The sequence below is a fragment of the Xenopus laevis genome, chromosome 9_10S (genome assembly GCF_017654675.1).
Source record: "Xenopus laevis strain J_2021 chromosome 9_10S, Xenopus_laevis_v10.1, whole genome shotgun sequence".
Classification (NCBI taxonomy): Eukaryota; Metazoa; Chordata; class Amphibia; order Anura; family Pipidae; genus Xenopus; species Xenopus laevis.
The window spans coordinates 93,831,420-94,119,777 of NC_054388.1; the positions used below are offsets into that span (position 1 = coordinate 93,831,420).

Genomic DNA, 288,358 nt, shown 5'->3' on the forward strand with positions numbered 1-288,358 from the left:
AACAATCAGCCTTGTAGCATCAGTTTATATAACAGACCAACCTCATTTTCTGCTGGATAATTAGTGACAAGCCCTAAGCTTAGCTTCTCAACAGCTGCTCAGAGCCCACTGAGCATGTGAGTGTCACAGACACTTTCCAAGATGGTGACCCCCTGTGACAAGTTTGAAGTCCTGGATCATTGCTGCTATTGACAAGCTGAAACTTTAGGCTGGTACATTAAGTTCAGTATATAAAACATTATATTATTAGCCACATTAATTTTTAGGGTATAGTTCTCCTTTTTAAAGGGGCAGTGTAGCTCCTTTTCGTCATGAGCTCAACAAATATGGCTTGTGCGGAACATATTTTTTGCCAATCGTTTAATCACAAAAAAAAAACATGTTTGGCCCTTGCGAGGTAAATAAGACTACCAGGGCACTGATACTTCCCCTGAATAAAAAAATGCAACAAAAAGAGTGAATGGATGATGCTGTGTACTGGTAATCTGATTACATACCTCGCAAGGATTAAACATGTAGTAGCTTTCATTTACCTTATTCACCTTTAGTTCGTGAAATAACAAAAACCATAGATTTTTTTCGTGATTAAAACAATTAGCAGAAAGTATGTTCAGCACAAGCCCTACTAGCATTGCACTCATGCTGAAAAGGGGTACACCGTCTCTTTAATGTAAGGCTTTACCATCAAGTTAAAGCTACAGTTTTATTATTACAGACAAAAAGGGTGTTGTTTTTAAAAATTTTAATTATTTGCATAAGACCATATTTACATTAAAGCTATATATGTTATGTATTAACCCTACTGCTGCCTGTGAGCTGCGCTCTACTATAGCTCTTGTAAAGCACTTTGCTACTCATATGGGCCTGACCACCACCATGAGTTGTAATACTAACATTTGCACCGTTTACCGACACCCATTTATTTATGAAATACAGGTATAGGTATACAGGATCCTGAAGCCTCGGGACCTGGGGTTTTCTGGATAACAGATCTTTCAGTAATTTGGATTTTCATACCTTAAGTCTACTAGAAAATCCTGTAAACATTAAATAAAACCCAATAGGCTGGTTTTGCTTCCAATAAGGCTTAATTGTATATTAGTTGGGATAAGTACAAGCAACTGTTTTATTATTACAGAGAAAAATCATATTTAAAAAATTGGGATTTGTTTGATTATAATGAAGTCTATGGGAGAAGGCCTTTCCGTAATTTGGAGCTTTCTGGGTAACGAATTTCCTGATAACGGATCCCATACCTGTAATACATTTATGCAATTCTTGTTCACAGATCAGCAACAGAATATTCCTACAGCACCATTTGTTTTTTTCCGTTGGTATAATGCTATAAAAGCATCAGTGGCTTGTACAGTTATTATTAGTGTTTGGTTTGTATTTCGAATGGACAATTAGCTGCCATTTCATACGAAGGAGCTTCTTAGAAACCAGCCTTTCTTGTAATACCCATTTTAGCTGTCTAGCAAAAAAAAAAAAGAATCATAAAAAAAACAAACAAAATGTTTTCCTTTTGCCTAGAATTCTATATTCACAGTTGTGATGTGACTACCTGAGCCAGGTCTGTAAAGCTGTGCTGGGAATTAAAAGGGTGGTTCACTTTTCAGTTAACTTTTTAGTAGTTATAGAATGGCCAATTCTAAGCAACTTTTCAATCGGACTTCATTTTTTATTTTTTTTATAATTTTTGAATTATTTGCCTTCTTCTTCTGACTATTTTCAGCTTTCAAATGGGGGTCACTGACCCCCATCTAACAAACAAATGCTCTGTAAGTTTTCAAATGCATTGTTATTGCTACTTTCTATTATTCATCTTTCTATTCAGACCCTCTCCTCTCAAATAAATGCATGGTTGTTAGGGTCACTTGGATCCTGGCAACCAGACGGCTTAAATGGCAAACTGGAATAACTCATAAACCACAAATAATAAAAAAATGAAACCCAATTGCAAATTGTCTCAGAATATGACTCTCTACATCATACGAAAAGTTTATTTAAAGGTGAACAACCCCTTTATATATATATATATATTGCTAGTTCCCTGGTCAATGCCAAATGCAGTTGATTTCTCTAAATGAAACGTGAGTTCTTTTACCATTTCTAGGTCTATTTTTATATATCAGTGTTTGTGTATTTGGAACGTAGGAAATGTCTGAAAACATAATGTTTCTTTACAGATAGAGGAATGGAGAAGTACAGTACCTTTTACATGTTTGATGATTCAAATGTTTTATATTTGTATTTTACATTTAATAAAATGTAAAAGAGCCAGAAGATGCCTTGCTTGGTCACTGAAGCTTGCCATCGCTTGTTCCCATATCCAGTAATGCTAATAAGGTTATAAGGCAGATATGCAATTATTTTCAGTATTATTATTATTATTTTCAGTATTATTATTATTTTCAGTATTATTGTACAATGAGATGGATACAGTGAGACAAATGTAAATATTCAAGGACACTAGAGGGCAGCAGAGAGAGAGAGAACGAGCCAGAGAAAAGAAGTGACTGCAGAATCCTGTGATCATTATGGACATACGATGCCTTTATCAATAGGAAATGGTAAGTTTAGCTGGAGCAGCAAGAGAACTGTACTCTGTGACTATGTTGTGCATGATGTAAATATCAATAAGCAATGACCATTTAATCAAAACCGTGAAAGTGATAAGATGAAGGACAAATATACGTGAAGAATACAATGAATATAATTTTAATTAACATATACACTGTGCTCACACAAGACATGTCAACTAGTAATGTGCAGGCTGACCCGAAACCCGGGGGAAACACAGGTTCAGGCCGACTCCGGCACAAAATCTTTGGGTCTCCTGTTCTCCCCGCCCACGACCTAGCACTTCCGCCTTCCAGCGCTGAAATTTATAGACTTGCGCCTGCCCCTTTTGTGACTTCACTGCAGGGCGGGTCTATAAATGAAGGGGCTGCAGCCCAGGTGCGGATTAAAAGGGGGCAGGTTAGGGTTGGGTGCGGGTCAAGCACATCACTGTCAACTGCTTCCATTGCTTTGTGTTTAGAATAGAAGAGCCTCCTCAAACAAAGAGATTTGAGCATGAGAGATTTCCCATTGAACTATTTTTTTCTGCGCTGGAACAATTTGCTCCAACTAGGGATGCACCGAATCCAGGATTCGGATTCAGCCCGGCCGAACCAAATCCTAATTTGCATATGCAAATTAGAAGTGGGGAGGAAATCGCATGATTTTTTGTCACAAAACAAGGACCTAAACAATGTTTCCCCCTTCCCACCCCTAATTTGCATATGCAAATTAGAATTCGGTTCGGTATTTGGCCAAATCTTTCACAAAGGATTCGGGTGTTTGGCCGAATACAAAATAGAGGATTCGGTGCATCCCTAGCTCCAACACAGAAAAACGTAGTCCAAATCTTTCCTCCTTGTGTGTTACGCACCGAGCCCACGGAACAGAATGGTGCACTGACCACTATCGCTTCATAGAATAAAATGGTTTTATGAACTCCGCCGGCCCATAGGTAAATGATTTCAGTCACTGGCGGGGTGGCCTAACAAACTGGCACCACTCAGTGATAACATTTCCTTCTCCGTTGAGAACGTGTGAGAAGAGAACGTATGGATATCACAAGGATCTGCAAACTCAATGCTCATCACTTTAATCATTCAGCTTACAAAGCCAGGAGATACCATGACATTATCTGATGTAAAGCCCACTTATTATCTTCATATAATAGCACTGCTGTGATTGAGAGATTGTCACACATTCTAGTCTCTAAGTCTCTTTTTTGCTCTATTCCATATTTTCGGTTTACTTGCTGCTGCTGCATCGTTGCTCTCCTCTTCTGAACCTTTCCCGATTCATCTGTTCCATCATCTTCCTCATCTGTGTCGACCTCATAATCGTCTGACTTTCAGCAGGGAAAAACCTAGTGTTTATATTGATTTCCATAGGGACTCTGTGCTGACCAAATATGGATTCTGCATGTGCAGAGTTAAATTAATTCATAAAATAAAGAGTGGGCAGTTCACCCAAGATTGACCAGCTTTCCCATACCCTTCAGATAGTTACTTTGCAAAGACAAGCCCGAATGTTGCCAGTTGCCTACTTTGTCTGGTTTAAATCCTAAAAAGCTTATTCATTTATCCAATTAAAAAACAAAATATCTGTAATAGATAAAAGTAATTACCAAATTACAGTAAGTAACAAGGTTACAATTAGCGATTGGCTGCAAGAATCATGGGTTTCAGTGGTGTAGTATGGAGCCAGGGTGGTGACTTTAACGTTGCTGCAAGCTGGCCTTAGGGCTATGGCAGTCTTAAAGGAGAACTAAAGCTTAACTAAAGAAGTAGCTAGAAATGTTGTACATTATGTTTTGTGCTTCTGTACCAGCCCAAGGCAACCACAGCCCTTTAGCAGTAAAGATCTGTGTCTCCAAAGATGCCCCAGTAGCTCCCCATCTTCTTTTCTGCTGATTCACTGCACATGCTCTGTGCTGCTGTCACTTACTGAGCTTAGGGACCCACTCACAATACACAGTACACATAGAATAGAAATGTCACAATATAAGGCTGATTAGTAATTAATACAGACAATTACTACATGGCAGCACAGAAATCAGTGCAATTAGTATCAGATTTTTAAAAAAAGACTTTAATGGGCATCAGCGACATTTCGGCAGTGGCTAATTTTTCGTGAAACGAAACGGGTCAAATTCACCCATCCCTACATATCTACATTTTGTGCCTGTAATCATGGCAAAAGAGATATGTGAGCCTCAGTTACCTGTTAGAAGTGAAGTCTCTGTTCAGATTGGAATACTCTCTTCCAGATTCAACATCAAACGGATCTTAGAAGTAGAAAAAGGAAATACGAATAAACATGGGATTTCTAAAAAAATGAATAAAACTAACGTCTTTCATTTAATGTATGGGGCAAGTTTATGAGATCACAAATAATGTAATGGTTTGTGCAAAATGAGTTTGCTCCACAGTCTATGAAAAATTGCTTTAGGTAGAGTCCTGCGCGGGTCCATTTTTTGGAACCCGTACCCGACCTGTACCCGCAACCCGGACCCGCAACCCAGGTTCTTACCGCTTGGACCCGTGGCCCGACCTGCAAACCCACAGAACCTCTGTCCAGCGTCTATACCCGCAACCCGCAGGTTTTTGCGGGTAATAAGCGGGTACCTGACCCGCTGCAGGACTCTAACTTTAGTCCAAAGCTCTGCAATTTATAGATAGATCCAGTGCCCTGCAAAATGTTTGGGACAAAGACACATTTTCTTTGATTTACCCCTCTGCTTCTCAGTGTAACATTTTTAATTAAAAAATTCAGCCGTGATTAAAGTGCACATTCCAGACTTTAATTGACAGTTATTTGCGTACATTTCAGTTTCACCATGTAGAAATGACAACGCTTTTGATACACCGTAATGTTTGGAACAATTGGCTTTACAGTACTTGGGTGTTGCAGTCAGTGAAGGGATAACACCATACCTCCCAACATTTTGGAAGTAAAATGAGGGACAAAAAATTTTTTTCCACACGTAGCGCAGCAAATTTTTTGACCACACCCCTTTCTGTGGCCACACCCCCTAATTACCAGGTTTGTTTTACAAAATTTGGCAGGTTATGAAAGTTTGAAAATATTTCTCCTTATCTAAACTGTGTTTTTGTGTCTCAAAATTGTTACAAAGTATCTTATTTGCACCTGTTAGCTGTTCTGGGCTCTCTGCTAAAAGCCAATTAAGTGAGAAACTTTGTTTCTTTTTCTGGCTGTTCAGTGCAGAGAAAAGAGGGACTTTCCAGTACAAATGAGGGACTGCGGGTTGAGCTGTCAAAAGAGGGACTGTCCCTCCGAAAAAGGGACAGTTGGGAGGTATGGATAACACTCCTAGGTTTGCTTCTACGATTTGGAGTCTGTACTGATCATTCAACACGTGGAGAAAAGCAATGCCAACCAAAGTCAAGGAAGGAATTATGGAACCATTAAAGACATCGGACAAACTTTAGGATTACCATAATCTACTGGAATATCATTAAGAAGAAAGATTTCACTGGTGAACTCTGTGATCATAAAGGGACTGGTAGGCAAAGGAAGACCTCCACTGTGGACCACAGAAGAATCCTCAAACTCTTCAGGAGGCAGGTATCTTTGTCAGAGACTACTATCCGCAGAAGACTTCATGAACAGAAATACAGAGGCTACAACACTAGTTAAACATGGTGGTGGGGGTGTTATGGCTCAGGCATGTATGGCTGCCACAGGTATTGACCTCAAAAAATACATCTCTATACTCATGCTATTTTTAAAAACTTGGTTTATTATCACATTAAAATGTACAACAATAACCCCACGTGGAGCCCAACGCGTTGTTATGCTTACCCAGCACTTAATCATAAGCAATCCCAAAATTGGAATTATAGAGATATATTTTTTGAGTTTAATGTTCTACCTCTCTTTGGTCACTAGAGGTCTCTATCATGCTACATTATATATTTAACATTAGGTTCTGTAGCCAATATACTTTTTGTATGATGCCACACTTATCTTCATTAATGATGTAACAGTTGCACAATAAATTCTGAGGTGTATAGAGACATCTTATCTGCTCAAGTTCCAGTAAATGCTGCCAACTTCATCCTGCAGCAAGATAATAATCCCACATAGGGGTGGTAGGGGACAGAATGAGCATTTTCCTGCCTACCATTCTAACTGCACTTGACCAAAATCTAATTTCTCATTTGTGCTTTGTGTTACACTGGTGTCATTTATTCTTAAACTGTAATTGGAATTATCCACTTTTTCTTATTCTAAAGAAGGTAATGAGGTCAAATACATAATTATTGCTTTACACTTTTTTAATCTGTTTTTTGCAGGTCCTTTTTGTCTGTGGCAAGGCCAATAAAGTGTCCAATGTTTATGAGTCGAGCACATGTCTACTCTCGAACGTTTGAAACGCCCTGGTTAGTCACACACATTCTCTGCTAGGTAAGTTTAACCAATAAGATGTCTTATTCCATGGAACACATCATTTGAGATTAGTGATGGGCGAATTCGCAAAACCGCCGCGAAAATTCGCCTGTGTCAAAAAAAATGGACGTCTTTTTTTTTTTGGACGCCGGCGTATTTTCGCCAGCGAATTTGCAGCGGCTTCCAAAAAACGGACGCCGGCTTCAAAAACAGACGCCGGCGCCGTTTTGCAAATTTTTCACCGTTTCACAACTTACGCGGAAAATTCGCAAATTTTTCAGTGAAGCGAACCGCCCCAAATTCGCCCATCACTATTTGTGATGCTTTTGAGCAGATTAGTTACAATACCTGCATTGGGGGCACCAAGTGCACCTTGATAGTGATCTGATGTAATATACTCATATTCTATAACCTGTAGGAACTATGTACGTGTTACTGGGTTTTACTCTGCTCGTTGGTATACAAGGTTCCCTTGTTATGGAGTCATTTAAGCTGAGTTCCCTCGTTGCAGTGTATCCAACACTATCCGAAGATTTGCACGAGAAATGGAATGAAGCAGAACAGGCCCAGTATGATGGACTTATTACTGAGCAGGTCTGTATGTTATCATTATAGTGCTACTAAATATAAAATACAGCAATTCCACCGTCATTTCTTTATAATCAGAGGTTTGGAGTATTGGAGGAATGCTGGGAGTTGAAATTACCAACACCTACAAGGTCTCTGATTTCCTATGCACAATTTGGCATCTGCCTATAAAGTGGCAAGTTATAAATATAATAAATGTAGAGATGTTTGTGGAAGATGAACATTACACTGTTCCCTTCAATGAAATATTAGCTCTCTATAGAAACAACCAAACACGTATCCTTGAAACACCTGCCAGCAATTCTGATACAACAGGACAGACGTACAGATCTGCAGTTAAAGCAATTTATTTATTTTGTTCATGTGTCACCAGGGCTATGGGAAAAAACTGAAGGAAATATTTCGGGAAGCCAGGTACCTGAAAACCCCTAAACATGAGGGAGAAGGGAAGGAAACCCAAGATAAACCTAATAAATTTGATTAATCAAAGCCATTAATCACAAATCTACATTCACAGAGTATTTGGCTCACTTATTCCTGTTTAACTGGAGTATTTTGGGCCTGTGGATTTAACAGCTTTGACTTGAATGTGGTCTTAAAGGGTTTGTTCACCTTTGAGTCAACTTTTAGTATGATGTAGAGAGTGAAATTCTGGGACAATTTGCAATTGGTTTTCATTTTTTATTATTTGTGGTTTTTGAGTTATTTAGCTTTTTATTCAGCAGCTCTGCAGTATACATTATAAACAATCTAGTAGCTAGGGTCCAAATTACCCTAGCAACCATGTATTGATTTGTATTGAGACTGGAATATAAATAGGAGAGGGCCTTACTAGAAAGAAGAGCAATAAAAGGTAGCAGTAATAATAAGTGTGTGACCTTACAGAGCATTAGATGGGGTCAGTGACGCCCATCTGAAAGCTGGAGTCAGAAGAAAAAGGCAAATAATTATAAAACTATAAAAAATAAATAATGAAAACCAAAGGAAAAGTTTCTTAGAGTTGGCCATTCTATTACATGCTAAAAGTTTACTTTAAGGTGAACCTCTCCTTTAATACCTTAATTTTCTCAGTTCATGGGACAGCGCCATTGCTAATAATAAAAAGTGCTTGTGTTTGACTGAAAATGTAAACAAATGAGAATAATGTTGCAAATAAAAGTATTTGCTTTTATTCTGAAAAAGTTAAAGACATTTGGGACTGTTTGCTGTGCTCCAGTGATATGATCCCAGTTCAGTCTCATCTGAAAAACGACATTTAGAAATTTGCTTGATTTCAAATAAATCATTTTCATGAAACCATAATCATACAACTTAAAAGAATCTACACAAAACGATTTCTCCGTGCAACACTAGGGGGCAGATTTATTATGTGCTGTAAAAAAACGACGGAATAATTTGGCAAATATCGTCAGGCATCAAATTAAATAAATTAAAACCCTTAAACGGTAGAAAATAACGGTGGCAAATCTGGCATTTTCATGGCGTAAAATAAAATGCATCTTGATAAATTCGCCATTTATTGGACACCTTTTTTTCAGCAAACTTCGTTTTACACAGCATAAAAAATAGGTTGCTATTAATGGTTATTTAACTCGGAGAACTGAGGCCAATGCATTAAATGCAAGGACAGTTCTACTGAGTAGATAACTGCCAGTGATTTGTTGACAGTAGATCTGGAACCACCAGTTTTGACAGTCCTGAATGGTGGACATCAGATTAGGTTGAACCTACAGGAAAGTAGACAGGTTTTTAGGTTGGATTTTAAAAGTTTCCAGGCATCAACAGGGCAGAGAGAGAAAATGTCCAGTTTTTCTGTATGGGTAAAGGGTCGCACATTCATTTATGTAAGCCAACTTATAACAACTAAATATTAGTGGAAGTCACATTGTGCCACTAGGTGGAGCTTGCCTTACACACATTCAGCAGAAATTAACATTTTTTGCTACAATCCTACAATTTGCTACTATGGTGTTACTGCAAAGGCAAGTGACGTCACTAAAGCCAACACTCTACTCAACATATATAAATCAAGTCAAGACTTCCCTTGTTGTTCTTACTGTATTGGGTTCATCACACAGAGCCAGGTACTGCCACACTTCCTTGACTTCACAAATCACGATATATCACTCCAGGGCCGGAACTAGGGGTAGGCAGAAGAGGCACATGCTTAGGGCGCAAAGGCTGAGGGGCGCCAGGCACGTACCCCTTCTGACGCCTTCCTCTAGTTCAGACCATTCTGTCCTGACTCCAGAAGCTGTTCACGCGAGTGCGCTCTCGCACTTCTCTGACACTTGCGTTGTTCCATGCATGTGCACTGGCTCAACGCTCTTTCACGCATGCGCACTTCCTCCATTACGCGACCAATAATTCACTGGCCAACATATAGTAGGTCTATTTTCATAGTTCCTGGGTGCGATTTATAGTTTATCTTGCCTGTTCCTGATCCTGCCTGTCCTTTACCATTCCTAGTTTGCTGGCTGTCTCTAACTATCTTGGATCCTGTTTCTGTACCACGATACTCTTGGTTTTGACCCAGCCTGTGACCACGACTAGTTCTGGGTTTTGGGACACCCTGCATTACATTACGCTGGGCCATAATGCTGGAGCAGCCACTTCTCCTTCTACAACTGAAGGGATTCTGGCAAGTCTCCCCCAGTGCCTGGGGGAACAAGAGGCAAAGCAGGATCAAATTGTCCAGTGACTAAATTGTCTACTCCCTAGTTGCTAATGTAAATTGGACCCTAGTAATGGAGAGATGCTGAACATAATGCTAAATAATTAAAAAAACAAAAAACAAAGTTTCAGTTGCAAACTTTTTCAGAATATAAGAGTCTGCATTACATTGGAAATGAATAAGAGAATGAATTCTTCTTCTTCTTCCTTTGACCCTATTCAATACCCCATATACAGGCAGGTAAAATCCTTCACACAAATAATCTGCAACTACACAAAGCTGTCCATTATAAACAAAACGAGTGAAAAACCAAACATGAAATTGCACATCATATTCTTGTGCTAAAAATATATTTATTGGTAAAATGTTACACTGTAAAAAAACAATGATCCACGGAACCCATAGCATTGCACAGAGTGAGGGGAATGTTCCATTCCAATAAGAGGAGACACATGAATGATAAAATAATCCCAGTAATAAAATGTCAGTGAGGATGATGAATGGTCTGTGTCCATGTTTATTACATATGCTCATATGAGCTAAACGTGAGAAACACATGAAGTTCTATATAGAGCAGCATGTGACTATTTTGCTGCTATGCCCCCCCCCCCCGAATTTGCATTTGCTATTTAGATATGAATACTGTGATGCTCAGATTGGCTTTAAATTCCATCAGCCATCTCAGGTCATTTTGCCTGGTCATGTGCTTTCAGAAAGAGCCAGCACTTTAGGATGGAACTGCTTTCTGGCAGGTTTTATTTCTCCTACTCAATGTAACTGAATGTGTCGCAGTGGGAATTGGATTTTACTATTGAGTGTTGTTCTTAGATCTACCAGGCAGCTGTTTTCTTGTCTTAGGGAGCTTTTATCTGGTTACCTTCTCATTTTGCTGATGGGCTGCGGGGGGGGGGGGGGGAGGGGTGATATCACTCTAACTTGCAGTACAGCAGCAATGACTGGGTAATGACTGGGGGGTTAACTGATGTCTAGCCCCATGTCAGATTTCAAAATTAAATATAAAAAAATCTCTTTGCTCTTTTGAGAAATGGATTTCAGTGCAGAACTATGCTGGATCAGCACTATTAACTGATGTGTTTTGAAAAAAACATTTTTTCCAATGACAGTATCCCTTTAAACACTAGCACAAACCATATGCACACTCCAGGCCTATAGTTCCTGCTGTGCAATGTACTATATGGAATCCTATGACAAGATCTGCAGGACGTCTCTGATCCTGGCCATCTTTGCAACAAGATCTTCCTCTTTAGTGTCATCGGAGCTGTCATACTGCTTCATTAATGCCTCGGCTTTCTGCACAGTGGTGTCCCGGGCCCTGCCTTGCAGCCCAGCTATGTAGTCCAAGAGGATCTTGAAATATTTGTCAGGTATCTGAAAGAAAGAAGCGACATGATGGAGAAGCTGGAGCAAAGGGCAGAGCTGGCTGTGCAGTAATATATACATTATGTAGATACACAGTTATTCCTCCTGGACTCACTGACATATATTATTTATAACATTACACATAAAGAATAGTTTAAGTCACTGTGGGTGGTGCTTATATACAGTGATTTGCACACTTGCACTTACCTTAAGAAATATCCAGACATGGACTGAAGCTTATTATTTCTATGAATAATCAAAGTACAGTACTACTGATTAATTGCTGAGTTCCTGGTAGTGGTGTAACTACAAGGGGGTAGTTTATTATGGGTGCAACTGCACCAGGGTCCGTGGCCCCTGCAACCCCGATGGGGCCCGCATCCCTGGAGGGGAAGTAAGTCGTAGTACAGGTATCAGATCCATTATCTGGAAAGCTCCGAATTACGGAAAGGCTACCACCCATAGACTCCATTTTATCCAAATAATCCAAATTTTTAAAAATGATTTCCTTTTTCTCTGTAATAATAAAAAAATAGCTTGTACTTGATCCCAACTAAGAAATAATTAATACTTATTGGAAGCAAAACCAGCCTATTGGGTTTATTTAATGTTTAAATGACTTTCTAATAGACTTAAGGTATGAAGATCCAAATAACAAAGATCTGTTACCCGAGAAAAACCCCAGGCCCTGAGCATTCTGGAAAACAGGTGATATACCTGTAGTAAAATGAAGGAAGAACTGTCCTTTATTTTAGAGTAGCACAGGCACTGGGGAGTTTCTTTGTCCAATCCCTGCTTGACTCTCAGGTGTAGAACCACCCCCTTTCTGAGTCACCCTATCAAGACAAGTGGAACACTGCTAGGGAGTAATGATGATGTTCGAGTATTTGCCTCATTTTAAAACTGTAGAAAATACAAAGCTTCTGGGTTTAGTTTAGGAAGCCTGTTAAATATATGATCAGCAGATCATTTCATCCTCTGGAAGGAAAGCCTTTACCTGCAGGAAAATTGGTTTGTTCCATCTGCCCTGTCTGTCTGCCTTATCAGTGCAGCTGATGTTGTGATGGCTCATTCTGTTAATGCCTTTAAGGGTCAGGGGACACAGGCAGATTCGGGGAGATTAGTTGCCCGGCGACAAATCTCTTCTTCATGGTGACTTATCTCCCTGAACTGCCTCCCCTGCCTTCCTGCCGGCAAAAATGCAAATCTCCGGCGGGAAGGCAGTTCGGGGAGATTAGTCAACCTGAAAAAAAAAGGAGATTTGTCGCCGGACAACTAATCTTCCCGAATCTGCCTGTGTGCCCTGACCCTAAGAGTGGTTTGGATGATTTCTTGGACAGACATAATATCAAAGGCTATTGTGATACTAAACTTTATAGTTAGTATAGATATAGTAACATAGTAAGTAAGGTTGTAAAAAGACATGTCCATCGAGTTCAACTTTTTTTTTTTTTTATTAACTACCCATCTGCCAGTTGGGTATATGGGTATATAGAATTTATGTGAAAGTATAGAGGGGTGTGTATATGGATGTCTTTTTTCAACACGAGAGAAGGAGGGTAGTAAGTAGCAGGATACCTTGTGTAGAATAAACAGCCTCTATATTTTCTATAGCAAAATGGCTGTGTAAATACAAGTGGACATCTATTATTGAAATGCTCTCGATTAAGCCTCTATTTTCAGTATGTTTTATAAGTGATTTGCTGCTTCTGCCACATTTCTCTAAATCAGCCACTGTCTCTGTTCCCAAACTCCTGTCTCTCAATGAACCTTTCTCAATATAAATGAATTCCCTGTCACCCTGGCCACTTTCCCTTCAACAGTCCCTTCCACCTCCCCCACCAAATTTAACTATATCGCCCGGTTAATCCCAAATTGACACTGCCCCACCAACTTGCTGTTTGCTTCCCATTTGTTCAGGGGTCTATCACTTATAAGGATCCAATAACATCAAAAAATGTTTTTTAAAAATGTGTTTGTATATAACGGAAAAAAAAAACACCAAGACATTTTTTACTTTAAAATTGCAAAGTCTTTATTAAGAAATAACTTACCGAAACTCCGCTTGTGCTTCTCTTCTGAAAAGGCGACAGGGCGACGATCCATCGCGCGGCGCTCGATTTCTCTTCCCTACCGATCTCCTAGAAGGCAGGGAGGAGAAATGGAGCACCACACGCTGGATCGTCGTCCTTTTGCCTTTTCTGAAGAGAAGCACAAGCGGAGTTTGCGATTTTAAAGTCAAATATGTCTTAGTCTTTTTTTGTCATTATATACAAAAAAATTTTTTTTAACAAATGTTGATGTTACCAGAGATGTAACTATAGATGAACAGTTTCATAAAAAAAAACCTTGTTCAAATAGTTTAATGGGGCACTAAAATTATTGCTCTGATACATGAAATTGCCACAGCGTGTTATAAGTTCTGGGGGTATTATACATGAGATTGTCACTGTACCATCCTGCTGTGAGTTCTGTGGGTATTATACATTATACATGAGATTGCACACCTCCAAAGATGTCCCAAGCCGACCAATGTTGTCCCTGCTTCCATGATTTTATAGTTGTACAGCACTTTGCCCTTAAAAAGCATACCAGTTTCAGTAGGTAAAAATAATGTTTTAAACTCAGTCCTGTGACATTAGTTCAGTAAGTGTTGTAATCAGTGGCACATGCGTGTGAGGGGCGGGGCAGTTCCAAATTTCTGCACCAGGGCCCCTAGATGTGTCTAGTTATGCCACTGGCTCTTGGAATGACAGGGTCAAGTAAAGCTGTACCTTTCTATCACATAATGTCTTCCTTTCTGCATAGTAAAATAGAGTATACACTGCTACGCAACTGTACTATACTGGAACTGCCATATAGCTTGTCTCAAGAAAGAAATGTTCTTTTTCAGGCAAACTTCTCATTAAGAATAAATAGTCTGAAATGTACCTTGATAACCCAGTAATTATACTTTTCCCATGGACATCTTCCCATAAAACAGTATTCTGTGCAGGCTGAACATGCATTTTCCACACCAGGGCCCTAATAATAATAATAAGCAATGGGAACTGAAAGCTTAGCTGGCAATGATGCTTTTGTCACACACATAAATGTATGCCTGGATACAAGTGGAGGAAAATACTATAATATACATTCTAATACAGCATTCCAAGGCACATTATTCTAATTGCTGGTGTCTAAGGCCAGAGTTATTGTTACTGACAAACACAGGGTCTAGTGGTTTAGGTGCAACATGAAGGACATACATTAGTTAGTTAGTTAGTTAGTTAGTTAGTAAATCCTCTTCATTCTGTAATAACAACAAAGGTTACTATGGCAGTTAAATGGCAAATGGGTAGATAAAAATGACAAAGAAACAGTTGATGATGTTTACTTCCCCTTGTGACGGACCCTTTTGCCATGAAGGAATCAGTCATTAAGAAGACGGCACAGGGTATGGCTGCTGATACTGGCCCTTTAATGATTGGTGCAAAAAGTGAATACTGAGATGATGATCTACAGTCTCATGGAACTAATATAATTCAAAGGTGTATAGTAACTCATATAGTACAAAAACAGTTTTTCCCTTATAAACTTCAAATACTGGAGTCACTCCTACTGATAGGTTGCAGTTTAGTGTTGGTGGGCTCAGTACAGGCTTTTATATAGATGTCATCCTTAAATTACATACAAAGCTCCTAACTTTGGGGTGCTAATCTGTTTATATATATATATATATATATATATATATATATATATATATATATATATATATATATATATATATATATATATATGGTTGTATGTGTGTATAGATATATATATAATACACAAAAACCTTGAATATCTTGTAAATGATATCCTTATCCTTCAGTGCTTTTATATGGTCACGGAACTCCTCGGTGACTTATAATATCCTTATATTTTACAACAGGGGGTACTTTATTCACTTTATCCTTCAGTGCTTTTATATGGTCACGGAACTCCTCGGTGACTTATAATATCCTTATATTTTACAACAGGGGGTACTTTATTCACTATATAATAACATAGTACAGGTATGGGACTTTTTATCCAGAATGCTTGGGGCATTCCGGATAATGGATCTGTCCGTAATTTGGATCTGCATACCTTAAATCCAATATAAAATCATGTAAATATTAAATAAACCCAATAGACTGATTTTGCTTCCAATAAGGATTAATTATATCTTAGCTTGGTTTATATACAAGGTACTGTTTAATTATTACAGAGAAAAAGAAAAAAATTGGATTACTTTCTGAATAACGGGTTTCCGGATAACTGATCCAATACCTGTACCGCACTCAATGGAAATACTAAATATCTAAATTTACTGAACAAAAATCCAACGTTTAGAACAACTGTGCCCTTTCTCAAGGATAAAAGCACAGTTGTTGTTGCAAACATTGGGTTTTTTTCCATAAATTTAGATTTTTCTTACCTGCTTTAACACCTTGTTTAATTAAAGGAAGACACCTTATTATAAATAAAATTAATGACATCACAGCACCGAGAGGAGAATTGTGGCTCAACTTTTTGGATGTGAGGGACTTATTCCCCACTATTTTCTGTGAAGAAGAGGTGGAACTTGTGTGGTGCTATTTATTGCATTAATGCTTAGCAAAGGTGTTTTTAGGTATATCCCCGTGGACTTTGCAGTGGATTAAGTCTTAATGAATATGTGATGTATTAATAGGAACAATAATTCCTATAAAAGGGTCGCATTGTTGTGATACAAAAGATTTACGTAATTTAACTTGTAATCCCTAATGCAGTCTTTTGGTACGATGCAGAGAGGGATATTCTGATGCAGTTTGCAGTTGTTTTTCATATATTTTTTTTTTAATTATTTCTGATTTTTGGGTTATTCACCTTTATATTATGCAACTCTCCAGTTTGCAGTTTTAGCTGTCTGGTTGCTAGAGTCCAAATAACCCTAGCAACCATGCATTGATTTGAATAAGAGAATTGGACTGTGATATGAATAGGAGAGAGCTTGATAGCACCTATAACAAAACATTTGTAAATCTTGCTCCTCAAAGTACAACTGGGAACCTTTTACCAACATATGTAATATCAGAAATAGAACTAAACACTCTTCAAAAGATAACAGATCAACTGTATGCTGTGCAGAAAGCAAAGATGAAAGTGAGACACAAGTCCAATCTGGATGTTTTACAAAGTTTCATTTCTTTAAGAGGGGAATTTCCAAGACCACTGAATTGAAATCAGACAAAAAAAACCACAACAATGCACAAATGAAAAAGTCAAGGCCTCAAAAAAGGAGGAAAAGACCAAAATGGTGGAACTAGAAGAAAAAACAGAATCCTGCAGCACTGAAAAAAAAGGAAGAAATACATGAGCCAAACATTTCTTGCAAAGCAGAGCAAGGGGGAAGCAATGTGCCAAAAGGAGGAACACAAAGCTGAACCTGTCTCCATCGCCTGCACAAAGGAAGGAACATGAAAGCAACCCACCAACTAACTGCTTGAAAAAGACCAACAAGGTGGCAAGGAAAGAGAAAAGAAATAAGAAAGAGACCACTAAGGGGGAAGTAGAAGAAAAACCCTCCACTATTTGCCTAAATGAGGCAAATTCCAAAAAGATAGAAAAAATAAGAAAAGCCTTATCAAGGCAGAAATTGAGAAAAAAAAAACCCAAAGTGGCTTTGTGGGTTTATACAGAGCCTTATATGCTGGTGTAAATGATGAAGAGGTATATGAGGCACACACTTGGAAAATGGAGAAACGAAAAACAGAACCTGACTCCACTCCTTGCAAAAATGAGGAACATCAAATCCTGTCCTTCACTGACCATGAGAGAAGGGACAAAAAGTAGGCAAGGAAAGGTAGAAAATATAATAGACAGGCTATCAAGGCAGAGGAAAAGAAAAAGAGAGAAAAGTTATCAGAGGAATTCAAATCATGGACCCGATTCTACTCGGATGAAGAGAATGAATTTTCTGAGGATTCTTTTTGTGCATACATTGAAGTTCCAGATCAGACCTTCCCTGCCAGAACTGGCATTTCAAAAAGACCCACCACACTGGGAAACATGTAAGTGGTTTCTTTAGTAGTAGATCATACAAAAGGGACATGGCTGCCAGTCAAAGGTACTTTTACATATGGAACACTAAACATTAAAACATACAGGCTGACAACACAAAATACACTATTTTATTCCACTTTTACAGGGAAGGTATAACATTATAAAATGTTCTGTAGTTGTAATACCAGAAAGGCTGAATGTCTTCTAGAATGCAAATATTGTGGGAAACGCAGGGCCGGATTTACATAGCGCACGCCCCTAGGCCCACTGCCATTCGTCGCCCCTGTCCCTTCACCTTTATTCGTGCAAATTTTAATCATCGGGACCGGAGCAATGGGGATTGGCACATGGGAAATTTATAAAATGATTGTATCTCCCAGTGTTTTTGAACCAATGTGAGTGTGGTTGGGCAGCATGCCGCCCCCTAAAATTCTGCCACCCTAGGGTCGGGCTTGGTGGCCTTCCCACAAATCCAGGCCTGTGGAAACGGTAGGAATAAAGGAGAGAATTAGAGTGATATAAAAGGCATAGATTATAAAGATAAGTATTCACCAATAGACTGACATTTCACTATGTGCTCCAGAAAAGGCTCCCTAGATTAAAGTGCAAAAGTAACATAATGAGTGGGGGTTCCTCTAAGAAAGGCTGATAGTCGTGTGCCTTCAGTCTACAGGAGACCCGTTGACTCTTCATGTTAGAGGCAGGCAAGTGTAATAGAAGGGGAGAATTAGCTGCACTCCCAATGTTACACCAGATAGATAAAAGCAGTCATAAACTAATTTAATCAGAAAAAAAAGAAACATTAAAAATGGGTACATTGTCTATATTTTTTAATTTTCATATCTTACAACTGCAGTGGAGAATAAAACATAGGTTATATTTCAAAGGTTAAAAAACTGAACAGAAGTGAATACATTGCATATTTATATCTGGGCTGAACAGCATCAGTGCAGACTGCAGGCTTAATATCCATTTATTTTAGTATATAATCTGCTCATAGCCCTAGCTTGGCTGCATTACTGTATTAGTGATCATCAGAGACTCCTGGAAGTCATTGAGTGTCCTTATGCTTCACACCAATGAATGGCACGTGCATTTAGCCCATTATTCACATATTTATTCCTGTGTTAAATAACATTTTCCCTCTTATTCTAGACACAGACTGACTTTGGCAGCTCCCACAGGCAACAACTTTACAAAAGCTGGATGACTGTGGGTTGAACAATGTATATATCAAAACAGTCAATGAACAAACGAGCAGTTGCTCAGTTGGCACCGTTGTGTACTGTATATCAAGCGTGTTGGCTTCCACTAGTATAACCTGTTGGTAGAACTATAGTTGTGTTTATAACACTGGTGTCTGCTACGTTAAGCTTGTATAAAACTTTTCTTAGTTGTTGCTGGAAAGAGAGAAAGTTCTTTAAGTCAGGAATTATCAAGCATTATTTATGAAAAACACCGGTACCGGCAGTAGGATTGGAGTATGACAAGTGAGAAAGAGACTAAAACAATTGTTTGAGGAGTAAAAGAAGAAGAAACAGTCCCCATAAAGAAAGAGGCACCATAGTTATATAAAGCAGGTGTGGCGCCGGGGAAGCCATTTGCTGGCGCAGGACTAATTGGGAGACAGCTGCAGAGAACATCTGTTGCACTGTGTGGGAGTTACGGTAGCTTGTGCTAATGAAAAACAAAACAGCCAGAAGTAACCGGCAATTGCAATAATTTAAACCCCGGAGCCTACATGGAAGGTTATTTATACTCATCTACATGTCAATTGCCAGTTGGATGATGTTAAAGGAAGAGTTTTGGAAATGTACTGAGACAATACTAAATACTTCTAAACCACATACTCCACCATACCTTGTTGTACTGACCCCCAAATAGTGACTCATGAGCAACATGTGGCTCAGCAACCCTTTGGATGTTTCTCCCAGTGGCCTCCAGGCTTGGAGGCAAGTCTTGGTTGCATAAAAACCATGTTTACTGCTCAAAAGTTCCTCTTGTAGCTGCCAGCCCACATAAAGGTTACCAAATCATTCCACTTATTTTGTGCCACCAGAAACATTTTTTTACGCTTGCCTTACTCTCCAACTCATCTGAAATCGGCCCACAGGTAAGAAAGTTGAAGACCAACCCTTGTTGCATTCATTCTGTAGTGCTTTTGGGGATCTGCCAAAATCTCTTTCTATGCACCAACCCCAATCAGGTCTCTGGCATGTCCCCTAAACGCTGTTCATTTGAGCGATTCGTTTTCCAAAGTCACCTGAAGTTTCCTCGTGAAGCATTCCAAGTGCCATCCCGTCGGCGATTTAGATTCTAGTCAGCAGGGAGGAAGTTCAGGGAGATTAGTCGCCCGAAGAAGAGGCGATTTGTCGCCGGGCAACTAAATCTCCCCGAATCTTCTCGTCTGTCTCTGCCCTTAAGGTGGCCAAACAGATGCAGATTTCGTTGTGTGAAACGACTGATAGCACAATCTGATAAAATTGCTGACTTATTGTTACATTCAGTGGCGGAACTACCGAGGGAGCAGGGGGTGCGATTGGGCCAGGGCCCCCGGAAGCTCCCGCACCCTGTCCCCTCTGTGTGTGTGTGTGAGGCTCCCCCGCCCAATCCGTTCAGAAGGAGGGGAAAGTGAAAGGGCAATGTCCTTGTGGTGCGACCGACTGACTTCAGTCTCCCCACAGGCTCAGCACGACAGCACCGCACAGATTATATCACTAAACGGCAGCAGAGGATGAAAAAGTGGGCGGGGATTTACCTCTGACAGCTGCTTCCCAACAGCCAATAGGGTGCGCTGCGTGATGTCACTGGTGGCGCGCTGTTTTCAATCGGCTATGTATTTTCAGCTCCTGCTTGTGATCTCCTGTCTGGAGGCTGCGTCAGGCAGGGGGCACGAACAGCAACAGCAGCGGCAGCAGGGGGGACCATACACCCTGACCTCCAGCCTTACTCTACCTCCATGAAAAGACTGCCAGGCACCGGATCTCTAAAGCATATTAACAGCAACAGTCCCAGATACCAGCACACGAACATGCTAATAGTCCCGCAGTGTTATATATATATATATATATATATATATATATATATACACACATACATATACATATATATATATATATATATCTGTATATCTATATATATATATATCTATATATATATATATATATATATTTATATATACACGACTTTGGCACTGCAGGGGTTACATGACTGGGCACTTCTCTGAGAAATGGGGCTTAGTGCGTGTGCGCTGTTTTAACACATTCGCCTTTATTACCTGCTCTAATGATAACTTTGTATTAAAAAAACCATATGGCAGCTCTTTCTGTAAATATTTCATTCCAACTAGTCAGAGAGGCCTTACACATGCCCCCCATAGTGTTACATTAAAGGGGTGGTTCACCTTCAGGTTAACTTTTAGTATGTTATAGAATGGTAATTCTAACCAACTTTTCAATTGGTGTTCATTTTTTTCTTTTAAGGTAGGGACGGCTCCAACTTATAAATTTTACGAGTTGTCGCATTCCTTCCAGTTACTCCTAAGCCGCCACACTACCCTTAAGCATAAATAATGTGTAATACCATAACAAGTGTAGAATGTGCTCCCCTCCCAGTAACCCAACAGTAACCAGCAGGTACAATGTGCTTGTCTGTTGTTTAAATGCAAACATCTGAAAGCTTTCATAAGCATTACTACAAATGGAGTGGATTTTTTTTGCCTCTGCTTATAATAACCCAAGGTCATCCCCCATAAGACCCCATTATGCAATAAAATGCAGACATATATTAAAAAATAAATGCTGCCAAAATATTTGCTTAATACGTTTCAGCATTTGCAAAAGTTTGGAATAACTTTCTGATTAGCAAGTTTTAAATACAAACAGGTCTTGAGATCCACATCTGGAATACCTGTCATTCTAAGGTAGAAATATGTTTTTATATTAGGGATGCAACAAACGCTGTGAAATCCCAAATCTGCTTCTCTAGATTCGTCCGAATATTGAACTGAACCCAAATCCTCTTTGTTCACGGAAACTGATGGCGTGCTGGAGGCAAGTCTTACGCTTTTTTTTAAGGATTCGATTCTATTCGGCCAGGCTTTTGGATTTGGCTGAATTTAAATTCTGCTGAAAAAGGCTCTGATTTACCCAAATCCCAAAGCAAATCCTGGATTCGGTGCATCCCTATTTTATATGTGTGAATTCCATGTGATGCCCTTCCCTAAGCAATCAGGATGTTTTTCCTCATAAACATAAACATGCCTATATATAAATATACAAGAACAACTAACCTTTTCCGGATCATACATGTGCAGAAGAAGCCATGTTTGCCTGGTTTTCTGAAACTTCCATTCTTCATGTTTTTTCGACCAGCTGCAGAGAAATATTTCAAAAATACAGATTCATGTCTCTTTTATTCAAAGGAAGAAAGACAGGATTTGCTGCAGCATGTTGGATATGCTCATTCATAGCAAAACGTGATCTCCCTGGCTGTTGCTCCTAGCACATGATGATCAGCACTGATCTCTTTCAGCAGTTTCAAATGATGAGATAAGAATCTTCCCTAATCAGAAGACTTTGTACAAACATTCTGCTGTATGTAATTTTGTAGCTCTTTTAAAACATGCAACCTGATGAGCCCACAATGGATGAATAAAAACTGGACTTTTATTATTATTAAACAGTATTATTAGCACTCTAATCAAATTAAACACTTGGACATTTTGGTCAATCACCTGCTACACACAGAACCTGACCACGTTGCAATGTCATTAAAGAAAATGAAAATGTCTTGTGCAGTTTTTAGTAGGTGTATGCTGGACAGCTGAAACAGGTATGGGATTCGTTATCCAGAAACCCGTTATCTAGAAAGGAAGGAAGACTCCTTCGATTTCTAAAATGGATTTTCTCTTAAAGGAGAAGGAAAGGTTAAAACTAAGTAAGCCTTCTAAATATACCAGTAAATCCCCAAAGTAATGTTGCTCTGAGTCCCCTGTCAAAAGAAACACTGCATTTCTTTCCTTCTATTGTGTACTCATGGGCTTCTGTATCAGACTTCCTGCCTTCAGCTTAAACCTCATTGCCCTGGGCAAGAGCATGCTCAGTTTGCTCCTCTCCCCCCACCCCTCCCTTCTCTACTGTAATCTGAGCCCAGAGCAGGGAGAGACTCAGGCAGGAAGTGATGTCACACCATGTTAATACTGCAGCTGCTATCCTAAACAAACAGAGCGTTTCTAGAGCTTTTTACTCAGGTATGGTAAAGCATTCTACAGAATAAATATAGCATTCTAGCTTGCACTATTGCAGCTAATCTATTGGCAATAAAATGCCACCGTAGCTTTCCTTCTCCTTTAAATAATAAAAAACGTACCTTGTACAGCTATGGGGCCCGTTATCCAGAATGCTTGGGACCTGGGGTTTTACAGATTTCCGTAATTTGAATCGTCATACCTTAAGACTACTAGAAAATCATGTAAACATTAAATAAACCCAATAGGTTGGTTTTGCTTCCAATAAGGATTAATTATATCTTAGTTGGGATCAAGTACAAGCTACTGTTTTATTATTACAGAAAAAAAGGAAATCATTTTTAAAAAAAATCTGATTATTTGGATAAAAAATGGAGACAGCCTTTCTGTAACTCTGAGCTTTCTGGATAACGGGTTTCAGGATAAAAGATCCAATACCTGAAGTTGATCCCAACTAAGATATAATTAATCCTTATTAGAGACAAAATAATTGAATTGGGTTTAATTATAAGTAGATTTATGATATGTCCATGATCCAAATTCCAGAAGGTCCCCAGTATTCTGGATAATAGGTTCGACCGATATCTGGGTTGACTTACCAATTGGACAGGTTTTAAAAATTTCATCTGGCACCAAACTGGCCAGTGAATGGTGGTTCTGCAGATAAAGAAGCAAATTGATGTCGGGGAGAGAGGATGATGGACCAAACAAATGCAATAGAAAAAAGGTGTCTATATGGTGTATGGCCCCTTGTATCATTGGCTACAATCAGATACTGTATGGGATTGACCCATGTACCTTTGCTGCCTTTAGACTGACCATATTAGTTATAGTGTACACTTATTATTCTACGTAAGAAAAACTATATACATATATTTAATTGTTGGTTTTAACTCACAGCTGATATATATATATATATACACAGGTATATATATCCTTGTAAAAGGCCCTAATAGGGGCCGAAACGTCGGATGTATAGATGCATACAATAAAAATAATTTGATTTACCACAAACTGGAGTGCGAGTCCGTGTGAAGATTTTTATAAATTACTTTACCCTGTACCCACATTTGCTGAATTATTCCAGATCAGAGTGCGGCTGCTTGAGACTGAATGAATATATTGAATCTATAATGCAAATTGCTTGTGCTCAAATAGATGCCAAGGGTAACAGGTTCATTATATAAAACATCCTCCTGTTTATAAAGCTCTTGGTTATGGCCGTCTGTGTGACAAGCGACATTGATAGCCTTGTGCTGCTTCTTCCTTTGTGTTCTTTTCCGTCAGCGCTGCCAAGGAAAGCTTTTAAACGGTGTCATATTGTCTGGAAAAGTAGCTTTACAAAAGCCTACCTATATCCTAAGTGCTGTTCCGAGAGCCCTACATGTGTCTCTTTTATGAGTTCCAGACCAGCTGTTTCGCAAACATTTTTTTCCATAAAGCCAGTTATTGTACGGCTGAAATGGATAATTATGTGCAATGCAGAACGTCACCCGCATCATGCATGGCTTTTATGTCTGCTATAGAAGAGAGATGGCACAGAAAGTAACTCAGAAGCACAATAAGGAAGGCTAATGTAGTAAAATAGCTTGCGCTTATATGAGAGGCCATGAGTTTCCATTCATGCACAGTTTTTGTGTATACCAATGTGCAGCAATGGTCACTGGGAAATACAAGAGGGTTCCAGTACAAAGCACACCAAAACAAATATTAAAAGAGTGGTTCCGCTTTAACTTAACTTTAATTATGTTATAGATCAATTCCTAGGTGCTTTGTAATTAGTCTTCATTTTTTATTTTGTACAGTTTTGGAATAATTGGCCTTCCTCTTCTTTCCAGCATTCAAAAAATACTATTGCACAATTTTATTATCAGTGAGCATTTTTATTCCTCTTTCTATTCAGTCACTCTCCTTCCAGTCTCTCATCAGACAAAAATTACTTTGAAAGTGATTTAAATCTTAAAATGTTGCCTGCTATGCAGCCTTAAGATTTTAGGGAAGCCCGACCAATCCTTCGAAATTATCGTGCGGTTAGTGGGATTCGAACGATCGTACATCTTACGATTTTTCGGCCGACATCTGTCAGGAAATTGATCGGCCAGGTTAAAAAATCTTTGTCGGTCCCAGTGCAATCTATCTATGTTTGCAGGGACAAGCAGGCAGCTCCCCTTTGTTTTCCTGGCAAATTGGTCCTTTTAGTTGATGGTAAATTCGTACGATCGTTCTGAGAATATCGTGGTCTCATGATCAGGATCTGATCTTTTAAAAATCTCAACATCTATGGCCGGCTTTAGGGTCAGGGAACACATGCAGATTTGGGGAGATTAGTCGCCCGAGACAAATCTCCCCGACTAATCTCCCCGAACTGCCTCCCCTGCTGGTAAATTGCCCGTGGGATGGCACTTGGAGTGATCCGTTTTCAAAAGTCGCCCCCGAAGTTGCCTGATGAGGAAACTTCGGGAAACAAACCGCTCCGAGTGCCATCCTGCGGGCGATTTACATTTTAGCTGACGGGAAAGAAGGGGAGGTAGTTCGGGGAGATTAGTTGCCCCGAAGAAGAGGCGACTAATCTCCCCGAATCTGCCTGTGTGCCTTTACCCTAAGGGTCAGGGCACAGGCAGATTCAGGGAGATTAGTCGCCCAGCGACAAATCTCCTCTTCTTGGGGCGACTAATCTCCCCGAACTACCTCCCCTGCCTGCGCGATTCATTTTCCAAAGTTGCCTGAAGTTAACTTCAGGCGACTTCGGAAAACGAATTGCGCCAAGTGCAGGGGAGGCAGTTCAGGGAGATTAGTCGCCCCGCAGAAGAGGAGATTTGTCACCGGGCGACTAATCTCCCTGAATCTGCCTGTGTGCCCTGACCCTTAGGGAACTGGGTTCATCGTTCGGCTGGATTGAAGCATTATCATACCTGCCAAAGTTCCTGTTGAAAAGACTGACCAATTTTTGGCAAAATCTATTATCTAATCTTTGAATACAACCATAATCATCAGGTTAAAAATGGAGACTGAAGGACGAGATAAGGAAATGTCAAATATACTAACTTTACACCTACCCTGATACAAATGTGTTAATGTGGAGAGAGAAGAAGGTGAGTGAAAGGGCACAGGGCAGCATGGAGCTCATGTTTAACATGAATGAAGGAATGTGTTAGTCTCATCTCACACTGGTGCTAGACAAGATTCATACTCATTCATAATATCTTCTTGTTAGTTTGTACTCTCGGCTTTTCTTTACACATTTTCCCTCTTGGGAATTCAATGACTCCACGCTGCATTCATTTTCTCTCACAGCTGGAAGGGATGCGATCAGCTTGGCCAAATACACACACACAATATGAAATCAGAGCTTGCACTCTGGCTGGGACCCAAAGCAAGGTCAGGAGCCTTGTAGGAAAAGTCTAGAATACAGAATACACACGGTACTGCCTACAAGATCATTAGACAAGCATTGCACGTATTGATATTTATTGCTTTCAACTTGCATTTATCTGGGGGGGGGGGGCTAGTGAAAATAAAGCACCCAGCCATAGTGACCTGGGTGCTTCATTTTTACTAGCCCCCCCAGCAATAGCTCATTACAGAAGGCTTATTAACCCTCCATGCACTGGAAGGGAGAGTGCAAGCAAATAATTCCTTCCTCTTGCCATAATGACTCTGCAGATGTGAGGGAGTGAAAGAACAGTAGTGCAGAGAGTTCATACAAACAGCTAAGCTTAATTAAAACATTGGGCAAAATGGATATCCATCATCCACCCATTTATATTGATTCTGTGTGCAAATTCTTTTGTATCTAGTTGCTGTCTATTCTGTTGCACATTCCACATTTTTCTTTTTCTATAACGCTCATGAAAGGCAAACCCTGACACCGGTAATACACTCACTCTGTTAACAGGACTCAGGAAAGACCATATTTTTTCTGAAATACAATATCGCAATCGATTCAGACCTGACTATATAAATACAATGTAACCAAATCCCCTCACTATTTCCTTACAGTACCTTGTACTTGCTCCCAACTTAGATATAATGAATCCTTATTGGAGGCAAAACAATCCTACTGGGTTTAATAAAAGTATAAAGTGGATTTAAGGCATGGAGATCCAAATTTTGGGATGATTTCCTATCCAAAAATGTCTAGGTCCTGAACATCCTGGGTGCATGCTGGACAGCTGAAACAGGTATGGGATCTGTTCGGGACCTGGGGTTTTGCGGATTATGAATGGATCTTTCCATTATTTGGATCTTCATACCTTAAGAGCAGACAATATTCTCGTCACTATCGGCGCTGATCCAGGACACGGCACACAGACGACAGCATCAATGCAAAAGGTTGGTTTTATTTAAACACACACATGCGGTTGTGGATTACAGCGGTGGATATACAAGGCTGTCTGACTATATCCACCGCTGTAATCCACAACCGCATGTGTGTGTTTAAATAAAGCCAACCTTTTGCATTGATGCTGTCGTCTGTGTGCCGTGTCCTGGATCAGCGCCGATAGTGACGAGAATATTGTCTGCTCTACACTGAATACCGGCGGGAAGTGGCCGGCGTCTCGCACGGGCTGCGACCAGGAGAACACAGCGCTACTGGGTGAGCTCCGATGCGGATCGCATCATTCTTTATATAATTATCTTCATACCTTAAGTCTACTAGAAAATCATGTAAAAATGAAATTAATCCAATAGGCTGGTTTTGTTTCAAATAAGAATTAATTATATCTTAGTTTGGCTCAAGTACAAACTACTGTTTTATTATTACAGGTGTCCAAGACCTTCTCCATAAATACATACAGGTCTGCTGGCCATGTCCCAAGTCACCTACATATTACTGCCCAGTGAAGGGAGCTGACTTCAATATAGGTGCCCCCAGGGTCAGACTGGGGGCCCGGGGCCACTACCCCAGGGGCCCCCCTCCGGCCCCAACCCTGCCGCGCCAGTATGTGCCGCGTCTGTGCGCATGCACAAAGTCTGCACAAACTTTTTTTTTTGCCGTGACCTCTGACAAAGGGGGTCACGGCATTAAGTGGCATATGTGGATACGGACCTGGGCCGCGGGGCCCACAAGAGCCAGGGCTCACCAGGTTTTTTCCCCCAGTCCGACACTGGGTGCCCCACATCATGTAGCTTGCACTATGGACTGCCCTGTAACTAAGGCAATACTTTGCAAAGGTCTACTCTTGGTCAAGAAGATGAATTTGATGAAAGCCTCTTTCAGCCTCTCGCATTATATTTTTGACCAAGACACGACCCCCTGAGTGCAGATTTCCTTCAAGGCTAATGTCTTTCCATGCAAGCCGAGCCCAGAGTGAGGCAAGGAAGGAGGCTCCACGGCCCATTTACTGTATTCTGGGGCAATGGCAAACTCAGCTCTAAACATGTGATTCCATCTTCAGAATATTTATATTTGAAGAAGAATCAATGATCCCAGTTTCATTATACATCGGGGACGCCTGTGCCTAACTCCACACAGTTACAGAATGTTTGGAACTGGAGAAACACATCCCAATGAAAGTACAGCAACAGGAGGGGTGCCCCACTCAGCACCTGCAAAAGCACAAACCCTCCCACAAGAGCCATTCTCTTGCCATCTGTATAAATAATCCTTGTAACCTAAAGGGAAATGTGTGCCAGTAATTAATAAATAATTATGTATGGGTTACATATCCATGACAGTATGAGGCCTTAGCCCAAACCATGGGCTAAAAATTATGTGATCACAATCTATGCTGGATATAACTGAAATGTCTCTGTATATATCATGGCCAAATTCCCTTGATGGCATTTTTGGCTTCCTTAAGCCATGCTTTAGTAATAGCTCATGCTCCAAGCTGGTCTCTTGCAGGGACATTATTACACTACAGGATTCGATGGTCAAAAACGCAAGAACAACAGAGGTAAAATACTTTTCTGACATCATGCTTTCAGTCTTCGACTAACAACTCAACAGGGAACAAGATTCCTACTGCACCCATTAGAAAGTTATTTAAAACCTGTAAACGAAAAAGAATCCTTCAGATATTTCAATAGCTATAAAGAATACCGACATATTTTGCTAGAATTACAAATAATACTGACAAACAAAACCATGCTGCAATGCAAGGACTATACATTGTTAAAGTGAAAATTTTAAGTAAAAAGGTTTTTGGGTGAGCATTTCAAAGCTCTCTGACTCCAAAGAGATATAAAGCTATAGTTGTTCTTTAAAGGTCCTTCAAGATTTGTTGTGGACACCAACAAGACTTGATGTAAGACCCTTCAATATCTGATTGTCAACTAAAATACCCATTAGTTTATGAAGTTAAAAGCCCTAAACCAAATGTGCATTTATAGATTCTACTAAGATGGTCTTCATTAAGTCACTGCCCTGTTGTTGGTTACAAAAAAGATGAAGATCCAGGTGGCGTTGGGGGAAGAGATAATGCAAGTTGATTTACCCCTGATCTGCGGTTCCTGCGGTGTTTGTTTTACCGGACAGACAGGAAAAAGCCAAAACTCCACTTCCATCGTGCAGCCAAACACAAAACAGATGGTCCTGTGAACTGACGGGCCTCAGAAGAACCACGAGGAATCCCAGCTGCTTGCCAGATTTGAAACATGCTTTGCCATCTCTCTGTGATCTCTCTCCGCTATAGTTATGGAAGTATGTGCATCTCATGAAATCTGCCATTAATTTCCTCTTCCATGGCAGGAGGCATTCAAACAGCCCTCGTATTTACTTAAGCAGTATCTGTCACGCTGGAATGTGGGGCTCTTTCTTTAAATAGTAACCCATTATTTTACTGAGTGTTCTGTAATTTATACAGATCTAGCTTTTACTTTTTTTTTTGCAATGTTCACGCTTGTAAAAACAAATTCTGCCTCTGCAGATGTTTTATATTTGCAGAAATCTGCTGACTTCTCTGACTAAAACTATCCTGATTGCTAAATGAAGGGGGTGGATCCTACCTGCCCCAATCGATCCCATCTGTGCAAAGGCAAGAGCCAGCGTAGTATTTACATTTTAATATGAGAATAATAGATGTACATGACTTTACCGTGATTAGTTAGAATGTTGTAGTTAAAAGTATAAAAAGAATGGAGTTTAGACTAAAGAAATAGCATATTATGCACATTATGTTTTGTGCTTCTGTACCAGCTCAAGGCAACCACAGCCATTTAGCAGTAAAGATCTGTGTCTCAGAAGATGCCCAAGTAGCTCCCCATCCAGGTCCGGGCCGAGAATTAAAATAGGCCCTGGCATTTCATGTACACAGAGGCCCAATCAGCCCACATAGAGGCCCAAACAGCCCACTAAATACTGACTTTCTATGGGACCTTATAGCAGCCCCTCTGGCATTTGCCTGAACCCACAGATTGCCAGTCTGGGCCTGTCCCCATCTTTTTTCTGCTCTGGGCTACTCCTCCAGACAGGATTTTCAAACCTGCCCGGTTGATATCTGCCCTATTTTCAGCCAAATATCATCCGAGCGAGCCAGTCAGGTCCCTATACCTGGGAGGGTAAGCTGCCAACTTGATCTGGAGGGGCCAAATCTGCACCCTAAATCTGCCCATGTACTGTATGGCCACTAGGGAAGAGAAAAGGAATCATAATTTCATTACCACTTATCACTATATTATCCTGCCCGCCCCACTGTGACATCATGGAAGGGGGTGGGGTACACCGGCACGAAAGGATATAAGTGTGTCTGTCGAAAGTGAGGCACGAGGAGGGTGCAGGCTAAATTTTAGCTTGCACGTGCCCACAAAGTTTGTGTGGCTTTTGACCCAAACCTGCCTGACCTTCGGGTCATCCCGCACATCACTACAGCCAAGTGCAAAAAAAGTGCCCCTATTTGGCACTGAAATTACATGACAAATGCAGCTACCTAAAAACAGAGAATATGCCATTATCCTTTCATCACTTCAAGCCAGTGATCCCTTCTGAGTCCTATTTTTTATATATATATATATATATATATATATATATATATATATATATATATACCACCATGGTGTCGGCACTCACGAAAAACGATCTTCGTATGCCTGGGTGCAGAAACAATAATTTCATCCACAACAATCAAAAGGAATCCGCACTTACTTAAGACCTGTGAGTGCGGATTCCTTTGGATTGTTATATATATATATATATATATATATATATATATATATATATATATATATATATATACACACACACACACACACGTATATATATTCTCACCTTTTTAGGTACTGCAGTGCCAGCTCACATCCCGTGGGTTTTGGAGGTTCCTCTTTCTTCTCCTGTATAGCACTCTCTCTTTTTAACCTCTTTTCTTCTTTCTTGCGTTCTTTCTTTAGTTTTCTTTCTAGCACTCTGCACTCTTCTGGAGTGAGACCCAATGCTTCCAGATTGTCACTGGCTTCTTCCTGAAATAACATTTCATTTGAGTTTAAAGTTACATGTCACAAATAACAATAAATTTGTAACCTTACACAGCATTTTTTGTTAGATGGCAGTGACCCGCATTTGAATGCTGGAAAGGATCTGAAGAAAACGGCAAAAAATATTCGAAAACTATAAAAAAAATGAAGACCCATTGTGAAGTTGATTAGAATTGGACATTGAATAACATATTAAAATGCATGAACCACCCCTTCAACTTATATAGAAGCTCACTGAATTTTCAACATTTTTGATTAATAAATATTGAAAATTCAGAAAGTTCAGAAAACTTGAATTCAAAAATACTCAAATTCACAATTTTTTGCCTCAAATTAGAATTTTGATACATTTGTCCCATAGTGTAGCACCAGCCACACATAGAGCTTAAAGGTTAACTTCAGTCACAGAATGAAAGCCAAGCCACCCTGTGATGGAAACAGTCAAATAACCACTAATAAATATTTTTTCCACAGTACAGGTATGGGATCCCTTATCCAGAAACCCATTATCCAGAAAGCTCAGGATTACAGAAAGACCAACTCCCATAGACTCCATTTTTTCCAAATAATCCAAATTTTTAAAAACAATTTTGTTTTTCTTGGTAACAAAGCAGTATCTTGTTCTTGATCCAAACTAACATATAATGAATCCTTATTGGAAGCAGAACCAGCCTATTGGGTTTATTTAATGTTTACATAATTTTCTAGTAGACAAAGGGATTCTGTCATGATTTTTAGGATGTATTTTTTATTTCTAAATTACACTGTTTACACTGTAAATAATTCACTCTAAGATAAAATGTAATTCCTGAACCAGCAAGTGTATTTTTTTCAATTGTAATACTGGTGTGTAGGCGCGATCTCGGGTCATTTTGCCTGATCATGTGCTTTCAGAAAGAGCCAGCACTTTAGGATGGAACTGCTTTCTGGCAGGCTGTTGTTTCTCCTACTCAATGTAACTGAATATGTCCCAGTGGGACCTGGATTTTACTATTGAGTGCTGTTCTCAGATCTACCAGGCAGCTGTTATCTTGTGTTAGGGAGCTGTTATCTGGTTACCTTCCCATTGTTCTGTTGTTAGGCTGCTGAGGGAGGGAAGAGGGTGATATCCCTCTAACTACTACAATACAGCAATAAAGAATGACTGAAGTATATCAGAGTACAAGTCACGTGGCTTGGGGCAGCTGGGAAACTGACAATATGTCTAGCCCCATGTCGGATTTCAAAATTAAATATAACAATCTGTTTGCTCTTTTGAGAAATGGATTTCAGTGCAGAATTCTGCTGGAGCAGCACTTTTAACTGGTGCGTTTTGAAAAAAAAACATTTTTTCCCATGACAGTATCTCTTAAAGGGATACAGATCCAAATTACCTTTTTCGGAAAACCCCAGGTCCAGAGAATTCTGGACAACAGGTTCCATACCTGTACACCAATGATTAAAGGAGAAGGAAAGGCATTTTTACTTGGGGGGGGGCAAACGTTAGGCATGCCCAAGTGATTATATCTACTTACCTGAAAGCCCCTGGCCAGTGCACCTATTAGGCAAAAACTGAAACAGCCCCGGGATTCTTCTAGTGAGCACCACGGAGCGATCCTCTTCCAGCTTCTTCTTTCTTCAAATTTCCAAGGGCAGATGCATGCGCAGTAGAATGAAATAGTCGCTTTTTTGTTAAAGTTTGGCTTTTCACTTTACTGGGCATGTGCAAGAAAAAAGAAGAAGCCAGAAGACGATCGCTCCATATGCTCGCTGGAAGAATCCCGGGCCGTGCAGTTTTCTTCTAATAGGTGCATCAGCCCGGGGTTTAAGGTAAGTACATGCGATCACTTGGGGGAACCTAACTTTTCTCACCCCCAACTAAAAAGACCTTTCCTTCTCCTTTAAGGCCCTAAAGCAAATGATTGCTCTTGTGTCAGAAAATAAGTGGCTTATTGGTTAAGTGGCACAGCATTTCTTTCAAAAGCTATTTGAGCATGTGTTGCATTTACTATATCAGTCACTAGGTTTAAAGATCCTTGTATTCAAGATTCAAAGTATGTTGCCTTGGCACTCCAATGAATTACGCTTCAAACATGGACTTTGTTCAGCCTTTAATAGACGCAAGGTGACCCAACTGAGACATTCATCTAAAGCAAAAGTTCCCAGACCGTGGCCACCCCAAGAGGGTCCAAAGAATTAAATGAGGATACAGTCTGTCCGTCATTAAGGGTGACCTTTTGGATGATGGGTTAAAATGAGGCTGTCAGAAGAGGGCTGATCTTGGCTTGGGGAAAGGTAACAGGATGGGAACCAGCCCCTACACTGCCATCTCCTACCTTCCATGCCTGCACCCGGATCCATTGCATTGGCCCAGGAGCAGGCACAGGCAGCGGATTTTGGCGCAAAAGAGCAAAAATTTGCATTTCGGCTGAAAATCCTCTGTGCATTCCTGCACCTGGGCCTACACTATGTGCAGGCAAGGAAGGAGATGGCATTAGCCTTAGGGGCGAATTCTTGAAGTTATAAAAGGACAATTATTTTTTTTATATTTCTATTATGAAATAAGAAAGGTTTTAAAGAACACCACCACAGTTTTAAATGTCAAGTCTTTATTCTAACGTCCATTGTTTGAATATGAGTATGATAACAGCTTTCAGAAGATTGAGCCTGAATCTTTGGGACTTTGCACTTGCGCCTGTTCAGTGCTCTGAAGCTTCAGCGAGTTATTGCAAACGCGGCAAACTAATATCCAATTTCGAGTTTTTGCCAATTATTTGGACACAGCAGAATTTATATGCTCCACATTCATTCTGAATTAACTAAGGATAGCACAGTGGATCAGTGGGGAGCAGCACTGTGGTCCTGAGTTCAATTCTAGATGTGTGTATTATGTGATAGGGCGTCACTGATCACTTTCAGCTTTACCCCCCAACTACTACACAACTCCTGCGAGTGGGAATCCCGCATGCTAACAAAAACGTGTGCATATTTTAGACACCTCTGAAGTAATATCAGGTTATCTTCTTGGATTTCTTCACTACCACAAAGCTTTCAAGTATACATTCCTGCCAGTGTTTTCTCAAAGTGTAAGCAAGCAGGAGTGTTTAAACATTTGCTTGCCTTGTGGTGTGTTATTAAATGTTCCACAATATGTCAGTGCAGTGTAACGCACACAAAGCACATTTTTAAATTCCCATACGCACCCAGCAAGTCACATGTCACTGCATATATCCATATATTAAATAAAATACAATCTTTTTTTTACTGGAACAATCCAATCCAAAATGTTGGGAGGTATGCGACCCTGAGCCAAAATCCACCCAATATGTGCCCTAAAAAGCCAATGCTGTGCCTGTCAGCGCACACTGGTGTTGGGACGGAAGTTAGTGGATTGGTATTTTCTCCCCTGGTGTAGATAAATCCGTGACAAATAGCATTTCATATAACATGGCCTTACTATTTTCTGATTACTGTTGCGTAGGTTTATGCTTTCGAGTGCTCCCAGATTGGGTGCAATTATCTTTTAATGTTTTTTGTGTTTTAGTTTGTGTATTTAATCTGATCCTTCCTACTTTTCTAATTAGAGACACTAAATTTATAATAAAGGTGGTCCGATTTACCAACCCTATAGAGTGTAATTAATGGTGCCTTTCAGGCTCATCACAGAGCACCCACCCTTGTGGAATTAGTGGTATAATCTGCGCTGCGCACTGTTTTACAAAGACTATGCAAGGCAGTCTTGTTGCCATAGGTAGGTGGTAATTATAGGTCCCCCAGCATCTTGTGGTCCCAGGCAATGCATGGCTTGCTCATCTTAATTCACAACTACGGATGCATTCCAGAGAATGCCTACATGCCCCCCCCCTGAGAGTATTTTGGATACATTATAGGTTTCTTCTGCATTTTCTGCAATATCAGATATGATGACTTATATGGAATGTACCCCTGATTATAAATTACATGAATATGGGAAATCCCCAAGTTCCATGATCATGTAAAACCTACTAGGCCTAGACTGAGTGCTTATGCAGGTATAGGACCTGTAATCCAGAATGTTCGGGACCTGGGGTTTTCCAGATAACAGATCTTTCCTTAGTTTGGATCTTCATATCTTAAGTCAATTAGAAAATCATTTAAACGTTAAATAAACCAAACAGGCTGGTTTTGCTTCCAATAAGGATAAATTATATCTTAGTTTGGATCAAGTACAAGCTTCTGTTTTATTATTACAGGGAAAAAAATTTTTTGGATTATTTGATTATAATGGAGTCTATGGGAGACAGCCTTTCCATAATTCAGAGCTTTCTGGATAACAGGTTTCTGGGTAATGGATCCCATACCTGTACAAAGGTTGCCGGGGTGACATTGAACATCCTTATATTTTAGGAAGTATTTTAGGGAGTATAAAGAAAATGATATAAATAATATATAGTAAACAATGTTAATATAGAGAATAATGTACTGCCTACTGTAAGGCAAAGGGACTGACCAAGGATGACTATATTGTGACTTTATTGTTGAATTACATGAGTAACAAGGTGCCTTCACAGAGAGAAGACATGGTACTTCCTGAAGATGTAACCCTAGACGTATCCTATTCTGGATAACATGTTTCTGGATAATGGATCCCATACCTGTACTCTGATGACTGTCTCTACTATTTTAGCAGCCCCTTTTGCTACAGTATTATATGGAATAGATTGCCAATACCAACTCTGAACCAATGGTTTTCACAGAAAAACAGTTCCCCCAAAACAGCCTGAACGGCAGAAAATACAAATTTCTCTTTTATAACATATACATAGAGGTGGAACCTCTCATGTGACAGTGAATACATTAAAGGAGTAAATAAAAGGGATTATACAAAGGGGGCAATTTGGGAAGACAGTATGAAGTTGTAAGGGTTCCTGGACTCGATCAATTTGCTTTGTTATTCCTGAGCCCATCTAAACAATTACGGAAATGGCAACCCTGGCCACATCAATCCCCCTGTGTAGACATCAAGGAGGAGTTCGGAGAGTGGCCTTTAGATGTTTGATATGACAGAGGGAGGCGAGTACAGTACCAGCTGTTACAGTTTAAGAAATGAGACACAAATAAAAGGCTTTTTGAACTCGAACCATACTTAACTGTGATTAATGCCGAGCGTTATAATTACTGCTCTTTGCCTTGTCTGATACAAAGCAAATCTGCTTATACTTCATTCTAACAAAGAAGCTGTACAATAACAACATGTAAGAGGTTGCAATGCGGGAAATAATATGGAAGCAATAATCCCCAGCAGCATGGTTAGACATGCATTTAAATTCTCCTACCGAGTTCCTTCTACAGGTCCATGGGTAGCAAAGCAAGAAAAACCTTATTCCAATGGAGCTATAGCCAAACAGTCTAATGTAGCGCATGTACTGCTGATACTTTGTGCTCCTTGTGTTCTTCAAGGGGTTGTTCACCCCTGGGTTAACTTTAAGTGTGATGAGTAGAGAGTGATATTCTGAGGCAATTTGCAGTTGGTTTTCATTTTTATGGTTTTTGAGTTATTTAGCTTTTTATTCAGCAGCTCTCCGCTCTGCAATTTTTAGCAATCTGCTTGCTAGGGTCCAAAGGACTGTAGCAACCCTGCATTGATTTGAATGAGAGACTAGAATATGAATAGGAGAGTAATAAAAAGTAATAAATAACAATACATTTGGAGCCTCACAGAACATTTGTTTTTAGATGGGGTCAGTGACCCTCTTTTGAAAGCTGCAACGAGTCAGAAGAAAAGGGATAACAATTCAAAAACTACAATAAATAATGAAGACCAATAAGTTGCTTAGAATTGGCCATTCTATAACATATTATGAGTCAACTGAAACGTGAAGCAACCCTTGCTTGTTTTCTTCTACATCATAAGGCAAGCCCTTGGTTCAGTGGAGCTTACAGTCTAATATCATCACAGTCATACAAATGCACAACCAGACACAGTCCATTCATTTTATCAGAAGTCATTTAACCAACAAGTCTATACCGAGAGAAGAACATAAGACATTCCTAAGAGATAAAGCCCAGCAGTGGCGTAACTAGTTGTTACTGGGCCCCATAGAAATTTCAATTTAGGGCCCCAAAATATTTATAAGTTGGCCTATTTTACCAAGATATATTAAAATTGCTAATTAATTAGGGTCTCATTGGGCCCCCTACACTCCTGGGCCACCCTGCAACCGCAGGGTCTGCTTCCTCTATAGTTACGCCCCTGAAGCCCAGACTGGAATAAGAGTAAGAATAACGCGACCCATGCAAGGCAGAAACACTGAACCACCATTAAGCCTCAGAACCAGGTAGGCTTGAAGTCATGTCACACTAGTCAAACACATTGAGATACTTTGTTGTCCTCTGAGACATCAGGCATGTTAGTGAAGCCCTAAAGAGAATTCTGCCCAGGGGTCAGGCGACTGTGGCCTTCTATATTTTCCTATTGAAATGTATGCTGTTGCGCCAGATGCATCAATATAGTATAGTATACATGAGAACCCCGATTTCACATTTTCCAGGAACTGCATCAAAACAGAGTAAGTTCAAGGAAAAAGAAACTGAGACAAAACAGCGTCAATTTTGGGAAACCTTAAAATCCGGTAACAAAGTCGGTGGTTCTACTGTACCTATATTTATAGCTGTGCTTATATATAAAACATACAAATATTTTGTTGGTGTAATGTGTGGGCACTTGGGGTTAAGACTCGTGCTGTGCTCATGAGTGCAAACCAGCCCCAATCTAAGAAGGTAATATAAGAGGCACATAATAATGACCAGAAGAAACATGTTTCCGCAGTTGCATATTTTGAGTTGGGGTCAAGAATGTGCTGAAATATAATATCATATAACATTAGCCATACAGTTATATTCCATTATCTCAAAATAAGGTTTAAGTGTGAAAGCTGGCTCTGAACTCTATACGAAATTGCAGAGTAATTAGCAGGAACCAGCAATCCAAAGGCCATTTGAAAGCCCCTGTGGGTTGGAGTTGGCCCAGAGGCCACAAGCTGGGGAATCTTGATGTATTTCCGCATGATCCAGGGAGTGTCTGTCACAGTCGGATTCTGAACTCTCATTGTGCAAGTTACCGGCAGCAAATATCAGAATACTAAACTCAAGATACAGGTATGGGATCTGTTATCCAGAAAGGACCAACTTATGGGAAGGTCATCTCCCATAAGCTCCATTTTAATCAAATAATTCAATTTCTTTTCTGTAATAATAAAACAGTCCCATCATCCCAATATAATGAATCTTTATTGGAGGCAGAACAAACCTATTGGGTTTATTTACATGTTTACATGATTTTCAAGTAAACTACAGTTAGGTCCATAAATATTTGGACAGACAACTTTTTTTTTCTTCTAATTTTGGTTCTGTACATGACCACAATGAATTGTAAATGAAACAACTCAGATGCAGTTGAACTGCAGACTTTCAGCTTTAATTCAGTGGGTTGAACAAAAAGATTGCATAAAAATGTGAGGAACTAAAGCCTTTTTTTAACACAATCACTAGATTTCAGGGGCTCAAAAGTAATTGGACAAATTAAAAAATGATAAAATGGACATCACCAGATTCTGGGTTTCCTCCTTTTTAATGCTCTGCCAGGTCTTTACTGCAGCAGCTTTCACTTGCTCTTTGTTTGTGGGCCTTTCTGTCTGAAGTTTAGTCTTCAACAAGTGAAATGCAGCTCAATTGGGTTCAGATCTGGTGACTGACTTTGGCCATTCAACAATATTCCACTTCTTTGCTTTAATAAACTCCTGGGTTGCATTGGCTGTATGTTTTGGGTCATTGTCCATCTGTATTATGAAACGCCTCCCAATCAATTTGACTGTATTTAGCTGGATTTGAGCAGACAGTGTGTCTGAACACCTCAGAATTCATTTGGCTGCTTCTGTCCTGTGTCACATCATGGATAAACACTAGTGTCCCAGTGCCACTGGCAGCCATGCACAACCAAGCCATGACACTTCCTCCGCCATGTTTTATAGAGATGTGGTATGCTTTGGATCATGAGCTCTTCCACGCCTTCTCCATACTTTTTTCTTGCCATCATTCTGGTAGAGGTTGATCTTGGTTTCATCTGTCCAAAGAATGAATGTTTTTCCAGAACTGTGCTGTTTTTTTTTTTGCAAAGTCCAATCTAACCTTTCTATTCTTGATGCTTATGAGTGGCTTGTACCTTGCAGTGCACCCTCTGTATTTAGTTTCATGCAGTCTTCTCTTTATGGTAGACTTGGATATCGATATGCCTACCTCCTGGAGAGTGTTGTTCACTTGTTTGGCTGTTGTTAAGGGATTTCTCTTTACCATGGAAATGATTCTGTGATCATCCACCACTGTTGTGTAGCCTTTGAGTCAATTGTCTTATTACTTTTGAACCCCTGGTCCAATTACTTTTGAGCCCCAGAAATGACGCGATTATGTTAAAAAAAGGCTTTAGTTCCTCACATATTTATGCAATCTTTTTGTTCAACCCACTGAATTAAAGCAAAAAATCTGCTGTTCAACGTATCTGAGTTGTTCCATTTAAAATTCATTGTGGTAATGTACAGAACCAAAATTAGAAAAAAGTTGTCTCTGTCTAAATATTTATGGGCCTAACTGTATGTGGCCCATTTACAAACAATCGTATTGCGATTTTTTCTAAAAAGCTCTAAATATGTGAGACTTATTAAGTGTAAAAACCACGAAAACCTCTTATGCCAAATTTGCCAAGTAAAAATTGTCCAGGTGTTATAGAAGTTTGTCGGAGCTGCGTTGATCTGATTGGACTCCTTTAAATCAATTCAGACTTTTAGAGGTTTTCGATTTTTTTTTTACGCTAGAAATTGTCTGAAAAACTAGAATTTTTAGAGGTTTTCCAGTATTCTTATTTTTTACAGCATCATTCAGCGCTTTTTTCAAAAACCTCTAAAGCCACTAAAATTGACTTTAATAATTAAGCCTCCACATGTATGGAGATCCAAATTATGTAAAGATCCCTTACCCAAAAAACCTTTGTCCCAAGCATTCAGCAAAAGAAGTCGCATACCTATTTAGCAGAGAACGTGAAGTGCCTTTGTAGAGCTAGAAGGGCGCAAATTAGGTCATGTGTATATACCAAACTGTCCTCCTCTATTCTGCTGGATTTTGAAGCCACCAATTAACAACTAGCAGTCATAAATTGATAGTGCTTGTGATTATCATTCTCAAATTGCTGCAAGCAACAGGTTATATACAGAAATGCAAATACAGGTAAGGAATCCCTTATCCAGAAAGCTCAGAATTACCGGACAGCCATCTCCCACAGACCACATTTTAGTCAAAGAATTTAATTTGTTTTTAAGTCTTTACCTTTTTCTCGGTAATAATAAAACAGTACTTTGTACTTGTTCCCAATTATTAATTAATCCGTATTGGAGTTAGACAAAATCTAGTGGGTTTATTTAATATTAAAATTATTATTTTTTTTAATTTATATTTATTTTTATTTGCAGATAAAAAAAGACAGAGAAAAGAATTGTACTCAAACATGGTTCTAGATTTGTAGTCTCTGGGAGTGTCCCAGCCTACAAAAATATTTAGACACATAAAACTTACACTTTGTCATCTGAACCGTACAATAAACAACAATAAACAGTTTTGAATCAAACCTTTTGAGTACTGTCATATTGGTTGTCATATCATTGAGAGGGTAGAGGAAAGAGCAATTTAAACATCAAGGCGGGTAAGAGGTGGCAATAGGAAGGATAAGATTACATTAAAATAGAGATTATGCCATCCCTTCCGGTGTGGGTTGAAGGAAAGTTGGGCCTTTAAGCAGGTAATATGTTCCGGTACGCCATCCACAGTGTCCAGACTTTGTAGAATTGTTTCTGGGAGGCGGTACGTAAGCTAGTCATCTTTTCTAAGAGGAGCATGTTATCCAATTTGGTTTTAACCATGTGGAAGTCCAGAGTCGAGGATTTCCAGGAGGACGCTATAACCTGTTTTGAGGCTGAAAAGATGTGGGTGATCAATTTCCGAATGTGTTTATTGCCGCCAGAGATCCTCTTATGGATCAGGGCCTCCGCCGGGTTTTTTCTGAGCGACAGACCAGTAACGTTGGTTATTAAAGTGTATATGCGAATCCAAAATCTGGCAGCCTTGGGGCATTCCCACCAAGTATGCATAAAGTTACCTTGTTGACCACAGTTTCGGAAGCATAAGGGGGAGCTAGTTGGATACCATTTCGCTAATTTGGTTGGTACAAGGTACCATTGGTGCAGTATTTTTTGAGAGGTTTCCTGAATAGCTATGTTGATAGAACAATGTGTGGTATCCCTGATTATGTCCAGCCATTGGTCTTCTTCCATGCAAATCCGCAGGTCTTTTTCCCAGGCAGCTATAAACCCGAGTTGTTTCAAGGGGGTGGGATGGTTTAAAAGATCATATATGATAGAGATGGAACGTTTTTGAGGGAAGTCCTGCAAACACATTCTTTCATATAAAGTTGGAGTCGGGAACTTTTTCTCCTTCCATATGGATCTTATGTAATGTCTGATTTGGTGGTAGTGCAGAAATTCACTTCGTGGGATATCGTATTTGTCATGTAGTTGTTGCCATGTTAGTAGTTCCCCAGATTTAGTCAGTGAGTGTATTGAAAGGAGGTTATGCTCTCACCACCAAAGATAAGAACCCGTGTGGGACCCTGGAGGAAAGTCAGTGTTCGCTTCGAACTGCACTACTGGAGTATGCGGGGAAAGGAGGCCTCGGGCTGAGAGTACCTTCTTCCAGATCTGTAGTGAGTGTAAGATGATAGGGTTAGCGCCGTTTTTCCTGATCTGCGCTTTGGTCCATAGGAGGTTTTTGATGGAGCCCTCTCTAAGTGTCTCCTGTTCGATATGAACCCATAGAGGGATATCAGTCGAGCGATGCCAATCAATCATTAAACTTAATTGAGCTGCATGAAAATAATTTTTCAGGTTGGGAATCCCCAGGCCACCTTTGCTCCTGTGCCTAGTTGCTGTGAGAAAGTTTATGCGAGCTTTTTTCTGGTCCCAAACAAAAGTATTGATAGCTCTTTGGAGGGAAATTAACATGCCAGTAGGAGGAGAGATCGGAAGCGTTCTAAAAAGGTACAGTAGGTGGGGTAAAGCTGACATTTTAATAGCTGAAATCCGTCCCAACCAGGACAATTTTAGGTTGCTCCAAGAGGTAATCATTTTTAAAATCCTCTGGGATGTTTTGTTGTAATTGCTCGGTGCAAGAGCTTTGTAATCCTTGTGGATATGAACCCCTAGATACTTTATGCTATTTGTCTGCCATTGCAGTTGAAAATTAAGTTCCAAGAGTTTGGCTGTATGGTGGGGGATAGTAATGTTGAGAGCTTCAGTTTTGGTCGCATTGATGTGGAGACCGGATATAGTTCCAAAAATTTGAAGCTCGTTGTAGAGGAATGGAAGGGATGACATAGGATTTGAAATCGTGAGCATAATATCGTCAGCATACAGGACACATTTGTAATCCACTTTACCCACCTTGATGCCTGTTATTTTGGGCTGAGCCCGAATTGCTATAGCGAGGGGTTCGATGGCCAGGGCAAACAGCAGGGGGGGACAATGGGCACCCCTGCCGTGTGCCCCGCTCAATCGAAAACGTAGGAGAGCTGAAACCCATGTGATGTACGGTTGGCTGTGGAGTGGGTATAGAGCGCCTTAATAACATTAAGGAAAGGAGTTGGAAAACCACTGCTAGCCAAAGTTTTGTGTAGATATACCCATGACTCCGTGTCGAACGCTTTCTCTAGATCTAAGGAGAGAAGCATAGAGGGAAAATTTCCTATCTTCGCAAGATGCAGTAGGTTGACAATTCTGCGTATGTTATCCGAGACTTGCCGGCCAGGGATAAAGCCAGATTGGTCCCTGTGAATCAAGGAACCTAATATAAGGTTCAGTCTAGAAGCCATGATTTTTGCTAATAATTTTATATCTAGGTTCAGTATAGATATTGGGCGGAAGTTTTTACAATTGGTATGATCTTTTTCAGGTTTAGGGATCACTGCTATACGGGAGGTGAGGGTTTCAGGGTGAAATTTGTGTTTGCCTTGTAGAATGTCGTTAAAGAGACTTTGCAACCAAGGTGATAACAGAGGGGCGAATTTTTTGTAGTATTTCCCAGACAAGCCATCAGGACCAGGAGTTTTCTTAATTTTGAGGGATTTGATGGCCTGTTGTAATTCTAGAGGGTCTATGGGAGCTGCTAGGCTCTCAATCTGTAGTTCTGACAGGTAAGTTATGCTTACCCAGAAAATCATCGATTTTCCGTTCCTCAACTGAACCTTGGTTCTTGTAAAGGGTTCGGTAATAGGAGGCAAATTACTGGACTATTTTGAGAGGATTAGTTGTTAACTGGCCATTTTTGGTCCTGATTTGGGCAAATGGGAAGTGCATGGATTTATTAGAAAGGCGACGGGCCAACATGGTGTCTGCTTTGTTCGCCTTGTGGAAAAATTTTTGTTTTACCCACTGTAGTCGCTTGACCTCCTGCTCCGTTAATAGTAAATTTATTTGAGTACGGAGTTGGGCTATCAGTCTTTTGAGTGGGAGATCCCTAGGGTGCAGTTTAAGAAGATCCTCTTTATTTTGTAATTCAGTGGTGAGTTTATTGATAGTTTCTTTTTTTATTTTCGTTTGTCTAGCTTTAAGCTGTATAAGTACCCCCCTAACAAATGCCTTATGTGCTGACCATAAGATGGGGCTAGATATATCTGGAGTGGCATTAGTTGTAAAATAATGTTGCAGTTCTTGTTTTATAGTGTCAGTTATGTGGGGGTCCGAAAGCAAGTGGTCATCTACTCTCCAAGTGTAGGACTGTGGTTTGTTGATTAAGTTAGATAAGCGAACTATTACCAATGAATGGTCAGACCAGGAACAGGAGCGTATCTGTGAGTGTATGATTTAAAATTATTTTTAAATTAGACTTAAGGTATGGAGATACAAATTACACAAAGACCCCTTACCCGAAAACCCCCGGATCCCAAGCGTTCTGGTTAACAGGTCCTTTAGCTGTATTAACATAAGGAAATATTCATGTGCATAGAACATAACGTATTTTAATTCAAACAGAATTAGGGGACAGGGACATTTCTCTATAAGCCTTTGCAACAAAGCATAATGAGCTACACCTCCCATATATAATAAAAAAAGCCGTTTCCACTAACTACAGATAAAGGGCTGAAGTCTGCCTTGTAAGGGCAGAGACACACGAGCAGATTCGGGGAGATTAGTCGCCCGGCGACTCACTTCTAATATAACCAAACTGCCTTCCCGCCGGATAGATCGCCGGTGGGGTGGCACTCGGATTGCTTCGTTTTTATAAGTCACCCGAAGTTGTCTTATGACGAAACTTCGGGCGACTTCGGATACGAAGCGCTCCGATTGCCATCCTGCTAGCGATTTCCATTCTAGCCGAAGAGAAGGCAGTTCGGGGAGATTAGTTACTCCGAAGAAGAGGAGATTTTTCACAGTGTGACTAATCTCCCCAAATCTGCTCGCGTGTCTCTGCCCTAAAGGTCTTCTATGCAATTGGTCAGTTTTAAAAACAAGCACATTTTTACGGTCTGTCCCTGCAAATGAAAGACAGGAGGCAGCATGGTTCCCTTGTTCTAGACATCAATAACACATGGGATTAGCAATACACAAAATCTTCACTGGCACCTGACTAAGCCCATAAGGATGTGCTAAAGCTCTTACAATGAGTAGCCATAAAAGTCTCTGGATCCTCTTGTCATCCTTGAATAACTTCTATATGAGCCTGAACATTCTACCTGATCCCAACATTCTTCAATGGTTTACATGCTGAAATCAGACAGGAAACCCCTCAATCACTTCTGCAAGATCGGCAGCTGTAAATAAGAACGGGGCCTTTGTATTTCTCTGGCCTAGGAAAGGAAGCTTTCAAAGGCCCGGCTCACATGAGTGCAAAGGAAAGTGTGAACAGAGACAGTGCACTTCATGCATCCCTAGTGTATTTGTTTCCACAAGAAAGGTGGGAATGGAGAGAAGTGTCTGTAGTGGGTTACAAGCAAGAGAAGCTGCCACTGGTTTAAATCTTTGTAAAGCAGCTGGAGCAAAATTCCATTGCACCCCACAAAGCTCTCTCTTTGCTTAAGCTCTTCAACATACATTGATAAAAAAATGTGCTATGGTTTTACAGTTATTTGTAGATGTCATCGTCACTGAAAGCAGTTATTTCCTGGGTGTTTATAGTGGATGCACTACTGGTTCCGACTCCTGAAACAATGTAGCAGAATCATTGCCTATCATTACTCAGCAGGGCTAAAGATAACACATGTATCAATTAAATGTATCAATTTAGGACAGTAAAAGACTAGGAGCTTCTTTAGGGCAGAGACACATGGTCAGATTCGAGGATATTAGTTGCCGGGCGACAAATCTCCTCTTCTTTGGGGCGAGTAATCTCCCTGGACTGCCTCCCCCTGCGTTCGCTCCAGTTAGAATAAAAATCGCCGGCAGGATGGCACTCCGTTTACTTCGTTTTCCGAAGCCGCCCGAATTCGCCTCACAAAGAAACTTCGGCCAACTTTGGAAAATTATCCAGAATGCTCATGACCTAGGGTTTTCCGGATAAGGGATCTTTCTGTAATTTGGATCCCCATACATAAAAAAAATAATTGGGACCTGTTATCCAGGGTTTTCCAGGTAACAGATCTTTCTGTAATTTGGATCTTCATAGCTTAAATCATTTAAACATTAAATAAACCCAATGGGCTAGTTTTGCTTCCAATATGGAGTAAATATATTTTAGCTTGGATCGAGTACAAGATACTGTTTTATTAGTACAGAGAAAAAGGAAATACTTTTTAAAAATTTGAAATATTTGGATAAAATGGAGTCTATGGGCGATGGCCATCCCATAATTCAGAGCTTTCTAGATAATGGATCCCATACCTGTATACATTAAATAAACATTGCTTCAACAAGCATTCATTTTTATCTCTATATCATGATATAGTTGGGATCAATATTTATATTTAATTATTACAGAGAAAAAGAAAATCAGTTTTAAATTGTTTGTGAATTATTTGATTAAAACTGAGTCTATTGGAGATGGCCCTCCCATTATTCAGATCTTTCTGGATAACAGATCCCATACCCGTACTGCTTTTGGATAAACATAACTGAAATGTTTGGAAAGTCACTTAGAATAACATCATAGTCTTTTATTATGCAAAAACTATATGAAACGGTTGTAGCCTGGTCCCCTTCCCCCTATAAAGCCAGCCCAGGACTGAGTTATGAAGCACCTCATTAAATATAATATATATATGTATAATTCAATATAATATATAGCAGCGGAATATTGATGATTATCTGCTCGTTACCTAAACATGTCGTTTCATCCCCCACAATCTGGAAGGTTTAATAAAAACAAAAGGCCTTTCAAAAACAAAACTGTTTAACCAAGAGCATAAAATGCCATAATTCATGTCAGTGAGACTCAGATGAATTCTGTCTTTTTTGGTTTCTCTGTAATAAAAATGAAAACAAGAGCCACATAACTCTAAGAAAGGATCGTCGGCGAGGGATCTGTCTTTGTGATTTATTTCCATTTCAGATGAAGCCCAGATAAAAAGCAAGAGTTGGTGGGTCAGTAAGGAGAAATATTTGTGCAACCCAGTCCCCCGATGCGCTGAAGTTAGACATAAGATGAAATAGTCTGCAGGCAGGGAGATCTCCTGATCCTTTCTATGGAGACACTCAGTCTACAGCTTCTCAATCCCAATCTGCTTCAAACGTACTGCACTTATGAACGGAGAACCTTATCACAGGCTGGGGTGCTGCTCTCCCACGGTGTTTAAACTAGGAATTAACTTTATGGATAAACAAGAATTTTAATGCATAATGAAGTCCTTTATATACTAGAGTTGGACAGACTTGGCCTTGTGCCTTATAGGTCAGTTTTCGATCGGATTAGAATCGCACGAAAGGAAAAGAAAAATTTGATTTTTCAAAGTCCACCAACTGGGAGGTCCCCGATACGGCAAAAACATCAATTTGGCAGGTTTTAGATGGCGAATGGTCGAAGTCAAATTTTTAAAGAGAGTAGCGTATATACTTGAGTATAAGCCGAGTTTTTCAGCACCCAAAATTTGCTGAAAAAGTCTACCTCGGCTTATACTCGAGTCAATGACACGAATGGCTGTGTTTCAGCAGAACACACGCTCCTGCGTGAGCACACCATTCACTTCCTACCAGGCCCGCATCTCCACGGCACATCCCGCTCACTCACAGTGCCTTCATCACGTGACGTCATCAGAGGCAGCGGGCAGCATGACGACGGCGTAGTTCCTACTACTGCAGCCTCCCCACCTCTGCAGTCCTGCGGCACCTGCGGGGACTCAAGCTAGAGATAAGCTGTAGCCAAGTAAGTGCGCAGGCTGGTGTTCTGGGCCAGGGATAGGGGGCAGGTTTCTGGAGATCCAGATGCTCCAACGCAGAGGCAGGTTTATCCCTCCGTCCGTGTGTGAAGTGGGCTGAGCCTCTGGGGGAGCGAGCTTTTGAGTGTCTCATTGGCTTACCTGGCTGCGTATGGTGCAGCACTGGCCCAACCCTGGTTGTATGTTGTATGTATGTGTATGTATGTATATGTAATGTATGTGTATGTATGTATATGTAATGTATGTGTATGTATGTATATGTAATGTAGGTTTGTGTTTAAAGAATGGTCCCTTATAGGAATGGAAATACATAAAGGAACTGCCAAACAAAACACATAGTGGACACACAGTGCAGCATACACATTTATTCATTCACACATGCAGCAGGGCATTTACATATCAACCTTAATTATAAATGCTTAAAGAAATGGGCTGATCATGTATGGAAATGACAGTTAAACCAATTTTAAGAACTTTTGGAGAAAATAGACATTTACTGATGGTTTCTTTACATACATGGAAACACTGGACACACAGACCTAGGCTGAACAAAGGCTACACACACCAAAATCCTGGACAGCGCACTCTTCGGATCACATCAAATCAAATCATTGGTAAAAAACTTGATTTTATTTAAATGTTAAACATCTTAACAAACTGTTAAACCCTGCGCCATGAGGTCTAAGACCTGTCCAGGATTTTGGTGTGTGCAGTATTTAGTTTCCCTTAGCGACAGACTGAGGGCGGCTGCACCTGGGTCACAACGAAGTCCGGGTAAGACCATATATTCTTATATATTTGGGAAGCTGAATCTGGTGACTTTACGAGGGGTCTGGGGCTTTGTGCACCCGGACCAACAGAATTGAAGGGTGAGCCTAAAACCGGCATTACGCGCAATTAAATAAATAAGTTAATAAATAACAAATGAAGTAAAAGTGTCCCGCAGAACTCGTAGGAGAAAAATTCTTTTGAATCCTAATAAGCAACACTGAAAATTCTTTTTTAGTGAACAAAGGCTATAATATACAGTTGTGAGCAGCCCATAGATTTACCTAGGGTCACCATCAGGAATTACTGGCCCATACTACTGTGCCAGCAGGGCCCTTCCTCCCAAAGGGGCCCCAATTATTAACCCGTTGGTTACCTGGACTCCTGTGCGAAAGGCCTGGATAACAAGCAGAACAGGACCACAACGGAAAAAAACTGTGGATGCATTGTGACGCCCATGATCCACCCAAGTCATGCCCATATTATGGTCACAATAAGCCAAAAAACTGCTTGCTCATCCACAATCCCCACCCCCCTCACAACCTATAAATCACATCTTTACATCTCTTGTGGCCCCCTCTGCCATGGCACCCTGACTGCAACTCCTCTTCTAGCCCTGATGGTGTCCTCAGTTTCAACTGAAAAATATCAATTTAGACCTTCCATAGTGATTAGTCCCAGCTACAATACTGGGGTATCTGGGTTTAGAAACCCAACAGAGTAGAGTCAAGTAGAGTGCTATGGATTACATGTGGATGTTCGGACATAACACCGTGATAAATTAATAGCACCCAGCCTACATAAACTTAAGCTGAGTTACAAGTCAGTGAGTGCAGAGTATCTGGGTTTAGTTGCACCAAGGCTTGGGCTTTAAACCAGATGTAAAAGCAATTTTAGAACAAACCCTGTGTACAGTATCTCAGGTAACATCAAGAGCACGGCCTACAGTGGTTACGGTACGGTCAACTGATCAGTAGTTTTTTTTTTCAAAATGTTATGGTGAATTGCCCATACACCAAGAGCAAAAAGAAATAGACAGCTCATATTGCCTGCCATAGACGTTGATTGGAGACTTCATTCAGCCCTTTTATGTTAGTGACCAAATTCAAGCATTAAATGCCATAGCTCCTGGTAAAAAAATCCCTGCTGCAAAACATTCGTTTATATGATAACCTAGAAATAAATTAAAATGCTAACATACGTTTGGATAGAAAATAGTAAAATAACGCACTGTCCAATCCAATAAGAATCTTCCTCCCCAAACACATTAATAATAGACATTGGAATTAAAAAATATAAATCTGGGGAGGAAAACAAGAAGAAACTTCATCAAATCATGGCCATAAATCCATTCTGTTTATTTAGTTCTCAGAAGCTTCTTTCCTGACCAGCCTTACAGTGAAGTCTGAGAGACTGCAGCATTGGAAGGGAGCCATTATGTGAATCCTTCATCTCCATCTTCAGCACCAAGGGACCCTGTATATATTTTAAAGGCTTGGCAGTTTATCCAGAGGTTGAATTAAGGGACAAAGTAAAGGTAACCATGACCCATGTCTGTAATTTAAACCCCCAAGAGAAAACTGGGTTTAGTGATGTAATGTAAATTGGGGAGGGGGGGTGGACAAATACGTAACCAGTGTGTTGCAACCAACCAACATTTGTAGAGTGGAATCTGTATGGTTCTGATTGCCTATTCCCAAAATAGATCAGGAAAAGAATCCTGTTAGTAAATTATCATTTTTTTTGTGCAAAAGTTCTGGGAATACAACCAAACAATATAAAAACGATTGTAGTGTCTCCATAAAATATGAACAGAATTCTCTTTGTGATTGTTGTAGTCATTTGTAACCAACCAAACAATAGCTGGTTACATAGACAGAAACTTTCCTTGGATAACGGCAGAGACAGGGGTGATCCTGGGGCTACTGCTGCCCGAGGGGAGCCACATAGCTAGTGCAATGAGCGCAATAGCTCTTAAAGTTGCAAGAGGCGGCTTTTTGCTGAACCTTGCATCAGGGTGATAATGATCCATCAGTTGGCCAAGTGCCATATCTTATATACTGTATTTGTTTTAACAGAACATTGACAGGAAAGAAACTGGCAAGATTTGTCTTCAATCTAGAGAAATTATTGAGGGGAGTAACTGCTAGGGTTAAAGAAACTAGAATTTGACTTCAGCTTGGGCACCCTCAGGTTATTTTGCAACCACCATTGCTATTCAGCACCTACATGTTTAGGAGTGCTTGATTCTAGGAGACCAAGCGGAGTGTGAAATAATTTAGCCATGTCTTTTAAAAATGTAAAAACAGCAACCAAAAACCCCAAACTATTAGACTCACAGCTCTTTATGGTTGTAATATTATACTCAATATAAAACACCACCGTTTGGGTAGAAACACTATGGTACGAATATAGTTGCACTCTACCACAAGGTTCTCAGGAGCTGGCCAACACTGGCTTGGCCTTCGGCCCCTTATCCTTAATGTGGATTTCAAACCACCATAATTTTTGCCAAACAAATGACTTCCAAGTAGTCTCTCAATTATTAATTCCATCACAAACTTTATGCTCACCCCGTGTATTGCTCCCTCATTCTCATCTCTTTCCTTGTCTTTCCTGTTCTGCCATAGTCTGTGTTCTTCCCGCTGTGACACTGCTGTGCCTCCAAATCTCCAACTGCCATGACCTTATATTCATGTAAGAGTGTGCCCTAGCGGATGATACTTACGAATTCATCTGGGATTATGCACTAGGGCCGCAGAGTAATGTATGTATGTGAATTAATTGAGTGGTAAAGTATAATTAGATTACTGAAAGAAAATCACAAGGTGTCTATAGGCACTGGATTAGTTTAAAGGGATTCTGTCATGGGAAAACATTTTTTTTTCAAAATGAATCAGTTAATAGTGCTGCTCCAGCAGAATTCTGCACTGAAATCCATTTCTCAAAAGAGCAAACAGATTTTTTTATATTCAATTTTGAAATCTGACATGGGACTAGACATATTGTCAATTTCCCAGCTGCCCCAAGTCATGTGACTTGTGCTCTGATAAACTTCTATCACTCTTTACTGCTGTACTGCAAGTAAGAGTGATATCACCCCCCCTCCCTCCCCCCCCCCCCCCAGCAGCCAAACAAAAGAACAATGGGAAGGTAACCAGATAGCAGCTCCCTAACACAAGATAACAGCTGCCTGGTAGATCTAAGAACAACACTCAATAGTAAAATCCCATGTCCCACTGAGACACATTCAGTTACATTGAGAAGGAAAAACAGCAGCCTGCCAGAAAGCATTTCTCTCCTAAAGTGCAGGCACAAGTCACATGACTGGGGGAAGCTGGGAAATTGACAAAATGTCTAGCCCCATGTCAGATTTCAAAATTAAATATAAAAAAATCTGTTTGCTCTTTTGAGAAATGGATTTCAGTGCAGAAGTCTGCTGGAGTAGCACTATTAACTGGTGCATTTTGAAAAAAACATGTTTTCCGAGGACCCCTTTAAGGATTTGTTCCCAATTATACAGGTTCAAGGGACAGTAGCAGTAGCTGAATGTTTTCATGAAATGGATGAATTTTTGCCGGAATTCTTAATTTTTAAAAACCTGTCTGTAGCTAGCATGTGAGCAGTACCTGGCTTTAGCAATGATTCTACACCAGTAAAGGGCGACACACCCAGATCTATTGAACTATATCTCCCAGCACCCTTTTACAGCTGTGGCCTCTTGCCAGCTATCGGTTCCAAATCCAATGAATGGGAATCAGCTTATTTCTTACCCTTTTGCTGGACAATATATGGAGATTTTATATGTATGTTGACTAGGAAACTAAATACACATTGACTACAAGGAAGAATGTTTTGAGGTTGCAGCACAGGGTCAGACCAAATGAACTACTCTGTAGTTGAAAATTCTTGTTGTTGGCTACAAATGGGTTCAGTTAAGGGCAGGGGAGCCTGTTCTGATGGAAGCTCTGCGCCACAGCTTCTAATAAAATCATTATAAAATCCTATTTACAGTAAATATAAAAATATGGGAAATGTTTTGGGCATTCATACTTCGCCAGATATATAACTGAAAGATAAAGAGTTGGAACTCACTTCTGATAATCAGGGTTATAAATGAATAACAGCAGAAAGGGATACACCCTGAGGTTGTTATTTTTTACAACCTGTGCATTGAGTTTTGGACTGGCATGAGATAAGATAAATATGCATCTGATGCTCAGCCTTGGCAGAGGGATTATTCTGCGAGGGAGTAAAAGGACACTGCACACGTTCGCCAAGAGATGGAATGAAGGTGCCCTGCCTCAATGTTTCCGCAGGCAGGGCAGTGTTGATTAAGGCAAAAATAGACTTCTGACAACATGGCCACAAGATCAGCCCTACTTAAAAAGGAATCGAAAGCATGCACATCTTGGGGCCCCTCCCTGGCCTCACCTCTGGATGTTTGGAAATGTGCTGTTAGAAAATAAGAGTTTGGAGCTTTTCCTCCCTGTGCCGAGAGCAGGCTGGGTGCCAGGCAGCGTGAGCACACTGTGCATTGACTGTATTTAATGAAAGCCAGGAGAGAACACACTACACAGTGTTTCTGTGCAAAGGCAGCTAGCCTTCAGTGATTGCAATCAATAAAAACACTCGGCCAAGAGGCCCGGGGGTGGGGGGTAAGAGAGACACGGATTGTGAGGGAGAGATCTACTGAGTTTGCCTGCCCTTCTCTCCCTCCCCCTCCACCAAAAACAAGTGAAACTTTGGAAATAAGAAGACAAACAGGTCTCCTTTCAGCAGGCAGGAGTCCTGTGCATTTCCCCCCTCTGCTGGATGCCCAAAAAGCCCCAATCCTGCCGTTGACTGCAAAATGAAAGGTTTGTTGTTGTCCTGAGCTTTGTAAAAAGCTGGCTCCCAACAAGTGCAGCACTCAAAGCACAAAGCACAGCAGCATCTCTGAGCAAAAGCAAGATTTAAACGGAGCAGCCATGGGATTGAGTCCTATCAAACCACTGCAGGGTGGCTAATATCAGCTAATCTCATTTACCCATACTCATCTGCAAGAGTACTGCCAACGTCCAGGGATACATGAGCTCCAAGCCAAGTCATTGACAGGTAAGTCCTTGCTTAATTCTCACACTGTGCCATTCTACTCTGTTCTTGTCTATGTTTACATGCTGGGGGGGGTATATTAAATGCCCAGCAATTGAAAAAACAGAGGGGATGAATGCAAGAACTTGGCTCAGAAGAGCTGCTCCAGTTGCTTAGCATAATATTTACACCTGCAATGCTGCCAGCTATGGCAATGCCGGAGCCAGGGAGCACAGATGCATTTAGGAGCTACTCTATTCTACGGACTGCCTATAGGACTGCTCTGCCTACCATACACTTGTGACTTCATTACTATTAAACCATGCTACTCACAAGCTAATCAACTGCTAGTTTATGTCCAAATACAAGGCACCAGCACTACCAGAGAATTAACACAGAACACACTGATACACAAGCCTTTCTGGTTTATGGTTGAGTAAGAAGAGATTGTTGTAGGACTTGGAGACTCATTGGATTCCCTCACTCACTGAGCCAATAAAAGACATCACGTCAGCCCAGAAAGTTCATGTTATTGTTCCCATCAATGGCCGATACAGTTCAGCCCCTGTGCTCGTAGCTCAGCAGAGTTCACAAGCTCAGCATGGGGGACGTCATGAGCATTTGGCACGAACAGTGATGGGAAAAAGTATTTGCACCTTTCCTGGTTTCCTCTATTATTGAATATCTGTCTCAGTAACGAGACCTTGAAACAAAATGTCTTATTAAGCAACCTGAATAAGCATAAATCAACAGTTTTTTTATAATCTTTACCTTTATGTAAGCCACTCAAGTTATCCATCCCAGTAAAAACAATAACTGCTCCCCTACCCCATTAGTAGCAATATTAAAGCTTCCTATAATGTGACATCCATCTTTCTCATGTTTGTTGAGGAATTCTTCTTTGCCGCACTGTTTCCCTTCAGACACATGCATGATGAACTGCTCATTTCAGGTCCTGCCACAAAGCATTTCTACTGGGTTCAAATCAGGACTGTGATTAGGGAAATTCAAAACTGTAATGTTTCTCGACAGGCATTCAGATATAGCCTTGTTTTAGTGCTTTGGATAATGCTGCATAACCCAAACACGTTTCATCTCATAACAGATAATGAGACATTCTCCTAAACAGGGTGCAGGTATAAAAGCACACAAAATCCTCTGGAGCTGGGGCTTCTGGATAAGGAATCTTAATACCTTAAGTTTGTTAAAAATAATTTCAGCATTAACTAAACCCAACAGGATTGTTTTGCCACAGATATTTATGCAGCTTATTCAAAACTGTACGTTGTTTTGTACTACTGAGAAAAAAGAGAAAATTAAAGAGAAAAAGGACATCCTGAAATAAAGTAGAATTGTTTGCTTATAATGGACTGTGGGAGATGGCCTTCCCATAATTTGGAACTTTCTGGAAAGCTTGTGCCGTGTTAAGGGATTCCATACCCATACAGGGTAGGTTTCATGGTTTATTCAGTAATGTGCAGTTTTTCATGTCCTTATGGTGGTAGCACAGGTAGCGTTTTGGGGAGATTAGTCACCCAGCGACAAAACTCCTCTTCTTTGGGCGACTAATCTCCCCGAAATGCCTTCCCGTCGGCAAGAATTCGAATCGCCGGTGGGATTGCACTCGGATCGATTTGGTTTTCCTTGTGAGGCAACTTCAGGTGACTTTCGGAAAACTGAAGAGCTCCGAGTGCCATCCCACCAGGGGTCTACATTCTAGCCAACGAGAAGGCATTTCGGGGAGATTAGTCGTCTGAAGAACAGGAGATTTGTTGCTCGGCGACTAATCTCCCCAAAGCGATACGTGTGCCACCACCCTTAGCCTGCAAAGCATTCCCTCGCCATCATACTACCACCATATTGACCAAAGAGGTCCACTTTTGAACCATCAGTGCCAAAAGACTAGGGGATCATCAGTTTTGTGAGTTACTCTTGAATATCAGTGGTTTCTGCATTGCTAATCTGTCTGATAGTCCCATTTGTGTTCACTCAATAGGAATTAAAATGACTTTTTTTTACATGGGGACCATGAGAAATTAATAGCCTGACATTATTCAGCTACTAATGAACAAGATTCTTTGGCTTTCAGGGGATACTGGGAGATGTAGTTCAACCTTAGCTGTAGGGCTGGCATTGACGTCTCACAGACATGGAGATAGCTGGAAACTGTTTTGTGGATGGTGGGTACAGAGTGTCCCAGTTTGCAGAGTGTTTGCTTTAAGCAGATAGTTTAGAGGGGGGTATGGGGGAGGAGCTCCGTGGGTAATAAGAATAGCACTCATGTTTTCTTTCCTTTGAATGTCACTAATTTAGGGTATTAACATACCTCCCTGAAGTAGGAAGTACTAGCAAGACAAGTAGGTCCTTTCCTTGTTATTTTAGGGGCAGGGACGTGAAAGCATTAAATATGTAGAGAGAAAAAAATAGCTCGGGGAGCGTATTCACGTTGACAGGCTGCCAGACCCTAATTTGTTACACATGCTTAGCTGGATATGCTCTGCCCAGCTATTTCTTCACTCTTCGTTCCAGTGTTTGGCATGCACACGCAACCCTAGCCAGTTGAACACTGCCAGATAAGCACAAGGCAAATATATGTTCATTATCACGCAGCACTCTTTCATAACCCAACGACAACTACCAGAATTCTTCCACATACAGCCGAGGGTTTAATCATGCTGGGAGTTGTAGTCCAGTAATATATGGGAAACCAAGTAGACGAAAGAAAAGGGCTCATCCCTGTGTGCAACATTTGGAAACAAATCTCATGTCCATTTAACAGAGACTAAATAAAGGACTTTTTATAATACAGAAAAAATGTTGGGGCTTAGTGGGTGCACCTGCTATCAAGATATCAAGATATCAAGATGGTCTTGATATAGGTCTTAGGAACAGACCGAAACGTTGACCTGTTTTTAACATGTATTAAATAAAAATATGATATTTTAGATTTTGAAAAGGTCCCCAGCGTGCTCATTTTTGTTTTTTTTTGAGGTGGCACATTAAAGACGCCTGTAAAAATCAAGTTGTTAACATTATAGCTGGGCCTGGATGAACCACAATTTTGTTATCCAGCATCAAAGGACCTGCCCATTGCCTTCTGTTTATGGGACTGGTGACATTTGGTGTTTGGACAGTTGGTGACATTGCGACAGGTACACATACCAGTAACACAATCTGTACAGCAGGGACTCTGGCCTATTAAAGAGACCAGACAAAAACAGGAGAGATACCGTTTCCAGGGCTGTTACATTAACAAATAACAACATTTGTAATTAATACTGGAAAGTTGCTTACAATATCATTGATACCTTAATCTGTCCTCTAAATCTTCCCCACCAGTTTATTTGCACCTCTCTGCACTATCTCCAGCTCATTAATATACTTTTTATGCGCTGGTTCCCAAAACTGCACTGCACTGCATACTCATAAATATATATATATATATACATATATTTATGTAGATTTAATTATATCCAGATTTATGTTGATATAAATTGGTTGTACTGGCTGTTTCTCATATATATATATATATATATATATATATATATATATATATATATATATATATATATATATATATATATATATATATATATATAATCATTCAAGAGGGACCAGCACTCCGTATTTTAAATCATCAAGTGTTTATTATCACATCACTGTGCATCCAACGTCTCGGCCCCCACTTGGGCCTTTATCAGTGGGGGCCGAAACGTTGGATGCACAAAGATGTGATAATAAACACTTAGGGGCAGATTTACTAAACCTCGGGTGAATATTCGAATTTCAAAAAGTTAGAATTTCGAAGTACATTTTTGGATACTTTGACCATCGAATTGGACTTTGATTCGAACGATTTGAATAAAAAAATCGTTTGACTCTTCGACCATTCGATAGTCAAAGTACTGTCTCTTTAAAAATCCTTCGAATTCAATACTTCGCCAAGTTAAACCTACCGAATTGCATTATTAGCCTATGGGGACCTTCTACAAGCATTTTCTACATTTTTTGCATCAAATAAAAACCCTTTGATCAATGAAAATCGTTCGAATCGTTTGATTTTTATTTGATCGATCAAATGCTTATTTTTAGCGCTAAATCCTTCGAATTCGATATATGAATTCAAAGGACTTCAATACGATGGTCAAATTCGAACAGCCAGTACAACCAACTTATATCACTTAAGACTGGATATAATTAAAGCCTTCTGAGCAGTATAACTAGTGCCAATAACATTTAGTAAATGTTACAGACAAAGAGTAAATATACACCCTACTTACAAACTGCCTATAATTTCAGTTTCAGTCCAAGGCCATAGGAACGGGGCAGATCTGATTTCCATGTAAGCATGAGATTAGCAATAGAAAGTGCATGCAAGAGCCATACAAGTTTTATTACTGAGATAACATGTAGCTTCAATGTGATCATGTATAAGCAAAATACAGGTATGGGACTTATTATCCTGAATGCTCGGGACCTGGGGCTTTCCGGATAATGGGTCTTTCCATAATTTGGATCTTCACACCTTAAGACTACTACAAAATCATATAAACATTAAATAAACCAAATAGGCTGGTTTTGCTTCCAATAAGGATTAATTATATCTTAGTTTGGATCAAGTACAAGGTACTGTTTTATTATTACACAGAAAAAGGGAATCATTTTTAAAAATTTGGATTATTTGATTATAATGGAGTCTATGGGAGACAACCTTTTCCATAATTTGGAACTTTCTGGATAACGGGTTTCCGGATAACGGATCCCATACCTGTACATTGAACTTTGCTATCTTCCATAGCAAACAGAAAAAAAACTCCCAGCAATTTGTATAAAATGTTAATGGATTAACAGGGTGTTATTCTGGCACAAAAATGTATTAATAAAAAACAAAAATCAATATAATTTTAAGATGGGGCTGTTCTTGATAAGTACAACAAGGATACGTCTCATTTCTTGGAGATTTGCTTGGTAAAGCCAAACTACCCCTGTACAGGTGTGGGACCTGTTATCCAGAATTATCAGGATCTGGAGTTTTCTGGATAAAGGATCTTTCCATAATTTTGATCGCCATACTTCAATATATCATGGTTTGGATCAAGTACAAGCTATGTTTTATTATTACAGAGAAAAAAGGAAATCATTTTTTAAAATTTGGATTATTTGATTAAAAAAAGACCTGGCATTCAGGTCTTTTTGGGTTTCCAAAAAACAGATCCCATACCTTTACCCTTTTCTATAATATGTTGTCTTTGGGGGGGTTGCACTATTCAACTTGGCCTGGCTGATATTTAGCTTTACCTCTGCAATTGAAACCTCATACTGGCATTGGGCATCAGCCATGCTGAGAAACACCCTTTATTATGTTGCCCCTTCTTCTTCAAAGCCTTTAGCCTTTAGCTTGCATTCCCCTTCACTGTACCTACGCAAAAGACTTCAAAGGCATAAAACAGGAGACGCGTATGCTTTGCTATGCAGTTTTGGCTCTCCGCTGCTGGAATGTTCACTGAAGGTAATTACTCCAAAACCCCGTACTTAACTGTGGAAATAGTAGAAATTACCCTTATAATTATACCTGGGCTGTGACTCTGCATTTGGTTTGGATCATGTTGGAAATCAGCTGTTGCTTATCAGACCAGTACCCCAGCAGAAGAATAAAAAAAAAAAAAGCTAGGAATGGCATCCATCATTCCGACATGTTATATATTTATATAAGGGAATGTCTACGACACACATGGAATCTCATGCATGACAGTTTAAAGGAACAGTAACACCAAAAAATTTAAGTCTTTTAAAGTAATGAAAATAATCATGTACTGTTGCCCTGCTTCTTCTTCGTGCGACTAATCTCCCCGAACTGCCTTCCTGCACTCGCAACGCTTCATTTTCTGAAGTCGTCCGAAGTTGCCTTACGAGGAAACTTCGGAAAGCTGTATCAATCAGAGTGCCATCCTGCCGGCAATTTACATTCTAGCTGGCAGAAAGGCAGTTCAGGAAGATTAGTCGCCTGAAGAAGAAGCGATTTGTAGCTGGGCGACTAATCTCCCGAAAAAGCAGCATGTGTCTCTGCCCTAAAACTGATCTGTGTGCTTCAGAAACACTACTATAGTTCATATAAACAAGCTGCTGTGTAGCAATGGTAGAAATTGAAAAAAGGCTATATGGCACAGGTTAAATAGTGGATAACAGATAACACCATTATGTTCTACAGAGCTTATCTGCTGTGTAGCCTGAGCCTTTTCTCCTTTGAATGGCTGCCCCCATTGCCCCATTGTTTCTGAAGCAAACATAACAGTTTTACCAGTGCAGGGCAACATTCATTACTGTAAAACAATTTTTTTTTTTTGATGTTACCGTTGCTTTAAACCTCTTGCAGGGACAACAGAAAACTTTGTTTGTAGAAATGACCCAACCGACTCCCAAATGTCTTCTTTTTATGCACAGCCCTTGCTCAGCTTCTAAACCCACCGCTAGCTGCCCTTTACAAGGGGACATGGGTTGGAAAAAGAAAGGCAGATAAAGATATTGCAAGTTTAAATTCAGTCTCTCTCTAGAGAATCCCACACAAGCATCCCTTAGTACAAACACTTGGCCACATGCTGTGAAATACAGAAGCGGAACCTTTGATCATTTGTACCAGTTTCCACCCACAAAAATTCATGCATCTAAGGCAGAGAAGAAACTGTTGGTTTGCTGTGAAAATCTTCTGGCACCAGTCTCCTTGGCTGAAATAATAAATAAACAGAATAAAAAAAAAAAAGTAGAATATGATACTGGGGGAAAAAAAATGACAAAGAAATGTTCAACTCCCTCTCAGTAAGGGGTAAATATACGATATTCTCTCCTTTTCCAACTCACAGCAGTAGGTCCAGCATATATTTTCTAGGGATGCACCGAATCCACTATTTTGGATTCGGCTGAACCCCCGAATCCTTTGTGAAAGATTTGTCCGAATAACGAACATAAGCCTAATTTGCATATGCAAATTAGGGTGGAAAGGGGAAAACATTTTTTTACTTCCTTATTTTGTGACAAAAAGTCACGTGATTTCCCTCCTCACCCCTAATTTGCATATGTAAATTAGGAGTAAGACTGTTCGCCGGGCAGAAGGATTTAGCCGGATCCAAATCCTGCTGAAAAAGGCAGAATCCTGGCCAAATCCCGAACCGAATCATGGATTCGGTACATCCCTGATATTTTCACAGCGGCATCACTTATTCTGTTAAAATCGTACCACATATGAGCCAATCAGAGCCCTGAATTTGAACCCCCAGGAACTGTTTTCATGCTTGTGCTGCTCCACAACTCTTTATACAATTGAACGTGGCTCACAGACAAATAAAGATTGGGGACCCCTGTTCTATAGTGATACCGATACACATCTGATCTTTCCCAGTTTGTGCTGATTTGTACATGCCAAATTCCTATATTCTAAGTTAGCTCATGAGCCCAACCAGTGGCTTGTGAGTAGGGTTGCCACCTTTTCTGAAAAAAAATAATGGCCTTTCTATATATTTATCTTTTTTAATTGGGATCAACCATCATTTTTACCGGCCAGGCCAGTAAAATACCAGTCAGGTGGCAACCCTACTTGTGAGAAACATGTTGCTCACCAACCCCTTGGATGTTGCTCTCAGTGGCCTCAAAGCAGGTGCTTATTGTTGAATTCCGGGCTAAGAGACAAGTTTTGGTTGTATAAAAAACAGGTGTACGGTCAAACAGAGCCTCCTGTAGGCTACCTGTCCACATAGGGGCTACCAAATATACAATCACAGCCTTTATTTGGCAACCCAGGGACATTTTCATGCTTGTGTTGCTCCCCAAGTCTTTGTACATTTGAATGAGGGTCACAGGTAAAAAGGTTGGTGACCCCTGTTCTAAGTTATAAATCAGAACATAACAGTGTTTCTAAAATACTACTCACCAATAAAATAGTCCCGGCCTGCCAAGAAAAGGCCCAGCTATGTCCATCTACCCAAAACTCCACTATTTTGACCACTAAATGCATTCTACAGAAACTAACAGATCAGGACTTCTTTGGCTTGAGTCTTTCCCTTTGTCAGATTATTATTCAATCACAGAGCACCAACATATTCCACAGCACTGTATACAAGAACACTGAACAGCACCTGACATACAAACACAATAGTGCAACCAGGGTCCTGTTCCCAAGAACTTGAATTTCTCATTGAACAAACAGTATTCAAAGGTCTCTTCATAAACACACTAGGTATTACATTGCATAGAATTGCATCCAACTGGCAAGAGCAACATAATGAGGGGCATATGGGCAGAGACTATTATCTCATCAGTTAATTCAGATTAGATTTCATGAAAGCAAAGACATAAATAGTTGCCTGGACCATGCATTTTATTATTCAGTTCTCACTCAATAACCTACATTTTCTCAGGAACTCTTTTATAAGTCGTTTTAGGCCATAATGACAAGCCTATTAATAGTTAATAGGCTTAAGAGTAAAAGCAATGATTAGCACAATGACAAAAATGTTACACCCTATTTGTCAAATTCTTTTACTAGTAGATTCAGTAACTGACAGATCATGATACAGTCTAGCACTAAAGTCATGTCAAAACCAATATTTTCTACTGGGCGCCAAAGGCTATGTAGCACTCAGAATAATTAGGCCGGCTGTTGATTAAGTTACAGGAGGTATGGAACGAAGAGATGCACAACTGTCGGAAAGCCTTGCAGTGCTCTATGCACAGGAGTACAGATAAGGCAAAACCTAAATCACATTTTCAGCTTCCTTAAATTTGATTACTTCTTGGTAATCCTATGAGGATAGATGATTGTCTGGCTGGAACAGAACATTGTCTGTGCTGTTTAGAACATTGCCCCAAGAACAGGACTTGGAATAAAAGGAAGCCAAGAACACGCCAGAATATATTTATTTGAGAAAAGATATTGCTAAATTATCTGTGTTATATAAATATTTACATCCTTGTATGGGACATGTTATCCAGAATGCTCGGGACCTGGGGTTTTCCGGATAACAGTTCTTTCCATAATTTGGATCTTCATCGTCTGCTAGAAAATCATGTAAAACATTAAATAAACCCAATAAGCTGGTTTTACTTCCAATAAGTTCTATAGTCTCCTACAGGACCAGGAGCAGTAAGTTCAGTGGCCTTCAAGAAACTATTCTGACATCACAGTAATAGCAATAATCAGAAAAGCAGTTATCTAGAAAGCCCCAAATTATGGCAAATCCATCTCCCATAAACTCCATTTAGATAAAATTATTCACATTTTTAAAATGTATTTCCTTTTTCTCTGTAATAATAAAACAATACCTTGTACTTGACCCCAACTAAGATATAATTAATCAGCTTTGAAAGCAAAACATTCCTGTTGGGTTTATTTATTGCTTAATTAATGTTTTAGGAGACGGAGATCAAAATTACAGAAAGTCCCCTTAAGTAGAAAACCCCAGGCCCTGAGAATTCTGGATAAATGTTCCCGTATCCTGTAGCATATGCTTTTCCTGGGATTGACAGACCCCATTTAAGTCTTAAAGTGACACTGACACAAAAAATGTTCTTTTCAAAATATTATTCTACATTAAAAGTTACTTATAGGTCATGTTGATCGTTTTTCGCTGATAGTTCTGCTTTTGTCACAGCAACGTCTCTACTTTCTGCGAAAGCTGAAAAAAGCCCACCTTCCACCATCTATTCTCACTATCTTTTACAGAGGGCCTATTGAAAGCATTTTATGCAGCTGCATCACTACCTGGTATGGAAACTGCTCTGTATCGGATCGCAAGATCCTGCAGCAGGTGGTGAGGACAGCGGAAAAGATCATTGGGGTCTCGCTTCCAACCATTATGGGTATTTACCACACCCGTGGTCTCCAGAAGGCTACCAGCAATGTCAGGGATAGCACCCACTGCATCTCAACTCCCAAGGACTGAACTGAATACAATCTCTGAAATACTTTACATACCGGTAAATGAATGACCACCTTGTATGTCCACCTTGCCCAGCGGGACCGTGTACCTGCTAGGGTTGTTCACTTCAAAAACTCAAACTTGATGTACCCAGTATAGTCTTATGTATAGCACCATGGGTTCTGGAGGAACATTATTTTGTTTCTACTATGTACTGTATTACTGTATATGGCTGAAATGACAATAAAATCCACTTGACTTGACTTTTGTAATAGTAATTGTCACTTGAAGTTCCTAAACCTGACTGTTTTGCCATCCTGACTGCCCCTTCTCAACCTGTCAGTTAGAGTTTCTAATGCTAATGGACTACTGCTGCACAAATATGGCAGCCCCGTCATAGAGGAACATGGGAGTAAGAAAGGTCATGTAAAAGCATCGGGCAAATACTTTTATGGCAAAATTATAAATAGCATTCAAAGACAATGTTATGATAGATATTAAAAAAGGTTATTTTCTGGTGTCAGTATCTCTTTAGGTGAAAAAGTGAGCATACTTCTAAAAAGAGTACGGGCAACCTACAACCTTGCTGATACTGTACATCTACAACTTCCACCACTCCAACAACCCACGAGTTGTAGCACAACCCCTTTTGGAAGGCATTTGTTTGGCCTATTCTGTTTGTTTTGTTTTTTTTAAACAACAGTAAATTAGATTTAAGCCTGTGTCCTCCTCTAAGCAGTTTTAAGGCAAGATAATAATTGTGCCGTGTTCCTTGGCCATGTTCACGACACAAGGAAAACATCATGATGTTCCTCTCATTTACAAGGCAGATGTTTTAACACAGCTGAACAAGCAATGTAATGATGCCTTTTGCCTTCTCTAATATATACACACCGAAGGCTCGGATCCCCAAAGACTTCTCTTTCAGCACTTAGCTTCGTTTATTTAGTACATTGCTCTATTATTGGCTCAGAAGGAACTGCATTGTTATTTTTAAAGCTTGAGCCTTTAAAAATCTTCAACATTTATTTTGAGAAACTGCTACAAGAAAAGACCCACTGACTTTCTGTGTAACAAAGGCCTTGTGGATTCTAGGAAGATTCCACTTCAGCTGCTGATGGAATAGATAGATCCAATGGATAGCAGCATGGCTTTGGTGAAAATCTTTATGCTGTTGCCAAGAATCTGTTCCTCTGTTGGTCGAAATGCCTGTAACTGGAAATATTGCCTCTGCTTGGGTTCAGGAAAAATATTGCATTTCAGCTCTGAAATTTGCTGCACCATAGCAGAAGCAATGTTTTCAGGTGCAGGCACTTCAATCAGAAGAGAAATAGGTTCTCGGCCTGCAGAGAAACGCAGGCTGAGATCCACAATGACTGGCACCAGCTTTAAGTGATTTATATTTATATAAACCAGCTGTCCCCGAACTTTTTTTTTACTTGTGAGCCACATTCAAATGTAAAAACAAGTTGGAGAGCAACACAAGCATGCAAAAAGTTCCTGGGGGTGCCAAATATGGGCTGTGATTGGCTATTGGTAGCCCGTATGAGGACTTGCAGCCAACAGGAGGATCTGGTTGGCAATACAGTACAGTGGCGGAACTACCAGGGGAGCAGGGGGTGCGAGCGGGCCAGGGCCCGCACCCCCTCAGGGCCCCCCGGCAGTCCGCCTGCCTATGTTGCGGGGCATATTCGCGGGCAGTTTCCGGGTGTACGGAGGGGGGCGGGGCCCGGCTGCGCCAGGGCCCGCCCCCCTCTAGTTACACTCCTGATACAGTAGGTTTTTATATAACTAAAACTGGCCTTCAAGCCAGGAATTAAAAAAATAAGCACCTGTTTTGAGGACACTGGGAGCAACATCCAAGGGTTTGGAGAGCAACAAGTTGCTCACGAGCCAGGGCAACAAGGGCCCCCCGGCAGTCCGCCCGCCTATGTTGCGGGGCAGTTTCCGGGTGTACGGAGGGTGGCGGGGCCCGGCTGCGCCAGGGCCCGCCCCCCTCTAGTTACACTCCTGATACAGTAGGTTTTTATATAACTAAAACTGGCCTTCAAGCCAGGAATTAAAAAAATAAGCACCTGTTTTGAGGACACTGGGAGCAACATCCAAGGGTTTGGAGAGCAACAAGTTGCTCACGAGCCACTGGTTGGGGATCACTGATATAAACCATTAAGCACAACTAATTACAAGGTGTTCCATCTGCATAGGGATCACAGGGAACAAAAGGGCATTTTTTTAGGTACACCTCACTTTAGTGGGTTAACATTTATATACACAGCTTGGTACATAAAAAGAGGTGTCCTTTTTTCCAATAACTACACTACTATTACTATGACTACTACATCTACTATATACACTATTACTTGGGCACGTGAACAACACATGCCCAAAAATCACCACAGTTAGACTGGCCTACCAATATACTGGGAGAAATATTGGTGGTACTGCTGTTTTGGGCTCACAGTAGTTCTCCAGGGTGTGCGACAGACACAGTTGGTTTTGATGGTGAAAATAAAATTTTGTGTATTATGCAGATTCCTCCATACAGCCCCCCTGATGTGATTGGATTCTGTTCTCAAGCTAGACTAGGTCACTAATACCCTAGACTTGACAGCAGTGCCACCTGCTTGGTCATAATAGTAGTTCCTTGTTTTCTGTTTTGTGGAGTGTTATCTATCACAAATAACTTCCTTTTTACAAGTCTAAAACCTCTGTGATTCCTTTGTTTAGGGTTCTGACTCTTTGTGGGTTCAGAATCCATAGAGTTGGCTCAAATAAATGTCTTTCCATGACAATGGTAGTCGGGGTGAGAGCTCGGCATTGAAGGTACTGTGAAAATGCTGAGGTTTTTGGACAAAATCTGCTCCCATCACTACACAGTAATGCCTGCAATCAAACGTTGCTTAGTGTGCATGCTCCCAGAGCCAGAAAATGTCATACTTACTACAATAACTTCCAAAAGCAGAAATAAATTAACACTGGGCTGAGGTATTTTCTGTGCAGAATGAAAATGTATACATTATAAAAGTTGGACGTTACTTTGCCACATCTGGATCTCTGAAACATCAATAGTCCTACATTTGGACATCGTACAACTCCAGGGTCCTCTGATACAACTCGGACACATATAGATTTGGCCTAGAATGTAACTTGTAAAATCCCTGTGTTATAAGAAAAAGAGGGCATAATATATATTTTTGTATGTGTGTTTTGGTAACAATGTACATTAGGATTGATTCACATGGCTCTGACTTGCATTAAAATGACCCAGGGGAGGCGTATTTTTCAGCATAGCAGAAAATCTAATTGAGTTTAAATTACACCAATATCTGTTTTTGCACAAAATTATGAAATAAAATATCTCTGCTGAGCTTGTGAATGAGAAAAAAAAGCACATTGTTCACATAAAGCCAAAACTTCCCAAGAGGGCTTTCCCCTCAACTTTAAATTGTCCCAGATCTTTCCGGCTGATCCAATAAAAAGGCAGCCATGTTGCCCTGCAGTCAGTTAATTTCTTGGGGGGGGGGGGGGGTCTGGCATCAATGTACAGATTTCACATGCCTGCAGTGTAGTAGTCAATCCTTGGCTAACCTCGGCAAGCCTCCCAGTTCTTTCTGCGGTTAGGGATCGGGAGTGCTGACAACATTTGCACGGAGCTAAATAAATATTTACCCATTTGGCAGCTCCATAGACACGCTACAAAGTAGATATTCCCTAGGACTATTCCCAGCTATGAGTGAGTGTCTGCATGGCTTAGTGGCTCATTATTAGACGTTAGCTTGTATGCAATAGGTGAGTCAGTATATCAAATCATTTTTTTTTTCTGTGAATTTATTTTGTTCTGAAACGGACAAGGTATCACTACGTTTACATATGATACATATTTCCCTCTAATAAGCACAATTCTGTTGTAGATTTTTGTGGCATGGTTTCCCTTTAAATCGACATCTGGCAATTGTTATAACATTTAGGGGGTTATGTATGTATGTATGTATGTACTAAGTTTGCCCAGGAGCAGTAACCCATAGCAACCAGGTAACAGCAGGTAGGATTTACTAGTCACCTGTTTAGAAGCAAACATCTTATTGGATGCTATGGGTTACTGCTGCTAAGAAAACGTAGTGCCTTTTATTATATTTTATGTTATTAATATTTTATAAATTGCTCCCACTGACAAACAATGAAGTATCTCTACATACTGAAACATGTTTGTCAACAATACGGTGGTTTTTAACTTGCCTTACCAGATTCAAAAATGGGAAAGAGAGATAGATGTTAAAGGGGTAGTTCACCTTCAAGTTAACTTTTAGTTATTCTTAGCAACTTTTAATTGGTCTTTATTTTTTTTTTAGAGATTGTGAACTGTTTATCTTCATATTCTGCCTCTTTCCAGCTTTTTAAGTGGGGGTCACTGACCCCGTCAGCCTAAAAAAAATTGGCCCTGTGAGGCTATAAATTTTATAGTAATTGTTACTTTTTACTGCTTATCTTTCTATTCAGTCCCTGTGCATATTCTAGTCTTACATTGAAGCCACTGCCTGGTTGATAGGGTATATTGGACCCTAGAAACCAGATAGCTGCTGAAATTTGAATCTGGAGAGCTTCTGAATAAGCAGCTAAATAATTTAAAAACCAAAAAATGAAGACAAATTGCAAATTATCTCAGCATATTAGTATCTAAATCATGCTAAACATAAAAATACCCAGTTAAAGGAGAACAAAAGATTAATTTTAGTATTTCTAGAGGGCCCTGCCTACCTTCTACCAAAACATACCAGTTTGCTCAACTGTTGAGACAAATCAGAGTTGTGCAGCTGGGTTAAAGGGCACCATATTGTACCATTTTATGTTCCAGACTGGGCTGCAGGTGCCCACCAACTGGTGCAGTTCAGAGGGTGAGTGGCCTTTCCAGAAATGATCTCTTCCAGAAATGTTCTCCTCTTTACTTATAGGTTCACTTTATAAAGGTATGCTCTGAAATACAATCCATAATTTAATTATTTAGTAAGTAATGCCTCTGTCTCTGGACTGAATCTTAGACCAGGGGTTTTACATATTGAATTTAAAGCATTGTATCTAACGATAATTAAAAAAAAGATGTATCCATTCAATAGGATACCTTTGTGATCAATACAGATTTATGCTTTTAGCACAGCATAAAGTACAGGTATAGGATCCGTTATCCAGAAACCCGTTAACCAGAAATTACGGAATGAATCAAATAATCAAATAATCCGGATGAAAATGATTTCCTTTTTCTCTGTAATAATAAAATAGTACCTTGCACTTGATCCCAACTAAGATTTAATTAATAATTAAATATTGGAAGTAAAACCAGCCTATTGGGTTTATTTCATGTTTACATGATTTTCTAGTAGACTTTAGGTATGAAGATCCAATTTACGGAAAGGTCTGTTATCCGGAAAACCCCAGGTCCCGAACATTCTGGATAACAGGTCCCATACCTGTTCAAGGTATTGTCTAATCATTACGTATTTAAAAAGGGAAATCTTGTTTTTTTAATGCCAATTCCATATTACAGAGCTTTTTGTATAGTGAGTCGACAGATAATAAATCCCATACCTGTAGTTCTGGAGAACCAAAGCTTCTTTTATAACTTAAAAAAGGCTAATTAGTAGGCAAGAATGAGATCACATAACAGAAATGAGAAAAGCACTGAGCTGGGGAGGATGCGTGGGCTTCCTTGCTTCTGGAAATCATGTTTACTGAAAGAATGCCAGATTTCATTAACCGCGCCAGAAGGGAATATATTGTGAGAAAAAAAGAACATAGAGGCCAGTAAATGGCACCTGGAAATGTGCTGTTCAGCAGGTGCAGCTTTACGAGAGGGCTCTGTCAGTGGATGGAATAAAAGCCAAACATATAATATTTAAGAGCTCCTTCTGACATCTGTTTGCCAAACTGCCGGAATATTAAACTCTGTGGAGAAGTGTGCGGAGAAGCTTTGCAGTGTGAAATCAGGGAAAGGCCCATTTGCTATGTTGATTTTAGCCTATTTATTGCAAGGAAAACAGGTTAGAGAATTAAAGATTATATATGCCAAGCAGGTAAACCATTATCTAGAAAGCTCTGAAATACAATCTACAAAATGACATTTTCCATCGAGTACTATCAGCAAATCATTTTAATTAGAATTCTTATTGTGTCACTGATGGGCTTTTTCTCTGTAATAATCAAACTACTTCAGTGCCTAAAATGCATAAATCCACATCGCTGGCAAAACAATGCAGTTGGGTTTTGAGTATTTCAGATAATAGAAGTCATTGCTATAATTATATAATGAGGATATTTCTTTCAGCGTGAGCTTCCTGGAACATACAGAACATCATTGGCGGTCTTTCTGCAGTGGCAGTGGCTCTCCCAGCAATCTTACTGGCAGTCAGTTCCAATGTAACTGCCACACTTAATAGTATGTGCCATTGGTTAGAATCAAACTGTGATCATTTTATATTAAACATGACACGTGACTGTGTAGGACTGGGTAGTATTATTGAAACTAGAGCCCGTGTTCTTCAGAATACTATTCTGAAGTAGCTAAAAATATCGAGGAGCAGATTAATCAGTAACAAACATGCTTTCTGGCCGCACGCATTCGTTTACTCATCTTCCTGACATCTGCCAATTTCCTAGAACTGAGTTGTGATGAAATGTTATTTTCCTTTAAAATGAGCCAGGCAGTGACAGTGACTATCTGCAAATATAATGGGAAGAGGGTCAAGGCCCAATCTGATTTATTCCTGATAAATGTGCGTGTACAGAATATGTGTCTTCCTGAAACATCTTGGCTGTTGGAACTGTTCCGTCCGGGACCTCAGTGTTCCTGGATTCTACACTCGTAACGACTTTCTGCACTCAAATGACTTCAGTCGGTCAATAATCAGTCTCATACATGCAAGAGAAAGGCTTATGGCTAGGGCTGTCTGCTGCAATTTTGAAGTATATAAAACATTGTTGCAAATATAAGGACTTTGCTCCCCATTAATGCTGTTCTTATGCCACCAAAAAGCCTACGTGCACATTGCACTGTTGTCATACCTGGGATTTTTAATGGTTTGACCTTAGATTTACAATGAATTCTTTGAATTGATTTTTACTGGAATAGTCCAGGAGCAAGATAAATAGTCCTGCACTGTCCAAACTGGAATATTTTGATTAAGAGATCAAATTGGTTGTATGAGAAGAGAATTATTGAACCAATGGGATCTGAAAAATCATTCCATGTCTACTTGTGGCAATGACACTCATTTCACTTTACTTTTAATTCAATTATGAGGTCGATTTAAACTGATAAAAAACACAAGTAATGAATGTATGGTATGTGCCTTAGTATGGGACAGGTTACGTACCCTTTTTGATACAACAATTATGGGACCTGTTATCCAGAATACTCAGGGGTTATACGTCCATATAATCCTATATGGACGCAACTACACAAACTCACTAACGCGCGCAGTGTACTGAACGCTACCTTTTACGCTAGACTTCCTTCGCCACCTCAAACCAGGCGAAGCGCAATAGAGTAGATAGGGATTGCTTGAAAAAAAGGTCACATTTTTTCTGGCGTTTTTTCTATATTATGGGTGATAGGCTGAAAAAGATTGAAAAATTTTTTTTTGGGGCTCCCCTCCTTCCCCCCTACATTTCCTAACTCATGGCAACTTAAACTATACAGTGGGCACATGTGTAGGGCAAAAAAAAAATTTTATTTGATGTTTTGAAGGTTTCCCAGGCATTTGTAGTGATTCTACGTATTCCTCCATTGGAATTTGAATTTGGCGCCATATGCAAATTAACCATCGCTAGCGTAACTTCGCTTCGCGAATCAACGCTAGCGCAACTTCGCAACCTTACCCTACCCCTGTGCGCAACTTCGGATTTTAGTGAATTTGCAGAGCGCTGGCGAAACTACACCTGCCGAAGCGTGGCAAAGTTGCGCCTGGCGCAACTACGAATCTTAGTGAATTTGCCCCATAATGTCTGTAAGAGCGGGATATGGATGCAAGTATCCTGGTGGGCCCTACAAGGCCAAATGCAGCACTGATACAGGTATTGGACCTATTATCCAGAATGCTCGGGACCTAATGTTGTCCAGGTAATGTTGTTCCGTAATTTGGATCTCCATAACCTAAGTTTACAAAAAAAAATTATTTAAAAATGAATAAAACCCAACAGGCTTGTTTTGCCTCCAATAAAGATTAATTACATCTTAGTTGAGATAAAGTACTGTTCTATTATCATTACAAAGAAAAAGATAATCATTTAAAAAATTTGGATTACTTGGATAAAATAGAGTCTTTGTGAGATGGCCTTCCCGTAATTTGGAGCTTTCTCAATAACGGGTTTCTGGATAACAGATCCCATACCTGTATTATACAGTGAGTTTTAGCTCTGAATATGTAGGAGTGACTTTACTACTGACAAATATGAATTGTAATCTTTCAGTGGGCATGCATTCAAGTCATGAGAATTTGCATTCCTTACATTCATGTGTAGTTGCATAATGATTCTTACATGAGGTTTCTTTCTGTTTCATTTGTAATCCACCCCATTAGCTCTCCCAGCCAAAACGGATTATGACATTAATATTTCTGTGAAAACCTCCGAACGAGTTAAAATGAAGTGCATGGCAGGAAACAAACCTCATGGTGGCAAACAGCTGAAGTCAGGGTTACAGAGTGACCTGAGTAAAACTTTCCAACATACATTAAGCAGTTGCAGTGATTTATAATTGTAAACTGCAGCTGAAATGTCTTTTTTTGATCATCCCTGGGTCCGACTCTTGAAGCAATGTAGCAGAAGTCAGTCCTCCTTCAGGTCTTTTTATCAAATGACTTCCGCCACATTGTTTCAACAAATATTGTTTCAAAACAAATTATATTTAGGAATTACTGTAAAACCTTTTTCATATTTGAACTGATGTATATTGGAAAGTTGCTCAGAACTACCTTTGCTTTTAACAGATAACAGCTCCAAGGCCACTAATGGGAGTCACCGGGCAGGCAGCAATATCTCACGATGCCTTGAGTATTTCATCACAGGCCTATTAACTACACAACATGCAAGGCATTGTGAGAATCTTGACTAGAGAAGAGCTGGCTTCTTGATTCAGGTCCAGCAGTGAAGAATGATTTCCCTTTTCCCTGTAACCATAAAACAGTTGTTTGTACTTGATGGTAACTAAGCTGCATGAATGCACATTGGTGGCAAAACATTGCTCTTGAGTTTATGTTATGTGTAAATGTTTTTTAGCAGACATAAGCTATGGAGATCCATACTACAGAAAGAACCCTTATCTGGAAAACCCCAGGTCCCGAGCATTCCTAATAGATCCCATTCCAGTACTAAGATGACAGGGTAACACTTCAGCCTTCTGATTTACCAGATCTCTATTCCCACCACTGTGCCTGAAGCCAACCAATTTCTTCGGGGTAGATTTACTAAAGGGTAAAGGGGCTGTCGCTAGCGAAAATTCGCCAGTAATTTCATCCACAGGGACATTGTCAATTAACTAACAGGCACAGAGGATAATTCACTAGTGAAAGAGACCATCGCTCGCACAGTTTTGTGCCCTTTCCCCAGGTGCATTTTTCGCTCAGGCAAAGTCACTAAAGTGCGAATTTTACAGAACGTTACCTCCTTCACCAGAGTTTCCTTCACCAGCTTAGACCTGGCAAACTGATAAGATGAATCTACATCCTCCTTAATCTTATTTCATATCCTGTACGCCAAAAAGTCATAAATATAAAAAAAACGCTGGCGTTTTTTCAAATTTTGAAACGGGATTGTCTTTAAAAGTTGTAACTATTACAAATTTTTGTTTTACCATTTAAGAGCCGTGCCATATTTGTTTTAGGGTGGGCTCATGTCTAGGGCATTAGAGGATCTCTTTTGCCTTTATTTTGCTTCCTTGGACATTCTTCATAAGTACATTTAAGCATTTGCACCATCACTAATAAAGTGTCATAAATACAACTTATTATCCTATTCAAATTCACCTAAGCGTAAGAATACAAACAACGTTTTGCTAGGTAGAAACGTTCGGCTACAGAGACGCAATAGTGAATCAGTATATTGGTAACTAATTTGCACCTGGCAGAGTGGCGTGAAGTGTGGCGAAGCCTTCGCAGGCGAAAATATGCCCTTTTAGTGGATTTGCCCCTTAGTTTTTAACCTGCTCTTAAAGAATACCTGTAGCTAATCCCACTTTATATAAAAATAATCAACTGGAGCAGGCACATAAATGTATAGAAGCTTCCATATTGCATATTATATAGTATGCTAACACTGGCACAGTCCTCAGCTGCAAAATTCAAAGAACCAGAAGTGGGAAACATAAAGGAAACATTTCTCATTCCACAGGTCTTAAAGGGCCACAACCCTCTAAATCAGCACTCTTTGCAAAGGCATGTAAGGCCACAAGCAATTTTTGTAGGACAAGTATATATTAAAGTCTTGTGCCCACTTGGAAAGTTGTTTTCCCCCTCTGTAATCATGTGTCACGTAATGACTTCCTTCCTGTCAAAACACAACAGTCTAGTCATGTTTCATGAAAGAGCCTTCACACAGAGCTGTCAGCAAGGGCCCGGCACAGCCTTAATAGCATTAAGTAGCTGAGTGGGAGGGAAATTAAAGGTTAACTAATGCAAAACAGCTAAACCTCTATCTCTATTCCACCCCATGCACATATCATTTAAGTTGGCACATTAAGAAACTCAGAAAATGATACTGACCATAATTATTCAAGAAAATGGAAAAAATACAAATTTTAAGCTAATAAGGTTTCTGTGCTGCCTATAGTAACAAAAGGGTTCCCATTCTAGGCTTGGCTACACAGCAAGAACGATGAGAAATAAAGGATAATAATAAAGTTGTTAGTGCAGACACGCTCTCTATTATCAGAAGAATGTACTTATATAGATAAAAATGCAGTGCAGTGAGATATAAGGATATAGTGTAACCTAGAGAGCGGCTCTAATTGAAAACAAGCAACTGCCTATATCCCAGAATACAATGTGGCATAATAACTACAAGTCTGTGGGTCACTGGGAAAAATCTGCTCCAGGGCTCCTCTCCTTGTCACCACCCCTGAAAAAATACAATGCCTTCATTCACTAGCAGTTTTATCCTTCTCCGCCTTCATTCAACCCCTGCATGCAGAATTATGGTTTGGACTCCTCACACTGCAGTTTCTTGCTTTCGGCGAGGAAAGATTCCCTTCTTTTTTTTTTTTAGGTCTCTCAGTCCACGAATCCCCAGCGCTGTCACAATCCCTATAGTTTTGCCTCAGCACTGGGCCCGGAGTCTTTTGCACATTAGGCTTGCTATGGATTACTGAATATGTGGGGGATCTTGTGCAAAGAAGAATGTGTTCTGTAATTTGGAGCTTTCCTGATAATGGGTTTTTGGATAACAGATTTCCATACCTCTATACACATTCATATTACAAAACAGAAATGTCATTTTTCTTGTATAATTGAAATAGCACGTTTTGAGATTTTTTAAAAGAGAACCTAAACACTTTACAAAACAGATGATAAAGGCAATCCCTAGACTGAGACATAAAGATCCTGAAAGCGTTCCATTCTGCTAACAATACTGAAAGCAGATAAGCAAGAACACAATGTTGCCCTACGCACGGGAGATGGAAGCGAGTAACACTGAGCCCCTTTGTATACTCTGGAACACTGTAACATTTCTCTTGTGGAGAAGGAGGCATTTTTGTAACCATTTATGTTTATTTCCCAGCTTCTTTCTACGTCAAACCAATACAAAAAGATAAATTCTACTAACAAAATACCAAGCCCTCCTACACTGCTGTTGTTGTGTGTGTACTTCTGTGGTTCACTATGGTGTCATTCTGAGACAATTTGCAATTGATTTTTATTTATTATAATTTGTGTTGTTTAAGTTATTTAGATTTTTATTCAGCAGCTCTCAGCAATCTTGTTGCTAGGGTCCAAATTAGCCTAGCAACCATGCACTGATTTGAGTAAGACTGGAATATGAATAGGAGAGGCCTGAATAGAAAGATGAATAATAAAAAGTACCAATAAAAATACATCTGCAGCCTTACAGAGCATTTGTTTTTAGATGGGGTCAGTGAACCCCACTTGAAAGCTGGAAAGAGTCAGAAGAAGGCGGCAAATAATTCACAAAACTATAAAAGTAAAAAATGAAGGCCAACTGAAAAGTTGCTTAGAATTAGGCATTCTATAACATACTAAAAGTTAACTTAAAGGTGAACCACCCCTTTTGAGCAAGTGGCATGGGCTGAAAGGTGCAAAAGCCAGTCTTGCTTGCTCCAAGGCTGTTAACCCACTGGCTTCTGCTACATTGTTTTAAAAGTTAGGATCACAAGGGCAGAGAATAGAAAGAGACAGACATTAGTTTCATAGCAATTTACACGGATACATTTAAAACCATTGAAAAGGTGTAAAGAAGTTGCTATCATCAGGCAGGATTTTCTTTTTGGGTTTACATCCTCTTTAAGGAAAACTAAAGTCATTTTATTTGGACTAATAAAATGAAACATGTTTTAACACCAATTTATATAATGAATGGAGTGGGTTTAATTTATGTGTGTGTTAAGCCCCGCACAACGTGTTCCTTACTCGTACTGTAAAATGTAAATTGCCGTCACAGGAATCCCTGTCTTAGTAAATGTTTAGAATAATTACGTGCAACAATGATGTATTTTGGTAAATATATGTGTATCTTGGCAGGAACTCCCAGAGCCCAGAGCTCTGTTTTACTTCACTGCCAAAACACATTAGCTGAGGGACTTGGGAAACTTTGAAGTGAACATGATGTTTCCCCAGAATCAAGGTCTGTACATTGTATTTGTAGGGGTACATCAGAAGCACAATCAAAGCTACATGAACTGAGATGTCATCACCTCTACATAATCAGAGGCATTGAATTTTAACCTTTTTCTGAGACTAAACACTCATTATATATATACTATACTAGGTATATACTTATCTTTTTGGGCTGAGAGAGAGAGAGAGAGAGAGAGAGAGAGAGAGAGAGAGAGAGAGAGAGAGAGTAGTGCAGTGGTACCCAAAAATCTACGGTACCCTGCGGGTTGCGGGTATAAGTTCCGGGTGCAGGTATAGACGCGGATCAGTGGTTCTGCGGGTTTGCTGGTCGGGTGTCTTCTCAATATCGATTTTTACCCCTTATTTCTGATCACGTCTACTTCCGATGATGCCACTTCTGGTCTACAATGACAGCACTTACTGATTCTTGATGGTCAGCAGGTTGCGGGTCCGGGTTGCGGATAAGGTACTTGCGGGTCAGGTAGCGGATAAGAATGCGGGTTGCGGCTCTGGGTTGGGGATTGCAGGTTGCGGGTACTCTCTAGAGAGAGTGACATATAAAGGCATGGGATCCGTTATCCAGTAAGCTCAAAATTATGGTAAGGCCATCTCCCATAGACTCCATTTTATCCAAATAACCCATCTTTTCAAAACGGATTTCCTTTTTTCTCTGTAATAAAACCAGCAAAACCAGCCTATTTGGTTTATTTAATGTTTACATGATTTTCTAGTAGACTTCAGGTTCAAAGATTCAAATTACAGATTGATTCCCTGGTCCCAAACATTCTGGATAACAGGTCATACCTGAATGTGTGTATGTATGTATACACACAATACCCTGCTTTTGTAAGTGACCGTTAAGAGTTTGGAGAAGTTCATGATGTAAAGTGGGAATAGGACAAGTGAGGCTGTTTTTTTTTTTTGGGCGCTGGTACGAAGATCACAAAACCCCAGTACTGATGTAGATACTAAAATCTTGTGCTTATCTGCACAGTTTCTACATTCCCCTGTGAAGGGTAAATATTTAGGAAAAGTACTGGGCAGAAACAAGGCAGCATCTCTGGCTGAGCAAACAATAAAACAGAAAGCAGAAGCAGGTTCTAAAAGAATATTTCAAAATAAAGGCACATGGCACAAATTTGTCCATTATGTAAATGTGTATGTGCAAAAACAGGAAGCTACTCCTGGCTTCCCGCTGTATAGCTACTGTAAATTGCAGCAGGTTGTATAGGCTCTTACAACAATGATGCATTAAGTGAAAAACAGTCAGCTCTGTTTTCAGTAGCTGTATCCACAAGTTGAAATGGTACAGTAACACCAACAGAATTCCGAAAGAGTTAACATATTTTGGGCAATAAAGACCATTCCAGGCATATTTATCATATTCTCATTAAGGAGCGCTACACACAATCCTAGCACAGACAGTGTGCAGCGTTCTTTTATTTTGTAACCTCGGAGTTTCACAATCTTATAGTTGCACAATCTTATCGTACATGCTGCTAGCATTCCTACATACCTGAGATATTTCTCCAATAGTGCGCTTGCTCAATCGCAACTGAATTAACTTGTGTGTAATGTAAAAAAACACAAAAAAGATTTTACCGGTATTATTTCAGCTTCCCATAAACCTTCACTTTTAATAAACTAGCATCAAGCTCAGAATAAACTCAGATTTGGTCTTTTTACCCTTGTAATTTATCTTCGGATAAGTCAAGGGGGATCAAATACTGGGAACTGTTGGAGGGGATTGTTACCGAATGTAAGGACAAAATGAGAACTGCTGTAAAATTATTTTTGTGGCCTTGAATTTTTAGGAGAGGAGTAACAAGTAAGAACTCTCTGTCATTTGCCTTCAGGGTAATAATAACACACATGGTGCTTTCAAACACCTAAAGCCAAAGCACCCAAAAATTCTCCCGTAGACTTGGCCTGAAATACTAGACACATATACTTTGCGCCACTATATTTTGATGCTGACATAAGCATTTTTCATTATAATAATATGGGAATGCTTTGGTGTGGGATTTTAGGGTACTATAAACATGTAGCTCCAAAAAAAGCCCCAAGTTTAGGGTTGCCACCTGACCAGTATTTTACCGGCCTGGGCGCTAAAAATGATGGTTGATCATGAGGGAAAAAAGATAAATATATAGGAAGCCCGGTATTTTTTTCTGGAATAGTTGGAAACCCTACCCAAGTGCGCAGTAGAACGATAAGCCGAACTTTAACTAAAAATTCGGCTATTTCGTTCAACTGCGCATGCGTTTGCCACAGGAAATTTGAAGAACAAAGAAGATGGAAGAGGATCGCTCCGTGGTGCAAACTGGTATAACCCAGGGCCGGTGCAGTTTTCTTTTTTTTTTACATTTTTCACGAATATTCAAAAACAGAGACTTCCCTCCATAGATATCTGATTACAGTGGTATTGCTTGCAGTTATAGTATATTAACCTGGTAAGTGAGACATATTCCCTCCAATGGATTTGACCTACTGAGGCGGTCCCCGGGAGAGAGCGTACACTCTACAAATCTGTAAAATCCATTGTTCATGTGTCTGAATACACGTCAGGTCTGGGTGGGGGTCAGTCAATAGGAAAGACCAAAGGAAAAACAAAAGGGCAGAAAGAATAAAAAACATCTCTTCCATTTCCTTTATCCATTCAGTTAGTGTGGGTGAAATATCACTTTTCCATTTGTGGGGGATCAAGATTTTAGCCGCATTTAGGGCAATTTGTGTCAGAGATTTTTTGTATGAGGATAGAGAGTCCATATTGTGATGTAAGAGAGTTGCAGCTGGATCGTTAGCAATATCATGTTGTAAGTTATCTGTACAAACCCCCAATATCTGGGTTCAGAATTGCTTGATATTTGGGCAATCCCAGAATATGTGTAGCATGGTGCCTGCTTGTTGTTTGCATCTCCAGCATCTGTCTGTTGTCCCAGGGACCATAACATGTAATTTAGAGAGGGAATTCTGGTGCAGTTTTCTGCTGATAGGAGCACCGGCCCGGGGTTTCAGGTAAGTCAATACAATCACTTGGATAACATTTGGCATCCCCAAGTAAAAAAAAGCTTTTCTTTCTCCTTTAAGCTGCTAGTCACAGTTTCCCCAAAAGACCTGTTTATCTTAAATTGTTACAATTACTTATTTGCTTATCTTAAATTGTTACAAAAGTATGTAAGTGCACCTGGTGGCTGTTCTGGGGTCTCTGCCAAAAGCCAATTGAGTTAGAAACTTTGTTTCTTTTTTTAGCTGTTCAGTGAAGGAGATTAAAGAGTAAGTTAGGACATTTCAGAAACAAACCCGGGACTGCTTGTTGAGCTTACAAAATCATGACTGTCCCGTGAAAAACGGGGCAGTTGGAAGGTATGAATGTCTGTTAGTTCAGATACAGAAAGGGGCAGACGGGAGCACGTCAGCTTTTCTCTGCTCACTAGATAAAAGTCCATTACCCACTGCAGATCAAATTCCACTGACATAAATTGAAAGCAGAGGGTCAGTTCATGCTTAAAAGAATGAGTGACCATACAGTTCAACCTCCAATTGATATCAGTGGGTACTGATCCGTGGTTGGCAGCATTGTTTCTGATTGTCGTTACTAAAAAGCATGAATCAAAACCCTCTGAGGCTGATTCTGCTTAGGCTCTCCAGTTATGTTAGACTACAACTCCCAGTGACTTAACTTTTGCAGGGCCATGTGGTGTTTATGTTTTTAAACAATCCCTGTCTGCAAATTCTCACTTCCTACAAAATGTACCCTGCCATAAAAATGAAAACAGGAAATCTGAAACAACACGGGGAAATGCTATATTTAGGATTGTTCTGAGGTGCCTTCCCAAAGAAATATAGGCAGCATAATAAGGAAAAGGGAAAGATGCCACAGCAGGTCCAGAGCTGAAATTACAATCCACTGTCCCAGACTTTAGTTTGGTTGTTTGGGATATAAAACTAAAATCAGGCAATAGGATAAGAGGGCCCCATTCGCAAGAGCTTGCAATCTGACTGGTAGGGTTCCTCCGCATGGCATGGTATATATGGGAGTGTAGCCTAAGGGCTCTTACAGATGAGCATTTTTAGCTGTGCTGCCCTGCGTTCCAGTTTCATGCGTTCAGCCGCAGGGGAGCGCAGGAGTAGACGCACTGAATTCTTTTCAATGGGGCTGTACTCACACAGACGCATGTAAGCACCGAACGCAGGTTGGGACGCAGCATGTTGCATTTTTCCTGCGTTCGCCGCTTGCATGCGTCTGTGTGAGTACAGCCCCATTGAAAAGAATTCAGTGCGTCTACTCCTGCGCTCCCCTGCGGCTGAACACATGAAACTGGAACGCAGGTGGAAAACGCTTTATAGCCCTTAAGGTTAATGTGTTAGCAGGCTTTGGTGCTACCAAACAAACTACTTAACTGCAGTGAATGAATGTGCGTCACGTATAGTTTGTGCTGAATGAAGGGGGACACGCTTGGAGAAATCTATTGGAGTACTGATGACTGCATGTTGTAAAGGGAGATTAAAAACATGGACAAACAGCAAAACACTTGGGGGCATTTACCCTTTAACTGGTTTATGCAGCATTACACAGAGAACGGCGAAACATGATATTTTGGGAGTGTCCTGAACATTTGCCCTTTTGCTTGGGCACTTTGACGTTTCGAGCCTATTGACTGACTTCAAGCCATGTAAACAAAAGTAATTTGCATTAGCATAACACTCTGGGCTTTGCTGCAAGGCTCACCACACACCACAAACAAAAACAAGCTCTGATGGTTGGCGTAAAGAAGCCTCTGGGCAATGACCAGCTCCCACCGTTAATGCCCCTTAACCCTCCTGTCAGAATCACTTAGGGCTGTGACTGCTGAGAGCTTGTTTGTGTAAGAGAGCTTGGAGCCAATGAGGGAAAGCTGCTCAGGATTTGTGTGTGTATTGAAGATCACGTGCAGCTCACTCTGTAAGTTTATCAGCCCTACCAGCTCTGCTTCAGTGTTTGTCCGCAATCTAATTGGAAGCTGAATGATGCTTTAGCCTCTGGGTGTGCGTATGAGACTCCCCTTGCACAATGTTCCTGCCGGCCGGACTCTCTACAGCACAGAATGCAACCGCTCCATGTCAGGTGAGTCGCTTTGTGCGATAGCTTACGGGTGCAATTAAGCTGCCATTATATAAATGAGCAAATTAGAACTGCAGGGGTCTGTAACCCTCTCAGGGTGAGAGGCAACACTGGGTTAATGGAGGAGCTGTATGCAGAGGGACTGATGAGATCCATTTATTTCAATTATGCTTATCCCTATATCCTCACATGGGTATGGGCTTGTAATACTATTGTACAGCATTAGTGGTCACATGACACAGATTATCCTGGCTAGCAGATGAAAAAACAGACTTTTCATTTGTATTTTTCATTTTTTTTTTAAGGGCTTTAGGATGTCAGCCTAAATCAATAAGCAGTAATACATGGGAGTGGAAGCCTTTAATGTTTTAGGCTTCCGCCATCAAGTCTATGTATTAATACTGTCATTCCTTTAAGTAGGGCAAACATATTCTGATGCAAAATAAATACAGCTCATTTATGTTTAGGGCAAGATCTTATAGAACAGACCATCACACTGTAAACCTCTGCTTCATAGACATTATGGACAATACTTGCAATGTTTCATAGACATTATGGACAATACTTGCAATGTTTCTTCCTTTACATTTTCCTTTAAGTTGATTTGTCATTTGACCTCGGCCCCCAGCAACTGCAGGGCCCCTTAGGGAGGGAAGAACAAATGCTATATATATATATATATATATATATATATATATATATATATATATATATATATATATATATATATATATATATATATATATATATATATATATATATATACACACACGCATATATATATATATATATAGTTGCAACTGAAAGCAGTGTCTCACGACCCCTTTCTGCACTGCTTCTTGATAGCTGGCTTCTGCTACACTGTTTCAACGGTCAGAACCCCCATGGCAAAATACAGAAAAGGACAGAGAAACTAGGGATGCACCGAATCCACTATTTTGAATTTGACGGAACCCCTGAATCCTTCACGAAAAAATTTGCCCGAATACCGAACCGAATTTGCGTTTGCAAATTAGGGGTGGGAAAGGGAAATTTTTTTTTCCCGTTTTGTAATAAAAAGTCACACCATTTACTTCCCTGCCTCTTATTTGCATATGCAAATTAAGATTCGGATTCAGTTCGGCCGGGCAGAAGGATTCGGCCGAATCTGAATCCTTTTAAAAAAGGCCAAATCCTTGCCGAATACCGAACCGAATCCTAGATTCTGTGCATCCCTAAGAGAAACGCAATATTGATTATATTTACAGGTAACTTTGAGCCTTTAAAATATGCAATTCACGTATTTTAGGAAGTTGCTAACAATAATTTTTCCCAACTGGCAACATTTGGTTTTTTGGGTATGCAATGTTATCAGATGTAAGCACTCATGATTCATGAAAACCTGTGTATTACAAGAAATAATATACCCCCCTTACATTAAAATACAAGAAAACTAAAAGACAGAAAAGTCAAAGAAGGCTGTTGTAGGGTGAGGATGGAAGCTTTAGATAAGAAATAGCATGGACATCCCAGATTTATGTCATTTTCCATTCATACAATGATAACCGGAATAAATAACCCTGACTTTGGCTCCAATATATGTCAAGCTCAAGTGGTATTCCTCGGCTCTGAGTGGTTTTAATCAATATGGTTTACTTTGCCTTGGGAGAGGGGAGAGGGCCATGCAATATGCTCCTACAGCACAGGGGGGTAAATGCTCCAGGGAGTAATATTTGGGGCTTTTGAGCACTACATGATGAATGGTTTACAGCACAAAATGTGAAGGAAGTTTACAGGGGCCATAAATTCCTGTCACCAACTGGTGTCTGTTGACTTTTGCTGCTCGGGACAGAAAGGGGTAAAATAACAGCACTAATGAGACATGGAACCTCAAGCCTTTGCCCATACCTTGGCCTTAAATACACGGGCAGCGCAGGCCTGTGTCTGTAAACAGATTGAGGGAATTAAAGCTTATGCTGCCAAATGGTAACATTCAAGCATCTGTGATGGCAATAAGGCTTTGCAGAATTTGTACTTGAACTAAATTGGGACAGAGCCTGCAGAATATTGTTCTCTCCAGCTTGCATGTTCCTTTATCCTCAGCCTGAACCCTATGCTTCAGACACAAACATTCCCCATAAAAGCTTATTGCTTTATTTCGATCCTCTGCTGCCGGCAGAACTCACACTGTAAGTGTGTAACGTATGTTTAGCAGCGGTGGCATTCTAATATGTAGGAATAGGGCTACAGTATCGGAATCACTGAATGAATGCTGCAGTGCATAACTCAATCGTTTTCCCTCAGTTGACAGATCCCAGAGCAAATTAAGTTTTCAAGCAAAATACAACTTGGGTTCTTTTTTGTTTGGGAACATTTACAGGGCACTTTAAAAATGAGGGGTTGTGTCATTTACTTCATTTAAAACTTCCTGAAAACCGCTTAGAAGGAGATTAGCTGCAGCGCTACGTTTTATCAGATGCACAAAGCAGCCAACTTTTTTAGAACAGCTCCATATACTGATTTGTGCTGCAGATAGGATTGACACCTGGCCGGTATATTACTGGCCTGGCCGGTAAAAATGATGCTTGATGCCAATGTTATTAATAGGATAAAATGGCAAGAATATAGGACGGTCTGTATATTTTTCCAGAAAAGGTGGCAACCCTAGCTGCAGGTAACACCACTGACATCTCAAATGGAGTATATTTGGATATTAAACATTCTCCAGATGCAGCAGAGCCTTGGGTTTTTATGAAGAGTTCATGGAAAAGGTTATATAAATGTTGTTCTGTCCTGTGGGTGGATGGCCAGTGCAGCCTTATTGCCTCTAAGGGCTCTAACACAAGGCCGTTTTGCCTGCACTCCCCTGCGTTGCGCTTTCTTCCGTTCAGCTGCAGGGGAGCGCAGGAGTAGACGCAGTCAATTACTGTACTCACACAGGCGCATGTAAGCGCCAAACGCAGGTGGGACGCAGCATGTTGCATTTCACCTGCGTTCGGCACATACATGAGTCTGTGTGAGTACAGCCCGCTTCAAAATAACTGACTGCGACTACTCCTGCGCTCCCCTGCGGCTGAACGGAAGAAAACGCAACGCAGGGGAGCGCAGGAGCCCTAAATCAGCAGTTGCACAAAACTCACAGCAACTGAGTTTTCCCTTGATTTAGACATGGGAAGTGGGTGTCGTTGTGAGTGAGGACTGCTATTTTCCCTGGGCACAAACACCATCGAGGATGTGTATTATTCTTCTCTTTTGAACCATCAGCAAATTGATTCTGATGCGTCAGTCACTTTATGGCTGGGGCCAAAGGGGAGATTGACTCACAGCTGCAGCCAAAAGCAATGATGTAAGCGGGGACACTCACTTAGTAACGCTGCAGGCTGTATTCCCTTATTACTCTCTTTCTGAAAAGGGGAAATCGGCAGCATCAATGTCCATTAATGGTCTGTGGCACTGCCACCAGCAATGTAGGCTGAGATATAACGGGGTTGCTCTACTAGCACACTTGTTGCTACTTTTTATTACTCCTCATTCTATTCTGTCCCTCTTCTATTCATATTCCAGTCCCTTATTCAAATTGATGCATGGTTGCTAGGGTAATTTGGACACTAGCAACCAGATTGCTGAAATTGCAAACTGGAGACCTGCTGAATAAAAAGCTAAATAAATAAAAAAACACAAATAATAAAACGTGAAAACCAACTGGTTTTGCTTCCAATAAGCTGGTTTTTCTTCCAATAAGGATTAATTATATCTTAGTTGGGATCAAGTACAAGCTACTGTTTTATTATTACAGAAAAAAAGGAAATCATTATTTGGATAAAATGGAGTCTATGGGAGACAGCCATTCCGTAACTCTATACATAAGAGGAGGGGCAGGCAGACTTTGATTGACAGCCGAGACTTTTAAATTAGTATACAACAGCTAGGAATGCTTAAATAAAAAAAAAGAATTTGGATTTCATGTTTAATTTGAAAAGGACTTTTATTATAAAGATTTTTATGTCTGGGTGACAGGTCCACTTCAATTAAACAGTGCTCAGATTTAAAGTAGGACAGCTGGAGGATTCCAGGTCACCATCAGTAGCCAGGCCTGAATATGTCATGCAAGGGGATCCTTGGGGCTATTGCATTTTTAATTGCTGGATTTCTAAAAGTGGCACTTCGGCAAAGATAACATCTGGAGTCCAGAGTCCCTCGAATTGAGCTGACCTGATTCAAAACGAGTAAAGATATTCAAGAGCAAAATGATCACGCCAGACTGTTGTCTGCAAGGCCTATTGCAATAGTGCTCCATGTGTATAGTACAGGTATGGGACCTGTTATCCAGAATGTTCAGGACCTGGGGTTTTCAGGATAACAGATCCCTCCGTAATTTGGATCTTCAAACCTTGTCTACTAGAAAATCATGTAAACATTAAATAAATCCAACAGGCTGGTTCTGCTTCCAATAAGGATTTATTATATCTTAGTCGGGATCATGTAAAAGGTACTGTTTTATTATTACAGAGGAAAAAGGAAATTTTTTTCAAATTTGGATTATTTGGATAAAATGGAGCCTATGGGAGACGGCCTTTCCATAATTCAGAGTTTTCTGGATAAAGGGTTTCCATATAACGGATCCCATACCTGTACATAGTTTATTCTTTATAGTTCTTTAGATACATGAAATAACTTGCATAATAATCTGGGGAAAATACCTTCAACGGGTTTGTTCACTTTAAAGTTAAGTTTTAGTATGTTATAGAATGGCAAATTCTAAGCAATTTTTAATTTTTTCTTTTTTATAGTTTTTTTTTTAATTATTTGCATTCTTCTTCTCTTTCCAAGTTTTAAATAGGGGACACGGACGCCATCTAAAAAATAAATGCTCAGTAAGGCTACAAATGTATTGTTATTGCTACTTTGTATAACTCATCTTTCTATCCAGGCCTCTCCTATTCATATTCCAGTCTCTTATTCATAGAAATGCACGGTTGCTAGGATAATTTGGACCCTAGCAACTGGATTGCTTAAACTGCAGATTAGAGAGCTGCTGAATAAAAAGTGAAATAATGCAAAAAACACACATAATTAAAAATGAAAAACAATTGTTTCAAAATATCTCTTTTTACAGCATACTGCCAGTTAATTTAAAGGTGAACAACCCCTTTAACCCTCACTATGTTGATGCCAAGGAAGGCAAATTTAATGCAAGTTTGGGGGGGTGGGGGCAACTTATTTTCTGGCTGCTGGATAACTGATCATTTCAGCTTAAATTTATTATTTTAATTAAAAAAATGTTCCTTTTTTTCAGCCCAACTTGCGGCCCTGTAGATGATGTGGCTCTCTACCTCTCCCATAATCCCAATGCCCGTTGCTTCCTTACTATGTAAGCAAGATATTTACAGCCTTGTGAATGCTGCCCTGAGATTCTTTTACTTCCCCTTAACTCTAATGGAATTCAGCAGGAAATGCAGCTAAAAAAGAAAGAAACTGAAGTTTGCAGATCAATACAGAGAGGAATGTCTGGGTAAACAGTCCTGAGGGGAACAAGTAGCCCTAGGTAGAGAATTTTGAGTGCTTGAGCAGTTTTTGGAAATCTCCTGTCCTACTTTAGTTACGCAGGCACCGCAAGAACAATATTGACTTAAAAAGACAATGTCCTTGTGGATTTTGTGCTCTGCAGCAAATAAACACAGCACAGACAAGTGCACTGCAGCTGACTCTGCAACTTAATCTAGCTCATTTATAAATATTTAATGTCTCTTTGTATTTTATGAGCCACTTCCAATATATTAGGGTCCTACAGATTTTGCTGTATAAGACAGGCCAGGTCTGTAACTAGGATAATGGATTACTATGACCCACTGAACAGCAAGAATGCATTTTTTTTTTATCACAGCACAAATCACATGACTGGGGGCAGCTGGGAAACTGACAGTATGTCTAGCCTGATGTCAGATTTCCAAATTAAATGTAAAAAAAATGTGTTTTCTGTTTTGTACAGAATTATTCTGGAGAAGCACTGTTAAGCGATGCTTGTTGAAAAAAAAACATTTTTTTCCCATGACAGTATCCCTTTAAGTTACAATTAGTTAAAATGACTGTTCTGGGTCCCCTGAAAAAACGTGGATTTAGAGACAAATGCAAAAATTTGCAAGACATATTATATGGGAGGAAAAGTGGTAGAGTAACAGCCAGAGATATGATCTCTCCATACTATTCCAGCTGGTTCAGCACTGGCTTAATGTATTCATATTTTCTCTCTCTCAAAGCAAAGTCCTTATTGCCGGTTTAATCCATAGCCTATTGTGAGTGCTTCCAAGACTGCACTTAATTCAATTTTTAGATTTAGTATCCCTTGGTCCATGGATGAAGTGGAACTCATTTCCTTCTCATATAACTGGCACATCAATCAGTTGTATGTTTAACTTTTTCTCTGCCAGGGTATAACATGAATGTTTCATTGCATGGATGTAGTGAAGTCATGTATCTCTTGCTGCCCTGTATAATTCTCATTATTATGTTAATTTCATTGCTGGGAACAGACTGTATCCTATGTTTATGAGCTGTCCCAGAAACGGCTCAGCGATACCTCACTTGCACAACTTTCCCTGGACTTCCTTTCAACAGCTCTTTTCAAGGGCTCACTTGCAGTTTATTTAAACAGCAAATAATGGCCATATTAAAAACAGAAAAAAGATTTTCGTTCACTAAGCACGAAATGCATTTCTTAGGTAACTTACTAGGACATTCTGCATTAATACTGTAATGCTGTAGCAAGTGTCTATATGTATGTGTGTGTGTGTGTGTGTATATATATGTATATATATGTATATATATATATATATATATATATATATATATATATATATATATATATATATATATATATATATATATATACACACTGTAAGATTAATATATAATGCCTTCATATCCTAATGGAATCCCAGTACGTCCATGTTTGTCAGTGGAGGAGGAGATTTTTTTTTTCCCTTTTCTAGTTCTTGTCTGCTTGGCAATATTCTGTATGTTCTATTTATTCAGTCTTGTAATGAATGGCAATCAAGCGCGGATAAGTGATTAAAGGTTCCAGAACACGACGCAGCAGCTGAGCAGCAGTGAGCAAGATGAACAGTCCCTATTCCGTCTGTGCTTGTTTCTTGTAAAATGAAAGCCAGATGCTCTGGGGGTGGATTCCAATCAGCTGCTAGGATTGCACATAAAAAATTTATTTTCAGCCATAAATAGATGAATGATTTGGGATCTGCATCTGCATCCATATGCACTGGAGCATGGCGGCTCTGCACAACTCTGCAATGTATGATTTGCAAGTGTGGATATTAAAATGCTTGCGGTTCACACATGGCGGTGTTCTGCCCTTCTTTGCACATTTATGAACTAACCAAGCAGTGTAGGTGGTTCTTCACAGTAAGGGTTGCCACCTGACCTGTATTTGAACGGCCTGGCCGGTAAAAATGATGGTTGATCCCAATCTTATTAATAGGGAAAAAAGATAAATCTATAGGAAGGCCGGTATTTTTTTCCAGAAAAGGTGGCAGCCCTATTCACAGTGAGGACAGTGAGGTTGTGGAATGCACTGCCGGGTGATGCTGTGATGGCTGATTCTGTTAATGCCTTTAAGAGTGGCTTGGATGATTTCTTGGACAAGCATGTGATACTAAAAGCTACAATTAGGATAGATATTGGTACATATAGTATAATAATATGTATAAACAGGTCAGTGTTTGTAAGTACGTGCACTGGGGTTGATTTGGAGGGGTTGAACTTGATGTGCTTTGGTCTTTTCTTTAATTCAAATTAACTAAGGAACTGCGTAATTAAAAAGGCTTGTAAAGTTTATGTTGGAGGCAATGATACCATTAATTCTTTGCACTTGCACTAGCCAAAGCTGTAGGTACACCTTGGGCTCTTGCAATTATGCACAACAATCAGAAATCTGTAAAGCCTGTTCATAATCTAGCACAGATTAAATATATACAGTATACATTTTACACACACACTTTTAGAAATTCAATGAGGCCAAGAGGGAATAAAGGGGTACAAAATGGAACAAACATCCATAAAGCAACATTTTATCCCCAATGGGGATACGGGTATGAACTTGAAATGAGACATGACATATACCCCCTAATACCTTTTTAGACTGCCAAGTAAATGAACAGAAAGGTGATAAGATATACAGATATGGGATCTGTTTCCTGGAAACGGACCTGGATTTTTGTCAAGGCCACAAAGGCCCGGGCCTAGGGAGGCAAAATATTAGGAGCGGCATGCTGAGGAGCACTGGGGACACCCAGCTCCCCAGTGCTCCAGCACATGTGGGGGGGGATGTGCGGCGGACGCTAGGACTGTGCGTCTAGGGGCACCTGCACTTGAAATACGGCACTGCCTAGAAACCGGTTATCCAGAAAGTTACGAGTTACAGGAAGGCCTCTCCCATAAAGTCTAAATGTATGGAAATCCAAATTACGGAAAGTTTTCTTATCTGGAAAACCCTAGGTCCTGAGCATTTTGGATAACAGATCCCATACCTATATGACATTTTGCTAAGCAGGGAGAAGAAACGGCTCTGAATGAAATTAAACTAGCTTACAGTAAAAACATTATAAAAATCAATAATTGCACCAGGAATGCCTGCCTTGGGACGATGTTCAGCAAGTGCATCCAAAAGAAGAAGGGCTGGAGAACACTTTCATAGCAGGCACCTGAATGTCTGCCTCACTCTTGTTTATTCTGCTCTCCGGCTCTCACCATCCTAACTGCTCTGATGCTGGTAGGGAGAGGCAAACGCTGCTGCCTGCCAAGTGTCAAACTTCATGAGCAGCTTCCAAGGTGAAAAAACAAGTGCAGTTGATGTGTGAATTCTTATCACATACCATGCAGAGCCTTTGCTGCTCGGAAATAGCTCTGAACAATACTCAGGAAACTGTCAGCTTCCTTCCTCCTGTGCAACATAACCAGAGCACTACATATGCCTTCTAGCCCGAGGAATGCACAGCCAAAGGTAGGAGCTTGCCACTTGTTTAAATAATATCAAATCATTTTGTCTTAAGACATGCAGCAGCCTGGGATGATATGAGAGACTGCATATTGGAGGTACTGAGGTACAAATCAGCAGCACCCCTGGTTCTCTCTGGGCAGCAGGCAGCTGGAATGGAATAGAAGTATGTAAAACCATCTTCCGACTTGTAATATGTTGGGGTATTTGAGAAGACACGTTTAAATTGTTCCCTTGTATCACAAGTCCCCTATAATGCGTTGTTTGTACTGTTGTATTATAATCACAAGTGGTTAGGATTATTGAATAGCCAGAAGTAACTCATTGGTTAATGGATGTCAGACCCAATTCTGCAATCGGTTTCCATTGGTTAATTGATGTCGGTCCCAATTCTGCAACCGGTTTCCATTCAGCTTGTCATGTTCACTTTCCCCCATTCGGCTAAGGGTATAGAGTTAAAAGAAATGTCTGTATGGACTTAACTGTGCGCACCAGTCAGACGCTGTTTTGCAGATCAGGAAATGATTATCTGATTGCTCATAAATAAATATACTGTATATTACTCAATAACCATAAGCTAAGGCAGGTTCCTTCGCAGACTTATCCCTTAAGATGGTACATTTCATATCGATAGTTCGACGAAAACATTATATTTTTTGTGTGATCTTAAATCGGGAGTTCAGGGACAGTCTGTAGTATACTCTGCCATTTTTATTATTTTTCAAATTTTTCATAACCAGCTGTATAGTCTGGCATTTTTTGGTTGCTAAGGCCCAATTTACCCTAGCAACCATGAAGTGAGGAAAAAATGTCAGATGATTAGGAGAAGGCCTGAACAGAGAAAGTATTAAAGAAATTTAGCCTGACCAATGCTGAAAAGAAGGGAATTAAAAAAAAAAAAGTATGCAAAACTAATAACTATCAAATGATACAATATACAAGGAAATAATTCTAAGATCAACTCCGCCTTTAAATTAAAGATATCCAACTTGTGTATATCTGGCTGTTTTGAAGACAGACAGTGTGTAGGGAATTGGTGTGTGTTGCTGGGTCTGTCACAAGTGGTGATTACAGTGGTTTTCACATTTTGTGGTTCAGAATGCCCTTTAAGGTCCAACATTACATTAACTTTTATATTGACTTTTAGTATGATGGAGAGAGTGATATTCTGAGACAATTTCTAATTGGTTTTCATTTGTATTATTATTTGTGTTTTTTGAGGTTTTAGCTTTTTATTCATCAGCTCTCCAGTTTGCAATTTCAGCAGTCTGGTTGCTAGGGTCCAAATAAATCATGCAACAACCATGCATTGATTTGAACAAGAGACTGAAAAACTAAAAGGGGAGGACCAGGATAGAAAGATGAGTAATAAAAAGTATCAATATCAGTACATCGGTAGTTTTACAAAGGCGGAAAGAATCAGAAGAAAACGACAAATAATTTAAAAAACTAGAAGAAATAAAAATTAAGACCAATTGAAAAGTTGCTAGGAATTGGCCAATCTATAACATAGTAAAAGTTAACTGAAAGGTGAACCACCCTTTTAACACATAACAAGGTTATGATTAGATCGCAATACTGCTGTAACAGACAATCAGCAATACTGTCAAGAATATCTTGGACAGAAAATCTCACCCTAAGGGCAGAGACACACGGTCAGATTCGGGGAAATTAGTCGCCCGGTGACTAATCTCCCCGAACTGCCTTCCCGCCGGCTAGAATGTAAATTGCCAGAGGGATGGCACTCGGAGCGCTTCATTTTCCAAAGTTGCCCTAGGTTTCCTTCTAGCCGGCAGGAAGGCAGTTCAGGAAGATTAGTCGCCCTGAAGAAGAGGAGATTTGTCGCCGGGCGACTAATCTCCCCGAATCTGACCATGTGTCTCTGCCCTAAATGGCTTATAAACTGGGCTTCCAGTAGCATTTGGAAAAACAATAACATTTTCTACAATTTTTACCCTACTGCAGGGGGCAGCTTCATGGGAAGTTTGCTTTATTACCACCTACAGCTACTACAGTCATTGTTTAGGAGTATTTCTTAAAAAGCTCAAGTCCTTAAAGAGATCAGGGTGTATTATTAGAGAACCCAAGGCAGCGGTCCAAACCCAGCTACACCCTTATAATGCAAGGAGTTAAAAAGCTGACTGTCTTTCAACTCCATTTTGAATGTAGTTGCTGCTACCAGGCTTTGATGTGAAATAAACTGGTGCTTAGTTTGAGCGAGAAATTAAAATGAAACACAAACAAACACACATGGGAATGCTTACAGCGCTGATGCAGAACAAACAGTCAGGCTACAGTCTATATAAGGATTCACAAACACACATAAAAAGACAAATATGTGGCTACAATGACAGGCAGTTACACAGTTTTTTTCCCATTGCTGTATTAAAAGTAAAACTGCTCCTTATAAAAGCCAAGTCTAAAGACCAATCAGAATGGCTCAGCCAAGGTTTGGCAACCCTCAATAATGCTGTATGTTCTTTCAATGTTTAGTTTTAAATGATCTTGTGTAAAGTGTCTTCAGCACCGTGGAATAAATGTGCAGCAATGTAAAGTATTGGCCCTCTTTTTGCTTGCTAGTTTTAGATTTACCATAGTAAATCCATAGATAAAAAAATAACCATTCCCTTTGAATTCATTGGTGTCATTTGCAGATTGGAGAGAAAAACCAACCATGAAGGAAAATGATAGAATTATCTTATGCTGTAGCCTGAGGCTGTGCCACGTTCATTTGTGTACTTATTTCAAAGAACATTGCTTCAAACAGGCTTGCAGGAATATACGATGGCAAAGACTTAATTGAGCCGTTTCTTTGTAATTACCATCTCCTTCCATTAGCGATGACTCATCGGTGCTTAATGACTAATTTACGCAATTAAATTTGCAATCTATGTAAAAGCAAAGGCGCATTAAAACGAGGGGTCACATGAGCTGGGTGGTGTCACAGTTTGGCCAATATTAACCGATTATGTTTCTATCTCTACACAGCTCAGCTGGTGACCAGCAAAGAAGCAGAAGACTAGTATCACTATGTGGAGTTGCGAAGACCTTAACTACACCAATAGCGGCGAAGAGCAGTACCTGTGCAATGAGTTCCACCTTATTCTCTTTATTTTCTCCATACTCTACCTCATCATCTGCTTCCCAGTTGGCCTTTGCTATAACGTGCAGCTGGTGCTGGTCAATCTCTACAACAAGGCGACAATGACTATGCCCGACGTATACTTTGTGAATATGGCCATTGCCGGACTCATCATCAACACAATTGCACCGGTGTACCTTCTTGGACCAGCCTACACTAAGTGGTCCCTGTGGAGTTTTGGAAATGAAGTTTACATTACCTTGTTAATCCTCTTCAATGTATCCTCTTTAGTGATCATGTATTCAACCACTTTGCTCAGCTTAGACTACTACATTGAATGTGCTCTTCCAAGGACTTACATGTCCAGCGTGTACAACACAAAGCACGTGTGTGGATTTATTTGGGGAGGAGCCATTCTCACCAGTTTCTCTTCCCTTCTCTTCTATATCTGCAATCACGTTTCTACCAAAATCATTGAGTGTTCCAAGATGCAGAACCGAGAAGCCGCAGATGCCATCATGGTTCTCATCGGCTATGTGGTGCCCATTATTGCAGTCATTTATGCACTGGTGCTCATTCTACAAATAAGGAAAGAGGCTACGCCCCTTGATCAAGAGAGCGGCAGACTGGACCCTTCAATTCATCGGCTTTTAATTGCCACCATTTGCACGCAATTTATATTATGGACGCCCTACTACGTGACACTCTTGGTGAACACTTTCATGAATGCTAGAGTAAAATCGTCGAATACGTTTTATATGAGAACATTTCAATTCACAGAAGGCCTGTCTAATTTCTTGGCCTTTTCCAGCAGTTTTGTTTTACCTTTAATACACAGGCATATTAACAAAAACTTCAGTGGTAAATTACAGAGGCTGCTTAAAAAACTGCACTGCGGGAACCAAGGGTGCGCCCATGAACACACAGTAGTTCAGCAAGTGATGACGTAAGAAAAGTTACAGACTGGAGATTGTGCAACGTTGAAGTGGTTTGTTATTGATTTAACCCAGTTTTTTATAGCTTATATTGGGTGGTTGTGTCAGTTTAATTCTTGAGCTTTGGATAGCCCACACTGCAAACCTATTGCATGTGACATCATTATATACGGTCATATAATACCTGTGAAGTACCGGTAGTGGTACCCACTGACGTGCTAATGACCTGAATTGTGGATTTCTGATGGGTAGAGACCTTGAATCAGTATTACTTTAACGTCCTAAAGGGACTTAAGTAGAGTATGGACTCTTAGTAACAAAATTTGCCATGCAGCAAGGTGCAGATGGTGTTCATACATTCGGAGAACATTCCATGTGTACTTAGGTGTAAGAGGGTGCCATGTTTGATGGCCGATTATTTACATGCCTCTTATTCTATCAACATAAATATAAATTACAAGGAGAAATTATGATGGTTATTTTTGCCATTACATAGAATTAAGCTGAAAGCACTTTGATTGTAGAAAAGTTTCTATTTTTTGGTATGCCTATTAAAAAAAAATGTGTGAATTGAATTTGTCTCCTGATAAATGTAAGATATGTAGAAACAACATTCATTGGCAAATTGACTCAAACAAGATCTGGAAGTTTATGGAAGGAGGATTTGAAAAACTCATGACATTTATTTCAAGGTTACTCTTACATATGGATTGGTAAGAGACCATTTTCAAAACATTGTCTACTTTACAAATACTATGCAAACATAATACAGGTATGGGACCTGTTATCCTGAATGCTCAGGACCTGGGGGTTTCCGGATAACGGATCTTTCTGTAATTTGGGTCTTCATGCCTTAAGTCTACTAGAAATTCATTTAAACATTAAATAAACCAATAGGCTGGTTTTTGATTAATTATATCTTAGTTTGGATCAAGTACAAGCTACTGTTTTAAAAAATTTGGATTATTTGGATAAAATGGAGTCTATGGAAGACAGCCATTCCGTAATTCAGAGATTCCTGGATATTGGGTTTCCGGATAAGGGATCCTATACCTGTATTACTTTTGAGTAAGTAATTAAGCAACATCCTGAAAGAGCAAAAAAGCAAGGGTTTTTTTTCCCGTTTTTGCTGCCATAAACAATGTAAAAAAACGGAATTTGATTGGTTGGCAAACCACATTACTATATCATAGTGAAGCCATTACCAGAAAGGAAACAAGAGGTACAACTTATATGGTCCAGTTACAAACTTCACCCTGAATTATCCAGGCTCATTGCAAAACCTGGGGATTTAACCTTCTCCAGTGTTCATAAGCTCAGAATAGCATCTAAAGGAAGCCATGCAACTACTGCACAAAAAGGTAACCCAAGTCTACCAAGAATGATGGCTACCTATAATGGTATATAAAGTGGTAGCAATTTTGAGAGTGGGTGTGCAACATGGTCTTCATACAATACTTCATCTTATCTTCATGAGTATTACCATTAACATGGTAAAGGTTGCGGAAAAAATTGTATTTAGGACAAATAAAACATTTGACCATTTCAATTATAAATTATTCAAGCTAAAGATATTGCCTAGTGCTAAAACTCATAATGGTAAAGCCTGTGAAAATAATTGTATTGAGGAAAAATAAAACATATTTGGCTATTTCAGTTCTAAATAATTCAAGCTTAAGGTATTGCCTTGCGCTAAAATTCATGAATAGATTGAGAAATTGTTTCAGTCTGCAGACAGAACCTATACATGGGATCAGATTGCGTGAGCATCTCTAATCACTTCTATCCAGAGACAGAAATTTAAATATATAAATAGAAGGTCCACGCAGGAATAGTGGATGAATTCTCTTGGGAACAAAAACCACCAGATGTCATTTAAATGGTTCTCCTACTGAAGGGAATCATAGTATAACCTCAGTGGGATGAACATGAATATCTGTGTGAATACCTGTACTAAGTAATGTTAATCAGTGTAAAATATTTCATTTGTACATTTACATGGACATGTTTCATGGCCTTCATAAAAGAAAGAACTCCCGTTCGTGTTTAACAATCCACTTACTTAATTGTGATAGGGTATTATTACAAATCAGATTGACGACGAGTAAAAAGAAGTAAAACCCCTCACTATTTCAGTGGTATTTCGAGAACTGGGGTATCACCAGTTATAGTCCTAAAGAATTGACTGGAATGATATTTATTGAATCAATTAATTGTAAAAGAAAATAAATTCCTTGTTTCGAACAATATATTCAGTGATCCCTCAAATTAATCATAAATGTATTAATCTTAATTGATGTATTAATCACTCACTATTAAAGTGCCTTGTGTCAATAAATTATTATATATATAGTGAATAAAGTACCCCCTCCTGTAAAATATAAGCATATTATAAGTTACCGAGGAGTTTCAAGACCATATAAAAACACGAGGCCGAAGGCCGAGTGTTTTTATACAGGTCATGGAACTCCGAGGTAATATCCTCATATTTTACAACTGGGGGTACTTTATTTATTATAATACACAATTTCAGTTTGAGTGAGTCATGTGACAGAAATGACATCAGAACTCACCGTTTATAACTGATGACATCAGAACTCACCGTTTATAAGGATATAATTTACAAGATATTTATGGCTTTTGTGTATTATATATATATATATATATATATATATATATATATATATATATATATATATATATATGTTTGGGATCCTTTATCCGGAAACCTCCGAATTACGGAATGGCCGTCTCCCATAGACTTCATTTCATCCAAGTAACCAAAATTTTTTAAAAATGATTCCCTTTTTCTCTGTAATAATAAAACAGTAGCTTATACTTGATCCAAACTAAGATATAATTAATCCTTATTGGAAGCAAAACCAGCCTATTGGGTTTATTAAATGTATAAATGATTTTCTAGTCGTCTTAAGGTATGAGGATCCTGAGCAGCCGTGATTAATTAAAACCGTAATTAATTAAAATTCATCATTCCACAAGGATTAGAACTTGATTCCCATTAAAAAGTCAATTCAAAAGAATTACCTATATTAAAAAGATGAAAAAGGGAAATTGAATAGAGGTGGAGCTGTCCTGGTTGCTCATAACTGATGTTTTTTCTAGCTAAGCCGAGGGACACAATATTTTAATATTAATTCTAAGACACCTGGTCTTTATTTCTTCTTTTTAATAGTTTTTGCATTATTTTTACTTCTTCTTACCTGCCAGCTTTCAAATGGCTCTGAATTTGTATTACTCATCTTTTTACTCAGGCCCTCTCCTTATCATATTACAGTCTCTCGTTCAAATCAGTCCATAGTTGCTAGGGTAATCTGGACCCTAACAACCAAATTGCTGAAGTTGCAAACTAGAGAGTTACTGAATAAAAAGCCAAATAACTAAAAAACTAATTAAAATGAAGTTTTCTCAGAATATCACTTTCTACGTAGTACTGAAAGTTAATGTAAAGGTGAACAACCACTTTAAGTATACCCTATATATTGGTCAGCTATAGTACCTTTTAGAAAATGATGTGCCTATGATCTAGTTTCCTGATAGCTATGTGTGCTTCAGTATTAGGCATTTGCTCAGTGAATGCTGCTCCACCCTAAGTTATCAATACCCCCAAGCAAGGGTAAATCAAAGAACCCACACTTCATGATGTCCCCAGCAACATATAGATAATAAGACACAGAACCACACAAAGTTACTATTGTCGGGTATACAACTTCTCACCTGTCATTTCTGCAGCTATTGTGGGTCCCCCTTTAAAATAGAACACTTTAAATTAATGTTTAGTTAGAAAATAATGTATATCTTTTTGAAAGGAAAGTAATATGTTTTTGATGTGTTAAATCTGATATATGAAGGAGTTTATAAAAATAGAAAACTGTCATTTTAACAAAATGATTCATTCAAAAAAGAACAATGTATTACCATTGATGAAGGAAACCGTTCATCTGTCTTTTGCTTGAAAATGATATACAGGTATGGGATCCGTTATACAAAAACCCGTTATCCAGAAAGCTCAGAATTACGAAAGGCCATCTCCCATAGATTCCATTTTATCCAAAAAATGTAAAAAAATGTAAAATTCTTTTCTTTTTCTCTGTAATAATAAAACAGTACCTTGTACTTGATCCAAACTAATACAGTATATAATCAATTCTTATTGGAAGCAAAACCAGCCTATTTGGTTTATTTCCTGTTTACATAATTTTCTAGTAGACTTAAGGTAGAAAGATCCAAATAAAGGAAAGATCCGTTATCCAGAAAACCCTGGTCCTGAGCATTCTGGATAATAGGTTCCACACTCCTTGCTGCTGCCTAAATTCTCCATATCTGCCATTACCTATTTAAACAGAAGCAAATACTGGGTAGCAAGAGCAGGGTTTTAACTACAAAAGTTTCTGAAAAGAGGATTCATTTTCTAATTTTTTTTTGTTTAAAATCAGATGTAGGCACTTGACCACTTGCCATGGAAATAATAATAGAGAAACTTTTGGGAATAAGGGACAATATAAAATGGTTTGTTGAAAATACAAGATCATTGAACTTGGCACTTGCCTGGGATATACTGTTCATCTCATACCCGTATGTGCTAATTTTCCATATTATTATTTAATAAAAGACAGCTGTGTATTTGAATTCACCGGATGGATGAGTGTGAAGTTATACAGGAATGGCTGTACAAATACAGGCAGGTCTAAGGGTAAGGGCACATGTGAAGATTCGGGGAGATTTAGCGGCCGGTGATAAATCGCCTCTTCTTCGGGGCAACTAATCTCCCTGAACTGCCTCCTGCCGGCTAGAATCTAAATCACCTGAAGCACTTTGTTTTCCAAAGTTTCCTAGTGAGGCAACTTCGGAAAATGAGGAGCACCGATTGCCATCCCGCCGGCGATTTACATTCTAGCTGACGGGAGGCAGTTTGAGGAGATTAGTTGCCCCGAAGAAGAGGCGATTTATCACCAGGCGACCAAATCTCCCCGAATCTCCGTTTGTGTCTCTGCCCTTATGGTTGTTTTACTTAAGATAGACTAGACATAAACTATCTTGACAAATGAAATTAAGTATTCTAAAATGAACAAGTATACTACTCGAGGGGATGTCCTGCTAAATTTAACACTATCTGGACATTGTGGATACTCCAAAATGAGTCTTACTCGGCTAGGGAACCGGACTCCTCTCAACTTACACTTGAGTGGTTACTGGACCCAAACTGTGACTGAGTTACTGGATCTCGTCAGGGCATGTCTGATGGACTTTGAGGGCAAAAAGGCAGATTCTGTAATTGCTGTGTCCGCATATGACTAGATATGATTCCTAAGGTGTTGTATGTGTGTGATACTTTGGGTCTCCCTCCTCCATGCCTACACTTTCTTCCTTTCTTCTCTTTCTCTCTTGCTTCGTGCTTCCCGTCTCTTTATTGTTTCCCCGGGGTGTTATTGAAAAATCACTGGCGCAATGTGTCCTTAACCTTTCCTTTTATTATTATGCAACAAGTTTGTATCACTCTGTGTTTTGGACTGTGTGCTGGTAACAAATAAAACTTTAAAAAATAAAAAAGTATTCTAAAATGATCGCTAATTGACCAGTGCCAAATTATAGCGTCACTTGCTAATCTGGGATGAACCAGAAGAAAGCAGTTCCTTTATTCCAGGTGAAAATACATCTGAAGGTGGGATGAAGGTGCCAGGAAAAAGTAAGGAAAAAAGGGCCTTCTTCAACAAATAGCATTTTTCAGAGTTAATTTTTTACTGAAGTTTGAACAATATGAAAACAAGGGAGCCAAATGAAAACAAGACTGCCAAATGTTTTGCAAAAACCCAATATCACTTGAGACCCATAAAAATAATACTAAACATATAAAGAGTGGGAGAAATGGTTACTCATTATGTTAGTTATTAAAAATGAATGCTACCAGATCCATACTATTGCATTTTTAATGTGCTCCCCTATAAGAAAAAAAATTATTAGTGGCCAGAGCCCCTGTATAAGTTAAAAAAAAAAAAAACATTGGCATCAGGGCCAAGTTTTGTTTTTTTTAAAGTTTTTTTTTAAAAAAAGTGTTTTAATATTTTTTTTATTTTTTTTAAAACATTGGTCGCCAGGGTCCCCCATATACGTTGGGTCTTTCGCTGTTTCGGGTCTGCGGCTCCTTTCGCGGCTTCAGGTCTTGGGCTCCATTCGCGGCTTCGGGTCTTTAAACAAAGGGTTTCTTTATTCTTTTTGGGAAATACACCCTCTAGAGTGATTGTAGTTTTACATATGTCCCCAATATCTGCTGTCCACATGGGGTTTAACATTGATCAGTGAGACAAGCTCAAAAATAGCAAGTGTACGAAATAGGGATGCACCGAATCCAGGATTCAGTTTGGGATTTGGCCTATTTCAGAAGGAATAGACCAAATCCTCATGCCTGGCTGAACAGAATCCTTACAATAGGAAGTAGAGAATTTTTTAGCTGCTCACGTGGTTCTCTTTGTTCCTTCCCGCTTCTGATTTGTATATGCAAATTAGGATCTGCATTCGTCCGAATCTTCCATAAAAGATTTGGGGTTTGACCGAATCCAAGATAGTGAATTTGCAGCTTCGGTTCTTTGTCTCCATTTGCAGCTTCAGCTTCAAGTCTTTGGCAACGCTCTTAAGAGTGGGCCCGGCTAATCCGGAAAGTGCAGCCCAGCCGTGCACCCCTTTAAACCTAAATTCTGCCAGGCCTGGGACAGTTGTACCCCCTGCATCCCCCTTATGGCGGCCCTGGAGGCAAGGGTGCTTCTGCCATGAAGCAAGGTAAGAACTATGCTACAGGTGGCACTTTACAAGGGGCAATATAAATCTATCCATGGAAACATAAAGGCTACGCACATAGCATTTTTCCCAATAGGAGAAAAACACCAATCCACACTATCATGTAAGAACTGACAGGCATGTAATTTGCCTGCCAGTGCTCACACAGTCAACTAGCCGATGCAGTTCTCAAATCTTATTGGCCCATCAGAGGGCACCATACACTGGCACATAACATGTCTAATGGGTCTGAAGGGATCAAATCTGCCCGTGTTCAGCCACCTTTAGTTTTCCATTTTCATAGAATATTTTAAGGCTGGTCTCTGATGTTTTGTATACAAATAAGGACAAGGCCTCCTTAACCACAAAGTGCTGCAGAAGGAATCACTACTCTGGTTTTGTATATACCAACCAGAAAACCCTGCCAGGCTCCAAATCGTGTGAAACCTGTCTGCAGTTAAGATAAGATCCACAGTTCCCCTGGATGTCCTTTAAAACCCAGTGGGTGAGCGCAGGGCCGCCATCAGGGGGGGACAGGGGGGACAAGCGTACCGGGCCCGGGCATGAAGGGGGGCCCGGCAGCGCTGCATTTTTTTGAAGATCCGGGCCCCCCTTACGAGCGCCCGAGCCGTACGTCTTGCCTCTTCAGTGCCGAATGCGGAAGTGCCGAAAAGCCGAAGCCGATGCGACGAAAAGACCCGAAGTCACGGAAAAAGCCGAAGTCACGAAGCGCCGAAAAGACCCGAAGTCACGAAAACAGCCGAAGCTGAAGTCCTGAAGCAGCGCAAAGACCCGAAGTCACGAAAACAGCCGAAGCCGAAGTCCTGAAGCGGTGAAAAGACCCGAAGTCACGAAAGGAGGCCGAAGTTGAAGTACTGAAGCCATGAGTTCAATTCTACTGAACACCAGTTTGTGGTTTTTTTTTTTTTAATCCCCTGGCCACCAATGTATTATTTTAATATTCTATAGGCCCCTGCCACCAATCTTTTTTTTAAAACTTTTGTTTTTGGGGCCCCAATTTTTTTTTTAACTCGTAAGGGGCCCCTTGCCACCATTGTTTTTTTTTGGGTTTTTTTTAAAAAAAAAAATTAATTTTCTTTTTGGTGGCCCCAAATTTTTTTAACTTGTAAGGGGGCCCCTGCCACCAGTTTTTTTTTTTTTTCAAAAAAAAATTATTTTTTTTTTAAATTTTTTTTGGGGCCCCAATTTGTTTTTAACTTGTAAGGGGGCCCCTGCCACCATTTTTTTTTTTTCCAAAAAAATTTTTTTTTCTCCAAATTTTTTTTTTGGGGCCCCAATTTGTTTTTAACTTATAAGGGGGCCCCTGCCGCCAATGTTTTTTTTTTTTTCAAAAAAAATTTTTTTTAACTTGTAAGGGGGCCCCTGCCACCAGTTTTTTTTTTTTTTTTCAAAAAAAAATTATTTTTTTTTAAATTTTTTTGGGGCCCCAATTTGTTTTTAACTTGTAAGGGGGCCCCTGCCACCATTTTTTTTTTTCCAAAAAAATTTTTTTTTCTCCAAATTTTTTTTTTGGGGCCCCAATTTGTTTTTAACTTATAAGGGGGCCCCTGCCGCCAATGTTTTTTTTTTTTTTTCAAAAAAAAATTAATTTTTTTTCAAATTTTTTTTTGGGGCCCCAATTTGTTTTTAACTTATAAGGGGGCCCCTGCCGCCAATGTTTTTTTTTTTTTCAAAAAAAAATTAATTTTTTTTCAAATTTTTTTTTGGGGCCCCAATTTGTTTTTAACTTAGAAGGGGGCCCCTGCCACCAATGTTTGTTTATTTTTTAGTTTTTTTTACATTTTTTTTTGTTGGGGCCCCAAGTTTTTTTTAACAGGGGGCCCCTGCCACCAATGTTTTTAAAAAAAAAAAAAATTTAATTTTTTTTTTTGGGGCCCCAATTTTTTTTATAAGGGGGCCCTGACCATCAATAGATTTTTACAACTTGTGTGGGGGGGGGGTTACTTTTTTAGCGCTGATGTCTGTGTGGTCTTTTAACTGCGATGTGGGCGGGATATGGGGCGGAGCTTGGTCGTCAGTGTGGGCGGGGCCCAGGGGGCCCCAAAAATTTTGTTGTACGGGGCCCCGTGATTTCTAATGGCGGCCCTGGGTGAGCGTCTACCCATAGGGTATTCCATGTATATGAAAAACTCAGGAGCAAAACTTGGATTGCTTCCCAGGATTCCTGCTGTTTTGTATTGTGATATATGATATATAATACACAAAAGCCATGAATATCCTGTAAATTATATCCTTATAAACAGTGAGTTCTGATGTCATCAGTTATAAACGGTGAGTTCTGATGTCATTTCTGTCACATGACTCACTGAAACGTGTGTATTATAATAAATAAAGTACCCCCAGTTGCAAAATATGAGGATATTAAAAGTTACCTCGGAGTTCCATGACCTGTATAAAAACACTCGGCCTTCGGCCTCGTGTTTTTATATGGTCATGAAACTCCTTGGTAACTTATAATATCCTTATATTTTACAAGAGGGGGTACTTTATTCACTATATAAAATAAAAGGGAACAGCAGGCAGGGAGGAGACAGAGAGGAAAACCATAAAGAACATTTTTTACGGCACAACAGAGCAAAACACAAACTAGAATGAAGGGGAAACCCAAAACTAAGAGCAACAAACACAGTTGGAACAGAATACAGACTGGGCAAGGATATCAGCCTGACCAAATATAGAAGAATTTTAAATAAAAAATATGAAGAGTAAAGCAGAGGACTGGACCACATTCACAACAAGAGACACCAATAAAGGAAGGTGGAAAAAAAGTGAAAGACAAGTGCCATTTTAACAAAGCTGCGCACATTGTTGCCATTAGAATACAGTTTACTTTGCAATGGTACACGAAACAACAAATAATCCAACATATTGACTTGGTTTAGACAACATAAAAAACTAGCTAAGCCAATAACACTTTCATAGAAGCTGGAAAAAATAAAACAATTTAAAAGGTTAATTTCCAATAGAAAAGCGAAAGAAGACAAAGCGTTAAAGTACTATACAATAAGGCGCACATGTTTTGCATTTTCTAATAATGTGAAAGCGACCTGATACCTGGATCTGTTCCCAATGAGGTCACTGTAATGAACCCTCTCATTTCTTTATTAATATCTGGCCTTACATCACTTGCAGCAGCTCCAAGATCTATTTCAAAAGGGGGAAAGGCTGGATTTTATGAAGGTAATGCACATGGCTGAATTCAGACCCTAGGGCAAACAGTGAACCTACCAAACAGGTTACGTGAGGTCTGTTTTGTTATATCTGGGTGTGTATTGCTCTAAATAATTAATGAATTAATAAATAATAATTGGTTACATATATATGTATATATATATATGTATATATATATGTATAGATGTATATATATGTGTGTATATATATATATATATATATATATATATATATATATATATATATATATATATATATATATATATATATATATATATATATATATAAATAAAAAGACTAAAATTATGTAATGGGCAAGGCTGGTTTTGAACAGTGTAAGGACAAACAGGCCTATGGGGTAAGGGTGGAGAGAGTTGTCCCGGCCAGCAGGTTTTTCCTGGTAAAGCTGTACAGCCTATCCAATTCCAATGCAGCTTCACCGGGACTTAACTGAGGGTAGGACTACACGGAGGTTTATCGGCGCGATCCGACGCACTGCGACAAGTCGCATGCGACAAAAATAAGGTAAGTGAATGCATTGTCGCATGGTGTCGCAGCATTGATCCGACAGTCCTGTCATCACCGCTGCCATACCATTCGACAATGCATTCACTTACCTTATTTTTGTCGCATGCGTTTTGTTGCAGCGCGTCCATGTAGTCCTACCCTGAACCCACCAATGAGGGTACAGAGAACTGAATAGGAGAAAAATAAATGAAGGCACCTGAGCTCCCCTCCTCTCTTCCAAACTTTGCAGCAGGCTGAAAACAGGGGGGCTTAGCTAATTAAGTAAGTGAAGAATGGCTAGGCCCCCCCTTAAGAGCCCAACCTATGGGGGACCCTGGCAAGCAATTTTTTTAAATTTTGGGTGGGCTGGCCACCAATGTCAGGATGGTCCTGGCTTTTTATAATATGTAGGGGGGGAGGCCCAGGCCATCAATATTTTTTTTTTCCTTGCAGGGGGGCTGATCAATGGCTTTTTATAACTTGTGGGGGGGGGGGCAGGCCATCAATTCTTTTTTTTCACTTGCAAGGGAGTTGGTGGGGGGTGAGATCACCAATGGCTTTTTATAACTTGTGGGGAGTGGCCTAGGCAAATGGCTTTTTATAACATGTGGGGGGGGGCTGGCCACCAATGGCTTTTTATAACTTAGGGGGATTGCTGTTTTAGCTTTGATGTCTGTTTGGCTTTTTTACTGTGGGATGGGTGAGATATGGGGTGGGGCTTGGGGGTGGGGCTTGGGGGTGGGCAGGGACCAGGAAAATGTTGCCGTACAGGGCCCCGTGATTTCTGAAGGCAGCCCTGTCTGTTAGCTTGATCAATATCTAAACAAGTCCAGATCAAATACTGGTCAGCAAAGGCATTGTTCTGACCCCAAACTCAATTTAGAGCAGCCAACATCTACCTGTGTACAAATAGCTCTAATTGTAATATAACATGATGTAAAACCTATGCTAGTGGTAAGAATATACCTCCCAACATTTGTATAACAGAAAGAGGGACAAAAATATTTTGATCACACACATTTTATGGCCACACCCCCTAAATACCACATCATTTTTACAAAATTTGGCAGGTTATGGAAAGTTTTAACACATGGGGGTTTTAGGGTTCAGGTTTATTACAGTTTTGCTAATGAAGGTGAATTGCCCTTTAAGCTGCAAGTCACACATCTGTGTTAATATAAAGCAGCAATCAAGGGTTCAATTCTACTCTCACATGGCAATGCTCTGCAGCTCTGCTTTAATGGGACTGTTCTAGATTTCATGCTTTTTGCATTTATTTTAGATTGCTGACCCATTCCCAGAAGTAACCACTACAAACACAAGTGGGGGGGGGGTTCAAGGACAAAATAAATGTAAGTGATAAATAACTGGTCATATGAGCAATGCAATCAGTTGTGAATGCAGAAAGAAGTAGAAATCAATCTCAATTCAGCCGACATAATTGCTATTCCCAAAAGCCCGCTCTATGCCTTTTTAGCAGTGGCCTTTCTTGCACAAATCAGGGAAATGTCGCTACAGACATAATACAATACTGAGATGAAAGGCTTCTCTGTGTTTATTTCATTCATTCTTACCCTGTATGTGGCAAACGCAAGGATGGGAAACAGGATCGCTTAATTGTAGTTACTTTACAATTCATACTCAGAGGAGAGTAAATGTGGACTGAACCACGAATAAAGAAAAAAAAAACTAACATCAGTGAACAGATGCAGAACACTGCCAAATAATTCTAACTTTCCATACAGTGTTTAATAGCCCCACCAACTGGACATCTGAAAAAGTGCAGCTTGTAAGCAAAGGCTGACATACAGTATAGTTACAGTAGAACCCCCTTTTTACTGTTCTTTAAGGGAAAAAATAATGTAAAATCAAGGAAATGTGTTAAAACGACTTTCAAGTACTCAAAGGAAATAAACACGGGAGTCTGTTTTACTTTGAAATACACTGTTTACTGTGTAAATAACAAGGGTTAATCACTGCAGCATTAATGTTATGTATGCAAGATCTCTCTGACAACCTAAAGCAATAAGTGATTTGTGCAGACTAATTGGACTATTTTGAGACAGAACCGTTATAAATTAGTGGGGCCACAAAAAAAAAACAATGCAAAATGCAGCATACCTTGAAAGGGTATGAACCTTACAGGGTATGTAACAGAGGTTTTGCTGTATATATATTGCCCAAAGATATTTAATTGAGAATTCAATGATAAATAGTACTCTTAATGAAGCTCACATTTCTCCATGCTTCAGAAATAAATATCTAACCAAGGCCAGGTCAGACACTGATCAGGGGGGCATCATTTTGGGACCATATAGAGGTTGCCAGATCAATCCAAAAAGGCTAAAAACTACCAACCAGCTCTAAAAAATATCAGACCATAAATTAAAAAAAAAAATTAAACACACATGCTAGCGGTAAGAATCAGACAAAATGGATTATATACATAACATATAGAGATCATGCACCAATGTGCAAACCCGAATGTAATAGTCACTTTTGCTGCCTTTCCATTGTTTTGTTTCATTTTGCACATAAATCAACAGTAGGCTGTCAGGACACATATACGAAAGGCAAAAGGCACATCACATGCAGCTTTACACAGGCTGACACTCCCTGGGGACAGACTTGGCAGGTATCCCACTTCACCTCTACTACATATTCCGGTAGTGGTCTATGGATCAACCTCAGGGTAATCATCTCTCCTGATTCCCTCTCCGCTGGGATCCCTATACTACAGGCAATATGGCCTGGGAGAGATACCTCCAATCTATCACTCCTATGTTGGAGCTCAGAACTGCTCTTATCTAGCTCAACCTTGACTATCTTACACTCCTAGAGTGTACGAGTACTGGGAGCTACACCTGACACTTTCTATTCCTCTTTCACGGGTTGCCTGCTCACCGACTTCCGTCTAGGCACATGGCTTCTCTAGGCCTTGCTGTACCCAGGGCCGGATTTACATACTGGGTGCCCCTAGGCCCACTGCCGTTCGTTGCCCGTGTCCCCTCCCCTTTATTCATGAAAATTTTCATCATCTGGACAGGAGCAATGGGGATTGGCGCACGGGAAATTTAAAAAATGATTGTATATCCAGCGCATCCCCTGTGTTTTTGAACCAAAGGGTGTGGTTGGGCAGCATGCCTCCCCCCTAAAATCCAGCCGCCCAAGGCACGGGCCTAGGTGGCCCTTCCACAAATTCGGGCCTGCCCCTAAAAGATATATATTGGATCTAACGGTCAACCAAAATTTGACCTCCAAACTCCTGCAAGAAGGCAGAATGAAGAGAACGATTCTAAAAATGAAGATGCGAAGATAAATGTGATTACTGCAGAAAAGGTAAAGAATTTTCAGTATGGTGAAATTTTCCTGATAGTTTCCTGATAACTTTCCTGTATGTCCTGCATGATTATATTTTTAATTAATTAGGATGGGGGACGACTGTTGTTGTGCAGAGTAATATCAAACCTGATCTTGCTGAAAAAAATACAATCAACAGTCTGTCTTTGGAGTCAAAATCCCACATAAGAGAGTCTACCTTTCATCTGGCTTCCGCTCCAATATCCAAATATAAACAACAAATGATACCCACCCAAACTCCCATGCTAAACCGAAGGTTCCTAAAAATAAACAATAATAAACCAGAGCTGCATTCAAAACTAAATCCTTAATCTCAGCCACAAAGGGAAAAACTGTCAGGAATAAACAAAGATCCTTGTCCACACGGTGGTTTCACATTCACACAGAACTCTGCGAATAGACCACCCTGAATGGCTTGTTATTTGCTTTAGTCCCACCAAAACTCAATTCTGCCTTCACAGTTATGTTTTCTGCCCAGAAACCAAAACCTGTTTGTTTATTAAACACTGCCAAGAATAAGAAACATAAACGTTATTTATTTGCAAATGGGTTGCTGGCAGATTCTATAACTTTCAAATAGTGGGTCATGTTACATTAATGGGCTGTTTTAAAATAAATTGCCTGACACCAATGAAATCCATGCAGCTCACTCCCCCAGGTATATATATATATTTATCACTGTGTGCAAGCTCTATTAGAACTATATAGCCGGGTATATGGAAAGCCAAGAAATACAGTAAATGAGAAGAATAGTCCCAACAGGAATGCTATAAACATTAAGATGGTGCCTGCCATCCCCACTGCCAATTTGAATTAGTGCTCAGGCTTAAGTTTTCCTTTAAAAAATGTGCAATTAAAAATTGCAGCAGAACAATGAAAATCATTCCATTGCAAAATATTGGGATTTTTTTAATTAAGTCTTTTCTTCAGTGAATGTTGCAGACAGCTGTAGAATCTAAGTTAATCCTCTTAGCGATCACATCTAACTGATTAGATATTAAATAATTTATTCTCTCTTGAGAAAGGATGCTTCCCCAAGAAGTATGAAGCAATTCATTCCAGACAAATATCTGGAGGGAAAAACGATAGCATTTAATATTAGGCTACAAGTTCCCAGCAGCAAAAAAACGTAAGAAGAATATGAAGCACAAGATATAACAGCGAAACCTCTATACACTGCTTGCATTTGTGAGATCTTATTTCATGTTACTATTTGGTGGGAGGAGGAACAAGCTAACTGCCTGTTATGACTGTCACTTGCTGTTGTCCAGACTAGGGAAGTGGGCCGGCCCATGTTCTGTGAAGGGGCAGGCTACAGGGGTGCCTGAAAAGAGGAGTCAGAAATAGTTACCTTACCTTAATTGAACTTCCAACGACAAAATCGTGAACCTTATGTTGCTTTATAATTGCCTCTCTCTTACCCTACAAGTTCTATATGTAATTCACTATGAAGCATGAAATCATGTTGGAGCAACACTGATGAATGTGCGTCAGAAACTCAAGTCCCTAAATATCAGTCTAAAGCCCCAGAGACCCATAAAGAATTACCCAAACATGACCTTGTGCTTTATGAGGCAGACAGAGTTCACTCAGCCTCTTCTGCAACAGAGAAGTCTGGCTAAGGGCTTGGCTGCTTTAATGCTTTGAATGGATATTATAAGAAATTCCAGTGATAAGTAGGCTGAAACCTTAAATAGTAACTAAATATACCAAAGCCTGCTGTTGCACTACAGCTCCCAGTATGCTCAGCAATTTTTCCCCAGTTCTGGGAATTAATTCAAATAATCTGCAGTTAGCATTCTTTACTGGCCTATTTTATGAAAATAGCGAATTGTTTTACATGGACTACTAGACATGGTGCTACTGTGCATCCATGATTACCTTATGCATATAGTTCATTGGTATCTTTCTGTATAAACCATGAGAAAACTTACTGAGTTGTTCCTGTTCCTGAGTTTTTTATGACAATCACACTCCCAAAGCTGGCCGTACATTGAGAGATCCAATCTTTTGGAGAGGTTGGCAAAGCCTGTTTTGAGATGGGCGATATCAGGCTGATCAGATTGTTTCTCTCTGATCTGATATATAGCACCAGGGCCATGCAGGTCATCAGAGTGAGGACTGCATCAACAAACCAATGCAGCCCTTGCCGCAACAACATTTCTAAACCTGTCCAATCAATATCTGGTTAATTTTTCTGTCGGACAGGCCCATCAGAGTGCCCTATCCATGGGCATATAAACTCGAGACTTGGACTGAAGGAGTCAATTGGCAGGTGAAAACCAGGGTCGGACTGGGATGGTGGGACACTGGGAAAAAACCCGGTGGGACCAGCGCCTTATGGGCCCCCACCGGTCCACTCCCCCAAAACATTATGCGGTGCTGCATGACGGCATTCACACATGCACACAGGGCCCCGGATGTTTGGAACCCGTTGGAACCCAATGCTCCAGTCCGACCCTGCTGAAGACTACCTGTTTATGGCCAACTTTAGTTAAGCTATTGTTTCTGCCTTTCATTAAAGAGGTGAAACTGTAATGATAAATCAGTGCAACAGAAAATTTATTAAACATCTTGATATTTACATTACACAAATAAAACTTTAAAATAAAAAATGTGAGAGAGAAAGAGATCAGCTTCTGGATGCATTAAATGTTTCAAAAAGATTACAACATTATCTATTATGAATGAATTTATAAGTATGATTCCACCCAAAGTCAAATGCAGAGCAAACAAACAGAGCAGGTTACCAAACATTTGGTTACTTACTATGGTACGTGTAGGATCTGATTACAACAAATGTCTTCAAGAGAGGTGTGTGGAGCTCTTTGGCCATTAAAATGAAGGCTCATTCTAGCCTGGAGGCCGGCAGTTGCATGGCCCTATTCTACCTTAAAGGGATACTGTCATGGGAAAAATTTTTTTTTCAAAATGAATCAGTTAATAGTGCTGCTCCAGCAGAATTCTGCACTGAAATCCATTTCTCAAAAGAGCAAACAGATTTTTTTATATTCAATTTTGAAATCTGACCTGGGGCTAGACATTTTGTCAATTTCCCAGCTGCCCCCAGTCATGTGACATGTGCCTGTACTTTAGGAGAGAAATGCTTTCTGGCACGCTGCTGTTTTACCTTCTCAATGTAACTGAATGTGTCTCAGTGGGACATGGTTTTTTACTATTGAGTGTTGTTCTTAGATCTACCAGGCAGCTGTTATCTTGTGTTACCTTCTGGTTACCTTCCCATTGTTCTTTTGTTTGGCTGCTGGGGGGGAAAAAGGGAGGGGGGTTATCACTCCAATTTGCAGTACAGCAGTTAAGAGTGATTGAAGTTTATCAGAGCACAAGTCACATGACTTGGGGCAGCTGGGAAATTGACAATATGTCTAGCCCCATGTCAGATTTCAAAATTGAATATAAAAAAATCTGTTTGCTCTTTTGAGAAATGGATTTCAGTGCAGAATTCTGCTGGAGTAGCACTATCAACTAATTCATTTTGAAAAAATTTTTTTTTCCCATGACAGTATCCCTTTAAAGTTATCAATGCTAGCAAGTAGCAACATTAACTTGTACCTAGAAACTCTTGGTTAACGGTCCTGTGGGCTGCTTGCAGGTGTTGGGTTATAAAAAGCATCTTAACCCCTCTGATAATACTGTTTTTGCTAGCACAGTACTAAGATGAACATGACTGCACTTCAACTAAAGTCACCATGATAAATTTGTGCCCAAAACTACAACCGAAGAAGCAGTGATTCTCTCACTATGTCCACAGAGAACAGCTGGCCTGTCTTATTTTGCAATAAAAAAAGCTTCAAAGTTGCCCCACTTAAGACTGCAGGTGCTCAGTTACATCATCTTTGGGACAGTGACATCATCCCCTAATTTAACACTTGTCAATAATACAAAAGTCATCTTGGAATAATTAAGGATTAATTAAAGGGCCAATATAAGAATGCTAAAACCATGATATACTAAAGCTACACAATAATTTAACAAGATAGACCTTACATTGGGAGGGTACACCTATAAAGTTGCTGATGCACAGAGCTTTGCAGCAGACTTATTAACCTACAGTATATAGAAGTTTCAATCTACATGTGCCTACACAGTTATAAAGTCACATTGTTCATCTCCTGCTACCCAAAAAAACACTTAGTTCTACAAACCCTAAACCTTATATTCCACATGTTCCACCCAAGCACTCATCGTGCTCATTCATTGTGCTATTCTTGTTTATTCCATATTTAACAGAACAGAGAATCAAGCATACAATCTTATCAGTCAACTCTGACCTTCTCCTGTACATCTTTATCTATGTTTTCCCGCATTCTCTCACTGGTAGAATCCTAACCCCCTTTACACACCATGCAGTTGCTTCTGTTTTATTTATACTTTTTTTTTAAAAAAAATCATTCAATTTTTTAATTTAAAGGGGTGGTTCACCATTAACTTAACTTGTAGAAACTTGCCTTCTACTTCTGTCTCTTTCCATTTCCCAAATGGGGTGGTCATTGATCCCATCTATAAACAAATGATCTGTAAGGCTACAAATGTATTGTTATTGCTACTTTTTATTACTCCTCTTTAGATTTTTCCCCAGTGGGAGAGGTAATTAACTCCGATGAGTAATTTGTTCTTAAAGTGAAATTGACAACTGATATTTTCCATAAACAAGTATAATTAATATGGCAACAGATCAAGAAGTTCACTTTGGCACTACTACACATATTACGTCACATGTATGTGCCCTTTTTTCCAGTACATCTCCAATCTCACTGGATCTCAGCTGGTTCAAATACATCAGTGATCCCCAAACCAGTGGCTTGTGAGCAACATGTTTCTCACCAACCTCTTGGATGTTGCTCCCGGTGAACTCAAAGCAGGTGCTTTGGAAGCTAGTTTTGGTTGCTTAAATACTAGATGTACCCAACAGAGCCCCCTTTAGGCTGCCAATCCACATAGGGGCTACTAAATAGCTAATCACAGCCCTTCTTTTGAACCACCCAGGAACATTTTTCATGCTCCTCAACTCTTTATAAATATGAATGTTGCTCATGGGTAAAAAAAAGGTTGGGGATCCCTGACCTATATATAAAGTGTTCTTGGACTTTTTGAAATGTTTACCACTTTTCTGCTTTATAAAACTGGGTGCCTTCTACTGGCAATCCTTTCTCTGTGTCTGTAAGCCTAATGCTCTAGATTGCAAGCTTGCTCACTGCACTCAAAATCTGTGTAACACTCATTTAATACACTCCCTTCTATGTATACACATTATGAACTGAAGGGCCATGTTGCTAGCATTACTGAAAAAAACATAATTGATACAGTCTGAGATCATGTGGGTGTTTTACAGCATTGTAATTAAAACGGCTTAATTTTAAGGTCATATACATATTGTTATTGATTCAGGAAGGTATTGACACTTTAGAGTGGAATTCTACAACAAATCATTAGCCTCTTGTGCACAAACTAAAATACTAAAGCACTTCTGCCTTGCAGTGCTCGGGTCCTTAGTTCGATTACAGTCTGGTTCCTCTACGCAGGGAGTTTGTATGTTCTCTTGTTTCCTCCAGGTACTGTTGTTTTCTCCCACACCCCAAAAACATACAGGCAGGTTCACTGGCTCCTGATGAAACTGACCCTAGTGTGTGAGAGGGACTGGTGAAAAAGGTGAACAATCACTGCTTAAATGTGTCAGCGTGATTTAAAAATTTACAATGGCTGGAGTTCACTCAAAATAGAATTTAGGGATATTATACAAAAAAATAGAGATGCACCAAATCCAGGATTCAGTTCAGAATTGGGCCTTTTTCAGCAGGATTCTGATTCGGCCAAATCCTTCTGCCCGGCCTAATCCAAATTTGCATATGCAAATTAGGGGCGAAGAGGGAAATTGTGTGACTTTGTGTCACAAAACAAGGAAGTAAAAAAATTGTCCCTTCCCACCCCTAATTTGAATATGCAATTGGGGTTTGGATTCCGTTCAGTATTCGAGCAAATATATCATGAAGGATTTGGGGGTCCGGCCGAATGCAAAATAGTGGATTCGCTGCATCCCTAAAAAAAAAATATAAAAAGTCTTGACAAAATTCTCTTTCAAATATTCCAACACACAATCCTCTTGTTTAAAATGTCTGTTAGCCCTTGGATTAACACCTTATATCATAACTTAACAAAATATGAGTCTACATCGGAAGAACTGACATGTTTTGGTACTCAGTTTTGGAATCTCAATATCCTGAATCGTATTTAAAACAGGTTACAATTTACTGTAAAACTACTAGAATATTAGAACCAAAGTCTGGTCAACTGATATCAATAAAAATAACACAGGAAGGGGATTTTAATATCACATTAATCAGGGACAATGGTAAATATACATTTTAAATTGAGGGAAAATATATTATTTGCGGGAATATATATCATTAAGAGATGCCAATCTGAGGCTCTGAATACTACAGATGAACAAAAAAAGAGCTAGTAAATTTTGCAGAACAATTTGCGCATGTCTAACTGTCAGTTCTTAAGAAAATGTCAGCATTTCAGAAGGTTTTGGGAGCTGTAGTCCAATACTGGTTGGAAGCAACAGGATGCCCACCCTACGTATACACTACATATAAGGAGGGTAGAGGATATACAGTACTGATATTCAACTAGCAGCCCTCCATGTATTTCTGATCTACAATTTCCAGGATCACAAAATCATGATGGGTTTCCAGGAAAAAAAATGCTAGGCTGAGGAACACACACAAATAAATGTAATAAGAGTTGCTGTTTTATACAGATCTAGTCATCTATAGCTACAAATCAGCGGGTAGAATTTCCTTATCATCTTTGTGAAAGCAAACATTTGGCTGGTTGCTATGAGTTATTAAACCAGGGCTACATTTCCAAAAAATGATTTATCGAAAATTCCCATAACGTTTCCTGGATTCTGCTGTATAATAGCAACTGTCTTTATTATATTATGGGAATTTTGACATTCCAGCCTTCCAGTTATGTGGAAATGACAGGTTTTGTCAAAATGAGGTATAAAGGCATCACCTAACTGCACCATAGGGGAAATACCCTGCCAAAAACTCCTAGTAAAACCATCCCGCTGGCACCCAAGGGGTTAAATCACACGTCACAATCTTATGTGTTAGAAAAAGAAACCTGAACTGTACAAACTGCCTGCCACTTCTGTTGCTGCAAAGGGAACTGTAAATTTGGTAACAGACTCCTTATTCAGAGCCCCGGCAGACTCAAGAGTTTCCCAGGCTGAGAAGAGGAATAAAATGCATTGAGCATTTACATTAAAGTTAGAAAACGCTGCCTTGAAAGAGGTAAGTGCCTGAGCTTTAATGGGAAGATTCAGCGCTGGCGCATAGTACCCATTTGTTTAGCCACTTTCACTTATTTGACTTAAACAGAAGTGCAAGGACTGCTGCTCACGCTGCTTATACTGGAAGCATCACAGCAAAAATCACTTGGCTTGTTTGTCGGCAGCTCGGAACCATGTCAGCACTATGGAGTATGATTCCAGCCTGCCCGTGTTCTTCCCTCAGCTTTATACATAATCACTAAAGAGAGAGAGAAAGAGGCAATTTCATAAAGCCTACATTTTCTTACCATATATAAAAGTTGGGCTCCTCCACCCAAATGGCATTATTTGTACTGCATATATCCCCTTCATTTGCCAACGACATTATATTTCCCTAAAACAAATAACAGCTTTCACCCGGGGGCATTTTCACTCTGACACATCATCAGTGCATTTATATCTGCAAACAGCACATATGTGATGTAAAGTTCAGGCAATTAAAAAATGCAGACTACCACCGGCAGAATTTACTATGATGACAAGTCCTGCTTGGATTGAGCACTATAATGGTTAAGCTGTGCTCAGGAGAAGGGGTAGGATTTAAAATAGGATCAGACAGCTAGAACAGTAAAGCCATCTCTTCATTGGCTGTTAGACTGGGGGGGGTGTTAAGTAATCTGAGCTGAGAAGAACTGAGCATGCTCATGAGTCAACAGCCAAAGGAAATTCCTGAGGGAGGGGGCAGAGTGGGTTAGAGGAGGAGAATGAATCCTAAGTGATTAAAGGGTGGCAGGTATTTAGAGATTTCAAAGAGGCTTTTCAGTGATTACATTTTTGCAGGGGGGTTTTACATGTCCTTTAATTGTGAGTTTCAATTACAGCTACTACAGTGGCAAGAACATACTTCTATAACCAGATCACTTTCTATTAGGGACGTGCCGAATCGACTATTTTAGGATTTGGCAGCATACCAAACGGCCGAATGCCAAACCAAATCCGAACTCTTATGTGCACATGTAAATTAAGGAAATGAGAGGGGGAAATTTGACTGTTTTGCTTATGTGATGAAACATCACACTGATTTTTTTGGATTCAGTTTGGCCAGTTACTTGGATTCATTGAATCAAAGGCCGAATTCAGAACCGAATCCTGGATTCGGTGCATCCCTAGTTTCCATTCACACGCTGGGGCATTCTGAAGTGCTACAGATTGCATGCCATTACCGTAATTGGGATGGGGAGAGTGTGCAGCTTTTTTAAAATTGTCACAAACATTGAAGACCAAACACTATGTGGGTCATAGCCTCCCAGAGATTACAATTTAAACCTGCAGAGAGATAATGTGTGAATCCTTTGAGGTCACAAGTAGTGGACATAGAATTTAGCCTTGGGAATCAAACATAGGGCTCCCTGTGCCCTGTAATTTAGCTACTGTCCCACGCCTTCTAAAATGTAAAAGAGAAAGTACAGTATGGGTGAGTTTGCATCGACAATGTGTTGCCAATGGTCTAAGTGTATCTGTCATGTATCTGACACACACTACATGGAGACAAGAATAAGCCAGCAATGGGTTTCACAACTCGAGACTCAGAGTTGTACATTTGATTCGCACATCTTTGAGGAGAACCCATGCTATCTTGTAAGAAGAATTAACTGTTCCTGAAAAAAAACCTAAAAGTAAACCTAAAAATCAAGATACTTCATCAACAATAACAGCAGCTATTTATTAGAGCAATTCTTCTACCCTTCTACCATTTTATAGTATTCGGCCAGAGTTTTCTACTGCTTTAGAGCAGAGTGTCCACTTTTCATGAGAGGAAGTTCCAGCTGAACAGTTATGTGTCATTGTGCAGGCCATGTAATAAATGAGAAAGCAACAGATATAAATAAATAGCTTAGATACAGAAATAAAGCAGAATAGATAGATACATTAGAGCAGGGGTCCCCAAACTTTTTTACCCCTGAGCCACATTCAAATGTAACAGTTCCTGTGTGTGTCAAATAAGAGCTAGGATTGGCTATTGGTAGCCCCTATGTGGACTTGTAGCCTACAGGAGGCTCTATTTGGTAGTACAGATGTTTTTTTAGGCAAATTAGGAGTGGGAAAAGGGAAACCGTTTTTTACTTCCTTGTTTTGTGATAAAAAGTCACACGATTTCCCTCCATGCCCCCCTAATTTGCATATGCAAATTAGGATTCAGATTTGGTTTGGCCAGGCAGAAGGATTCAGTCGTATCCGAATCCTGCTGAAAAAGGCCGAATTCTGGCCGAATCCTGAACCGAATCCTGGATTCGGTGCATTCCTAATGAATAGGAGAGGGCCTGAATAGAACAACAAATATAAAATTGTAGCCTTGCAAAACAATGTTTTTTTGCTACTGGGGTCAACGATCCCCTTTAAAAAGCTGTATAAGACAAAGAAGAAAAAAAAAATGTAAAAACAACAATAATTAAACAATAAAGAATAGGACATTCTATAACATACTAAATGGACGTTATAGGTGCAAACAGCATCACCAAAGGCAAACTGTAACCCCAGGATGAGGTTAACAGTTCTTTGTCTTTTTGTGTTTGTTCCTCACAGTCCTCTCACCCCTCTCCATTACAGCCCATCAGGCAGGCATATTAGACAGGTTGGCAAACAAAGCAGATGGCCAACTGTTCTATTAGTCTGATGGATGAAATAAATATGAGCCATAAAAATAATTTTCCCCCTACACCCAGGTTTCGGGATATTTCTGTTTCTAGAAAGTCAGAATGAAGCAGGGTGAAATTAACCTGTGTTATTGTAATGTTTCAGGGTTGCACAGATCCTTACAGAACCTCACACACACAGCTAATGTAGCGAGTCTGATCATATACGGGTATGGGATCTGTTATCCGGAAACAAGGACCAAACATGGAATAGCTTTAATTCCACTGTTTATTAAATTTGCGTAGAACAAGGGGGTATACTGCCCCTTTAAGCACTGGAGAGGGGTGACTATCACAGATTCCTTTCTCATTCAGTATAGTAGTAAAGTTAAGCCTTTACTTGCTTTGACATGGTTGTAAGTGGGGCTGATATTTTATTAACACACAGGATGTACATATTTATCCGAGTGCAAATGTTTGCAGATATCTCTTTCAATAACCAGGCAAGATTTAGGGCAGAGACACACGCAACATTTCGGAGAGATTTAGTCGCCCATCGACAAATCGGCTCTTTTACCCCGGAAAGCCTTCCGCCGGCTAGAATCTAAATCGCCGGCGGGATTTTCCGAAGTCGATCGAAGTTTCCTCATAAGGCAACTTCGGAAAACGAAGCGCTCCAAGTCCCATCCCACCAGCGATTTAGATTCTAGCCAACAGGAAAGCAGTTTGCGCAAAGATTCGGGCGGCACCCGGCAACAAATTGACTCTTCTTCGGGCGACTAAATCCCCCCGAATCTTTGCGTGTGTCTCTGCCCTTAATTTACCAGAATGAGGCTTTGTGGTTACCTTTAAGCTGAAAGAAGTTCAGCTCATCACAGCCAGATTCAGCCATCCTTGAGCTGAGTCAATTCCTGCTGATAAGACTGTTTGGCCCCCCGACATAGATCAGATGATACCATGGGCTTATGGAGGCCAATAGTTATCTTGTTGTTTTAGGCAGACAGATGTCAGGCAAGATGTCTGAAAAGGACCACCTGCTGGCTCAGTCTGGAAGAGTCAAGTTGGCACCTTTTATCGGCCAATTTTACCAAGTCCAGTGCTCAACAGGTTAATTTGGTACGTAGGCTGGCTTTCTTCCCTTAACAAATTTACAGGCTATACATAAATATATAGAGGTACTATTTCTGCAGTGCTTACCGTGTTCTTTTTGTTTTAGTCGGTTAACGTGGCACTGGGTAATCTGGTGGAGGTGTTTCATGCTGTTGTGGGGACACATTTCATTTGGGATGACAAAGTACATTTTCGGGGTGCTTTGGAGATGTTTAATATATATTTTCTTACATGTAAAGCTGGCCACAGATGCAAAGATATACGATTTTCGGACCGTGTGTGGAGAGTCCGGCAGAAATCGTTTGTTTGGTCGATCGGAGAGGTGATAAAAATTCTGTCGGCTGCCGATAATATCTCTGCGTGTATTGCTGATCGTACGATTTTCAGTGGGAGACTGTCACAAGCTTTGGTCGGACATAACTTTTGTACGATTGCTGTCAGGGGCAGAACATCAGCTCATCTGTTCTTTTGTACTTTATTTGATCAGAATGGTTAGTGGCAGGTCGGGAGATGGGAAAGTCCGATTGTACGATGATTCGTACGATCGGATCTTTGCGTCTATGGCCAGCATAAGGGTTTCTGTAAGTATATCTCACAGTGTGCCAGTAGTTTCAGCTCGTTTTGCTTATCACTGCATGCCAACACAACCTACTATTTTTTGCTATCATTAAGTCACTGCAGGCATATTTCTCTGAGAGGTAACCATTGCTGGAATATATCACTGTTCACATTTCTTTGCTGTCACAATCCAATGCTAGAGGCACTGGTATAATTAGCTGTATCATTGCTGCTTTATCTGCCTGTGTGCAAGGGGCATCTAACCCCTGGCATTCACCAACATGTTTGGACTAAAAGCTGTGCCCTGTGCCTTGTCGTTACGTCTAACAAGGTGAGCATTCAGCAAGAACACGGATTTCCAGCTTCTCCCAGAGGTCTGTAGACTGCTTGTCATATGTTTCTACTTCCCTGCTACTGGCTGGTTCACTATGTCAGTTGACATGGGTTTTCCCAGCCTTGCCTTTTTCCTTTCCAAGAGACTGACCTTCATACTTCGGAAGGTCTGTGGTCATTCTAATAACAATATCCTTGTTTGAGGGTTTTCTTTGTGGTGGAGGGTGAAGTAGACACACATAGACTAAAAGGGCTTTCCATAGAACTTATTATCAATGGGTTTTTTTTCCAGGCAAATATCACATATGATTTTACAGTCATAAAAAACTGAAATTTGTGCAAATTCCATTTCCTTATACATTGGCATGTGAACACAGCTTTCACTTCAGGATGCACCTTCTGTATTTCTAGTACAATAATAATGCATGTGTGTCTAAGTCAGTGAGATAAGTCAATAGAGGTAAATCAGCTGGAAAGACCCAGTGCTTGCATTTGCACATGATTCCCACTGAGCACAAATGGAGATTTCAGCAGTTATTTTATGGAGTTGTTTAGCATCAATACTGGCACAAAAGCACTTGCATTTGCATCCATTTCTTTATATTTCTTTATTTTAAGGTGATGAGTAAACACCCAAGAATAACCCTGGCTGCCATATGCCTAAACAATACATCTTAAGGGATTTACATTATTTTTCCTTGTGAAATGATTGTCTCATTTAGTTTATTCTACAGTATTGATCCTTTTGATCTCCACATGCTGCTAAACTACAATTCCCAGCAACAGTGGCCACGGCTGAACATGCCATTCAGCAAATGTGTTTGGTCCCTGTTCTAGAGGAATCTTTTCTGATAGGATTGGAAATGATACATTTGCTCTTGATATTTAAACCCCTTTTGAGTTTTGTTAATGGAAATCTAATAGGCTAGTACAGGTATGAGACCTGTTATGCAGAATGCTTGGGACATGGAATTTTCCAGATAACCATGTAATCATTAAATAAACCCAATAGGCTGGTTTTGCTCCCAATAAGGATTAATTGTATATTAGTTTGAATCAAGTACAAGCTACTGTTTTACTATCTTTAGAAAAAAGACAATTTTTAAAAATTTTGATTATTTGGATAAAATTGAGCCTATGGGAGACAATATTTTCAGAGCTTTCTGGATAATGGTTTTCTAGATTATGGATCCCATACCTGTCCTGGCATTTAAGGGATAGGAAACTACACATGACTTATTTTTGTGTCCTCTACTTTTCTCCCAATTTTGAAAATCAGAACAAGACCTAGAGAGATTTGTGTCTCACTATGTGTACAGATAAATTATATAACTAAATATATGTTAAAGGCATATTGACACATTCTAGATCTAGATTATAACAAGAACAGAATAATGTGCCTTTAAAAAAGGTTCATGGCATAAATTTAGGATTCTACCATTACTGATTTGTGTCGGTCAACAACACCTCTTCATCCATTATTACAAGAGTGAAGAGGCGCTAGGTAGTCAGAGCAAAAAGAAGAGAAGCCTCAATCTAAGGGTCTTTACTCCAGTCTCCAAGCCAGACATCAAGTGGGGCAGTTTTAGAACATTCAATTACAGTGTCATGTAGTTTTAAATACATGATATCACCTTCTGGCTAAAATAGAAACATATTTGTGTACTAAAAGCTAGTGAAATGAATGAGATCAGAAACAAAACACGTTATTGACAAAATAACTGCAAACAAAGGAAGTTGAATGTATGCTCCCCCAGCAGTTTACCAGACCAACATAATTATATTCTGCAGAAAACAAGGAAAGTAAGTTGACATTTCTAACACTGCTGTTCTCAACATGCATTCTACATTGTGACATGAAAGTACAGCCTCACTTTATTCCGCAGGGTGAAGGGATTTTTCCCCAGGAAAAAAAAAACCCTTATTATAAAGAGAATAACTTATAAACAACAGCCAAGAGGTGGCCATTCCTATTGATTTGTGCCGCCTTTATGCTGCTCACGAAAGCTTCATTGTATCAGGGTACAGTAATTGGTGTCACTGTCAAGAGTATAATTCAAAGTGTCTTTAGAACTGTGCCTCACACAGGGTCATAAATAAACCTGTCCGGAACTTATTTTGAAATGGAAAGTCAAAATGTACCTGAGATACTGCTGAGTCGGATCCACCGGGAACCTGTAACGGGAGAAAGGGGCTCATTAATATTCTGTGTAATTTAGCACATTTTTAAAGTACAAATTGCAAAATAGGGGACAGGTCTGTTAAGCTCAAGGGCTATCTACCCTTAAATACTGTTGCACATTTTATTTTGAATTTTTCTTAAGAAAGAAGTCTTAAAATATTGCTATTTCTGTTTCTGAACAATAACAGTAAAGGTTTCCAATTCTACAATTTTGACCAGGCTTTGTTCTTGTTTATATATAGTGTGGCCGCTTTTATCCTATTTTGATCAATAGATAGATGGACGGACAGACAGATGTAAAGCAGTCAGACAAAGCTGATAAATTAGGATTTGATGAAATAGGTTAATTGTTTAAACATTTTAGCATGTTTTATTGGGTATACAAGATTTTCTTTATTTTTACTGGTACAGTCAACCCTGTTCTTATTGATAGTAATCTTCTGTGGGGGGGGGGGGTCTGTATTGACACCTCAAGCCTGTGAAAATGCCAGGTCATCTTTTGATTCCTGTGATACCATATTCAGCCTGTTTCCTTTTGTCCACAGGTAATTCATTTCACCGAGTGTCTATTTACAAGCAGACATGGCACTGCAGAACAAAACAGGGCTATATTACCCAAGCCAAACCCTGGACCCTGAAATAGACATAGAAGAAGTGATTTTTTCCCAGAACATAATTTCACGGGTATTACATGGATACATAGGGATCATGGTCCCACTCGGGATATTGATTGGTATCACTATTCTTGCAATCATCATCAGGAAAAGAATTTGCCATCAGAATATGGAGAACATGGACTTTTATCTTTTGAGCATGGCCGTCACAGACCTTACAATAATTCTTTATTCTCTCACTGCTATAACAAGGCCGAGTTATATGGAGATAACAAACCTGGCCTGCGGGGCGATCTCATCTCTCTTCAATGTGAGCTACTTCACCTCTCAGAATCTCCTGCTTCTAATGTTCCTCACAATGATTGCTCCAAACAGTTCAACTTTGAGGTCACTAACGGCCATGGTAAACCATAATCGTCTAGCAACTCTGTCTGTCACGGTACTTTTCTCGGTTCTATTGTCCCTCCTGGCAACATCATTACTGGGCACACACAAGGACCTTCACACCACAACATTCTGCCAGCTGGACCCACTCAATGCCAAACCAGAGTATGACCTTGTAAAGTTCACGGCTGGATTCTGCTTCCCAACTCTTCTTACGCTTCTATTTTTTCTGTTACTGGTTTATCAGTTAAGACAAGCAGAAGATTCCACAGTAAAGGAAAATGTGCAGGCCCAAAAAGTGACCCTTCTTCATGTTGTCGTTATGTTTGCGAGCCGCTTATTCTACAATGTCATGCTGATTAGACGGACAAGTCTAAAGTTGTGTGTTCTCAGTATGTCTCCCATAGAGGAGCTGCTATTTAATACTGCGGAACTGGTGCTATTCAGTGGAAGTTCCCTAAATCTACTCTTCACCCTCACTTTACATGGTCCATGCAGATTAGGTATCTGGAAAGGTCTACATTTCCTTAAGAAGCTTTGTTGTAAATCCCAAACCTATGATGGGGTTGAAATGCTCAGTTCCGCAAAATGATTATTTGTCTAATTGGCTTTGGAGATGTAAGCTTAAATACAGGCCATTTTATGCCGTATTACAATGACTGAAAGCTGCTTTGGCATTCAGCAAAATTTGATATTATAAATATATATATATATATATATATATATATATATATATATATATATATATATGTTCAGAAAGTACCTGCACTTTAACCCTCTATATATATATATAGAGAGAGAGAGAGAGAGAGAGAGAGAGAGAGAGAGAGAGAGAGAGAGAGAGAGAGAGAGAGAGAGAGAGAGAGAGAGAGAGAGAGAGAGAGAGACACATGCGTCTATTGCAAGCCAAATGTTTTGCTTATTTTGTATAACACTAAAAAGTGTGAAAGGAGAAAAAAGGGATAAAAAAAAAAAGTGAATTTTTAAGGCCCTATTCAGGTTATATCTACACAGTATAACTGCTGTAAAACATAAACATAATTAGATCAGTCATTAATTTGTTTGTGTTATTCCTCAGGAGCAAGAATTCAATACATTTAAAATATATAAAGGGGCATTTTTGGATAAGAATGGACTACTCTAATGGAAATTTTAAGGGACATTCGTCAGGGGAACAGATTGTGCTTTCAAAATGCAATGTGCTCAAGAAGAATCTCATGCTGAAATCTGATTTTCATCTAAAGAGGAAAAAGACGAATTTATATTCAAATGAGAACGAAGACATTAGGTAAGCCGTTCCCTTTGCTTTCTCTGCTTCCAAACAACTTCCTGAACTCTGCATGAGATTATAAATAATCAGCAGGGCCCTCTTTCTCTCTCTTGTATCTGTATCTGATCTGTATATTTCATGTATACATCCTTCTATTGTACAGAGCGGCAGAATATGTTTGCACTTTATAGAAATAATCATACCAGCAATAATTGATAAGCTACAGCCTTCCATTACAGCTGCCCAGCAACACTACAAAACCACACAGGCAGCTTAATTGCTTCCTGACGGAATTGCCCATAGTGTGTGTGTGTGTGAATGCAATAGGGACATTAGAGTGTAAGCTCCACAGAAGCAGGTTCTAATGTTAACTATGTGAAGTCTCTGCAAAGTGCTATGGAATGTGTCAGTGCTATTAAAGAATAATAATAATTAAGGAGGAGTGCCATCCAATCCCATCCTCCTTCAGTCACTGATTTAATGTAAACCAATTCTTAATCTGTTCAGCCTTCACTTTGCATGACAGCAGAACAAACAGATGACAAGATAATTGTTCCTCTTTGAAGGAAATAGCTTCCTGAAGTGACAGAAGATCCCCGTCTCACAGCTGTTATAAGTGCTATGTTTATAATCATCAGAATCTATGATTTGTGGTATCCTGAACACCAGGCAAAGGTTGCACAGGATTCATACAGGGCACAAGGTCAGAGCAGGAGGACAAAATTGGGCACAAGATGGGTGCACAGAGCATACACAAGGTGTATGGCAAAGGGTGAACATGGAGCAGAGGGGTGGGGGTTAAAAGCAGGTAATGGTGATTTGTTTCATGCTACTGCCTGCCCTTGAGGTTGTAAATGAGCCCCTACTGATCACAGCTGCAGAATAGGCAACTAATAAAGATGTGATGAGTCAAAGAACACAATCAGAATTGCAGCTCTTGTTTCCAGTGTCCTCCTTCCAAGCATCAGAATCTACAATTTGGTATGATTCATTACGCATTAGGGATGCACCGAATTCAACAATTTTGGATTTGGCCAAATCCTTGGTGGAAGATTCAGCTAAATACAGAACCGAATCCGAAATTGCATATGCATATTAGGATTCAGATTTGGTTTGGCCAGGCTCAAGGATTCGGCTGGATCCGAATTCTGCTGAAAAAGGCTGAATCCTGGCCAAATCCCGAACACGGTGCATCCCTATTATGTATTTGTAGGAGCACAATAAAATGGAGGGAAACCCTAAAATCATATTGATGTAAAACTGAGGTTTCACTGAAGTAAAGTTTGCAACAACTTGATCAAAAACTGGAAATACCAGAAACAAACACAACAAAGCTCAAAGCGGCTAAAAAGGCAGGTGGAAAAACACAGGCCCAGTAAGATTTGCTTGGTCAACAGTACTGACCAACCTGCAGGCCTTCTTAGCTGTTGTCGATCTAAAAGTCCCAGAACCAACCTACTAAAAGACAAAAGTTTTTAATAAAGTCAAGGATTGTTCAACTTCAGCACCACTAGTGAAAGAGAACGGTTCAATTGTTGAACAGTTACTAATGACTGGAGATGGAAACAATATTGCATGTGGGCACAAGGGCATTGCTAAGTGTGATACGGAGCAAATAAGCACATCATGTCTTAGACTGTAAGCAGATTATGGGTGCCATGTAGTGACGAGCTGCCAAGCGATGTTACTGCTAATAGATATGAATCTCTCTAGAGACGAATAGTTTAATATAATAAAGGCATGAGGCGCCATGGAACTGTAATAACATGCTGTCTGATAACCTGTCTGTCAAACAATGGCAGAGACAGAATTATTGCCACCACCAAACATAGGGATATATATCAGATAATGAGTACAGTTTCTGCCTGAACCGGCTGATAAAGAAGTGAATTTAGTTCTGTCGTTTTTTTTGTGTGGCTTTCAGCAACTCTTCTGCTCAGTATTCATCTATCAGTGCTGGTGGCCATCCAGAAGAGCCATTGGTTCTCTTTCTCAGTGCTTCATTCACCCTTGATTAAGTTAGGAAGGGTTTACTGTATTTCAGCAAAAGTTTGCTACTATATAGCTATGTATTTAACTGTGAACTCTCTGTCTGGGTTGGGCGCTGTATAGTGCATAATAGTACAATATACATATGAAAGTATACACAGGGAAGACAAATCACATAATAAATATACACAGAATTCATATCAGGACAAAGAGCTTAAGTGCTATGTGGTAAGAGACATAGCGGGAAGGAGGTCCCTGACCCGTAGAGCTTACAGTCTAAGTGGATGGGAGGCTAACATAAAGGCACATATTGGAGATGAAAAAGTGCACAAGTTAAGGTATAGTCAATTCCTTACGGAGGAATTCAGGGATGGAATTCCAGAGGGAATGAGCAGTAAGATAGAAGGGTTTGAGGCGAGAGGTGGCAGTGGATGTTGATGGTGTGAAGAGAAGTTGGCTCGGAGAGGAGCGAAGAAGATGACAAGGAACATATAGCGAGACAAGAGAAGAAATGTAGTGAGGAGCAGAGGAGTGAAGGGCTTTGGATGTTAGTAGAATGGTTTTATTTGCCATCCTATGCTTAACAAGCAGCCATGCAAAGGATTTTAGTTGGGATTGAGCAGGTTCCCTTTTAGGAGAGAACCGGAGGATCCAATTAAGATTGATTGGAGGAGAGAGAGATGGGAGTCAGGAAGACCAGTTAGTAGGAGATTGCAATAGTCTAAACGGGTTAAGATAAGGGCATGGATTAGTATTTTGGCTGTTGTTTGTGAAAGAAACGTGTGTATTTTAGCTATACTGCAGAGGAAGACGCAACAAGTTTTGGCAGTATTATTAATATGATTAGAGAAGGAGATGGACTGGTCTAAGGTGACCCCCAAGCCATTATATTTCTCTCTGTGGGGTGTTACGCTATATTTACTGTGTCTGATAAATTATTGTCAGATAATGTTGAAATTATCAACCAATTAAACCCTCCCCCACATGGTGAAACCCAGACCATCCCAATCTCACTCTGGAACGTATTTGTCACTACTCCAATGTTCCCTCTAAATGCCTTCTCAGCTGTGTGTGCAGTTTTTAAAAACCGTGTGCTCAGATCAGAATTTAAACAAAAATTTGTTTTTTTCACACAAATTTGCACCACAATTTTTTGCGTGCACTGGCCATAAAAAAAAACATACCGTAGAGGGAACATTACACTACCCTAGTGGCAAACTAGAGAAATACAGGTTTCTTAGATCACACATCCCCTTGACCCCCCCCCCCTTATCTTGGTGCACTCAAACCACAAGAGAAAGACATTCTTGACTCATTTTCATTGCTTCATTTCTCTCACTATTTCAAAATCTCTTTTCTGCCCAAACTCTAGAGTCCCTTCATCCAAAAGCATTCTTTTGTGACAATTCTTACCACCAATTATTGCGCAAGGCCCAAACCCCAGCCTTTACCCCAGTAGAGTACAAGTTTTGAAGAATTAACTTTGCATTGGCAAACATTCACAACTATTCGCCAGGTGAAATCTCTCCAGTAGATATTTGCCAATTTACCAAGAGCACAAGAAGTTTTGGAGAAATCTCTCTTAGCTGATTTTCGCTACGAGAGAGTTCTCCAAGGTTCAGGCTGAGGAACCATTATAAAAATAAAGCAACCACTTTTGCATACAATTTTCACCTCCTCCATGCTGATATCATACATACGTCATTTGTTTATGACGTAAATTCTCTAAAGAATATTTCCCACCACAAACATACATACACAGGTGTATTTTCATAGAGAATTTAAGCCAAGAAAAATTTACATTTCCCTTACAACGACATACATACGATTTTAAGTATATATGAGATATGTTGTGAAAATACACTGGATGAATTGAGATGAACTTTGGCAGAGTTAGATGTGGAGACAATTCACACTTTTCTAAAAGACAACAGTATCGAATATGAGAATATTATATTCAAACAGGTGTCCAGTAAAGGCTATCTGCTAATAGGTTGCTATAGGCAGCAAGACAGGTCCTTAAAACTACTAAGCTCATTTAAGAGTTATAAATTAGTATAAAGAATAAGTAAAATAAAGAGATTCAAGAGAAAGCAGAAAATCAAATGTGCATGTATAGGACCTGATACAGATTGTTTGGGACCTGGGGTTTTTAATACAAGGGGTCTTTACATTACTTTGGATGTCCTATATCCTAGATTACATAGGATCATGTTTCTACTACAAACATTGAAAAGGCTAATAGGAGTTCTATGACCTTTAAAGAAGTGAACTCTAATAGCCTTATCAATTACAGTGAAGAAACATTTATTCTATGTTCATTCCATTCTTTCTATCTCAAATATATCCCAAATTGTCTGCCCTCTAACCTCTTATTCCACAGAGAACAAGAAGGTTACAAGAAGAAGGTTGGACAACAAGCAATAAAGCTTTCTTAATGTATTTTACATACACACATTTTTAGGAAGGACCGGCACACCAATAAAAATCTTACTATGATTTAATGCATATATCACGCCTGCACCCAACGTTTCAGTTCCTATTGGGACCTTCATCAAGAATTGGATGCAGCATGATACACAATAAACAACATTATTATTGTTTCAACTGGGAATGCTGGTTAGAGTTCCTATAAATGTGACCTTGCACACACCTACATTCCAGCTTGGTTCAAACAAAAAAATGGATACAGGTTTTTACCCAAAAATTTCAATACTATAATTCAACAAAAGTGAGCCAGTATTTATTACAGGCAAAATATATCCTATTTAGTATGACCACCATTAGCCCTAATCACCCCTTGCATTCTGTCGGGCATTAATATTACAGGTTTTTGAAGAATTTAAGAATTCATATTATTTATGATGGACACTCTCAGGGTCTGGGTGCTGAAGCATATTTAACAAGGTCAAGGTCTAGGGCAGGCCACCCTGGAAATGATGAGAGATATGGACTTAGCCTAAAATGTTCAGGGCAGGAGGAAAGGAAGAGTCTATAGAGGAAGGATTTAGATATTGTTGACTGGACTGTGAGGTTGCTGTGATTTGGATGAACCTATAAGGTAAGCAACTCAAAATTTGGTGTGGCCCCTAGCCATGACATACCTGCTACTAACGGGAATCAGGAGTTCTTTGTTCAGCTGTCTTTGAATCTTGGATGCAAATGTTGTTTTGTCTCAACATTATATTAGTTTAATATACTGGTTTTCTATTCCAGTCACTTTAAGTGTCTTTTCTCACTTTGAAATTAAATTACTTGGTTTATGAAAAGGTCTCCAACAAGTATTTTACAGCTTCTCTGTAATTGAGATGCTTTTTGGCACTGGGATCACTTTAGCACTCCTGAAAATAGTTTGGGTATAATCTATTAAACTAAGCTTCTCCAAAAGGCAAGTTAAACACAACTGGAAAATATTTTTCAGAGTTTTAAATGTCTCTAGCTTCTACAATGTCACAATAATTCAGTAATTTCTAGTTTTATTGCTTAAAAATAACACAATGCACAATGTTAATTAGGAGGAGGACTGGACTGGCCTGCTAGGTGACCAGAAAAAATCCCGGTGGGCCCCTCCTCTCATGGGCTCTGCTGCTCCAGGCTCACTACCTGACCGTGCCAGGCAACAAAGCTGGGGGCTTCTAAGGCTGGGGTGGTGGGCCCCAAACACCTAAATTGACATGTGTTACCATTAGAATAATGTGTCCTCGCAAATTATCAAATTAGGTAAAACTAGATATTCAGATTAGAGCCCAGCACAGAGTCAATTTTTGAAACAGACATGACCCGGACGTGCAAACACCATTTTTACTCACATGGAGCTGCTAACGGACCCGACCCGCCAGCCAACAGGAAGCATTGTTGCAAACTGGAAGTTACACCATAAGAAGTGGGCAGGACAGAAAATGTTTTTTAAATGTTTAAAGTCGTTTAATATACATAATATAAGAGAAGAAATACATATTAGAACCACAACTCAACCAGCAGACCTGCGTCTATACCTGCACCCGAAAATCCTGACCACAACCTGCAGGATACCCAACCTACTGCAGGACTCTAATTCAGATACTTTTACTTCCCATAGTGCCAAAATCTCATAAATGGTGACATTAACTCAGTTCAAGGTGGTGGACTAAGCAATTTGCACTCCAATGTATATATACATTTTGCAACATGTTTTTTTTTGCAGTCGAATAGATTGTTTAAATAATAACTTTATTGCATCAACTGTCAAAGGGTTGTATTTTCATATACCTTAGCAAAAATCTTACAAATTGTATGTGATCACTGCACATACTAAAATAACTCATGGACTTTTCCATATCATCTTAAGACTGTTGTTCTTAAAGGAAAACTATACCCCCCAAACAATGTAGGTCTCTATTAAAAGATACTGAGTAAAACAGCTCATGTGTAAAACCCTGCTTCATGTAAATGAACCATTATCATAATAATATAATTTTTTAGTAGTATGTCCCATTGGGTAATCATAAATAGAAAATTGCCATTTTAAAAAATAAGGGCTGTCCCCTGAGATCGTAAGATTCACTGTGCACACATACAAACCACAAGTAAGGTCACATGAGCCAATTAACAGACAGAGTTCTGCCTTTTGCTTCATCACTTCTTCCTGTTACAGTTAGTGTTGTAGTATTTCTGGTCAGGTGATCTCTGAGGCAGCACAGATAGAGTCACGAAATGGTGGTTCAAGGCAAGAGATGTAAAAGGGCAATATTTATGTAAATATATATTCTAGTTTGGTAAGATTCTTTAATATGTCATTCAATTTGATATAAACTATCTGTTGCTTAAGTATTCATTTTGGGGGTATAGTTTTCCTTTAATGATAAAAAAAAATGTTCTAAAATAGATAGACTGACCTAGTCGTACTTGCAGTTTCCTCTTACTTTAATTAAATAAATATCGAACAACAGTTTGATTATTTTTCGGATGAAGAACAAGCTTGTAGCCTTCGGGAACCAGACACTTTCCAATGCTAATCTCACTGTGCAATCCTAAGAAAGACATACTTCTGCAGTGACCCGAAAAGATACTTATTACGAGATTTAACGCTACAGATTCTTATCTCCAGTAGTGTTTTCTCTACTACTCTCATGAGAGTTCTGCTGCTACCACTTATTTATAGATGGCCATTAAAACTTTCTGAAAAGGACACATAAGGTCAGATAACACGGGAAAAGGAGAAATAAGTCCATATAATTTTAAAGGGGATGTTTACCTTTGAGTATGATGTATAGAGTGATATTTTGAGCCAATTTGTAATTGGTTTAAATTTTTTCTTATTTGTGGTGTTTCAGTTATTACGTTTTTTATTCAGCAGCTCTCCAATTTGCAATTTCAGCAATCTGGTTGCTGGGGTCTAAATTACCCTAGAAACAATACAATTGATTTGAATAAGAGACTAGAATATGAATAGGAGAGGTCCTAAATAGAAAGATGAGTAATACAAATTAGCAATAACAATACATTTGTAGGATTACAGAGCATTTGTTGTTTTAATGGGGTCAGTGCTCCCAATTTGAAAGCTGAAAAGAATCAGAAGAAGCCGGCAAATAATTCTAAAACTAGAAAATAAATAAATGGACAATTGAAAAGATGCTTAGAACTGGCAATTCTATAACTTACTAAAAGTTAAATTGACTCACTCTCTACATCATAAGATAAGATAAAAGACGTGTTGGATAAAAGGTATAAAAGGTGAAATGAACCGTTTTGTAATGAATGGCTTTATGAAATCTACCATTTTGAATAATGATAGGAAAAGGCAAGACAGATGGGAAGGGTGGGAAAGAGAAGGCACACACACACACACACACACACATACACACTATGGTTAAATTAGTCAGAAGGCATTGAACGTTTTAGAGTGTGGGAGAAAACTGGAGTTCCTGGAGGAAACCTACACAGACACAATAAGTCAAGAACATACAAACTCCTTGAGGACCCCAGCACTGTAAGGCAAAAGTGCTACAAAATAATCTACTCTGCAGCCCACAATATAGAGCCCTCACTTGGGCTGGGAGAAACAATTTTTTTGGCTGAAAATGCCCGTAGAGGGTTATGTCTTAGGGAGCTCCCAATGCAGACAGCCATACTGGGGCACACGTATACGTATAATGAGCAAGTGTACTAGCTCTCTAATTATTGGCTTGTGTGGCACATAGGACTGGTCAGCTCCTCGCTCTCCCAAACCTCACACATACACACAATAAGCAAGCTGGGGATTTATGTTGCCTAGTCAGATAACGTTAAAGCAGGATGAAGGGAGGGGTTGGATTATACAGAGACTTTTCGGTAAACTACTGATCTGTTTGGATTGTGCTTGCAAGATCCAGGGACTTGGAATGGCACTAATTTTAAATTATATTTTCTTGCCATGTTTAGTGCAGGACAAAAACCATAGATTTTGCTTAATGAAAAAAATAGGCAAAATGTTATGTTCAGCACAGGCTCCCTTTTCTGAACTAATGTTAAAAACAGGGGATATACTGCCCCTTTAAAGGAACAGTAACACCAAAAAATGAAAGTGCTTTAAAGTAATGAAAATATCATGAACTGTTGCCCTGCACTGGTAAAACTGATGTGCTTGCTTCAGAAACACTACTATAGTTCATATAAACAAGCTGCTGTGTAGCAATGGCAGAAATTGAAAAAAGTCTATATGGCACAGGTTAAATAGTAGATAACAGATAACACCATTATGTTCTACAGAGCTTATCTGCTGTGTAACCTGAGCCGTTTCTCCTTTGAATGGCTGCCTCCATTGCTACACAGCAGTTTATTTATATAGTAGCGTTTCTGAAGCAAACAAAACAATTTTACCAGTGCAAGGCAACACTGCAGTATATTTTCATTATTTAAAACATTTTCATTTTTTAGTGTTACTGTTCCTTTAAATAAAACACCAGTATTAGATGGTAAGTCTCCTTTATTTTTTGTCCTGCTAACATTTACATGTCTCTTCACACCTTCACAACTTGTCTCTATAGAGTACAGAGAAGGTACAAAACTGAGCAAAATCTGTAAAGTAAATCTGCTACTGAGTACTTAGATTACCAAAATAATAACAATAGGGATGGATATGTAGGCTGTAGAATTTCTTCACATTTAATGGACGTAAAAAAAAAAAAAATACAGTAGAAGATTTTGAATATATCTTGGCTAGACAGAATAACCCCTATATATTATTAACATGTATTTATATAGCGCCAACATATTGAGTAGCACTGTATATATGTGACTGTTACAACTTTATACCATACCAGAGTTAAGGCGGCAGAACATTTTAATACTAACGTTGAATTGTTATGCAGCAGACGTAAGGCAGGTTTAAAGCTGGGTCACATTGAGACTGCTAAATATATAGGCTTAACTAGGGAATCTAGGGCAATATTTATAACCACAGAAATCAGATTTAGTTCATAATTTCACAAGTGCAAGAAACCTTTCATACAAACAGAACAAAGCCTTGGAATATTATGATATGTTATGGTATTAATTGTAAGGTCGCCCGGCGCCTAATCACCTCTTCTTCGGGGGACTAATCTCCCCGAAAAGCCTTCCCGCCAGCTAGAATCTAAATTGGAGCATTTCCTTTTCCGAAGTCGCCCTAAGTTTCCTTGTCAGCCAACTTCGGAAAATGAAGAAGAGGCAATTAGCCGCCGGCCAACTAAATCTCCCCGAATCTTAGCATGTACCCTTACACATAAGGCAGCTTACAGCAGTGGCTATAGTATCTGCTACCATTCTACAGGAATTAGCTAGTGCCAACACACACAATGGGGCAAATTTACTAAGGGGCGAAGTGACTAACGGTGGGGAAAATTCGGCAGCGTGACGTCATTTTGGCGTAATTATGCTAGTGAAGGAGATAGACTCTAGCGCAACTTCGCACTCTAACGCCACTACACTACACAAATTCACAACGTTTTTGTTTTTACTGAACGTTACCTCTATCGCCAGACTTGGCTTCGCCACCTCAGACCAGGCGAAGTGCAATAGAGAAGATAGGACTTGGTCCAAAAAAAGTAAAAAAATTTTCTAAGTCCCAATAAATGCTGGCGTCTTTTCGTTTTTACAGGGCGATAAACTGAAAAAGATCGAAAAAATGTTTTGGGGGTACCCTAATTCCCCCCTACATTTGATAACATATGGCACATAAACTATACTGTGGGCACATATGTAGGGCATTATAAGAACTCTATATAATTTTATTAAGGTTCCCTGGCCTTGTGTAGTGTAATGTATTTGCTAGAGCATATACGGCCATTGTACTTTAACTGCACGCCGTATGCAAATTAGCCAACGCTAGTGTAACTTTGAACTGCTGATCGTATTTTCACTAGCACAACTTTGCAAGCGTTCGGTACCCTGTGTGCAACTTCGGATCTTCGTGAATTAGCGTTGTCCAGTTGAATTTACGCCTGGCGAAGTGTTGCGATGTACGCGAAGCCGGCGCTGGCAAATTTTTGCAGGTAAGTAAATTTGCCCCAGTATGGTTACTGACACACAGGTCAAATCTGTGGGTTTTGTTGCCTGAACACCCACCTAAAGGGGTTTAGAGATTACCGATTGTGTGGGGTGTTAAAGCACTAAGGTGTTAAACTGTCTATCAGAATGAATTCTGACAAAAGGAGACGTATGTATCTACATTAATAAATGAGGTGCAATTAATCTTTGTTTTCAGAGTCCACTGGCCAGTTGGCCAAGGAAAAATATTTTTGAGCTGCATGGTTAGTGGCCCTTTCATATCTAAGGCCCCTTACTGGCATAGTGCAGCAAAGAAATGCAAGGGCCCTTCCCTGCTATAATAGATCTTGCCTTGGCTACGGATATGATCTATCATGTATGACAATGCTGGTGATTACTAACAAAAAAGGCAATAAACACTAGTCACATGGTTACCAGGAAAAAAAAGAAGTTTTCTAAAATAAACCATTATCTACAGCACTAAATTATTTTACCCAATATTGCAAAAGAAATTCAGGCACAGCTAAAAGTCAGTGACATAAATGAAATATTCCTCATTATTCTGGAAGTTTTTGTCATTCATCCATCTTGTTTCTGAAAGCAATTAAAACACAGTGGCACAGTATGAAAGCAAGACCATCAGCATTAGCTTGTGGAGCACCATCTTACTGCCATCTCTGATGATAATATGATTAATTTGGCTCCAGGAAAGCACAATTGCCTTGTAATCTCACTTAACTGCCCCCTCTGTATTACAGATTTTATACCCAATAATTAGCACTTTCACATGTTGAGAGATATAGTTTTGCAAAAGTTGGCAACCAACATGTTTAATACAAATGCTGACTGCTGAATATAAATCCACATTGCATTACATAACTTCTTTATTTATTATTTTTTGTCTTACAACCTGGACTTCAAATGGAATTCACTATGACTTTTACCATTTGATTTACAAAAAAAAGTTATATTTGCAGTGTGACATACTATTTGAAATTTGGGTGTTCACAAGCTTCACCTAACTAACCCTAATCCATATTACAAAAGGCAGAGAAGGAAGTGGATGAGAAACAGTACTGACAAATAAGAAAAAAGATATTCAGATGGAAAGAATACCTTTTGTCACTACTTTTGATGTACATTCAAAAAGGGTAAGAAAAGTGATCAGAAAGTATTGGCCAATACTAATGAATGACTCCTTCACTTCTAGGGTATTCAAGGATTATCCCTTATTTGCCTATAAGAGAGGTAAAAATGTAGGTGATTTTTTGGTTCACACAGACATACAGCCCCCTAAAATCACTAAACAAATATTTTTGGGGAAACCAGTGGTGGGTACTTTCCCCTGCCTGTCATGCCAGTATTGTAATAGTGTGATAAAGGGAGATACAGTACTACATCCAACAAAAGGAACCCAAATTAAGCTAAGGGGTTATCACACATGTATGTTGAAAAATGTAATACACTACTTGAAATGCCCGTGTGGTAAGGGGTACGTATTAGTGATGTGCGGGCCGACCCGAGGCCCGCGGGTCGGGCAGGTCCGGGCCGTCCCTGGACGAAATGCGCGGGTCACGGGCGACCTAGTACTGCCGGATTCCGGCACTGGGATTTATAGACTTCCGCTTGCATCACTGCAGGGCAGGTTGGGTGTGAGTCTAGAAATAAATAAAGGGGAGCAGCAGGCCCGGGTCGGATGCGGGTAGGGAGCGGGCGGGTTAGGGTCGGGTGCGGGTCCTGAAATTCTCGACCTGCACATCACTAGTACGTAAGAAAAACTAACAGGATGATATGAGCATCATAGCTCTATCCGAAATGCACACTCTAAAATGACATCAGTGAACCAGCACTGGACAGAGTGTAAACATAATGTATCTCAATTACGCTGGAAGAGGTTAAAGCAAACTATACTAATATAGATAAGAAATTGTTACAAAGAGAGTGCTGCTGGATCTGGAAATTGGATACATTATCCCCCAAGGGAATGAATGAAAATTGGGGTTTGAACTGTTTCCTGTAATGATATACTTTGTAACTTAATTTCAATTAACTGATAAAATCATTTTGTCTTGCAGCCATAGAGAAATATAGAATCCTGCAATGTACCAGTGATTTAGAGACATCTCCTTCCTAATCGTATCCTAGTCAGTGAGTAATTAATAGCATTCATACAGAACATACTATTGTTTGTATAGTTGTGCATATGTGATATACTTTTAGTGGCACACGGTTATGATGTGAGTTTATATTACACTAAAAAAAACAAAAAAAACTTTTTTAAAAGAAATTTGGTAAAATGAATTTTTAACAAAAATCTATTTTTATAAAAAAAAAAAATTTGTGTATAGGAAAGGTTTAATTGCTTTAGCAATTGGTGTAAGATAAACTGGATATTGGCAAAGTTTCTGAGGAGAGGATTATTCTCATGAACCGCCACTAGGAGTCACTGTGTTTAAGACTATAAATTTCGATAGTCGCTTTTGTATATTATCACTGATGAAGGGCCATGCGGTCCCGAAACGTTTGATCTTTTGAACTGTGTCAAGAGCACCATGGAATAAAGCTTGGGATCACCCCGTTTGTTGCATAAAAAGGTATAGGCTTTTCATTCATTGTTCGTGTGGCAAGGCCAGTGCCAATACCTGCATCCCCTTCTGCCTAACTTCTGTTCATATTTGCAGTGTCACATACTATTTGAAATTTGGGGTTCACAAGCTTCACCTAACTAACCCTAACATGGGAGAAAAGATGCCCAGAGAAATGGGATGAAATTGCTCCCAAACTGTATGTAAAGCTAAAAACGTGTTATTTGTCAAAAAAGTTAATAATGCTGCTCCAGAAGAATTCTGCACTGAAATCCAAGAGCAAACACATTTTTTTTTATTGAATTTTCAAAATGTCGGCATGGGACAATAGGCAGCTAACCATATAAGCAGTTCCCTGACACCTCTGCTGAAGGATTAGTTTGCATTATTAAAGTACTCCCTACCTAGAGATAGACATGAGAATAGCACCCAAGCAGGGGCTAGGGAGCACAACTTGGGTCGTATTGAAGTACAATGAGAAGGGGAGAAACAATAGCTGCCTCAAAGAAGTTTCATCCTAAAGTGCTGGCTCCTTCTCAAAACTCAAAATTAAGCACAATTCACTGAGATGCTTCCACACCAATATTACAGCTAAAAAAATACATTTGTTGGTTCAAGACTCACAGCTAGGGTTGCCACCTGTCTGGATTTCTCCCATACAACCCAGTTTTTGGAAGGGCTGTTCGGGTGAAAAGAGCCTGTTCGGTTTTCAAATGAGTAAATCCAGACTGGACACTGAAGTTAATGACATGACAATTAGCCAATCGCTCATCGCCACCGCCCCCTACATCACCGCCACGCCCCCCTGAAGTCAAAAGCCCGCTCCCGACTTCACTGCCTCCACGTCATCAGCCCCTGCCAAGTTTCCAGGAACTAAAAAGATGGCAACCCTGCTTGTAGCTGACATTGCAGCCATAGATTGTTCTACGCAGGGGGTTAAGAACTTACGCAACAACCAATCCCACAATAAAAATATGTTGCACCTAAAAATTAAGTTTGTTGTTTAGATCAAAAAGTAAACATTAAATCCATATTAATTCCAGGTTGCAGCCTGTAACAACATGTGGAAAAGTTGAAGTCACTGCAGATATGAAACAGGGTCTATTTTGAAAGGAATAAAATTGATCCTTACACTCGGGAAACATAGTTGTATAATGCATACAGCTTTTATATTTCTAAGGCAGTACAATTTAGCCTGAACAGCCTGTTTCCTAATACCCAATTAATGTTTGATGCATTTTCAAGAAATTCCCACTGGGTGTTGTAGACTTGCTGAAAAAGAAAAAGTTCAGAGATGTGGCCTTTTAAAAACAAGCTCTGGATGTGACCAGAAAATGAAAGGAAACTTGAACAAAAACAAAAGAAGTTGAGACAATTTGATGAAGTGCTTAGTTTTACTCTACTGCAAACAATAATTAGATACAATTTACTATAGTATGTTTTTATTTCAATTTGCCAGATGTTTTAATTAGTGCATTAAAACAACGCAAGATATTCAGTAGTAAGATATTCAGTAATGAGATGAACTCTCTGGAGAAAATTAAATAAGCCATTCAAATGCATAGTACTTCCTACACAATTAGCAATGTATAGACAAACAAGTGCATACGTAAATAAAGGCAAAGGTAAAGGCACAGCAGGTGCCATATGGAAAAAAACATGATATTTTCTCTGTAGTGTAGTGTTAAAGGTGTTTGTTCCTCAGTGCATACTGATATACATTTCACATGACTTCAATCAGTAACAATAATTAAAAGAATGTACCTCATTTTGTTTCATGATTTCAAAGCAGAAACTCCGAAACATAGTGGTTGTAAAGAAATGTACACTATACAGTTTCCAAACAGATGCATTTATAAACATGCATATTCCGAGCAACCAGATTGCTGAAATCTACAAACTTAAAAGCTGCAGAATAAAAAGCTAAATAACTCAAAAAACACAAATAATAAAAAGTGAAAATCACTTGAAAATTGTCTGAAAACATCACTTGCTATATCTACTTAAAAGTTAACTAACTTGTGCACTAGTTATTTGTGGGTCTCGACCCACACCCGACCCTAACCCGCACGCCTCCTTTCCGCGCCGTCAATACAGGGCTTTCGCCTTCCTTTTATAGACCTGTGCCAACCCCCTTCGCTGATGTTGTCACAGGCAGGCACCTATAAAACTGGGAGCCGGCAGTGTAAGGTCGCTTGTGGGTAGAGCAGGCAGAAGAGCTCTAGGCAGAAGACCCGCAAATGAGGGAGCGAGGACGGCCCGAAACTGCCCGACCCGCGGGTATCGGGCCGGCCTGCACATCACTACTTTGCACATGGATTGTAACAGACTATTTTTGTTATCCCCCATATTGTTGCTAATTAAACAGGACAGAGTCAATCTGAAGAAGTGTTGTCTTCTCTTTCCAAAAAACCTTATTGATTACTGGGCCCCAGAAAACAATATTTTTAGGGCACCTATCTCAGAAATGCAGAGAAAAAAAATATCCATTTTGCAAAAGATACTTTAAAATCGGAATCTGTAGCCCCGTTGGGCTCCCTACACTACTGGGCTCCTCTTCCGCCCCTGGGTCTATAGCCTCTCATTATGTCTGCCTGCCTACACTGTCACAATGCCGGTACATATGTGTGAAGTACCTGTACCTTTGTCAAGTGTAAAAAAAAAAAAGAGGGTACAGAAAATAAGAGGGAACATCAATAAGGAGTAAAAGGATACACAAAAAAATAAATGTTTTTTTTACATCAAAAAAGAAGTCAATCTGTACATCCTTTCAGAAAATTATTATTTATTACTCCGGTTGTAAATAAAAGAATTTATTCCATGCTCTCTTACATCGTTAAATAATTTCTAAATTAACCCATAATTGCCTTTTTGACTCCAAGTGACCCATATTTTATTATAAGTCTCCCATGAGCTGTTTCTCAGAGCTCCAATTTCTTCGAATTTCCTTTTATCCTCAACATACCTATACCACTCAAATATTGAGAGTGGTTCTATAGATCGCCAATGTATTCGGATCAATGCTATAGCAGCTTGTACTAAAAATAATAATAATTTATTGTGAATTACCTTCTGCTTCGTCGTATCATAATGAAGAGTTACCAATGCAGGTACGTTTACATGTGGGTGTATCAAATTCAACTTCTGCAATTGTTCTACTATATCCTTCCAATATGCTTCTATTTTCGAACATGTAAACCACACATGTTTATATGAACCTAACATATATACCAACATATATTGCTAGTTTCCTTAAACATTTGGCTTAATTTTAAAGGGGTATAATGCCATTGCATTAACAATTTAATATACTTATGCATAGAAATATATATCTTTTTCCAATCGCTTTCATCCACGACAATATTATAATCTCTCTGCCATTTCTCTTCAATCCTTTTATCTTTTCCCAAAGAATTTTTTATCAAAGACTTGTAGATCACTAAAATAGGTTTATGGATATCTAAAGATATTTCTATTAGTTCTTCAAACCAAGTTAATTCCCTATTCCAATTATTATTATTTAGGGCATTTACATAATGAGAAAGTTGAATATAATTCCAACCATCCCTTAGATGGCTACCCCATCTTTCCATCAAAAAGAGACAATAATTTATTCTCTACTATAATATCAGCTATTTGAATCGGTCTGCCCTTACTTAAAAAAGCCCAGTTAGCAAATTGTTTGCTTTCCTTACTCGAAGGCAGATCATAATTATTTAACAAGGGAGTAAGCGGGGAAGGATATTTATTTGGTTTTTATTCCAAGATATTAAGGGATAAATGTACTGTTAATGTGAATGAATTTTGTTACAACATTACCACCTGCTGTCAGTTTTCAACCAGTCTGACCACCAAGTAGTCAAGGAAGTTTTCAGGAGAGAGAAAGAGGCTGCTCTGATGTTCTTCTGCTTAGGAAAAAAAGTAAAAACCTTTCTCAAACCTTTCCTAAGTAGAAGAACATCAGAGCAGCCTCTTTCTTACTCCTGACAACTTACTTGACTACTTGGTGGTCAGACTGGTTGGAAACTGACCAGCAGGTGGCACTGTTGTAACAAAATGCATTGATATTAACAGTACATGTATCCTTTAATATCTTGGAATAAAAAATAAATAAATAATGAATGTACATGGCAACATTTCTTAGAATAGCCCCCTCATCAATTTCACAATTTCAAAGGTTTACTTATCCTTTAAGGTTAGATGATCAAGATAGGTTTTCAGGGAGAGATACACAGTGTCTCGTTAGAGGACATCTGCTGGATGAGCACAAACTAAAATACTTAGCCAATGGGTTTATAATAAGTTGTGGTTTCACTGCTCTGGAAATGGTGCACACAGATGTTCATGTTGCCCTGGGAATTATCAGTAGAATTGGCTTTTAATGAGCTACACCAGGCCTGGTGGGTAGCACAAATCAATATCATTTGAGTAAATGTTCTTTTTAATGTTTGTTTTGCTTACTGTACGGCATCACACTTCTGTACTCAAATAACTGATTCACATCCTCAGTGGTGTTCATGGTATCCTGTATTCCTTTTTGTGAGATTTATACATAATTGACTGGTATCAATGGGAAAGTACACACATTTACTGTATATTAAATACATATTCACATCAGCAGATAGAGCTCCTTGCTGACTTAATCACAAAATCCAAATACATTTGCAACCAAGCACATTAACTATTTGGCACAAATTCCCTTGCATCTGTGATATTTAAAGAAAAACTATCCCCCCAAAAAATGTAGGTCTCTATAAAAAGATATTGCATGAAACAGCTCATATGTAAAACTCTGCTTCATGTAAATAAACCATTTTCATAATAATATACTTTTTTAATAGTATGTGCCATTGGGTAATCATAAATAGAAAATTGCCATTTTAAAAAATAAGGGCCACCCCATTGGATCGTACGATTCACTGTGCACAAAAACATACCAAACAAACTATACTCGTTAGGTCACATGAGCCAATTAACAGACAGAGTTCTGTCTTTTGCTTCCTCACTTCTTCCTGTTACAGTTATAGTTGTAGTATTTCTGGTCAGGTGATCTCTGAGGCAGCACACAGACCATCCCAAAATGGTGGTTTAAGGCTAGAGATTTCTAGAGGGCAAGATTTACTTAAATATACAAATCAGTTTGGCAAGATTCTTTAATATGCCACTTAATATAATGTAAACTATCTGTTGCTTAAGTGTTCATTTTGGGGGTATAGTTTTCCTTTAATTATTTATTGTTTGGGACAATATTAATATCAATTGAGATTTATATATATATATATATATATATATATATATATATATATATATATATATATATATATATATATATATATATATATATAATATATAAGGTATGCACCGAATCCACTATTTAATACCAAACCACATCCTAATTAGCATATTCAAATTAGGGGTGGGAAGGGGAAAACATTTTTTACTTGCTTGTTTTGTGATAAAGTCACTCAATTTCCCTCCCGCCCCTAATTTGCAAATGCAAATTACGATTCGGATTCGGTTCAGCTGGGCAAAAGGATTCGGGCAAATACGAATCCTGCAGAGAAAGGCCGAATCCTGTATTCGGTGCATCCCTAATATATATATATACACACACACAGATAAATAGTAAGGACAACCATGCCAAGTGCACTTTGTGACCTCTACAAGTAGTAGCTTATAGTTTCTAGGTTCCCACTCTGTAACACTGCTAAAAAGCAAAAAAGAAAAAATACAACCTTAAAATAAATTCACTATATATATATATATATATACAGAAGATCAGCACTCTCTGTAGTTTGGTGAAACTGTGTTGAATTATTTTTCAGAATATCACATCTTATCCGACGTTTCGTATTGAGAAAGGTCCCCATGTGGGACTGAAACGTCGGATAAAATGTGATATTCTGAAAAATAAATCAACACAGTTTCACCAAACTACAGAGAGTGCTGATCTTCTGTTTATATATTATCCTATTTTGGATTGTGCACCTCTGGCTTCATCCTTTGGATTGAGTGCAGGCACTGTGGGACTCTCTCTCTCTCTCTATATATATATATATATATATATATATATATATATATATATATATATATATATATATATATATATGATATACATATCATATATATGATTTTTTAGTAGATTTAAGGTATGGAGATTATTATGGAAAGATCCCTTATCTGGAAAACCCCAGGTCCTGTGCATTCTGGATGACAGGTCCCATACCTGAATTTTATTAGAGAGCTACACAAGATTTACCCTGTACATTTAGATTGGATGGTGGGATATTCAAATATAGTAGTTTTGCTTTCATCTAAGAATATGTTTTTAAGGGGGGGGGGGGGAATCCCACAAGTTTGATATCTACAGTGTATAAGGAGGGGCTGATATTTAAAACCCAAAGGCTTTGAAGCCCCTGTACTAAATCTTTTGATATGTTTATAAAGCAGATTTTGTCATTGTTAGCAGCAGGAAAAGGGTTAACAATAGCCTTTAAAGGAAGCCGGTTGAGGAACACTTCGACTAAACACAAATTAGCACAGCCCTGGGAATCTCTCAAGCACTAATCTGTTGCCAAGGACATATGGTATGAACAGTAGGCTGCTCTCACAGTCATTCTATGACCACTATACACATATATATATATAATTCTGTCTGTCGACTGTCCCACAACAGCTTTTTCCCCTCTGTTGCCCGGCTCTGGATTATTCAGATAGGTATCTTCTATGAAACACTGGTGGCGACAGGGAGTTGCACATGCCCCTGTGCGATGTCGAACAGATGTGCTCCGCTCTGCCTGGGAGAGAACCTGCCTGGAACAGGAGATGCTGCACAGCAATGAAGGTAACGTTCCCATCTGCTAATGAGACTTGTATTGGGGTTCCATTTAAGGAAAGGCATGCAATGTTTGGGATTTGGGCACAACTTGTATGTGCAACCCCCGATCTGCACAATTCTTATTACTATTTTTTTAATCAGCTTCTTTCCGGACTATAAAAGGCATCTTGCAGATCAGTGAATGCGAGGGAGAGTCTCTAATAGAGCGGGAGTAAGAAAACTCAGAGGGGGAAATTAAGTTCATTTAAAGATGATCACATTAATACCTTTGATACTATTCATGGATTAAAAGGATTAGCTATCGCTCCTGGTCTGATCCGCAGACACAACAGACTGGGATATCTTCCCCTAGCACACTCGCAGTCTTAGCACAGTTTGTTTGTTTTCCCAGCCATTCTGAATGCTAAAAACATTTGCCAGATATTGTAAGGAGTTGACTTAAATCCTTTAATCATCTAATGAGAGGCTGAAGAATGTAATTGCATCCTATTGTGTCGATTTGAGTTTCAGAACGGAGACATGGCAGAGACATGATGTCTGGCATACTGGATACAAAATAACGTTCTATTTCTTGCCACAGTGTAGAAGTCATTTTTTTTACAAAAAGGAACTGACACATGGTTCGCCTAGGCTGACTATAGATTCCCCATAGAGAAAATTAGAGGAGCAGCAGCAGAAGAGTCAGCAAAGAACCTTTCATCAGCATGGCAGTTCCCGCTCTAGTTAGACAGATAGATAAATAGACAGACAGATGATTGATAGATGTATAGATTGATAAGACAGACAGACAGCCAGATAGACAGACAGATAAATAGATAGACAGATAATGATAGATAGATGATGATGATGATAGACAGACAGACAGACGGATAGATAAGATAGATAGATAGATAGATAGATAGATAGATAGATAGATAGATAGATAGATAGATAGATAGATAGATAGATAGATAGATAGATAGATAGATAGATAGATAGATAGATAGATAGATAGATAGATAGATAGATAGATAGATTAGATAGATAGATGATAAGATAGATAGATAGATAGATAGATAGATAGATAGATAGATAGATAGATAGATAGATAGATAGATAGATAGATTTAAATATTTGATTAAAAGAGCCTATGGGAGATGTAATTTGGAACATTCTGGATAATGGGTTTCCAGATAACGGACCCCATACCTGTACTATCCAGGTGCCAGTGCAACATATACAACTATACAGCACTTGTTTTTCTCTCTGGTTCCTAGTCTTGAAACAATTCAGCAGGATCCTGAAAAGTAACTAAATAGCTACATTGTTTCAAGAGTGGCAGTGACCAGAAAAGTTCAACGTGAAGGCATAACTCTGTACATGAGTCTGGATGAGTTGGCTTTATTTGAACTCACAGGACCCTATAGTAAAAACAAGAATTATTAAGCACCTTGGCATGCATAGTGAGCAACTGATAATGTTTTGCCCTATATCTGCATTTGTATATGTGAGCATGTGCTTGCCTTATTGATTTCATTGCTACAGATGAGTAGCAATAGGGCTGCTCTGTCTCATTGCGTGACAAGCAGGTTCAAAATTATGCAACTAGCTGCCTATGTCCCGGTACAGATATAGGATCCATTAAAAAAAAAAAGTGTTCCTTATATTAATAAAACAGTACCTTATACTTGCTCCCAACTAAGATTGCATCCTTACTGGATGCAATACCAGCCTACTGGGTTTATGTAATGTTTAAATGATTTTTAGTAGCCTTTTAAGGTATGGAGATCCAAATTACTTATCCGGAAAACCCCGGGTCATTCTGGATAACAGGTCCCTTAACTGTATTGATAAATTTTAGGTTTCATGCACACTTTCAGCCCATGAAGATAATAACATACCCAACAACGATCTACGAAAGGTCATGTAAGGCTCACACTACGTTGGTGAAGGGGATTGGGATGAATGAAAATTCAGCCCATCTGGCTTGGGGAACAATTGCTGGAAGTCTGCAGATTTCAGTAGGTTCAAAGAATAAGAAAATATCATCACTGCATCTATATAGGATTCACTGTACTTTCCTTTGCCAAGTAACAATACCACAGAGGTGTTCCTTAAATACTTTCCTGCCTAATAACAGTAAGTGATGCCCATATAATTCTGTTCATGCTTAGCAAAACCATTTCTTCTTTTTTTTTTTTTTTTTTTTTTTAACGTCTAGTTTAAAATGATAAATTGCCTTGCAAATACTGAAAATGGATAATAAAGCTTTTTGGGAGGGATCTCTTTGCTGACAAAAAATATGATTCTGAGAAACCTTACATTTAACATTATAAGTGACTTTTAAAAATGTAACTTATTAAAAGCAGTATTCGCCTGCCCCTTTCTGTTGTCCGCACTGCTGGTTCTGACTCTTGAAACAATGACAGCTGCTAAACAAACGAAGAAGCATGCAAGGCACTGTAGGCATTGGAGTAATGACTGAGGAGAGCTGGCTTCTGGTACCCAGCAGAACACACACAGAGCCTCTGTTAGGAGCACACACAGACATCTATTTAACTATTGTTCTCAGAACCTGTGCAAAACAAAAAGTCAATTATTGTCCTACCCTGCAATGCAACAGGCAGTATAATAGCAGCAATGACAATGAATATCTCTTATTACCTGTTGTGTTTGATAGAATAACATATGCAGCATCACTGCAAGCTTTACAAACTAAACCACATTTAATTAGTTGTAGGACTGGGAACTTTTGGGAGCATTTTTTACATTTTGTTTTCGGACTGTCGCATTGAGCCTTAGAATGTGTGCAGACGTGAGCTATAAATTACTTTCATTGTAATCCAAATACACCAGTTTAATAACCAGGAAGATCCTGAACACCTTTGTTTCTGACACAACTGTGTTTATTGAATAGATGATAAAAACAGTGAGAGGGAGAGATAAACGTAATTACCCTTTCAGTTCATAAAGATTGCCAGAGGCAAGTGAATTATGAGCACAGATGAGCCAATCAAAAACCAAACCCATCCACTAATGAACAACCCGGCACATAAAATAGATTGATTGGAGATGACCTGAGACAATCATTTATTTATGAATGTTGCCTACATTCCGTTTTACGTATACAGTATTCATGCAAAACAATCACTTATCCTTGCCTTTAACTGATCTGTTGTCTGTCATTCCACCCTACTGGGATTCCTGACTCACAGACTGTGTTTTGGTTTTACATGATGAAATTAAAATTGACTGAGACCCTTCACTATATCATACCTATGAAATGTTGTAAATAACCCATTTTTATCAAACTTTTAGGGCATCTTGTGACTGTGGGCAGAAACTAATAGATATTATAAGATAGATATTTTAAAGGAGTTGCACACCTTTTGAGTCATTTTTGAGTTATTTAGCTTTTTATTTAGCAGCTATACAGTTTGAAATTTCAGCGATCTGGTTGTTAGGGTCCAAATTACCCAAGCAACTATGCATCAATATGAATAAGAAACTGAAATATGAATAAGAGAGGCACTGAATAGAAAGATGAGTAATACAAAGCAGCAATAACTAAAAATTTTAAGTCTTATTAAGCATTTGTATTAGTTGGAGTCAGTGACCCCCATTTGAAAGCTGGAAATAATCAGAAGAAATAATAATCAACGCCAATTGAAAAATTGCTTAGAATTAGCCATTCTATAGAAAACTAAAACCACCCCTTTAATATTTTACTGGATATTCCCTAGTTTGGTTTTTAGAAAGTGTTTAAAACAGTAGACTTATCACTTTAGTTGTAAAGGTGTTCTTTGTTCTTAAAGGGATACTGTCATGGGAAAACATGTTTATTTCAAAAAGCATCAGTTTTGAATTCTGCACTGAAAATCAATTCTCAAAAGAGCAAACAGATTTCTTTTATATTCAATTTTGAAATTACATGGGCCTAGACATATTGTCAGTTTCCCAGTTGCCCCGGTCATGTGACTTGTGACTGCACTTTAGGATGGAACTAATTTCTGGCAGGCTGTTATTTCTTCTATTTAATGTAACTGAATCAGTCTCCGTGGGACTTGGCTTTTACTATTGAGTATTGTTCTTAGATCTACCAGGGAGCGGTTATCTTGTGTTAGGGAGCTGCTATCTGGTTACCTTCCCATTGTTCTTTTGTTAGGCTGCTGGGGGAAAGGGGAGGGGGGTGATATCACTCCAACTTACAGTACAGCAGTAAAGAGTGATTGAAGTTTATCAGAGCACAAGTCACATGACTTGGGGCAGCTGGGAAATTGACAATATGTCTAGCCCCATGTCAGATTTCAAAATTGAATATAAAAAAATCTGTTGAAAAATGGATTTCAGTGCAGAATTCTGCTGGAGCAGCACTATTAACTCATGCGTTTTGGAAAAAACATGTTTTCCCATGACAGTATCCCTAAAACAAAAACACAGCGGGTTATATTAGAGTTGGAGCTGTTAACTAACAATGAGCAAACTATATCAAAGTGCTACATTTGTGCAGTACAGTATAAATGGAGCTTGCTCTAGTGGTTAGCTGCTGAAGTGTTTGCTCTTTAAGTTTGTTCTCTATAAGCTGAGTTACAAACACAGGCGTTTCAAACAAGAGGAGGTTCAAACTAGGACAAAAGTTTGTTCTAAACCCTAATTTATTCCAGTTTTTGATCTGTAGCTGGGATAATGAGTGTTAGCAAGGTTAAGGGTGGTGGCAGACAGGGAGATTAGTCGCCCAGCTAAGAATTCCAAACTGCTAACCTCAGCCTAAGTGTTACCCAGGGCAACTGCTTACTTACCCCTTGGTGCAGATTCAGGAGTTCATGTTCGGAAATCTTCGTAATGAGACTGACAAAATTAAATGTAAATTACAAAAGTAGTAACCTCCGCTGTATGCTGGCTAATGCAAAAAGTTTGTCAGGTAAAATGGGAGAGCTAGAGTTAATTGCATGCTCTAAAAATTATTATATTATTGGTATCACGGAGACCTGGTGGGATGAAACATCACTGGGCTGTGAATTTAAATGGTTACACCCTTTTTAGGAGGGATAGAGGGATTAAAAAAGGTAGAGGAGTGTGTTTGTATGTAAAGCCTGAATTAAAGTCATGCACTAAAGAAATATTCATTGATGGCACTGGGGAGGGGGTGGAATCACTATAGGTAGAGATTTCGACTGGGCAAAAGGTTACAAAGAAAATGTTCATTGGTGTATGCTGCAAACCACCTTTTGTAAGTGACGAGTATGAAGCCCAACTACTTTTACAAATAGAAGCAGCTTCACAACTAGGCCAATTTATTATTATGGGTGACTTTTAATTATCCAGACATTGACTGGGGTAATGGGTTTGCCAAGTCAGAAAAAGCTAGTAGGTTTGTAAATATGCTGAATTTTTATTTTTAATTAATATGCAACTTTTTATTTCAGCTCGTTCAAGAACCAACTAGGAATCAGTATTTTTTTTGATCTTCTACTAACTAATAATACCAAATTCATCTCTAGCATTTGTGTGGGTGAGCATTTAAAAAATGGTGATCATAACAAGGACTCCTTTGAGATTATGTTGCAAAAAGGGGGAAACAGTGTTAAGGAAGTTAGGGGTTATGTCACAGAGAATAAACCAATTACATATGGCTGCCTTAAGAAATCTTTTCCTTGCTTCCAAAACCACAAGCCTCAATTTTCTACAGTGTCACTATGTGCCTCTCTACTATTATTCCTTACACTTTCCTGTTCCTCTTCCTCATCACATGGCACTTATATTCTTCTTTCTCTTTTTCTCTCTGTTCCTGGCATTGTCTCCCTCAAAATGCTACAACTGACAACTTGCTGATTGGAGGAGAATCAAATTGGCTTTCTCATAACATTTCATTTTGATTCTGATATATTTACTGATATCTGATTTTCATGAAGAAAAGGTTCTATTGACATTTGTTTTATAATTGTGTAGTTATCTTTAAAGAGTTTGTTCACCTATAAACACTTTTTTCAGTTCAGTTGGTTTCATTGTTCACCAGAAATAAAGACTTTTTGCAATTACTATCTATTTTCTATTTGTGGTCGTTTATTTAATATTGAAGTGTAAAGTTAAATTTTTTACCTTCTTAAACTAATCTGGAGTGGGGGTCGCCGACTCTGTAACTGTTCTAAATTGATATATTTAATTGATACATTTGGTATCTTTGTCCCTGCTGAGCAGAATCCCTGTGTTTCATTAAAGGCAGCTGTTAGAATTGATACAATAGTTGCTCATATTCCAAAGAAATGTATTAACTAATTGTATCAACTAAATGTAGAAAATTGTAACAGTTCAGAATCTTCCTGGATCACTGAGCTGCCAGACTGAGACACCTGAGACAGGAACAATATAAACTTTAAACTTAAATTTTGGAAAAACGATAAAAAATAAAAAGCAATTGAAAAAAAGTATTTGGAAGGTGAACAACCCCTTTAAACCTTTGGTAAAAAGACTGAGGAATGTGAAGGATATGTCAAATTTGGTTATGTTCCCTATACACCATGTTGTTGCTCACAAATTTTGAGACCACGGATTGTGGTGTACTTATTATGTTTGAAAACATATCATGTAGCATTTATTTGGACCCAGGCACCTTTCTGTACAATAAATCATCTTTACTCGCACAGTCAAAAAGAAATTAGATGAAACTATGAATTTAAGCCTGAATGCTTACCATCACCTCCAAATATCATATGCTTACAACTCTTACAAAGAATGTAGGCAAAGCAGCTATATAAGTAGAGGTATCATCAGTGCATTCTGCAAATTCAGCCATTTCCCCAGCAATGCCTCCATAGCCCATGTAGTACATTTTTAAGCTTTAGTTGGCCTTTTAGTACACTGCAGAAAACAGAAACCCAAACACTATCCAATCTCAATAATGCACACGACACACAAAACGTATAAAAATAAAATGCAGTTATTTTTATTCAGCGTACATTTTGGGTCTCAGCCTTTTTAATTAAGCACCCAAAGTATGTTGTGAATAAAAGTAACCGTATGTTTGACACCGTCCCTATAGCACACTACACAATACTAGTGCCCCAACTCCTAGACAGCACCAAACACCCTGCAGAATTCTCATAATCCTTCAATACACTGTGACACACCGAGTGTGAGTTTATATGTAGTCTGTAATAAAAATACTAAGCCTGCTGAAAAATTATGGAGAGACATTGTTTACAGATGTTATAATGTTAATAAACAGAAATAAGGATAGGGTTATGGGGTACTGAACAGGTTATTATTGAAATCAACAGAGGAGCAGTAATTAGGAAACCTTTGCCAACGAAGAATGAGCGTGAGTTATATAGATTGACTGAAACAGTCATGAGTAATACCGACCCTCCAGACATTGATAAACATCAAGGGTTATAAAGGTTATAAGACAAATGACAAAATTATAATATACTGGATTTTATATATTTTGTTATATATAATTACTCACTAAAAAAATAATACAGCTCCTATTTCAGGTGAATTATTTGTCCACAAAAGGGCTGCAAAAGACAATTATATCCACTTTGTTGTGCCTAATCTATCTGAGAAAAAATAGCAAGAGGCTCGTTTACTGACACAATACAGAGTGCAACATTTTTCTTTTGAATTGTAGCATAATAATAATAACTAGTAGATCAAGATGTTGGCTTCTTCAAAGCCAACATAATAATTCCTTAGATTGGCTGGTCCGGATCCAGACTAATGGTAATTACAGGGTCCCCATCTATCAATGCATCTACTTAAAGGCACAGTAACACCAAAAAGATCAAAGTATTTTAAAGTAAATAAATTATCATGTACTGGTTGCCCTGCACTGGTACAATTGGTGTGTTTGCTTTAGGAACATTACTGTAGTTTACATAAAAAAGCTGTTGTGTGGGCATGGGGCAACCATGCAAGGAGGAATGGCTCAGTTTACTTAACAGATAAGCTCTGTAGAGTATAATGGTGTTCTACAGTGTTTATCTTTTATCCCCATTTAGACTTCCATTGCTACACCGTAGGGTTTCTGAAGCAAACAGATCAGGTTTACCAGTGCAGGGCAACAGTACATTATATTTTATTTACTGTAAAACACTTTGTCATTTGCCAGAAGTTGCAAAGTGGCATGCAAATACTTTTCTGAATAGCGTTGATGTGCACTTGCTCTGGTGTTTATAAATGAGCCTTATGCATATGGAGCAAAGATGAAACCTTTGGTGGGACAAGCAGGGTCATTATTCACGTTATCCATCTAACATATAGTAAAGATCGGAGTACTGGCTTAACTGTAAATAACTAGAGAGTCTGTAAATACTTCAGCAGCACTCCGATTGTGGTGAAAAAATTGGTACTTTATTCGTGCCTCAAGCTAAGCGACGTTTCGTGCTTTTCCAGCCCTTTATCAAGCTGGAAAAGCTCGAAACGTCGCTTAGCTTGAGGCACGAATAAAGTACCAATTTTTTCACCACAATCGGAGTGCTGCTGAAGTATTTTCTTGTACGTGAACCAGACCTGGGCAGACAGGGTCACAGACGGCACCTGACGCTGCAAAGAGCGGTGAGAGTGTGTGTGTAGCACTATTTTGTGTTTTTTAGAGAGTCTGTAAAATAATGTATAGGATCACAGTTTTTATACAGGACGTTATGCAGCATTTTACATTGATTTATGACAAAAATAGGATCAGAGGGCCCTCCTAAAAAGAGCTTACAATCTAAAGATGTCTCAGTTAGTAATCTGTTTAGTACAGAACAAAGATATGCTTGCCTATTTGGTTTTTATTTGAAGATTAAATTATACATACAGACTGTTAGTATTAATAAATATTTACATAGAGCCAACATTCAGGGCTGTATTTATATAACTTATATCATTTTTGTAATAATTAAAAAAAAATCCCCAGCACAAGGCACATTGTAGCATGTCACCGATGTGAGTGATGTCACTTCTAGACGATAGGGGCGCACTAAGATCTGGTGCCTAGGGTGGCACCAGACCTAAATACAGTGCTGCAACATGTTTTGCAGAACTGCAACAACATAAATAGGGGTTATACATAAATCATACAAATTAGGCAAAATACAAGGGGTATTTAAAGGTCCTGCTTATTAACCTGCTGATTAACCCTTTGCCAGTCTTTGACATACTACATTGTCAACAGGGGAAGTGACAAACACTTTGCCTAGCAAATGGCCAATTTTTAGCAACATTTTTATTGGTGCTCATTTTATGTTTCTTATTATTTTCTTTCCTATTATAAATTTCTCCAGCTTTCAAAAAACCCAAAAAACTACTGCTCTGTGAGGCTACAATTTTATTGTTGTTACTCTTTATTACTTTTCTTTCTATTCAGCCCCTCTTATATTCATCTTCCATTCTCTCATTCAAACCATTTGGACCCTAGCAACCAGACAGCTGCTGAAATTCCAAACTGGAAAGCTGCCCTACACAAAGCAAAACCACAAATAAATAATAAAGAATACCAATTGAACACTATACTAAAACCCTTTAATTTATAACAAACAATGGTTATATAATTAAAATAGGACCAGAGGTCTCTGCTCACAAGAGCTTTTTCTCTCTCTCATACATTTTTATGCTCTATATAATATTCATCCATATACCCTGAAGTATATTTTAGCAACATCTCACTTGCAGATTGTAAGAAATATATGAAAATGCTTCTACAAACTGGATATATAAAAAGTAAACACCACTTCCATTTTGGGTTTAAAGGTGGCCATACACGGGCCGATAAAAGCTGCCGACAGACCGTGTCGGCAGCTTATTGGCCCGTGTATGGGGGCCCCCGACGGGCTTCCCCGATCGAGATCTGGCCGAAAGTCGGCCAGATCTCGATCGGATGGGATTAAAAATCCCGTCGGATCGCGGCCGCATCTGTTCGTTGATGCGGTCCCGCGATCCGACCGCCCGTTTGGAGAACGCTAGGATCCGATCGTTGGGCCCTAGGGCCCACGATCGGATCAGCCCGATATTGCCCACCTCAAGGTGGGCATATCGGAGGGAGATCCGCTCGTTTGGCGACATCGCCAAACGAGCGGATCTATCCGTGTATGGCCACCTTAACACATTAACCTTGCTTTTGTAGAATCAGTTGAGACCCTTGAAAAGCTATCTCTAGGCAAATAAAATGTGACCCCCTAGGGCTGAGAGGGTTAAAGATTAAATAATGAGTTTATATTGTTCAACAGTGAGGCAAAAAGAAAGAAAGTTGCAGTGGAGACAAGGAAGCAGGCCAATGTAAATACAAAGGGATAAAATGATTGAAATGAACTGGGCTGAACTAAACAGAATTGTTTTGAAAATCAGGAGGGGGTATTTAAAGTGGTTCTTCAGTTCAAAAAGCTCCTCCAGCTCCCATGCCATTTTAATGAGATGTTATTATATTTCATTTAATGATGCGGGGAGGGAGGGGAACCTGATTCTATATGTAGTTCAACAATGGCTGGAGAGACTGATGTAAAATACAGGTGTGGGACCTGTTATCCTGAATACTTGGGACCTGGGGTTTTCCAGATAAGGGTTCTTTCTCTAATTTGGCTCTGCATAACTTAAAGGAGAACTAAACCCCCACGATGTTAAGTCCCCACTGGTCCCCCTCTCTGCGCAGTCTTACCCCAGAATTCTGTTCCCTCTAGAAATAGCGACCGCACAGGCAGAGTGAGCACAGCGGAGCTCACGGGCGCCGTGTCTTCTTCCTCCCCTTTGGCAATTTCCTTCTCTTTCCGCAAATGCAAAATTGTAGAGGACCGGAAGATTGCCCCAACTGTGAATGCGCCATTACTCTGACTTCATGAAGATTGCTGAAGAGAAGAAGATGGCGCACTTGAGCTACGCTGTGCTCACTCTGCATGTGCGGTTACTATTTCAAGATGGGTCAGAATTCTGTGGTAAGACTGTGCAGAGGGGAGGCAGGGAGGGGGACAAGTGGGGACTTAACATTGCGGGGGGTTTAGTTCTCCTTTAAGTCTATTACAAAGTCATTTAAAGATTAATTAACCCTAATAGGATTGTTTTGTCTCATAAAAGGGTTAATTATATCTTAGTTGGGATCAAGCACAAGATACTGCTTTATTATAGCATTCCTTGTGTTTAAGTGCATTGGTAAATTAAGGTCCTATAGGACAATAAGCAGTTGCTCTATACCTCCACAAAAAGCACGCTACATTTCATTGTGCACAAATGATTCTGCTTGGTCTGCTGAGGCAACAAGGGTTAATTTGGTGAGAAACACTGGAACTGTTCTTGGCCACTTCTCGGCTCTTGAGCTTCATAGAATTTTTTGTATGCACCTGCATGGCATATCTAATCATAGTGCTCCCTTAAAAGTAATTTTTTTTAATAAACACATGTAAATGAACTGTATTATTAACATGAATTTGAATTTATATTCAGAAAAAAAGTACTGTAGAACCAGTTCCTTCAATATTTGATTTCTGCACCAACATTTACAGCCTTTGTAGCTGTGCATCTCAGGGTTAAACAATGCCTCAAACTAGTTCAAATGGCCTGTAGTAAAATGACCATTACAGACTTACATTTTTCTGACATAAAAGTGATTTGCAGCGCCTCTACTGACATAACTCTTATAATGGTCTCTTTAGTGGATGATGGTCTCAGAAGCCATCATTCCCTAAAGGCACTCTGAATATGGGGTGCTATGCTGGGTTTTCTAGTACTCTTTCTCGCTACAAATGCTGTTCTGTAGTGATCCACATGATGCAGAGCCAGGCATATTATAGCAGTCCCAGTGAAGACAGCTTTGATCACCTATTGGCCATCTAGAGGCAAAAGAGGCACATGTTAGATTCACAAAAAAAATAACCTAACACTTTTGTTTTCCAGTTTCAATTTGAAGATTGCAAAAGACTGAAAATATGAATACTAAGGATTTGCTGCTAGCAGTCTTGAAAATGGAAATGCAGTCAAACAAGAAACTACACTTTATGGCCTCTAAAGATTCTGTTCCTTAGACTGAACAACTGAAGACATCATGTACCAATGGAGTTGCAGCTACAGTAACATGCACTTAGTCCAATAGGAGATCAAAAAGCACCTTAATATTTTTTCCTTCTCACTATGGATAGTTACAACAAAGGGCTGGAATCCATTATGTGCAACGTAACATTCCTGCAAATGAAAGCATACAACAGTTGCAACGAAAGTTTGGCTGAAGATGGGATCTCAGAGGTCAACAGACACTACCTTATAGGACTTGTCTTATCCTGCCTTTATACTATTTTACTGTTTCCTATTGGCTTCATAGGCAACATAATGATCTTAGTAGTGAATATCAGTTTCCGGGAGAAGATGACCATTCCCGACCTGTACTTTATCAATTTGGCTGCTGCCGATCTCATCTTGGTCGCAGACTCCCTCATTGAAGTATTTAATCTCAACGAGAAGTACTATGACATAACAATACTCTGCACCTTCATGTCTCTTTTCCTACAGATTAATATGTACAGCAGCATATTCTTCCTCACCTGGATGAGTTTTGACAGGTACATTGCACTGACGAAAGTGATGAAATCCAACCTCTTCCGGACAAAGATGCATGCTCGACTGAGCTGCGGCCTGATTTGGATGGCGTCTATATCGGCCACACTGCTGCCATTCACTGCTGTACAAGTGCAGCACACAGAGGACGTGCATTTCTGTTTTGCCGATGTGAAAGAAATCCAATGGCTAGAAATTACTTTGGGGTTTATCATTCCCTTTGCTATTATTGGCCTGTGCTATTCGTTAATTTTCCGAGTGCTGATAAGGGCGCACAAGCATAGATGCATGCGGCCTCGACGGCAAAAGGCTCTCAGGATGATTGTAATAGTCGTCCTTGTATTTTTCATTTGCTGGCTGCCAGAAAATGTTTTCATTAGCATCAGCTTACTTCAGAGCGAGAATGAGGAGCAGACACATAATCACTCCTTCAGGCACAACCACCCACTCACAGGTCACATTGTAAACCTTGCAGCGTTCTCCAACAGTTGCTTGAACCCTCTCATTTACAGCTTCTTAGGGGAGACTTTCAGAGACAAGCTTCGGCTTTACATCAAAGGCAAAAAGAGCATGGCGGCCTTCAACAGGTTCTGCCAGACCTCTGTGAAATCAGTCATTCCGGAAAGTTCTGATCACTCGGAGGCTAAATACATCACTGGCGTATAAATGAATGAGACTTGTAGCAGGCTGGACTGTTTCTGAATTATCCGAAGGCACTTTTCTATTTTTACCAACTATGATTGTGAATGATTTTTTTGCATGATTGGATACTTTCAACATGCTAAATGAAGCACTGTGTGCTCAAAATTGTGTCAAATGAACAATAAAATCAGAAAACATGTAGCTGTACTGTGATAAAGCCATGTTTTATAATGAAAGGATCTAAATGTTTAGGCTTCACCTAACCATAAATGTTAGAGGATTTGTTTGCAAATAAAGCTAGCTTGGGTTGGGCTGTTCATGTCCGTGAAACTGCGCCTAATGTTGTGGTAGCCTCTCCCACACCCAATGAGCTTCATTTATCCTCATATCCTTAGAAGCTACAGCGGCTGTAAAATCACCATCTATAAAAATATTGTTTGGACTAGCAGTTTTATAGAGGAAATGTTGCTCAAATATTGCCATTGTAATTTACAGTATCCTTAGGAGAAAATTATTTGAGCCATTTCTCCCTACCAAATGACAAAAAAAAAAAAACAACATATTTTAAATAAAGATCACATAAAGACATTTTTACAAACATATTTTGCAATGTTTTTTTTAAATAAATACATCTGCTGTGAGGTCAGTGTTGTACAGTACATAAATATGGCAATACTTTTCCTTTTTAGTCCCATATCTTCCATTTGCATTGTCCAGGTAACGGAGGTAGTTGGAAGATAAATAATGCTAATGAAACCTAGGGTAATAAATCACTTTCCCACATGGCATGATCTTATGCCGGAAGCACAATGCCCAGAACACATGAAATCATTGCCCTTTATATATCATTTTATATATCATTCTATATATCATTGCCCTTTATATGTTTCCAGTGTATAAGCAAGCCAATGCTGAAAACGGTTGAAAAGCCAATGAAAGACATAGAAATATATATCTACAGGCAAGGAAACTTTTCATTAACGGGAAAAACTTTCTTATTGCTATTTTTAGGCAAATTTGAACAGGAAAAACCACGTAAAACTCTTTAACCTTTCAACTAAACAAATCGCCTTTTTGATTAATTTATGCCTCAGCTAGTGTTCAGAGTTAAATTAGCAGACTCAGGCTCACAGACACGTTCTGAAGGAAACAAGCTTTCTATCAAGTATAAAAACATGGCATATTAACTTTAAAGGAAAACTATACCCCCAAATAATGTAGGTCTCTATAGAAGGATATTGCATAAAACAGCTCATATGAAAAACCCTGCTTAATGTAAATAAACCATTTTCATAATAATATACTTTTCTAGTAGTATGTGCCATTGGGTAATCATAAATAGAAAATTGGCATTTAAAAAAAAAAAAAAAGGGCCCCCCTTAGAAAAAAAAATAAGCCCCCCCCCACCGGTAATTGTACGATTCACTGTGCACACAAACAAACCAAACAAACTATACTTGTTAGGGTAAGGCCACACTAAGCGATAGTGCGGCGATTTGACTCGCGGCGACTTTTCGCCGCGACTTTTAATCCGCAATCGCTGGCGAAACTTTGGCGCTGGCGTCTATGGGGAATCGCGCAAAATCGCCAGCGTAAAAACACACGCGGCGATCTTTTTTCTATTGTCGCTCGAAATCGCCTAGCGAGGCGATTTCGAGCGACAATAGAAAAAAGATCGCCGCGTGTGTTTTTACGCAGCGATTCCCCATAGACGCCAGCGTCAAAGTTTCGCCTGCGATTGCCGTTTAAAAGTCGCGGCGAAAAGTCGCGGCGAGTCAAATCGCCGCGCTATCGCTTAGTGTGGCCTTACCCTTAGGTCACATGAGCCAATTAACAGAGCGGGTTCTGTCTTTTGCTTCCACACTTCTTCCTGTTACAGTTGGAGTTGTAGTATTTCTGGTCAGGTGATCTCTGAGGCAACACACAGACCATCACAAAATGGGGGTTCAAGGCAAGAGATGTAAAAGGGCAATATTTACTTAAATTTATATATTCCAGTTTAGTAAGATTTTTTTAATATGCCACTTAATATGATATAAACTATCTTTTGCTTAAGTATTAATTTTGGGGGTATAGTTTTCCTTTAATCCTTAAAAGTATAACACCAACACACACAATGCAGTGCTTTACAGGGATTTAATTAAACATATCCTTGGAAAATGATTTCTACTACTCTGGTTGGGGGAAACAATATTGTTTTGGCCAGAAAATGCTCCTAGGTGTGGGAGTCCATTTTGTAACTATTTTTGTCTCCAGCTTGCTCATTATGGCATGTATGTGTGATATTGTCCATCAGCGGAGGAATCCCCTGATCTTACTTCACACACATGTACAGAATAAAAAAAGTCAGGAGACTTAAGGTGGCCATACACGGGCAGATTAAAGCTGCCGATATTGGTCCTTTAGTCCGATTTGGCATCTTATCTGCCCATGTGTGGGGGCCCCCCAGGTCCAACCGATCAATATGAGGCCAAAAATCGGGCAGATATCAACTGGTCAAGTTTGATCTTTTGTACAATCCAGGACCGCATTGGCTAGTTGATGCAATCCTGTGACCCGTCGGAGCCCATAAGTAGTATCGTAATCCGATCGTTCAGCCCCAGGGCGGAAGTCCGGAATCATCCGATATCGCCCAGCCGTTAGTGGGCATATCGGGTCAAGATCCGCTCGTTTGCAAACGAGCAACAAACAAGCATCCCTAAAAAAAGTAGTTTTATCGTTAATATGATTTCCTAAATCAAATTACTCTGGGGCATGAGACTACCCAGAATACAAGTTTTTGGAACAACTGAAATTAACGAACTCCTATTAAATAATCCTTATGTCATCAGTTTTCTAGAACTGCACACACGCTGCTCTGAATACAGTCTAAAAGCTATACAGAATAGTGACAAATCGACTGCTTGGTGATACTGGAATTTCCCGAGGACTATGTGTTCCCTTTATACAAAGAGGATAATACAGGCAAATGTTTAATGAGATCACCATACAAGGGCAGGAATGGGGAACACAACAAATCATATGATTTATTTCTTACACATCGTTGCTGCTGTGTGTGACCGCAGAACAGTTGCCCCTTTGTGCAATACCCTGTATTAAGGCCTTTTACCCTGGCACTCCAGAGCAGACAATCACAATGCAATTTGCTCAGGTACAATTTACGCTACAAGTATGGGACCTGTTACCCAAAATGCTTGGGACTTGGGGTATTCAGGATAACCGGTCTTTCCGTAATTAGGATCTCCATACTTTAAATCTTTTAAAGAATCATTTAAACATGAAATAAACTCAATAGGCTTATTTTGCCTCCAATAAGGATTAATTATATGTTAGTTGGAATCAATTTCAAGGTACTGGGGGAAAAATCACGTTCAAAATGTTTAATTTATTAACAGGGTTCATGGGAGATGGTCTTCTTGTAATTTGGAGCTTTTTCATAATGGAAACTATGGAACAATGGAAATAATAACTGCATATATTTATATTACAATGGAACCCCCATTTTATGTTTTTAATGGAACCAGAAAAAATGGTGTAAAATCCATGAAAAATTAAGATCGGGGAAATGTATTATGCATAATGGTGAGACCACTAATAAAGATTGTGTAAAATAAGGGGAAATTTAAAATCAGGAGTTGTAAAATTAAGCTTTTACTGTATAATTGAAAATTTTATGGACAATGGCATTTCAATATACTGAAAAGAGCGATGCACAATATCTGCAAGTACAGGTATAGTAAATGCTGGGGACCTGGGGTTTTCCGGATAAGGGATCTTTCTATAACTTAAGTCTACTAAAATGGAAACATTAAATAGGATTGCTTTGCAACCAGTATGAATGTACGCATCTTGGTTATCATCAAATACAAGCTACTGTTTTATCACAGAGGAAAAGTTAAAACATTTTTAAATTTAAATAATAAAATGGACTCTATGGGAGATGGCTTTCCTGTAATACTTTTATTTTCTCAAGTGGGGTCTATTGTCTTCTTGAAATGCCCACGGCCTATTCATTTACTCACGTACTGTCTTCTGTGTTTTTATTCATAAAACTTCCCATTCAGACCTATAAAAGGGAGAATTTATCGACAGGCAAGATATATAGACTCTGAAAAAAGGATAAGACAAGGTGCCAAAATGCTGCCCTAAGACTGTTGCTAAGCAACAACTCCCATTACTCTTTGTCATCCCAGCATTTGATTAAAGGTGATGATAGCTGTGGTTAAGCAACTGTAGTAATTGTGGTCTTCTCTGTATAATCATTTTTCTTTACCCAGGGCTCTAATTGCAACCACGAGCATACTATCCTACTTAAAACAAGACCTGCATCTTGCCACTCTCCCTTACCTTGATAGGTGAAATATACCTTCATTTTTATCTTCTATGGATTTGCTTAAAGGAGACCCGTCACCTACACATAAAAAGCTGTATAATGAAAGTCCTTTGCCAATTAAACATGGAACTCAAACTCTTTTTTTCATTAAAACATCCATACCTGTTATAAAGTTATTTAAATATCTGAGATGTCAATCAAAATCATTAGGTCCCCCATTCTGGCACATACACAAGATTTTGGGGTGATACACAACGTGTCTCAATAACAGATTGCCACAAAATGGCTCCTGTCTGCTTCCAAGACTGAAGGAAACAAAATGTAAATAATAAATATAGTGAAAGTAAAGCTTATTTTGCTCAAATAACATGATAGAAAAGAATATGGAATTATTTCTTAAGGTGACAGGTCCCCTTTAATGATGTATTAAGAGCTAAAAGTACATTTCATTGCTGTAGGCACCCCAAGCTTCTTTGGCGATAGTACTGGCTCACACTGGACATTTAGGGGGTTAATTACTAAACTCCGAATGCAAAAATCACAAAAAGATTATGATTTTTTTATATATATATAAAATCGACTCTTAAAAAAAATCACGAATTTTTCGGAATTTATTAAACCCTGAGGATGGGAAAAGCCTGAATCTGAAAATCCAGCATCTCCGACCTGTCGAGGTTGCATATAAGTCAATGGGAGAAGTCCCAATGATTTTTTTGATGTGCGCTGAGTTTTTGGCAATACCCCGAAGTTTTCGGCAAAATTCGGAATTTTCTGGTGAAAAATCCGAAAAAATTGTGAAAATCTGATTTTTCACAATTTTTTCCCACAAACAAAATTTTCGTGAAAGTGTATTAATAAATAAGCCCAAAAAACCCATGCGGATTTGGACTGAGTTTTTTTCAGAAATGATTGAGATAAATTCGGACTGATAAATAAACCCCTTACAGTTGCTTGAGCATCCACTGGTTTACTGGTAGATTGGCCAAAAATCTCCTTATCCCCATCTCACACGGGATCACTTAAAGGGTTTGTTCAGCTTCCAAACACTTTTTTCAGTTCAGTTGTTTTCAGATTTTTCCCCAGAAATTAATACTTTTTTCAATTACTTTCCATTTCTTTTTAGGGATGCACCGAATCCAGGATTCGGTTCGGGATTCAGCCTTTTTCCGCAGGATTCGTATTCGGCCGAATCCTTCTGCCCAGCCGAACTGAATCCGAATCCTAATTTGCATATGCAAATTAGGGGCACAGAGGGAAATCGCGTGACTTTTTGTCACAAAATAAGGAAGTAAAAATTGTTTTCCCATTCCCACCCCTAATTTGCATATGCAAGTTTGGGTTCGGATTCAGTTTGGTAGTCGGCCAAATCTTTCGTGAAGGATTCGGGGGTCCGGCCGAATCCAAAATAGTAGATTCAGTGCATCCCTATTTATTTTTTTACTGTTTTTCCAAAATCTAAGTTTAAACTTGAATGTTCCTGTCTCTGGTGTTTGAGTCTTGCAGCTCAGTAATTCAAGTGCAGACTCTAAACTGTTCCAATTTTGCAACATTTAGTTGATACATTTCTCAGCAATATCTCTGGAGTTTTAGCAACTATTGTATCAATTCTAACAGCTGCCTGTAATGAAACCCAGAGATTCTGCTCAACAGGGACAAAGATAAGAAATATATCAACTAAATGTATCAATTTAGAACAGTTTACAGGGTCGGCGACCCCCCAGAGCTGCTTTAGAAGGTGAATAATGACACTTTACACTTCCATATTAGAAAAACTGTGACACATAGAAAATAGAAAAAAATTGGAAAAAGTCGTTATTTCTGGTGATCTATCTGAAAACAACTAGTTGTTTGAAGGTGAACAACCTCTTTTAATGGACTCTCTCTGCCGCACTTACATTACAGTCACAGGCGGGAACATTGGAAGTCATATTGGTGGTCTCATATATATTGTATTCGACAACAAAAACATTCATATCTGAAAAAAACCTAGGTCCCAAGCATTCCAGATAATATTCTCATGCCTTTATTTTATACTGGGGTCAGTGCCACAAAACAGTTGATCAAAGTAAGTACGGGGAATATTTTCAAATGGGACAAGACAATAAACAAAAAATGATAGACCAGCAAACTGACCCAGCAACATATCTATAGGGATATTTTATATTAAATAAATATTTTCACTCTGAGATAGGAAACAAATTTAAAGGGGTTGTTCACCTTTAAATGAACTTTTAGTATGATGTAGAGAGTGCTATTCTGAGACAATTTGCAATTGGTTTTCATTTTTGAGTAATTTAGCTTTGTATTCAACAGCTCTAGAGTTTGAAGTTTCAGCAATCTGGTTGCTAGGGTGCAAATTCACAGAGCATCCACTGATTTGAATAAGAGACTGGAATATGAATAGGAGAGGGACTCAATAGGGAGATGAGTAATAAAAAGTACCAATAACAATACATTTGTAGCCTTACAGAGCATTTGTTTTTAGATGGAGTCAGTGACCCACATTTGAAAGCTGGAAAGAGTCAGAAAAAAAGGCAAATAAACTATAGAAAATAAATAATGAAGACCAATGGGAAAGTTGGCCATAGAATTGGCCATTCTATTGCATACTAAAAGTTAAGGTACAGGTGAACCATCCCATTTAATAAGGTTATGGAAGCATAATATTACTAGTACCACATTATAGTTATTTTTCCTAAAGGGGGCTTTTAAGATAAGCCATGATTATTATGTTAGATACAGAAGGGGTCCCCAACCGCCGGGCCGCGGCCCAGAACCGGCCCACCGACAGTCCTGAAATGGACGCCGGCGCACCCAAATTGGATTCCGACCCCCTCCTGGTCCTTTGGTCCCTGGGCCAAAAAAGGTTGGGGAACCCTGAGCTATAGTATGTACAAGGCACAATACACTTTCTATAAAACATTTCCCAAATAAAGCACAGGTGACAAAATTACATCCACTAAAATAGGAGAAATGGTTGTTTCACAATCAGGAAAGCAAATGCAAGGAGACATCTAATGAAATTCCCTAGTCACAGAGGTTGTAAAAAGTAACCCTGGATTTGGCTTGGGTGACCTATTTAGCTAGAAAGGACACATGCACTGCTGAAAAAAAATGCTGTTTTATTTCTTCCTCTGGATCACATTTGGAAACATTGAACTTTATCGAGTCATGCCTTTTATTTCAGTCTGACTCGTCAAAAAAATCGATGTCCCCTCTATGGGTGTAGGAACAGTATGTATCCTCCCAGGACAAGAATGAAACCAAAACAACCATTATAAGAATGAGGAATGTTGCAAATTAGGAAGATCAATGAACTGCAAAGTAGTTATTTAACCCTAATATGGGACTCACACACTGGAAAGAGAATATACATAGGAAGAACTCTTTGAGGAATTCTTTTCTCAGGTTATTCCTTGCCAGCTATAGTAACCATAAAAAAACAAGTACCCCTCTTAGCCTTGACCTTCATAATTAGTTCCAGAGGCAAGGTCTTAAAATAACTGGCCAGAAGTTCATAGTAACTCAAAATTCTCATACACAGAGCTGAAATGGTGAAATAATTTGTAAATAACCAGACAGAGTTGCTCACTCTCTTACTCTCACTGTGCAATCAAATATATTTGAAGGAAACATAATTTTTTTGCTGCGCAACAAATTTTTGACACGTGACAAATGTTTTCACCCATTGGAGTCTATGGGAATATTTTTCTGGATTCTATGAGCATTCTGGATAACAGGTCCCATATCTGTATTTGTCAATGTTAGGCTGTCTTTTGTTTCATTTTCTTTAATGGGGTAAGCTTTGTTTATAAGGAGACAGACGGCATTGGAAACAACCACAAAATATGACCATGACTAGAACAAAAAGTTAAAAGAGAAATAACATTTGGTTCTGTCCACACTTTCTTGAACTTGGGACCAATTATTATAACAAGTAAGTATTATAACATAATCTAGGACCACTTTTATCAGGCTCAGAAACTGCTCTTTCATAGTTGTCATGGAAACAAAGTGACTGGCATAATTCAGAGGTAACAGCTTTCTAAAGCGTTATGACTGCAAGACCAAATGGGGATGTTAATTTCAACAACATTCCCAATTTTCCCAGTTGATAGCTAATGCATATAAAAAGAACCGGTGCATCAGATCATATAAAAACAGTTTCTTTGGGAAAAAAAAAAGGATTTTTATTTAAGGAAAGAAATAAGGTTTTCTGTGTATGCAATTGGTCTTCATTTTTTCTCTTTTTTATAGTTTTTCAATTATTTGTCTTCTTGTTCAGACTCTTTCCAGTTTCTAAATGGGCTTCACTGGCCCGATCCAAAAACAAATGCTCTGTAAGGCTGCACATTCATTGTTATTGCTACTTTTTATTGCTTTATTGTCTCCGAGTATCAAGTAAATATTAATCAGCCTTGTAAAGAGAATGTTATATTGTATATATACTGTACAGTTGTGCTAAATGCTAATAAGTTTTCATAACCCTGGCAGAATTTATGATTTCTAAACCATTTTTCAGAGAATATGAATGATAACACAAAAACTTTTCTTTCACTCATGGTTAGTGGTTGGCTGAAGTCATTTATTGTCAAACAACTGCGTTTACTCTTTTTACATCATAATCACTACAGGGTATGCAATGATGAAGGATAGTTCATGGATAGTTTTTGTAGTTTTGTGGTATGGTATTCTAATGAAAATATTTCTATATGGTCCTCTGGTAGTCCTAGAGGACCATATAGAATGTAAACTTATGAGCACAACTGTATATCAGGGATACCCAACCTTTTTCATCTGTGAGCCAGAAAACATAAAGAGCGCTGGAGAGCAATATAATCATGCAAAAAGTTTTTCACAGACCAAATATGGTCTGTGATTGGGTATTAGTAGCCCCATGTGGACTGGCAGCGTACAGGAGGCTCTGTTTGTCACTATACTTGGTTTTTATGCCACTAAAACTTGATTACAAGCCAGGAATTCAAAAATAAGCACTTGCTTTGAGGTCACTGGGAACAACATCCCACTGGTTGGTGAACAATATGTTAGGTATATAACATACCTAAGACTTCCATGCTGTCTGGAAGGTAGGACTACCAGAGGACCATATAGAAATGTTTTGACTACAATAACTATCCATGAACTATCCATCATCATTGCATCTGCTAGCACATTCCTCTGTTCATGAGTTCATTAGTTTTCTTAACTTATCCAAAAACAACTTCAAGTTATTTGCCATTTGCAAGTTAATGTACATACAACTGTTATATAGGTATTCCTGGTGATGTGCACGCTGGCCCAAAGCCTGCCAGACCCTCCAGTCAGATAGGTTTGGGCCGACTATCACACAATCTTTTTCAGACAGCAGGCGGATTTGGGCTGAACTTTCCCATGTGTCCACCACACCCTTGCAATGTCTCACTTCCTCGTATATAGGCTTTATATAGGCTAGTGGCTGCATGCTTCACTGCTAGGGGCAGGGCCTATAAATAGCAAGACGCACAGGGATAAGGTCAGATTTGTCAATGGTATTTCTTAAAGCCACCCCAAAATGTAAGCCACCATTCAGTGATTATATAATCTATGATACCTCAGGCTGGTGCTCCTATTTGTCTGGCGTGGGGTATTTCAAACACCATCTTCTTCTTTGTTCCAGTCCAGGTATCCTTGTGCAGTAGAATGAAAAGCCAAACTTAAAAGCAAAAAGTTGGCCTTTCACTCTACTGCACATGAGCACTGGCCCTGGGACCAAATAGATAACTGAAGATCTGATGGTTCTCCTACAGACATTGCAGTTTTTAGCTAACAGGAGCACTGGCTCGGGGGAATTAGTAAAGAGATTATAATCACATGATGCTGTTTCCAATGGGCTGGCTCTATTCACCTACTTCCAACAAGCACCCCCTATACAATATGCTCCAAAAGTAATTTTACCACTTCATTTATTTCTTACAAGAAAAAAAAGTAAACAAGAATATCTTGCCTACAATCAGCCAGATATATACTGGCAGCTCTAAAACCCTCATTAGGGTCAGGGCAAACAGGCAAATTCAGGGAGAGTAGTCGCCCGGCGACAAATCTTCTCTTCTTTGCGGCGACTAATCTCCCCTACCTTCCCGCCGGCTAAATTGTAAATTGCCAGCGGAATGGCACTCGGAGCGATTCATTTTCCGAAGTCGCCCAACATTGCCTTACAAGGAAACTTCAGGCGACTTCGGAAAACAAATTGCTCTGAGTGCCATCCCGCCGGCGATTTTCATTTTAGCCGGCAGGAAGGCAGGGGAGGCAGTTTGGGGAGCTTAGTCGCCCTGAAGAGGAGGAGATTTGTCGCCGGGCAACTAATCTCCCCAAATCTGCATGTGTGCCTTGACCTTTAGCCTGTTGATGCACTCCTTTCCTGACATGTCTCCTAGGCCCTATTATGTTCTGATTATTGGGCTGGGGATCAAACCATTTATAAGGCCTTTTTCAGAATCATCCATAAGTGGGCAATTGGATTAAAGGGGTACTAAAGTTTATATTGCTATATATGTTATAGAATGCCCTGTTCTAAGCACTTTTCAACTGGTCTTCGTAGTATTTGAATTATTTGACTTCCATGGAAATCAAGGACAGAGCAGCTGCTATACCAATAAACCCATCAACAGTTAAGTACAAGAGCATAATGACCCATCATCTTGGGAACAATGTGCAATGGATGGCAATAGTAGTATTACTAGAATTCAATAGACCTTGCCAGCAATTACTTCTGAATCAAAATGTTCTTCACTGTAATACATTTTCCAAGCAGTGATGAAAGAAAGTCAGGAAATGTTGCATTTCTGATAATATAAAACCAATACAAAAAATGTTTTGAGCTCATATACTAATAGAATGTTTTGCCATTACACAAAACTGTGAAGGTAAATGGAAATAAAATACAAAGATATACTGTATATGTGGGTAAAAATATTTAGCAGGGTTGTTCCTATTAAAGGAAAACTATACCCCCCAAACAATGTAGGTCTCTATAAAAAGATATTGCATAAAACAGCTCATATGTAAAATCCGTCTTCATGTAAATAAACCATTTTCATAATAATATACTTTTCTAGTAGTATGTGCCATTGGGTAATCATAAATAGAAAATTGCCATTTTAAAAAATAAGGGCCGCCCCCTGAGATCGTAGGATTCACTGTACTCTCAAACATACCAACAAACTATACATGTTAGGTCACATGAGCCAATTAACAGACAGAGTTTTGTCTTTTGCTTCCACACTTCTTCCTGTTACAGTTAGAGTTGAAGTATTTCTGGTCAGGTGATCTCTGAGACAGCACAGAGACCATCACGAAATGGTGGCTCAAGGCAAGAGATGTAAAAGGGCAATATTCACTTAAATATATATTCCAGTTTGGTGAGATTCTTTAATATGCCACTTAATATGATATGAACTATCTGTTGCTTAAGTGTTCATTTTGGGGGTATAGTTTTCCTTTAAGAACAGGCAATGCATGGAAGCGCTCATTTTGATAAATGAAGTTTGCAGCTGAATGTGCAGTTTTCCAGCAGGCTGGATAAAAATGACTATTGCAACTTTCTATCATGTTTCTAGTGAATAAATCGGTTTTATTTCATCTGAAGCAACAGACGGAAGGGATTTGTGTAAATGAATCTACCCAGCCAATTAAAGCCCACTAATAACAGAGCATAAAAAAATGCTCAGCTTGTTGCTATCCAGCAGTCCGAACAAGTTGTAGTGTATGCCACAGTAAACACAAACCGGAAATCTTTGCATGATAAAAGCAAATTTACATTAAAATATATTTTTATTAAAATATCAACAATTTACTTTAAATCTTTACAAATATGCAGTTGCTAAAATATACAGAGAATTGCTTCCTAGCAACAGCTGAAATAATTCAGGTTCGCCTTCTATAACCTAGATGGACACTAAAAGGTTCCCTTTCAAAATAAGACTGTCCTGGACGTTCTGTACAACACTGAAATTCCCAGGATGGAGATGCTGCTACATGCCGACAATGCAACCTGTGTGAATACTACCATCCTGCAGAATATATTTAAAGGAAAACCATACCCTGAACAATGTAGGTCTCTATAAAAACATATACTGCAAAAACAGCTCATATGTGAAACCCTGCTTCATGTAAATAAACAATTTTCATAACAAGACACTTTTTTGGTACTATGTGCCATTGGGTAATGGTAAATAGAAAATTGCCATATTAAAAAATAATGGCAGGTCAATGGGATCGTATGATTCACGGTGCATACAAACATACTAAACAAACTATACTTGTTAGGTCACATGAGCCAATTAACAGACAGAGTTCTGTCTGTTGCTTCCACACTTCTTCCTGTTACAGTTAGAGCTGCAATATTTCTGGTCAGGTGATCTGTGAGGCAGCACAGAGAATATCATAAAAATGGGGTATCAAGGGAAAAGATGTAAAGGGGCAATATTTACTTAAATACATATTGCAGTTTGGTAACATTCTTAAATATGTCACTTAATTTCAAATCAAATAGAGATAAACTTCACAGCATCCTAATGTCTCACATGGAATGAGGCCAGTCAAAGGGCCATAGTCTCTGGGATATAGCCCCCAGTTCCAAGGGCACAATATTCAAACAATATCCCCTAAACTGAGTAATAACATAAAAAAACTAATTTTTACTCAAAAATCATTTTAAAAGAATGAACATACAGACCCCATGGTAATCCACCTAGGCAGAGCAATTTCAGAGAACTGTTTCCCTCTGTCTCTGTTCTCACTTGCCTGAAATGAAATGGTTTGGTTATATGCAAAAATATAACGTATCAGACTTATATGGTTAGCTGGACAATAATATAACAGCCAAATATAAACCTTGTAACCATTTTGTTCTACAATCAAATTAACATTTTGATTGTCTATTTCAATGAACAGTGCCTCTCACAGTAAAGTTGACCTACACAAGCAGAAATGCGCAGCGGAGCTAGCAGGTGCCATTCTCTGAATCTTTGTGTTTTTTTCCTATCAGTTCAGTGATGCAGAGCTTGCTGGTGCATGTGCAGTTAAAGACACTCCCTTGAAAAATTTGGATTATTTGGATGAATAAGAGGAGTAGATGGATGACAAACAACGTAATTCAGAGCTTTCTGAATAAAGGGTTTCCGTGCCACTGTTTGTACATAGACCCACGAAGGAAAGTTCGTTTTTACAAAAATTTGTAGCCAGTCAAATATAAAAAGCATCAGTTAATTCTACAATGGGAAGTGGGGTTTCTTCGTACCTGTGTACATACAGTATATGCATACAGATAGATCAATAGTTTTCATGTACATTGATAATAGATCTGCAAGACGGAAGTGATAAGATAAAAAAAAAAAGTAAAGGAAAAACTTGCAAAGGCAAAAATTTAGAAAATTAAGGCTCTGTAGGTTTAATTGCTTCCAAGAATGAATGTGCTTAACTACACTTTAACCTTTTAAAGCATTATAAGTAATTATGTTTCCAAGAAAATGGCGTATATTTGTCAGAGCAATAATATCAGCAAAATTTCAACAGATTGCACAAAAGGGGTTAAGGAAAATTAATGGATAAACATCAAAACAAAGATAGCCTTTATTAAATCACTTGTGGTGGGTCCCCAATTTATTATCGATTAAAGGGACAGTCAAACGTTCGGAAACAACTTTAAAACACAAGTAATACTGTCGAAGATTTATACTGTATAGTACCCATGCGCCAGGCAGCCTTATATAAAGCATGTTCATGAGTCATATCATTCCTTATGTCGGTACAGCTAATACCACAAACGCATACACACATGGGTGGACGTCATCGGGAGCTAATTATCCTGCCTGTATGTTTCTTATAGAAAACCTACGCAAACACAGAATGCACATACAAACAAATATTGGGTCACCACAAAGCAACAACTGGGCCACACTGGTGGTTTGTAATTAGCCACTATATCTGGTTCAATAAGTGCAAACACTATTGTTGCTGATTTTTCTTTTTTTTCTCTTATCAGTTGTTAATGGAAATTGGATGGACAACTGTATGCATATTAATTGCTATAAGAGAACGATCGCATAGAGACCCGTGTGCATTGTAGTGCAGCGCATTATGAATTGCTACATACCACTGCCTCACATAAATTGCACAGGTCTGCACACAGGGAAAGTGCGTTTACTAACATCCGCATGGACTGCAGTATAGTGTGATTACATATATAGCACTTAAATACAGGTATGGGATCCAGAAATCCATTATCCAGAAAGTTCTGAATTACAGGAAAAGCCTATCTCCCATAGACTCCTTTTTAATCAAATCATTTACATTTTAAAAAATGATTTCCTTTTTCTCTGTAATAATAAAACAGTACCTTGTACTTGGTCCCGACTTAGATATAATTAATTCTTATTGGGGGAAAAAAATCCTACTGGGTTTAATTATTTTAATTTAAATTATATTTAATAGATTTAAGGCATGGAGTTTCAAATTACAGAAAGACCCCTTATACAGAAAATGCCAGGTCCCGAGCATTCTGGATAACAGGTACCAAGCCTGTAGTTGCATACTGTCATAACAGCAAATAGCAGCAATAAATGTTGTTTTATTAGGTCAATTCTTTATAGAGTTTATGGATATTTAATACATTATTGGTAATCCACCGTGTTTTAATCTAACACCACAGTTATGAAGGGTTATTCACTGTGGTCAGTCTACTCATAGTCTTTAGAAAGTTTAAGACTAAATATGCCACAATTAAAGGGGTAATGAACAATATCCTTAAAAAATGTTTGTCCACCCCATAGTAAGACATTAGCCTTATGGCTTAGGTCATCAGAAATTATCTATTAAACTGAATATCACATCCAAAATCTATACAGTATGGGACCTGTAATCCTTGCATGGGACCTGGAGTTTTCCAGATAAAGGATCTTCCTGTAATTTGGATCTACATTCCTTAAGATTACAAAAAAAATGTAAACATTAAAGACAATAGGACTGTTTTGCGTCCAATAAAGATTTATAATACCTAAATGGGGAGCAAATACAATGTACCGTTTTATTATTACAAGGAAAATTATTTGATTATAATAAAATCTAAGGAAGACCACCTTTCCATAATCTTATACCTATATTAGAAAAAAAGGCTTTTTGGGTAGTAGGTTTCGATAACTTTACAATATAAAATGTTTTCCAGCAGGACAATAAAAGAAGTACTGTGCCGTTTCTGAACCAATGCAAAACATCATATATACAACATATTTTGCTTTAGAATATTTATAACAGAAGAGAAACTGTGAGAAAGGGGCAGCCAATTAAAAAATACTGTGTCCTGACAGCGAAATTAGCATAACTCAAATGTTCCCTAAGCAAAAATGCGATCACTGAAAGCAGCTGAGCAAATATTTGATGGCAAAAAGACAATTTGTTCTCCAGAGGCTTTTCAACGGAAATTCCTCAGAGTCTGATAAATGACCACATCAAGGATCAACACTTTTGATATTACCGGCTGGCTCCATCTTTTCAATCCCAATTTACTTGTGTAATAAGTACGATCTCTAAATAGGTATGGTGTGCTTTCTATAACTGACACAGTTCCTGTATAACACAACCTGACATCCACTTTTCATCTTCAGGGAGGTAGGAGGCAGATTATGAACGTTTATTATATCTGCCAGCTGGCTCCACTTAACGTATTAATAGAAACTCAATGATGTACAACTCAAGAGCCTCTCCTTGCGTAACCCCTGGTTCTATGGCCACTGGTACTCTTTGATGTCTAGTTATTCAAGCACGCCTCTTATATGAGCAACAGCATGATCATGCGGCAAATAGAAGGCTCTTATTAAAACAAAAACTTCCATTAACTGTGGTATAAAAGAAAACTTCAAAAACAGATCTCCATAATGTAATATGCCGTGGTAAAGGTATGGGATCAGTTATCACGCATGCTCAGAGCTTGGGGTTTTCCAGATAAAAGATTGTTCAGTAATTTGGATCTCCATAAGTGTGCTAAAAATACTTAAAACATTAAATAAACCCGACAGGACTGATGCATATGAAGTATTTATTTAGTGTTTTATTATTACAAAGAAAAAGAAAAACCTTTTTAAAAATTTGTGTTTGTATAAAATATGAAATATGTATGTGAGATGGATCTGCCCTTTCTGGATTACGGGTTTCTGGATAAGGGATCCCATACCTGTACTAACATATTGTTCTACCACACAATCACCTTCTGTTTATTCAATGTAACTTGAGCAATATTATCAAGTCAGAGGGTAAATGTCACTAGAAGCAGGCAAACAGATATGATGGTATTAAAGTTGAATAACTAGCTCAAATGCTCATAGGACAATACTATTTTCAGTACACTCGGAAGGGAATGCCTGAGACATTGGAACAATATAGTGGTGCTCACAGGAAAAGAATCATTGGGGTGCAAAGTTTTACATGTCTTTCTCCTTTAAGCAGATTTGAAGGCTAGTATATTAGAAAACTATATAAACATCAATGAAGAACTAGCATTCTCCACCCAGCCTGAAATTGCCCCTGCCTGTTGCTATCCCAAGCGTGCAGGTTACAATTTAAATTTTTCAGTATCAATTTAAATGCTTTATATACAGTATAGTAACAACTTAAAGGAGAACTAAAAAATTAACTAAAGAAGTAGGCGACTAATGTTGTACATTATGTTTTGTGCTTCTGTGCCAATCCAAGGCAACAACAGCCCTTTAGCAGTGAAGATTTGTGCCTCCAAAGATACACCAGTAGCTTCCCATTTTTTTCTGCTGAACCAGGCACATTCTCTGCACTGCTGTCCGTTACCCGAGGTTAGGGGCCGACAATATAAATATAAATGTCATAATACAAGGATGATTAATTATTGATTAGAATAGGTGATACATTTTATTGGCAATATGTAGATCATAAAATACGTTGGGAAATACTTCGGTCCCTGCCTTGAGAATCTGACCCAGGTTTCTTCACTCTGTTTTCAGTTGCAGTGAACTTTGGACACCGCCATGAATACAGTGATGCAGACATCCAGCAGTGTTGTATTCATGATGCACAGGTGTGTGGGGCAGGGGAGCACAAAGGAGCCCCATCAAACCCACTAACTTGGGTGGTTAGGGAGTAACAGCAGACACCAGACACAGTAGGGACTTGTATTTAATGCCTCTCTATACTTGGTGCTAAACATTAGAGCTTTCCTATTTTATCTGCACCTACACTCATCCAAAGGGAGTCAAAAATCTGTCATTCAGTTATGGTCTCCCATTGCCTTACAGACTGAGACAACCAACTTTACTTAAATAACAGGAAAAAGAGAACACAAACCCACTGGCAAAACTACAGATGCATCACTGACTAAAAAGAGCTATAAAAAGTTAATGACAATAATTCAGTTTAAGGGGATCATGCTGGAACCCAAACTTTCAGGGAGTTGCTCATTGGCTATACCCAAGGGACGTCTGTGATGATGTAGAGGATGTGGTTAATGTAAACTTTATCCTTGGAAAAACAATAATAGGATGCTGAGGTGCATTATCTTATCGGGCAAGACGAAATATATTTTCAGAATAAGAAGTCGAGGTCCTGTGAAGCAGTGCGGAGCACTGAAAGGTATTCCTTAATTTGTTTATAAACAGAACAGTTGGGGATGCAAGTTTTTGGCCTGGGAAAAGTAACTTCAAAATATCAGCTATTTTTCCAGCTGCAAATACTCTGTCCTGGGAAAAGCTGTGTTGCTGAGGACTGCCGACCTGTACAGTCGCATTATTAAATAACACACGCCTCTGACTTCAATTACATTATATAAAAAGAAATTAAGTGTGTATAAGAGCAATTCTCAGACTGTAATAGTCACCTGAGCCAGCCCCTAATTTCTCTTCTATCCATAATGCTCCCCTACTTTAGAGTTACTATCTCTGCCCCAACAATGGATTCTGGGGGCCTGTGTGCCATGGAAAAACAACCAACCTTCCTATATTTTTACAATCTTCCCTATTAATAACATCAGCATAATTTTTAACACCCAGACAACCCTTGCTGCTATTATAAATCAAAATTCCCTTGTGAATTTATTCAACCATTTTCCCTGTATTGCAGATAGATGGGAACATTCATGACTACCTAAATAATACAGACTACGGTGACTCTGATTCAGAAATACATGAATCTTTGTAAATCTTAAAAGGTACAGGAATCCTGTATGAAGCCATAGGCATTTTCCTTATTATTTCAACGGTAACAAAATGAAGCCAGTTGTTTTAAAACATTGATTCTTCTTTTAGAAGGTGTAATTTGCTTTCAGTTGTGTATTAAAAGCAGTATTTTATTTACAAACAAATATTTATTTGTTCAAAGTTACTTTTAAGGGGATCTAAACCCTCCAAACTCATTAGTAATTTTCAAGATATTAGAAATTTGCTAGTACAGGTATAAGACCTGTTATCCAGAATGCTCGGCACCTGGGGTTTTCCAGATAACGGTTCTTTCCATAATTTGGGTCTTCATGTCTTAAGTCTACTAGAAATTAATTTAAACATTAAATAAACCAAATAGGCTGGTTTTTCTTCCAATAAGGATTAATTATTAGGGTCAAGTACAAGCTACTGTTTTATTATTACAGAGAAAAAGGAAATAGTTTTCAAAAATTTTAGGGATGCACCGAATCCACTATTTTGGATTCGGCCAAATCCCCGAATCCTTTGTGAAAGATTCGGCCGAATACCGAACCGAATCTGAACCCTAATTTGCATATGCAAATTAGGGGTGGGAAGGGGAAAAAAATTTACTTCCTTGTTTTGTGACGAAAAGTCACGTGATTTCCCTCCCCATCCCTAATTTGCATATGCAAATTAGGATTCGGATTCGGTTCGGCCGGGCAGAAGGATTCAGCCGAATCCGAATCCTGCTGAAAAAGGCCGAATCTTGGCCGAATCCCGAACTGAATCCTGGATTCGGTGCATCCCTATAAAATTTGGACTATTTGGATAAAATGGAGTCCATGGGAGACAGCCATTCTGTAATTCGGAGCTTTCTGGATAAGGGATCCTATACCTGTATAAGGGATATGGAATGGCAGCTATAGTCACTGTTTGGTTTCCTGACTGATCAGCTGTCATGCAATATAAGTCACTGTGCAGGTGATGTTCTAATGCTTTGCTGCATAAAACTGAAAAGAAAAATTTTATTGTTTATAACTGAGCTGCCAAACTGAACAGCATATGGCTCTGCTGTTTCAAATCCATTAGCAGCATAAAAACTGCTACTATATGGAAAAAGAAAAAAAAAATTAATGTAAATTGCAAAACTGCTTCTCATCTTCTGTATGCATTGCATTTTATCTATTGCATCAAGCTGGTTAACTGCTGTACTATTCTAGATGTATACCAGCTCGGTGCAATTCTGACTTTACTTATATACAGAAGCATTTTCTGCTTATTTAATTAAAAATATTAGTGTTTGTTGATTGATTTTTTTTATTTGAGACCCTGTCGTATTTCACAGTTATGCCACACCCATGGGTCAACCCTGCATTATGAAAAGTCGGATGGAGTAGGGCAATGTTTAAAGCTTAAAAGTGGATGCCAATGTCTTTTAAATTGTAGATTTCTGGATATTTTTGTCTTCCATTGCATGTTTATATTATTAGCTGCTTGGGATAAATACGGTCATCCTGCTATTGTTCTGGATCTTTGGCACCTTCAAAGAGCTGTATCCTCAGCTGTATATTAAACCAGCAAAAAGCGGCCTACATGTTGCCCATAATAAGGTTTCATTGGAAGGCTTTCAAATTAGAAAAATTAAAAAATAAATAAGCAAATGTTTCATATATTTCATTTATGTAGAGGACAGATTTCAGAGATTTTCTTCCTTGATGATACACAGATTCGCAAAATGAGAATGACTCAATATAGAATACAGAATCATGTATTTGTAGTCTTCAGCTGCCATTAATAGTAAGCAAATGATTATTCCTGGTCTTGAGTTGTGTCCTGGCCAGCAATAATACCCATGTTTGCCATTAAAAAGGAAAGGCATAAAAATAATATGGCTAGAAAGGGCTAGAAAGGCTGTATTAAATATACTGACCTTTAGGTACCAGCCCAGAGATGACCTATACCTCCTAAACTGTATACAGTAGCCCCATCATCTGATCCTTTTAGGCCATCATTTCAGTGACACTGCAAATGCTCAGTGTGCTTTTAAGATGCTGTTGAGAGTTAAAGGGTTTGTTCACCTTGAAAATCTTTAATTCAGTTGTTAATATCCCAAAGATACTGCTGAGATAAAAATCAACCAATGTAGCAAATTGTAACAGTTTAGAACTTTAAACTTAAATTTTGGAAAATTTTGGAAAAATGTGCAAAATATAAAATGGAAAGCAACTGAAAAAAAGTCTATATTTCTGGTGAATAAACTGAACTCAAAAAATTGTCAGCCACTAAACTCTGGCAGCAGACCATGCCAATAAGATGAGGGGAAGCTACTGGGGGCATATTAAACGGCAAAAATCTACACTTGATAAAGGGCTACGGTGGAACTGGGAACAAAAAGAAGCTTGAGACTTAGGGGTAGATTTACTAAGGGTCGAAGTGAATTCGAGGGAATTTTCGAAGTAAAAAAATTCGAAATTCAAAGTAATTTTTTGGATACTTCGACCATCGAATAGGATACTACGACTTCGAATTTACTTTCAACTTCAATTCAAAGTAAAAATCATTCGAATATTCGACCATTCGATAATCGAAGTACTGTCTCTTTAAAAAAACTTTGACTTCAATACTTCGCCAAATTAAACCTGCCACAGTGCTATGTTAGCCTATGGGGACCTTCTACAACATTTTTCTTAGTCTTTATACATCGAATAAAAATCCTTAGATCGATCGTTAAAATCGTTCGAATCGTTCAATTGCCAAATTTGTTGAAAAATCTTAGAATTCGATATTCTAATTGAAGTTTTTTAATTCGATGGTCGAATTTGGTCAAAGTTTTTTGTACTTCGAAATTCGACCCTTGATAAATCTTCCCTATAATGTGAAATATTTCTAGCCTCTTTGTTGAGCTTTCGTTTAACTTTAAAGGTCAAGTCGACACCAAAATAAAAATTTGCCTAATAAAATAAAACATACTCCGAATCAATTTTGAACATACATTTATTAAAATGTTTGCTTTTAAAGTTATTTGCAAAAACAATGGCTATTGAAAACAGCATTTCCTTAAAGGAACAGTACCATCTAAAAATTAAAGTGATATAAGTAATAAAAATATAATGCAGTGTTGCCCTGCACTGGTAAAATTGGTGTGTTTGCTTCAGAAACACTACTATTGTTGATATAAATAGCTGGCCATAGACGCAACGATCCGATCATAGGAATCGTGGGTTCGTACGATTTTCGGACCGTGTGTGGAGAGTCCCGACATTTTTCGTCCGGCAGAGATCGGTCGTTTGGGCGATCGGACAGGTTAGAAAATTTCTGTCGCCTGCTGATAATATCTCTGCATGTATTGCCGATTGTACGATTTTCAGTGGGAGACTGTCACTAGCTTTGTCAGACATAACTATCGTACGATTGCTGTCAGAGGTAGTACATTGGCTGATGTGTTCTTTTACTACTTTATTTGATCGGAATGGTAAGACTTTGATCTTTATGGTTAGTGGAGGGTCGGGAGACGGGAAAGTCCGATCATACGTTGATTCGTACGATCGGATCTTTGCGTCTATGGCCAGCAGCTGCTGTGTCGCCATGGGGGCAGCCATTCAAAGGAGAGAAGGCTCAGTTTACACAGCAGATAAGCTCTGCAGAACATAATGGTGTTATCTGTTATTCATTATTTAACCTTTGTAATATAGACCTTTTTCAATTTCCACCATTGCTACACATCAGCTTGTTTATATGAACTATAGTAGTGTTTCTGAAACAAACAGACCAGTTTTACCAGTGCAGGGTAAAAAATAAATTATATTTTCATTACTTCAAAACACTTTAAATTTTTTTTGTGTTACTGTTTCTTTATCTCCTGGTTGTTAGTTTTAAACAATGTTGCCAAAGTCCCCAGCAAATACAGGCCTGTTGATCAGCTAACTTTTCTTACATTGTTTCAACAGTTATGTAGAATTATGTTATTTTATGAGGCAAAATAAATGATTATTTTTTGTTGACATTTTCTTTAAAACTAATGTTACAACATGTTTTGCACTAAATATTTTACACATGCCTTGAAATAGACTCAAAAAACAGATTGCCTATTTAGATCATAATTGAGCAATTTGCTTCTAATTTTAAACATCTTTTTTAAAGCAGTGTATTCTAGTTTGTTTTTTAAAAGAACATAAAACATTTTGGAGTCAGAAGTAGTCTTTAAAGAAAAATAAAATAACTCTGGCTACTATGCAGTGCCAAAAAGCTGAATATTTAATAAAAGATGAAAAATGATAAGCTCCTTAAAGGGAAACTGCAATTTTCCCTTTTTTCTTGCAAATAAAGAAGTATTCCAAGCACCAGTCTTCTAAATACTGTTTAACCCAAACTCTCAAAATCCCTACTGTATGCCTGGATTCTGGAACTTGTAAAGATAAATAGATATTGATATTTGGATAGATATCTAAATACTGAAAATTAGGTTTGATTTTTCAGATCCAGTAAATGTGAATACATTTTTCCTTGGAGAAAATAGAGTAAACTAACACCCAAACGGTAACATATTTTCATAAAAGCACTTTAAAACCCACCCTTAAAGGGGAACTATGGCTTCCAAACCAAAACTTGATAAAGAGTCCCACATAACACAGAAACCCCTAATATACCCATCATAGATACCTGTCAAAAAGTATGAATAAATCCCATTTTCTATGCTGAAAATATCAATGATACAGTAGCAGGATTTATAAAAATCCTATTCAAATATAAACTGCTGCTACTGGTCAACCATCTAGAACACCCCATCTGTTAAGCAAATAAAAAGGCACTTATTCCTAAATCAATAATTAGGTTTTAAAAAAAATCAGATAAAACAAAAAAGGAATCCGCGTAAAACCACAACGTGTTTACCTTTCAGCTTTTTTCTCAATTAGCCATGTATTAATAATATGGTTGAATGCAGGGAGATAGGTGAAAAGGCCAAGTAAAATTGCAAATACCAAATGGTGCTAAATGATAAAGCACATTTTTACATTACGTTTTATGTTCAAAAACATTAGTTCAAAATTGCACTTTAGATACAGGTATGGGATCTGTTATCCGAGAAACACATTATCCAGAAAGTTATGAATTAAAGATTATATTATATGTATTATAATAGAAATCATTATTATCATCAAATAATCCAATTTTTTAAAATGTATTTCCTTTTTCTCTATAATAATAAACAGCACCTTGTACTTGATCCAAACTAAGATATGATTATTCTTTATTGGAAGTAAAATCAGTGTATTTGGTTTATTTAATGTTTACATTTTTCCCGTGGGCTTAAGGTATGAAGATCCAAATTACTGAAAGATCTGATATCCAGAAAACCCCAGGTCCCGAGCATTCTGGATAACAGGTCCCATACCTGTACAAGAAATATAAAGTGCTGTTTTTCCAGTAAAGCACTGGTTCTCAACTTTTCTTTTCTGTATTTACTGTAGGCATCTGTCAGACCTATGCCATTTGAAGCCTCTTTATTGACATTACAATTCTAATTATAGGTGCTTGAAAACATTACGAATTTATACATTTTTACATAGCCTCCATGGAAAAAGATGTACCTGGAATAATCATATTGCAATGTTTTATGTTAAAAAAGAAAATCTATACGACTCCCAAATCTGTAATACAGATATTCTCAATGTATGGGGTGGTCTCTAAGGCGTATAACTAGTTCTAAATTGACAAAGCCAATTCCCATAAAGGTATGAGATCCGTTATACAGAAACCAATTATCCAGAAAGCTCCGAACTAGGGTAAGGCCATCTCCCATAGAGTCCATTATAATCAAATAAACTTTTTAAATAAAACAGTACCATGTACTTGATCCCAACTAAGATATAATTAATTCTTATTGGAAGCAAAACCAGCCTATTGAGTTTATGTAATGTTTACATGATTATGTAGTAGACTTAAGGTATGAAGATCCAAATTACAGAAAGATCTGTTATCTGGAAAACCCCAGGTCCCGAGCATTCTGGATAACAGGTCCCATACCTGTAATTAATTTTGATTCCCCGAGAAAAAAAAATGAAGAAACACTGCATCTGCACAATTTGTGGTTATAGCCATTCCCAATCCCAATTATTAAAAACATTTCTAAGCATATATAAAAAGTTAAGTTTCTTTCTCAACAGTGTTTTGTTTCATGATTAAATAAAAAAAAAAGATGTCCAAAGCCATCTGAATAGTTTCCTTGTTGTTATATGCCCCCTAGTGGAGAACAATAGCACAATTCAAACCATATAAATTGGTGTTTGTTGACTTATAATAAAAACATGAGAAAGAATGAAACCATACGAAAGACAGAATAAAAACCTGGAATGCACAAAATCATACATAAATAATATTGATTTAGCATAGAATTTAAAAATATAAATACTTGTTAAGTGGGAATTGCTACAGGTCTAAAAAATTTAACTGCGATCCGTTTGAGATATGTTATTTTTTTTTACTGCTCAATGCTTTTTATCTTCTGCAAATATCTTAAGTAGACTATCTGGTAGTTGGGTATTTAGAATCTATAAGTTATGCTGGGAAATCCCACAGATGTTTCTGTAAAGTAAAACTTAAAGAGGAAATATACGCCTGTATTAAACCACCTGTAAAATGAATTCCTATAAGCCTGAGATGCAAGCAGTAACTGGGGAAAAGAAAGGACCAATGTAAACAAAGCTCATCAATAGTCTTTAAAATATCTTCCCTGGTTCCTTGTACCTTCTACTACAAGGAGTTTTCTCTGTAAAGTCTGTCTACACTGCCTTATGAAAATTATTTGATTAAAGTGAAGCTCTGTGACACGGAAAATGTCACTTGCAGCTCTACATATTCTTTTCTGCTGATACAAAAGACATGCTCTGTGCTGCTGGCAGTTACCAGAGTTTAGGAATAGGGATGCACCGAATCGAGGATTCTGTTCGCGATTCGGCCTTTTTCAGCAGGATTCGGCCGAATCCTTCTGCCCGACCAAACCGAATACTAATTTGCATATGCAAATTAGGGGTGGGGAGGGAAATCGCAAGACTTTTTGTTCCAAAACAAGGAAGTGAAAAAAAATTTCCCCTTCCCATCCCAAATTTGCACATGCAAATTAGGGTTCGGATTCGGTTCGGTATTCGGCCGAATCTTTCACAAAGGATTCTGGGGTTCGGCCGAATCCAAAATAGTGGATTCGGTGCATCCCTACTTAGGAATCAATGTACCATTTATATACAACATAATACAAAGTTCATAATTAGTAATAACTTGAAATTCACATAAAAACGTATGCATTTTGAACCAGAAAGGATTAGAGGGCAAGTCAACCCCAAAATAAAAATGTCCCTAATAAAAGAAACCATAATTCTAAGCAACTTTTAAATATACATTACAAAAAAATATCAGTGCTTTTAAAGTTATTTTTAAAAACAATTGCTATTGGAAGCAGCATTTGCTTAACCCCTGGTTGTTCCATCTTAAACAATGTTGCAACAGTCTTGGTTACCCAGCAAACACAGGAATGTTAACCAGCTGCCTTGTCTTACATTGTTTCAACAGTCTGAGCCATCATGGCAGAGAATAGAAAGGGACAGACACTAATTTCAACAGCAATACATATACAAACAACTTAAAAAACGTAATTGTTATGAATGTATGTAGCAAAGTTGCTTAGAATTATGTTTTCATGTATTTGGCAAAACATTTGTGGCGTTTAAGCTCCTGCTTTGAGGCCACTGGGATCAACATCCAAGAAGTTGGAGTGCAACATGTTGCTCACGAGCTACTGGTTGGGGACCACTGCTTTAAGGTATGGTGATTCAGATAAGGCAAACACCCTTATGTGGAACACTCCAGACCCCAAGCATTCCAGAAAATAGCTCCTATACCTGTATTCTGTTGCTTTCAGATGATCCCTAATTTCTCAACAGCATCCCAGAACAGACTGAGCATGTGCAGTGTCACTGGCACTTAAAGGAGAACTAAACCTCCCTTTAGCCAAAAGTTCCAATGGGCCCCTCTTCCCTGCCTCCCACTGCACAGTCTTACCCTTGAATTGTGTCCCCTCTAGAAATACTAACCCCGCATGAAAAATCAGTGCAGCAGAGTTCACGGGCGCCATTTAGCGCTTCAGTATTCTTCGTAAAGTGAGCGCCGTATTGGCGCATGAGCAGTTGGAACAATCTTCCGGTTCGCGAAAACTGTGCTTACGCCAAAAGTAATGGAAATTCCAGAAGGGAAGTAAGAGGACCTGAAGAATACCGAAGCACCGGAAGATGTCGCCCGTGAGCTCCGCTACGCTGACTGCATGTGCGGTCAGTATTTCTACAGGGGACACAATTCAAGGGTAAGACTGTGCAGGGGGGAGGGGGGCCAGTGGGGACTTTTGGCTAAAGGGGGTTTAGTTCTCCTTTAAAACAGGACTTTGTCAAAACATTTATTAATTCAGCTGTTTACAAATCTACCAGCAATAATTACTTTTTCAGTTCCTATCTATTTTTTCAGAATTTTTCTAAGATTTACATTTAGCTTTAATTTCCATCTCAGACTAACAGCTAACCCTCCTAAACGCTTATACTTTTCTAATACGAGCCACTTCTCAGCAGTATCAGAAGAATGTCTAACAGAATGTTTAACAGTTGACTTTAGTTATCCTCAGTGACCAGCCTTAGTACAGGTCCCATTCATGTACTACTTTCACTGCAAACATGAGAACATCTCGAGTAATGTAACAGAATGTTTAAAATTTGCCCACATATAATAATTGATAGTAACCAATCAGATGTGTTTTTACAAACAGCTGACCATTACATGCGACCTGCTGGCTGACTGCTACAGTTAACTGATTGCCAAAGGAATTAATTGGGTCAGGAAATTCAGGCACTCACCTCAGAATCCAGTTTCCGCTTTTTTACTGGAGCAGCTTCTGATTTGCTCCCTGTCTGTTTAATTTTCCCTTCATTTTTACCTGTGCTTTTCCTCTTATCCTTTGCCATTCTGAAACAACAGAATATATATGACTGTGTTATAATTTGATAAAAATGGAACTGAACAGAAATTTTTACAACCCAAAACCCTAAGATAACCATTAAAGGAACAGTAATACCAGTAAAAAAAAAAAAGCATTTTAAAGGGATACTGTCATGGGAAAAAATATTTTTTTCAAAATGAATCAGTTAATAGTGCTGCTCCAGCAGAATTCTGCACTGAAATCCATTTCTCAAAAGAGCAGATTTTTTTATATTCAATTTTGAAATCTGACATGGGGCTAGACATTTCCCAGCTGCCCCAAGTCATGTGACTTGTGCTCTGATAAACTTCAATCACTCTTTACTGCTGTACTGCAAGTTGGAGTGATATCACCCCCTCCCTTTGCCCCCCAGCAGCCAAACAGAACAATGGGAAGGTAACCAGATAACAGCTCCCTAACACAAGTTACACAAGTCTGTTTGGTCTCTTGAGAAATGGATTTCAGTGCAGAATTCTGCTGGAGCAGCACTATTAACTGATGCGTTTTGAAAAAAATATGTTTTCCGATGACAGGATCCCTTTAAAGTAATTAACGTATAATATAAAGTCAGCATGCACTGATAAAAGCTGTGTTTTTGCTTCAGAAAGACTACTTTAGGTTATATAAACAAACTGCTGTGTAGCCACGGGGCAGCCATTCCAGCATGAAATAAGGACAAAAGGCACAGGTTACATAGCACATAACAGATAAGCTCTCTCCAATACAATGGTGTTTTATTGGTCTTCTGCTGTGTACCCTGTGCATTTTCTCCTTATTTCCAGCTTGAATGGCTGCTCTAATTGCTACTCATCAGCTTATCTATAGTAATCTTTCTGTAGCAAATACACAGCTTTTACCAATGCAGAGCAACAGTACATTATACAGTGAAACCTCGATTTATAAAGTACCCTGATTTCACGTTTCCCCGCATTTTACATTTTTTATTTGTGGTCCCACCAGTTTATAATGCATTTCAATGGATGCATTTCCCCGATTTTACATCAAAATGTTGTACATCAAAAACTGTTTTTTTCCCTCTATGAATGTTATTATTTGTGAAAAATACTAACCAGGTGTATATTTTGCATTGGTTCTGCCCAGAAATGTAACTAGAGGGGGACAGGCCCTGGTGCGGGACGTGCAGCAGGGCACCCCCCTGTACGTGATTTTCCGCCCCGAATCAGCGGTGCGCGAGCTGCCGGGGGCCCTCAAAATGGGAGGGGCCCTGGCCCAATTGCACCCCCTGCTCCCCCGGTAGTTCTGCCACTGGTTCGGCCTGTAAATGGTCAATTCCAATTAGTCTGCCCCTTATACAGTTCTGCACCAATCACTAATTGTTTTAAGTTGTGTATGTGACTGACAGAGAGACCTTGACCATGTCCCCGACTAGTGTAACATTAACGCTGCAAAGCTTAACCCTTCTGATTAACACAGTAAATATTGTATCTCAGTACTTGAGGAAAAAGTTAATTTAACACATTTTCCTAATTTTACATTTTCCAGGATTTTACACAATTTTTCCTGGTCCCCTGAACAATGTAAAATGGGGGTTCTACTGTATTTTAATCACTTTGATACACTTTCAGTTTTTGCTGTTACTGTTGCTTTAATAAAATTCCATCTCTGAATAACTTCAGCACAAAGTATGCACAAAATCCAGGATTTGGTTTGGGATTCAGGCTTTTTCAGTAGGATTCGGATTCTGGCCAAACCAAAGCCGAATCCTAAAAATCATGTGACTTTTCACCACACAAACATGGAAGTTAAAACCACAAACTAGTCAGCCACAACCAGTAGCTCAGAAGCAACATGTTGCTCACTAACCTCTTGGATGTTGCTTATTATTGAATTTCTGGCCTGGAGGAAAAGTTTTGGTTGCACAAAAACTAGGCAGGATTCAGTTCGGGATTCAGTCTTTTTCAACAGGATTTGGATTCGGCCGAATCCTTCTGCCCGGCCAAACCAAATCCTAATTTGCATATGTAAATTAGGGACGGGGATGGAAATCGCGTAACTTTTTGTCACAAAACAAGTAAAAAATGTTTTCCCCTTCCCACACCTAATTAACATATGCAAATAGGATTCGGATTCAGTTTGGAATTCGGACAAATCTTTCACAAAGGATTCGGCAGAACCCAAAATAGTGGATTTGGTGCATCCCTAATAAAAACCAGGTGTACTGCCAAACAGAGCCTCCTGTAGGCTGCCAGTCCACAGAAATATCTAATCACATCACTTATTTGGCACCCCAAGAGACTTTTTTATGCTTTTGTTGCTCCCAAACCCTTTCTAAATTTGGTGCGGCTTACAGCTATAAAAGGTTGGGGACCCCAGCTCTAAACCTTCATTGCCCTGATTTGCTTATGCAAATTACTGTTTGGATTTGCTTCAATATTCGGCTGAATTTTTATAAGGAATTCAGTCAAATCCCAAAATAGTGTATTTTTGGTGCATCCCTAGTAAAACCACCACAAAACGTATTTGATTGCCGAGTGTTAGATGATTTTATGATATACCTGTATGTATATTGTACCAGTTGCCAACAGGTAGTGTTGTTCATCCACCATTGAAATAAACACAAAATACACTCCCTGATCATTGTCTGTTTTTATTGTGCCCATTTGTTAATAAAGAGGAAGATCACTTCATGGTACAGAGACCACAACAGGTATTATGGGTGACATGCCATATCTGCTGCAATAGCACTGGGTACTTGCCAATATACTCATTAAACTTTTCTATATTGTTATTACTATTTAATATTTTTTTGCATTACAGGAGACACTTATTTATACATATGAAATGGGAATACACTGTTAAATCTCACCCCGATATATGAATCATGGTCCTGGGACAAATTTGGAAGATACGGTCATTTCACCCATAATAGGACCCATCGGGAAGGCACTGCATCATGCCAAGTACTTATCTACCATATAGGCACCCAGGGGTCGAGTCAAGGGTGGCAGCTTTAGCTACATATACGGTAGATACAAAAATCAGGGGGGGGGGTAACCTGCCTCTGAGGTGAACGGCACATGCTTAGAATAGGTGCTCATGTACCAAATGCTGGGGATGGAATGATTTCCGGGCAGCACTGGACCTAAATACAGCCCAGCATCGGCCCAAAAGATTTTAATTAGCATGCCTGGTAATTACATTATCGTGAACTAAAAAACTGTATCGAATTAGATTTGGATTAAACATTAATGTTGGATTAAGAATCTGGGAAATTCTTAAATTAAAGGGGAGGTTCACCTTTTAGTATGTTATGGATAATTCTAAGAAACTTTATTAATTGGCCTTTATTTTTTTTTTAATGTTTTAATTATTTCCCTTTTTTCTTCTGACTCTTCTTCAAATGATTACAAATGTATAGTTATTGCTGTTTTTTTATCCAGACCCTCTCCTATTTCTATTCCAACCTCGTATTCAAATCAGTGCATGGTTGCTAGGGTAATTTGGACCCTAGCAACAAGAGAGCTAGAATTGCAACCTGGAGAGCTGCTGAATAAGAAGCTAAATAATTCAAGGAAACCAATTGCGTATTGTCTCAGAATGTCACTCTCTAAATCATACTGAAAGTTAACTCACAGGTGAACAAGCCCTTTAAGGAATCAGGACAGACCTATTGGGAAAACTAGGTGAACAATGAACATCCCTATTAACTACTACACCTAAGTAACGACCTGAAGCACCAGCACGTAACATACAGGATAGTGTTGCCCACATGTATTGATCTCAGTTATTACATGAGTGTGTCCGGGTATCTCCACGCAGCTCTTCAACTAATGCCGTCCTTACTCCAAGGCAACCGGCATATAACAGCGGAGACAGGCAGGTAAAATCATCCCGGACACATATCCTTTACACTCCCATTCAGCAACCCACTGCAACAAAGCGACAACAGAAACGCACATACTTTCAAAAGCCGGTTTCCACCCACGTGTCTCTGCAGCTAACAGAAGCTTCCGCCTTCGCTCCAAATCCACGAGGGTTCGGCAAATACAAACCACGCCCACAAACGGACGGTTTTTTCTAAACTAAGGTGTTCTGAGCATGCGCTAACTTCGTATTTACGCATGCGCAAACCTATTTTCCTAGTTGAGCTTCGGCTTTGAGCGTCTGTTGTGTTAGTAGGATTGGCCCGTACCCAAATGCACCGAATTTAATTTATTCTATAAGAAATGTTTTCCCCTACACACAGCTCAATAACACATGCGGTGGCGCAACCTACCTTGAATGCCTGGTAGGGCATCAATATTCCATAGCAGCTAACATTTGTAAAAATGTAGAGGGACGAAAACACCAGCCACGCCCATTTTATAGCCAAACCCACTAATTACCAAATCCATTTTACAAAATTTGTCATGTTATGAAAGCTTGAAAACATTTCTATGAGTTTTAGGACCATGTTTTGTGTTGTAACCGTTTTGCAAATGAAGGTGAAATTGTCCTTTAAGGGCAGAGACACACACTCGGGGAGATTAATCTCCTCTTTTTCAGTGTGTGAAATATCTGCCTCCGGAAGAAGAGGCGATTTATCGTCTGGCGACTAAATCTCCTCGAATCGGAGCGTGTGTCTCTGCCCTAAGCTGTAACAGTTTCATCAAGAGACCTGCTCGTTTTTATTTAATGGAGAATTCTTTCCGAAAAAGAAATCAGAAACTTCGTGACTTTCGGGCGCAGTAACTCCGTACCGGCAAATGCCTCCAACTGCGCATGCACCCAAAAGTCACGAAGTTTAAGATTTCTTCTTCGGAAACTTTGTGACCTTCAGCGCATGCGCAGTAGATCCAAACCAGCAAATGCCTCCTACTGAATCAAATTCAAATTAATGACCCTGAATTTCAAAGCACTTCATAACTCTGCCCCACCCTACATCTCTGAACTCATCTCTATATACTCACCCAACCGCTTACTACGCTCCTCTACTGACCTGCTACTCAACTCTTCTCTCATTACCTCCTCACATGCTCGCATTCAAGACTTTGCAAGGGCTGCACCCCTCCTATGGAACTTTCTCCCAACCTTTCTGCTTTCAAGAAATCTCTTTAAATGCACTTCTTTCGAGAAGCCTACCCTCACTCTGCTTCACTACCAAACACAACTCCACATACAATACCACATTTCTCACCCACTTTCGATTCGATCTTGCCCACTCCCACACCTTGTGTATTACTCCCTTCCCTTTAGACTGTATGCCTAGGGCCTTCCTCACCTTTTTGTACCGTTATTGATTGTGATGTATGTAATTCCATATGTTCTATGTATATAATTCATGTGATTTAGTTGTATAATCATATTTACTTTACAGTGCTACGCAATATGTTGGCGCTATATAAATACATGTTAATAATGCTCATGCGCCACCAAATGCTGATGACTACAGGAAAAAGAGCGCTCAGGAAAGATGGCTGCCGTGAACTCCGCTTGAGAGGACCTAGGAGTAAGTAACAAGTTAGGGACATTTGCCCGGGGGGGAGGTAGGCCTACGTAGGGGGAGGTATTTTTGCGCCTAGGGGGTTGAATTCTCCTTTAAGGGAGCTAGCACACGGGCAGATTCGGGGAGATTTAGTCACCTGGCGACTAATCGCCTCTTCTGCAGGGCAACAATCTCACTGAACTGCTTCCCCCCCCACTATGAGAAAAAGCCAGCGCCAATACACTTACAGCACTTCGATTTCCGAAGTTAGACTACATTTGGGCTATATTAACTAATTTTATAGGTTAAGTTTTTTAATAACCTCCCATTTGAGTTGAGTGCATTTGAATTTATTAGTTAAAAAAATTCACATCACTTTGAAATTCAACCTTTGATAAATAACCCCTATATGTAGACCCCCCCCATTAGTAAAGTATGGGAACTCCTGCTTTAAAACATCTTCTGGATTCATTGCCACATTTGCCAGAAGTTGCCCCATTTTTCAAAAACAGTTTGTTTTGCAGCCGTTTCACTGGAAATTATGCTCAGACTTGCCTAATTGATTTCATGTCCCCCCCCCCAAGTTAAGACAGTCATTTGTGACAGTTGCAATTGTCATGACAATCCATTTCAAAGCAGTCCAGATTATAATGAGGAGAGTGACAATCAACCCCTGAAGTTCTCAACCAGCCATTGTACTGTTGCTAAATCAGGAAGTAATCAAGAGACCTGGGCGGAAAGTCATTCCTTTAAGTATGTTTTTAGCAACTGCTCTACTTTGGCCAGTCTTCAGGGGACAGACATTGATGAAACCATATACAAACCTATTGTTCAGCTTCAAGATGTAAGTGATAAAATGAAATGGAAATGAGTGAGATTGTGTAAATACAGAAATCTATAAAAAAAAAAAGAATTCCAAGTGCAGGACAAATCCACAGCAGTATTTTTTGACTGCAAAATTTTATTGGGAATGTGAAGAACACATGTTTCGGGCTAGGCCCTTTATCACTTGATCAAGGGCCTAGCCCAACACATGTTGTGTCCTTCACATTCCCAATAAAACTTTGCAGTCAAAGAATACTGCTGTGGATTTGTCCTGCACTTGGGATTTCTTTTTGATTGACTATTGGGGGATTGACACAGGATACCCTGCAGGATTACCAGAACCAGGCAACTAAACGGTGAGCTGCAGCCAATTTTAAATACAGAAATCTATTATATACAAAGTATTTACTGGATTCAAATATTTTAGTTACATCAATTTCTTGGGGCAATTCTGTGTTTAATTTACCGTTTATCATGTATCAGGTATTGGAACGGGGTGTATGAGTAAATAGAGTATTTCAGAAACACTAATTTTTGCTCCAGTTTCCCTTAGGTATGCCGATTCACATTACAGGAAAAAGTCGTCCCAAGCATTCTAGATAATGGATGCTGTACCTGCAATTTCGAGACATTACATTGTCCTTTGGTGTCAAAGGAGCATCTTGTTCTAAACTTCTACCAATAATTTTGCTCAAGAAACAAGTCAAGGGTTTTTCATAATTAACGATATATGCACAAGCCCTATTGAGCAAAAGGGAAAACACTTCAGTAAGAGTTACAGGCAGGACCAAAATGTTACAATTGCCTTGGAACAGTTCTACATTAGGTAAATGTTCCAATTAATTGAATGTTTGGTACATTTAAGTGTTTAACCCTGAAACAGCTAGTAACACTAGGATAATGCACATTGATTGAATGATCAGTTTCTCAGTCTGCAGTAAGGCTAAGAAAAGTGGATCCAATTCTCATTGTAGCTCCATGTATTTCAGACCAAAAATTAAACTTTTAGGGGGGCAAAATCTACTCGAGATGCCATGCCAGTCTGTAGAGGATCCAGTTTGTCCGCACACAGACTAAGCAAAGCCACAAAAACCAGCAAGGTGCAGTTAGAGGTGAAGAGCCAGATGGCACATTTCTTAAATTATAAGTAATCATGATCAACTGAAAAGTTTTAGAATTCATCATTAGTGATGGGCGAATAAAAATTTTGGGCGCGTGTCTGAAAGGTCACCCATTCTTTAATGCTAGCATCAAAATTGATGTGGATGGGCAAATTTTCAATTCACATTTTTTTTGCAGCTAATTTTTTGGTGAAAAGAAAATGGGAGATTTGCTCATCACTGTTAATCATTTTAACACATTAAAAGGTAAACCACCTATTTAATGTTGAGCATCATAAGCACAGCAGTACAGTAAACTGTACTGTAGAGTTCTAGTAGGCCAGAGCAATAGAGCAGAGATCTTACTCTAAAGCCAGTCTTCGGCTTCCACTTATTTTAGATGGAATATTAAATTGATAAGACATACCTATTGAACACTTACCAAATACGACCAGATCAAAATACACACTATAGATCGGCTTACTGATGCAGATATAAATACTTGTGCATTCAGGATTTAATACCCAAGTATAAGACAGTGCAACATGAGGTAGTGGAAAGTTTATTTACAATGGAGTTAAACAGATACTAAATGATGTAAAGAATGACGTGGGCATGCACTATGGTTTAAATGAGAGGGTCACAAAAGTAGACTAGCTGCAAATACAAATTTCTGAAAAACCTGAGGATTAAGGGAATGTCATATAAAATGCTTACTAACAACTACTCTACAGTTAACAAACCCTTTATAAAATAAAAAGACATCACACTTATGTACAATTTGTAAAAAAAAAATTCAAAAAAATTAAGCACGCTCCCCACGAATTCTTCTGGCTAACTGGATGTCCTTGGGCATAATGGTTACTCTCTTGGCATGAATGGCACACAGGTTGGTATCTTCAAAGAGGCCAACCAGATAAGCCTCGCTTGCTTCCTACAAACACATTGAGAAAAAGGTATCAGTTTTAATTGCGACTCTTTCCCCTCACATTAAATGCAAAGTGAAGATTCAAGCATACTAACCTGAAGAGCACCAATAGCTGCACTCTGGAACCTCAAGTCAGTCTTGAAGTCTTGGGCAATCTCCCTTACAAGTCGCTGGAATGGCAGTTTTCGGATCAACAGCTCAGTAGACTTCTGGTATCTTCTGATTTCTCTCAAAGCGACAGTGCCAGGCCTAGCAAGGAATTGGGATTTTTAAAGCATATTTATGAAACCGTGAAGTCACTTTGATAAATCTTTAATTAGGTTATTTACCGTGCATCTTGTGCCATTTAGCCCTATTTCAAATTGAGTATCTACCCCCATTTCTGCAGAGCAGTTATGTTTAAAGCTAGAGTAGTGTTTCTGAAGCAAACTTTACCACTGCAGTATCAAACACTAAATTATTTCCTTTAATGCACTGTTATTTTTCCCTTAATAGAAACCTATTGAAAGAATTAACATAATATTTCAACACTTTTTAATATTACAACATAGTTTAATGCAGTGAGCCTTTGATTACAGGAGAAGGAAAGGCTAAAACTAAGTTAGCTTTATCAGAAAGGTCTAAATACACTAGTAAATCCTAAGAGTAATGCTACTCCCGACTCCTGTCAAAAGCACCCGTATTTCTTTCATTCTATTGTGTAGACATGGGCTTCTGTATAAGACTTCCTTCTTTCAGGTTAAGCTTCCAGGGCTAGGGTTTGAGCATGCTCAGTTTGCTCCTCTCTCCCTCTAATTTGAACCCAGAACTATGATTAAGTAGGGAGAGAGTCAGACAAGAATGATGTCACACTAAGCCATATAGCAGCTGCCATACTAAACAGCTTTTAGAGCAGTTTACGCAGGCATGGTAAAGCATTCTGCAGAATATAGTCTTATAGCTTGCACTATTGTGGCTAATCTATTAATAAACTGCTTTGGTAGCTTTCCTTCTCCTTTAATGGCCATAATGCATCTATGCTTCAGTAGTTTACCTGTATCTGTGTGGCTTCTTCACACCACCTGTGGAAGGGGCACTTTTCCTTGCAGCCTTTGTAGCCAGCTGCTTTCTTGGAGCCTTTCCACCAGTGGATTTACGGGCAGTCTGCTTTGTACGAGCCATTGCTTGTTATTCTAAAAAGAAAAAATATTAATGACCCAACTACTAAACAAATTCCAGATGGCAATTTATCTTAAATTATACACTACTGCAGCCACATCCAACTACTATACTATTTTAGCTATAGTAGTCCCTATTGCACATTGTATGGTTAAAGGGATTCGGTAATAATTTGTGATTTTTTTTATTTCTAAAATCACTGTACACTGCAGACAATTCACTCTACAATATAAAATTTCATTCTTGAACCATCAAGTGTATTTTTCTAGTTGTAATACAGCCATCTTAGTCAAACTTTGAGAAACAAATTTCAGTGCCGAATTCTGTTTGAACAGCACTATTAACAGATTCACTTGGAAAGATTTTTTTTCCCCGTGACAGCATCACTTTAATTTCACATCAAAGCCCTGGACAGCTTTTAGACAGAAACATGATTAGGTTAAAAAAAAAAACTCATAGTTCATACTTTTTTCTAGAATACACCATAAACTAGAGGTCATACACTGGGTTTTAGTTAAAAACTGAGGCATCTGGTTCTTACAATTGTTCTGTTAGGCTGCTGGCAGGGGGGGAGAAGGGATTGATAGTACAGCAGTAAAGAGTGACTGAAGTACATGTCACATGAATTGGGGCAGCTGGGAAATGGACAGTGTTTAGCTCCATGTCAGATTTCAAAATAAAATGTCAAATATATCTCTATGGCAATATATCTATCCATAACAGTATCACTTTAATTTCTTATCAAAGCACTGGACAGCCTTTACACCAAAACAGGATTATGTTAAAAAAAAAAATGGCATGGACACGCAAATTTTGTTTTTTTCTAGAATAAACCTAGGCTACAGGTCACCCACTGGCTTTTAGCTAAAGAATAGAGGCAAGCTGAACCATAAAACTGAATTACAGTCCCATGTGTTCAAGCAGCTGAAAGGAAAACAAGATGATCTTTATATCCCTGTTAAATTGTAAGTGTGAAGCGCTCGCACAATATATTTGTAATGGGTTTAATGAGACCAAGCAGATGTGGAACGTTTAAGGAATCAGCGAGTGTTTAGATGCTCTGCCTCTAGCGGCGGCCTCGTGCTACTGCAGCGAGAGACAACCCGCCATTATGCGATCTGTATCTGAGGCCAGGGACAACAAAACATTCCTTAATTCCAATAATAAAACAAGGAATGCGCTGGGCTTGAAAAAAATAAATAAAACGTTAGAGACAATTGTGTCGCACACGTGACAAGCCAGTCTTGTTTGAAGAGTCAGTGTGACGCTCATAAGACACAGGATTGTGTTAAATAAAGAGCAGAATTGTGTAAGTAACAAATAAGTGTATTTGAGGCGCAGTTACACACGGCCAGGCAGTAGTGAGCGGGAAAAGCACAGACATAACGACACAGAGGAGTTTCCCTCACACAGAGGGGCTTATTCCCTAATTCCCTATGAGCGCCGGGGTGTGAGCCTCCATTACACGCCACTGCTGCCACACGTCCCTTCTTCATCCCCGAGCGGAGCGAGAACATGGCGCCGGCCGACTGGGGGGGGGGAAGAACATAGTAAGAGCCCAAAATTAACCGAAAATAAACCGTCCGGTCACTTGGCCGCGTTAAACTCCTCAACGGCCACTTTACAGCTTCCGGTCTCATGTGCAAAATCGGTAACGGCGAACGTTACCGAGTACACCGGAAATGGAGTGTTACCGATGGGTAAAAAAAAAACACCGCCCGCCAAACGGAATAAATATTATTAATCACCGGCAACATAACAAAATAAAAACAACAAATTATCCAACGTGAACAGCCAGTACAGCGCACACTTACCGATCACTCGCGGGAGCGCAACCCAAACGTTCAAACGCGGCGAGTAGGAGACAAACTAACGTATCAGCGAGCCCGCCACCCTCGCTTATATAAGCCGCTCTACGTCACGGATGACGTGTCGTCTTTGTTTCCCCCCCGGTTCTCTCGCTATTGGATAAAAAAGGCAGGGTTGGCTTCTGATTGGTGGGTTGAAATAGAGATGGGCAGGGCTTCGTGTTTCTACCGTGTAATCTGATCTGTTTCTGTGGGTTCCTCGAGCTGCCAAACTCACAGAGTTAAATTACAACTTCCCCAGAAACCGTGAGGGGCTGGCGCTGTTCTTTTTGTGCTTTACTGAACTACAGTCTGACGACTTTAAAATGACTAAATGTAAATCCCCCATGGGATTGCTAATAAAGGTTACAGCCCTCTCAGTTATGCCTGGGAAGCTTTGTCACTGGAGAACAAAGGGGAATTGTTCACAATTACCCCATATGTAGGGCCCTGGGAGGGTTAAAACAAGTACAAGTATATACACTGAGGAACAGGTCTATTTTATGTATAAGGCATATTAAACCTGCAGCCTTCAAACAGGGGGTCACTGACAAATGCTCTGTATGGCTACAAATGTATTGTTATTTCTACTTTTATAGCTTGTATTTCTATCCAGGCCTCTCCTATTCATATTCCAGTCTCTAATTCAAATGAATGCATGGTTGCTAGGATCATCTGGACCCTAGCAACCAGAGTGCTGAAATGGCACTAATGTAAATAGTGTAACTATTTATGTGTCTTTTAGGTATTTTACCTCAATTGTTACAAATTTATCTTTCACTTTTGGGACTTTGACACTGTATCAATTTTTTGAAGTACACAAATCTTACAATGATGAACTTTTAGGGGCCGATTCATCAAGCTCGAGTGAAGGATTCGAAGTAAAAAAACTTCGAATTTCGAAGTGTTTTTTGGGCTACTTCGACCATCGAATGGGCTACTTCGACCTTCGACTACGACTTCGAATCGAAGGATTCGAACTAAAAATCGTTCGACTATTCGACCATTCGATAGTCGAAGTACTGCCTCTTTAAAAAAAACTTCGACCCCCTACTTCGGCAGCTAAAAGCTACCGAAGTCAATGTTAGCCTATGGGGAAGGTCCCCATAGGCTTGCCTAAGTTTTTTTGATCGAAGGATATTCCTTCGATCGTAGAATTTAAATCCTTCGAATCGTTCGATTCAAAGGATTTAATCGTTCGATCGAAGGAATAATCCTTCGATCGTTCGATCGTAGCATTTGCGCTAAATCCTTCGACTTCGCTATTCGAAGTCGAAGGATTTTAGTTCCTAGTCGAATATCGAGGGTTAATTAACCCTCGATATTCGACCCTTGATGAATCGGCCCCTATGTGTCAATTATCTTTTAACTATTTCTCTTTTGTATTATGTAATTTTTGTATGCACTTTTGCACATTTAATCCAATTGAATCCAATTAATTGTAATTGGTCTATGTTTAAATGTTTCTTTACATCTTGATCCACATGCTTGAGAAAGGGGCGGAGCCCTGAAACGTTGCATTTGCACCTTTTGCTGTAAAAATTTTGGCAAGGGTTTCCCAGCAAACTATATCCCTCATGTGCTCGTGTGTTTATTCTTTGCCATAGGGCAAGAACATTTACATTTTTATGTGAATGTTCTTGCTCTGTGGCAGCAGTGTAACTAGAAATTGCTGGGCATCACAGCACAGAATTATGGACATTACATATTTCTCATATACATATACAATGCCCCATTGGGTATCCTATACCTCTTGGGCCCCCTCCTGTCCCAGCATCTGCTTCCTCTATGGCACTGTGATCCATGGCAGCAGCTGACTATTTCTACGTTTGCTGTGTGGGAATATGACACACTCCTAAGAAAGCTAACAGAACTGGGGTCAAATTACTCTGGATGAACCTATTTAAATTCTGCATTTGTTTTAGTCACGGGATACCATTCATAATCTATCTGAATTATGAAACTGTCAGTCAAACACAGGATATTGTATTCATGGTATGAAATACATAACCATTTATTTCTGAAAAAAACGTTAATGACAAAGTATATATGTGTTTGTCTCTTCTTCTATATTTATAATTTTTTGTTTTTAAACACCCCTAAAAGCTGTTTCCTGTTGCAAACACATTGCACAATCATTCAATGACAGGGTGAGATTGTTAGATTCAATGTATAGGGCTTTTATTGGACAAATATTCAATATTGTTTTAACTGAAAAATAGCGATACTTCTGTTATCTCATGCGCTAAACTGCACATACAGTGTTATCAAAGGTACTTTCATTTTATAGTTGATCTAACCTCCTTGGCTGTTTGAAATATTTTTATGGGGAGGAAAATTACCCCTCCAAGACCTGTGATGAGTGATGTCGAACAAATAAGTACATATACATATTATACTTAACCCTTTTCCTTCCAACAATCTGGCCTGGTTAACTGTGATTTGGGCAATACCAGAGCCGGGCCAAGCCAACCAGGCGCCCTAGGCATCCTGCCCAGTTGCTGCGCCGTCTGAGTGCATGCATGTGGGCAAGCTAGATGCTCGCGCGAACAGGCAATTGTGTGCATGCGCGAAACAACGCTTGTGCACATGCGCAAATAGGTGCGCTATCTCGAATAGATGAGAACAAGTGGGCGGTCAGCAGAGAAGGGACCGGACTAGTACATGCCTGGTGCCCCTCCACCTTTGTGCCCTAGGCACGCGCCTACTCTGCCTACCCCTAGTTCCGGCCCTGGGCAATACTAGTTGCTTGTTAAACCTGAAATTTGCTAACTTCTTCTTTGGAAGTATGGTTTGCCTTTAAAAATAATTATTACAAAAAAAAAATCACATACAATGAGGGGCTTTGACGTAGCATGTGAGCTTACATATTTTGGCCAAAGTGTAGTACAAACACATTTTTGTAATAATTATTATTAAAGGCAAACTGTCTGCTGGCCATTTTTCTCTTTCTGTTTGTGCACAAATATTGGCTTTTTTATCCTTTATGGTGATAGTCAACTCCAAAATGCTGGCTAGACCGAGCACTGGCACAAGGGTGCTTCTAGCAGCTGGTCAACGCCACAGTGTGGGTTAGACCAAGCACTGCCTATTTCCTAATGTGTTCCTTGGAAGTATGTCACTTTCCCTGTTGATGAATGTTGTTTCCAGGAAAAGGGTTAAAGCAGCATACCATCCATATAAAACTAAAGGTGGCCATGCATAGGCTGATTAACGCTGCCAACAGTCAAAGTTGGCAGCTTATTGGCCAGTGTATTGGGCCATCCAAGGGCCTTCCCATCTGGCCAAAAATCTCTGGCAAATCTGCCAATGTATAGCCACCTTAAGACCACATTACTGGTACAACCAAAGACAATACAGTATGTAAAGGTGCTGTGTTTGCAATCCTACATCTCTATCCTAGATAGAGTCAGAACTAGAGAACATTAATGGAAACAAATACTGCTTTCACTTGGAATTACATTTACAATTAACTTCAGAAACCATTGAAAATAGTATAAAATATTATTATAAATAATAATAATAGTATAAAATACATGTATAAAATAAAGTTTCTTATAAATTAGTTTATATTTTTATATTTCTATGTTTCTAGGTTTCTGTAATCTACTTAATGGGGCATTACACATGTATAGTGTCTCACTTAGGCCACTGCCTTTTTTGTATATTGTATGCTAAAAAAAAATGCAGCTTGGCCAGTCAATACACATATCAATGCAACATAGCTGCACTTTACTACTTCCTTATTAGAACAACAATTTTCAGGTGTAAACAAAACACTTTAGTCTGGCAAAATTGTTTCTCTCATTTCCACAAATCACACTTTTGTTGATGGTTTTGTGGCTCTGCCTTCCCTTTGTGTCCAGTACTGGTGCTATGACTATGAATAGCTCTCTGAAAATAGAGATGATTGTGGTTTTTTAAATAACAAGGAGTAATCAGTACAGGCCGGTTGTAACCAAAACATGTCCTTTTGATAGTTATATTAGAGGTTACAGCATAATTTTATTCATGATCTTACAATAGTGAGTGCTGTTTTGGAAATGTGAATGTCAGTCAGAAATTTGGTGGAAAGTGGAAACACGTTATTCATATGTTCATATCATCCATAAAGCATACAACTCTCTTTATTTTGGAAGAACTGAATAATAAACAAGGGTAGGACTGCCCAACTATAGGCCCATGATACTTATGTGGGCTTTATAGATAGCACTGAGGCATATTATAAAAGTGCTCATGCGTAGTACTTCTTGTATGGTCATAAGTGCATCAGCAAATGAAACAAGTTAACCTGAAAATAAAAATTTGCCTAATAAAAGAAAACATAATCTAAGCAACATTACTATATACATTTATTTAAAATATGCCCAATCAAATAACTGAACAGTAGTTGAATACACACGAGTTCCTACTGGTTTTTAGCTATAATCTGTATTTTAACCTGTTACTGAATATTATTAATACAGTTAAAGAGATTTCCTGTTCCAAGTTCAGAACACCAACTTAAAGATTCAAATGATTATGAAAACACCTCCAGGAAAACCCATTAATGTGGGCACAGGTCTAACAGAAATTTTGATTTGCTTAAATGAATCACATTCTCCAACTAGTGTTTCAGAAACCTACATCATATATTTAAGATCTTGTATGGACAAATATATCTTGGTGACAGTAGATGTTTTATCATTATATACAAACAGAGAATATGAATTGGGTCTACCAGTGGTGTTTAAAACTCAATTATGTTTTCTATGCAGGTCCCTTTTACAGGCAAATGAAGGGGGAGGGAATGACAGTGGTTGTATGCTTCACTCCCATTTTGCCCAACTTGTTTACATCAACTAGGGACTAGAACAAAGCGCTCCAATATGCACATTTGCAATTTATTGAAGCAGATGTTAATTCTGCAAATTCATTAATTACTTCGCTCCACCTATATAAAGCCAACAAATGGATGCCTAAACTTCAAATAATAACAAGTGTTGCTTGTAAGAGCAAAATTAAACTACATTTAAAGAAGAAATACTTAGGAACAAAAAAAGTAAGTTTGAAAAAACGATATAAAAGAGTTTCTAGGGAAAGTAAAGACTGAGGTGGCCGAGATAGTAGGAGAAAACTACTGCTACTTAAAAAGAAAATTCATTAAACTTAATGAAATGGGTAAATATATGAAATGGGTAAATATAGTGAAAGCTAGACTACTATTGTACCAAATATAACAGTAAGAGTACATGTTTAAGGAAATGTATTAGGATATAACAAAAGCAAATATATTTACATGACCAGAGGCTACACTGCTTGGCAGACAAGGTTAGCTGAAAATGCCTAAAAAAAGGAATGGGAAGTAATACTTTGGGGAAAAAATATGTGACCTGAAAATATATTAAGATAAACAATGTTTACAGGTATGTTTGTATGGAATACAGGTATGGGACCTGTTATGCAGAATGCTTGGAACTGGGGTTTTCTGGATAACGGATCTTTCGTAATTTGGATATTCATGCCCTAAGTCTAATAGAAAAACATGTAAACATTAAATAAACTCAATAGGCTGGTTTTGCTTCCAATAAGCAATATTCGTTAGGATTAAGTGTAAGGTACTGTTTTATTATTACAGAGAAAAAGGGAATCACTTTTAAAAAATTGGATTATTTGGATCAAATGGAGTATATGGGAGACAACCTTTCCATAATTCAGAGCTTTCTGGATAACAGGTTACCGGATAATAGATCCTATACCTATACTGAAGATTTAGTTTATTAGTTAGAACAGGGATGTGGTTTAGAATATATAGGCAGAGAGAAAATATTAGAGCAGGAACAGGAGTAGTACATATTCTATTCCTAAACACCAAAATATTTGCATTATGTAGGCATTTCTATTCCCCAGCATGTTTTAAAACCATACACAGGCAAATTTAAGGTTCTGATTTGGCCACTTCAGAGTTGGCAGCTTATCTGGGCATGTAGAGGGCCTGCCAATGGATATCTGGCTGAAAATGGACCATAAATCTAAAAATTGTTAAAAGTTTGAACAAGGAGCACTTCTTATTTTAATACTCTTTTACCATTTCCCAGTTATATTTGCATTTCTTTTGACACCAAAGTTAAAACATAGTTGGTTCACAGGTGGTCACTGTAGCTAAATAATTATTTAGGAACGTTGTTTCACACTTGGGGATGCCAAATGTTAGGCACCACCAAGTGAATGTATTTACTTAACTGAAATCCTGACGCATGTGCAGTAGAATTAAAGCTTTTTAGTTAAAGTTCGACTTTTTTACTCTACTGCACATGCACAACCGCGAGAAGCAAGAAGCCAGAAGAGGATCGCGCCATGGCGCTCACTGGAAAACATCGGGCCAGTGCAGTTTTCTGCTAATAAGAGCACCGGCTCGAGGTTTCAGGTAAGTAAATACATTCACTTGGGGGTGCCTAACATTTGGCGTGAAGAGTGAACGACTTTCCTTCTCCCTTAAAGAAGCTTTTACATTTTAATCCATAAGGTTGCTTAAAGTCAAGACATCATCTATTATTTCCTTTACATACTGTATATAGAGCCAACATATGTCTCAGTTCTTTACAGAGATTATGGATCATTTGCATCAGTTCCTGTCCCAGTGGCAATTACTTTTGTAAAACTTTAGCTTACACACAGGCCACCAAACAAACGAAATGCAATACCATTAGGCGGAAATAAAGGGGATGGAAGCTCTCACAAAACCAATGAAATCCCATGGAGCAGCCTTCAAGCAGCAGGAGGGACATAAAAGTGCAGTGAGTATTTTTGCTACAAGGCAGGGCTTGTCTTAGGTTACAATATACCATTCAAATAGCTGTCCCTGGTAAAATTCGGCCAAATACAGATCAACGGAGGGCACTCCAACGACAACAAAGGTGCAAAAGTTTTATATGAGGTGCAATCTCCTTGTTGTTCTTCCTTTTTTGCCTAAAACATAGAACTGGGTGGTATGTATATATAACTGACAATATTGTTGTGTATATATTGTTTTGATAAGATACAATTTTGATCGATATACATTTTATTGGCATAGTTAATATAAAGAGATTCTTTTTCATACTACCTTTTGTTTGTATTTTTTTTTGAGTGTGCATACCCAATAAATTTGATATAAAATTCAGCCAAATTTATTTAGCTTTTTTTTTTTTTTTTAAAACATGATGGCCCAGCCCAGAGGCTAGCACTGCTGCCTTGCATTGCTGGGGTCCTGAGTTCAATGCCAGCCAGTAACCTTTCTACAAGTATTTTTATGCCATCCCTGGGACTGAAGCAGTATCCTCCATACTCTAGTCTCCCCCCACACTTCACAAACATAGAGGCAGGTTAATGTACTTCTGGTAAAATTGGCAGTAATGTGTGTGAATGTTATTGGAACCTTAGACCATGCCTGATAGGGACCTTAAATTGTAAGCTCACTGGGGAACTTATGTGAATGGTGGGAAATTTAGGGCTAAACTCAGTGGGAGATTTTGTAGGAAAGTGTAAAGGTGGCTATGCACAGGGAGATGTCGCCAAACGAGTGGATCTCTACCCAATATGCCCACATTGAGGTGGGCGATATTGGGCTGATCCCCATGCCTAAAGTTGCCACCTTTGCTGATGGCTAGACCCGAACAGGGTGGATAGTATTGGGGGTGGGGCAGTGATGTAGGAACAGGCATGATGACATCAGAGGTGGGCACAATGATGTCCGCGGGAGGCTATTGCCTCACTTAGATGACAGTGTCAATGTTTTAAAGTGTTGTTGTCCAGATCAAAACCACACAGGTGGCAACCCTATCTCTATTCTTCCTGATGAGTAAGCCCAATTAATTTTTAATTACAGGTAGGAGATCTATTATACAGAAATCAATTATCCAGAAAGCTCTAAAATACAGCAATGATAATTGAGAAAAAAAAAATCTTATTTTTGATTAATTTGCATTTTTCTGTAACAATAAGAAATTAACTGCACTTGATAGAAACTAAGCCATGTTGGGGTGAGTATCTTAGTATTTTAGGGGCATATTTATCAAGGGTCGAATTTCTAAATGATAAAACTTAGAAATTTGAATTCAAAAAGACCAATTGAAATTAAGTTGAAGTTTTTTTTGGTCGAATAGGTCAGTTTTCAATTGAATAGGTCCGAATTCGGCCGAATTAGAATTGTACAAATCGAAGGAATATCGCATTCGATCGAATTCGATTCGAAGTTTTCCCCCAAAATATCTTCGTCTTTCAAAGTCCACCAATAGACTCCAAATAGGATTATGGAGGTCACTCATGGGCTAAAACAACAATTCGGCAGGTTTTAGATGGCGAATGGTCAAAGTCGAATTTTTAAAGGTATTCGAATTTTTGAATTTTTTTCAAATTCGGATCGAATTTGGACTATTCCCTATTCGAAAAGAGCTTGAAATCAAAATTTTTTCATTTGAAAATTCACCTCAACCTTTGATAAAATCAGCGCCTAAATGATTTTCAGGTATTGGCCAGATTATTGTTCGGGTTTCATAAGGCTGAAAACCGAACAGAAAGTTGACACCTGAATAGGCCTTACAAAAACCAAACTGTTTGGGTCAAAACCGAACAGGTGGCAACCAAACGATCGGATCAGAATGGAGGCTATAGGGTGGTCAGATTGCGGGACCTTAGGTTGCAATATAGCATTCAAATAGCTGTCCCTGGTAAAATTCAGCCCAATACAGATCTTGAGATCACATTGAGGTGGCCGATATCGGGCTGATCCCCAGGGCCCAAAGATCAGATCAGAATGGAGGCTATACGGGCGGTCACTTTGCGGGACTGCATCAGCAAACAGATGCAGGGATTTTTTACCCTGCCTGGGCAACATCTGACCGACTTTTGGCCAGATATCAATCGGGGACGCTCGTCGGATGGCCACACACACGGCCAATAAGCTGCCGACTCTGTCTGTCCACAGCTTTTATTGACCTGTGGTCTGCATGCTGTGTCTTCATCCAATGAGATCAAATCTCATGGTGTCTGACTGACATTTTTTTTTTATTGAAATACATTGAATGTTGGAAGTAGTTGCATGAACAAACAACACCAAACTTTATCTGATCTGACTTTACATTGTAGCTAGATCAGATTTCGTAGCGTAGAACAAATTTTGTGGTGTTGCGTGTAGTTACATTGCAACATGGGATCAAATATGATAAAAAATTCCAGTGTCGTTTTACCCTTATAAGTAGTTGAATGGAACAGTTGGGATGACAGTTGTATTGTCAGTGTGAGGGAACAAAGCAAGGGGAAGGGTTGTTTTGATATTGTCAGTGGGGAGGGACCAATGCGAGGGGAGTGTGAAAAGGAAATGGCTGTGCTGTGAGGAGGAATAATAGGAGGTTTCTCTTGTTAATGGGAGAATGAATACAGACTAAATTGAGGCAGAATCGCAGCTGGAAGAACGAGGCTGTTTCCACAAGAGGAAATGCATGAGGATGATGAGGAGACTGTCTGTGTGAGGAAGCTGGTATTTGTGAAGAGGAATAACAGGGGCGCTGCCAAAAGAGAGAATAGGGTCGTGTGTTCTGTACATAGATGAACATCTAATGGGCTGAAGGAATACATGAAAGGAGGAATACGAAAGCTGTAGTCTGAACTATGAGAATGGGTATGTTGTCCGTGGCGAGTGTTTGGACATTCAAACAGACCATTCAATTAAAATGTGAAGGCGAACGGCCAAACGAGTCTGTGTGAGGAGCAATAAACCCAATAAACTATGAGGGCGGAGCTGGGATGTGAGAGGATGTTGACACATAGGAGAGGGAGGTGTGGCCACCTCTATTATGGGAAAGTGTTTGAGGGAGGCAATGTTGTCATTGTAAGGGGTGTGGCCTGTAGGGGGAGGTGCCTACTCCAGAGTTAGAAGAGCTGGGCACGATTTGTTGCCTGTCAGAGTTGGGGAGGTGTGGCTGCGGGGGCGTGTATGAAATGGAGAGGGAGCGCTTCCTATTTGTGCATTTAGTTGGGAGGCGTAGCTGTAAAGGGGAGTGAGTGTGGCACTGACGCGGTCAACATGGGGAATGTGTTGTGTGTGGAGAGATGAGCTCAGTGTGGGAGGAGCGCTGCTGAGGGGTGTTGTCAGTCTAGGGAGGAGTGACGAGTCAGAGACTCCAGGATTCCCGCGCATGCGCGCAGCTTTGTTTTGACTGAAAATGCCGTCGGTTTCGAAAACGGCGCAGAACGGCTCCCCACAGACCGAGAAACCGACTCACTACACGTAAGTGCTGCAGACAGCGCACGGCTCCGTACATACCCGCCAACATGCATTGTGTCCGAGGCGCTATTTATCCCTAGCCGATTCGCCAGCAGCTCCTGATGCAACCGACAAATTAGGCCCGGGACATCCCCCCTTCCCGCTGCAGGTGGTCGCGATAATTGATGTTTACGGAAGCATCGGTCGCTTCTCTGTTCCGCTCGCTCTCCCTCCCTTGCGATTAGCGCGGCTCTTACGCCAGTGACGTAGTGCGCCGAGCGATGCTTAAGAAGTTGCGCTGCAGTTGGAGGAAACCGCTTTTGTGAATAGCCGTGAGAGCGGCGCCTGCTGGTCCCTGGCCACTTTTCCTCCTTCAAATAAAAGCCATTTTCCCTCCCTTCTTCCTTCCATCGCTCTCGGTAGTTACATGACAGCCACTTGTTGCAGGCTACGCGGACCATTATTAGCTGCGGTTTTATTGATTCCTGCGATTCAGCCACTCACTTTCTGTATTCTCGTTCTGTTTTCAGGGGAGAGTTTTAGTTCGGCAGCGCAATCATTGTGGGTTTTGTGCATTGTAAGCAGTAATGTAGCGAATGGCTGCTCTCACCATCTGCTTGCATTCACTTTCAGCCCTACAGCCAGTGATTAATAAATATATTTACAGCCTACTTTGCACTATTGGGGCTGTAGAGTAGGAAACAGATGGGAGAGTGGTGCCTGCAGGCCTCTGTGCTGCTCCAAGGATCTAGCTGAACTTCACTGCATTCTTACTTGTCTTCTTAATAACACAATAAAGCCATTTGGGATATTTACTATTGTGTTTACTTACCCTTGCATGTGGCTGTGCCTCTTGTGTTCTAATAAATTCATTTAAAGGGGATGTAAAGGCAAAAAAAAAAAAATAACTTTTACTTTCTTTAAGGAAAAAGAAATCTATCTCCAATATACTTCAATTAAAAAATATGTACCGTTTTTATAAGAAACCTGTTTGTATGCAGTGAAATTCCCCCTTCGTTTTACTTGGTTTGACTTCTGCAGATAGGACGGTCCCTAACTGCTCTGCAGGGAAACGATCAAACAGCAGGTGGAGCCCTCCATCTTTCTTCCCAGAACGTGAGCATCTTTGTTTGTTTCCCTATAAAGCAGCCAGCAACTGTGTAGAGATTTGTATTCTGAAGACTAGTTTTGTTCAGGTCAGGTTTTTCCCCGACCCTAACCCACCCTCCCTTAGCCCCCCGCATCCGGGTTCCTTTTATAGACCCGCGCCGGCCCGCTGATGACGTCACAAAAGTCGGAAGCCAGCATTTGAAGGTGGCGGGCATGGAGAGCAGGAGAAGAAACCGACACCCGCGAAAAGGAATGCGAGGTTGGCCCGAAGATCCCTAAGATTAACCTCCCAACAGAAGCCCAGGCCACACTGAGCATGTGCATAGTCTTGATCTTGCAAAGATGTTTAACAAAGTTACATAATGATGACCCCCTGCGGCCAACTTTGAAAGCATAAATCATTTGTTTAATTAGGTTTCTGGTGCAGTAAGCTAATGTTTAGGATACAAATAGGGTGGCCATACGGCAGGTGTGCCGGTAAAACACCTGCCAAGGCCGGGGCCGGCATTTCAAATTTACCGGCAATGTAGCTGCCGGTAAATTTGTAATACCCCTAAAAAGGCCCTTGGCCCGCCCCCAATCCAATAAAAACTTACCTTTTTCTCTGCCTTCTGCCCATTGTGTGCCGGGGCTCCACCCCTTTGATGCCATGGCCCACCCCCTTTGTTCCCGCCCACACCGCTGTCTAATTGTGTGCCGTGACTCCACCACTTTGATGTCACAAACCCACCCCTTTTGTACCCACCCCCACCACTAGTCTGTGAAAATTTTGTAAAAAGGTGGCAACCCTATATACAAAATACAGCATTTCTAGGATTATTCTATTTGAGACTTTAGTTCCCCTTTAAATAAGTTTGTCTGCCGCCAGCATTAGTGTGAACAGTTTTACACAACCATTTGGAGAAAAAGTGCTAAATATGATCTCTAAAACCCTTTGGATTTGAATCTAGATCTGTACCCTATAGGTGTCCAGAAGTGGTCAGGTACTTTCATCCATCTGCACTTGTATTGGGCAGGGGGTGGGGGGAAGCTGACATAATCCTGATAGATTGTAGATGATTTGTGGGCCTGTTTAAGATTTTCATCTGCCCAGTCAACAAGTCGGATAAAATGGAGTCTATGGGAGACGGCCATTACGTTTTTCCGAGCTTTCTGGATAACGGATCCCATATGGGGTTATTGCTGGTTTGTTATTGACTTCATAGCTATGATATAAACATTGCTTTTGTTTGCATCTGTTGGGTGCATATCTTTAGTGTGCCCAATATGATTTTCAGCTGGGTTTTTTGGCATCTGTATATTCTCTTTGTAGTGTAACTTTGTTTTGTCATGCCTACACCTGAAACCCAGTTTCTAACTATTTGCTTTGGGGTAATACTCACTAAAAAAAGAATGGCTCGTATTCTCTGTTTTAACAGGTATCTGAAAGAATTCCGGACTGAGCAGTGCCCACTTTTTCTGCAGCACAAGTGTACTCAGCACAGGCCCTTTACTTGTTTTCACTGGCATTTCTTAAATCAGCGCCGCCGCCGTCCAATCCGACGGCGCGATGGGACATTTAACTACAGCCCAGATGTTTATTGTACAAAGTATGACGAAACCACAGGAATGTGCCCAGATGGAGATGAGTAAGTGTGACTGTTCATTTCAATCCTACAATTGCTTGAACCATTCGTTGGTTGAGTTGTACTCGATGAGTTATGTCACTCAGCCTGCGTAACTATGTGCTTGAGAATTCTGCAGTTCTAAATGCTTTCTGTTAAATGGATGCTAAATATCTAATGATTATTGGCCTTGTCTGCTGTTATTCTTCATAAACCTGCTGAGTGTGTAAGAATGCTAGAACATTATACAAGCACTCAACTACTCATCAAGTTAGGCTACAATTCTCTGAAATATGATTGTTCCTTGGTATAATTTATTGTAAATAAAGGGCAAGGCCAGACATGGTGTTTTTACGTTGTGTTTTTAAAAAAGCTCAGTCGGGCGTAAATACGCCACTGAAACCACCAGCGACCGTCTACATGCATTTTTCAGCACGTAGCATTTTTCCCAACATGCATTTCTCGTTGTTCTTGTTCCCCATAATTCTGCTGGCTGGAAATAGAAAAATAGAAAAGATATTTATAAATAGAAAAACTATTTATATGCAAAATGGAGCAGGAATTATTGTCAATACGCACAGGGTCAGACTGGGGGGGCCCAGGGCCCACCGGGACTTGCTGTCTAGGGTCCCCCTGGCCCCCCTATCGCGACGTCACGCAAGAAGCCGCACGGCATTCATGCGTGCATGGAGCTGCACGGCGCGCATATGCGCACAGCCGAACAGCGCTGCGCGTCGCCTAATCAACCAGGAGATCGGGAGAGGGGGTCTGGCCTGGCGTATATGCGTCATTTATCTCGCGAGTAGTGTTGGACTGGCCCACCGGGATACCAGGAAAACTCCCGGTGGCCCAGGTGTCAGGGGGCCCTTGTGCTGCTAAACATTTGGCCTATTTCATGGCCATTCTCTATTTCTTTGAGAACAAAGAGGCTAAATAGATGGAATAATAGATTATAGTATGTAAAGAAAAGAGACTAGGAGAATAGAGATTGAGCGCGGAGAGGAAAAATAATAATACTTAGAGTGGGCCCCTGGTCTACGGTTTTTGGGTGGGCCACTGGTGTCCCAGTCCGACACTGCTCGCGAGAATTTGGACGACATATTTAAAATACGCTGCTTATTTACGTAACGGGTGGTTTCAAACTTGCAGATCCCGTAGAGTCTATTGATTTGGTACTGGCGTCCCGTGGCAGATTTCAGCTTGCAAGCGCCCTGTGAGAATTGCCATAGTGTGTTTTCCATTAGTTTCAGTGGTAGTTTAGTTTATTCTTATTTACGGCCGACTGAGCTTTTGTAAAAACGCCACGTCTGGCCTTGCCCTAAAGGAAAAGTATTTTCTGCTTGGGGTGCCAAAAGTTAGGCAACCCCATAGTGGCATAACTAGATATTACTGGGCCCCACAGCAAATTATTTTTCAGGCCCCCAAATTGTCTAGAGGTTGACCTGTTTTACCAAAATTTATTGAAATTGTATATGAATTAGGGCCTCATGGGGCCCTTTTACCTCCTGGGCCCCCCTGCAGTCGCAGGGTCTGCTTCCTCTGTAGTTACGCCCTTGCACTCCCAATTGATTCTATCTACTTACCTGACCCAACCTGTAAACTGTTCTAAATTGATACATTTAGTTGGTACATTTTTTATCTTTGTCCCTGCTGAGCAGAATCTCTGGATTTCATTACAGGCAGCTGTTAAAATTGATACAATAGTTGCTAATACTCCAGAGATGCTGCTGACAAATGTATCAACTCAATGTTGCAAAATTGTGACAGTTTAGAGTCTGCACCTGAATTACTGAGCTGCCAAACACCAGAGACAGAAACATTCAACGTTAAACTTAGATTTGGAAAAACAGTAAAAAATAAATAATGGAAAATAATTGAAAAAAGTCTTTATTTCTGGGAAATAATCTGAATACAAAGTGTTTGGAAGATGAACACCCCCTTTAAAGAAACAGTTCAGTGTAAAAATAAAAACTGGGTAAATAGGTTGTGCAAAATAAATAATGTTGCTAATAAAGTTAGTAAGCCAAAAATTTAATCGATAAAGGCTGGAGTTACTGGATGTCTAACATAACAGAACACTACTTCCTCCTTTTCAGCTCTCTAACTCTGAGTTAGTTATTTTTATACGGAACAATTCCTTTAAGCCATGCTTTATATGTGTTTGAAAATAAAGACATAAATTAACTGGGAACTAATGATACACACTGGTAGCCTAACTCGTATGTAAGAATCACTACTCTTTTCTTCCCTCCTGACGTTAAGGCTATGAACACACAGCAGCAGTTGTCAGCCTGCATATATTTGCAGGGTGAGAGAAGCAGATCTGCCCAGTGCAGTCACGCACAACGGAGCTGAAGTCAGTATTTGGGCTGACCTCGGCCTGTGTGTGGCCGCACACGGGCTGATTCGATTCAAATCAATGGAGCAGGGGCACTGAGCAGATCTGCTTCTCTCATCCTGAGAGTAGAAACCTACTCGAAAGAGCTAAAAAAAGGCATCTGCTATTTGTGTCTTTGCAGCTGTTTCTGAACTACAACTAACCGCATTTTCTCATGGCTTTGTCTCGTGTGTAGAGCTAGTGATAGCTCAGCTATAGTTGAAGAAGTGTAGAAATTCCAGTGCTTACAATAATTGTCTGCTTTTACTTGACATACTGTTCCTGAATTTGCTTTTAGGCTGTTTGATGAACAAACACCATGTTTTCTTACCGTATTCACTACCACGTGCTGTAGGCTGTGTGCTTTGTATGCATTACAATGGGAAGCAGCTGTGCTAGTGTTTTAGCATGCTTTGATCACCGTGGTTTTCCCTGAACAGATTGTGTCAATTAGAATTTTGTGTTTTTTATCCCTAAAGGGGTAATATACCACTGTGTTCAACATGAGCCCAGTAGTTTTTGTTTGCGCTAAACAATGCATAAAAGAGAAAGTAAAAAAACTTGATTCCAACTCCTCATTCCTTTAAAGTAATTGTGGGAGGAAGTGAAGGAAGGAAGGAAGAAATCCCAATTTCAAATATTGGCTACTACTATTGTACCTGGGTCTAATGCTCTTTTATTCCTCCGCTAATGTGCCAAGCACATCGATGGACCATTTACATTTTATAACTTCTCTCTCTCAATTAAAAAATATGATGTGAACTGTGAAGGCAAGAACACACACAGATGGGTATGTAAATAAATAATTTTCCAGTCCCTGATGTAACTTACCTCTTTGCAATGGTTTTGCAGAACATTAAAACCGGTTTGGCTCTAGAGGAATATATCTACAAATCTGGGGTGACTTTTACTCAGAAATCGTAAACTATAGTAATTAAGCATGCATTTGCATCATTGACATCATTGCAGACAACTAATCTAAGCATTTATGTGGCTGCTCTGGGTTGGTAATATATAAACTTTTTCACTCCACCGCAAGTCATTATATTTTTTAACTCAAAGTGTGCTAGTTTTTGTTTTCATTTTATCTTTTAAAGATTTCTTACTTCCATAGAGTGCATCAGTTTGCAACAAATTAGCAGAAGGAGAAAAAAAAAAAAAGAAATACAGTATAGAAAGGAAAGACTGAACGAAAATAATCCTCCAGGGGCCAGGCATAACCAAAAGATTCATCCAGGGGCCAGACATAGCCAAATTAATCCCCTAGGGGCCAGGCATAACCAAAAGATTCATCCAGGGGCCAGACATAGCCAAATGAATCCCCTAGGGGCCAGGCATAACCAAAAGATTCATCCAGGGGCCAGACATAGCCAAATGAATCCCCTAGGGGCCAGGCATAACCAAAAGATTCATCCAGGGGCCAGACATAACCAAATTAATCCTCCAGGGGCAAGGCATAACCAAAAAAATCCTCCAAGGGCCAGACATAACAAAAGAATCCTCCAGGGGCCAGGCATAACCAAGAAAATCCTCCAGGGGCCAGGCATAACCAAAAAAAAACCCCAGGGGCCAGGCATAACCAAAAAAAACCTCCAGGGGCCAGGAATAAAAAAAAGAATCCTCCAGGGGCCAGGCATAACCAAAAGAATCCTCCAGGGGACAGGCATAACCAAAAGAATCCTCCAGGGGCCAGCCATAACCAAAAGAATCCTCCAAGGGCCAGACATAACCAAAAGAATCATACAGGGCCAGGAATAACCAAAATAATCCTCCAGGGGCCAGACATAACCAAAAGAATCCTCCAGGGGCCAGGCATAATCAAAAGAATCCTCTAGGGACCAGGCATAACCAAAAGAATCCTCTAGGGGCCAGGAATAACCAAAATAATCCTCCAGGGGCCTTGGATGTTGCTCCCAGTGGCCTCAAAGCAGGTGCTTATTTTTGAATTCCAGGCTCGGAGGCAAGTTTTGGTTGCATAAAAACCAGATGTACAGCCAAACAGAGAATCCTGTAGGCTTCCCGTCCACATAGGGGCTACAAATTGGCCAATCACAACCCATATTTGGTATCCCCAGGAACTTTTTGCATTCTTATGTTACTCTCCAACTTTTTTTTTTTACATTAAAATATGGCTCACAGGCAAAAATGGGGCAACAATAAATAAATAACTGGCATATAGGGTGGGCTATATTTTGATGTAATTGTTACCCAATGCTCAGATCTGTGTTCATTATTGGACCCTGTACATTTTAAATTACTTGTACAATATGATAAAATTGCACACCATGTTTGGACAAAAAAAACTAAAAATCTAATAGGCTTATGGCTATTCTGTGTTTGTAGCAGTTTATCAACTGAGTGAAATGACATGGCCATACAATACCATTCCATTTCTGTATGATCTGATTGCTCAGCCAGTAGGCAAGCTGACTGGATTTGTTCGGTTCTGTCACCAGATCGCAAAAGTACAATTTTGTGTCGGGTCAACTTTGCTAACAATCTATGGAAATCTCTATACATTATGGGAAGGAATCGGTAGATACAGTAGAACCATCTAAGACATTTCATTTATGGTTTTAACTGCTGCTTTATCATATTTCCGGTCTGTTCATTGCTTCATTGTTTACATATGTTTAAATTCCATCTGCACAGGAATGCTAGTAATTGAACAGACTCATTTCACACTGGCCTTGACTAGAGTACTCGTTTCTGATGTAGTTTGCTATGAAATACTTTGGTGACTCACTACACTGTCATTGCTTGTTTTCCACTTTATGTAGCCAATTATAAAATGTATTGTTCAATGACAAAATATTATTGCTCATTGTATTGTTCCTACATTCAATTGTTTTCTCAATAATTATTTATATAATGAGTCAAATGTTTATGTCCTAATACTACAAAACAAGTAATCTTAACGTATGGGTCCCAATGCTGCCATTGTCCTGCTAAATCCTAAAAGTTTGATTTGAGAGTGGTAAAAGGACAAGAATTTGGGGTGAATGACATTTGGGATTTTGTGAAGGGGCATGGCAGTTTTTTTATTTGCTAACTTAGGGGCACGTTTACTAAGCTCGAGTGAAGGATTCAAATGAAAAAAACTTAAAATTTCGAAGTTTTTTTTGGCTACTTCGACCATCGAATTGGCTACTTCAATATACGACTTCGACTTGAACAATTTAAACTAAAAATCATTCGACTATTTGATAGTCGAAGTACTGTCTCTTTAAAAAAAACTTCGACTACCTACTTCGCCAACTAAAACCTACAGAGCACCAATGTTAGCCTATGGGGACCTTTCCCATAAGCTTTCTTAGCAATTTGTGATCGAAGGAAAATCGTTCGATCGATGGATTAAAATCCTTCGAATCGTTTGTTTCGAAGGATTTAATCGTTCCATCGAACGATTTTTCCTTAGTTCGTTCGATCGAACTAAATGCGGCAAATCCTTTGACTTCGATATTCGAAGTCGAAGGATTTTACTTCGATGGTCGAATATCGAGGGTTAATTAACCCTCAATATTCGACCCTTAGAAAATGTGCCCCTTAGTATTATGGTGCCCTTTTATTCCTAAGAGCAGCAATGTAGGTCACTATGATCCCCAGAATATGATAATTATAACAAGGTAATATGACCTGGCTGTCTCCCCCGCTACTCTCGGCGCCACCATCTTTTTACGCCATCCACATCCACTGCCTCCTTACTGCTGGAATTCCTCTGTAGGGAATACTCTCATAGACCATTGTTCTTCGTCAGATTGCATGTATGTTTATATATTTTAGGGTTACTTAATTTCTGATGGACAGTGATACCCTGTGTCTAGAGATGGCTTTTCCGTCGACACAATGGGGCTCATTTATAAACACTAGGCATATTCCTGGTCAGACTGGACCTTTGGGGGCACACCGGGGTTCTATACTGCCAGGGCCTTGTGGCGCGTGTGTCCCACATGCGCGAACGCCGCAGCACATATACACAGCACGCATGCATGCCGCCCCGCTGGCCAACAATTTTTTTTTAAAATAAGCCCACCCAAACAGGCACTGTGTCTGGGCCGGTGGGGGCCCACAAGGCCCAGTCCAACTATGCGCGGTGGAAACTGGGGCCGGAAGGGAGTTTAGGAAGCAGCATTAATAGCAGGTCTAAGCCCACAACAGCCGGGGCTCGCCAGGTTTTTTCCCGGTGTCATGCCGGCCCAGTCCGACCCTGGGCATATTTGCACCTAGTAACCCATAGCAACCAATCAGTGACTGGTGATGTTTAGCCTGCTGCAGGATGAACAATGAAAGCAAACATTTGATTGGCTGCCAAGGGTTGCTGCCCAGGTGCAAATTTGCCCAGCGTTTTAATTTGCTCTATTGCATAATGTACCTATAAAGCCATTTGCTGCCAAGAAGTAAACTCCCCATCTTCAAGATCTGTGTACTAATGCTAAAATTAAATTGTTGGTGCAGTCAGAGAAACCCCCCATGGACTATAAGACATAGGGAGCCGTCACTAAAGCTTCTAGGAAACGTTCCCCCTCTATTTTTACCCCCTCGCTGGAGCCAAGTTAAAAGAAGATGCCGTGCTGTCTGCTATCCACACACGCTCGCTCTTGGTTGCCATGACAGCGACGATGTGAGGAAAATTAAATGCAGGCACATCCACTGACTTACCTGTTTAACTCTGATGCATTATTCAATCAGTTCCGAGTGCATGTAGCTACTGCATGCTCTGAAAATTGATTTTTTTTCCCTCTTTTGAATAATGTATCTCCTTGGGTGTAATTAAAGGATTCCTGGAAGTAGTAGTAGCAGTTTTGCAATTGCCCCTCGTAAAACCACACAACCAGGTTTTGCAAACTTTAACAGATAAAAGAATGCTGTGTTCACATTCTGCTGAATTATAGTAATGCAATGGCAGTTTTATCTCAAGGGCAATTTAATAACCCTGCCTATGAACAATATACCTGGGATGGACACGTTTCCTGACAGTTGCAGAGAGATGGCCAAAGCCAGCGGCTCTGCCATTTTTATTGGTTTACTCTTACAAATGAGCTTCATGTGCAACAGACCTAATGAATCTCAACCTCCTTATTACTTGTTTAAAGTAGAGCAAATAAAAACGGTGGAGACCATGGCACTCATTTACAACCTGTAGCTGCGTTTTGTGCAAAAATGGATGCAATACTTCAGATTATTGGCAGTGGTCCCCCTCTGATGAAGCGACCAATGGAGCGATGGATGCTTGTGCCACAATACTATTTTTGCTGGGTCGTGTTAGGATTCACATCATTGCTGGATATTTATTCTATCCTTAATGGTGCTATTTGGAGCTTGATATTTAAGACCATGAGTCTGTGACAAATTCTCACTATGTTTAACTGTTGGTTTAGCATTATGAACTGTTATACTAGTGGAATTGCCTCGTCCCAAACATTATCACGTTCTGAAGTGACCTGTTGTGTTGTTATAACTTTTGATATTGACATTTTCATTATTTACTGGTCTTTTTCATATAGCTTTATTTTGGTGTACCCAAAAGGAAGTGGTGACCAGTACCAGTAGACTTTAAACTAGGGGTTACCATATTTCAGCTATCGCACTTTTGCATATGTCCCACTCAAATTTTAAAAATAAAATGGTTTGCGTTATTGGGGAGGTGATCTATACAATACTGACTGTTTAATTGCAGTGTAAGGCAAGTTATATTTTACATAGTAGGTGGAATGTGACTATTCAGTGCCCTTTATTTCTGCAAGAAGATTATTCCTTGACTGTAGCAGATATGTGGAATATATGGCTGCAACTCTTAGGTCTAAGGTCTTGGAAAACCACATGCCTTTTGCCTTTCTTTATTTACTCTGTTTCTGAAGCAATTGATGTACCTTATTCCTGCTGAATGCTTTGCTCAACATCATAGTGATACTTTCTTTGCAAATTTAATTTGCTGCCAAATGTGTTGTTGGGTTAATTATGAACCAGATGTTCCAATATCAAATGTTCTTGAGTGCTGAGCACTTTTTCAAGGATATTTTCATTTTACTTATTGGAAACAAGGAAAAACAAACAGTACAAAGGTATATTTACAGGATAGGTCAACACATCATTGCAGCATCGTTAATATTGTTGGATTTAAATGCAGTGGAACCTCAATTTTACATCCCCTGATTTTCAGTTTTCCCTCATTTTACATTGTTGTTTTGTGGTCTCCCCTATATATTATGCATAATATATTTTCCTGATTTTACATTTTCCTGGATTTTACGCCATTTTTTCTGGTCCCCTGAAAAACATAAAATGGGGGTACTACTGTAGGCTCCTGGCTTATAGCCATCTTTTCTGATAGGTACAAGTGAGTTTTGTACAGTCATATTAGGCATAGGGTGCCTAAAACATAACTAGTAGTTCTTGAGTTGGTGATCAGTAGGTCCCAGCTGCCCATCGCTTTCACCAATGCAATATTATAGATTTTTTTTCTTGAGAAATGGGTGTAAATCAACAACAATATTTCTCAATGTAATGCATTAAAGTTTATTTTCTCACACTGGTATGGTCTGGGTACCCTTGTATCAAGCTAATAAGCTGATATCTAATATACTATTACATTAGCCTAAAGGTTCTCCTACACAGCCCGATAAAATCTGCAAACAAGTGAGGCAACTTATTGGATGAGCTTCACTGCTTGATATCTGACAGAAAGTGGGGCAGATGTAGATCGGGCAGGTTTAAAGGAGAAGGAAAGTCTGTTTGCACTTGGGGGTGCCAAATGTTGGGCACACCCAAGTATTGTATTAACTTACTTGAAACCCCAGGCCGATGCTCCTATCGGCAGAAAACTGGGGGTTTTCTAGCAAGCACCACAGAGAGATCTTCCGGCTTCTTCTTTCTTCAAATTTCCCCAGGCAAACACATGGTTAAAGTTCGGCTATTTGTTCTACTGGGCATGCGTAATCGCGCGAAGAAAGAGGAAGCAGGAAGAAGATATCGCTGTGGTGCTCACTAGTATAACCGACATCTGACATGGGGCTAGTCATATTGTCAGTTTCCCAGCTGCCCCAGTCACGTGACTTGTGCTCTGATAAACTTCTATCACTCTCTCAGTACTGCTGTACTGCAAGTTGGGAGTTATATCACCCCCCTTCCCCCAAGCAACCTAACAACAGAACAATGGGAAGGTAACGGCTCCCTAACACAAGATAACAGTTGCCTGGTAGATCTAAGAACAGCACTCAATAGTAAAATCCAGGTCCCACTGCAACACATACATTGAGTAGGAGAAACAACAGCCTGCCAGAAAGCAGTTCCATCTTAAAGTGCTGGCTCTTTCTGAAAAGCACATGACCAGGCAAAATGACCTGAGATGGCTGCCTACACACAAATATTACTACTAAAAAAAAATATACTTGCTGGTCCAGGAATGGAATTTTATATTGTAAAGTGAATTATTTGTGTAATTTAGAAATAAAACTGCATCATAGAAATCATGACAGAATCCCTTTAAGCTGGCTGTACTTAGGTTAATAACAATAAAGGGCTTTTAGAGGTGCATGTCTTGTACAAAAGTAAAATGTGCTCAAGTAAGGTTATCATCTCTCTTGCTAACAGCTGTCCATATTTGCACCGGACAACAGGAGACACAGAAAGAAAATATCATTTACGATATTACAAGACTGGTACTTGCATTCATGAAACAGATGCTCGAGGGCATTGTGTGAAGAATGGACCCCATTGTGCCTTTGCCCATGGTCCTCACGACCTTAGACCGCCAGTGTATGATATAAGGTAATTCTTTTTCTTTGCTATATTTTCTCCTTTATATCAGAACATTTTATAGAGCAACCAAACTGGTGGGTAAATTCCCTTCTGCAGTAAATCATATCAATTCAAAGAATTGTCACACATCTTAAAATATCATGCACTTTGGAATGCTAGGGGGTATATTGTGAGCGTATTAGGACATTAGGAGGAAATATTGCAACCAAAGTGCCCTAATTTTCAGTGTTCTAAACAAAAATTGGGAGCAGTTCCCATTTTATCCCAGTATATTGTGCAGAACAGAAAATAAGGCTGTGCCTAGGTTTTCTTCTCATTCTTTCTGTTCTCATTTTTGTCTCATACTTTCTTACCTCTCCTTCCTTTTTCCATCCACACCTGTAGATCTTCTTGCTGCCTTTGCTATTCTATCTTTCTGTGAAAGATTCAATCACCCCTTTCCTTCTCTGTGACAACTTAATTTGCACACACTTCTCTATTCTTCACTTTCTCCTCGCGGCTATGTTTTCTTCTGTATTGCTAAAGGGACAATTCAAGTATCACGGATTCCCTTTCTGTTACAGTCCATGCTTGTAGGTAATATGTAAAAAAACCCACACTTCATCAAGTATAAATATCATTGGATATTTACTCACACACACACACAGATATGAGACCTGTTATCCAGAGTGCTTGGAACCTGGGGATTTCCAGATAACGGATCCATAATTTGGATCTTCATACCTTAAGTCTACTTGAAAATCTTAGAAACTTTAATTAAACCCAATAGGCTGGTTTTGCATTCAGTAAGGATTAATTATATCTTTAAATAATTTTTCCATACACCTGATTTCCGTATATCTTTGGACATAGCTAGAGGGACATGCCCCGGTTCAAAAGGCAATCTGCACACAACATTTTATATCAAAAGATATATGCCCCAAGGCTTGTTTTCAGTAAAAATAAATTATTAATTAGTATTCACAATTTAAATTTTTTTTAATACATATTGACCCCACATGGCCCACCTTACGCGTTTCATACCCTCCGGCACTTAGAGACACCTATGACTAACCGGAGGGTACGAAACGCGTAAGGTGGGCCATGTGCGGTCAGTATGTATCAAAAACTTTTTTAAAAAATAATTTATTTTTACTGAAAACAAGCCTTGGGCATATCTTTTGATATAAAATTTTTGTGTGTTAATTATATCTTTGTTTGGATCAAAGTACAAGATACTGTTTTATTATTACAGAGAAAAAGGAAATTATTTTTAAAAAAATTGTATTTGGATAAAAATGGAGTCTATGGGAGACAGTAATGTAATTCTGAGCTTTCTGGATAACAGGTTTCCAGATAACGGACCCCATACCTGTATATATAATATGTGTAAGCAAATGCCCTATGCGCAGCTTATTATTGCAGTGTCGGTAAATGCAATGCAAATGTTGCATAATATATTTACAATTATACAATACTTGTTCTCTGAAGATGTTTGTAGTAGTGCAATTTTTTTGTGATGCAGGGAAATCCAGGCACAAGAAGCCTTACAAAATGGGCAGCTTGGAAGCGGTGACGGAATTCCCGACTTACAGCCAGGAGTTTTAGCTAGTCAGGCAATGATCGAGAAAATCCTTGGAGAGGATCCTAGATGGCAAGGTAAGTTCACAGCAGGTTTTCTTGTTGTGTATTATGTTGACAACTGGATTGTTCTGCCAGTTTCATACATTTATGCATTAGTGATTGTTATCTAACCATTAGTAGTGTGCTTTTTGTCTTATAGATGTAAGAGGTTTACAGGACCCTGTACTATGCATAATATAGCACTAGCTATGTATAGTCAAGCTAGAGGTTATTCTACACATATTGCCTTGATATGGTTGACATCTAGAGGATAATGGTTGGTCTACAAGGAATGCTATTGCTGGTTTAAAAAGTCTGTGTGTTTCTTTGATACTTGTACCTATGACTATGCTAGCTACAGAACCAGCGCATAAGGTAACAACTATACCTTTGTTTCAATAAAGAAAAAAACTTTTGTTTTACAAGCCTGGACTGGAGTCAGTTTTTCAGAGGGCCTGACAGATTCTTTTTCAGTGTGTCTTGAAGGATCATAAGCTTGCAGGGCCTCTTCTGCTTGCTGGATTTCTTTGTGTTTATATAATACTCCTTGATTTATTTTTTGCTAAATTTCTCCCAATATTGGAAGTGACTCAACTTTGAATTTGAAAAGGCTTCAACATAATATTTTATAACTCTGTGTTGCTAAAGATAACCTGAAGCTTTCAGAAATCACCTTCCTATTTTGGTGACTGTGTGCCTTTAAATATAAATAAAACTCTTTTAGCAAGAGCAGACAGCTAGAAGAAAGGCTTCCAGATGGCACAGTGCAGATGAGAGCGGTGGAGCTGCAAGCCCCTGCAGCGAGCACATTAGGTGCAATTTATACAATATTTTACTCCTGTGTGTTGTTGATGCCATACACAATGCAGTGGTAAACCTACATCCCAGTCTTTTCAGCATGCTGCTGTGTCTGCAGTCAAATCATTGTCATGGATATTAAAAAGAGGAAAAAGGGGTGGCTTCCTACTAAAACAGACAAAGAAATCTGCCATCAAACTTTAGTAGTAAAAAACCTATGATATAGGTATCGTAGATGTTTTTCTGTGTCCCTTTTCTCTGTGACCTTAAAGGAAAACTATCCCCCAAAATGAATACTTAAGCAACAGATAGTTTACATCATATTAAGTAGCATATTAAAGAATCTTACCAAACTGGAATATATATTTTAGTAAATATTGCCCTTTTTACATCTCTTGCTTTGAACCACTTTGAACCACCATTTTGTGATGGTCTGTGTGTTGCCTCAGAGATCACCTTACCAGAAAAACTGCAGCTCTAACTGTAACAGGAAGAAGTGTGGAAGCAAAAGAACTCTGTCTGTTAATTGGCTCATGTGACCTAACATGTATAGTTTGTTTGGTATGTTTGTGTGCACAGTGAATCATATGATCCCAGGGGGGGGCATGTTAACCATTCCTAAAACTTTTAAAAATTATACTCCACATATGATTAGTCTAAATATAATCAATTAAAAGATCTGTACCGTTTCTGAAATAATGAGGTATTTCTTCACTATCCCTCTCTTGGCATCTGTTTCTCTTCATTCTCTCTTCATGCAGCAGTTGGATGTCAGATAATCATTCACAGTTAGATCCAATATATCTTATAGGGGGGCCTTTTGGCCTAGAAGATATATTACAGCTCACTCTATTAAAATCACCAGACATCATGTCTCTCTATATGCAGGATTTGTGCAAAAGGTAGTTATTTTGTTTGTACTGGAATCAGTTATTTGAGTGAGCCCTAATACATCTGCTAGGAAAGGAAGCCTCCCTATAAGATATATTGGATCTAACTGTCTGACACCCAACTGCTGCATGAACACCGAATGAAGAGAAAAAGATGCTGAGAGAAGGATAGTGAAGATAAATTTGATTATTTCAGAAAAAGTATAGAATATTCAATTGATTGTATTTAGAAACTTTCTTATTTCAGTATGAGGAAGCATATATAAAATGTTCATTTTGGCGAAAGTTCCCCTTAAAAACCATCTCATCTTCCTTTCCCTGTTCTTCTTCATTGTCCCATAATCAGCTTCCTACTTCATCCCTTCCAACCACATTCTCCCTCCTTGATTAAGAACTTCATGCCTCACCTTCCTTCCCTTGTTCTTGTTTGTTACAGAATCCACTTGCTGGATAACCTTTCCTTATCCCATAATCTTTTCTTTGTCCTATTTTGCCCAGTTGCTCTTGAGTTGGCCCTTTTCAATTGCCTTTTCTAAATACTGCTCTTCATTCTTCCAGGTCACCTTTGTTTTCTAGACCCTGTTATTCATCCATTGCTGCATTTAGTCTTTTGCCCTTTATTCTGTTTTCTGAGTTCAAGTTAATCCTTAAGAATGTTTTTTGGGGTTTATAGATAATTGTGTTAAGTCCTTTTTTATTATTTACAACAAAAGCAAAAAAAAAATTGCGGGCTTGTCGAAATGTCTGCAAGTAGACAAATAGTCTCTTTCTTTTTTAAAGTTCTTTAATTTTACAAGGCTGTTAACCAGTTGAAACCATTTAATATTGTTTAGTATGACCAGCAGTGATGTAGAATACCTGATAAAATGGAGATTTGAAATACAAGAAATGGGACCCACATAGGAAAGTATATACTGTATATGCTTTCTGTAATAATATGTATATTATGCTGTTATTACCCAAAAAAAACAATAAGCATGGCTTATAAGCACTTCTAGCCTTACGGCCAGACTTTTTATCATTCAGATTCCTTTACTGTGTTATTTGCAAATATATTTAAAAAATAAAAAAATTCCAATATCAGTATTTTTTTTTTTTTGTCCTCTGCAGATACTAATTTTGTTTTAGCCAGCTACAAAACCGAGCAATGTACTAAACCACCAAGACTGTGCCGCCAAGGTTATGCATGTCCACATTACCACAATAGCCGGGACAGAAGACGGAATCCACGAAAATTCAAATACAGGTACAATAATAATGACTGCCTTTTTTTTTTTTTCTCCCGCATGATTTTATATATCAATAGGGTAACGCACTCTATCTGTCTTTATTTAAGCTTGATAGAAATTCTATGGATTATAACGCAACAAAACGTACATGTTTTCATACAAAACTGCCGGTTGTTACTCTTTCAGTTTAATAATAACAACATCTACAACTAACAGAACTTGAGATATTTAATTTCCACTTGCTGGAGGCAATTTTTCCTCTTGAAATATATTACAATGTGTATATTATTTCAGGTTAAGTAAACCCAAGTAACCACTCCCTCGTGTGACATTCCCTGCTATTCACATGTGTACACACATGTATGCAACCCAGACTTTACAGCACAATGGCAAAGCAATCTATGCCTTAAAGGGAAACGTGGAAATGCCAGTTGCAGAACACTGAAATCCAGTATTGACTCCCCTTAATGTCATTTAGGGCCTTATCTGTCAAAATCTGAATTTTTCTGACTATGTAAATAAAAAAAAAAGGCCTACCAAACTAGAATCCATGATTAGACCTTATTTATTTGTATAAAAAAACATAAATTTATTGGATCAGGGACTTTTTGCCCGAAAAGTCCAAAATAGTTGTGATTTTGGGGCTAATTCCAGTGCAGACCACAGAAACTTACAAATAGGATAGGGACCTCTCCCATTGGCTTACGCACAACCTCGGTAGGTCAGAGATGCAGGATTTTCAAATTCTGACTTTTTCTATCCTCAGGGTGCAATAAAATTTTTTCGTTTGGAGTCTATAGTAAAAAAACAATTGTTTTGAGTTTTTGCTATTCGAACTTTAATAAACTCCCTTAAGGTGGCCATAGACGTAACAATTACGATCTTTCTTGGAAAAGATCTTTCCAAGAAAGATCGTTCGTTTCAATACACACGTGTAGAGCTGAATCGTCAGATATACAGGTAGCTATACGGGAAGAAACAATAGAATTCTACCTGTATCTGACGATTCAGCACTAACAATGGGCGATGTTTGGGTCCCTTCAAAGGCACCCGATCAAAATTTTCCGTCCAGCCCGATCGATGAGCCGACCGATATCCAAGTCTTCTGCCGATATCGGTCGGCTCTTTTTCCACCATACACGCAACGAATATCGGACGAAAATTCGTTACGTACGATATTATCTGTGCGTCTATGGCCACCTTTAGACTCTGCTATCTAGGAATTGTGTCACCTTTCCTTCCAATACAGCCAATATAAAACTATTGCTATAGAAAACATTCTCCTTCTTTTCCTTCTTTTGGCTCATTATTGAAATGCAGTGTGTAATATATGTGCCCTTCCTGTAGCTGAAATGACTACTGCATTTAGTAAGGCTTTGTACCTTTTCCATTGTAGGTCTACACCATGTCCAAGTGTAAAACATGGGGATGAGTGGGGAGAGCCTTCAAAGTGTGAAAGTGGTGACAGCTGTCAGTACTGCCACTCACGCACTGAGCAACAGTTTCATCCAGAGGTAAGCTCCCCTGCACTTACTCTACATGTGCGGTCAGTAATCCTACAGGGGACACAATTCTGGGGGGTAGAGGCAGGGAGGAGGGGCCAGTGGGGACTTTTCACCGTGAGGGGTTTAGTCCACCTTTTTGGGCTTCTGTACCAGCCCAAGGCAACCATAGCCCTTTAGCAGTAAGGATCTGTGTCTCCAAAGATGCCCCAGTAGCTCCCCATCTTCTTTTCTGCTAATTCACTACACATGCTCTGTGCTGCTGTCACTAAAGGTGGCCATAGACGTAGAGATCCGCTCGTTTGGCGATGTCGCCAAGCAAGTGGATCTCTCCCTGATATGCCCACACAGAATTGGGCGATATCGAGCTGATCCGATCGTGGGGATCAGAACGGAGGCCAAACGGGTGGTCGAATCGCCGGACTGCATCAACGAAAAGATGCAGCCACGATCCGATGGGATCAGGGTTGGACTGGGTCGGCCCTCATCTGCTCCCTGTACTTCCTCCTTAGCTCCCGGACCAGTAAAAGATATGCGCGCACATGCGGGGCCCAGCTTGCCCAGAGTCAGACATGCTCCCTGCCCTTCCTCCCGGACCCAGTGGCAGCAAATGGTATGCGCGCAACGCACGCGTGGGGGGGGCGCCGGGTCAAAAGGTAAGATTGACTTTGCGGCTGCGGGGCCCGGAGGACAGTGTGTGGGGCCCCTGAGGCTGCGGCCCGGTGGGCACTGGGCCTCCCAGTCCGATGCTGGATGGGATTTCTTACCTGCCCGATTGCCATCTGGCCAACTTTCGGCCAGTTATCCATCGGGAAAGCCTGTCGGGGGGCTCTACACGCAGGCCGAAAAGCTGCCGACTTGGTCTGTCGGCAGCTTTTATCGGCCCATGTATGAGGGCCTTAACTAAGCTTAGGGACTGACTCAACATATACAGTACACATAGAATGTAAATGTCACAATATAAGGCTGATTAGTAATTAATACAGATAATTACTACATGGCAGCACAGAAACCAGTGCAATTAGCATCAGAATTTAATAATCAGCCTTGTAGCATCAGCTTATATTTCAGGCCAACCTCATTTTCTGCTTGATAATTAGTGACGACCCCTAAGCTTAGCTTCTCAACAGCTGCTCAGAGCCCACTGAGCATGTGAGTGTCACAGACACTTTCCAAGATGGTGACCCCCTGTGACAAGTTGGAAGTCCTGGATCATTGCTGCTATTGACAAGCTGAAACTTTAGGCTGGTGCAATAAGTTCAGTATATAAAATGATATTTTTACCCATATTAATTGTTAGGGTTTAGTTCTCCTTTAAAGGTATTTCTTAATGTATTTGCTACTAAGCACGTTCTCTCTATCTTTTGTTATTACCTTCACTGATGGTCCTGGCTGTAGTTAGCATTGAAAAAATATACCAGAAGCCTGTTTTGTGAATTGCAGGCCTGTAAAGAAGGTGAATAACAGAAGTTCCAGAGAGCTGGCTAGCTAACTACTGCTATACTGTTTCAATGGTGTATGCAGTAAGAGCAAGCAGTGCAAAGAATGATGCTAGACAGCAATTACAATAACAAAAAAATGTAAAATATATTATATTTTTATTTTTTTATTAATGTATATTGGAAAGTTGCTTAAAATTACTTTTGCGTTATTCTAATAAATGTATTCATTACAGTTGATTTAGTAGAGGTCGAACTGTGGAATACCAAAGGATTTCCAGCAGTGTTTTTTTTTTTGTTTTGTTTTTTTTTTACAGTTTATGCACTTTCCTAACTGTTTTCAAGTTTTCATTTGCAATGACACACTTATCAATGCTGATACCTGTGTCAGTTTGTTATAGTATGGGTGGTAGGAGTAAGGGTTTGAATGGATACTGGTGCTGCTGCTGAGTTCTTCATCTGAATCCTTGCTCATTGATGGTAATCATATGTGGGAAAAATTAATTGATGCTGTAGCTTGCGTTGTGATATGTTTATGATATACAGGTATGGGACCTATTATCCAGAATGCTCGGGACCTGGGGTTTTCCAGATAACGGATGTTTCTGTAATTTGGATCTTCACACCATAAGACTACTAGAAAATCATGTAAACATTAAATAAACCCAATAGGCTGGTTTTGCTTCCAAGAAGGATTAATTATATCTTAGTTTGTATCAAGTACAAGGTACGGTTTTATTATTACAGAGAAAAAGGAATTTTTTTTTTAAAAACTTGGATTATTCAGATAAAATGGAGTCTATGGGAGACCATTCCGTAATTCTGAGCTTTCTTTATAACGAGTTTCCGGATAACGGATCCTATACCTGTATTCTCTCATCTTTAGTATACAGTGGGAAATTTAGGCTGACTCTTGTGCTTGTTTTTTCCATAACTAAAAATGTTTGCAATCTTCATAGATCTATAAATCAACTAAATGCAATGACATGAGGCAAACCGGATATTGTCCACGAGGTCCTTTTTGTGCTTTTGCCCATGTTGAAAGTAAGTAATAAAGTTATTAGAGATGTGTCTTATCTGTTCACCACCTTTTGCATCTATGACATTTTAGTCCTCCCTTCCTAAGTACTGCAGTATACTGTATATTCTGAAGCTTTAATTTAGGAAATGTACCTAAGTACATTCAAAACATGTATTTTTCCTTGTTCTTAAAGGGTTGTTCACCTTTGAGATAACATTTAGTATGATGTAGAGGGTGATATTCGGAGATAATTTGCAATTCGTTTTCATCTTCTATTATTGAAGGTTTTTGCGTTATTTAGCTTTTTATTCAGCAGCTCTTCAATTTGCATTTTAAGCAATCTGGTAACTAGGGCCCAAATTACCCTAGCAACCATGCATTGATTTGAATAAGAGACTGGAATATGAATAGGAGAGAGTCTAAATAGAAGGATCAGTAATAAAAAGTAGCAATAACAATACATTAGTAGCCTGACAGAGCATTTGTTTTTCAGAAGGCAACAGTTACGCCCATTTGAAAGCTGCAAAGAATCAGAAGAAAAAGACAAATCACTATAAAACTATAAAAAAAAAATAATGAAAACCACTTAGTCGATCTATAACATAATAAAAGTTACTTTAAAGGCGAACCACCCCTTTAATTTGATTAGATGATCCTCGGATAAACTTTATTATTCAGTAACTATCATCTCTGTATCTAATATAGACTGCAGTCTAAAAACTCACATTAACTCACAGCAAGCTGCTTTCTTGAGAAATTATTGATTAAATTTTCTCCTATAGGAATTCCCTCAGCAGAGGAGGCCATGAATGTAATGATGCAGTCAAGCTGCCATTTAAAGCAAGGTCCTCTCCTCTATTCGGCCGACAGTATAGGTCTTTCCAGTGAGTGGAGCACAAATCTGGGTTGTACTAACAGCATCCTGAACCACAATGAACACACAGTAAATGTGAGTATTGCAAGCAGTTTCTTAGTGTTTCCATTTACTAACCAAGAGGTATGTTTACTAACATTGGAGATAAATATCTGGAGAGATTTCTGGAGATGCTTCCTATGGCAACCAATCAGCAATTAGATTTAAAAAATCACATATAAGTTAGAAAACAAAAGCAAAGATCTGATTGGTCGCTTTGGACAACATCTCCAGAAATCTCACCAGATATGTATCTCCAATGTCAGTAAACATTCCAATAAGAACAGCAGCATAAGCCTCGTTTTACACAAACTCCAGTGTCTTGTTCAGGAAAAGTATCATCTGCTATATAAAGATATACATGAAACCAAATGACTGACCACTGTATTGTTAATTAATTCTGTTCCGAAAAATAATATTACAGTACAATTCAAAATAATGCATTAAAAATATCCAGATAAAATATTTGTAACAGAAATAGAGCCTTCTTCATGAGTAATCTGTGTAATTGAGAAAAAAAACGTTGTTTATATGCCATATTTTATAGTACACCCTCAACACAAGACTCTTTATTTTTGGTATGTACATATGTTATTTAACTACAGTATGAATTTACTATTTAGTGTGCATTTACTATTAATGCAAGAAATCTAAAAGCCCGTGCAGCTCAACTAATACGTCAGGGAAAACACATTTCCTATTTCAGCTTAATTTATAGCTGTTTGTTTCAATTATATTTTTAAAGCTTCATTTTTTTTTTCTATGCTACAGTTGCTTGCCTGAATTATAATTAAAATCCTTTGTATTTCCCATTTTGCTTTGCATGTTTTAGGCTTCAGTGTGAATAAAAAAAGCTGAAGGCTACAATACAATTGTTTAAAATGTGTCGGTGTATGGTAATCCATATTTTTATTGAACTTCAGTCAGTTCATTAAAGCGGCTTAGACTAGTCACCTTATTAAACAGACACAGGTAGTACTCATGTATATTACATATTAATGATAGAGAAAACCAATGCATCACATTTTAAAGTGCGGGACTAATATACACTGCACCACAGTCATAGGTCAGCGAGTGATGATTACTTTTCTTGCACATAGATATGGGTGGCTGAGATGCCTCTGGAGATTAGTAGCTACAAAATGCTATACCACAGTATAGAGGGAAGTAGTTCATCAATTCGGAACTACAGAGCAAAGTCAAGTGGTTCAGAGGCTTAGAAGAAATTGGAAACAATGAATAGTGAAGTGTTTTGAACTGCCTGTAAATAAACCAAAATAAAGTATATCATTGGATCTCTGACCCTACCATCATTTATACTTCATTCAATTATAGATGTTTTAAAATGAACTAGTGGGACAACTATTGTAGAATAAGTTTTATACAATGTATGGGACCTGTTATCCAGAATGCTCTGGACCTGGAATGAATCGGACAATGGATCTTTATGTAATTTGGATCTTCATACCTTAAGTCTACTAGAAAATCATGTAAACATTAAATAAACCCAATAGTCAGGTTTTGCTTCCAATAATAATTAATTATATCTTAGCTTTGATCAAGTACAAGGTTCTGTTTTATTATTACAGGGAAAAATTAAAGTGGACCTGTCATCCAGACACAAAAATCTATATAATAAAAGTCCTTTTCAAATTAAACATGAAATCCAATTTCTTTTTTTTATTAAAGCATTCATAGCTGTTGTAAGCTCATTTAAAATCTCAGCTGTCAATCAAATATTGTCTGCCCCTCCTCTATGCCAGTGGCATAGAGGCGGAACAGACAATTACTTTCACTTTCTATTCAGCACTTCCTAGATGCCACTGCTCTCCACACATTCCCCCGTTCTCTTTACCGTTTAATTGTGTTGCCAGGGCAAGGAAATGGACACCAGGTCCCCCATTCTGGTGCACAATCAAGATTCTGAGATGATGCAAGACTTGCCTTAATAAAACTGTCCACAAAATGGCTGCTTCCTGCTTGCTATAATTATGAATTCCCAGACTGAAGGAAACAAGATTCAAATAATTTATATAGTGTAATTAAAGTTAATTTTGCTTGACTAATGTGATAAAATAGGATTTGGAATGGGTTTTTTTGGGTGATGGGTCCCCTTTAAATAATTTTTAAAAATTTGGATAAAATGGAGAGTATGGGAGCTGGGCTTCCCGTAATTCGGAGCTTTCTGGCTAACGGGATTCCCGATAACGGATCCCAAACTTGTACTTACAGCAGGGAAGGCATTGGAAGCTGATCAGATGTTTTATATAACTTATCCATATATCCGAATCAAGATTTTACTGTTTAGTCTAATAAGAAATATTTCCTTAAAGACTTGATGGAAAACCAGTGTTATTGGTACTCTAATGTGCAAATAAAAGCTGCAGCTACAGTCCAGCTAAAATGAAATACTGTCTATAATCCATATTTAAATGTAGGTTCTTCAGCCAAGCTCATGACTGAATAAAAAAAAAAAAAAGAAAAAATATTGTTCAGGGCTTTTCATTGTTTTTAAAAGAGACATATAGGATAAATGGAAAAAACCTACCGTATATACTCGAGTATAAGCCGAGTTTTTCAGCTCCCAAAATATGCTTAAAAACTCTACCTCGGCTTATACTCAGGTGAATAGTCGCCGGCGTCCAAGAATGGTCGCCGGCACCTCCAATGGGAGCAGAAACCCTCAATTTTTTGACTGAAACTTACAGAAGCTGCTGCATTTCTCACCCTAGGCTTATACTCGAGTCAATAAGCTTTCCCAGTTTTTGGAGGTAAAATAAGGTACCTCGGCTTATACTAGGGACGGCTTATACTCGAGTATATACGGTAATTTTGTAGGCAATTATAAGTAATATATGGTGTTGCTTTTACATGGTGCTAAAAATTAATATTATCTTTAAAAATAGCCCCTTTATTGGAGCTCCCTATAGATTTTCTCTGGTCCCTGTCTGTGTTTCAAATGAGGGTTGGGTGTGTCCTAACGGTCCCATGCCAGAAGCACAGTAGGAGGGGGACAGCCAATCACAGCCCTGCAGTCACACAAGCACAGACAGGCTTCAGTTCCCTATCACGTCCTTCTAGCTGCTAATTGGTTCCAGTCCTACAGTGCAGTGAGCTGAGAGCCACCGGCTGCCCTGCACAGCCTGGGAATTCAGGGAACAGGAAGTGGAAGAGAAGGGAGGGATTATTAGGGGTTTTTGCAGAAATATTCAATAAATCAGCCTGAAACTACTTTTTTTAAGCACAATTCTTCTATATCTGAACGAGTATAATGCACTGGTACATTCTTATTTTTTTACACAATGTCTCCTTAAAAGTGAACCACCCCTTTAAAGTTAACTATTGCATGCCCTATTCCTAGCAAGTTACAGTTGCTATTGATTATATTTTTTATAGTTTTTTTTTTTTAACTATTTGCCTTCATCTTGTCAATCTTTTCGGATTTAAAAGGGAGTCACTGACCCCATCAACCAAAAACTAGCGATCTGTGGGGCTATAATTCCATTAAAGTAGTATTAGACCGCACCGTCAAAACGTTAATCTTGTTTAAAAGCCTTTATTGAATTGAGGGTACTGACCTGGGCACCAGGAAAATTTCAGACCAACACCGTTTTTTTTTTTTTTTTTCAAGCTAGTTTGAAAAAAGACTGGTGTCGAGGGTGCGGTCTAATACCACTTTGTGGGAAATGGAGATGGACATGGCCATAGTGTGACCTGCACCTACCTACTTTGTAATGAAAAGTAGGTGCTGTCAAAAATCGTATAATTCTATTGTTACTTTTTATAACTAATCTTTCTATGCAGGCCATGTATGATTCATATCGTCACCACTGCCTGGTTGCTAGACTAAATAAGACGTAGCAACCAGAAGGCTGCTAAATAGCTGGAAAAAAATTCCCATAAAAATGAAAACTAAGGATGCACCGAATCCAGGATTCGCTTCGGGATTCGGCCAGGATTTGGCCTTTTTCAGCAGGATTCTGATCCGGCCGAATCCTGGTGCCTGGCCGAACCGAATCCTAATTTGCATATGGAAATTAGGGGTTGGTAGAGAAATCGCATGATTTTTCGTCACAAAAGAATCATTTTTTCCACTTTTTTCTTTCCTGTCCCTAATTTGCATATGGAAATTAGGATTCGGTTTCAGTTCAGTATTCGACCGAATCTTTCACCAAGGATTCGGGGATTCGGCCGAATCCCAAATAGTGGATTCGGTGCATCCCTAATGAAAACCAATTGCAAATTGTTTCACTATATTAATGTCTAAATCATATAAAAAGTTAATTTAAAAGTGTACCACTTCTTTAATATAACGTTTAGAATGACAGCATCTTTATAGTTCTCTTGTGAAACATTATTTTTAACCGTTTATTGGATTTTGAAACTGCATGAAATCAGTAATTGTAAAGTAGTTTATTAAACTTGTAGAGAAATCATACTAATGCCATTAAAGTATTTTATGATTTTTTTTCCTCTCTTTAAATGATAATTCTGTCATATTGTGGGAATAAATTGAGCAAAATGGTTGACAATAGGCAGGCTTTGAATAGACTTCATAAATAAATGTCTTTTGATACAGTTTTGTGCCTTCCAGGGGAAGCAACCTGAAACCAGTGCAGTACTCTTTACATGGAACCGACTTTTACTGACTTATTTCTTTCCCTCTCTGTCATGAAACTACTAAACAATTCCTCTTTTTAATTAATTCCATCTTGTATCTCTTTTAGGGATCTCACAATAAACGTGTTTTCTCCTCCGCTTTACAGGGTTCATCTCTCTCTTAACAGGAAATACTAACAATTTCCCAGTGGTTACTATTTATTTAAAGAAGAGCAAACTTTTCATGTTAATACGTCTGCGTTTTAATATGAAAATACTGTTATCACAAAAACACAACTCTCATAGATATATAGGAACTGATAACAATTCTCCATTATGTCAGAAGCAGAGTTTAACAATACGCGCAGTGTAAGACTTCCCTCACCATAACAAAATACGTTCTATTCTAATTTGCAGTTTCCTATTTGCTTTCTCCCATGGGTCAGTTTTGAATGATCAGTTATAGGAAATAATTCGTGATGGGCAAATTTCTCCCGTTTCGCCACGAAATGGGCGAAAATTTTTCGAAACCTGAATTTTAACGCCAGCCACAACTTCGACGCCGGCGACATTGGACACCCATTAAAAACTTAATTCGCCCATCGCTAGAAAAAATATAAATGCATTATGTTGAAGGGAGAGTTTATATTTTACTATGATCTAGACCAGGGATCCCCAACCTTTTGAACCCTGAGCAACATTCAGAAGTAAAAGTAGTTGGGGAGCAACACTAGCGTGAAAAATGTTCTTGGGTGCCAAATAAGGGCTGTGATTGGTCATTTAGTAGCCCCTATGTGGATTGTCAGCCTACATTGAGGCTCTGTTTGGCAGTACTCCTGGTTTTTATACAACTAAAATTGCCTCCAAGCCTGGAATTCAAAAATAAGCTCCTGCTTTGAGGCCACTGGGAGCAACATCCACAGGGTAGGAGAGCAACATGTTGCTCAAGAGCTACTGGTTGGGGATCACTGATGTAGACAGTGACATTCTGAGCCAGTTTGTACCTTTTCTCATTTGTAATGCTATGTTAAAATTAATCTTAATTTTTTCAGTGTTTTTGTGGGTTTTTTCCGCTTTTTGTTCAGCTCTCCAGCTTGAAATTGAATAGGAATATGACCTCGATAGAAAGATGAGGAACAAAAAGTAATGTCAGAAATAAAATTGTAGCCTCAAAAAGCAATGTTTTTTTTCCTGTTGCCTGGGTCAGTGACTCCAACAGCTAGATAGCCTTTTAAATTGCAAGTTGCATAGAGGCAGTAAGGAGAAGGCAAATAATTAAAAAAAAAAAAAGCATAAAAAATAAAGACCAATAAAAAAGTTGGAAAGAATAGGTCATACGGAAAATAAACTTAAACGTGAAGTACCCCTTTAAATGTAATCATGTAGAAAAAGGTACCAATCACGATCTGACATCTTTCACTGGATAGGGCTCATTTATAAACACTTGGTCAAATTTGCACCAGTTAGTAACTGTCTTTTTACATGCAGCAGCAGGTTGAACACTTAACCAAGGATTTGATTGGTTGCTATGGGTTACGGCCCGTAGATTTACCTCGTTTTTATAAATGAGCCCCAGTGTCTAAGTTGAAAAGTAAGGGACATGCAAACCTGCAATAAGCATTGAGCTGAAATACAATATCTTGTAGTATTAAAGGAGAAGGAAAGCTCCAAGACAGTTTATTGCCAAAAGATTAGCCACAATAGTGCAAGCTAGAACACTATATTTATTCTGCAGAATGCTTTACCATACCTGAGTAAACCGCTCTAGACACTCTCTCTGTTTGTTTAGGATAGCAGCTGCCATATAAGCTTGGTGTGACATCACTTCCTGTCTGAGTCTCTCCCAGCTCACTTATAGCTCTGGGCTCAGATTACAGCAGGGAGGAGGGAGGGGGAGAGGAGCAAACTGAGCATGCTCAAGCCCTGCCCTAGAGGTTTATGTTGAAACCAGGACGTCTGATACAGAAGCCCATGTGTACACAATAGAAGGAAAGAAATGCTGTGTTTGTTTTGACAGAGGACTCAGAGCAGCATTACTTTCAGGGTTTACTGGTGTATTTATATAGACCTTTCTGATAAAGCTTTCTTAATTTTAGCCTTTCCTTCTCCTTTAATATCTTGTAGTCTTATTTAACAAACTATGATCATATAATTTTTTACCTCAGAATGATCCACCACAGAAGAAAAAGACTTGGCTTGTGTCTTAACTTTGCATGCACTCTCTGTTAGGTTCAAAGGAGAACTGTCGTTGGTTTAATGTAAAGCCTTAAAAAGAATAAGGCTGGAAAAGATTTTGCAATGTCTGTTTGTGTGCACCCTCAATCTATCACTATTTGGGCTCATTTATAAACACCGGGCAAATTAGCATCTAGGCAGTAACCCATGATAACCAATCAGATGTTTGCTTGTTCAGCCTGCAGCTGGCTGAAAAGATCCAGTCACTCATTGGTTGGTTTGAGTTGCTGCCCATTTGCAAAATTGCCCAGGCTTTATAAATGAGCCCCGATCTGTTCTGTTGTATAGCTTGTCACAATGTCACAGCTGAATGTTGGGCTGGGAAATCATTATAAACAACCGCAAGTAAATAATAATGAAACCAGTGTGTTCACATTAACAACCTGTGGCTGCAGGGGGGCCCAGGTGGTGTAGGGGCCCCATGAGGTCCTAATTAATGAGCAATTTCAATATATATTGGTAAAACTGGACAACCTCAGGATATGTTGAAGTCCCTAAAATTAATTTGCTGTGGGGCCCAATAATATCTAGTTACGTCACTGACAAGGGACCCTTTAAGACCTTGTCATTTGACTGAATCTGAAAAAGAGGAGGAAAGTCGTATCCCACTTGGGGGTGCCAAATATTAGGAATAACCCCAGGCTGGTGCTGGAATTTGGTGACCCCTGCCAATATCAGCAAACAGATAATGCCATGTGCAACTGATTAGTTCCTCTAGGAATGAGTGACAGCTAATTTAGGCGATCCTTGTCTCAAGATGCTGCCTGTTAAATATGCTTGACCCCATAGTCACAATGAGAAAATTGTGAGGACAACACATACAACAATAGGGGGCAGATTTATCAAGGAGCGAAGTGAAAATTTGAATTTCGAGGTTTTTTTTGTTTTTTTTTTTATGGTCAAAACTGTCAAATTCGACTAGGGAATTGTTACAATTCAATTTAAAAAAAATTTGAATTCAATTTTCTAGATTTATCATACACTGACCCTTTAAGAACTCAAATTTGACTATTCGCCATCTAAAACCTGCCGAATTGCTGTTTTAGCCTATGGAAGACGTCCTGGGATTAATTTGGAGTTGTTTGCAGCCTTCCTGACATTCAAACTTTTTGCGCAGAAAAAACTAGAATCGAGTTTGAAAAACTGATATCGAATTTGAGTTTTTGGGTACATAGTATACACCCGACTTTGAAAAATTAGATTTCTTTTTTTTTTTATAAATTTCGATTGGTCGAATTTTGAGTTCATGGGAGTCTATGGCAGTTTTAAAAAGATCCTGTGAACTTGAAATTCGACCCTTGATAAATCTGCCTCTAGTTAGTTGACCATGAATTGGAAAAAAATGCATAGTACAAGAGTAAAACATATGTAAGAGGAATTTGGTGGCTTATTCTCACTGTAGAAATAAACGTTAATTTCCTAAACAGTAACTTGATTACTGCAGGGAACAATGTAAATTTATTTAGAATATTTCTATATTTGTATAGGAAAAAAACCCATCAGGCAGATCCATTATTTGCTTTCTGTATTCATATTCTTCCTCTACAGATTTCATGCTGTAGTAGTCCAACAGTTACATCAAGCTCAGATAGCAGTAGCTCCTTCTCGCCTGTTGGATCCATAGGCAGGCCAAAATCATTAGCAAATGGTTTGTGTTGTGAATCTGCCACCCCAGGTGTCTCTTCACCCAGCTTTAAGTATCCGAGGGCTCCAGGTTTTGAAAGAGAAGACCAGGTATGTATGAAACAACTGGGTGTTCAGATCTGAATTTCTTCCTGCAATTTGGGAACATGTACATGTTTGAAACAGACGTCTTTCCCCAAGTCATGTTTTTTATCATTAATAATCTGTCTTTCATTTATAGTTTGTATAAATCGTTTGTTCTGCTACATATTTACATACATTATAAAATAGAATTAGATCTGCATAATCCATTTCTTTCCCAAAAGGGCTTGCATTTTGTAACATTTTTGGTTGTTGTGCTGGTGTTTTTGTGCTTCACAAATAAACAAGATTGTACTTTTCCTGCCTTTTTTTCCAGGTTTCCGGGTTATAGCCTCACGAGCTGTTCATTTATCAACTTTGTTTGTCAATTATCTAACCCATCTGATATAGATCTGTTCTCTAAGGGTAGGGACACACTGGGCGATTTGGGGAGATTTAGTCGCCTGGCGACTAATCGCAGCGACTTTTCTCCCCGAATGCCTCCCCTCACTCCGCGCCTGGCTAAAATGAAAAGTCGCCGGCGCTAATCACACACGGCGATTCGTTTTCCGAAGTCGCCCGAAGTTGCCTCACGAGGAAACTTCGGGCGACTTCGGAAAACGAATCGCCGCGTGTGATTAGCGCAGGCGATTTTTCATTTTAGCCAGGCGCAGAGCGAGGGGAGGCATTCGGGGAAGATTGGTCGCGGAAAGTCGCGGCGATTAGTCGCCAGGTGACTAAATCTCCCCAAATTGCCCAGTGTGTCCCAGCCCTTAGGTTATGCTTAGGTTTCCTTTTGTTGTAATTGGAATTACCTTATATGGACAACCCATTATGTAAAAAAAAAAACCTTTTTAATATAGTTTTTATTTTACTTTTGTAGCTCAAAGCTAACTAATCTGCATTATTCATTACATTTCACAAAATATATATATATATATATATATATATATATATATATATATATATATATATATATATATATACTGTAGTACAGTCCACTCAGTGCACACCATATAATACATCCATACCTGGGTGCCAAAGCAACAAAAACATATAAAAACAAACAAAGCTGCTGCACTCTCAGGATTTGAAAATTAGCAAAAAAGATTTGTCTAAACAGAAAATACATGCAGAATACTCAGTCCTATACAGGGACCTTCGTCAGGAGAATGTACATAAGTAAAAAAAAATTCTGCATGTATTTTTTGTTTTAATAAATCATTTTTGCTATTTTCCAAATCCGGAGCTCTTCGCTTTCTGAAATCGCCTGAAGTTTCCTCTTTAGGCCAAATCTGCCAGTGCCTGGGTTGATTTTCTACCAGGAATGCAAAGAACCCCTCCCCAAAAAAAACAGGGAGATGTGATACTTTTGACTGATAGTACAGCTATGGGATACGTTATCCGGAAACCCTTTAACCAGAATACTCTGAATTACGGAAAGGCTGTCTTCCATAGACTCCATTTTATCCAAATAATCCAAAATATTTAAAACAGTTTCCTTTTTCTCTATAATAGTAAAACAGTACCTTGTACATGATCCAAAGTAAGATTAAATTATTTCTTATTGGAAGCAGAACAAGCCTATTGGGTTTATTTAATGTTTACATGATTTTCTAGTAAACTTAAGGTATGACGATCCAAATTACAGAAAGATCTGTTATCCGGAATGCCCCAAGTCCCGAGCATTCTGGATAACAGGTCCCATACCTGTATCTTCATTTGCCTGCATTTTCACTGTCCACTGCCACCTGCTTAGGATCTTGTCCTTGCACGTGAAATGAAAGTCCATGAATATAATTCAGCTGTCACAAATAGCAGCTCATGTCACAGTATTATCACAAACAATTATACTATCTAGGGCACTAGGTTATGTACTGAAATCTTGTTTTCTATTTCTATAGCGCTGTTATGTAGAGATTATTCACCAGCATTGGTCTTTGCCTAATTGGGGGGGATACAGTTTAATTTGTCACCCTAAATTAAAACTCAGAAACTACTTATGAGCACACACAGAATCCGTACTGTATGTTCATTACAGTGGAATACTTACAACAACATCATTGTAATATCATACCTCCTAACTTTCCTGTGTTTAGAGGGACGGTCCGACCCTCTTTTGACAGCTGTGAACAGCCAGAAAAAGAAACAAAGTTTCTAACTTAATTGGCTTTTGGCAGAGAGCCGAGTACAGACGACAGAAAATAAGAAACATTTGTAACAATTCAAATGTATTTAGATAAAAAAAATTAGTAATTGTAACAATATAAGATAAAAGGTCCCTTGGGAAAAGTAAGACTCACAGCTTAAAGGGCAATTCACCTTCATTAGCAAAACTGTAATAACTGGGGGGAAAAAACACAAAAATATGTTCAAACTTTTATAACCTGTGAAATTTTGTAAAATGAACATGGTAATTAAGGGGTGTGGCCACAAAATGGGTGTGTTCAAAAAAAATCGCCACTTTTTATTTCCAAAATGTTGGGTGGTATGTAATGATCTATGTGTGTAGGCTGAGAATAATTATGGGGCTGTCCCTGCAAATGCTAAGCATGGAGATATCCATCTACTGCTATGCTATTTCAAGGCCATGCCCCTGCACTTTCGTTGTTACGGCATTATAGCACATTACAACAGTATTTTAGCATAATTTTAGTTACTGTGTCTTAGTTTTGAATTTTCTATGGAATTTACTAGTATTAAGGAAGTTTAATTCTTCTTTTTGCAGTTTTTCCTGCACTAGAATATATTTCTAGTTAAAATTTTTATTCCCCCTAATCCCTTTTTTATCATATCCATCTCTCTGCTTTTTAGAAACTTTCTTAAAGGGACCTGTCACCCTAAAAAATAATTCCAAATCCTTTTCTATAATGTTAGTTGAACAAAATAATCTTTACTTACGTTATATTTGTTATTTAAATTTTGTTTCCTTCGGCCTTGGAATTATACAATCACAGCAAGCAGGCAGCAGACCTTTTGTGGACACTGTTATTAAGATAAATTGTGTATTACCCCGAAATCTTGTGTATGCACGGGAGACCTAATGCCCATGTGCAGTGCCCTACATAATAGTAGAGCCTGAGGATGGAAGGGGCAATGTGAGAATTGCAGTCTAATGTAAGTGCTGAATGGAAAGTGAAAGTAATTTACTACCCCACCTCTCAGGCATTGAGGCGGAGCAGATAATTTTTGATTGACAGCTAAGATATTTAAACACATTTATAACAGGTATGAGGTTTTAATGAAAAAAAAGAATTTGTGTTCCATGTTTAATTTGCAAAGGACTTTCATTATGCAGCTTTTTATGTATAGATGACAAGTCCACTTTAATAATAGACTTATTGGCTTATCTGCATTGTGTTTCTTCTGATAATATGGGACCTTGATTATAATGTGCATTCTAGAAATGACCTGTTACTGTTCAGGACATGTATTAATTCAGTGTTGTTTTATGTTTGATGCATCCTCTTTAAGGGATTGTTTTTCAGTAAGCTTTATTATTATTTTCTTTCCTTGTCTTTATAGGCAAAACACAAGTGCCTGCCATTGGATAGTAATCAGAAAATGTATGATCAAGAAAATAAGCAGGTAAGAATTCTGGAACTATTTGTATTAAGATTATGCTTGTCAGCAGCTTTGGGAGATGTGCAAATCCCTAATGTATTTAGCTTCTGTGTAACAAACACAAGAATGTGTCATTTAAAAAAAAATGGGGAGCCAGCAGATCTAATTGCCTCCAATGGCATCCTGAGACATGAGTTTCCTATGCAGCAGGAATGCTTTTTCCTCAGTTATATGTGAAAACACAACGATGCTGATGTAGATTATATAACCTATGAATTCAAATTTGCCATTGTGGTCTAACCCATAGCAGTCCCAATCAACAGATGTTTTGTGTATCCTCACACCCTGCAGGATGGATAGTGGTGGAATAAGTAAAAATAAAAAATAAAAATAAAAAAAGTACATTCTCATTGGGGGGTTCTGTAGGGGTTAAAATACACCATATAGCAAATTTAATTTTGCATGCATATTGATGTACACAAATTAGGTTTAGCACATGCCAACAAGTATGCTGTGTAGTTATAATGCCTGCACAGATTCATGTAAACACTGTATGCTTTTGGTGTTTACCTTAAAGCGGTGATTCACCTTTAAGTAAACTTTTAGTATGTCATAGAATGACCAATTCTAAGCACCTTTTCCATAGGTTTTCATTATTGATATTTTATATTTTTATAACGATTTGCCTTTTTCTTCTGACTCTTTCAAATAGGCGTCTTTGACCCCATCTCAAAAGCAAATGCTCTGTAAGACTACAAACGTATTGTTATTGCAACTTTTTATTTCGCATCTTTCTAGTAAGGTCCTCTCCTCTTCATGTTCCAGTCTCTTATTCAAATCAATGCATGGTTGCTAGGGTAATATGGACCCTAGCAACCTGATGGCTGACACTGCAAAGTGGAAATCTGCTGAATAAAGAGCTAAATGAGTCAAAACCACAAATAATAAAAAATGAAAACCAAAGGCAAATTGTTTCAGAATATCACTCTCTGCATCCTGCTAAAAGTTAACGCAAAGGTGAACAACCCCTTTAATAAACTCAGACACAAGCAATATGTGGCTTAGGCCATAAATAAATATCATTATTCACTTAAATCTGCATTATTCAACATACTCTTTTTCACTTCTCTGTGCTTGATATAAAACAAGCTAAATCTTATCCTCTTATTATCTGGTAAAGGAGCTCTCTATAACAGTGGGTGTTAAACTTTTTGGGTTCTTATCCCCTTGGAGATGCAGCCTTTTGGTAAGCCCCCTATCTCATTACTAATAAAACATTAATGTATCAACCATTAAAAGTTTTCACCCCAATTCCCCCAAATCCTGACCTTAAAGGGCAGTATCCCCCCATGTTCGGCATGGTGCTCTATGAATTAGGCTTGTGCTGAACATACTTTTTGCCTATTTTAATCATGAAAAATGTATGGGATTTGTTGTTTCTTGAGCTAAACAAGGCTACCAGGAATTGAAGCTAATTAATCTACCTTGTAAGGGCCAAACATGGAGCATCTTCAGTTTCCCTCTTTGTCCTGTTAGACAAACCATAGATTTTTCCTGATTAAAGCAATAGGCAAAAAAAGTATGTTCAGCACAAGCCCTTTTCATTGAACAAGGGTTTATACAGTTATAGTACCTGTTATCCAGAATTAGAACTGGGGTTTTGCAATAAGTTTTGCGTAGGTATGGGATCCATTATCTGGAAACCCATTATCCAGAATGCTCCAAATTATGGAAAAGCCTTCTCCCATAGACTCCATTCTAATCAAATAATCCAAAATTTTAAAAATGATTTCCCTTTTCTCTGTAGTAATAAAATAGTACCTTATAAGATATAATTAACCCTTATTGGAAGCAAAACCGGCTTATTTGGTTTATTTAATGTTTATATGATATTCTAGTAGACTTAAGGTACGAAGTTCCAAATTATGGAAAGATCCGTTATCCGGAAAACCCCAGGTCCCGATCATTCTGGATAACAGATCCCATACCTGTAATAGAAAATGGATCTTTCCATAATTTGGAGCTTCATGAAAATCATGTAAATATTCAAGCCAGTAGGCTGGTTTTGTGTCCAGTAAAGATTAATTATATCTTAGTTGGGATCAAGTACAAGGTACTGTTTATTATTACAGCGAAAAAAGGAAATCATTTTTAAAAATTTGGAATATGTGATTATAACGGAGTATATGAGAGATGGCCTTTCCGGAATTTCATTGATAACGGGTTTCCGGTTATCTGAATACCTGTACTTGTCATTTTAACTGATGATGAAGCTGAGCTTTCAGGTGTAGCAAATAAATGTTCGGGCTGCCCAGCCAGCCACTGTTGTTGTCTCCACATTCTACCCCCCGCAATTTGAAAATGAATGCTCTAGCATATGCTACTGATGTCTCTGGTCAAATTTAAGGAGAAGAAGTGTTCTGGTTTCCCAGTGAGAATTATTAGCTTAAAGCTGACTTTGAATACTGGTAGTTCTTTACAGGATTTATATCACAACTGGAAAAGATTTTGTGAAAACACTGGCGTTTGTGAGTTGGAACTTGTAAAGATGACATTATATGGTCTACTGTACACATTTCAGTAATTGCCATAGGGGCAAATATTCAATCACAAATAAGAAACATATGGGGGCAAATTCACCAAAGGGCGAATTTTCACCTGCGAAGGCTTTGCCACACTCCGCCAGGCGCAAATTCGCTACCACTACGCTAATTCACTAAAATGCAAAGTTGCGTCTCTGCAGCCAAACTCTGGCAAAGTCACCACAATCATTTCATAGCGAGCTTTCGCTAGTGGTCATTTCTGCCTAGTGAAACTTCATATATATGTCTTTATTATTGATGTTGGTGCAACTTATTATTAAAAATGTCCAAGGAAGCAAAATAAAGACAGTAGAGATCCTCTAATGTCCTAGACATGAGCCCACCCTATAACATATGTGGCATGCATCTCAAATGGTTGGAAAAAAAATGTTAGCTCAAAAATCTTTAATAGTTGGAACTTTTAAAGGCAATCCCGCTTTAAAAAATAAAAACCACCAGAGTTTTAAAGAACTTTTATGACTTTACAGCATTCAGGATATGATATCACTGACATAAGATTGAGGAGGATGTAGCTTCATGTTATCATTTGCCAGGTCTAAGGTGGCGAAGGAAACTTTGGCGAAATAGGGAACGTTTTGTAAAATTTGCCCTTTAGTGAATTTACGGATTTCAGTGGAAATTTGGCTGGCGATAGGGAGTGAAAACACGCTAGCAATGGTTTCTTTCGCTAGTGAATTGTCCTCTACGTCTGTTAGTAAATTGGCGGTGTCCCTGCGGATGAGATTTCTGCCGAATTTTCGCTAGCAAAGGCCACTTCGCCCTTTAGTAAATCTGCCCCATGATGTTACTGAAAGGGGAATAGTTCTTGGTATGCTTTTAAATTTAGTAAATCAAAGGTGCTTTTAACATTTTTTCATGTGGATGGTCACATTATGATGTTTCATCGGTTCATCCTGACAGCCTAAGTGTTGTCGAAAACGATGAGGAGGAGCTGGGGTTCCTTATAAAAGGGAGTCCCAATGTAAAAACCAATGAAGTTTTTTGTTTTATTTCACCGGTAATACGTGGGGTCTAGGCCAGTCCTACAGCTGGATTAGGAGGTATCCAACCAAAAGAGAAAAACGGCAGGCAATCTCAGGTCCCACAGACAGGCTTGTAAAATAAAGTGAGAACTTTATTTAGGCCAGAAAAATTGAAAAATACATAGCCTTGCGCGTTTTGTGCCAATAGGCACGTAATCATAGGCTGCGGTTCCTAATCACTACTTTTACAGACACAGGCACGGGGCATCAGCAGTTGAAATTTTCTGATTGGGCAGCAATCCAGTGAGTAAAGGCATAAACATAAAGGCACAAAAAGTATTCTACTTGTCCACCAGAGGCCACTGTTTCACTGGAATCTATTCATTATTAACAGCAGAGCATCTCTCAATCGTCTGAAGAAAAAGCCACTGAAATCTGGCATTTGGTATTGCTGGATATAGGAACAAACAATCCACGTTACTACCTGAACCTTTTTTTAAAGACTTTCTTATGTGCCTTTGCCCTTCAGTGAGCCTATTCTTGTTCAGAAAGGTATTGTCACCCCAAACATTTCCCCAACAGTTGTTGCACCATCCTTTCCCTATGAATGAAGTAGTGATCATTTAGGGATCTGCAGATTAAACTGTCAGAGAAACGAAAGAATTGTTATTTCATACAGGAGATTTGGCCTTTAGTCTTTAGTACAATAATAGAAAAACCAGTAACCATCCTTTTTGGTGTTTTAAAGAAGTGAATCCGACACGTCTGCAAAAATGCAATTATATTACAGGAGATGGGGTAGTAAGCACACAAACTTAGGGCACCGTATGTGCTCACACAAGGGCACCCTGATAGAGAAGGTATGTTTATCAACGCAAACTACATATAATTGATTGTTTGTGTGTATGTGCATACAAATCTGATTAGCCAATTATTCATCCCTAGAAAAGAGGCTTGTTGCCAGAGTTACAAACTCTTTTTATTTTTTGCGTATATGATCCCTGGACCTCTCCCATTGATTTATACAGTAATATATACAGGTTTTTGGTGGCTAATAGTCGAATTCGAGTTCCTAAGTGGAGTATGATAAATCTTGAAATCGAATTAAAGCTCAAATCGAGTTTGGATAATTCACAATTAGAATTTGAGAGTTTTGACCAAAAATTTTTTTTTCGAATTTTCAATTTGAGCCTTAATTAATCTGCCCCATATTCTCATCCATGTTTGTCCTCTTGCCATTGCTCAGCCTGTATATAATCCACTTTTGCATTATGTGAGTAAGAGATACAAGAACTTTTCATATCACCAAGAGCAGACGGTGTTATATTTTTACCCACAAAATGGATATTGAATACTTGGCATAATGGATTCTGAGTGCTTTTAATTACTTAACTGATTGAAATTTACTTCTTTAGGGTCAGGGCACACAGGCAGAATCGAGGGGACTAGTGGCCCGGCGACAAATCTCGTCTTCTTTGGGGCGACTAATCTACCCGAACTGCTTCCCCTGCGGCTAAAATGTAAATTGCCGGCAGGATGGCACTCGGAGCGATTTGTTTTCTGAAGTCGCCCGAAGTTTCCTTGTGAGCCAACTTGGGGCGACTTCGGAAAACTAATCGCTCTGAGTGCCATCCCGCAGACGATTTTCATTTTAGCCGCAGGGGAGGCAGTTTGGGGAGTTGTCGCCCTGAAGAAGAGGAGATTTGTCGCAGAGCGACTAATCTACCTGACTCTGCCTGTGTGCCCTAACCCGTATACATCTAACAAAGTTTGGTGCAATCCAATACTCTTCCAACGTAGTAGCTCTAAATCTTATGTAGTGATATAGATCTCGCTGTAGTGGCTAGTATTTACCACTGAGTCCCCTGAACCAGAGAATAGAAAAAGCCGTATCAAAAGACTTGGGGTAAGAGGCACATGTAGAGTGTGGTGCCAGTCTAGAGTGTGCTATTGTTATAGACCATGAACTTCCAAATCACTTAAACTGATTTTACTTCCAGTTGTCATATAAAAACTGTTTTGTTTTTTGCTGTGTAGTATTGATTTAGCAATTAGAGATTTGCATAATACATTTATAGTAATACAGTGAGTAATAATATATTTATTATTCATATAATATATTCATAATCTTATAATATAAATTTAAAATCTTAGAATACACAAGGGCCTTGCATATCCTCCAAATGATATCCTTATAAACAGTGTTTGGTGATGTCATGAATTATAATCGGTGCTCAGTGATGTCATTTCCGACTCACTGTACCACCTATTGTAAAATATTAGGATATTAGAAGTCATCTCAGAGTTTGATGACCTGTGTAAAAGCACTCTGCCTTTGGCCTAATGCTCTTTTGGTTGTGGAACTCCTCTGCGACTTATAATATACTTGTACAGGTATGGGATCCGTTATCTGGAAACCCATTATGCAGATAGCTCCGAATTACAGAAGGGCTATCTCCCATAGACTCCATTGTATCCAAATATTCCAAATTTTTTAAAATGATTTCCATTTTCTCTATAATAATAAAATAGTTGCTTGTACTTGGTCCTAACTAAGATATAATTAATCCTTATTGGAAGCATAACCAGCCTATTGGGTTTATTTGATGTTTGCATGATTTTCTAGTCGACTTAAGGTATGAAGATCCAAATTACAGAAATATCCATTATCTGGAAAACCCCAGGTCCCGAGCATTCTGGATAACAGGTCCCATACCTGTATTTTACATTGGGGAGTACATTATTCACTATATAAATGGAGCTTAGTGATACATTTTACTTGGTTCTCTGGGATTTAATCATGTGTCACATGACGTGTGTATTTTAAGAAAAAGGATATACCCTTGTGAAATATGAGGATAATAAATGTCACCTTGGAGTTCTATGACCTGCATATGGTCATGGAACTCCTCGTTGACTTATAATATCCTTATTTTTCACAGTGGCGGGAGGGGGATACATTATTCTCTATATGCTACAACAGGGGTCCCCAACCTTTTTAACCCATGAGCCACATTCAAAAGTAAATAGAGTTGGGGAGCAACACAAGCATGAAAAAGTCCCTTGGGGTGCCAAATAAGGGCTGTGATTGGCTTTTTGATACAAGAGGCTCTACTTGGCACTATACTTAGTTTTATGCAATTAAAACTTGCTTTCAAGCTTGAAATTCAAAAATAAGTACCTGCTTTGAGGACCCTGAGAGCAACATTCAAGGGGTTGGAAAGCAACATGTTGCTCATGAGCTACTGGTTGGGGATCACTGTGCTACATTATACACTAATGTTATAGTGTAGTAACATAATTGTATTAAGCCCTAATCTTTGTTTGCATTACTACTGGCTGCCCAAGGTTAGCCTTCATCCTGCTGCTCTCCTGGGCCAATAAGGGTTCTCCTTGAGCAATCCGTTCCATTGCACATGATTGCAAATGTTTCACAGGCAAGATTTGGCCAGAAACAGTGCTGGCACTTTCTGCATTCTGCCCCATGACACATTAATACATTACATATTAAGTTGCTATGGCTCATCACAAAATCTAAAAATGACTTTGAAAGCTTTGGTTATCCTTTAGCATTATTTTTAACTATGGTGTATTTTCCAGTTACAGCTTATATTAATATAATTATTAATGTACATAAATATGTATGACAAGTTTCAAACAAGTATCTCAATAAAAGGAGATTTTGACTCTTTCCTGTAAAAATTTTATTTTCTTTGCATAAGAAAAAAACGAAATACTAATAAACCTTATTATTGCCTAAGACTTTATTGTATTTGCAGCTGCCGTTTATTTTATTTGCAACAAATGCATCTTTGCTTATTTCATTTATATATGTTTTTAAACAGAGCCATCTCAGTGTTTTTTCAGTGGTAAACCCACTGGCTTCCAGTATAACCTCCAGTATAACTTCTAGTCTGGCATCCAGTATTGGCTCAGATAGTTCATCCCCTACTGCGCTATCAAGTGTTAATGCCAAAGCTCTCCCATTCTACCCTGCTAGTAATACAGTTGAATCAGTAATAGGTAAGCCTATATGTTTTGTCTTTACTGTGCATATACTATTTTTTTTTTTTTTTTTTCAATAAAGCACCAACATATTCTGTGGTGCCTTACAGCAAAAGATATATAATTATATATAATATACACATATGTCTTTGCTTTTGCCTACATTTAAATAGATGTTACTGGGCTTTCTATTTCCTACAAATGCTTCTAGTTCAACTTTATTGTTTTTGTAGATTGCAACTGAATTACACTAAAATATGTGTTTGATTCTATAAGTTGCAAGTTTGTGTCTGACTTAAGTGTGTGCTGATTTTAATTTAACCAGATTTTACTTTGCAGGGTGCATTAAAATATAATATAAAATGTGCTTGTGTTAGGCAGTGTTTCCTTCCTATAGCTTCTGTGCTGCCGCTACAGATCACAGTTTCCCAAAAGTAGTTTTTCAAATGCATTAAAATATCACAAAGGGATCCTTTTGCATGTTTTTTAATAGCTAACTGGCAGCTGATATACGACAGAACAGCTCTTCATATTGTGTAGTGTGGTCCATGCTGTCATTACTGACTCTTGACTTTAGGTATTGCATTTACAAATACAATGAAACCTCAACTTTACATGCCATGATTTTAAGTTTTCCTGCATTTTACTGTTTTATATGGTCCCACCAGTCTATAATTAATTAATAATACATTTCCCGGATTTTACACCATTTTTTTCTGGAGCCCTGAAGAAGGTAAAAGGGGAGCTACATTACCCCTGTGCTCTTTTCTCTTACTTATTCCATTTAGTGGACTTACTTTTTCTCATATAGGATGTTTGAGGTACATTTTAAATTAAAATGATGTTATGCAGTGAAGTCAGTGGAGCCTTCAAGACATAAAACTCATTTGAAGGGCCTAATCCCTGCCTGGGGGCCTCCAGTATTAAGATATCTGCTTCTTTAAAGGAAAACTATAAGACCCGAACAATGTAGGTCTCTATACAATTATATTGCATAAAACAGCTAATGTTTAAAACCCTGCTTCATGTAAATTTCTAAATTACACTGTTTACGCTGCAAATAATTCATTCTAAAATATAAAATTTCATTACTGAACCAACAAGTGCATTTTTTAGTTGTAATATTGGTGTGTAGGCAGCCATCTCAGGTCATTTTGCCTGGTCATGTGCTTTCAGAAAGAGCTAGCACTTTAAGATGGAACTGCTTTCTGGCAGGCTGTTGTTTCTTCTACTCTGAATGTGTCGTAGTGGGATCTGGATTTTACTATTGAGTGCTGTTCTTAGATCTACCAGGCTGCTGTTATCTTGTGTTAGGAAGCGGCTATCAGGTTACCTTCCCATTGTTCTGTTGTTAGGCTGCTGGGGGGGGGGGTGATGTCACTCCAACTTGCAGTAAAGAGTGACTTAAGTTCATTGGGACAAGTCACATGACTGGGGGCAGCTGGGAAACTGACAATATGTCTAACCCCATGTCAGATTTCAAAATTAAATGTAAAAAAATCTGTTTGCTCTTTTGAGAAATTGATTTCAGTGCAGAATTCTGCTGGAGCAGCACTATTAACTGATGTGTTTTAAAAAAAATATTTTCTCATGACAGTATCCCTTGAAATACAATTAGAAGGACATAAACAGTAGCTGTCTCAAAGCAGTTCTATCTTGAAGTGTTGGCTCCTTCTCAAAGCTCAGAATTGTGCACCAAGCACTGAGATGGCTGCTTTCACACCAAAATTACAGTTTAAAAAAAATACATTTGTTGGTTCAAGAATAACATTTTAAATGGTAGAGGGAATTATTTCTTTACCCCTTTCTGTTATTTGTTTACCCCTTTCTGTTCCCTAGTGTTTCAGGAGTCAGAACCAGTAGTGTAGGTAATACGAACAGCCAAACAGACCCCTGATAGAAATTTGAATAAAGATTACAAATTGACAACTCGTATTTATTTTTATGTATTGTGGAAAGTTGCTTAGATTTGCATTCCTTTCATTATCCAAAAAGACAGTTTTTGGGTGTGGAACCTGTTTAATGTTGCTGCCCTGCTTCTTTGTTAGATACAAAGGATTCTATTTCTCTAGAAAATGGGGGGGGGGGATTACACTTTCTTACTGCTTATTTCAAATGTCCCCATTAAGTGTGAGTGCTGGTTAAAGCATAACAAGTATGTGGTGCTGTGCAAGAGATCACATGTTTAGAGAAGTGACGGCTGTGATTAGCTGGTTTGGTTGTGCAGGGAGCAGAGCACAGAGCACTGCAGGCAGTGAGTCAGCACATAGGCAGCAGGTAAGCTCTGCTCTATCCGTTACTCTGCATCGGGGGGGGGAAACTCTGCACTCTCATTCTTCACTGCATTTAATGTATGTAGGCTGCCTGCATATCTGTCATATTTTGTACATCTGTTGGAAACTGTCATCATGCCTCTTATTGCATTGACGTGAATGGAACACCCGCTGTAAAACTCTTGTTTCTTACTTAGTGAAATCACAAATCCATTCATACAAATATACGATGCTGTGCAGCTCCTAAAATACTGTGTGTGTGTTTCATAACGTCTGAACTGCCAGTAAAGATCGTTCCAGTGAGCAGGAATGACAGCCGTCTGTCCGTTCACACATGGAGAAGTCTCTGCTGGCATTTTTGTGTTGGTGGAGAAAACAGCCATGCTCTCAGACCAACCAGGTGGAAGTAACTACACGGACGATTTTCCCGATATTGTGCCGGTTTCGACACTCTGTGCCAAAACGCAGGCGTCAAGTCGGATACGACAGAAAACAAGGTAAGAAATACAAATGTCGGATGGTGTCGCAGAGTTCATCTGAAGCGACACGACTGTCGGATGCAGACGCAGCGTCTACATCCGACAGTCGTGACGTGTTGGACAAATGTTGCGACACCATCTGACGTTCCTGTTGCTTACCTTGTTTTCTGTCGCATCCGACTTGACGCCTGCGTTTTGGCGCAGAGCGTCGGTACAGGCACAATCGCGGGGAAAACGTCCGTGTAGTTGTACCCTAACACGATAAAATAAATTACCATTTTCCCTGTCAGGACAAAAACACTGTTACCAAAAGAGATACTGCCCAGTTAACTAGACCGTCTAGGACAGACAGTTGCTGGAGAATGCAATTTATAAATATATATATTACTGATACCAGGCATACAGAAACCTTAAAAGGGAACTATCTCGAAAATAAAAATGTAATATTAGCTTCTGCATACTGAAATAAGAAACTAAATACAATCAATAAAAATTCTGTACCGTTTCCGAAATAATCAAGTTTATCTTCACTATTCCTCTATCAGCATGGGTTTCTCCTCATTCTGCCTTCATTCAGGAGTTGGGTATCAGATGAATGATGGGGGGGGGGGGGGGAGTCCTTTTGCCTAGAAGCTCACTCGATTAAAATCACCAGACATTAAGGGGCACATTTACTAAGCTCCAGTGAATGATTAGAATAAAAAATACTTAGAATTTCGAAGGTTTTTTTGGTTACTTTGACCATCGAATTGTCTACTTCGACCTTCGACTACGACTTCGTATCGAATGATTCGTACTAAAAATCGTTCGATCGTGGTAAATCCTTTCCGACTTCGAATATCGAAGTCGAAGGATTTTACTTTGACGGCCTAATATCGAGGGTTAATTAACCCTAGATATTCGACCAATAGTAAATGTGCCCCTACGTCTCTCTACATGCAAAATTTGTGCAAGAGGCAGTTATTTTGTTAGATTTTGTTTGTACTGGAATCAGTTATTTGAGTGAGCTCTAATACATCTGCTAGGAAAGGGAGACCCCTATAAGCTATACCCAACTGCTGCAACAGTATGGGGAAGCTTATATTAAATTTTCGTATTCGCGACAGTTCCCCTTTAACATTTCTTGCTGACTAAGCATATTCCCTGATTAGCTACCACCTTCTGCAACTGCCACTCGTAACTTTGTTTTGTATTTCTGACCAATGAGAAGTCTAGGGGCCAGATGTGTCCCTCTAAAGACATGCCTTTGGTTCATGGTTTGCACCAAAGGCTGCCTTGCTTGCAACACAACTGAATAAAAGAAGAGGAGCAGTGTGGTAGCTGACTCTGCAGGCAGAGAATTCATGTTGTGTGGCCCTAGCCCTATTCTTACACCATGTACATACACCCTTCAACCTTTGACACACCAACTTTTTCTAGAACAACCTCTCCCAGCATCCCCCACTAACCCCACTCAGGATCCTGTGGGCTGTAGCTCTGCAAGTGATAAAGGTTTTCTATTCCTGCTGTGACATTAATCCTTCATGTAATGTGACAAAGCCAGAAATATTACTTTTCAGAGAAACTTGACACTGCTTGAGCTTTCAACTTGTAAGAACATCCTGTAGCCTGTTGCGGCTAAATCTCCACACAAAACAATGCTACCTTCTGACCCCTGAAATCTTAACATGCAGCAGAACATTAATACAAATAAGCGAGGGATACTGAAAAGTGTTATACAGCAATGACTGCTGGGCCACAAGTTGGTCATTAATGCATGTGTACAACAGAGAAACCTCAGGTATATAGCCCCCAGGCTGTCAAATTCCCCAGGAAGAGTATCATATAATTTGTATGGTAACCTCTAGGGCATATCTATGTATTGCAATAATTTATATCTAGATTTTCCTACCAATATGCCCTTCTTGTGATGTATGCCAATACTCTAGAGTGTTGCATGGGTAGTGGTGGTTGGGTTGAGCATTTTTGTAAGATAAATAAATAAAATACTGACCTTCTGTTCGTATTATTATTCTTCCCTGCTAATGCTATGAAGGATCAGTTGTACCCACCATGTGACAATGAGACACATATTATAAAATCCAACTGTTTGGATTCCATGGCAGAACTTGATGGGCACAGTTAGAACAGTGTCTGTAGAGGAAACAAGACTATATATATATATATATATATATATATATATATATATATATATATATATATATATATATATATATATATAAAGAGATACAGTTAGGAGCACTCACAGGTGTAGTGTTAAAGAAATGTCTTTTATTGGAGTGTTACGAACTACCCCACATCAACGCGTTTCGGTTCTCTCTGAACCGTCGTCAGGATGGGTTCAGAGAGAACCGAAACGCGTTGATGTGGGGTAGTTCGTAACACTCCAATAAAAGACATTTCTTTAACACTACACCTGTGAGTGCTCCTAACTGTATCTCTTTATTTCCCTCTGAGGAGCACCCGGGATTTGATCGACTGAGGGTGAGTGCCGGTGAATCATATGACTATATATATATATATATATATATATATATATATATATATATATATATATATATATATATATATATATATATATATATATATATATATATATATATATATATATATATATCTATCTCTATCTATTGATAGATAGATATAAATATATACATACACATACAACACATATATAACACACTTAGGTATGATTAGATAAGGTTCTAACACATTTAGGCCATCACCCTACTCTTCTGCCCATCACTCACCGTGTATAACAGAGTTAAAATTGCAAAAACAAACAAAATTAGAGGAAAAGTAAACCCTCAGAATTATTTCCTTTGCTGATCTTTTACACAATTCCTCCACTGGATCACCAAATCAAGATACGATTATAGCTCAGCGTCACAGGCTATGGGGAAAAAAACAAATAACAGAACCTAGTCCAATATTGTTAATATTCAGTGCAGTTGCCAAAGTGTTGCAGCACTAATCTGTGTGTGTCTTTAAACATAGAAAGTCTATATACAGATTTTTCTTGTGCGTTCTAAAGTCCTACAGTGAAGTCCTAAGTTAAACAAGGTGCTTGTAGTGCTCATCACTCACAGCTCCCTGATAAGTCTGTTTGAGCCGTAAGAGTGATGGCGGATGGGGAATTTGTTCTTTCTACATGTAATAAAATATTGAACACATAGTAGAAACAGTAGCTTCTCTATTAACTGCCTCTAATAAACCCTTCTTCATAGACATATCAGTGGAGTAGATTATTATTGAAACAAACTGACAAACAATATGGCAACTGCTAATCATGTATACATTTATACGACATATGCTACAAGTGTGTTTTACTGGGCGGGACTGGGCTACATACTATACAGATTTAGAGAAGTGACGCACTGAGATCTTCAAAGTTTTCACAGGTTTTTAAGATAGGAATAAGTTTGTATTAAATATTTTGGGATCACAGGTGCTTGAGTGTTATAACTTAGAGTCCTTAGACTTTTGTGCTGCTAAAATGTGCAAATAACCATGATAATGTGATCTTGCAGCTCAAATGTCATTGGCATTATTTTATCATGGGCTTTTTTAATGAAAGGAAAATTACATAACCAGCAATCCTCCATTGGATGTGTACATATCACATATGTCACATGAACTGTGTAACATACTGATTACACATAACTTCATCAATTCAGTACTTTCATGCTGACTGTATGTTTTATTTAACAGGTACAGCTCTAGACCTTCATTTTAGCAATATTAATGTTGCTTCTCTAGATAAAGAATTAGAAGACACAGAGACTAGCGACCTTAGGCTATCAAGTAAGAATCTTGATTTTAAATCAAGAAATTGATTAAATGATTCAGTTCAAGTTCTGTTCTAATACATTAGAGTACAATTCAAATTAAAGGAGTCAAACCCCAACAAGTTGTCGTATTGATCTGCTTTGATAAATACTTCAATATGGAGGGGACTAAAAAGGACCTGTGACCCAGCGACCAGCAGCTGGCTATAAAAGAACTTCACTGGCTATTTGAATTACATGTTCTTCAATAGTCCATTTTCTAATATAATTTGTGGTTTGTACAGTATTTTTATGTTTTTCCCCTCAGGTCAAAGGCTGTTGGGAAGTTCTGCTCCTGTAAATATCCCGGGCTCTTTTGCACGTTCCTCTTCTCTGCATTCATCATCTTCGCTCTCAACTTCCCCTCTTAGTTCCCTTTCTCAGTCATTGTCCCAGTCTTACCTTTCATCCAACATGGCTCCACGACAACAACAGACTCAGCCTCTGAAATCTGAGCACAGTGTTTTGGGAACATCCACTTCTTCCCATAATTCTTTAGGTAGGTAAAAGGTAATGTTGAGTTTGCCAGGACTCATTGTCATGTATGCTGTTCATGAATTTTGTTTGGAATAACATGTTCTTCTATGAAATGTAAGGCTATTACAAATCACCAATGAGTTTTGTGGTCTTGTGAAAGTACCACAACACAAGAGCTTTTATACAGGTCACAGAATGACCATAATCATATTTCATAGTAGGAAGTATGTTTTTCTATAGATTATAGAAAGATTCAAGGCGTTACATGAGTATATTAAGGCACTAGAACAGATGCCGTGTGCTTCTATACAGGTCATGGAATGCCAAGGAACTTATTATAAAGTACAAGTTTCAGTGAGTTGTGACAAAAATCAGACTAAACTGTTAACAGCGCTAAACATAGTTAATAAGGATATTGCTTCCATGATATTCGTGGCTCTTATAAATTATAGAGATCCAGGTATGGGATACGATATCCGGGAACCCCTTATCCATAAAGCTTCGAATTATGGAAGGGCCATCTCCTATAGACTCCATTATAATCAAATAATCCAGTGTTTTAAGAAGTATTTCCTTTTTCTCTGTAATAATAAAACAGTACCTTGTGCTTAATGTACTTGATATAATTAATCCTTATTGGAAGCAAAACCAGACTATTGGGTTTATTTAATGTTTACATGATTTTCTAGTAGACAATGTATGAATCTCCAAATTACGGAAAGATCTGGATTTATCCGGCAAACCCCAGGTCCCGAGCATTCTGGATAACAGGTCCCATACCTGTACCATACAAAAGCAGTGCCATTATTTTTATGTGTTTGGGATATATGATATAGTTAAATAAACTGTTTTTTATTTTTACATTGTAAGTGGATGATATTACAGTTGCCTGGGGGTAAAGTTCTCTAATGCGTTTTGGTTGTTCACACTATACAAAAGCGCTATAAATATAATTTAAAATATATTGCAAACAGTGCTTCGCTATGTAATTTCCATCATGACTCACTAAACCGTGTATTTTAATGAAAGATGAAATACCCCCTAGGGATGCACCAAATCCTTCATGAAAGATACGCCCTAATCCCGAACTGAATCATAACCCTAGTTTGCAAATGCAAACTAGGCAAAGAAAGCACTCAAGCGTTGTGCATGGTAAAAATATTCAACTTCCTTATTTGTGTGAGGAAAAGTCACATGATTTTAAGGATTTGTTTTTGGTTCAGCCAGGCACTTGGATTCAGCCAATTCCAAATCCTGCCGATCAGGCCCGAACTGGCAATCTGTGGGTTCTGGCAAATGCCAGAGGGGCTACTATAAGGTGCCATAGAAAGTCACTATTTAGTGGGCTGGTGGGGGCTGTTTGGGCCTCTGTGTACCTGAAATGTCAGGGCCTATTTTGATTCTCAGTCCAGCAAATCCTTGCTGAATTAGTGCTTCCCTAGTACCCGCTGTTGTAAAATATGGTATTAGAAGTCACCTCAGAGTTTGTGGAGCTGCATGCAGTGTCGGACTGGGATGCCAGGGGCCCACCAGAAAACCTTAGGCCAAGGGCCCATATTCTAAACTATTGGAACCTCACTCAACCTCTTTATTCTCCTAGTCTCTTTTCTCTACATACTATACTCTATTCTTCCATTATTAAACCTCTCTGTTCCCATAAAGAAATGAAGGAATGACCATGAAATAGGCCAAATGGTTAGAAGCAAGAGGCCCACTGACACCTGGGCCCACCGGGAGTTTTCCTGGTATCCCGGTGGGCCAGTCCAACACTGGCTGCATATGGACCTTTATATGGTCATGGAACTCCTTGTTAACTTTAATGCCCTTTTATTTTACACTTTATTCACTATATATATATATATATATATATATATATATATATATATATATATATAACATCTGTTTTCTTCAGTTATAACATTTTTACACTCTTTGACTCAATACTTTGCATGCATCCTGCTATGGAAACTTTGGTGCTGGCATAAATCTCCCAAAATAGAAGATTCTTTAGTCCTAGGATAATGCAGATAATAGTCTTTCTATAGGCACTTATTAAGTACTTTGAAAAAGAAAATCCTCCTTTATTTTTACAAGGATATTAGACATGGGATGAGCTCTTTCGTTAAGTTAATAGTTAAGAGGAAGTTCACTTTTTTTCTCAGTCTGTTTTCTGGCAGGACCAAAAGAAAATTGCTTATAATCACTTGTGTGCAAGCCCAAAAAGTCAAGAGTGAGAAACTATACTAAATAGGGTTGCCACCTTTTCTGGAAAAAAATACCGGCCTTCCTATATATTTATCTTTTTTCCCTATTAATAACATTGGGATCAACCATCATTTTTTCTGGCCAGGCCGGTAAAATGCTGGCCAGGTGGCAACACTAATACTAAAGAATTGCTAGTTAGTTTATCAACTTAGCTTAAGTAAACTATAATAAATGCATGTATGTTAAATGTTCCATTTCCTCACATATATCTTTTTTTGTTGATGTCCATCAGGTTTAAATGGTGTAACGGGCAGTATTTGGGACTTTGTCAGTGGGAGTTTTTCTCCTAGTCCATCTCCTGTGTTTAGCACTGGCACAACCCCTTCCACCAATACAAACGCAAATGGAAATGATCTCTCGCGAGTGAGGAAGGAACTTGATGAAGCCAAGAGGAAAATAAAGAGATGGGAAGACTCTTGGCAGCAAGTAAAGCAGGTAAGGACTGTATTTTCTTGTGGATCCTATTTAAGTCTTAACTTTGTGGTCATACAGTTTTTCCATAAAGAAGGCAGCTCACTTGAAGTACTTATATTTTTTTATAAAACAATTATTTTATTATTATTATATAAAATGTATTATGTCATTAAAAAAGTCAGTAGTGCTCTGGAGCAGGCTGTGGGCCATTTAAATGCTTATAGCCCAACATCTGGCCCACAGGCCTTTTTTTAGACTACCCCGTCTTAACTCAAATCTTGGTCTTTAAGCTGGAACCCTTTATAACTGCCTTGGTGAAGCCCCAAATGTCTGCCTATATGAAGTACAGTAGGGGGTAGGTTGTTCTTTAGAGTTATAACTCTGAAGAAATGTGTATGTCCTTGTTTATGTCCAATTAAAAGTACAGCATCATCAGAATTCTGCTATTTTTGTTTTTGAGCGAGCTGTTACTATTTAGATAAAATGTTAACCCTTAAAATAATGGGAGCAACATCCGAGGGGTTGGAGAGCAACATGTTGCTCACGAGCTACTGGTTGGGGATCACTGCAGCAAAATTTGCATATTATAGGGATGATTTTTATCTTGGAAAAAACGCTGCCTTATAGACATTGAACTTAAAACCTTTTACTCTATAGACATGCTTTTATGCTTTTTTATAATCTACCGAATTTGCCCTAGGCATGTGATGCGTGGCAGAAAGAAGCTCAAGAAGCGAAGGAGCGTGCAAAAGCAGCAGACTCGGACCGACACCTAGCACTAATGCAGAAGGCGGAGGTAGACGTTAAACTCAAGAAGCTCAAAGAAGAATATGATACTCTGCGTGTGTCTCCACAGTTTTCTGTGCTGAAGAAATATGGAGATATAGACAAGCTTCCTTTACCAAAGTTACATTCTCTGAAAAGTCAGCTTTGTTCTGACTTGGAAACAGTTGATGAGGCAAGTGTCTGGGGTCACCAGGGCAGCCGTTCATTTACTTGTCATAATCCTCGTAGTCTATTGTTTGTAAGGATTTTTGGCCTTGGTGGCCTTTCCACAAATCCAGGCCTGTCTCTAACTCTGAGTTAGTCAGCGACTTTAAGGGGGCCACATGGGACATAACTGTTCAGTGAGTTTGCAATTGATCCTCAGCATTCAGCTCAGATTCAAAAGAAACAGTTATGAACTATGTGCCCCCCACTCAAGTCTCTGACTGGTTACTGCCTGGTAACCAATCAGTGGAAACCAAGAGCAAGAAGCAGTGGTCTGGCTATTATGTTAGACATCCAGTCACTCCAGTCTTTAAACATTACTAAATAAATTAGAGACATTTTTTATTTTGCACAGCCCATCTATTTACCCAGTTTTTATTTTTACACTGAACAATTCCTTTAAGTGTTTTGTCAGCCATGCATTTAGTAGCTCTGGGGTATAGTCACAGAACCCTCAAAATAGTCACCTGTTCAAGATGAATAGGGGTTCCCTTGCAAGCACCTAATGCTGTCAAGTGACAGGCGTTTATTGCTCAACAAAATGAGCGTTAAAAATGTGCAGTAGACATTTATACTGATAAATGTTATATACTGTTACCTGGAATATATTACATTTGCTTTTGTAGATTAATCAACTCAAAACCATATTTAACAATTGCTGCTTATTATTATTGTACTGAGTTGCCTTTTAAAGGAGAAGGAAAGGCTTGGTGCACTTGGAGTCAGGGCAGCCATCAGGGGGGGACAGGGGGAGAGTTGTAGGGGGCCCGAGGGTAAGGGAGGCCCGGCCACGCCACACTTACTTGATTATCTGGGCCCCCCATTTTTCTGAGAGCTGCTAACTTCAGGAAGGCATGGATGTTTAAGGGGCCCTAGCCACCAATTTTCTTATAACGTAGGGGGGGGGCCTGGCTACCAATTTTTTTTTCTCATGTGGGATCCTAGCCACCAATATTTTTTAATGGGGGGGCCCTGGCCACAAATGTTTTTTTATGGGGGCCCTGACCACCAATATCTTTTTATTTTTTATTAACATGTGGGAACCCTAGCCACCAATATTTTTTTTGTTTTTTTACTGTGTGGTGGGGAGCGGACCTGTGGGGTGGGGAGGGCGGACCTGTAGGTGGGGCTTGTCGTATGGGGCCCTGTGATTTCTGATGGCGGTCCTGCTTGGAGGTGCTAAATGTTAGGCACCCCCAAGTGATTGTATTGACTTACCTGAAACCCCGGGCCGGTGCTCCTATCAGCAGAAAACTGCACCGGACTGGGGTTATTCCAGTGAGCACCACGGAGCAATCCTCTTCTGGCTTCTTCTTTCCTTTGCGCGGTTGTGCATGTGCAGTAGACCGGAAAGCCGAACTTTAACTAAAAAGTCGGCTATTTAGTTCAACTGCGCATGCGTTTGCCCTGGGAAATGTAAAGAAAAAAGAAGACGGAAGTGGATTGCTCCGTGGTGCTCACTGGTATAACCCGGTGCAGTTTTCTGCTGATAGGAGCACCGGCCCTTGGTTTCAGGTAAGTCAATACAATCACTTGGTGGTGCCTAACATTTGGCACCCCCAAGTGTACCAAGCCTTTATTTCTCCTTTAAAATTCACCATTAACCACTATTTCCCAGATGAGTGAAGTGCAGCCTGCTTTGTGTCATTTTAGTGAGAATCGTGAATGATGCCCCCCCCCCATAGTTTCACTGACTTCCACTACAGTATGCCTTTCCATCACAGTAAGACAGTGAGCGTTTTTTAATTCAAACACCCTTGGTCACTGCCCCTCCTTTAGCGCGTAAGAAGTTGCAGAAAGGAAAACATTGATTGATCAATAATAAGCCCTATTTACGAACATATTTTGGGAAGCAAGTAGGTTTTCAGCCTTGGCATCCCCTGTCACTGCTTCACGTTTCCCCAAAGCGGCCAGCTTCAAAGTTTAGGGACCAAACTTTGGTGAAATGCCATCAATTGTACGTGTCCTTTAATTTTGTTGTCGTTAACTGAACTGTGCATCACTGTACTTTCATTCACAGTTAATATTCAAGCTACATTCCAAGAAATGCGTCGCTTGCCACGAACAAGAGCGAAGTATAGTCCTGCAGCCTTGCCAACATTATGTACTATGCGAACAGTGTGCAACAAGCAAACCAGAATGTCCTTACTGTAAGACCAAAAGAATCAAATGGTGAAGAACCATTCAAAGCCGTTGTTTACCAGCCCGCTGAGACTCATCTGTATCATGTAATGAAATTAAATATTGCATTGTATGTTTTAGTATTTGCTATATAAAATAGAAATAGTAAGTGGGAAAAAAATATATTCTCTTTATCAGTGATACCGTAGATTGATCTCGATCCAAGAACTGCAAGAAATATTTGTCATTGGTTTACTAAGGATTTCTACCATAATAGTATTTGCGTCTTAGGTAGTTTTTTTTCTCTGTTGACATTTAGGGGGCTATTTACTAAACTCCGAATGCAAAAATCACGAAAAATTCGTGATTTTTTTTTTATAAAATCAGACTTTTAAAAAATCACAAATTTTTCGCAATTTATTAAACCCCGAGGATGGAAAAGTCTGAATCGGAAAATCCGGCATCTCCGACCTGTCGAGGTTGCATATAAGTCAATAGGAGAAGTCCCAAAGATTTTTTGATGTGCGATAAATAATTAAAATAATGAATAAGCGTAAAAAAGACGAGCAGATTTGATTGGAGTTTGTAACAGAAAATATTGAGATAAATTCGGACTTTGATAAATAACCCCCTTATTGTTCTTAAGTTTACTGAATATAGTCAATAATTAAAATATATAAAATAATAATACTTTAAGGCAGCCTCTGCATGCCCAGATTTGATTGGGCAGGTTGACTGGTTTCGAGTATACTGCCCACCTTGTTTAGACACATAATCCTGCAAACCTATGGAATTAAGGATTATCTGTCCTGATGGAAAATATCCATTGGTCGGCTGAAGGGAAGCGAGTTTGGCCCAAACAAACAGAACAATGAAATAAAAAGGCTATACTTATGTATGGCTCACATAATGGCCCGCAGGAATGCCATACTAGTTTGGCACTTGTATGGCCACCATTAATTTACTATGGCTGGGTCAGTCCGATTGTCTGAAGCAGAAATGACTGCCTGAATGTCTCTATGTGTAGTTTTCCTACACTAGCATGGTAGATCTTTAGGAAGTCAGATATTTTGATAAACTAGGAATATATTTTTATTCTATTCCTAGCTAAAGAGCTACTGACTGCTTTCCTCCACCTGACTCAGATGCAAAAAGGAACAAAACGAAAGCACTTAATTACAACAACAGTGTCCTTATATTGTATTATTACAGTCAGCAAACCACGGTCTTCTTTGGCCCATACTAAGGGGCAGATTTAACAAGGGACAAATTGAAAATTCAAATCTTTTTTTTGGTTAAAACTCTCCAAAGTCGATTTATCAAACCTTGGCCCTTTAAAGCCTGCCGAGTTCATGTATAAGTCAATGGGAGAGGTCCAGCGACCAATTTGAACATGTTACTAGCCTTCCTTTCGGAGAAAAAACTTGATTTGAGTTTAGTCAAATCGAGTTTAGTCAAATCCGAATCGAGTTTAGTCGAATTCGATTTGAGTTTAATCGAATTCGAGTTTTCGGGTCGGTAATATTCATTCGAGTTTTAGATATTCAATTTTTTTATTGAATAACTCCCAAATTTATTTATTAAAGGAAAACTATACCCCCAAAATGAATACTTAAGAAACAGATAGTTTACATCATATTAAGTGGCATATTGAAGAATCTTATCAAACTTGAATATATATTTAAGTAAATATTGCCCTTTTACATCTCTTGCCTTGAGCCACCATTTTGTGATGGTCTGTGTGTTGCCTCAGAGATCACCTGACCAGAAATACTGCAGCTCTAATTGTAACAGGAAGAAGTATGGGAGTAAAAGAGATAACTCTGTCCGTTAATTGGCTCATGTGACCTAACAAGTATAGTTTGTTTGGTATGTTTGTGTGCACCGGGAATCATACGATCCCAGGGGGCGGCCCTCATTTTTTAAAATGGCAATTTTCTATTTATGATTTCCCAATGGCACATACTACTAGAAAAGTATATTATTATGAAAATGGTTCATTAACATGAAGCAGGGTTTTACACATGAGCTGTTTTATGCAATATCTTTTTATAGAGACCTACATTGTTTGGGGGGTATAGTTTTCCTTTATTTCGAATTTATAAGAGTTAAAAAAAATCACATGAATTTGAAATTCCACCTTTGATAAATGTGCCTCTAAGTATTGTAAAAGGAATACGATCATCTATTAAGAACAATCTCTCCGCATTTTCCCATCAGACCTGCAAGTGAACCATCTAATAGGCTGACCACCATAATGTCCAATAGTAAATCATTCTTGGGAGGTACCAATGTATTTTTTGCTGGGGTTGTGTGTCTTAATCCTGAGCTTGGAATCAGTCTAACACTATTTCTTACTAGGTTATTTTGAAGAAGTTTCATTCTTGTTAAAGCACTTTGTTAACCAGGGATTCTGTTTAGAGGGTGTTAAAAATTTGCTTTAAGCTGCTTTGTAGATTTTTTTTAAATATGCGAAAATATCGAGCTTTTTTTTGTGTGTACTGTGGACAGATATATTTCATGTCAGATTATTACTGTTAATAGTGTAGTAAATTTATTGTTAGGTTTCATATGCTGAATTTAGTACTTTATTAAATGAACAATATCTAGTGGTGGGAAATTAAGCCTAGGATTTTTACAGTTTTAAAGTGCAAACTAATAGTATTTATAATTATAACCAGCAGAAACGGATCGATTAATGAGAAGGCACATACTGTGTTTACAGAACGTTGAGCGTTTAGAAAAAAAAAATCAAATCTATTGAAGGAACCATTTTTTTTTTTTTTTTTACATTTTGGTTTAGAACTTTTTTCTTTTGCTAAAGAATTTTCCACATTTATTGCAACGCGTTAATGATGTTATTGTGTTTTATAATAGCTTTCATAATGACCTTGTTTTGTATGAACCCCCTAACCTCATGATATCATGCATTTATAAGCTTCTTTTTTTTTATTTGGAGATGTGAAATTAGGTCACATGGCCACTTTTTGCAAGTGCCTATGCCTTAACTGCAGCTAAACGTAAGTTCAGTACTTTTCAACGTTCAACCAATTGCTTTTATTTTATGATTTTCTTACGATGTATTCTGGGCATGCTTGAATCATTGGAAATATCTGAGATGACTTCGCTTTTGAAACGTTCATTAATAAGTATAAAAAGATTTTTTTTTTTTTTTTTACAACGGATGTTAATGTGAAAATCCAAATGCAAAAAAAAAAATCTAAATGTGGTTTTTCAATCCGGAAGTGGTGCTCTAAGGTAAATTTCATATTTTCGTCTTTTGCGTTGCTCCTTTCTAGGGTTGCACCAAATCCAGGATTCGGTTTTGGATTCTGCCTTTTTCAGCAGGATTCGGATTTGGCCGAATCCTTCTGCCCATCTGAACTGAATCCGAGTCCTAATTTGCATATGCAAATTAGGGGTGGGTAGGGAAATCTCGTAACTTTTTGTCACAAAACAAGGAAGTAATAAATGTTTTCCCCTTCCCACCCCTAATTTGCTTATGCAAATTCGGATTCGGTTCGGTATTCCGCCAAATCTTTTGTGAAGCATTCGGGGTTCGGCAGAACCAAAATAGTGGATTCCCTACTCCTTTCTGCTTACAGCTGGTTATATAGTGAATAAAGTACCCCCTCTTGTAAGTTATAAGGATATTAAAGTTACCGAGGAGTTTCATGACCATATAAAAATGCGAGGCTGAAAGCTGAGTGCTTTTATACAGGTCATGGAACTCCGAGGTCACTTCTAATATCCTCATATTTTGCAAATGGGGGCAGGGTCGGACTGGGCCGGTGGGGCACGGGAAAAAACCCAGGTCCGCACCCACATGTGGCTCAATGCCGCGACCCCCTTTGTCGGAGGTTGCGGGAAAAATATTTTGTATGCACACAACCACGGTGCCATGCGCATAGGCGCAACGCGCAGACGCGACACACTGGCCGGTAATGCAGGGGGTCCGGAGGGGGGCCCTGGGGCAGTATCCTCGGTGGGCCCCTGGCCCCCCATTCCGACCCTGACTGGGGGTACTTTATTTATTATAATACACAGGTTTCAGTGAGTCATGTGACAGAAATTACATCAGAACTCACCGTTTATAACTGATGACATCAGAACTTACCGTTTATAAGGATATAATTTACAAGATGTTCGTGCTTTTGTGTATTATATAGTGAATAAAGTACCCCCTCTTGTAAAATATAAGGATATTATAAATTACCGAGGAGTTTCATGACCATATAAAAACACGAGTCTGAAGGCCGAGTGTTTTTATACAGGTCATGGAATTCCGAGGTAACTTCTAATATCCTCATATTTTACAACTGGGGGTACTTTATTTATTATAATACACAAATTTCAGTAAGTCACGTGACAGAAATGACATCAGAACTCACCGTTTATAACTTATGACATCAGAACTCACTGTTATGTAAATATAAGGATATAATTTACAAGATGTTCATGGCTTTTGTGTATTATATAGTGAATAAAGTACCCCCTCTTGTAAAATATAAGGATATTATTAGTTACCGAGGAGTTTCATGACCATATAAAAACACGAGGCCGAAGGCCGAGTGTTTTTATACAGGTCATGGAACTCCGAGGTAACTTCTAATATCCTCATATTTTACAACTGGGGGTACTTTATTTACTATAATACACAAATTTTAGTAAGTCATTTGACAGAAATAGCATCACTACTCACCGTTTATAACTGATGACATCACTACTCACCGTTTATAAGGATATAATTTACAGGATATTCATGGCTTTTGTGTATTATAAGAAAATAAACGCTGCCACCAGAGGGAGCTCTCGTGAGCTGAACAGCCTTCAAGGAATGTCTATGATTGCTATATACATGGGTTTAGTTTTAGAACAAATGGTTAGGAGAATGCACTTCAGGAGAATACAAATAATACTGTAATCATTTACACTGTATCTATTTCCATTTTTATTATCCGAGCTGTTTTAACTGTAGATTTAGAAATGCAGCCAGTGTTGATTTTTCTCGTGCTGATGATTAATATGAAGTGACACACGTACAGAAATGTAAATGACCAACTACTGTGTTCCATTAGCTGTGTTGTTCTGCTATTCAAAGAAGTTCATTCATAGGATTAAGCAAAAGGGTGATGTTGTATACTCCACTTCGTATTTGCATTCTTCCATATTTCAAATCATGGAATAGTCTAGCTCTGAAATAATTTGGGTTCAAAAATATAAATCAGCCTTTTAGCCTGAACTCTATGCATTTTTTCAACTGCAAAGTATTTAAAGGGAAAACATACCCTATTTATATGTAGTGTATTATAGTTGTGTTGTTCAGAGGAAATGCTTTCCCTGCAGAACTGAATTTCTATGTAGGATCTTCTGCATTTTCTTCTTCTTCTGAGGCATTCACCATAGACAACTAAAACTAAATTTTAATATAATAATTAATATAATTTAAGTATAATTTCTAATGCCTCCACTGGACACAGACATTTCTGCAGCTTCAGTGTAAACTAAGCTCAACCCTTAATAATGAAAAGATAGTTCCAAAAACACTTTTGTGTTTGAAAGTCAATTAGTGCTTACATAGGTAAGTATAATTATACCCTAAGTATAACTTAATGTCCCATTGCTCAGAGTTCTCTTCTTAGGTTTCATGATATTTAGGGGCAGATTTATCAAGGGTCAAAGTGAAAATTCGAATTAAAAAAATTTGAATTAAGAGCTTTTTTTTTTTTTTTGGTGTATTTCAAATAGGGAATAGTCCAAATTTGAAAAAAATTTGAATATTGGAATTTATCATGTACTGTCGCCATCTGAAGCCTGCCAAATTGCTGTTTTAGTCTATGGGGAACCTGTTTGGAGTCAATTGATGGACTTTGAGAAATCAAAAGGTTTTTTTTTGAAAAACAATGTGAAATGATGAAAATACGATGTGTTACTTCGATTTGTACAATTCGAATTCGAAAGAAAACAGCCTATTCACTCGGAATAAAAAATTTTTTTTAAAATAAATCTCGGGTTGGTCTTTTTTTTTTGTTCGAATTCTAAATTCGACCCTTAATAAATCTGCCCCTAACAGTTTTAACACTGCTAACATCATGACTATGTAACAGGAGTTCCCCATGGCTGTTATATCTGGGTGATGCTGGAAGCACCTGATGACACTTCCGTTCTTAGTTTTATTGCTCTCAGTTGCATCAAGTAGGGAAGCATCAGGAGATGCTTCTTGCACTGGTAAATTAAAGGGGATCTATGGTCAAAAAGGTAAATCCCCTTTAGCTTTGGGGAGTTAATATAAGTGTTTTTCCAAAAGCGATTAATTATTTTTGTTGAGCAGTTTTTCAGGCAATCGTAGTGCAATCATATCCCCCACATACCTGCACCAGCTTTAGCATCGAACGCAGTGTCGGACTGGGACACCAGGGGCCCACCAAAAGACCTTAGACCAGGGGCCAACTCTCAGTACTATTATAATTCCTCTCCTTACGCAACCTCTATTCTGCTAGTCTCTTTTCTTTACATACTATAATCTATTATTCAGTCTATTAAGTCTCCTTGTTCTCATAGAATTAGGGAATGGACATGAAATAGGCCAAATGTTTTGAAGCAGGAGGGCCCACTGACACCTGGGCCTACCGGGGAGTTTTCCTGGTATCCCTGTGGGCCAGACCGACACTGATTGTGCAAAACCTTCACGGCCCGTGGACGTCTCCTCTTCTTGGTGCACCTGACTAGCAATGAAAACGAGTAGGCAGTGATGATGAGGCATATCGAGCAGGTGTCTGCAAACCGTCACTGCCTACTCGTTTTTCATTGGTAGGCTGGGACTTGCAAAGGCAGGCGGACCAGGAAGAGGTTTTGCGCAATGCTAAACCTGGTGCAGGTATGTGGGGGATATGATTGTGCTGCAATTGCCTGAAAAACTGCTTAAAAAAAATTAATCGCTATTGGAAAAACGATTATATTAACTCCCCAAAGCCAAAGGGCGATTTAAATTTTTTGACCATAGATCCCCTTTAAGCTTTTGCCCAGAGAGAACTGAAGAGGGAGCTATAGTTATATTCATGATATTAGTGTAAAAATTATAATGTAAAATGCAAAGGTGCTCAGAAAAGCCCGGAGCAATGTTATATAGGTTGCAATATGTCTCCTGTATGGCATATGGTACATTAAGCTTTTTACAGTCATTGCAGGGAGATCCTTTTATCTTTTACTTTTAATTGAATGGGAAACTCTTTGCCTTTAAAAATGCCTGCACTTTTATACACGGGTGACCTTGGTTTGAGCTTAATGATGGTCAAACTAAAGCATTTGCCATAGGCCTACCATTGTCAGCCCCTTATGATGTTGTTTACTGAAAGGTGACTGGAGTAAGTGATAATAATAGTGCCCATGTCTGCCATGGGATGAGCATTTTCCATTCACTTAAATGTGGCTGCATATTGGGGAGGTGAGTGCTGAGGTTAAAATACATTGTGCCTAAGTCCCCTGGAATCCCGACATGCTTTAATCATACCTCCCAACAACCCTCTAATTACCATGTTCATTTTACAAAATTCGGCAGGTTATGAAAGTTTGAACATATTTCTGTGTTTTTTTTCCGGTTATTACAGTTTTGCTAATGAAGGTGAATTGCCCTTTAAGCTGTGAGTCTAACTTTTCCCAAGGGACCTGTTATCTTATATTGTTACAATTACTTATTTGCTTATCTTGAAATTGTTACAAAAGTATCTTATCTTCTGCTGTAGTTGTTCTGGGCTCTCTGCAAAAAGCCAGTTAAGTTGGAAACTTTGTTTCTTATTCTGGCTGTTCAGTGCAGAGAAAAACAGGACTTTCCAGTACAAATGAGGGAATGAGGGTTGAGCTGTCAAAAGAGGGACTGTCCCTCTAAAAATGGGACGGTTGGGAGGTATGTTTAATGCTGAGAATCTAGCTATCTTCATATCAGTCTATTCCCTGTGTTGCCATTTACAATCCATTCTGCCTTTAACACAGTGATAGACATTATGACAGTTTGGTAATGATATATTAAGTACAAATGTTTTGTAACATAAGAATAGTCCTGTGTAAAAATAAAAACTGGATAAATAGATAGGCTGTGCAAAATAAAAAATGTTTCTAATATAGTTAGTTAGCCAAAAATGTAATGTATAAAGGCTGGAGTGACTGGATGTGTAACAGAACAGAACTCTACTTCCTGCTTTGCAGCTCTCTAACTCTGAGTTAGTCAGCGACTTGAAGGGGGGCCACGTGGGACATAACTGTTCAGTGAGTTTGCAATTGATCCTCAGCATTCAGCTCAGATTCAAAAGCAACAGTTATAACCCATGTGCCCCCCCCCCTTCTATTCACTGATTTGTTACTGCCTGGTAACCAATCGGTGGAAACCAAGAGAGCTGCAAAGCAGGAAGTCATTTTCTGTTGTGTTAGACATTATCAAGTTTTTTATTTTTATACTGAACAATTCCTTAAAAGACAAATATTAAATTAGCACTAATTATAAATAGGGTATCCATACGTGTATGTCAAATTCAAAGCAAACATTTCTGATTCAACCCTTTCCATCATTTGCTAATAATATCAATGGACTTCTACTTTTTCCTTGTGTGTTTTCTGTTTTTTTGTTTTCCTTGTCTTTTGGATTTTAATAGTGTAGTCTTTTTGCCAAAGACATTATGAACATTAATAGCATTTTCGACTAAAGATGTAACTTGCTAGTTGTTCTTGTTTATTTTGTTTTTTAAAGTGACCAAATTTAAATGTTTTCTTTCATTTCTTAAACTCTGTAGAAAGCTGGGTGTCGGCCTAAGACACTAGTTCACGTCGGTCTACAATGTGGAATAACCTTCTGTAGCTGTTTAGTTGGAACAGGTAACCTGTATATGTAGACTTTGTTTTTCCAGAGATTGTCCTTCTATTTCAGAAACTTTATAAATGAAAGTAGCTTAGATTGAAAAGTGGCCGTATGCATTGATGCTTTGTTCTTTGTTTGGATGTACTTTTTATTGTGGTGTAGTCACAACTTTTTAAGGAAGTCTTTTATTTAGTATTTTAATGCGTTCACGTATGCAGTTGCGTATCAACGAGGAGGATAGCGGTGCTTTTCTTTGGTCTTCATTTTTTTTCCTTATGAACCAACCTGAAATTCTCTATATTTCACTTTGTTTTGACGTTTTCCACTTAATTTACTAGTCAAGATATCTTTATAGAAATTTTGCATGTAAGGTGTGATCTATACAGCTGTGGGATCTGTTATCCAGAAAGCTCCAAATAATGGAAAGGCCGTCTCTCATAGACTCCATTATAATCGAATATTCCAAATTTTTAGAAATGATTTCCTTTTTCTCTGTAATAATAAAACAGGACCGTGTACTTGATGCCAGCTAAGATATAATTAATCCTTATTGGAAGCAAAACAAGCCTATTGGGTTTATTTAATGTTTACATGATTTTCTAGTAGACTTAAAAGGTATGAAGATCCGTTATCCAGCAAACCCCAGGTCCCCAGCTTTTTGGAAAACAGGCCCAATACCTGTTTATATGGATAAGTGACAGTGGTTTCACTTAAAGGAGAAGGAAAGGCTAAAATTAAGTATGTTTTTATCAGAAAGGTCTATATAAATACACCAGTAAACCCTGAAAGTAATGCTGCTCTGAGTCCTTCTATTGTGTACACATGGGCTTCTGTATCAGACTTCCTGCTTCAGCTTAAACCTCCAGGGCCTCCTTGAGCATGCTCAGTTTGCTCCTCTCTCCCTCCCCCCTCCCCTCCCTACTGTAATCTGAGCTCAGAGCTATGAGTGAGCAGGGAAACGCAGGCAGGAAGTGATGCCACACCAAGAAAATATGGCAGCTGCTATCCTAAACAAACAGAGAGCTTCTAGAGCTGTTTACTCGGGTATGGTAAAGCATTCTACTGAATAAATAGTGTTATAGCTTGCACTATTGTGGCTAATTTTTGGCAATAAACTGCTTTGCTAGCTTTCCTTCTCCTTTAAATTACTAGTTGAAAAGGTACAGGTGTGATTGATGGTTTAGATTTTGAAAATCTCTTCTGGCACTTATTTAGAAATCACTTAATAATTTCCTGGGAATGAAAGCAGTGGCTGTTGAACCGTTTTAAACCAAGCCCCCCTTGGATGACTGAGCTTTGCTCGGGACCCTTAATTAATAATAAGGTTACACAGAACAATCAGGAATACTTATAAGAGTTCATCCTAAATCTCCATCTTAATTGACTTTCAAGATGGATCTCAGGTGTATTTAGGCATTCTCCCCAAATCTTACCTTAAGGCTGAGACCCATTGCTTACTGCTTAAGGCAATTTGAGACTCCATTCGCTCAAATCTGCCTTCGAATTTGACAGTTTTGACCATAGAAAAATTAAAAAATTTGAATTTTAAATTCGACCCTTGTTAAATCTGCTCCGTAATGTAACTACCCATTGCAGGGCCTGCAAAATTGACCTTATACATACACACCTGTAAAATACTCTGCACTCTTTTATGTTTGTAACATACATGCCCCATTGTTCCTAATTCCTCAGTGTCTGCTGTCTCCCAAACCACTATACGTGCTAAAATGCATACAAATAGCTGACTGTTAGCATCAATCTGTCCGCGTGGGAGCTGGATTTTCTGGGTGCTATTGTTAGAAAGAACTATGTTGTAATTCGGGCTCTTTCCAGTTGGGCAAAAAAAAAAAAAAGTTTTCTTTATCAGTTGAGTTTAATGTAAAGAGAAAAGAATAGACCAAAGAAATGTACCAAAATGTGTTTGTTTTTTTTAGTTGAAAGCAGAAACCCTGGGTATTACTAGAACCGTTGTTTGTTTGCGGTGTTTTGCATTCACGTTGTTGAGAGAAAGGGCTCCCCCTCTAACCAGTCGAATAAAGGATCATCTCATTCTAAGCCATTTTCCAGTATACGTTCATTAAAAGTTTTCAACATTTTTTAACGTTATAAGTGATTGTAACCGCTATTGAAAGCAGAGGATAGTGTTCTCTTCTTTGGTCCGGGATTCCTATGGCCCATTGCACACCTAGGGGTATTTTTATCAAAGGTTGAAGTTAGAAATTGCCACAGTCCACTAGAGTGAAATTCCGCCACTCTCCATTAATTACTATGGGATTTTTAAAGGTGTATTTATCAATGGGTGAAAGTTCATCTTTTGATAAAATACGCCTTTTAAAATCCCATAGAAATGAATGGAGAGTGGCAGAATTTCGCTCTAGTGGACTGTGGTGACCTCTAACTTCACTCTTTGATAAATATACCCCATCATGTTTTGTCCTGTGCACTATGCACAGAGTCCTGGTTTTGGCCAGAGTTTGCATTTTCTGTCTGAAATCCATGATGGAATACGGATTCATTCCTGTGTCTGTACACAAGTCGGTGCTGGCATTATTGGTAGGGTTACTACCTGCCCGGTTTTGACCGGGTTTTCAGAAGGGCTGTCCAGAACAAAACTGCTTTCCCGGTTTCCAAATTATGAAAACCAAACAGGAGTCCCCTAGATTGACATGGTGACTAGCCAATTGCATCCCATAACGTCATCAGCACACCCCCCCTCCAGACTGCATTGCCCCAAAAGGAGGCAACTGTACAAGATTGGCCATCTTCCCAGCTATCCTAGGAGGGAGGGGGGGTCTACATGGGGTAGGGTTGTTGTTTTTTTTTTTAAACCGGTTTGATTCTCCTTTAAAAACCCTTTAATAGCAGTTGAGCTGTGGCTTTAATTGTGCATGCCAGAGAGAAGTAGTTAAGCAGGCAGAGATGATGGACTATACTGGGGAGCATGGCATGGTCTGGGAGCGGGGAAGGACTGGTATGAACACACACTAAGCACAACAGAGCAAGCCGCCTTTGGGTTCTAATTTAGTGGCCTGCCCCATGTTTTCATTCAATACATTATCATATATGGATCAGTGGCTGTGTACAGATTGGTGCAAAGGATTCGGTCCTGCGCACTCACACGACGCACTGATCATGTTACAAGAACGAAAAATTTTAATTAATTTTAGTATCTTGACTTGCTCATCGCAGATATTGATGGCTTTTGAAGTTTGACAAAATGGGAGTATTGATATCAGCATTAATATGTATTACTAACTATAGAATCCATCAGCTCATGCACGCGTAGGGTCCTTTATGTTCTAGAACTATGTCGAAGCTTTGAATGTAACAGACGCATCGGCATTAACCTGTGAATGAAACGTTTGTGACTTAGTAAGTTTACTTACATTGGAGATAAATATCTCCACAGATTTCCGGAGATGTTGCCCATTGCAACCAATCAGCAATTAGATTTAAACAGCCACATACAAGTAAAGGTGGCCATACACATAAGGGGCTATTTATTAAGCTCTGAATACCCGAAATCCAAAAAATTCGGATTTTTCAAACTGTAAAAAAAAAATCTGAATTTTTCGGGATTTAAAGTCCGATGGTATGAAAACTCCTTATCAGAAAACCCGGCATCTCACAGCTCTCGGGGGTCCTGTATTAATTAATGGGGAAGGTCCCAGTGTCTGCGCTGCTGTCATTACCGATATCCGATGATTTCAGGGATTTTGAGCCAAAAAGTCTGAAAAATTCCGAAAAAGTCCGAAAACTTTTGGGCAAAGGTCCGAAGTTTGCCCAAGCCTATTTTTTTGAATGATAAATAAGGTCCATTTGGGAATTTGGAGATGCTCGAATTTTTATCTTAGAAATACTGAGATAAATTCAGAGCTTGATAAATAACCCCATAGAGATCCACTCGTTTGGCGATTTCACCAAACAAGCGGATCTCACCCCGATATGCACACTTGAGGTGGGCGATAGGCTGATCCAATCGTGGGATCTCAGACCCAACGATCGGATCATACGGGCAGTCGGATTGCTGGACCGCATCAACGAACAGATGTTGTCTGTGATCCGACTGGGTTTTTATCCCTGGCCGATTGACATCTGGATGACTTTCGGCCAGATATCGATTGGGGAAGCCGTCGGAGGGCCCAACACAAGGGCCAATAAGCTGCTGACTCTGTCTTTCGGTAACTATTACCGCCCCTTGTATGGCCAGCTTTAGAAAACAAATGCAAAGATCTGATTGGTTCCTATGGGCAACATCTCCCGAAATCTGTGGATATATTTATCTCCAATGTTGGTAAACATGCCGCTATGTTCTTGTTATGCAACTATTCTAAAATGAAACTTTAGGAGGAAATAAATTGGTGCACTAACAAATAGCAAATAAAAGTATTACATAGCTTTTCTTATGTAAGAATAAAAATTAAAAGATGTTCATTTAATTTATGTGAATTAAAAAAAAAAGAAAGAAGTAAATTTGACCAAATAAATGATGTACGTGTAGCACAAATGCCATTTTTATGTGAATGTTTTACTACAATGTTGTGTTAGTCTGGGGAGTAATAGAATAACTATTTAGGTTTTGGTCTCTCAGGGTTTTGAAAAAAAAGGTTGGTGAATTTATGATGGAGCGCGAGCATACTGTAGAATGTTTTCCAACTTTAGATTTTTAGAAATGTATTAAAACATATCCTCTTTTTTTTTTGGTTATTTGTTGACATTGAGAATAGACTTTATCTTAACTAGTGTTGAAATATTTAGTAAATCTTCTTATTGTTACAGTATATTTGTGTAACTGTGGTCAGCATACGACCTTAAATATTATGGAATTGACGTATTAATTTATGGAAGCTCATTTTTGGTTTGTGTGTTATCAAGACGAATGGTTATTGCGAATGGAATTCTTTTCCCGATGCAGAAGGTATTATTTATAAGTGCATAATCATTTACTTGTAGTGACTTGTTTAAAATTGTTAACACTTGTTTAAAAGGAAAAAAAAAAAACTTTTACACTATAGCATTTATGCAATGGTTTACAAAATTCATGGAATTATTTTTATCAATATGGGAATTAAAATAATTTTTGATCTTTATTTTGTGTTCCTCGATTTATTATCCGTTTGCAGTGCAACATTTGTATGCCATCTGTGCCTTCCAAACATCATTTGCATTTGAGACATTTAACATGTACCAAATTATAACACATTTATTAATCAAAATCCGAATTTATCTCATTATTTTCTGAAATATACTCCAACCAAGCCCACACAGTTTATTTCCCCAATACAATTTACCGAAAAATTCCAGTTCGGGGAAAAAATTTTGAAAATAGTACGAAAATTCGTATCGTATGGATTTTTAGAATTTTCTGCCCCAAAAATCCGCTTTTTTCAGATTTTTACCCGAAAACCACAAAATCGACAGATTATTTCAAGAAACCCAGCGCAGATCAGGATATCTTCGGAACTTCTCTGGAGGTCTGAGATGCCGGATTTTCGGACTTCCATGCTCAAGGTATAATATATCCCGAAAAATTCTATTTTTTGTTTCACTAAAAATTCAGATTTTATAGAAAATAGTTTTTGGCATTTGGACTTTGGACTTTAATAAATAACCCCCAAAGTGTCAGAGTGCCATGCTAACATCACCTTACACTTAGGGGCATATTTATCAAGGGTCAAATTCCGAATTGAAAGAACATCAAAATTCAAATTCAAAAAGACCAACCAAAATTAAGTCGAAGTTTTCGATTAAATAGGTCCGTATTTGGGCAATTTTGAACTGTTGGAATCGAAGTAATAGTGCATTCTATCGAATTCGATTCAAAGTTTTTCCCAAAAAATACTTAGATTTTTCAAAGTCCACCAATTGACTCCAAATAGGTTCTAGGAGGTCCCCATAGGCTAAAACAGCAATTCGGCAGGTTTTAGATGGCGAATGGTCGAAGTCGAATTTTGAAAGAGACAGTACATGATAAATTTCGATATTTGAATTTTCACATTTTTTGCAGATTCGAATTGAATTTGGACTATTCCTAGTCGAAGTACACAAAAAATAGCTCGAAATTCTAATTTTTTTAATTTGAAAATTCACCTCGACCTTTGATAAATCTGCCCCTTTTAGATGACGTCTTTGAATTTCTGTATATGAATGCTGGCTGGACATTCCCAGGCGTGGTTTATAAATAATACATTCAAGTCATGAATATCCTAAATTATATCCTTATATAATAAAGATATTAGAAGTCACCGTGGAGATCCATGACCTGAATAAAGGTCCTTTGACCTTTTATTCTATCTATGAGAAATCTACTACAGGACTCTCTGCTCATATTCAGATTAGCTATAGGACTAGGTTAGTCAATTGAGCAACAACATTGAATATTTGCTTTTTATGGAAAGAAAAAACAGCCTGTTTGATTTATTGAGAAATGGGAAGTCTATTTGTTGGGTACGACACACAGCATGAAAGGAAGAGGGGTTATAACAAACCCAATATCAGGAGTGAGATCTACGTCTGCCCCAGATACTCCTGTAGGCCGGCAGAAAGTGACATTTTGGAGCAGACCAGTGAAGAACAAGAAAAGTTCCATCTTGGCCAAGCTTTCTCCAACACAGGCTCTTCTTCCTGAAATAAAAGTTATGGAAGTAAACATCAGGTCTGTGCAACAAAATGTCTAGTATCTTCTCCTGGAATGTAAAATGGAATTGGTCAGATTAACACGAAATTGAAAAAGGAATTGGAAGTGCAAGAAATTCTGGAACAGATTCATTAAAGATTAAACTGGGGAATCCAAAGCATTTTCAGCAGTTTAATGACAGTCATGAAAGTGTTAGTAAATTAAAGAGGAACGCCAGCTTCCAAACTAAAATTTGATAAAGAGTCCCGCATAAAGCTGGCCATAGACGCAAAGATCTGATTTTCAGACCGTGTGTGGAGAGTCGCGACATTTTTCGTCTGGTGGAGATCAGTCGTTTGGTCGGTCGGACAGGTTAAAAGATTTCTGTCGGCTACCGATAATATCTCTGTATGTATTGCAGATCTGACGATTTTCAGTGGGAGACTTGTCACCAGCTTTGGTCGGACATAACTTTCGATGTTCTGCCCCTGACAGCAATCGTACCTGTCAGGGGCAGAACATCGGCTGATCTGTTCTTTTACTACTTTATTTGATCGGAATGGTTAGTGGCAGGTCGGAAGTTGGGGAAGTCCTCGAACGATCAGATCTTTGCATCTATGGCCAGCTTAACACAGAAACCCCTAATATACCCATCACAGTTGCCTGTTTCTTCAAAAAGTATAAATAAATGCCATTTTCTATGCTGAAATCCAGCTGGTTAACCGTTCTTCTCTTTCTGCATCATTTGAAATCCTGGCTTGGAAGGAGGGACTAAACACTGATGTTACAAATTGTAACAACTTCTCCACAGTTTACGGACAGCATGCAGGAACTACATAACCCACAATGCATTGCACTGTGAAGTTCAGTTCCTTATTGAAATCACGTGTGCAGGGAATTGTGGGGTTTGGAGGATGCAGGCTGAGGACAGATGGATGTTGATACAAAGTAACAGTAGTCAGTCAGCTCAGCAAAGTAGTCAGAAAGATCAGCAGTAGAGCAGGGGCTTATATTTTTAATTCATGTATATTGCAAAGTTGCTTGAAATTGTGTTTACTTTTCAAAAAAAGCCTAAGTTATGTTTTTGTGGAGTTTAACACATTTATCCAAGCAACCTGCCCAACTTATATTTGGCCAGTTTTAAAATCCTGTTGGGCGAGGACCATAACAGCTGTTTGATTTGGTCTTGCCCAGCAGGTCCCTGTCCTGATCTAGCAATAGGATCTGCTTGATTTTGCGGCCAAATCCATTAGAGTCAAGAAAGAAATGTCGGCTCGCACACCCAGGCCTACAGTCAGGATAGCCAGGTGCTCAATGCTGGAGGGATCGGCACCCTCCCCAAGGTCAAATAGTAGAAATACACTGGCACACACGGCAATTCAAACAGGGAAATCCATTAGAGATCTACTTGTGTGATAACCTAGCCAAAATAATGGATCACCAAATGTATGGCCATTTAAGAGCCAATCCGCTTTCTCGTGTGTGTTGGAGGAAACCTAAGCAAGTAAGGGAAGAACATACAAGCTCCTTGCAGACAGATAGTGAGCTGGATGAACAGCTCAACAAAGAGTTTACCCAGAAATGGCGTGCCTTATGTTTTGGGGTTTTGTACTAAGCAGAAGAACATCAGAGCAGCCTCTTTCTTTCTCCTGACAACTTCCTTGACTACTTGGTGGTCAGACTGGTGGGAAACTGGCCAGCATGTGGTGCTGTTCTAACAGAATTCATTTTATTTAACAGTACAAGTATCCCTTAATATCATGGAATAAAAACAAAATAAATAATCAGTTTACATTGCAAAATGTCTTAGAATAGCATCCTCATCTATTTTACATTCACTTATTTTAAAGGTTTATTTATCCTTTAAAGTTAAAAAAAATAGTACAACACTATGTAGCACCAAAATATAATATACTGCCAATATGCACTAAGTAATAGATTTTCTAAAAAAAAGTAAAGTAACACCTGTAGAAAATGGCATGAAGGCATCCTTTTGTACAAATTTACCATCTGCATGCAGGAAATGTTGGGGGTTAAATTCATGGGGTGTTCTCCAATGATTTTTGTCATTTAGAACAGGTGTAAGCATAGGAATCACTTCAGTCCCCTATACATGAAAATTACTGTTTTATTATGATAATTAATCCCTTACAGGTTTCATTTCCTATTCCTACTAATGTTGGCTGTGTTAGAACTGAGACCTCTGAGTTCTGAGCGTGTAAGGCTGACTATATGGAACCAATACCCCAGAATAAATGATAAACGAGATACTGATAATTGTATGTTTAAAGGGATACTGTCATGGTAAAACATGTTTTTTTCACAACGCATCAGTTAATAGTGCTACTCCAGCAGAATTCTGCACTGAAATCTATTTCTCAAAAGAGTAAACAGATTTTTTTATATTAAATTTTGAAATCTGACATGGGGCTAGACATATTGTCAGTTTCCCAGCTGCCCCAGTCATGTGACTTGTGCCTTTTAGGATGGAATTACTTTCTGGCAGGATGTTATTTCACCTACTTAATGTAACTGAATCAGTCTCAGTGGGCCTTTGCTTTTACTATTAAGTGCTGTTCTTAGATCTTCCAGGGAGCTGTCTTGTGTTAGGGAGCTGCTATCTAGTTACCTTCCCATTGTTCTGTTGTTAGGCTGCTGGGGGGGGGGGTGGAGGGGAGGGAGGGGGTGATATCACTCCAACTTGCAGTACAGCAGTAAAGAGTGATTGAAGTTCATCAGAGCATAAGTCAAATGATTGGAGGCAGCTGGGAAACTGAGAATATGTCTAGCCCCATGTCAGATTGGATTACAATAGAACGAATGGGCTCCGACGGGTCGCAGGACTGCATCAACTAGCAGATGCGGTCCTGGATCGTACAATAAATCAAACTTGACCGATCAATGTCTGCCCGATTTTTGGCCTGATATTGATCGGGAGGACCCATCGGGAGACCCTACGCATGGGCAGATAAGCTGCCGATTCAGTCTAAAGGACCAATATCAGCAGCTTTAATCTGCCCGTGTATGGCCACCTTTACCCTTGGGATAAGAGCCACGGAAATTCACATCCCTGACAGTTGCCTGGGACACGTTCATGAGAACAATGTTAGCAAATCTTTGTATCTTGTGAATCACTGCATCAGTGTAAGGGACTGGCCACACGAGCAGATTCAGGGAGATTAGTCGCCCCAGCGACAAATCTCCTCTTCTTCGGGGGGACAATCACGAACTAGACCATGGCTTCCTAATTTATGGGTAGTGATGGGCGAATTTATTCGCCGGCATGGATTCACATCGAATTTACAGATTTCACAAACGGTGAATGTTTTTGTGAAACTGCCTCAAAAAATTCACCGGGGAAAATTTGATGCGACAAAAAAAGAAAATTTTGCTCGTAAAAATTGACGCCCACTAACTTTAATGCATTTGGACAATTTCAACACAAACAACAATTTTTATACACGTCCACTGACGTCAATGAAATGTTCTATTTGCACACTGGATAGGTTTGCCACATGTCCGGATTTCACCCTGAAAGCCTGGGTTTTGGAAGGGCTGCCAGGGTGAAAAGTACCTGTCCATATTTCCAAATTACGATATCCGGACAGGACACTGAAGTGAATGACATAGCGATTTGTCACTTTTGCCATGTAATAAGAGGTGTGTTTTTATTGTGTGTGGCTTGTGGCTTCAATGTAGGCATGGCTGAGCTTTTCAACATACCTCCCAACATTTTGGAAATAAAAAGAGGGACAAAAAAGTGGTGACATTTTTTTTACCACACCCATTTTGTGACCACACCCCCTAATTACATGTTCATTTTACAAAATTTCACAGGTTATAAAAGTTTGAACATATTTCTGTGTTTTTTTTCCAGTTATTAGTTTTGCTAATGAAGGTGAATTGCCCTTTAAGCTGTGAGTCTTGCTTTTCCCAAGGGACCTGTTATCTTATATTGTTACAATTACTTATTTGCTTATTTGAATTGTTACAAATGTATCTTATCTTCTGTTGTGGCTGTTCTGGGCTCTCTGCCAAAAGCCAATTAAGTTAGAAACTTTGCTTCTTTTTCTGGCTGTTCAGTGCAGAGAAAAACGGGACTTTCCAATACAAATGAGGTTGAGCTGTCTAAAGAGTCTTTAGACAGCCCAACCTCGGGACTGTCCCTCTAAAAACGGGAAAGTTGGGAGGTTTGTTTAAATGGCTGGAGGAGAGGTGACTTCTGCTTTATTGTTTCAGGAGTGCAGAGAGGGAGGCCAATAAATGCTTTTATTCAGGTGCAGTTACATTTATTGTATATAGATCATTTCAAAACCATAGATAACGTGTAACTATTAAGATTAGGCGCCAATCGTAACGTTTTCGTTCATTAGGTTAATTACTACGTCTCCTAATCCCCTATGGAAACCATAAAGGAGTAAAACCTCCGTAATTGCGTCGTAGAAATCTAAATACTCCACATACATGAGCAACTAGGCTTGTTCCAGCGCACATGCGCATTTTGTGCTTTACAACTAACGCCGCCATTTTGCTTTCAGCCAGGACTGCCCTCGCCGCGCTTCAAGCGATAGATAAGCGCATGCGCGTAGGTTATTTAGCGTTGTCACGTGTGACATTTGTTGGCGTCGCCGCCAGAAAAGGATTAGATACTTCCTAGCGAAAATGTCCACTGCTATGAACTTCGGGTCCAAAACGTTTAAACCTCGTCCCCCGGAGAAGGGCTCGTTCCCTCTGGATCACTTCGGTGAGATGCGTAGCGAGTAAGCTTCATGCTTCCATTCTAGCGAGGCTCTGGCTAAAGCTTGTCCTGTCACCTACAGGCTGTGTCCTCGTTTAACTGCGCTGTCGTACTCTGTAAGCTAAATGTCATTAGGGGTAAAGGAGGAAGCAGGAAGGGAAGCTACAGTGTATACAGTGCGCAGCCATGAGATAATACAATTATTAGCCTCCTATTGGTCCTTCCTGTTAGCGGGGTTGGCGGGTTTCCAGTCAAATTGGGCTATTCATTTAAAGCCCAGGCTGGGCTAGCCAAGATAAGGATTTGGGCTCCTTTTTCGGCCTTTGGCTGGTTTGTACTTTGGAAACTAGAGAACATTTTTTTTTCTTGCCCTGATGTGCCAAGCCTGCGTCTCCCAATTAGGGTTGCCACCTGGCCGGTAAAAATGATGGTTGATCCCAATGTTATTTATAGAGGGGAAAAACGTAAAAATATAGGAAGGCCGGTATTTTTTTCCAGAAAAGGTGGCAACCCTACTCCCAATGCATGTTGGGCAATGTCGTTTTTGTTTAACAATTTGCTGACTGTCACATTTAATGTAAGTTTAATGTAAGACTACAATACCCAGCATGCAATGTGACTGACTTGTGTATAAATCAGGAGTTACCAGATTTTGGGCTCTGTACCCCAGTCTCCCGTCATTCATAAAGGAGATCTAAACACTAAAAATGAATATGGCAGAAAAAAAATGCCATATTTTATACACTAAACTAAAGTTGCAGCTTGTCAATAGCAGCGATGATCCAGGACTTCAAACTTGTCACAGGGGGTCACCATCTTGGAAAGTGTCTGTGACACTCACATGCTCAGTGGGCTCTGAGCAGCTGTTGAGAAGCTAAGCTTAGGGGTCGTTGCAAATTTGCAAGCAGAAAATGAGGTTGGCTTGTAATATACGCTGTTGCTACAGGGCTGATTATTAAATTCTGATGCTAATTGCACTGGTTTCTGTGCTGCCATGTAGTAATTATCTGTATTAATTACTAATCAGCCTTATATTGTGACATTTCTATTCTATGTGTACTGTATATTGTGAGTGGGTCCCTAAGCTCAGTAAGTGACAGCAGCACAGAGCTTGTGCAGTGAATCAGCAGAAAAGAAGATGGGGAGCTACTGGGGCATCTTTGGAGACACAGATCTTTACTGCTAAAGGGCTGTGGTTGCCTTGGGCTGCATAATGTACAACATTTCTAGCTACTTCTTTAGTTACGCTTTAATTCTCCTTTAAGCATTCTCACAGTTTCCGGTGACTTTCCTCAGTTTCAGACAATTTTGGGGCAAAAATCTGTTGGCCACCAAAATGTATAGAGGTTGACCTGTTTTTACCAATATTTCTTGAAATTGTGTATAAATTATACCTCCTGGGCCTCTCTCTGTAGTTACGCCCCAGTTGATGGGCGAATCGGTCCCATTTTACTACATGGAAAAATTGGCAAATTAGTGAAAATGTAAAAAAGGCGTATTTTCACATACGTTAATGTATTTTTTTTTTTTTCACTCCATATATTGTGCTACTTTTGGGCTTCTTTTAAAGTGCCTCTTAGCTAGTTTTGTAGCTGATTTTGGCTCTTTAGACCTGGCAACCCGTTAGGGGACTGCATAAAGGGCATTCATCCTGGGTCCTGTGTGTGTTCTGGGTTTGGTCCAATATTTAAAGGGTAAAATGTCTGTTTATATAGATACTAGTCTACAACCCTCACATGTTCCTGACATGCAACTTCCAGCGTCTGCCGATAGCCCAGCTTTGTCAAATAGCATGAACATTAGTGGGAGTTTCATACTATTTAATACAGTATACTAAAATCATAATGGGGTGCTTCACCTTAAAGCTAACTTTTAGTATGTTATAAAATGGCTAATTCTAAGCAACATTTCATCGGTTAATATTTTTTTTATATAGTTTTTTAATTCTCCTTCTTGTGGCTCTTTCTAACTTTCAAATGGGGGTCACTGACCTCCTCCAAAAACAAATGTTCTGTAATTGCTACTTTTTAATACTTATCTTTTTATTCAGACCCTTTCCTATTTATATTCCAGTTTCATAAACAAAACCAATGCCTGGTTGCTAGGATAATTTGGACTGTAGCAACCATATTGCTGAATTGCAAACTGGAGAGCTGCCAAATAAAAAGCTAAATAACTCAAAAACCACAAAACGAAAGCCGGTTTGTCTCCAAATAGCAGTCTCTACACCACACTAGAAGTTAATTTAAAGGTGAACAACTTCTTTATCGCCTTTAAGACTAATTTAAAACCCATGGAAAATGTTATTCTCACTATAGCTCACCCTTTAAGATTCCAGGCTAAATTTCAGACAACATACAAAAAAATACTGAAATTGGCTACTTTTACTTTCCCCCAAGCTGAGTTGTGTGTTTTCCACGCAGGTGAATGCAAGCCATTCAAAGAAACGTTCATGAAGTGTCTACGTAACAACAGATTTCAGAGTGGTTTGTGCAGAGAAGAATCCAAGGAATATCTGGAATGCAGAATGGAAAGGTGAGTGCAACAGACACAGCACATGAAGATTGTATATTCTGTTCTGCGCTGTTGCTCCTAACTAGTTAAAAGGGTGAATGACCTTTAAGCTAACTTTTACTATGTATGCTAAAGAATGGTCTATCATAGTTTTAATTGGTCTTCATTATTTATTGTGTATATTTTTTCAAATAATTTCCCTTCTTCTGGCTCTTTCCAACTTTCAAATGGAGATCATAGACCTCAGTAGCCCAAAAAAACTATTGACAAGGATGCTATTCTAAGCACTTCTGCAATGTACATCCATTATTTATTTTTTAATAAGGGATAAGATATTAAGGGATACATTTAACGTGAATGAATTTTGGCACAACAGCGCCACCTGCTGGTCATTTTCTGACCATTCTGACCACCAAGCACTCAAGTGTTCTGCTTAAGAACAAAAATTAAAAACTTCTCTAAAATCTTTTTTTCTAACCAGAAGAACATCCCAGCAGTCCTCTTTTTTCAGTACATGTATCCCTTAATATCATGTAATTTAAATAAATAATGAATGTACATTTCAAAAGTTGCTAGTATAGCACTCATCAATTTTACTTACTTACTCAATTACTTTAAAGGTTTACTTACCGTTTAATAGTAGAGAAACATGGAGAGATATATATATATACTATGCAAAAAAATGCACCTTTAGTGCAACACGGAGCATTGCAATTTAGTCATGAGAAATGTTACTTTTTCTGTCCTGTACAAAAGTGTATAGAATATGGGGTATAATAATAACCTTATAGGGTACCTAAGTTTACATTCACTAGATCTCTGTTAATTAGGGATGCACTGAATCCACTATTTTTTATTTGGCCGAACCCCCGAATCCTTTGCGAAAGATTCGTCCGAATACCGAATCGAATCTGAATCCTAATTTGCATATGCAAATTAGGGGTGGGAAAGGGAAAACATTTTTTACTTCCTTGTTTTTTTGGCAAAAAGTCATGTGATTTCCCTCCCCGCCTTTAATTTGTATATGCAAATTCGGATTCGGTTCGGCCAGGCAGAAGGATTCAGCCGAATCCGAATCCTGCTGAAAAAGACCGAATCCTGGATTTGGTGCATCCCTACTGTTAATACCTGCTCACTACAAGAGTATTTCCCCACACTCACACACATATAGAGCAGATTTTAATGTTGTTGGTAATATATTTCCATGTTTATATTGTGTTTTATTTCAATTTTGCAGGCAGCTAATGGCTAAGGAACCCCTGCAGAAGCTTGGTTTCAAAGATCTTATAAATGAGGAGAAATCAGAAGAAAACAACAGCTTATAGAAGCAGCAAGCTACTCTGGACTTACTATGATCATTTTTTTTAGAAAACTTTATTTATACAGTAGATAATTAATTACAGAGGCCGTTCTATAAGCTCTGAGTTTTTGACCTTCCATATCTTGCAATAAGAATGGTACATATGTATAAACAAAATGATTATGTAAATACCCATAAGCTTCAGCTCATCAGTGACTTTTCAACCTGTTATGGGGACACTGCACCATATTAATTCGGTTTAAAGGAAAACTATACCCCCCAAACAATGTAGGTCTCTATTAAAAGATACTGAGTAAAACAGCTCATGTGTAAAACCCTGCTTCATGTAAATGAACCATTATCATAATAATATACTTTTTTAGTAGTATGTGCCATTGGGTAATCATAAATAGAAAATTGCCATTTTAAAAAATAAGGGCCGCCCCCTGAGATCGTAAGATTCACTGTGTACACATACAAACCACATGTAAGGTCACATGAGCCAATTAACAGACAGAGTTCTGCCTTTTGCTTCCTCACTTCTTCCTGTTACAGTTAGTGTTGTAGTATTTCTGGTCAGGTGATCTCTGAGGCAGCACAGATAGAGTCACGAAATGGTGGTTCAAGGCAAGAGATGTAAAAGGGCAATATTTATATAAATATACATTTCAGTTTGGTAAGATTCTTTAATATGTCATTCAATTTGATATAAACTATCTGTTGCTTAAGTATTCATTTTGGGGGTATAGTTTTCCTTTAACTAACATGTCTCTTTATAGAATGTAATGTTTTCACTTCTTTGTAAAATATGCCAACATAAATGACCTTTTCTTTCCTAAAGCTGTGTCTCATTGTGGTTTTCAAGAGTTTTTCTTTTTGCAGACCAATAAGTATTGTAGATCCTTGCCTAAATGTGTTCTTAAAAACCATTATTCAACAAAATGCCAATCCACATAGAAGTATGCAAAAGGAATAGTTCCACATACCCAATAATATATTGTGAAACAAGTGTTGCTTTCATCTAGAAACCTAAGAATACTCTGGAGAAGAAGGAACTAAAACCTCTATGGAACTAAAATCCACAGATTTTATTAAAAGACCATTTATGTTTAATCCTGTGAGTTTAATACTGTGTGCTAATATGTAACACATAAAATGTAATACCCATATATAACCACAAGTTGTCAGTATTGTTCCAAATATGTTTTTTCTTTTATTTATTACAATTCAGTTAAAGGGGTTGTTCACCTTTACTAACTTTTAGTATGATGTAGAGAGTGATATTCTGAGACAATTTGCTATTGGTTTTCATTTTTTATTATTTATGGTTTTTGTTATTTAGCTTTTTATTCAGCAGCTCTTCAATTTGCATCCTAACCAATCTGGTAACTAGGGTCCAAATTACCTTAACAACTATGCATTGATTTGAATAAGAGACTGGAATATGAATAGACAAGGGCGTGAATAGAAGGTAATAAAAAGTACCAATAACATGTAGCCTTTCAGAGCATTTGTTTTTTTGAAGGGAGTCAGTGACCCCCATTTGAAAGAAGCTGCAAAGAGTCAGAAGAAAAATGCAAATAACTATAAAACTATAAAAAAAACAAATAATGAAAATCAATTGAAAAGTTGCTTAGAATGGGCCATTTTATAACATGAAAAGTTACCTAAAAGGTGAACCACCCCTTTAAGGTGGTCATAGATGTTAATGGGATTCTATCATGATTTTAATGATGTAGTTTTTATTTCGAAATTACACTGTTTACACTGCAAATATTTCACTCTACAATATAAAATGTCATTCCTGAACCAACAAGTGTATTTTGTTTCGTTGTAATATTGGTGTGTAGGTGCATCTCAGGTCATTTTGCCTGGTCATGTGCTTTCAGAAAGAGCCAGCACTTTAGGATGGAACTGCTTTGTGGCAGGCTGGTTCTTCTACTCAATGTAACTGAATGGGTGTAGACCGGTGATCCCCAACCGGTAGCTCGCGAGCAACATGTTGCTCCCCAACCCCCTGGATGTTGCTCCCAGTGGCCTCTAAGCAGGTGCTTATTTTTGAATTCCTGGCTTGGAGTCAACTTTTGGTTGCATAAAAACCAGGTGTTCTGCCAAACAGAGTCTCTTGTGGTCTGCCAGTCCACATATGGGTCACCAAATAGCCAATCACAGCCCTTATTTGGCACCCCAGGAACGTTTTGCATGCCTGTGTTGCTCTCCAACACTTTTTATTTTTGAATGTGGCTCACGTGTAAAAAAGGTTGGGGACCCCTGGTGTAGACAAATACAAGAGTCCTCTGCACTCAACCCATTATCAATATATTTAAGATATTAAGATATTTTGTGCATACTGCTACTAAAAAATGCCTTACCCTTTAACCTTTTAAATGCCGCAGATCGTAGAATCTACGTTCTGTGGCAAAGGTACTTGAAATGCCACAGAACGTAGATTCTACGTTCTGCAGCACTTCCGGGTTCTCGAGCGGAGGAGCGGCTGTTAGAGCCGCTCGCTCCGTTCCTCCTCGATCCCCTGCCCCTAGGCAACGAGCAGAGCAGGGGATCGAGTGGCCCCTGGGGCGCGATCGCCCAGGGGCCCAAAAACAGCAGCAGGCACGTGTTACTTACGTGTCCTGCTGCTGCAGCCTACACCGCGCCGTCGATCTCCGCCCCCACAGCACAGGAACACAGATGACGTCGCAGATCTCTTCCAGGGGCTCTTCCTGATCGTCTGCAACAGTCTCCAGCGACTTTTTCAGGTTAGTGCAACAATTACACACACAAACACACCAACACACACTTATTACAGTAATACACACTTAGATTCACACTTACACATACATTTTTGGGGATTGGG

General features: G+C 39.0%; 7 protein-coding genes across 21 annotated transcripts; 5 read left to right on the plus strand and 2 right to left on the minus strand.

Annotated features, from left to right (window-relative positions):
- Positions 1–10,567: 10,567 nt before the first annotated feature.
- Positions 10,568–189,322, minus strand: c7orf50.S (chromosome 7 open reading frame 50 S homeolog). 2 transcript variants are annotated; one of them, XM_018239148.2, is made up of 6 exons: positions 189,145–189,322; positions 185,101–185,209; positions 122,362–122,394; positions 31,123–31,310; positions 21,957–22,038; positions 10,568–11,623 (listed from the first exon to the last, which is right to left on the minus strand). In XM_018239148.2, the coding sequence occupies exons 2-6, from the start codon at positions 185,206–185,208 to the stop codon at positions 11,438–11,440; spliced, it is 597 nt and encodes a 198-aa protein (XP_018094637.1). In that variant the 5' UTR covers position 185,209; positions 189,145–189,322; the 3' UTR covers positions 10,568–11,437. The 2 variants fall into 2 exon arrangements, with proteins under 2 accessions (XP_018094637.1, XP_018094638.1); XM_018239149.2 differs by lacking the exon at positions 189,145–189,322 and adding an exon at positions 188,975–189,124.
- On the plus strand, positions 52,602–95,012 carry gpr146.S (G protein-coupled receptor 146 S homeolog). 6 transcript variants are annotated; one of them, XR_005964552.1, is made up of 2 exons: positions 52,602–53,610; positions 63,299–63,757. XR_005964552.1 is itself a non-coding variant. In XM_018239146.2 (2 exons), exon 2 carries the CDS (start codon positions 93,451–93,453, stop codon positions 94,450–94,452), a length of 1,002 nt encoding a protein of 333 aa, XP_018094635.1. In that variant the 5' UTR covers positions 52,819–53,610; positions 93,409–93,450; the 3' UTR covers positions 94,453–95,012. The 6 variants fall into 6 exon arrangements, 4 of the variants coding, with proteins under 4 accessions (XP_018094635.1, XP_018094636.1, XP_041434252.1 ...); XR_005964553.1 differs by having other exon boundaries at positions 63,228–63,306; XM_018239146.2 differs by lacking the exon at positions 63,299–63,757 and adding an exon at positions 93,409–95,012 and having other exon boundaries at positions 52,819–53,610.
- LOC121398861 lies at positions 119,848–125,150 on the plus strand. Of its 4 annotated transcripts, XM_041578317.1 has the most exons (3): positions 120,175–120,260; positions 122,947–123,902; positions 124,478–125,150. In XM_041578317.1, the coding sequence occupies exons 2-3, from the start codon at positions 122,984–122,986 to the stop codon at positions 124,498–124,500; spliced, it is 942 nt and encodes a 313-aa protein (XP_041434251.1). In that variant the 5' UTR covers positions 120,175–120,260; positions 122,947–122,983; the 3' UTR covers positions 124,501–125,150. The 4 variants fall into 4 exon arrangements, with proteins under 4 accessions (XP_041434249.1, XP_041434251.1, XP_041434248.1 ...); XM_041578315.1 differs by lacking the exon at positions 124,478–125,150 and having other exon boundaries at positions 119,848–120,217; positions 122,947–124,162; XM_041578314.1 differs by lacking the exon at positions 124,478–125,150 and having other exon boundaries at positions 122,947–124,162.
- On the plus strand, positions 143,891–157,912 carry gper1.S (G protein-coupled estrogen receptor 1 S homeolog). The gene is made up of 2 exons (XM_018239145.2): positions 143,891–144,571; positions 156,407–157,912. The coding sequence occupies exon 2, from the start codon at positions 156,641–156,643 to the stop codon at positions 157,724–157,726; it is 1,086 nt and encodes a 361-aa protein (XP_018094634.1). The 5' UTR covers positions 143,891–144,571; positions 156,407–156,640; the 3' UTR covers positions 157,727–157,912.
- A 3,796-nt stretch (positions 189,323–193,118) lies between the features above and the next one.
- h3c13.S (H3 clustered histone 13 S homeolog) lies at positions 193,119–196,496 on the minus strand. The gene is given in 4 exon segments (NM_001092605.1): positions 193,119–193,506; positions 193,596–193,749; positions 194,534–194,672; positions 196,473–196,496. Coding segments are annotated over 3 exon segments (411 nt in total). The 5' UTR covers positions 194,662–194,672; positions 196,473–196,496; the 3' UTR covers positions 193,119–193,377.
- Positions 196,497–205,691: 9,195 nt separating this feature from the next.
- Positions 205,692–261,900, plus strand: unkl.S (unkempt family like zinc finger S homeolog). Of its 6 annotated transcripts, none has more exons than XM_041577734.1 (16): positions 205,700–207,843; positions 209,256–209,465; positions 219,409–219,585; positions 221,081–221,214; positions 223,977–224,112; positions 225,492–225,609; positions 227,996–228,080; positions 228,840–229,006; positions 237,353–237,538; positions 241,034–241,096; positions 248,483–248,660; positions 255,106–255,198; positions 255,490–255,720; positions 258,196–258,398; positions 259,078–259,335; positions 261,388–261,899. In XM_041577734.1, the coding sequence occupies exons 2-16, from the start codon at positions 209,446–209,448 to the stop codon at positions 261,541–261,543; spliced, it is 2,205 nt and encodes a 734-aa protein (XP_041433668.1). In that variant the 5' UTR covers positions 205,700–207,843; positions 209,256–209,445; the 3' UTR covers positions 261,544–261,899.
- A 19,631-nt stretch (positions 261,901–281,531) lies between these two features.
- LOC108703139 (cytochrome c oxidase assembly protein COX19) lies at positions 281,532–285,855 on the plus strand. The gene is made up of 3 exons (XM_018239151.2): positions 281,532–281,696; positions 284,114–284,225; positions 285,442–285,855. The coding sequence occupies exons 1-3, from the start codon at positions 281,615–281,617 to the stop codon at positions 285,527–285,529; spliced, it is 282 nt and encodes a 93-aa protein (XP_018094640.1). The 5' UTR covers positions 281,532–281,614; the 3' UTR covers positions 285,530–285,855.
- The last annotated feature ends 2,503 nt before the right edge of the window (positions 285,856–288,358 follow it).

Coding starts and splice junctions, on each gene's coding strand:
- LOC121398861 (XM_041578315.1), top strand. CDS start 122,984: ATGGCACTGCAGAACAAAACAGGGCTATATTACCCAAGCCAAACCCTG.
- gpr146.S (XM_018239146.2), top strand. CDS start 93,451: ATGTGGAGTTGCGAAGACCTTAACTACACCAATAGCGGCGAAGAGCAG.
- unkl.S (XM_018237418.2), top strand. CDS start 206,687: ATGCCGTCGGTTTCGAAAACGGCGCAGAACGGCTCCCCACAGACCGAG. Junction 228,081..228,839: donor TGCTTTTGCCCATGTTGAAA/GTAAGTAATAAA, acceptor TTTCTCCTATAG/GAATTCCCTCAGCAGAGGAG. Junction 259,336..261,387: donor ACTTGGAAACAGTTGATGAG/GCAAGTGTCTGG, acceptor TTTCATTCACAG/TTAATATTCAAGCTACATTC.
- LOC108703139 (XM_018239151.2), top strand. CDS start 281,615: ATGTCCACTGCTATGAACTTCGGGTCCAAAACGTTTAAACCTCGTCCC. Junction 281,697..284,113: donor GTTCCCTCTGGATCACTTCG/GTGAGATGCGTA, acceptor TTTTCCACGCAG/GTGAATGCAAGCCATTCAAA. Junction 284,226..285,441: donor CTGGAATGCAGAATGGAAAG/GTGAGTGCAACA, acceptor TCAATTTTGCAG/GCAGCTAATGGCTAAGGAAC.
- c7orf50.S (XM_018239148.2), bottom strand. CDS start 185,208: ATGGCAAAGGATAAGAGGAAAAGCACAGGTAAAAATGAAGGGAAAATT. Junction 122,395..185,100: donor AGCGGAAACTGGATTCTGAG/GTGAGTGCCTGA, acceptor CTCCCGTTACAG/GTTCCCGGTGGATCCGACTC. Junction 11,624..21,956: donor ACATGTATGATCCGGAAAAG/GTTAGTTGTTCT, acceptor TCTTTCTTTCAG/ATACCTGACAAATATTTCAA.
- gper1.S (XM_018239145.2), top strand. CDS start 156,641: ATGGATAGTTACAACAAAGGGCTGGAATCCATTATGTGCAACGTAACA.